Below are 243,793 nucleotides of genomic sequence, written 5' to 3'. Positions count from 1 at the left end.
TTGTTGTGCTTCAAGATTTCAATTATTGTAAAAGATGACAGAATGCTCAAGTGGACACCAGGGTGTTGCATGAGTTGCAATTTACAATGGGTGCACAAGAGGGCTGGCCCACAGAGGTTTGAACAGTCTGGAGGATGAAGCAAGCATTGATGGTCATGTTCGAGGTGGACATAAATAATTTACATAATTCCCTTTCCTTCAACAAATTTATCATACCTTACAGTATACCTGCAGTTTTACCTCCACTATTTATAAAACAAGGCATACTCTTTGCTATCTCCATATCTTTGTCCTCCACAATTGTATTCCACCTTTCATCTGAGTAATCCTATACCCTTCAGCCTCAAGTAATCTTACCCTCTACTTGATATGCTTAATAAGGAACCTTTCATCTCCCTGCAACAAATTCCATGTTCATGATTTTAGCATTAGTTTAATCATATACCTCCCTAAGTTTCAAGGAAAATTGTCTTTATTCACAAGTGCCATTTCATGCACTTTTTGCCCCTATATTTTTTATTTAATTCATTTGCCCCCATGGTAAATGGCAAAAAATTAACTTCTAGAATTTAAAGTGAAATAAACTGCACCAGCAACAAAAAGTCCAAACATAGTTTTATCGGTCAGAGCTTTTATTAGGTTGTATTGGGGTTAAAAGGAAATTAAACTAAAATATCGGCTCAGAGTATTAAGAATAGAATTACTGAATGGGACGTTATCTTGGAAGTGAATATCTACACAACTACTAGCTCTGGTTACTATAGGCAAGAAGGGAAATATACCAAATAAATGTATATGGTTTGACATACTGGTGGCTGTGCATTTTTAAATATTAAATAAATATCTCCAAAGATAAATACAGTTTATATCAGGACAATGATTTTAAAAAATCTTTTGCTCATGAATAGCTTTTTGAAAATCATTCAAAGAATCAGATGGAAAACTTAAAATTAAGACTGTCCAAGTTTGTTCGATAAAAAATTGATAGGATAGTCATAAGAAAGAGTAATGCACAGGATCTGGATTTCTACAATGTTTTCCCCCCCTTCCTGGGGTTTTCCATAAACTAATTGAAAAAAAAAACGAGAACCCCATTTTCAATACTGCAAAATACTGTCCATTTATAAAGCCCACAGAGCTCAAACAAATATGCATTGTTACTGAGAGTTTATTAATCTTCCCCTACGAAGAAAGGCTTCAAGTGCAGAAACCACATCTAGGCTCTATTACATATACAAATACATACATAAATATATTACATACAACAGCAAATCAAAGCAGGCAACTGTCACATTTAAGGTACGTTAAGATTTTCTTTCCCCCCACCCCCCTAACATAGACATTTGGCCAACCAGTTTTCTTCCTCCTTTTACAAAAAGAAGTAGGCAACAGCTTTCAGCTTAATTCCCCCAGTATGGAGAGTTGCCATAGTTGGGTTTGTTAACCTGAGACTTCTGTGGTATGCTGCTCTGCTGATTGCGCTGTCCAGATCCGCCCTGCAAGTCAAAATGCACCAGTTAGAAAAATTACCGTATTAAAATGTGCAGTCAATATTTGTTCATTTTCTTCATCCAGTCATATCATTTCCATTGTCTCAATTTCCCTCACCCAAAGACCCACATTCTACAGAATAACCATTCCACAGTCACTGTCAACCAATCAGCTTAACCGAGTGGGCATTCTTAAGGCAAGTCTAAGAAGCAGGGTTCAGCAATCCATTTATATATATAAGAAAATACAGCTACATCCAAACCTATTCTCTCTTGGCAGCCATAATTTATAGGTAAAAGTCATTAGAATGCAGCAAGAATCCCAGCTAAGTTTAACACTCCCTGGCCTAGGGTCAACCAAGAAACTTGAGAGCTCCCATTGGTGCTCCATCTGTAGTCAAGCCAATGCAACAGAAACCAGGAATCAAATTTTTGGTTGTGTTTGGTTAATATCACTTCCTATAGCATTTAAGTAATTTGATGAATAGTTTAGTATTAATGCTTCAAATCTTTCAACTAAAGGAGCAGCCCATTCTTAAAGGTTTTTAAAAGTTTGATTCTTTAAAAAAGTCAATAAATGGGTTCCTCAATTTTACAAATGTATTGTGCCATACCAATCCTTTAAATATAGCATCATTCTTTGCATCAGTCATAAATTCAGCCTTTTTTTTTTAGTTCCCTACTTGGCGGGTATGACATTTCTAACATATTTTCCCATTCATACTTTACCCTCAAGTTTGTAAAACAAAATTTCAAAGTGGTTGTTTTTTTCTAGCAACTAAGTCCATTTATTTTTAAAGAAATGAAAAACCAAGGCCCAAGTGATATTGATTTTAAAATACCCTTGCTGACAAAATGTGTGACCACTAAGTTTTGCAAAGACTACTTTTATTGATGAACTGATGTCTGCTCACAGTTTAATTTTCAGTTCTGTAAAATGTGGTCTCAGAATCAATGGTGAGCAAGAAAATGGATTTTAATTCATTGTAAAGTTAACTTTTTAATGCAAGATACAACATGAAGCTTTCTGCTCTTTGAACTTTGTGGGAACAGCTCACTTAGATTCTGATCTTCCTATCATCTGTGTTTCTTATTCCCTGCCATTTTCAATACACCGATTGCTGTTTGGGTACATGGCACCAGCAGTTCACAGATACTCAAGAAGAATGGTTGTTTTTTTTTTAAAAAGTATGAACTAGGAACATAAAAACAGGAGTAGGCTATTTAGTCCTGACCTTGTTCCATCATTCAATGAGATTCTTGGTCGATCTGCAAACTAACTCCGGATAATCCAGAGAAGGTTGATGAGGGGCAATGTGGCGGATTTTGTCATGGACAAAGTATCACAAACTGGTTTATACAATAGGACTATTGAACAGGAGTCAGTGTCAGCTTGGATTAAAAAATGGCTTAAGGACAAAAAACAGTGAGCTGTGATAAGTGGTTGTTTTTCAGGAGGATGATAGAAAGTGGTGTTCCCCAAGGATCAAGTGTTAGGATCATTACCTTTTTGATATTTTTAAATGACTTGGATAATGAAATAGAGTAAAATTTCAAAATGCCAACAATACCAAGCTTGGAAGTGTGGCAAACAGTGAGGGTGATACTAATCAACTGCAACAGGACACAAAAATGCTAGCAGAATGGGCAGACAAATGCCTGGTGGAATTTATTAGAAAAAGTGAGAGATGACTCCTTTTGGCAGAAGAAATATGAAGATGCAGTAAATACTTAAAAAGCACAGATCTAAAGAACATGCAGCGACAGAGGGTTCAGGTGCATTCATCTTTGAAAGTGACAGGACATATTGAGAGAGTAGTTAGCAAAGCAAATTGGATTCATAAATAGAGGTCCCGAGCACAAAAACAAAGAAGCTATGGTGAACCTGCATAAAACTCTGGTGAGCCCAAAAATAGAATATTGTAGCCAGTTCTGGTCACCAAATTTTATGAAGTACGATCAAGGGCCCTTGAGGAATGTAGAAGAGATTTAACACAACAGTTCCAGGGTGAAGGATTTTAACTACATGGTTAGGAATGTGTCCTCGTATACACCAGTTGCTGAAGGTAAGCATGCGGGTGCAGCAGGCGCTAAAGGCGGCAAATAGTTTGTTGGCCTTCACAGCGAGAGGATTTGAGTACAGGAGCAAGGATGTCTTGCTGCAATTGTACAGGGTCTTGGTGAGACAACACCTGGAGTAGTGTGTGCAGTTTTGGTCTCCTTATCTGAGGAAGGATGTTCTCGCTATAGAGGGAGTGCAGCGAAGGTTTACCAGACTGATTCCTGGGATGGCAGGACTGACATGAGGAGAGATCTCATAGAAACCTATAAAATTCTAACAGGGCTAGACAGGGTGGGTGAAGGAAGGATGTTCCCGATGGCGGGGGAGTCCAGAACCAGGGGTCACAGTCTGATGATACGGGGTAGACCATTTAGGTTGAGTTGAGGAGAAATTTCTTCGCCCAGAGAATGGTGAGCCTGTGGAATATGCTACCACAGAAAATAGTGAGGCCAAAACATTGTATGTTTTCAGGAAGGAGTTAGATATAGCTCTTGGGGCGAAGGGGATCAAAGGATATGGGGAGAAAGTGGGAGCAGGCTATTGAGTTGGACGATCAGCCATGATCATAATGAATGGTGGAGCAAGCTCGAAGGGCTGAATGGCCGACTCCTACTCCCATTTTCTATGTTTCTATGTTCGAAAAGCTGGGGTTCTTCTCCTTGGAGAAACGTTTGAGGCAAAATTTGATAGAGGTGTGCAAGGTTATGACAGGTTTAGATAAGGTAGATAAAGAAAAGCTGTTCCCATTAGCTGCTGGTACAAGGATTAACGAACGATTTGGGCAAGGGATACAGAGGGACTGGGGAAGATTATTTTTTTTTTTACACAATGGGTAATGACCCGAAAGTCGCTGCTTATGATCCTCTCCTCTTACATTACCCTCAATGATTTCAAAAGAAAATTGAATGGGCATGTGCTTGCAGGAAATGGGACTGACTGGGCTGCTCTACAGAGAATGGGCATAGGCTCGATGCCACCCATGCTCAAATGCTGGCTTGATATCAAATGCTGTCACTCCCCTAGAGTTCAGCTCTTTTGTCTAAGCTCTTTGGACTAAGGCTGTAATGAGGTCAGAGCCCCGGTGGAGTCCAAACTGACCATCAATGAGAAGGTTACTGCAGTGCAAATGCTGCTTGGTAGTGTTGTCAAGGACACCTTCCATCACTTTGCTGATGACCAAGAGTGGACTGATGGGGCAATAACTGACCAGGTTGAATCTGCCCTGCTTTTTGTGGACAGGACATATCTGGGCAGTTTTCCACATTGTCGTGTAGATGCCAGTGTTTAGCTGCACTGGAACAGTTTGGCTAGGGTTGTGGCTAGTTCTGGAGCACAAGTCTTTAGTGGTATTGCCCATAGCCTTTGCAGTATTCCAATGCCTTCAGCCGTTTCTTAATATCACATGGAGTGGGTAGATTTGGCTGAAAATTAGCATCTGTGATGCTCGGGATTTCAGGGGGAGACCAGAATGGATCATCCGCTTCGTAAATCTAGCTGAAAATGGTTGCAAATGCGCCAGCCTTGTCTTTTGCACTAATGTGCAGGGTTTCCTCATCATTGGGAATGGGAATATTTGAAAAGCCTCCTCGTCGAGTTAGTTGTTTAATTGTCTATCATCTTATACAACTGCATGTGGCAGGACTGCAGAACTTTGATCTGAACCGTTGGTCTGTCTACTGCACACTGCTGTTTCGCATGCAAGTCGTCCCATGTTGTAGCTTCACCAGGTTGACACCTCATTTCTAGGCATGCCTGCTGCTGCTCCCGGCATACTCTCCTGCACTCTTCATTGAACCAGGATTTATCTCTTGGCTTGATGGTAATGGTAGTGAGGGTTATACCAGGCCACAAAATTACAGATTATTGTTGTGGATTTTTCATACTTGAAGATGCTTTTAAATGACACCCACTCCAACATAAAATATTATTTTTATCACTTTAAAAATGTTGTTTTTCCTATGAGTGTTCTTTGTGTTTACCTGATTATCCTGTTGCAGGTGATGATGCAGCATTTGGGAGTGAGGCTGCTGGTGAGTTGACACAATGTGTAAAAAAGGTGGAGCATATCCTGCAGCTGCACCCGGGTTTAGGGTACCTGTTCCTCCAAGTGCTGATGGCAGATTGAATGGAGGTGGTGTACCAGCATGAAACCCCTGCTTGTCAAAGGACTGCAAGAAATAAAAAAAAAGAGAAATTCTCAATTAAAACAGGAAGTTTTTGGCAGTTCAGAGTATCAGTAACATGAAATGCTAATTTTGGATATTGTCAACCTTGACCTTTCACAATGAAACAAATATGCAGTCTTTGGTAGTATAGAACTTCAGTATTGCTGAAAAAAGAGAGACATGTCCATGCTTTTTGTCTTGTACTCATCAGGAGACTCAAGGATATCAATATAAGAGGGGAAAACAACAATTTATACTGTATGTGAAGAAAGTGCCGATTGACTGGCAAGTGGTGTTACCATGAAGAATGCACCACTGATAGTGACTGACAGTTAACTGCCAAACATTGTTTTAAATTTAAGCCAGGCAGCTTGACTCTGATTGGTCAAGGCATTACCCTGAGGAACAAGTCAGCAAATAGTTCACTTATTTTGTTTAGCTGAAACAGGCGCAATGTGTGTACATAAAAACAAAAAACTACTGTGGATGCTGGAAATCCAAAACAAAAACAGAATTGCCTGGAAAAACTCAGCAGGTCTGGCAGCATCGGTGGAGAACAAAAGAGTCGACGTTTCGAGTCCTGTTGAACTGTTGAAGGGTCATGTGGACTCGAAACGTCGACTCTTCTCCACCGATGCTGCCAGACCTGCTGAGTTTTTCCAGGTAATTCTGTTTTTGCAATGTGTGTACATGTTCTTTCTGTCTGCAAAGAGCAGGGCCCTGTATATTAATATGTAGCTTCCAGTACATGCAAATGTGACACATTGCGAGCCCAATTGAATCTTGAATTGATTGTCAGCAGAATTCTTCGCACATTGAGGATTACTTAGCAAGTGTTCTCCATTCACGGAATCACATTTAACGTTGGACAGTGTTTTGAGATTTGCAAGCATGGGCTGGTTGGTTACAGCCCCTTGCAAACAGCAGCTGGGACATGCTGTTTAATACGATCTGCCAGTCTTTGGGATGTACAGCCTATATTTCTAGCATCACACTGGCACTGAAATTCACATACCACATTACTCATTTGTGTGACAGGCAGAGCGCCTTTTTGGCTAGACGGCAGCATCCTGTTTGTGGCGAATACCACTCGTGTTGCTACTGCATAGTAGCAATGTGAAACTGTTAACTTCACCTGTTGCTCAAATTTTTGAGATCCTTGCCTTTCCAGGGTAATCTGAAGTAAAACTGGGCACTTTTCAGGGCCAAAAGTGTCGGCCTCAGGCCCGTTCATGAGACTGTGTGATATACATCAAAATGTTCTGATCAGGGTAGCCTTGATCTTGCAGGATGCCTTTGATGCACCCTATTTCAACATCAAGCTTGCATGGTGAGCTAATGACTTGGGCCCTATTTACAAGGTTGCCAATGAGACCAATCTTACAGCGTGTAGAACTGTAAGAATCCCAACATGTATATTGACCATTGAAGGTAGGCTTGCAGTAGACCATGGTAGAGAATCCCCTGGCAGGTTTCTCAAGTAATAAGTCAAGGAAGGGTAGTTCATTTGAGTGCTCCATTTTACAGGTGAATTTGAGCGCAGGATGGAGCCCATACAAGGAAATTGTTACATGCAGCTGCGGATTTAAATATAGCAAAAGTATCATCCACATATCGGAAATATGTGAGGGGCAAGAGGTTAGGTGTCATTCCATCAAAGACACGTTTCTCATGGAACCCAACAAAGATGTTTGCGAGAGCTGGGCCTAGAGGGGATCACATGGGAACACCATCTATTTGGGCATACACAGCGTCATTAAAACTGAACTCAACTGTGCAAGTTGCCAAGTTCATAAGTTCAATGAAGACTATTCACGCAATGGTGGCAGGTCTATATTGCCATGATATAGTGCTGCAGCTCAAATATCTGTGGCTTCCTTAAGTGGAACACGAGTGAATAGGCTACCAATGTCAAATCAGCACACGGACACAGGATTGCTATCAATATGCAAGTCCTGTATGGCCTTCGAAAATGTGAAAGAGTCCTTCACCATGTATGTGGGAAACTTGGTCAAAACTTGTTGCACCAATTTGCCCAGCCATTTGGCCAATTCAAGTTGTACAGAACCAGTCCTAGATAAGATGGGGCGTAGAGGGACATCACTTTTGAGAGTCTTGGGCAGCCCATACATGCACAGACATGTAGCGAACCGTGAAGGCAAACCCTGTCATATATATTACGCAGTAGCTCATCGCTGTTAGAAGTCCAGCAAGTGTTTTATTTTTAAGCTTACTTTAGAGCAATACTGTCCAGTCATGTTGAGTGACAGATCCAATGGATATGAATTTGGACCTGTCATTAAGAATGACGTGCGTTTTGTTGATATAGTCACGCTTGTTAAGGACAACAATTGCCGTCCCTTTGTCAGGTTTACTGATGTGTTATGTCCGGGTTGGTCTTAAGGCCTCAAAAAACTAAGATATTCGTGTTGCACTTGAAAGTCGGACAGGCCATTCAGGATCCTGCAATATGCAGGCGCGAGGTCAGCTAGACGTGCTTTCAAGGACTCAGCATCTTTAGTGGACGCTGCTTTGTGGCGGGATAGTTGGAAGTAGAGGAGTTCAAACTCAGCCAATACCTCTTCCAGTTTGATTTGGGATGAAGGCACACCAAAATTGAAACCACACGGAGGAACAAACCTCTCACAATTAATGATGCCACTAAAACACATAACAAATCTCTGACCATGTACTCACTGGCCTAGCCAGTGACACCCACATCCTATGAATGAATATTTTAAAAAGTTTCCAACACATTCGCACAAAGATCTCACATTCACTGGGGAGGCAAAGACGTAGTGGTATTGCGGGATTCCGAACAACCTGTCCAACTTTCACATGTAACACGAATATCTTACAGCGTTGTGAGGCCTTAAGACTAACCTGGGCATAACACATCAGTAAATCTGACAAAGGGACAGGAACAGTTATCCTTAACAAATGTGACTACATCAACAAAATGCACATCATTCTTAATGACAGGTCCAAACTCGTATCAATCAGACCTGCCGCTCAATATGACCGGACAGCCTTGTTTGAAAGTAAGCTTAAAAAAATACTTGCTAGGCTAGTAATCCAGAGACCCAGGGTAATGCTCTGGGGACCTGGGCTCGAATCCCACCAGGGCAGCTGGTGGAATTTGAAACCAATAAACAAATCTGGAATTAAAAATCTAATTATGATCATGAAAGCCATTGCCGATTGTTGTAAAAGCCCATCTGGTTCACTAATGTCCTTTAGGGAAGGAAATCTGCTGACCTTACCTGGTCTGGCCTACATGTGACTCCAGACCCACAGCAATTAAAATGACCTCTGAACAAGGGCAATTAGGGATGAGCAATAAATGCTGGCCTGGCCAACAATGCCCACATCCCATGAATGAATAGAAAATTTGCACAAAGATCAACTACTTTAACTTCCATAACATCACTGGTCTTTGCCCCTGTTTCAGCAACCCTCAGTCATGCCTTTGCTTCCTCTAGACTCAACTATTCCAATGCACACCTTGCTGGACTCCCATGTTCTACTCTCCATAAACTTGAGGTCAATCAAAATTCTCCAGCACATACGGAATCACACCAAGTCCTGTTGACCCATCACCCATGCTTGCAGCCCTACAATATCTCCCAGTTGAGCAAAAATGTCTTACCAACTTGCTGGCCTGTGACATTACTGGGTCCAGGAAAGAACCGTTTACATCAGCCAAATGGTCACCCCTGGAAGATGCTGCTATTTGAAACCCAGTTTAGTTACCATTTAGTTAGCCTAGTTTGTTTATCTTAGTTTGTTATCTTTAGTCCTCAATCTCTCTGCCTTCATTTGTTTAAAGGTAATAGCCTTTTATTCCGTTTTAAGGGTTTTGTGTTTAAGTATACAACTAATTGACACTAAGCGCTAAAAACTGAACAAAATTTGAAATACTGTTGCTTCAAGCTTACACAAACCATAAATGCTGGAGTCAAAAAACCCTCCTTGCTCCTCTGCATCAAATTCCCATAAGCTTCCTACTCAGTTCATGTCACAATCTATGGTCGGGTATGGTCCTAGAACTGTACTATTTGCGCGGCTTTCTGCTTTAAGCCAATGTATCCAAGAAAATAAGATCATGTTCCATGTAAATGACCTTCGCCAGTGGCACAAATGTATTCATTATGAACGACAGTCCATTTTACATCACAACCAACCACTGACTTCAATGTACAGAACATCAGACAGTATAAAATTGGCTGCAAATTCACTTGTCATTCATTTTATGTTGGTGAATACAAATTTCACCCCCCACTTTTTTCCGAAAGAGTGAGTTGTGAATCTCAATGGAAGGCTCAGCAAAAAAGTTGGGGAACCTCCACATCACTAGTGTGAACTAAACCAAAAGTCATTCACCTGAGTCTTGTATACTGAGCCAGTCATATCAGGAACGATGTTAGTGGAGTTCACCGAAATACCTGTAACAAAATAGTTGCCACTGTGATAACTGAAGACTGCACTAATCACAGCAATCCTGAAGCAAATTCATGGAACACAGTATATCTTCATATAGTTATCAAGTCAATTGCTGATAAAATATTTCCACTTCAATAGAATAGTTTTCCTCTCCCTAGACTGTAGGGAAGCCATTGGACATAAGGCACTTTGCATGTTTTAATTATACCCGTGCATTATATAGGAGCTCTCAGCATTGTCTCATCATTTTACTTGTGCCCAATGTGGACAAAGAATACAAATCATTATGGGTTCAGATTTCAGTTAAGCTCCTTCTTATGATATAGTTACAGCCAGGTTTAACGCAAGTCTAGAAGAATGCTGCTCTATACTTAACTACTTTGCCAACTGGTCAATCCTTGGGAGACAGAAACAAAATCCCATTACAGTTGAGAAGTTATTCAATTATCTGCTCGAGTCCCTATTGAAGGAATCAGCTCTAACCACTAAGTCTCCAACAGTGCCTGCAGATCAATCAGGGTCATCAAGGCCTTTCCTGGCACACCCAACAAACCAACCAAGCTGTATGAAAATTTAAAGTCCCACAATGTCCATGTCTACTTCAATGTTTTCGCCAAACAATTTGTAATCTCCAAACTTCGACAGTCCAGCAATGTCACCTGCATACCTTCAAGAGCCTTGGTTCATTCTCTCCTTCCTTGGTCAATAGGTGCAGAAGCTAGCTGACCACCACCTTCCTTCCTGCCTGCCACCCCAATTTGAGTTTGGCTAACAGGACATCAACAGAGATAAACTATGCTATTCCTGGTCTGTGGGGTCCAGTACATTGGGATACAAAAATCTACTTTAATAACCTAGCTTGATGCAAGTTAACTAAGACTTCCATTTGTCTACTCACATGGCAGAATTAGTTTTCCCACAAATTATCAGAAAATAGCTTGTCAAATGAACATTACTTCTGCCTAGGAATGCAATACACAATCTGCTGCATACTTCTCTAATTAGCAATACTGTAACTATCCAAATAGATGTGGAGCACACCAGATAATACGGCATGCAGTAGTTAGGAGACTCACTATACTAAACAGCACTGGCGTACAAGCCTTACCTTTCCCTGGTCCAGCTGATTTGGTTTGTGCTTGAGTAGACCCACTATAGGCACCTTTGCTGTAATCTCCAGCTCCACCCCCTTGGTTTAAATCCTCATAACCTGTCAATCAAGAACAAAGTTAGACTATAGAATCTCTACAACAGCAGCCTTCCTTTCACTATGCCTTTCTACAATTTTCTATTCTCTGGTGCTGCTGCAGGTACATGTCCACAGGAACCAGCTGTCCTCTAAGTACCACATGGGCATCCTTCATGTCAGCTTGCTGAGGCTTGCTATGTAGGCCATTTAATCATATATGGCCATACTTCAATGTGTATGCATGTTTAGTACCACTGAACATACACATTCAAGATACTTGAGAATACTTAGAAACCGATTTAAAAATATTTTGAAACTGGAAGGTTTTAAAATTGAAAGCTTTAGCAAAACTAAAATTGCATTCCAGAAATTAAGGTATACTTATAATTCCAGCTTGCACAGCTGGGAAGGGCAGACTATCCACATTTGCCAAGGTTATCAAAGAACAGAAACTAAAAGGGACAAACTTCCTTCTGTTCACAAAGTTTCAACTTTTAGAATTTCAAAAAAACTTCTACCCGTCACTAGCCATAGGTGAGAGATTTAAACACTATTCAGAGTCTAACCTGCTTGCCAGTAATCAATTGGGCTGACAACATGCATTCAAGTTCCAATGTGCATAAACTACATTCCAGTAATAAGTTTGTTACGAAAGTATAATAATTTTAATATTTTTCTGGTTTGTTGTAAAGTAGTTTATGGGTGAGTGTAGGTGGCTCTGTGTGCTTTAATTACATTTGAAGTAAGGTAGACTGCAAGCTTGAAATTATCAAAAGAAGCTAGGTGTAGAAATGTACTTGAAATGCCAATGAGTAAACATGGATGGGGTCTTGGCATGTAAGATGTGATGGGAATTTGTATTTTTAGATAAGTGAAGGGATTGTTTGTATTTCAAAGGGATGTTAGTTTGTTTGCAACTAGCCAGCTAAGTAAGGCTAAAGAGTGTGCTTATTTTTCCAAAAGGTGACTGACAATATTTGACAACATGAAAGTTTTTATAATACAGGAAAGGTACAGTTCCAAAGACATATGGAACAAAAGAATTTATGCAACAAAGAATTTACATACTTAAGAGGGAAACATATATAAAGGAGGATGAAAGGCTATGTTGGCTGAGGAGCATGTAAAGATCTAATAGGGGTGTGTGAAACAGCCCTGAAGCCTCCTCCAGCCATTTGTGCACAAGTCTGTTGCATTCAGTAACTGAAGTTGCAGAAAACCATTTGGAGTTCCACTGTCAAGTGGGTACTGTGCTAACTTGCTGGTTTTTTAAAAATCGAAAGGTGCGTGTAACTGGGAGTCAGGTTAATTAGGAATTTTAGGAGTTGTTATAGTATTAAGCAATTGTAGTCTTATGTTTGTGTTAGAAATCTTTTATTTTGTTAATAAATATTTTAATTTAATTTTGAAAATCTCTAAAGGTTGTTGTGGACTCATTGCACACATCTTGTAATAAATACAAATTGCGAAACTGTTGAGATAGCGTGGCCAAGTTTCCCTCATGGATTTGGTGTGCCTGACACACCTCATCTGCCATATCATAAGTCAAATCAAAAGAATTACAGCACAAATGTTGACCATTATGCCCATCATTTCTGCGCCGATAGGCCCTATCTACTGTAATTCCAGTTCCCTATATCCTTTTATATTTTGTCAAATATTTATCAGTTTTAAATGGTATTATCCATTCCTCATGATGTCATGTTCTAATAACTCAACAAATGAAGTCACTTAACCAGATCCTACTAAAAGGAAGGAATGAGTACTTTACTACATTTCAGAGGGACGTAGTAGACCAGAAAATACTACGCAGTCTATGTGGCTGGTACCAAAAATTTACAATTCAGAATCTACAATACAAATCTATTAATTTCTCCCTTAAATATTTTCTCCAGACAGACAGTCCATTCCACTGTATGAAGTAGTTAAAGCTAATTATCAGGGCTCAACATATTGATCCAGAGTTCAGAAAAAAAGTGATGTACAGACCCACAATATTGATCCAATGGCAAAACTGCAATTAAAAAGTTACTGCAGTCGTCAAATTAAAAGGAAACTTCAATCTCATCTCACATCTGATGCCATACGATACTATTAGTAAATGTTTTTCCTTATACCTAAAAATCTTTTCTGTGCTCATCTAATTCTGGTCTCTTAAGCATTCTCGGTTTTTTTTGCTCCACCATTGGTGGCCATGCCTTCATCTGCTTAGGCCGCAAGCTCTGGAATTTCTTCCCTAAAACTCTGATAGGCTGTTCAATGTAAATTGTATGTTCTACGAATTTTCCCAAACACGTCCATGTTTTCACACAAAATCAAAAAATAGTTGGAAAAACTCAACAGGTCTGACAGCATCTGCGGAAAGGAATACAGTTAACGTTGAGAGTCCGTATGACTCTTCATCAGAACTAAAGAAATATAGAAACGTGGTGAAATATAAGCTGGTGGAGGGGGGTGGGACAGGTAGAGCTGGATAGAGGGCCAGTGAAAGGTGGAGGCAAAGAAGAGATTGCCAAAGATGTCAGACAAAAGGACAAAGGGGTGTTGACGGTGGAGATATTATCTAAGGAATGTGCTAATGGTGACATTAAGGGTAGAAAGCAGGACAAGCAAGTGACATATGGCCCTAGTGGGGCTGGGGGGGGGAAGGGATCGAAATAGGCCAAAAAGTGGAGATAAAACGAAAGATCGAAATAAATTTAAAAATAGGTGGGAAAAGAATATATTTTAAAAATTATAGGAAAAAGGGGGATCAGAAAGGGGGTGGGGATGGAGGAGAGAGTTCGTGATCTGAAGTTGTTGAACTCAATGTTAAGTCCGGAAGGCTCCAAAGTGCCTAGTCGGAACATGAGGTGCTGTTCCTCCAGTTTGCATCGAGCTTCACTGGACCATTGCAGCAGGCCAAGGATGGACATGTGGGAATGAGAGCAGGGTGGTGTGTTGAAATGGCAAGTGACAGGGAGGTCTGGGTCATGCTTGTGGACAGACCGAAGGTGTTCCACAAAGCAGTCACCCAGTCTGCGTTTGGTCTCTCCAATGTAGAGGAGATCCGCATTGGGAGCACCGAATGCAGTAGACTAAATTGAGGGAAGTGCAAGTGAAGTGCTGCTTCACTTGAAAGGAGTGTTTGGGCCCTTGGGTGGTGAGGAGGGGGGAAGTAATGGGGCAGGTGTTACATCTTCTGCAGTTGCATGTGAAGGTGCCGTGGGAGGGGGTTGAGGTGTAGGGGGTGAAGGGAAGATGTGTTTGGTGGTGGCATCATGCTGGAGTTGGCAGAAATGGCGGAGGATGATCCTTTGAATGCGGAGGCTGGTGGGGTGATAAGTGAGGACAAGGGGGACCCTATCATGGTCCTGGGAGGGAGAGGAAGGTGTGAGGGCGGATGCGCGGGAGATGGGCCGGACAAGGTTGAGGGCCCTGTCAACCACCATGGGTGGAAATCCTGGGTTAGGGAAGAAGGAAGACATGTCAGAGGAACTGTTTTGGAAAGTGGCATCATCAGAACAGATGTGACGGAGGCGAAGGAACTGAGAGAATGGGGTGGAGTCCTTAAAGGAAGCGGGGTGTGAGGAGCTGTAGTCGAGGTAGCTGTGGGAGTCAGTAGGCTTGTAATGAATATTGGTTGACAGTCTATCACCAGAGATTGACACAGAAAGGTCAAGGAAGGGAAGGGAAGTGTCAGAGATGGACCATGTGAAAATGGAGGGGTGGAAATTGGAAGCAAAATTAATAAATTTTTCCAGGTCCAAACGAGAGCATGAAGCGGCACTGAAGCAGTCATCGATGTACCAGAGAAAGAGTTGTAGGAGGGGGCCTGAGTAGGACTGGAACAAGGAATGTTCCACATACCCCATAAAGAGACAGGCGTAACTGGGGCCCATGCGGGTACCCATAGTCACACCTTTAATTTGGAGGAAGTGAGACGAGTTTAAGGAGAAATTGTTCAGTGAGAGGACAAGTTCAGCCAGACAGAGGAGAATAGTGGTGGATGGGGATTGTTCGAGCCTCTGTTCGAGGAAGAAGAAACCGAGAGCCCTCAGACCATCCCGCTGGGGGATCGAGGTGTCGAGGGATTGGACGTCCATGGTAAAGAGGCGGCGGTTGGGGCCAGGGAACTGGAAATTGTTGATATGATGGAGGGCATCAGAGGAATCGAGGACGTAGGTGGGAAGAGACTGGACAAAGAGAGAGAGTATGGAGTCAAGATAGCAAGAAATGAGTTCCGTGGGGCAGGAACAGGCTGACACGATCGGTCTGCCGGGACAGTCCTGTTTGTGGATTTTGGGTAGGAGGTAGAAGCAGGTTGTCCGAGGTTGGGTGATATGAGGTTGGAAGCCGTGGAGGGAAGATCTCCAGAGGAGATGAGGTCAGAGACAGTCCATGTTTTCTCTTTCTTTGGTGCTTGTTATATGTTTATACAGGTGCCAGTGGTCATTTTTCATGAGTGAGCTTACGCAGTGAATGAGGGGGGAAGGCAGTGGCATAGTGGTATTGTCACTGGACTAATAATCTAGAGGCCTGGGGTAATGCTCTGGTGACCTGGGTTCAAACCCCACCACAGCAGATGGTGGAATTTGAATTCAATAAAAATATGGAATCAAAAGTCTAATGATGACCATGAAGCTATTGTAAAAACCCATCTCGTGCACTAAAAGTCCTTTAGGGAAGGAAATGTGCTGTCCTTATTTGACCCAAGACCCACAGCAATGTAGTTGACTCTTAAATGCCCTCTGAAATGGCCTAGCAAGCCACTCAGTTGCATAAAACAGATAAAAAGTCTACAAAACTAGGCACCAGAAGGAAAAGCACCAGAAACGACAATGGCAAACTCAGCCCTGTTGACCCTGCAAGTCCTCCTTACTAACATCTGCCAAAATTAGGAGAGCTGTCTCTTAGACTAGTCAAGCAACAGCTTGGCATAGTTTTACTCACGGAATCATACCTTACAGAAAATGGCCGCAGACACTAGCATCACCATCCCTGGTTATATCTTGCCCAATGACAGCACAGAGGTACACTGTCAGGAGGGAGTTGCCCCTGGAGCACTCAACGTTGACTCTGGGCCCCATTAAGTCTCATGGCATCAGGTCAGACATGGGTAAGGAAATCTCCTGCTGAATACCACATGCCACACCCGCCTCAGCTGATGAATCAGTACTCCTCCATGCTGAACATCACTTGGAGGAAGCACCGAGGGTGGCAAGGGTGCAGGACATACTCCTGATGGAGGACTTCAATGTCCATCACCAAGAGTGGCTTGGTAGCACCACTACAGACCAAGCTGGCAGGTCCTAAAGAACACAGCTACTAGACTGGGTCTGCGGCAAGTGGTGAGGGAACCAACACGAGGAAAAGACGACTTGACCTCACCCTCACCAACCTGCCTGCCACATATGCATCTAACCACGATAGTGTCAGTAGGAGTGACCATTGCACAGTCCTTATGGAGACGAAGTCCCATCTCCACATTGAGGCTACCCTCCGTGTTGTGTGGCACTACCACCACTGTGCTAAATGAGATATATTTCAAACACATTCAGCAACTCAAAACTAGGCAACCATGAGGTGTTGTGGTCCATCAACAGCAGCAGAACTGTACTCTAACCTCGTGGCCCAGCATATTGTCCCACTCTACCATTAACACCAAGCCAGTGGATCAACCCTAGTTCAATCAAGAGTGCAGGAGGGCATGCCAGGAACAGCACCAGGCATGCCTAAAAATGAGGCATCAACCTGGTGAAGCTACAACACAGGAATACTTGCATGCCAAACAGCATAAGCAGCAAGTGTTAGACAGGGTTGAGCGATCTAAGCTGTGTATTCGTGCCACAGTCATGAATGGCATTGGACAACTAAGTAACACTTTGGAGGCAGCGGCTCCACAAATAGCCCCATCCTCAATGATGGGGGAGCCCAAAAATAAGGCTCATTTGCAACAATCTTGAGCCAGAAGTGCCAAGTGGATGATCCATCTGTGCCTCCTCCACAAGTCCTCAGCAACACAGATGCCAGATTTCAGCCAATTCAATTCACATGATATCAAGAAACAGCTCAAGGCACTGGGTACTGCAAGGACTATGAGCCCTGACAATATTCCAGCAATAGTACTGAAGACTTGTGCTCCAGAACGTGTCACGCCCTTAGCCAAGCTGTTCGAGTACAGCTACAACACTGGCATTTACCCAGCATGAAAAATTACCCAAGCATGTCCTGCAAAGAACAAGCAGGACAAATCCAACAAGGCCAATTACTGCCCCATCAGTCTACTCTTGATCATCAGTAAAGTGATGGAAGAGGTCATCAACAGTGCAATCAAAGCGGCACTTGCTTAGCAATAACCTGCTCACCTGATGGCCAGTTTGGGTTCTGCCAGGGTCACTCAGCTCCTGACCTCATTACAGCGTTGGTTCAAACATGGATAAAAAAGTTGAACTCCAGAGGTGAGGCAAGAGTGACTGCCCTTGGCAACAAGGCAACATTCGACCGAGTGTGGTATTAAAGAGCCTTAGCAAAACTGTGGTCAATGGGAGTTGGGGGAAAACTCTCCACTGGTTGGAGTCATACCTAGCAAAAAGGAAGATGGCTGTGGTTGTTGGAGGTCAATCATCTCAGTTCCAGGACATCATTGCAGGAGTTCCTCAGGGTAGTGTCCGAGGCCCAACCATCTTCATTAATGACCTTCCTTCCATCATAAGGTCAGAAGTGGGGACATTCACACAATGTTCAGCACCATTTGCGACGACTCAGATACTGAAGCAGTCCACCTCCAACTGCAGCAAGGTCTGGACAAAATCCAGGTTTGGGCTGACAAATGGCAAGTAACATTCGTGCCATACAATGACCAGCTCCAACAAGAGAGAATCCAACCATCACCCCTTGACATTCAATGGCATTACCATCACTGAATTCCCCCACTATCATCCTGGAGTTACTATTTGCCAGAAATTGAATTGGACTAGCCATATAAATACTACGGCTACAAGGGCAGTCAGAGGTTAGGAATAGTGCGATGAATAACTCACCGTCTGACTCTCCAAAGCCTGTCCACCATCTACAAGGCACAAGTCAGGAGTGTGATGGAATACTCTCCACTTGCCTGGATGAGTGAAGCTCCAACAACATAAGAAGCTTGACACCATCTAGGACAATGTAACCAGCTTGACTGGCACCCAATCTACAAATATTCACTCCCTCCACCACCGACACAATGGCAGCAGTGTGTACCATCTATAAGATGCACTACAGGAACTCACCAAGCCTCCTGAGACAGAACCTTCTAAACCCATGGCCGCTACCACCTAGAAGGACAAGGGCAGCAGATGGGAACACCACCATCTGGGAGTTCCCCTCCAAGCCACTCACCATCCCGAATTGGAACTATAATTGCTGTTCCTTCACTATTGCTGGCTCAAAATCCTGGAACTCCCTCCCTAACAGCACTGTGAGTATACTTACACCACATGGACTGCAGTGGTTCAAGAAGGTAGCTCACCGCCACCTACTCAAGGGCAATTAGGAATGGGCAATAAATGCTAGCCTAACCAGCGATGCCCAGGTCCCTTGAATGAATTTTTGAAAGTACATTATGAAGTACATCACTGCCAAGCCATAGTATGCTCTCACAGGATGTCCACACCTTTAGAACTAAAGGTCATAAATTCATTCCTCAATACGGTCCTTGAGCATTCTAGGTGGACACTGCAGAGTTGGGGGCATTCTCTATTGGACAGAGCATTAAAGTATGCCACCCGCCTGCCCCCTCAGGCAGATGTAAAAGATCCTATGGAGCTTTTGAAGTTTTCTTCTGATGTACTGTTCAACATTTGACCTACAACCCTCCCTCACAGATTCTTTCTCCCCTTTACACTTTCCCTAGAGACATCTTTTGTTTCTTTACTTGTACCATCACAATCTCCTTGTGGCCTTGCACCATCATTCTTTTGTCATTTAGTCTCACCTGCCTTCCACTTCATCACAGACCTTCCTTTTGTTCTCCCCACCACCACTTCCTCTGCCCCCGAACACTTCCCCTGCCACTGTACTTGCTTAAACCTATTAAATGTCAAAGTCTTTTTCCCCAATTCTGATGAAAGGTCATCAACCTGCCAGATCTGCTGAGTACTTCTAGTATTTTCTGCTTTCATTAGAGAAATGTCTGGTTATTTATTTCATTGCCATTAGTGAGACCAGATAGTAACCAGGAGCAGCAGCACTGATCTCAGTGCTCCTGGTCTAGAGGGGGGCAGGGCACTGGGAAAAAATTAGCTGCAGTGCTCCAAGCAGGAAGAGACTAACAAATTCATACTTTTACACCAATATGTTATACATTGAATACATACCTGTCCCATATCCATGCTGTCCATAGCCACCTGCCTGTTGAAAAGCTGCTGAAGCAGTGTTCATATTCACTCCATGTTTAGCAGATGCTGGAGGTAACTACAACAGTATTTAAAATATTTTGAGCAGCTCAAATTAGAAAACAAAATGAACAGCTCGTCAATAATACTACAAGTGTTAAAGAAAATGGGAAATTCTTAGCATTATGCATATTGAAAGATATTTTGTTTCAAAATATAATTTAAGGCCCAAATACACATCCATCACCATATTCCTCAATCCCACTCTGAAGCTATTTATATTATTAACTTCAACTATGTTAAGTAACTTCACAGCTGTAGGAGTAACTAAAAATACTGAGCAGAACTTTTTCAAAGATGTCTCTCCTGGTATCTGAACAGCATAAGGAATGATTTGCCTGGATCAATTCTGTCAATACTCTCCACCTCGAGTGCTTCAGTTATGTCACCACAAAGTCTTCACTATTCTAAAGAAACTAAACTCAATTTAATGGACTTTTCTGAATAACTAAACTTACCACAATCCAAAGCCATCTTTGTTGCTTCCCTCTGTACCTAATCAGGAATATATTTCCTGCTAGGAAATTGTGCACCATTGAAAAATGGTAATGGAGAACATAAAGGGATTGAGGATTGACAAATCTCAGAGCCTGGTTTTCAACACCAGGTATTAAAGGTGCTTGTGAAGAAATGGCAGATGCTTTAACAATTATCATCTAGAACTCTGGATTCAGAAGCTACATGCATTGATTAGAAAGCTGCCAACGTCACTTCATTAGCTAAGGTGGGAGAGAGAAAAATGGCAAATTATAAACTTTAGTCCCATGTCTTTTGGGAATTTACTATAATCCTTTATTAGGGACAGTCTGACTGAATACTTGATAAATATGAACTCAGCCAGCCAAATTTACAGAGATTTGTAAAGATGAGTCATAACCATTATAGCAATCCTAGAACATTTATTCCAAAGTGTCCAAGGCAGCACTATCCTTCGAAATCAAAATGTCTTGGGTTCAAAACTTCTCTACATTCAGCATGCAATCCAGGCTGACATTTCAGTACCATACTTACTATAATAAGGGAGTCTTTTGAATAAGACATTAAATAAAGCCCCACTTGCTGGGACAGTGATCATTGTGTCCCATTATATTATATTAACTTTGGAAAAGGAGCAATCCAGAGTAAGAATAATTAATTGCAAGAGGGCAAAGGGGTACCAAGTATCTGACCCAGATAAATTGGAATCAAAAACTCGCAGGCAAAACTGCAGTGGAACGCCTTTAAAGAGGCGGTGGTTGCATTCGCATGAAGGGAAAAGGTAGGGCAAACAAACCGAGAGCTCCCTGGATAACAGAACAGAGAAAGATGAAGCAGAAAAAGGATGCATACGACACCTGTCAGGAGGATAATGCAACTGAGAATCAGGCTCAACATAGATGTTTCAGAGGGAATAATAAAAAACAAGTAAGAGAAGCAAAGAGTATGAGAAGAGAATGGCAGCTAATGTAAAAGGGAATCCAAAGGTGATCGATAGGAAACAGTAAAACGATGGCAAAAGGAGGAGCGGGACCGATTAGGGGCCAAAAAGGGATTTCTGCACGGGGGCAGAGAGCATGGTCCAGGTCCTGAGTACTTTACATCTCACTCTACTGAAGATGCTGCTGCCCAAGTCACAATGAAAGAGGAGATAGTTGAGACACTAGCTGGGCTAAAAATTGATAAAGAGGAAGGACTAAATAAGCTGGTAGTTAAAAGATGGAATTTAACCCTGAAAAGTGTGAGGTGATACACTTTGGAAGGAGCAATTTGACAAGGAAGTACTCAATTAACGGCATGGCACTAGGAAGTTCTGAGGAACAAAGGGACCTTGGCGCGTGTGTTCATAGATCTGTGAAGGCGGAGGGGCACGTTGGTGGGGTGGTGAAAAAGGTATAGGGGACACTTGCTTTTATCAATCGAGGCACAGGTTACAAAAGTAGGGAGGTCATGTTGGAGTTGTATAGAACCTTAGTGAGGCCACAGCTGGAGTACTGTGTGCAGTTCTAGTCGCCACATTATAGGAAGGATGTGATTGCACTGAAGGGGGTGCAGAGGAGATTCACCAGGATGTTGCCTGGGATGAAACATTTAAGTTATGAAGAGAGGTTGGATAGACTTGGGTTGTTTTCGTTGGAACAAGACTGAGGGGCGACCTGATCAAGGTGTACAAGATTGAGAGGGGCATGGACAGGGTGGATAGGGAGCAGCTGTTCCCCTTAGCTGAAGGGTCAGTCACAAGGGGGCATAAGTTCAAGGTGAGGGGCAGGAGGTTATGGGGGGGATGGGAGGAAAAATCTTTTTACCCAGAGGGTGGTGACGGTCTGGAATGCACTGCCTGGGAGGGTGGTGGAGGCGGGTTGCCTCACATCCTTTAAAAAGTATCTGGATGAGCACTTGGCACGTCACAACATTCAAGGTTATGGGCCAGGTGCTGGTAAATGGGATTAGATAGGTAGGTCAGGTGTTTCTCACGTGTCGGTGCAGACTCGATGGGCCGAAGGGCCTTTTCTGCACTGTGATTCTGTGAGAATAGAGTCTGCAAAGGGGAATAGATAGTGCATGGGAAAAAAATTTGGCAGATGGAGAATAATGTGGGAAAACAGGAGGTTGTCCATGTTGGCAGAATATAAAAGGAGATTATTTAAATAGAGACACACTGCAGAATGCTGCAGTACAGAGGGATTTGGGTGACATTGTACATGAATCATAAATAAACATGCAGATACAGTAGGTAATTAGGAAGGCAAACAGAATGTTGGCCTTTATTGCAAGTGAGGGTGGAGTAGAAAAGCCTTGCTGCAACTATACAGGGCATTGGTGAGACTGCAACCTAGAGTATTGCGTACAGTTTTTGTCACCTTGGATTGGAGGCAGTTTATAGAAGGTTCCCTTGGCTGATTCCTGGTACGAAGGGCTTTTCAGGTAAGACTGCTTTGCTGAATTTTTTCCTCAGTCTTCCACCATTTGTTTTTCTCTACATTTTGAGAGGTCTTGGGTTTTTCCACAAGCTGCTACCATGTTGTAGTAGGGTGTTGGTTACATCTCGGTAGGTTTTAATGAAGTCTTTGTAGTCAGCAGTAGGTTAACTAAGTTAGCAGCTGTCTCCACACGTGGGTCTGGCCAACACTCAACTGACCCTCGGTGTAGGTAATGTGGGCAGTACTATACTCAGTCCCACATTAACAAAAGCAAGGAAATTATGATAACACTGTACAAAACACTAGTTCAGCCTCAACTGGAATATTGCTTTGAGTTCAGGGCATTGCACTGCAGGAAGAATGTGAAGGTGCAGAATAAATTCCTGGGAAGGTTCCAGGAATGAGGAACTGGAGTTATGTAGATAGACTGGAGAAGCTGGGGCTATTCTCCATGGAGAAGAGAAGATTAAGGGGAGAGTTGATCTAGACATTCAAAATCATGAGAGGTCTGGACAGTGTAGGTCGCAAGAAACTGCTCCCACTGGTGGAAGAATTAAAAAACAGAGGGCACCGATTTAAAGTGAGTGACAAAAGAAGCAACAGCAGCGAGTTGTTCGGATCTGGAATGCGCTGCCCGATAAAGTGGTGGAGGTAATCTGAATTGTGGTTTTCAAAAGGGAATTAGATCATTATCCGAAGAGAAATAAATTGCAGGGCTACAAGGAAAAGGTAGGGAAACAAGGCAAGATGAGTTACTTATGCAGAGAGCTGGCACAGACATGACAGGCCAAATGGCTGCCTTCTCTACTGTAACCATTCTATGAACTCATCTATATTGATATTCACTCCCCACAAGTTCTAAACCTATGTGCCTCATTTCCATTTCCCTGAACTCCTCTTTCCTTCAATTGCCTCATTTATTAGATGACAAATCTGTGCATCAATTTCTAACTCTGGAACTGCATTTCACAGCCTCAACTCACGTAAAAAAGGTTTCTTCCACTCTGTCTGAAATTTCTTGCATTTAACATTCGTATCTTAACTAAGGCAAATTCTATTATATTTTCCAGCTTATTCTGTTATTAGTTTAGGTTTTCAGAAATCAGTTCCCTTACTAGCTTTATAGCATCTGAATTAGGAATTAAAAAATCTTTCGTAGTGTTGATAATTTATAGCCAAATGATACTGCATTAAAATACAAATTTCTTTTGTTGATATATTTTTTAAGAACAACTGAGGCAATCTCTTTTAAAATTAACCTGAAATATTCCATTGGATTATTTGATGAGCAAATTATTCTCTTAGTACCTTGACTAGCATATCAGGAAACAACAGCAACAAGTAATTCTTTTTTTTTGTAACAACAGATACTTAACGGTCTGTTTCAAATGTAGTCAGTGGTGGAGTGCTTCATAATTTCCCCAGGACACATTAAGCAAGCTCGATAATTTTACAGTATTGATCACAAACACATACATAAATAACAGTACAAATTACTTACAAACATGGCAGGTCCATACTGGAATGTGCTGGGTACTCCAGGCATACCAGCATAGTATGGCAATCCTGTGTAACTGTAGCCTGGTGGCAAAGCTGGGTTTAAGAAGGCCTGCTGAGTGGTGTGATGAGTCTGATTTTGTTGAGGCTGGGCTAGAGTGGTTGCTGGTGCAGGTGAAGCAGAGTCACCCCTGCCAAACTTTGCTAGGTCACCTGAAATACAGGATTATATACTATTTAATATGGCTCAGTAAAACATTTTCTCCGTTGTTAGAGGGCCACTAATTTGTTACCATTGTTCCATCAGAAATGCTTCTATTTGTCCATGGCTTAGGAATAACTGATTGCAACAGTTGAACACACAAATTTAAAACCTTTTAAGAATACAAGTTAAACGCAGAATATATTTTGATTTCCCATTTAAGTTTAAAATATATTGAACAAAAATAAGATTAGCATGTTTAGAGATGGCGTATAAACCTTACTTTTCCTTGCAGGATTAAAGTGGGGTAGAGGACAATTAGTTGATGGCATTTTCTCAACAGCAAAAACTTACCACATGGAATGAGAAGTGCAAGAACCTAAATACACACCTGAGTAGGGGTTGCTTGCAAGACTTCCATCTCTGCCTGCAAGTGCTGCAGCTGGAGCAGGAAATGCCATTCCATAGTAATCCTGGGAGATCAAAAAATGGGCGAAGGCAAGAGAGAAAAGGCAGGGAGATGGAGGGGAGGTCAGAAGGGAAGAGAGGGAGGACAAAGAATGCAGACTTTTTAACCATTATGCATCAGTTTTGGTCTTACTAAAATATAAATCACAACATAAAGAAGCTAAGAGCATTATACTATAGAGAAAAATTTAAGTCTAAACTGTTTGATGGGTATCAAAAAGCAAATGATGAAAGTTTTGATAATCATGAAACATTAGTTTGATTTTCCAGAGACTTGAACATATTCTAAGTGCTACACACATTGACAGGAATTGGGGTAATTCAATAATCTTACACAGACATATTTTACTCCAACTGAAAGACACTACAGTGCCAGAGGACTGGTGTCTCATATCTGAGCTTCAACAGTCACACTGCTTCTTCCAACAGCAGTGGTTTACATAGAAACATAAAATAGGAGGAGGTCATTCAGCCCTTTAAGTCTGCTCCGCCATTCAATACAATCATGGCTGATCCGCTATTTCAACACCATACTCCTGTTCTCTCCCCATACCCCTTGATGCCTCAAGTCTAGATATCTATTTCCTTCTCAAATATGTTCAGCGACTTGGCCTCCACAGCCTTCTGTGGTAGAGAATTCCACAAGCCAGAGGAAATATCATCCCTGCAGCCAGTCTTGCCAGCCCTGTCAGAATTTTATGTTTCAATGAGATCCCCTCTCATTTTTCTAAACTCTAGTGAATTAAGGCCAAGTTGGCTCAATCTCTCTTCATCAGACTGATTCCTGGGATGGCAGGGCTGTCACTGTGAACTTTTGCTCTCCCTCTGTCAAATATATCCTTTCTTAGGTAAGGAGGCCAAAACCGCACACAATACTCCAGGTGTGGTCTCACCAAGGTCCTGTACAGCTGCAGTAAGACATCCTTGCTCCTCTACTCAAATCCTCTTGCAACGAAGGCCAACATTTGCCTTCCTAACTGCTTGCTGCACTTGCATGCTTGCTCTGTGACTGGTGCATGAGGACACCAAGGTCCCTTTGTACATCAACATTTCCCAATCTATCACCATTTAAATAATACCCTGCCATTCTGTTTTTCCTACCGAAGTGGATAACCTCTCACTTATCCACATTATACTGCATCCGCCATGTATTTGCCCACTCACTCAGCCTGTCTAAATCGTCCGGAAGCCTCTTAACATCCTCCTCACCACTCTCATTCCCATCCAGCTGTGTGTTGTCAGCAAACTTGGAAATATTACATTTGGTTCCTTCATCCTAATCATTGATATATACCGAGAATAACTGAGGCCCAAGCACTGATCCCTGCAGTACCCAATTAGTCATCACCTGACATTCCGAAAAAGGCCCATTTATTCCTACCCTGTTTCTTGTCTGTTAACCAATTCTCAATCCATGCCAAAATATTAAGCCGAATCCCATGTGCTTTAATTTTGCACACTAACCTCTTATTCTTTATCCTCTAAACTTTATCAAAAGCTTTCTGAAAATCCAAAAACACCACATCCACCTTCTATTAGTTACGTCCTCAAAAAACACCAGTAGGTTTGTCAGACATGATTTCCCTTTCATAAATCCTCGTTGACTTTGTCTAATCCCACTGATATTTTTCAAATGTCCTGTTATCACATCCTTTATAATAGACTCTAGCATTTTCCCTGCTACTGGTGTAATGATCCCAGCTGATGTTAGTTTTGGACAAGTCAGATCCCAGGGTGAAACCTGGCTTGATAGATCCTTACTTATTTTTTGTTAGGAAATGCGGAGGACGGCTACTGAACAGAATCACAGAAGTCAGCTGTGGAACTTTTAACAAAACAATAAAACATTTATCAAACAAGAAAAGATGAACATATGAACAAGGAGCAGGCCACTCAGCCCCTCGAGCCTGCTCTGCCATTTAATAAGGTCATGGCCGATCTGATAACCTCAAATCTGCATCTCGCCGATCCCCGATAACCTATCACCCCCTTGCTTACTAAGAATCTATCCACCTTTGCCTTAAAAACATTCAAAGACTCTGCTTCCACCGCCTCTTCTGGAAGAGCTCCAAAGAAGCACGACGATCAGAGAAAATTTTTTTGCCTCTTCTCCGTTTTAAATGGGCGACCCTTTATTTTTAAAGGGTGACTCCTAGTTCGAGATTCTTCCACAATAGGGAACATCCTCTCCAAACCTGCCCTGTCAAGACCCCTCAGGATCTTATGTTTCAATCAAGTCGCCTCTTACACTTATAAACTCCAGCGGATACAAGCCTGTCCAACCTTTGCTCATAAGGCAACCCACCCATTGTAGGTATTAGTCGGCTTCCAACGCATTTATATCCTTCCTTAAAATAAGGTTACCAATAATGTACATAGTATTCCAGATATGGTCTCTCAACTGCTCTGCACAACTAAAACATAACCTCCCTACTTTTATATTCAATTCCCCTCACATTAAATGATAACATTCCATTAGCTTTCCTAATTACTTGCTGTACCTGCATACTAGCCTTTTGCGATTCATGTGCTAAGACACCCAGATCCCTCTGCATCTCAGAGCTCTGCAATCGCTCACCATTTAGATATGTTTCTCTTTCATTCTTCCTGCCAAAAATGAACAAATTCACATTTTCCCACATGATACTCCATTTGCCAGATCTTTGCCCACTCAATCTATATCTTTTTGTGGTCTTATGTCCTCATCACAACTTACTTTCCTACCTATCTTTGTGTCATCAGCAAATTTGGCAACCATCCCATCCATTCCTTCATTCAAGTCATTTATATAAATTGTAAACAGTTGAGGTCCCAGCACTGGTCCTTGTGGCACACCACTCATTACATCTTGCCAGCCTGTAAAAGACCCATTTGTGGCTACTCTCTATTTCTTGTTAGCCAGCCAATCTTCTATCCATGCCAATATGTTACCCCCTTTAAAATTAATAAATTTATTTTCCGAAATAACCTTTGATGTGGCACTTTATCAAATGTCTTCTGAAAATCCAACTACAGTACATCTGCCAATTTCTCTTTATTCACAGCTCTTGCTACTTTCTCAAAGAACTACAATAAGTTGGTTAAACATGATTCCCCTTTCACAAAGCCATGTTGACTCTGCCTAATTACCTTCAACTTATCCAAGTACCCTGCTATAGCTTCATAATAGCTTCTAACATTTTCCCTATGGACAGACGTAAAGCTAACCGGCCTGTGTTTTCCCGCTTTGTCTCCCTCCCTTTTTGAATAATGGAGTTACATTTGCTATCTTCCAATCTAATGGGACCTTTCCCAAATTTAGGGTTTTCATTTTCTAAAACTCCAATGCACCAACTATATCATTAACTATTTCTTTTAAGACCCTAGGATGAAGTCCATCAGGAGCCAGGCACTCATCAACCCGCAGCTCCAAAAATTTACTAGGTACCACTTCTCTGGTGATTGTAATTTTCCTAAGTTCCTCCCTCCCTTCCATTTCCATCCTTCTGGGATGTTACTTGTATCCTCTATAGTGAGGACTGATGCAAAATGCCTGTTCAATTCATCTGCCATTTCCCTGTTTTTCATGATCAATTCTCAAGATTCACTTTCTATGGACCAAAGCTTACTTTTAAGTTTCTTTTAAAAAGTATTTATAGAAACTTTGTTTTCATATTTCTGGCGAGCTTTCTCTCGTACTCTAATTTTTCCCTCCTTATTCATCTTTTAGTCATCCTTTGCTGTTCCTTATATTCTGTTCAATCTTCTGACTTTCCACAATTATATACTTGCTCTTCAAGTCTGATACTATATTTAACATTTCGAGTTAACCACGGATGGTGTGTCCGTCCCCTGAACTTTTTCTTGGAATGTACCTATTGCGTATTCTGAAATATCCCCTTAAATATTTGCCACTGCATCTCTATTGACCTATCCCTTAACCTAATTTGCCAATTCACTTTGGCCAGCTCTGTTTTATATAAGCGCCCTTATTTAAGTTTAGAAATACATCTCAGACACACTCCTCTCTCCTTCAAACTGAATATAAAATTCAATCATATGATCGCTGCTACTCAAGGGGCGTCTTCATGGAGGTCATTAATTAATCCTATCTCATTGCACAATACCAGGTCTAGTATAGCTTGCTCTTTGGTTGGCTCCAGAACATGCTGTTCTAAGAAACTATCCCAGCAATATTCTATGAGCTCATCTAGGCTACCACTGCCCATCTGACTTTAATCTACATTAATCTGTAAACTGGAAAAATCTCCCATGATTAACACTGTGCCTTTCTGACAAGCTCTTATTATTTTTTCCTTTATGCTCCATCCTACCATGTGGTTACTATTAGGGGGCCTGGCCTGTACACGACTCTGACAAGCGACTTCTTGCCTTCACCATTTCTTAGCTCTACCCGAACAGTTTCCACATCCTGGTTTCCTGAATTTAGGTCATCCCTCTTGAATGTGTTAACACCATCATTAACTAACAGAGCCACCCCTCCACCTTTTCCTCACTTCCCATCCTTCTTTCATCCACAACTTTACAGATATATACAGATTTGCAAGGATAACACAAGTTAAAAAAGCTATCTTATATTCTCATGTACACATTAATACACGGTCCATGTAAACCAATAGGTGACCTGTGGTTAGACACACCACTCTCTGAAACCAAGTGATAGATGCCGTCCCAAACAGACGCTATGGATCCCTCATCAACTCCCTCCAGGCGGTTGTAACACCGTGAGCCAACCGGTCTCATTGCACACCCTCTTTCGCACGAGGGTTTCCGATCTCCACCCGAAGAACCTGTTTTGGAATCTTCCACAAACAATGTTTTCTCTTGGATGCCTTCCACAAGGGTCCACCTCCAGGGCTCCAAACTCTCCTTTCAATGTTCCTCTCCACTGGATTGCCACGTGTTTTCAAGCTTTGCCTTCCATGCACTTTCTCAGGTTCAGCCATGCCAACAGAACACCACTGCTTCACATGCCCATAGTAAAGAGTTACAGACCTTTGGCTGTCTCCTTGGGTCTTCTGGCTTCTTACAAGCCTATTTTGCTTTAAGTCTGTGTCCTGCAGCTTTCTCCATTTAAGCCTCTCTCTGCTCCTCACCCAACTTTACATTACAGGACATTTTCAAGATTCCTGTTATTCCTTTGACTAGGTGGTGGTCTCCAATTTCTGGGACCTTCTCCTATTCTTATGGAGAATCTGTCTTCTGCAGTTCCTTCTCCTGGCTCCTGGTTTCAACTGAGCTGAAACTCGTTTTCTGTCTCACTTTATAGGTCTCCTATTGCTAGGCAACAGCAGTCTTCTCTACGTTGTTTTAACTTCCCTAAACCACTACCTCCCTTGATAGCATGAAGGGTCATAAACCTCAATGAAAATGCAGGTATACAAACAGAGCCTAGACTTGCTGTCTCCACTCTAAAATGAAACTAGATCCCACGTTTCACCTTTTTAAACCTACAAACAGAAAAAATATAAATTAAACTTAAAGCTACAGCTTATTCTTAACACAAATACACATAAAACTTACTTAGAACTATCTCAACTAAACACTGATGTAAGGCTAACTGGTCTGTAATTCCGTTTTCTCCCTCCTTCCTTTTTTAATAGTGGGGTTACATTTCTCACCCTCAATGTGCCAAGACCACCCCAGAATCTACGGAATTTTGGATGACAACCAACGCATCCACTATTTCCATGGCCACCTCCTTTAGCACACTGGGGTGCAGATTATTAGGCCCTGGGAATTTCAGCTTTCAGTCCCATTAATTCCTTCCAGCACTATTTCTTTTTCACTAATACTAATTTCTTCCAATTCCTCCTGCTCAATAGACCCTTGGTTCCCTCATTTCTGGGAAGTTATTTGTGTCTTCTTCCAAGACGACAAAAGTAGTTGTTTAACTGCTCTGCCATTTCCTTGTTCTACATAAGAAATAGGAGTCGGCCATTTGGTCCCTCAAGCCTGCCCCGTCATTCAATAAGATAATGGCTGATCTGCCCCAGGCCTCAAATCTTTTGTGCCAGCTTCTCATAGCCCTCAACTCCCTGATATTTCAAAAATCTATCTACCTTCTCTTGAAATGCTTTTGAGTGAGCTAGCTTCCACAACTCTCTGGAGCAGAGAATTCCAGACATTCATTACCCTCAGAAGAAATTCCTTCACACCTCAGTTTTAAATCTGTGTCCCCTTATTCTGTAACTATGTTATCTAGTTCGAGATTCCCCCACTAGTGGAAATATCATCTCAACATCTACCCTGTCAAGCCCCCTCAGAATCTTGTACATTTCAATAAGATCACCCATCATTCTTCGAAATTCTAATGAATAAAGACCTAACCTGTTTAGCTGCCCTTGATAAGTCAACTCCTTCATCCCAGGAATCAGCTGAATGAATCTCTTTTGAACCGTCTCCAATGCCAGTATATCCTCTCGAATACGGGGACCAAAGCAGCCTCACCAACAGGCTGTAGAGTTGTAACAAGGCTTCCCTATTTTTAAACTCCAACTCCCTAGCAATACAGGCCAAAATTCAATTTGCCGTCTTAATTACTTGCTGCACCTGCATGCTAACGGTCTGTGTTTCGTGCACAAGAACACCCAGATCCCTCTGTGCTGCACTTCCTACCATAGTGCATGATCTCACACTTTCCTACAATAAACTGCCAAGTTTTTGCCCACTCACTCAACCTGTCTATAATCCCCTTGCAGATTCCTTATGTCCTCATCACAACATGCCCTCCCAACTATTTTTGTATCGTCAGCAAATTTGGATACATTACACTCTGCCCCCTCCTCCATGTCATTAATATAGATAGTAAATAATTGAGGCCCTAGGACTGATCCTTGTGGCACTCCAATAGTTACATGTTTCCGAGCTGAAAAAGACCCATTGGTCCTGACTCTGCCTTCTGTGTTAACCAATCCTCAATCCATGCTAATACATTACCCTATCTTGTGCAACAACCTTTTATATGGCACCTTAGTGAATGCCTTCTGGAAATCCAAATAGACTACATCTACTGGTTCCTCTTTATCAGCTCTTGCTTGTTATATCCTCAAAGAACTCTAGCAAATTAATCAAACATAATTTCCCTTTCACAAAACCATGTTGACTCTGTGTGCGTTACACTTTTCTAAATGTCCTATTTCTTCCTTAATAATGGATTCTAGCATTTTCCCAATGACAGATGGAAGGCTTTCTCCTTCATACGTTCATCTAGTTTCCCCTAAAACACATCTGTACCATTCGCTTCAACCAATCTCTGTGGTAGTGAGTTCCACATTCTCACCACTCTTAGGGTGGAGAAGCTTCTTTTGAATTCTCTATTGGATTTCTTGATGACTATCTTTTTTGATAGCCTCTAGTTATCCTCCACCAAGAACAAACATTCTCTCTGTATCCATTCTTGCAAAAGAGGCAAATGTGCTGCAAGAAAAAAACTTTTTCACACGGAGTAGTTTGGGTCTGGAATGCACTGCCTGGAAGCACGGTGGAGGCACGTTCAATCGAGGCATTCAAGAGGGCATTAGATGATCATTTAAATAGAAACAATGAGCAGGGTCACAAGGAAAAGGCAGGAGAATGGCACTAAATCATAATGCTCATTTGGAGAGCTGGTGCAGACTTGATGGGCGAATGGCCTCCTTCTACGTCATAACAATTCCATGATTCAATTCTGTAAAGCCAAGCAGGCCGCCGCATCTTAATTCTCACTCATGTGTTAATAATACTTTTGGTAGTTTGCTCACAAGAATGGAGGCAGCTGTGTTTAACAGAAGAGGTGAGTCAATACTAGAGATTTTGAAGGCTTCCATTCACCTATCGCATCTCAGATTACACTAGTGTTAAAAATACACCCTGTGGAGTCTACAAAATCCAAGGCCTGCTTCAAGAGCCCAAGTGTAACTTGCTAAAAATATGCGATACAGGTTCAGCATCTCAAATCCTGCTATTTGAAAACCGTGTTTTTAAGCTGGCATGAATTATTATTAGATGAGCAAAATAACTTACTGGCTTTGGGGCTAGGTGCTGCATTGACACAATGACTAGTTAGTTATCAGCTTTGCACGCCTATGTTTTCCTGCACTCCAAGTGACCCTTGAGCCCACTCAGCCCGAACCACCCAACCCAAAAACCTGCATGATCTGAAATCTGGCACAGGCTCGGTCCTGAGATTGCTGGTTTTGAGACATTGTACCTGTCTAAACTATGGCAAAATCAATTAGTTTTAAACATTCAGTTTGCAAAAAAAAAAAATACGAACCATAGGAAGCCTGGATTGAAGTACCTGAAGGTCATCATATCCATAGATCTATTGTATGAAAGAAAAGAAAATCAAATTCCCAAAGAACAATGTTATTTGAACAAAATATACTAATTTTTAACTAAAACACAAAGCACATTTATAGTCAAATCAAAACAATTTCTCTGCCTGGTCTGCAAACACAATTGTTAATTAGTATTTCCATTCAACTAATAAGTGCATTCACTCTTACTGGGTATGCAGGCAGCAGTCCCCCTGGTCCAACAATGTACTGATTGTGTAAAATAGGAGGCACACCTGGAGGAAGATTTGGCGGAGCCTTCCCTGTAATAAGAAAGTAGCTGTATTAAAATATGTTAGCGTGTGGAGAAAAGCCATGGTTCAGGAAATGTGTCCCTCTACTATTTCAACTTACTTAGTACAGCAAGTAACTGCATTTTGATAGTCTGACTCCATTACTTTATCTGATAAAAGTTAATCACCTTTCAAATATATGCCTTCCACCCCACCACCACACCCTTTTGAAATCTAGAGACAGTGTGCGCACGCACCTCACAGAAAGGAAAGAGCAAAACATGCAGTAGACCAGTGTTGGAGAAACAGAGAGAATGGAGGAGACTGGCAAGATAAGGAGCAAGAAAATATCACCATAATTATATGGAAAAGGGTGAAGGACAGAGAATCAATGGAGGTCAACCAGAATAAAGTAATAGACAAGCAGGTTTAGTACAAGATAACATGCAGGCAACTCTACTCGCTTAGAGTAGTTAAGTTTAATTAGTGGCATCCAGGAGACTGTTGGAAAAACGCACCCTTAGCATTGCAGTATCAGCTGGTTTTTGAAAGATATAACTTTATTTTTATCCTCGATCATACTTGAGTGGAAGTAGATCACAGACACATCAGCAGGAATTATCAATCGGAGGCTAACAATGGGGATGGCTCCAACAAAGCCCACAAGCTACAAAGATGCTACTCCAGACTTTGTATTACTGGGAGAATTAGCAACAGTCATTTGTACTGAAAGGGTTCTAATAACCAACTGTGACCTGCTATATGATCTTTTTACTGCTTTTTATTTTTAAGCAACTTGTTTCATGGCAGACAGCCCACCTTAAATCATGATCTGAGTGGTTAGTCTACCAATCCCAAAGGCTAGATTGTAAAGGGGACTGTCAAACTAGACAAGCTAAATAAAGGAATGAGGGTTTCTACTTGACCTGAGTGAGACTGTATTGTGTGCACACACAAGGTTATTCCTCAACTCAGGCAAAGGCTCACTCAGTGGTTACCCTGGAGCTTACTAAGAATAGGATCTAAAAGTGTAATAAGGTATTCAATTACTTGATTAAAAGCCCCTTAACTAGACAAGCAAATCAGATCAAAGCATTAACAGATCCAAATGTTATAACTTAGTCCAGGTGCAGGATTGAGGCACTATAGCTTTATAAACCAAGACATAAAAAATTACATACAATTTTATTCCCATTTACTCTATAAGGACAAGTATTACTGTCATATAAGCGAGGCATATTTGCAAGCTTGCAAAGAGTGGGGATTATTGAAAGAAAACATGCCCATTTATTATTTTATAAAAATTTACGAGTGCAAGCAATTTCTTCAGGGAAAACGAAAGGGCAATTGATATACAGTCCTAACTGCCTCCTCTTCATTATGGACATGAGGTGTCAGCTGTGGCTCAGTTCATAGCACCCTCGCCTTTGAATCAGAGGGTTGTGGGTTCATGTCCCACTCCCGGAAACCAAGAACAGTGATTGTACTCGAAAGAGTTGCAATCTGTGACTGTTGATAACTCAAAAGAGTTTCATTATGGACATCCAGTCCTTCTACATCTCCAACCCCCCCCACCAGGGCTGTCTGAGGGCTCTCCACTTCTTCCTTGAACAAAGACTCGAACAATCCCCATCCACCACCTCTCTTCCACTTGGCTGAACTTGTTCTATCTTTTTGTGGAGTATGTGGAACATTCCTTGTTCCAGTCCGACTCAGGCCCCCTCCCACAACCCTTTCTTCAGTACGTCAATGACTGTATTGGTGCCGCTTCATACTCTCGTCAAGGCTTGGAAAAATTTATTGATTTTTCTTCCCCTCTCACCTTCACATGATCCATCACCGACATTTCCTTTCCCTTCTTCGATGTGTCGGTCTCCATTTCTGGTGATAGGCTATCTACCAATTTTCATTACAAGCCCACCGACTCCCAAAGTTGCCTCGACTATAGCTCCTCATACCCTGCTTCCTCTCAGGACTCCATCCCATTCTCCCAGTCCCTCTGCCACATCTGTTCCAATGATGCTACCTTCCAAAACCGTGCTTCTGACGTGTTTTCATTTTTGCTTAACCGAGGATCCCCACCACGGTGGTTGGCAGGGCCCATAACCATGCCCAGTCCATCTCCCGCACCTCTGTCCTCACCCCTTCCCGAACCATGATAGGGTCTCCCTTGTCCTCACTTTCCACCCCATCAGCCTCCACATTCAAAGGATCATCCTCCGCCATTTCTTCTAAATCCAACACGACACCGCCAAACACATCGTCTTCTCACCTCCCGTCAGCATTCTGTCAGCGACGTTCCCTCTGACGCCCTGATCCACTCCTCCATCACCCTCAATTCCTCATCCCCTTCCCACTGCACCTTCCCATGCAATTGATGAACCTGCAGCACCTGCCCCTTTATCTCTTCCCTCCTCACAGCCCAAGGGCCCAAACACTCCTTTCAGGTGAAGCAGTGTTTCACTTGCACCTCCTGCAGTTTGGTCTACTGTATTAAAAATAAAAATATCTGGAAAAACTCAGCAGGTCTGGCAGCATCTGCGGAGAGGAACACAGTTAACGCATTGAGTCCGTATGACTCTTCAACAGAACTAAGTAAAAATAGGAGGGGTGAAATATAAGCTGGTTTAAGGGGTGGCGGGGGGGGTGGGACAAGTAGAGCTGGATAGAGGGCCAGTGATAGGTGGAGATAGCCAAAAGATGTCATAGACAAAAGGACAAAGAGGTGTTGAAGGTGGTGATATTATCTAAGGAATGTGCTAATTAAGCGTAGAAAGCAGGACAAGCAAGGTACAGATAGCCCTAGTGGGGGTGGGGTGGGATGGGGTGAAGGAATTGAAAAAGGCTAAAAAGTAGAAATAAAACAATGGATGGAAATACATTTAAAAATAATGGAAATAGGTGGGAAAAGAAAAATCTATATAAATTATTGGGGAAAAGGGGGAGATCAGAAAGGGGGTGGGAATGGAGGAGAGAGTTCATGATCTAAAATTGTTGAACTCAATATTCAGTCCGGAAGGCTGTAGAGTGCCTAGTCGGAAGATGAGGTGCTGTTCCTCCAGTTTGCGTTGAGCTTCACTGGAACAATGCAGCAGGCCAAGGACAGACATGTTGGCATGAGAGCAGGGTGGAGTGTTGAAATAGCAAGCGACAGGGAGGTCTGGGTAATGCTTGCGGACAGATCGAAGGTGTTCTGCAAAGCGGTCACCCAGTCTGCATTTGGTCTCTCCAATATAGAGGAAACTGCATTGGGAGCAACGAATGCAGTAGACTAAGTTGAGGGAAGTGCAAGTGAAATGCTGCTTCACTTGAAAGGAGTGTTTGGGCCCTTGGATGGTGAGGAGAAAGGAAGTGAAGGGGCAGGTGTTGCACCTTCTGTGGTTGCATGGGAAGGTGCCGTGGGAGGGGGTTGAGGTGTAGGGGGTGATGGAGGAGTGGACCAGGGTGTCCCGGAGGGAATGATCCCTACAGAATGCCGCCAGGGGGTGAAGGGAAGATGTGTTTGGTGGTGGCATCAAGCTGGAGTTGGCGGAGGATGATCCTTTGAATGCGGAGGCTGGTGGGGTGATAAGTGAGGACAAGGGGAACCCTATCATGTTTCTGGGAGGGAGAGGAAGGTGTGAGGGCGGATGCGTGGAAGATGGGTCGGACACGGTTGAGGGCCCTGTCAACCACCGTGGGTGGAAAACCTCGCTTAAGGAAGAAGGAAGACATGTCAGAGGAACTGTTTTTGAAAGTGGCATCATCAGAACAAATGCGACAGAGCAAAGGAACTGAGAGAATGGGATGGAGTCCTTACAGGAAGCGGGGTGTGAGGAGCAGTAGTCGAGGTAGCTGTGGGAGTCGGTAGGCTTGTAATGGATATTGGTGGACTGTCTATCACCAGAAATTGAGACAGAGAGGTCAAGGAAGGGAAGGGAAGTGTCAGAGATGGACCATGTGAAAATGATAGAGGGGTGGAGATTGGAAGCAAAATTAATAAATTTTTCCAGGTCCAGACGAGAGCATGAAGCAGCACCAAAGTAATCATCGATGTACCAGAGAAAGAGTTGTGGGAGGGGGCCGGAGTAGGACTGGAACAAGGAATGTTCCACATAACCCATAAAGAGACAGGCATAGCTGGGGCCCATGCAGGTACCCACAGCCACACCTTTTATTTGGAGGAAGTGAGATGAGTTTAAGGAGAAATTGTTCAGTGAGAGGACAAGTTCAGCCAGACAGAGAGTAGTGGTGGATAGGGATTGTTCGGGCCTCTGTTCAAGGAAGGTTCTGGTTTACTGTATTCGCTGCTCCCAATGCAATCTCCTCTACACTGAGGAGACTAAACGCAGGCTTGGTGATCGCTTTGCAGAATACCTTCGTTCAAGTCAGCAAGCATGACCCAGACCTTTCTGTTGTTCGCCATTTCAACACACCATCTTGCTCCTATGCCCGCGTCTATCTTTGGCATGCTGCAATGTTCCAGTGAAGCCCAACACAAGCTGGGGAACAGCTCCTCATCTTCCAATTAGGCACTTGGAATACACAGTATTCCACAGGAATACACAATACACAGAAGTCCCCTTTCCATAGAGAAGGCTTTAAAACGAAATGGCTTTCTACCTGAAGACACAGTAGGAACTGCTCGTGTGGTAGCTGTTGGCATGGATACGCTCGCAGCACTCAGTCCAAGGCTGTTTGTAGTGTTTAGGCTACTGGAGACACTGGCTGATGACGTGGTGATTGTAGTAAATGTCAAAGCAGTGGAGAAAGTTTCAGAAGTCTGCAAACTGTTGTCAACATTTGTGTGCTGTAAGCAAAAAATAAAAGCATAAGCAACACAGCATCATATTAATGCCAACTGACTGACCTTCACAACACCCACCACCCCAATCCATCTGCTTTGCCTTGCTACTCTCCTGTTGCTACTCCAGACTGAAATATGCTTTGGATAAGTCTGCAGCTAACCTTAGAGTCTGACATCCTCCAAAGGATGGACTGAGGCACCCATTACTGCCTTACGAGGAATAATTCCAGCTGCTCAATCCTCTTCTCTTACTGAATTTTTCTCCTAGCACACCAATGATCAATCACCACCTCAACATTTGTCCCCAGCAAGTCCATTCATAAAGTCCTTGCCATCCATGACCTTATTGTGGACAATTATATCCTGGTTCTGACAGAAACTTGACTGACAGGTAACTGAAGTTTTGCTAACTAGCTATACTTTCCACTATCTGCCCCACCAAAACAGAGAATGGCAGTGTGGCCACTCCCGTTTCTCCCTCTGGTACGTTCTCCTTCAAACTTGCCTTCCTTGGCCCCTGCACCATGCAATTCTTCATCTTCTGATGAAAGATCACAAAGTGAAACGTTAACTCTCTCCATATGTTGCCAAACTGAACATTTCCAGCATTTTGTTTTTAATTCCCCATCTTTGATTATTTGAATCTCCACTTGCTCAGCCTTCCATCCATCAATTTCAATATCATCCTTAAACCTCTCAGAATCAGAATGGTTACAGCACAGGAGGAGGCCATTCAGCCCGTTGTGTCTGCGCTGGCTCTCTGTAGGAGTAATTACCCTACAGCCATTCCCTCACCTTCTCCCCATACCCCTCTATAATCATCCTTTAGAGATAACAGTCGAATTCCTTTTTCGACTGAGCCTGCCTTCACCACACTCTCAGGCAGTACATTCCCGATCTTAACCGCTCGTTGCTTAAAAACATCTTACAATTTTTCATGTTGCCATTGCTTCTTTTGCCAATTAACTTAAATTGGTGCCCCCTTGTTCTTAATCTTTTCATGAGTGGAAACACTTTTCCCCTATTTATGCTGTCCAGACTTAAGATTTTGAATACCTGTTCCATATATACTCCACTATCCATATTAGAAATGACATTTCGCTCATTCCACTCCACGATCCTAATCACAAGCAAGGCCAATTCCGATCACTTCCTTCAACCTCACAGAGCAACCACCCCTAGCCAATTTGACCTACTTCTGTATCTGTCCCTGGAAAATCTTGCTCCCCAAATTATTGATAAATGCACTTTCAAACTCCCAATAGCCTAGTTTCCATTTGCAGCAACATTTTTGCTCCTTATGGCACAGGAGGGCAATTGGCCCATCCATGCCAGCTGAAGAAATAGTCAGTCCATTCACCTTAGCCCCGAGTTTATTTCCCTCAAGTGCCCATGCAATTTTCTTTTGAAAGCATCGATTCTCAGCTTTCACCATCTTTGCAGGCAGCCAGGCCCAGGTCATTACCACTGGCTGCATGAAAAAGTGCTTCTTCACATCCCTCCTGTAGCTCCTGCCCTAAACTGTCTCTAAGTTTTTTTAAGTTAAATTTACGGGATGTGGGCATCGCTGGCCAGCCCAGTATTTATTGCTCACCCCTAATTCCCCTCAAGAAGGTGGTGATGAGCTGCCGCCTTGAACTGTTGCAGTCCACGTGGTGCAGGTACATCCATAGTGCTATTAGGGAGGGAGCTCTAGGAATTTGATCCAGCAATAATATTTGTATCACCAGTTAATGGGAACATGATTTTCTTGCTTTATCTTATTTAAGTCTCCCGTCTCCCATTAACTTGAAAACCTCAAATCTCCCCCCGGCCAGCCTCCTTTTTTTCAAGGGCAACAACCTTAACTTTTCCAACCCAACCATAATTAAAAGCTCTTACCCATGGTTCCATTCAAGCAAACCACCTCTGCACCCCCTGAAGGGCCCTCACATTCTTCCTAATATGTGGTGACCAGAACTTGAAGCAATACTCTAGTTGTGGCCTCACCAGGGATTTAAAAAAAAAAATATATATGTAACTTTGCTGTTGTATTCAATGCTTCTATTTATGAAGCCTAAGATCCCATTTGCTATGCAAATTAATCTCTCAATATGTCCTGCCAGCTTCAAAGATCTATGCAGGTACAAGTGATTAGAAAGGCACATGAAATGTTGTCGTTTATTGCAAGAGGGATGGAATATAAAAGTAGGCAAGTTTTACTACAGCTATACAGGGCCTTGGCAAGCTATGGGTGCAGCCAGAGGACATTGGTACAGTGTTGAACGAATACTTCACATCCATCTTCACCCCAAGAGAATGAGGATGAAGGTATGGAACTCGGGGAAACTGCGAGGTTCTTGAGCAAATTGATATAGGGAGTGGCAAGGTATTGGAGGTGTTGGCAGGCTCAAAAGTGGACAAATCTCCAGGTCCAGATGATTTGTGCCCCAGACTGCTGAGGGAAACAAGGGAGTAGATCGCAGGGGCTCTGACACAAATTTTTAATTCCTCTCTGGCCACAGGGGAGGTGCTAGAGGTCTGAAGAACAGCTATTGTGGTTCCGCTATTTAAGAAGGGTTTTAGAGAGAAGCCAGGGAACTAAAGGCCAGTGAGTCTCACGTCAGTGGTAGGGAAACTACTGGAGAAAATTCTGAAGGGGAGAATCTATCTCCACTTGGAGAGGCAAGGTTTGATCAGGGATAGTCAGCATGGCTTTGTCAGAAGGAAGTCATGCCTAACAAATTTGATTGAATTTTTTGAAGAGGTGACCAGGTGTGCAGATGAGGGTAGTGCAATTTTATATCGATTTCAGCAAAGCCTTTGACAAGGTCCCACATGGGAGCCTTATAAAGAAGGCAAATGCACATGGGATACAGGGTAATTTGATAAGGTGGATTCAAAATTGGCTTAGTCGTCGGAGACAGAGGGTGATGACGAAGAATGCTTTAGTGACTGGAAGCCAGTGTCCAGTGGCGTACCACAAGGATCTGTGCTGGGTCCCCTATTATTCGTCATTTATATAAACGACATAGATGACTATGTGGGGGGGTAGGATTAGTAAGTTTGCGGATGACACAAAGATTGGCCGGATGGTTAACAGTGATGTTGAACGTCTTGGGCTACAGGAAGATATGGACGGGATGGTCAAATGCGCAGATAAGTGGCTGATAGAATTTAGCCCTGAAAAGTGAGAGGTGATACACTTTGGAAGGAGTAATTTGACAAGGAAGTGTTCAATGAATGGCATGACACTAGGAAATTCTGAGGAACAAAGGGATCTTGGCGTGTGCATCCATAGATCTCTGAAGGTGGAGGGGCAAGTTAGTGGGGTGGTGAAAAAGGCATATGGCACACTTGCCTTTATCAATCGAGGCATAGATTACAAAAGGAAGATCATCTTGGAGCTGTTTAGAACCTTGGTGAGGCCACAGCTGGAGTACTGTCTGCAGTTTTGGTCGCCACATTATAGGAAGAATGTGATTGCACTGGAGGGAGTGCAGAGGAGATTCACCAGGATGTTGCCTGGGATGAAACATTTAAGTTATGAAGAGAGGTTGGATAGACTTGGGTTGTTTTTGTTGGAGCAGAGAAGACTGAGGGGCGACCTAATCGAGGTGTATAAGATTGAGGGGAATGGACAGGGTGGATAGGAAGTAGCTGTTCCCCTTGGTTGAAGGGTCAGTCACAAGGGGACATAAGTTCAAGGTGAGGGGCAGGAGGTTTAGGGGGATGTGAGGAAAAACTTTTTTAGCCAGGAGGGTGACGGTCTGGAATGCGCTGCCTGGGAGGCGGGTTGCCTCACATCTTTTAAAAAGTACCTGGATGAGCACTTGGCATGTCATAACATTCAACACTATGGGCCAAGTGCTGGTAGATGGGAGTGGATAGGTAGGTCAGGTGTTTCTCACATGTCGGTGCAGGCTCGATGGGCCGAAGGGCCTCTTCTGCACTCTGAGGTTAGGCCTAGACCCACTGCAGTTTAGAAATATGAGAGGTGATCTTATTGAAACATAAGATGAGGGGACTTGATAGGGTGGATACCCAGAGGATATTTCCATTTGTGGGGGAGACTAAAACTAGGGGACACAGTTTAAGAATAAGAGCTTTCCCTTTTAAGACAGGGAATGAGGAGAAACTTTCTCCTATTGGGTCACTGGTGTGTGGAATTCTCTTCCACAGAAATCAGCAGAGGCTGGATCTTTGAATTTATTCAAGGTAGAGTTAGATTCTTGTTAGCCAAGGGCGTCAAGGGTTATGGAGGGCAGACAGGAAAGGAGCTGAGACCACATTCAGCTCAGCCATGATCTTATTGAATGGTGGAGCCAAATCAAAGGGCCAAATAGCCTGTTCCCGTTACTATGTTCCTATGCACATGACCCCTTCAGTTTCTTCTGGCCCTGGCACTCTCTTTAGAACTGTGTCATTAAGTCTGTATCGTCTCTCCCTATCCATTCCACCAAAATGCATCAGCTCATGCTTCGCTTCATTAAACTGGGTCTGTCACTTGTCTGCCAATCTCTATGTCCTGATGCAGTCAATTTGATGTCATCCTCACCTTTTGGCCTTCCAAGTTTGGTATCATTTTCAAATTTTAAATTCTAATATCCAAATCATTTATATACCTAAAAAGTGGTGCTAGCACTGAACCTTGGGAAACAAAACTGTCTACCAATCCTCCAGTCTGAACAACCATTTACCACAACTCACTATTTTCTGTCCTTAAGCCAATTTTTCATCCAAGTTGATGATGGCCCTCCTATTCTATGAGCTTCAATTTTGTTAACCAACCTTTCAGCCTTCTTCAAAGTATTTCTTAAAATTCATGTGGACCACATTACTTCCTCAACCTTACTGCTTCACAAGAACACAAGAATTAGGAGCAGGCCATGCAGCCCCTTAAGTCTGCTCTGCCATTTGATAAGGTCATGGCTGATTTGATTGTGACCTCAACTTCACTTTTCTGTCTGCTCCCCAATAACCCTCAACTCCTTTGGTGATCAAGAATCTAACTCTGCCTTGAATATATTCGATGACTCAGCTTCCACTGTTCTCTGGGGAAGAGAATTCCACAGACCCTCAAAAAAATACTCCTTACCACAGTCTTAAATGAAACGTCCCTGATATTTAAATTGCGTCCCCTGGTTCTAGACTCCCCCACAAGGGAAACATTCTCTCAGCATCCATCCTGTCAAGTCCCCCCAGGATCTTATATATTTCAATCATGTCACCTCTCAATCTTCTAAACTCAAATGGATATTGGCCCAACCATCTCAACCTTTTTTCTCAAGGTAACCCTTCTTCATCCCAGGAATCATTCGAGTGAACCTCATCTGAATGGCTTCTAATGCAATTATATCCTTTCAAAAGTATGGAAAAACCAAACTGTCTGCAGTACTCCAGATGTGGTTCACCAATGCTCTGTACTGATTAGCCTGTAGTTACCAGGAACATCTTCACACTCTTTGAATGAGAGTCACTTTTGCCACTCTTCAATCATCTGGCATCTCCTCCAGATCTAGAGGAAGATCGGAAGATTTAGGCAAGCCCTTCCACTATCAGCAACACCATTTTCCTTAGCAATAAATACCAACATTCCATTTGCCTTCCTAAATTACTTGCTGCACCTGCATACCAACTTTGAGATCCATGTACCAGGACACCCAGATCCCTCTATACCCGTAGAGTTCTGCAGTCTCTTTCCATTCAAATAATGCTTCTCTATTCTTCCTGCCAAAATAGACAAGTTCACATTTCCCCACATAAAACCATCTGCCAAACTTTTGCCTACTCTATGTCCTCTTGACAACTTACTGTTCTACCTATGTGTCCTCAGCAAATTTAGCTACCATACATTTGGTCCCTTCAAGAAGCTAAGCAGTTGAAACCCCCAGCAATGATCCCTGTGGTATTCCACTAATAACTTCTTGCCAACCTGAAAATAATCTGTTTATCCTTACTTTGGTTCCTGTCAGTTAACCAATCCTCTATCCATGCTAATATTACCCACTACACCATAAGCTCTCATTTTGAAGTAACCCTTGGTGTGGTACCTTGTCAAGCGCTTTTTGGAAATCCAAGTACACCACATCTGCAAGTTCCCCTTTATCCACATTACTTAACTTCCTCAAAGAACTCTAATAAATTAGTCTAACGCAATTCCCTTTTCGCAAAACCATGTTAACTTTGCCTGGTTGTATTATGATTTTCTAAATGCCCCGCTATTACCTCCTTAATAATAGGTTTTAGCATTTTGCCTCTGACAGACGTTAGGCTAACTGGCCTACAGTTTCCTTCTGTCTGTCTCTCTCCTTCAAAAAAATTCAAATGGATTGGTCAAGTATGATCTGTATTTTTCAAATTTGTACTGGCTCTTAAACACCCCCTAGTGTCAGTTTACCTTTTTCCCGATTATAGTTTCTAAAACCTTCATGACCACTGATGTTAAACTGACTAGCCTGTAGTTCCCAGGAATGTCTTCACGCTCTGAATGAGAGTCACTTTTGCCACTCTTCAATCATCTGGCATCTCCTCCAGATCTAAGGAAGATTGGAAGATTTAGGCAAGCCCTTCCACTATCTGCAACACCACTTTCCTTAGCAACGCTGGATGCAAGGACCAGGCACCCTGTCCACTCTAAGCATAGCCAGTGTTTCTAGTACATCCTGCTCATCAATTTTCACCCCATTACCTCTACCATCTCCACTTCTACTGATATTTTAATCAGCATCCTCTTCCTTAGTAAACTCATTAAGCATTCTAGCCTTGTCCTACACCTCTAAGCATATATCACCCTCTTTGTTCTTAATGGGACTCACCCTACCTCTTATTACCTGCTTACCATTTACATGGTGTTAGAAGATTTCTGGGTTCCTTTCTGTGCTAACTGCCATTCTATTCTCATTTTTTCTCTTTTCCAGTCATATTTTCTTCTTTATGTCCCTTCAAGTTGCAATTAGCCTGCTTCTTGCTTGAAGAATTCACATACATGATGACATGCATCATACACCCTCTTGTTTCATCATATTCTCTATCTCCCTCATTATCCAAGGTGCCCAGGCTTTTGTTCCCCTATCTTTTTACCCTTGTTCGAAAGTACCTATCCTGTACCGCCCCATGAAAGTTCACCCACTTTTGGGTTACCATTTTGCCCTGGCTCGATCCGCACCCCCCGCCCTTCATCCCATTGAAGTTAGCCCACTTCCAATATAAAAGTCGTACTTTCAATTGTTCCTTGCTCTTCTCCATTATTAATTTGAACCTTATGATAGTGATCATTCTGACCCAAGTTTTCCCCCCGCAGACATTTGGTTTCATTCCCCAGCATCATATCCAGCAATACCCCCTTCCCAACTGGACCGAGAACATACTGGTCAAGGAAGTTTCTCTGAACACATTTCTGAAAATCCTCCCCCTTCCTTACATTTTACTCTAACATTACCCAAATATTGATTGTTGCACATCACCACTCTATAGTTCTTGCACAACTGATTTCCCTGCAGACTTGCTCCCATCACTATTTGGAAGCCTATAGAATACTATCAGGATGGTGAACTTATTTTTTTGGTTCTCCACTCTAAGCAAATGAATTTCTGACCATGCCTCAACAGCATCCTCTCTTTCCCACAGTTCAATGTCCTCCCCTAATCGATACTGCCATCCTATCTCCCTTTATCCCTTTTCCATATTTTCTGAACAATTTATATCCTTGAATGTTAAGCACTCAGTTCTCAACATTTTTTAAGCCATATTTATTATTGCCAATACATATTCCCACACAGGCTATTTGTGCTTATAACTCACCAACCTTACCACACTTTGTGCAGTCACAAAGCTTGCCTTTGTATTCCTCGTAGTTCTTTTCAGTCTGCTTCTCTCATATGAGATAACTTCCATCTAATATTATCAAGAACTTTTATTCTGATCAGTAAGTACGCGGATGACACGAAAATTGGCAGGATGGTAAACAGTGAAGAGGATAGCCTTAGATTACAGGAAGATATAGACGGGCTGGTCAGGTAGGCTGATCAGTGGCAAATGGAATTTAATCCAGATAAGCATGAGGTGATGCACTTGGGCAGGACAAACAAGGCACTGGAATACACGATGAATGGTAGGACCCTGGCAAGTACCGAGGATCAAAGGGACCTTGGTGTGCATGACGAATGGTCCCTTAAGATAGTGGGGCAGGTAGATAAGGTGGTTAAGGCAGCATATGGGATGCTTGCCTTTATTGGCCGAGGCATAGAACATAAGAGCAGGGAAGTTATTCTGGAACCGTATAAAACGCTGGTTAAGCCACAGCTAGAGTATTGCGTGCAGTTCTGGAGTCCGCATTATAGGAAGGATGTGATTGCACTAGAGAGAGTGCAGAGGATGTTGCCTGGGCTGGAGAGCTTTAGTTAAAAGGAGAGATTGGATAGACTAAGGTTATTTTCCTTGGAGCAGAGGAGATTGAAGGGGGGCGTGATTAAAGCAAAAAAATTATGAGGGGCATAGATAGGGTAGACAGGAAGGAACTTTTCCCCTTGGTGGAGGGATCAATAACTAGGGGGCATAGATTTAAGGTAAGGGTCAGGAGGTTTAGAGGGGATGTGAGGAAGAATCTTATCACCCAGAGGGTGGTGGGAATCTGGAGCTCTCTGCCTGAAAGGGTGGTAGAGGAAGAAACCCTCATGACATTTAAGAAGAATTTGGATGTGCCATGGCATACAAGACTATGCGCCTAGTGCTGGAAAATGGGATTAGAATAGTTAGGTACTTGTTTGACCGGAGCAGACTCGATGGGCTGAAGGGCCATTTTCTGTACTATAGACCTCTGATGACGTGCACCTTATTCCACTTTCCTACTTTTATGCTGGTGCCCCCACCCGCCAATTTAGTTTAAACCCATCTCAACCACATTGGAGATCCACCCCACGAAGGCATTGGTCCAAATCCTAATTAAGTGCAACGCATCCCTTTTGAATCAGTGTCTCCTGCTCCAGAACTGATCCCAATGTTCCAAGATTCTGAAGCCTTCCCTCCTGCATCATGCCTCAAGCCAGGCATTGATCCTCCCTAGCTCTGAAGTAGCCATACAAACTCGAAACGTTAATTCTGTCTTTCTCTCCACAGATGCTGTTAGACCTGCTGAGTTTTTCCAGCATTTTCCGTTTTTGTTTGTGATTGATCCTCCCTATCTTCCTATTTCTACTCTTGCTAGCACATGGCCCTGGGAGTAATCCAGAAGATTACTACTTTTGATGTCTACTTTTCAAACTTCCTCCCTAGCTCCTGAAAGTCTGACTTGAGGACTTCAAGACTGCTCGCTGTCATTGATACTGATTTGTACCACAACTTCTGGTTTACTCCTTTCGTCTAGCAGGATATTCCATACTTTCCCCATCCATGGCACCAGGAAGGCAACGCACAATGTGGGGCTCATGACAACGATTAAAGAAATGCCTTTTTGTCCCCGATATGGAATCTCTTGTACCAGTTGCATTTCTACCCTTTGCTGTTCTCTACAGTTTAGTCCCTTGCCCACTGGTGCCAAGGTCTGGACTTCACTGTTCAAGGTGTCTTCATTCCCAGTGGTCTCCAATGCAGAGTACTGGTTTGTGTGATATATCAAGACTCCTGGCATTTGTTGTCATCTCTTACTCTTCCAGATACCACTTATCTACGAACCTTGAACTCTTACTGCCTGTATCTTCTGGAATAAACAATCCAGGAAACTCTCACCCTCCCTGACGCTCCAATGACTCCAGCTGCCTCTCAATCTCAGAAATCCTGAACTCCAGCTTAAGTAGCTGGAGACACTTCCTGCACACAGTTTCTAAAAGACATATATGTCCTGAAGGTCCCACATGGCACAGGAATTGCAACTGCTGCCCAAGATCTAAAAAAAATCTATTCCCTCTTAAAATATAGTTAGCACCCCCTTTAAGCCATTAATTCAAAGCCTCTAGAACTGCTTAATACTCTTATTAATTCACTTATCATTATCTTGTGCTGATACTTTTTTTTTAAAGAAGCTGCTCCCTCCGCTGTCCCAGAACTCCTTCAGCTACCCTCCTCACCTTAGAGGGTTCTCCAAACAATCACTTACCTGCTGTCTTGTGGTGTCAGATCTTATCTGGGTTTGTTCTGTGTACTCTGACTCTGCTTTTACCTGACCTTGAACACTGTCTTCCCTCAGGCTCAGTCTCTGACTCATGCAGGCATCCTGCCGCTGCTTTCACCCATGGGTTTCCAACACTTTTCCCCAAGGATTGCCCTCTGTCTCCTGTTGGCCATCTTTTGCCATTTTATTTGAGTCTCCTGCACGGTTTCTTCTCAGGCTGGTTCACTCTGCAGTTGTCAATCTGGTCAACTACTTCCTCACCATCGTTCATGCCCTAGCTGCCAGTTAAAACCTTTAGCTCCTCCTGGTTGTTCTACAGTAAAAGTGCCTCAAACAAACTGCTGTTGCTGAACCTTATAAGTAAAACAGCCAAAATAAAACATAACTTATAACAGATGTTAGATTGTAGCCATTTAACTGGGGATCGTCTTCACTGTTTACTGGATACAATCACCACAGTACTTATAAAGCAGGATTTTGATAATCATTGAAGATAGAAAATTCTTTAGCAGCAGGATTTTTAAATAGTTGGAAAAGTATAATACATTTAACTCGAAAAAGTTAACATACTTACTACATGTGATGAACTTGCAGCTAGTGAAGTAGCAGAAGGAACGCTACTGCTTTGGTGGTTTGGCAAAGAACTGCATAAAAAATTGTTGCAAGAAAACAACAGTTAGGTTAAATTGAGCTATACATGATTCTGTTGTAGTGCCATAAAGGACATAAACACTCAAAATGTCACAAGCAGTAAGAGTTCCAGATAGTAGATGGGTGGCCAACCGGAAAGTAAGAGGGGACAACAACTGCTAGAGTCTTGGGGTGTGTGTCACACAAACCAGAACTCAGCATTGGAGACTGCTGGAAATGAAGACACCTTAAAGAACTGCAGTCCAGGCCATGGCACCAATGAGCTAAACTAGAGGGGACAGCAAAAAGTAGAAATGTGGCCATTACAAGAGATTCCATAGGGCAGAATTTTCTGCCCGTCGGGCGGGCAGGCCTGACCCATTCTCCGGCAGGGAAGCGGGCCCCGCCACGATTTTGTGTGGGTGGCCCTTGATTGGCCCGCCCAGCATGACATCCTGCGGGAAAGCGCTATGCACATCCTGTGTGGGCGGGGGGATTCCCCAAAAGTGAGAGCGCGCTCTTTCACGCATGTGGACGAAAGAGCGCACATCTCCCTGAGGCAAAGTGCTGCCTCAGGGAGATCACTTACACTTTTAAAAATATGAATAGAAAAAAAATTCCCTATCATGTCGCCCTCATGTGACAATGTCACATGAGGTGGGACATGTTCATAATTTACATAATAAGTTTATTAAGCTTTTTAAAACTCTACATGAAACCTCATCCGCCGGTGGATGAGGTTTCATGTTTTTTCTATTGCCCGCCGGGGCTCCTGGCCTTCCCACCAACCTTAAGGTTCAACAGGCAGGACCTTTAATTGGATAATTGATCCTGTCAATGGCCTCAATTTGGCCACCGACAGGTCGGTGGGCCCGCAGCTGATTTTGCTGCAACCCACCTTCCTGAAAATTTAAATGGGCCGGGATGACGTTGGGGGTTCCGCCCGATGTCATCCTGCATCGGCAAGCAGGCCCCGCCCCCAGCTCGCCGACAGCAAAATTCTGCTCATAATCAGGGAACAGCCAGGCATTTCTGTAATCATTATTATTGAGTCCCACATGGCTTGTAGTCTCCCTGGTGGCATGTCATATTTTAAATACACTCCAATAAATAGCTGGCCAAAGCACGATCAAAATCTCAAAACTGGCATCCAATCAGCTACTTGGATAAAGAATATGGTGCATGTTAATGCATCAGTTTTTCTAGTGCTTTGGGAAGGCACTGAGCCACTGCTCATCATTCTCTCCCACTCAACGAGAGACTGCACGTACAAGGTAGCTACCTACCCTTGAGGTGAGAGAAGCAATAAGTGTAAAAACATTTCTTACTGAACCATCAATACACAGCAATATTCCACACTCAAACTCTAGCCATCAAGGCAAACTCCATACTAATGGATTAAAAGCCCATTAAAAATTCAGGCAGCAAACATTTCCTCTTAATTTAACAAAAATCGAAAAAAATTGCTTTAAAATGATCAAATTTTAAAAAGGGCTCTTGTCCAGGTGGATTAGTTATGAGGAGGAGGAAGAAAATTATTTTTCTTCTCAATGCACTGCAGAACAGGAGCAGATAGAGCATCAGCGCATGTATGGCGCTATCTAAACATGAATACTTTGAAGCAAGTTATTGCTGTAATAGGAAAACAAGTTGCAACACAAAACTGTAAACCAAAATTCTGGTAATTTACATTTCTCTAGCAGCTAGTTCTCCATCCATGCGGTTATATTCTTATTAAACACCATATGATTTACTTAAGTGGCACTTGACAAGCTGCTTCTCGAATATGCATTGCCACCACATTAAATTAGTTGAGTACAGCATACCCTTTGCATATTCAGGCACTCTACCCCCAGTGATTCTATGCTTTTTCTAAATGTTCACCTGTGGATTTGAAGTTTACCCACAACCAAGACCAACTTGCCTTTAAGACCATACCATAAGACATAAGAGCAGAAATTAGGCCATTTGGCCCATCGAGTCTGCTCCGCCATTCAATCATGGCTGATAAGTTTCTCAACCCCATTCTCCCACCTTCTCCCCGTAACCTTTGATCCCCTTACCAATCAAGAACCTATCTATCTCCGTCTTAAATACACTCAATGACCTGGCCTCCACAGCCTTCTGTGGCAATGACTTCCATTGATTCACCACTCTCTGGCTAAAGAAGTTTCTCCTCATCTCTGTTCTAAAAGGTCTTCCCTTTACTCTGAGGCTGTGCCCTCGGGTCCTAGTCTCTCCTACTAATGGAAACATCTTCCCCACGTCCACTCTATCCAGGCCTTTCAGTATTCTGTAAGTTTCAATCAGATCCCCCCTCATCCTTCTAAACTCCATCGAGTATAGACCCAGAGTCCTCAAACGTTCCTCATATGTTAAGCCTTTCATTCCTGGGATCATTCTCGTGAACCTCCTCTGGACCATCTCCAGGGCCAGCACATCCTTCCTGAGATATGGGGCCCAAAATTGCTCACAATAATCTAAATGTGGTCTGACCAGAGCCTTATAAAGCCTCAGCAGCACATCCCTGCTTTTATATTCTAGTCCTCTCGCAATAAATGCCGACATTTCATTTGCCTTCTTAACTACCGACTCAATCTGCAAGTTAACCTTAAGAGAATCCTGGACTAGGACTCCCAAGTTCCTTTGCACTCCAGATTTCTGAATTCTCTCCCCATTTAGAAAATAGTCTATGCCTCTATTCTTCCTACCAAAGTGCATGACCTCACACTTCTCCACGTTATATTCCATCTGCCACTTCTTTGCCTATTCTCCTAACCTGTCCAAATCCTTCTGCAGCCTCCCCGCCTCCTCAATACTACCTGTCCCTCCACCTATCTTTGTATCATCTGCAAACTTAGCCAGGATGCCCTCAGTTCCTTCATCTAGATCATTAATGTATAAAGTGAAAAGTTGTGGTCCCAACACTGACCCCTGCGGAACTCCACTAGTCACCGGCCGCCATCCTGAGAAGGACCTCCTTATCCCCACTCTCTGCCTCCTGCCAGATAGCCAATCTTCTATCCATGCTAGTACCTTGCCTCTAACACCATGGGCTCTTCTCTTACTGAGCAGCCTGCTCTGCAGCACCTTGTCAAAGGCCCTCTGGAAGTCCAAGTAGATAACATCCATTGGCTCTCCTTTGTCTAACCTACTCGTTACCTCCTCAAAGAATTCTAACAGATTTGTCAGGCATGACCTCCCCTTGATGAAACCATGCTGACTTTGCCCTATTTTACCATGCACTTCCAAGTATTCTGAAATCTCATCCTTAATAATGGATTCTAAAATCTTACCAACGACCGAGGTCAGGCTAATCGGCCTGTAATTTCCCGTCTTTTGCCTCACTCCCTTCTTAAACGGGGGGGTTACATTCGTGATTTTCTAGTCCTCTGGGGCCCTCCCTGACAACAGTGATTCCTGAAAGGTCACCACTAACGCCTCCACTATCTCTTCAGCTATCTCCTTCAGAACTCTGGGGTGTAATCCATCTGGACCAGGTGATTTATCCACCTTCAGACCTTTCAGTTTTCCTAGCACCTTCTCCTTGGTAATGGCCACCATACTCACCTCTGCCCCCCCAACTCTCTTGAACTTTGGGGATGTCACTCACGTCTTCCACTGTGAAGACTGACGCAAAGTACCTATTCAGTTCCTCCGCCATTTCTTTGTTCCCCACTACTACTTCTCCAGCGTCATTTTCCAGCAGCCCAATGTCCACTTTTGCCTCTCTCTTACCCTTTATATATCTTAAAAAACTCTTGCAATCTTCTTTTATATTACTGGCTAGTTTACCCTCATATTTAATCTTCTCCCTCCTTATTTCTTTTTTTAGTTGTCCTCTGTTGGTCTTTGTAGGTTTCCCAATCCCCTGGTTTCCCACTGCTCTTCACTGCATTGTATGCTTCCTCTTTAGCTTTTATGCTGTCCCTGACTTCCCTTGTCAGCCATTGTTGCCTCGTCTTCCCTTTAGTATGCTTCTTCTTCCTAGGGATGAATTTTTGCTGTGTCTCCCAAATTACTCTCAGAAACTCCTGCCATTGCTGTTCCACTGTCTTTCCTGCTAGGCTCATCTCCCAGTCAATTCTGGCCAGCTCCTCCCTCATGCCTCTGTAGTTGCCTTTATTCAACTGTAATACCGTTACATCTGATTCCAGCTTTTTCCTCTCAAATTGCAGGGTAAATTCTATCATATTATGGTCACTTCCTCCTAAGGGTTCCTTCACCTTAAGCTCCCTTATCAAATTTGCCTCATTATACATCACTAAATCTAGAATTGCCTGTTCCCTAGTGGGCTCCACCACAAGCTGCTCCAAAAAGCCATCTCGTAGACATTCCACAAATTCCTTTTCTTGGGATCCACTACCAACCTGATTTTCCCAGTCTACCTGCATATTGAAATCCCCCATGATCACTGTAACCTTGCCTTTCTTACACACCTTTTCTATCTCTTGTTGTATCTTGTGCCCCACATCCTGACTACTGCTCGGAGGCCTGTACATAACTCCCATTATGGTTTTTTTTTAACCTTTGCGGTTCCTCAACTCTACCCACACAGATTCTACATCACCTGACCCTACGTCATTTCTTGCTATCGACTTAATTTCATTTCTTATTAACAAAGCAACCCCACCCCTCTGCCAACCTGCCTATCTTTTCAACAGGATATATATCCTTGGATATTTAGCTCCCAGTCCTGATCCCCTTGCAGCCATGTCTCCGTAATGCCCACCACATCATACCTGCCAATTTCAATCTGTGCCACAAGCTCATTTACCTTATTTCGTATACTGCGTGCATTCGGATACAACACCTTCAGTCCTATTTAATTTTCCAGTTTAATTTTTTGTCTTATCCTCTTTCCCTCTGTTGAACAATGTACATATTTCCTAACCCCCTTAAGTCCCTTCTATTTTCCCCCCAGACTTTTGGAAAATTAATGAGGCTCCATCAATTCTAACCTCCAATATCATTCTGGGATGCATTCCAAATAGGCCCGGTAATTTCTCTATTATTACTCATTAACTTTAACAGTTTCCTTTTGAAATATTTGTGCAGCAGCCCTCCTCAGATACTTACACTAAATATTTTCATTCAAGTACAAGATGGTCCTACCTCCACTACCATCCTTTTACTTATATGCTTATAAAACCCCTTGGTTTGTATTAATGTTGTTTGCCAGTCCAGTTTCATAATTAGCCTTAACTTCACAATACTTTGCTCTCTTGTATAAGTACAAGGACAATAAACAAGTATTTAAAACCTTTTCAGAATCATAGAACTGCTCTAACTGATATTGCTCCATGAAACACTCACTGTTTGAATCTAATTAATTTTGACTTTATCTTTAGTCAAGTATATTGCATTGCTGTTTTTCATTTGGTTCAGTTAATCTGTGGTAAAAGCCCCATCATCCTGTTAAAATTAGCCAGGATCCAGTCCAATACCTTTATCTTTGATTCTTCTTTCTTCATTTTCAATGTGAACATTAGGATGAAGTTTCACAAACATTCCCCAACTTACCTAAACGAACACTGCATCCTTCCTTGTTGGGTATGTAACAAAGTAATTCCCCCCATATCCCCTCCCCAAAGGCATTACAAAACCCTCTGCAATTTGAGCATACACAATCTTATCCGAATCTCTCTCAGGAACACAAGAAAACACTCCTTATAGCTAAAATCCTCCATAACACTTAGTATTGCAAATCTCCTTTAATTTTGTTCCTCCTATTCAATGGTCCATAACATACTTCCAATTAGATAACAGATCCATTACTTATTTTTTTCATAACTTTAATCATGTCCTTAACTAAGGCTGCTCTCCCTTGCACTCCTGCCCCATCGCTCTCCAGTGAAATTGTTAAAGACAGGAATATTTGGATTCCAGTTTCACCCCAGATGAAGTCAAGTTTATCAAAGTTAGTCCAAGTCTTTCCATAATTGAGGCCTCAAGGTTCTCATTTAACTTTCTTCATATTTTAATATTGCAACCCAAATCCTTTTGTACTCAGTACCTCATTCTCTTCCCTGCACTCAGCTGTGCTTCCCCATATTTGCTTTCAGTTTATCAAGCTAAACTGTTTTTCAAGGTACAAGTAACAACTGACCAACAATTAACAAGTGATCGGACGCGTACCTGCTAAGTTGTGAAAGGGAGCTGCTGGGCAATTCAATGGTCTGGTTCAAGCTGGTCAAGCTAGCAGAATGTTGCGATATTGTAGGCAGAAGTGAAGCAGTGGATACACCAGTGGATAGTGAACTCACACTTTGTAAAGATTGTGACTCAGCCGATTTCACAGTGGGACATATTGTAGCTGAAAAAAATAAGTTTCCATCTGTAACATTTCACTCCTGCAATGACAAGTTGCTTCACACACAAAAATAAATTAATGCCAAACTCGTATTAACTATTATGCACAACAATAAGACTATATTTTCTTTTTAAATACCCCTGATGAAAAACAGTTACAACTAAGCTTAATTCTTCAAGCTCCAATGATTAAATTAAATGCTCCAACACACCACCATGAGCAATCAATTCATTTTCAAAAAGAAATCATGCAAGCCTGATCAGATAATTGACTATAGCGACTAAAGTGAACTTTAGTGAAAACCGTCCATTAGCAACATATACTTTTGTCTCCAAGAATTATCGGGGCAGTTTTAAATTGTATCATGCATATCCTGGTGATGCAATGCCATAAAGCTAATTGTACTCTTTTTGGCACCCCAAAATGATGGAAGCAAAACCAAGAGGCTGACCTCAACCACTGCAGAAGTACAGAACAGAGCAACACCATCCTCTTGGCAGCTGTGGTTATGCAGTGTCCCTGAAGTAATCTTTCACTAAAGGCAATGCTCAAAGCATTACCAGAAAGGGTTGGCATTTCAGAAGAGATCTCTCATCCACACAGACTCAAAACTAGATGTTAATGAACTCAACATACCCAAATGTCCCACTGCTCTAGATGCTCCAATAAAAATCCAACACAAACAGAACTGCTCCACATGCTAGTAAGGATGCAATAACACAAATGTGCAGCCAAAATAAGACAATGCTTGCATGATTGCACTGTTCATTCAGCACACATCCGAAATAAAATGCATAATGTACATCACACAATGCTGCAAGAAGTCCATGTCTCTTGGAAGGTGACTGTATTTAATCAGAAGCATAATCTTCTGGTACTGTATTTTTTTTTTAAAAGAGGATCTGCATCCATGAGCACCATGTGAACAGTAACTCACACCAATGCAATACTTGTACTGATGAGTTAACACAGCTCAAGGGATAACAATGTTATGGTGTCTATTATCCTGATCATAATTTTAACCTCTAGTATTACAGTCCAGTATGGCTGGACACTGCTAGGATTCTGAAAGAGACAGCTTCAGAGATAGTGGATGCACTATGATTTTCCAAAATTCCTTAGATTCAAGAACAGCCCCATCAGATTGGAAGTTGGCAAATGTCTCCCTCTTTTCTTCAAAGGCAGTGAACTCCAGGCCGCTTAGTCTAATATCAGTCGTTGGAAAAATGCTGGACTCTTATGAAGAAAGTCTTAACAATGCACTTAGAAGCATTGTATGATTAGAGCTAATCAACATGGTTTTACTGTTTGACAAATTTATTAGAGTTTTTTGAGGTTGTAATTAGTAGGGTAGATAAACAGGAACCAGAAGGTGTAGCATACCTGTATTTCCAAAAGGCATTCGATACAATGCCACTTAAAAAGTTTAATTAACAAGAGCTCATGGAACTGCCGATAATATATTAGTATGGAAAGAGGATTGATTAACTGACAGGAAGCTAAGAGTAGGCACAAACAGGGCATTCTCAAGTTGCAGGCAGAGTGGCACAAGAATCAGTGCTGGAGCCTCAGCTATTGGGACAGGCTTCATCTGATTCATGCTGGGACCAGCATCCTGGCAATTGTATAACTAGGGTTGTAGATAGGACATAAACTAATTAGTTTTGGCATGGGGGGAGGGGGCGGGAGAGAAAGAGGAGGGTTCAATTGAAAGGAAGTTTTAAAAAATCAATAAGAGAGTAGAGGTGCATCATAGTGAAGAGGCAAAGGGTAATCAAATTGTGACAGGAAGGGGCAGAAAATATGAGTGCAGAAATTAGAACCAGAGTAGTAATGGTAAAAAGTCAAAGGCTCTTATCTGAGCATGCAGCATTTGTAACAAGATAGCTGAGTTGACAGCACAAATAGAAATAAATGAATAAATGTGCTATTACAAAGACATGGTTGCAGGGTGAGGAACTTTTTTTTATATACTCATTCATAGGCCAGCATTTATTGCCCACCCCAAATTGCCCTTGGCATTTAAGAGTCAGCCACATCGCTGTGGGTCTCGAGTCACATATAGGCCAGACCAGGTAAGGACAGCAGATTTCCTTCCCTAAAGGGCATTAGTGAACCAGATGGGTTTTTACAATAATCAACAATGGTTTCATGGTCATCATCAGACTTTTAATTCCAGATTTTTATTGAATTCAAATTTCACCATCTGTCGTGGTGGGATTCAAACCCAGATCCCCAGAGCATTACCCTGGGTCCCTGGAATCCAGTGACCCCAGTGACAATACCACTATGCCACCGCCTCCAAGGGTGTTCGATGCTCTGGAAAAATAGGCAAAAAAGTAGGTATCAGTGTGGTGGTGAGTAGCGATTATAGGTGCAATAGATTGTGATGTGGAATCAGTTTGGGTGGAAATAAGGAATAACAAGAGAAAGAAGTCACGGGTGGGAGTCATCTATAGGCCCAAAAGTGTTGCCTCACTGTAGGACAAAAAAGTATGAATCAGGGAATAATGGATACATGTAAGGGCATTACAATTGTTATGGGTGATTTTAATGTGCATATTGACTGGACAAATCAGATTGGCAGGGGCAACATGGAAGACAAATTTGTAGAATGTATCAGGGATTGTTTCTTAGAGCAACACGTTGCAGAACCTACCCTGGCACAAGCTATTTTAGATCTAGTAATGTGTAATTAGGTAACTTTAACAAGAGATCTCGTAGTTAAGGATCCTGTAGGGGGTAGCGATCACAACACGGTAGAATTTCAAATTCAGTTTAAGGGTGAGCAACTTGGGTCCCAGACCAGTGTCCTCAACTTAAATAAGGGCAATTACAGAAGTATGAAGAAAGAATTCTCCAAAGTAGGCTGGGAAAATAGACTAAGGGGAAGATCAGTGGGTGAGCAGTTGGAGACATTTAAGCAGATATTTCATAAAGCTCAGCAAAAATTTATCTTGGTTAAACAGAAGGACTCAATGAGAAGGATGAACCATGACCACCCATGGTTAACAAAGGCAGTCAATGAGAGTATCCAATCAAAAACTAAGACATACAAAGCGGCGAAAACTAGTGGTAGGCCAGAGGATTGGAAATTTTCTTTAGGAACCAGCAGATGACTAAAAAGCAAATAAAGAGGGAGAAAATGGATTATGAAAGTAAATTGGCAAGAAATATAAAAAACAGCAAGAGTTTCAACAGGTATATAAAAAGAAAGAGAGTGGCTAAAGTGAGCTTGGGACCCTTGGAGGATGCGACTGGAGAATTGATAATGGGGAACAGGGAAATGGCAGACAACTCAAACCAATATTTTGCATCGGTCTTCACGGCTGAGGACACTACAAACATCCCAAAGACATCAGCTAAGCAAGGAGCTAATGGGAGGAAAGATCTTCTAACAGTCTATCACGAAGGACAAAAGTATTTGACAAACTAATGGGACTAAAGGCAGACAAGTCGCCAGGGTCCGATGGCCTGCATCCAAGGGTTATAAAGGAAATGGCTGCAGAGATAGTGGAGGCATTGGTCAAAATATTCCAGAACTCATGGGATTCCGGGAGGGTCCCAGAGGATTGGAAAACCGTTAATGTGACGCCCCTGTTCAAGAAGGGAATGATACAAAAAGCAGGGAACTATAGGCCAGACAGCCTAACATCTGTCATTGGGAAAACTGCTAGAGATTAATGGGTCTTTTTCAGATTGGAAAGATCTAACTAGTGGAGTGCCAGAAGGATCAGTCCGAGGGCCTTAATTATTTACTATCTATATTAATGACTTGGAGGAGGGGGCAGAGTGTAATGTATCCAAATTTGCTGACAATACAAAAATAGGCAGGAGGACATGTTGCGATGAGGACATAAGGAATCTGCAAGGGATATAGACAGGCTGAGTGAGTGGGCAAAAACTTGGCAGATGGAATTTATTGTAGGAAAGTGTGAGGGTCATGCACTTTGGTAGGAAGAATCAAATTATTTAAATAGAGAGAGACTCCAAAAAAGTGCAGCACAGAGGGATGTGGGTGTTCTTGTGCATGAAACACAAACCATTAGCATGCAGGTGCAGCAAGTAATTAAGGCAGCAAATGGAATTTTGGCTGTATTGCTAGGGGGTTGGAGTTTAAAAATAGGGAAGTCTTGTTACAACTCTACAGGGGGTTGATGAGGCTGCACCTGAAGTACTGTGTACTGTTTTGGTCCTCATATTTAAGAAAGGATATACTGGCATTGGAGGCAGTTCAAAAGAGATTCACTAGGCTTATCCCTGGGATGAAGGGGTTGACTTATCAAGGGCAGCTAAACAGGTTAGGTCGTTATTCATTAGAATTTAGAAGAATGAAGGGTGATCTTATTGAAACGTTCAAGATTCTGAGGGGGCTTGACAGCGTCGATGTTGAGATATTTCCACTAGTGGAGGAATCACAAGCTAGATAACATGATTAGAGAATAAGGGGACGCTCATTTAAAACTGAGATGCGAAGGATTTTCTTCTCTCAGAGGGTAGTGAATGTCTGGAATTCTCTACCCCAGAGAGTTGTGTAAGCTAGATCACAAAGTATTTAAAGAGGAGGTAGATAGATTTTTGAAATATCAGGGAGTTGAGGGCACAAAAGAGGAGTGAGGCCTGGGACAGATCAGCCATCATCTTACTGAACAACAGGACAGGCTTGAGGGGCCAAATGGCATACTCTTGCTCCAATTGTTATGTTCTTATTTACAATCTATATTAATGACTTGATACATTACTCTGTTCCTTTATCTAAGTTTGATGATGCAAAGCTAGGTGAAAAGATAAGTTGTGGGGAGGACATGGTAAGGCTACAAAGGTACATAGGTTAAGTGAGTGGGTAACAAGATGGCAGATAGAATATAATGTAGGGAAGAATTAAATTATTCACTTTATTGGGAGAGAAAGAGAGAGAGAGAGAGAGAGAGGCAATGAAATAGAAAGTAAGGTTATGAGGAAAGGCAGCATAGCCAATCCTTTACACGTTGAGGCAGTGTTTCTGACTGAAAGATTGTATTCATCACTCAAGTTATAAACATCCACAGATATGGAGGGGGTGGCGGCATAGTGGTATCGTTACTGGGCTAGTACTCCAGATACCCAGGATAATGCTCTGGAGACCTGGATTTGAATCCCACCACGGTAGATAGCAAAATTTGAATTCAATAAAAAAATCTGGAATTAAAAGTCTAATAATGGCCATGAACCCATCCCGTTCACTTATGTCCTTTAGAGAATGAAATCTGCTGTCCTTACCTGGTCTGGCCTACAGACCTGCAGCAATGTGGTTAACTCTTAAATGCCATCTGAAATGGCTGAGCAAGCAATTCAGTTCTCGAGGGTATTTTTTAAAATTCATTTACATGATGTGTGCGTTGTTGCCCATCCCTCATTGCCATTGAGAAGGTGGTGGTAGTACAATCCCACAGTGCTGTTAGGAAGTGGGATCCAGGATGGGCAATAAATGCAGGCCCAGTCAGTGACACCCACATCCCATAAATGAATTTAAAACAACACTACTGTTCAAATGGAGTGTTAGAATGGTCATCTTCCTCCCTCATATATACACATGACCTCATTTTGGAAACCTACCTCAGTTTATTTAAATAAGAGTACCAAGTCCAAGTTGCTAAAAGATGCTTACACAAAAAAAAAGTTAAAAAAAACAGGAGTGTTGTATTCTTAAAAAAGACTTTAGATGTGATCTAAGAGCTGCCGTATTCAAATATCAAGCTGTACGACGTGCTGATGGAAGTGAGAATTTTATTAATCCTCCAAACTATTGTTCAAGGTCTTATCCAAGTCATTAAAATCTAGAAGAAATCTATTTAAGACCATAAGACGTAGGAGCAGAAGTAGGCCATTTGGCCCATCAAGTCTGCTCTGCCATTCAATGAGATCGTGGCTGATCTGATAATCCTCAACTCAACTTTCCTGCCTTTTCCTAAAATGTCTCCCTTACTGATTAAAAATGTCTATCTCAGCCTTGAATAAGCTTAATGACCCAGTCTCTACAGCCCTCTGCGGTAAAGAATGTTCAATACCCTCAGGGAAGAAATTCCTCATCTGTCTTAAATGGGCGACCCCTCACTCTGGGATTATGCCCTCTGGTCCTAGACTCTCCCACAAAGGGATACAATCTTTCAGCATCTACCCCGTCAAGCCTCCCAAGAATTTTATTGTTTCAATAAGGCCGCCTCTCAGTCTTCTAAACTCCAATGTGTACAGGCCAAACCTGCTCAACTTCTGCTCAGAAGAAAATTCCTCCATCCACGGAATCAACCTAGCAAACCTTCTGTGTCTGCATTCAAGGCCAGTATATCTTTCCTTAGATAAGGGGAGCAAAATTGTTCACCGTATTCTCGGTGTGGTCTAACTAGTGCCTTGTATAGTTTGAGAGATTTCCCTATTTTTATACTCCATTCCCTTTGAAATAAAGACCAACATTCTATTTGCCTTCCCTATTACCTGCTGAACTTGTAGCTAGCTTTTCACGATTCATGCACGAGGACCCCCAAATCTGTGCTGCAGCTTTCTGCAGTCTTCCTCCATTTAAACAATATTCAGCTCCCCTATTCTTCCTGCCAAAGTCCATAACCCCACATTTTCCCACATTATATTCCATCTGCCAAGTTTTTGCCCACTCACTTAACCTGTCTATATCCCTCTGTGGACTGTGTCACCCTCACTGTTTGTCTTCCCAGCTATTTTTGTGTCATCTGCAAACTTGGTAATAGTACATTCACTTCCCTCACTCAAGTCATTAATATATTTAGTAATAATTGTGGCCCCAGCACTGATCCCGGTCACACTCCACTTGTTAAGGTTGCCATCCTGAAAATGCTCCCCTTATCCCAACTCTCTTCTATTAGTTAGCCAGTCCTCTATCCATGCTAATATACCCCCAATACCATGGACTCTTATCTTAAGTAGCCTTACGTGCAGTACCTTATCGAATGTCTTTTGGAAACCCAAATACATTACATCAACTGGTTCTTCATATAGCTATCCTGCAGCTTACCACCTCAAAGAATTCTAAAATTTGTCAGGCATGATTTCCCCTTCATGATGCTATGCTGACTCGGCTTGATTATATTATACACTTCTAAATGCTCTACTATTACATCCTTTATAATAGACTAACATTTTCCCAATGACAGATGTTAAGCTAACTGACCTATAGTTACCCGCTTTTTGTCTCCCTCCCTTTCTGAATAATGGGTGTTACACTGGCAGTTTTCCAATCCTCTGGGACTATTCCAGAATCTAAGGATCCTTTGAAGATTATTATTAATGCATCCACTATCTCTGTAGCTACTTGCTTTAATATCCTAGGATGCAACCCATCAGGTCCAGGTGACTTATCGGCCTTTAGCCCCATTAGTTTCCCTAGTACCTTTTCTCTAGTGATATATTTATTGTATTTTATTTCCTCCCAAACCCCCTTTTGCCACTTGATTATTTAGTATTTTTGGACTGATATTAGTGACTACTGTGAAGGCTGATGTAAAGTATTTTTTCAACTCCTCTGCCATTTCCTGGTTCCCTCATTATTTTGCCAGCCTCATTCTCTAAGTGGCTTGTGATCAATTTGGCCCCTCTCTTCCTTTTTATATACTTAACAAAGCTCTTACTTTCCGTTTTTATATTACTTGCTAGTTCAGTTTATTTTCTCCCTTTTTTTTTGGTCATCTTTTGTTAGTTTTTAAAACTTTCCCAATCCTCTGACTTACCACTGATCTTTGCAACATTGGATGTTTTTTCTTTCAATTTGATGCTATCCTTAACTTAACCACGGTTGGTTTATCCCCTTCCTCACTGTGTTTGTTGTGAGTCATGCATTATTTTCTTAAACATCTGTCATTCTTCATCAGCTGTCTTTTCTGCTAAAATTCCTTTCCCAGTCCACTCCAGCCAACTCTGACATCATCCCTTTGTAATTAACCCGTATTTAAGTTTAGCACAGTTGTTTCCGTCCCAAGTTTCTCGCTCTCAAAACAGAATGCTAAATTCTACCATGTTATGGTCACTGTTTCATAGGGGATCTTTCACTCATTTATTAAACTTGCCTCATTACACATTACCAGATCCAAAATAGCCTGATCCCTGGTTGGATCTACAACATATTGTTCTAGGAAACTGTCCCGAATACACTATGAATTCTTGCTCATGTCTACCTCTGCCAATTTGATTTCCCAATCTACAAGATGATTAAAGTCACCCATGATTAATGTACTGACTTTTTACATGCCCTCATTAGCTCCTGATTTATTCTTTGTCCTACAGTATAGCTACTGTTAGGGGCCAAAAGAACTACTCTCATCAGTGTCTTCTTACCCTCGTTATTCCTTAACTCCACCCATACAGATTCTCCATCTTCTGATCCAAGATCATTTCTTGCCATCATACTTATCCCATCTCGTACTAACAAAGCTACCCCACCACCCCTTCCTTCCTGCCTGTCCTTCTGAAACGTCACAGGCCCCTGAATATTTAGTTCCCAGTTTTGATCTTCTTGTAACCATGTCTCCATAATGGCTATAAGGTCATACCCATTAACCCCTATTTGTGCCAGTAATTCATTTGTGTTCCAAATGAATAAGTAAAGAGCCATTAATTTTGCCTTTTTACCATATTTTCCTCCCTTTGACCCTTTTTGCTGCACTTTTTAATGTTCGTACGCTCTGCCCCTCCTCGTCACACTCTGGGTATCATTACCTAAATAGCTGCCCTGCAATTTTGCCATATCTTTTTGCTTTGTAAGCCTACGTATGTCCTCTCCAGAACCCTCCCCCTCCCCTCTATTTAGTTTAAAGCCCTCTCTACAGCTGTAGTTATTTGATTCACCAGGACACTGGTCCCAGCACGGTTCAAGTGAAGCCCATCCCACCAGAACAGCTCCCTTCTACCCCAGTACTGGTGCCAGTGTCCCATGAACTGAAACCCATTCCTCCCACATCAATCTTTGAGCCACGTATTTAACTCTTCAACTTTATTTAGCCTATGCCAGTGCGTCCGTGGTTCAGGCAGTAATCCTGAGATTATCTTGGAAGTTCTGTTTCTTAATTTAGCTCCAAACAGTTCAAATTCTTTCAGCAGAACCTCCTTCCTATCGTTGTCATTTGTACCAATGTGGACAATGATAACTTGATCCCTCACCTCTCACTACAAGTTCCTCTCCAGCCCTAAGGAGATGTCTTTACCCCCAGCACCGAGCAGGCAATACAGCCTTCGGGATTCACGCTCACGGCTGCGGAGAACAGTATCTATCCCCCTAACTATACTGTCCTCTACCACAACTGCGTTCCCATTTCCTCCCCCCACTTGAATGACTTCCTGTACCACAGTGCCATGGTATAAACTGGTTAAACTGCCATTCTGCACAAAAATGAAATCACAATTTTTATACGTGCTGTTACAATATGTTTACATGCTAGCATTGACAACTTTTTAAATACTCACCTTCAAGTGTCTGTTGTGTCCCAAGACCATTCTGTAAATGAAAGGTACAATTGTCATCTGGTGTTATAAGGATATCTTAATCATGGAACAAACTTATTTGCTGTTCAACTAAAAAAGGAAAATACCATTGTTGTTGGTACTCATGCCCTCCACCCTATTGCAGCCATTGTCCTTTATTTTTTCCTTACTCTTCCTCACCCTCCTCCCATCTCAGTCTGCACTTGCTTGAAAACTTCATTATAGAAACTTACAGCACAGAAACGGACCATTTGGCCTGCATATCTGTGCTGGCTCTTTAAAGAGCAGTCGTACTGAGTCCCACGCCCCTATTTGCCTGTAACTATGTAATTCCATCTTCAAGTACCTGCCCAATCTTTAGCAAAATCTTCCAGTTCTGATGGCACACCAACCTGAAACATTAACTGCTTTCCACTCTACAGATCTACTGAAATGCGTTCCAGTATTCTCGTTTTCATTGTTCATCTAACCTGTATTTAAATTTTTATTCCTCAAACCTCTGAAGCAAATTTATCATAATCATTTAAGCTATGGAAAAGGATGCAGACTTCAATTTCACTTCACAGAGCACCTAAGAATTACTATTTATTTTGCTTCATTTCACTTCCAACCAATGGTTCGATACTGTTGTGTTCAAGCATAGACGCATGCGTAAACTATAAAAAAGAAAAGCAACTATGGACCCTTGCTCTTAGATTTCAATATCTTAGCATGCACTGTGGTTGCAAGGCCCAAATCAGTGTGCGCAAAGATACCCCAAGAACCAATTACAGGTTTTAAATTCTAACCTCAAATAGGGGACAGGGTATCAAATATTACATGCTGACTCCTCTAGCTTCAGGCAGGAGTACTGTAGACTGCGGCATATAAGTCAACTTGGTGTATATGAAAACCCCATTCCTCCTGTCCCAAAAATGGTGTTTTTGCATATACCAGATGTAAAAGTTAACACTCCTTTTCAACCACAACAGGCCATACTCACATTAGTAGTCAGCCTCAATTTTCCACCCCAAGGGTTTCACTTATCCTATAACTGGGCACAAGTGATCAAAAGCAAGCAATACAGGTTGTGTTGCAAAGATGCGTGGGAGTTTAAGACACATCCAAACCGAACGGATCCCAGGTGGCGAACGAAGAGAAATGAGTCTAACGAATGAAGTATGAAGCTGGTTTCAAGCTAGAAGTCTTAACCATTTGCTAACACATCAAATAACTGTGCTGCTGCAAGGGAATTTGGTGTTCGTGAAAAACTGGTGTCAGAATGCTACAAGGAACTTGCCCCAAAGATGCCCAAGACCAATGCGCCATTAGAACAGGGACCAGTCACTGGCCTGATCAAGAAGCATGCTATCCGAACCGGTTCTTGAGCATCGTCAGGCTAGTTTCATCATCATCAGAAATGCAATGCGTATATATGCACTCAAGTCGGCCAAATCAAACTGAGTACAAAGATTGTTGTAGCTTTATGAACAGAACTGTCTAATGACGCAGCAGGCCAAGATTGCTCAGACATTACCAAAAGACTTCAATGCTAAAATTGCTCATTTCCAGCGACAAAAACACATTAGGCTATATCGGCAATATGGGTGAAACGCCCATAAATTTCAATATGCCCATCAACCGAACTGAGGAGTGGAAACATTTGGAAACAGTTCTGATGAAAATGGATACATGACAAGATTCACGGTGGAACTAGCCTGCATGGTTGGTGGCATGAAATTAAAGCCTATGGCAATTCCAACATAAAGCCATGCCAAACCTCAGGTTTCCTGCAGGAGCTCTTGTGCAAGTCCAACAACGGTTGGATGGATGAAGGTGCAGTGAAGTTATGGATCAAAAATGTGTAGTTCAATAATGTGTGGAATGGGCATTTTGGTAGCCTACTTAAAGAATGCAGCTTATGGGACATGTTCACAGCCCATATAACCAATAAGATCGAAGAATTGCCTGTGAAAAATTAAGACCTACATTGCAGTTCTTCCGGGTGATCTAACATACTTAGTTCAGCCTTAGGAGGTGTGTCTCATCAAGCCATTCAGGGATCATGCTTGCATTGAATGGAATAGGTGGATGGCTGATCAAGGGAAAAAACTTCAAAGAATGGAAATTGCATGCTGCCCCGCTTATGTTTTGTGCGGTTTTGCCATCAAATTGTGGGATGCTATTAGCACACAATCTGTTATCAGATCATTCAAAAATAAAATGAGGAACACCCAATTCAAAGGATGGAGAGGAAGATGATTTGTTGTGAAGGGATAATTCTGAAACCAAAAGTGCCACATCTGATCAAAAGTGGGATCTTTACAATGATGCCATAGCCAAAGTGATTCAGAATGAATTCTATAAACTCTGCATTGAATGCCAAAGGCAATGGATTTATTGGGTTTTAAAACACCCTCATTGTGATTAAACGCATCTTTAAGAATTAATTTATTCAATAACTTGTGGCACATTAATGAAATACCAGTGTATTTTTTACATTTTAAAATGGCAGCCACTCACAGTGGCAATTCACATTTTACCACTAGCATTTAAGTTGACCCCTTTTTGGAAGGATTTTTGTAGGCTTCAAAAGTTGAATTATAGGCCGACAGCTACAGTAGGCACCAAAAGGCAGTTGTTTTGGGAAAACAGATTGTAAATTTATCTTCCACAAATTGTTATCTCTGTTGCATTGAATATCAGTTGACAAGTTTCACACATCACTCTTCCTGCCTGCGCAACTTTCCTAGACATCACCATTTGGATCTCGGCCCCTGTGTGCACAAATTCAGATTTAAATCAGTTTCCCACCCACAGTTATTCAAGATGCATTGGCGCAGTATAAATTCTCCAGCTCTATGTAGAGATCCTACTACTGATCACTAACAGGGCCAAGATCAGATACATCACTCTATGATTCTGTTTCCCCATGATAAATGTCTGTTACCAACCATTGTTTAGGCTCTCACATGACAATCCAAAAGCACAGAAGGTGCCCTAGCACATGTAAAGCTACACCCCAGGAAGCAATCGGTGTAGAGGAACAGTGTAGAGAAAATCAGTCAATTGAGAGTTGGAGGAGTGAGGTTATTTGCAGCTTTAATCTACAATGTAAGCCATAGCCAACATAGGAAATATGCACAGTGGTAAAGGAAGCCATTCAAGTGGGGGGGAAGAAATAGGAACATAGTAGTGATTGGGTCTAGTATAATTAGGGGGATAGATACCGTTTGCCGCAGCTGTGAGCATGAGTCCCAGAGGCCGTGTTGCCAGGAACCTGGAGTGGGAGGGGAGGGATCCAGTTGCCGTCGTCCACATTGTACCAACAACATTGGTAGGCTAGAAAGGAAGTTCGGCTGAAAGAATTTGAACAGTAAGGAGCTAAATTGAAAAGAGAACTTCCGAGGTAATAATCTAGGGATTATTACCCGAGCCACGGACAAACTGGCATAGGGTAAATAAAGTCGAGGAGTTAAATACGTGGCTCAAAGATTGGTGTGGAAGGAATGGGTTTCAGTTTATGGGACACTGACACCAGTACTGGGGTAGAAGGGAGCTGTTCCAGTGGGATGGGCTTCACTTGAACCATGCTGGGGCCAGTGCCCTGGCAAATCATATAACTACAGTTGTAGAGAGGGCTTTAAACTAAATAGAGGGGGGAAGGAGGGTTCTGGAGAGGGGATACGTAGGTTTACAAAGCAAAAGGATATGGTAACATTGCAGGGCAGCTATTTAGGTAATGATACCCATAGAGTGTGACAGGAAAGGACAGCGTGTACAAACAAAGAAGAGCAGCAAAAAAGGGTCAAAGGAGGAAAAAAAATGGTTAAAAAAATGCAAAATTAATGGCTCTTTCTTTAAATGCATGTAGTATTCAGTATAAAATAAGTGAATTACTGCACAAGGAGGTTAGTAGGTATGATCTTATAGCCATTATGGATACGTGGTTACAGGGAGATCCAAACTGGGAACTAATTATTCAAGGGTATGTGACTTTTCAAAAGGAGAGGCAGAAAAGAAAGGGTGGTGGGGTTGCTTTGTTAGTACGAGATGGAATAAGTACGATAGCAAGAAATGGTCTTGGATGGGAAGATGTAGAATCCACATGGATGGAGGCAAGAAATAATAAGGGGAAGACGACACTGGTGAGAATAGTCTATAGGCCGCCTAACAGTAGCTGTACTGTAGGACAGAGAATAAATCAGGAGATAATGAAGGCACGTAAAAAGGCAGTACATTAATCATGGGTGACTTTAATCTTCATGTAGATAGGGAAAATCAAATTGGCAGAGGTAGCCACAAGCAAGAATTCATAGAGTGTATTCAGGACAGTTTCCTCGAACAATATGTTGCAGATCCAACCAGGGATCAGGTTATTTTGGATTTGGTAATGTGTAATGAGGCAGAGTGAAAGATTCCCTATGAAACAGTGACCATAACATGGTAGAATTTAGCATTCCGTTTGAGAGTGAGAAACTTGGAGCAGAAACAACTGTGCTAAACTTAAATAAGGGCAATTACAAAGGGATGATGGCAGAGTTGGCTGGAGTGGACTGGGAAATGAGTTTAGCAAAAAAAGACGGTTGATGAACAATGGCAGTTGTTTAAGAAAATAGTTCATAACTCACAACAAAGACATATCCCAGTGAGGAAGGAGGATTCTAGGAATGGGTTAAATCAACCATGGTTAACCAAAGAAGTTAAGGATAGCATCAAATTGAAAGGAAAAACATCCAATGTTGCAAAGATTAGTGGGAAGTCAGAGGATTGGGAAAGTTTTAAAAACTTACTTCGAGGGTAAACTAGCAAGTAATATAAAAATGCAGACCAAGAGCTTCCTTAAATATATAAAAAGGAAGAGAGGCCAAAGTGAACCTAGGCCCCTTAGAGAATGAGGCTAGGGAAATAATAAGAGGAAACCAGGAAATGGCAGAGGAATTGAATAAATACTTTGCATCAGTCTTCACAGTAGAAAACATCAATAACAGTCCAAAAATACTAAATAACCAAGGGGCAAAAGTTGGGAGGAAATAAATACAATAACTATCACTAGAGAAAAAGTACCAGGGAAACTAATGGGGCTAAAGGCTGATAAGTCCCCTGGACCTGATAGATTGCATCCTAGGATATTAAAGGAAGCAGCTACAGAGATAGTGGATGCACTGCTAGTAATCTTCCAAGAATCCTTAGATTCTGGAAAAGTCACAGAGAATTGGAAAACTGCCAATGTAACAGCCTTATTCAAAAAGGTGAGGGAGGCAAAAAATACTTAACTATGGGCCAGTTAGCTGAACATCTGTCATTGGGAAAATGTTGGAGTCTATTATAAATGATGTAATAGCAGAGTATTTAGAAATGCATATTATAATCAAGCAGAGTCAGCATGGCTTCACAAAGGGGAAATCATGCCTGACAAATTTAATTAGAATTCTTTGAGGAGGTAACAAGCAGGATAGATAAGAGGAACCAGTAAATGTAATACATTTGGATTTCCAAAAGGTGTTCGATAAGGTACTGCACATAAGGCTACTTAACAATATAAGAGGCCATGATGTTGGGGGTAGTATTTAAGCATGAATAGAGGATTGACTATCTAATAGAAGACAGAGTTGGCTAAGGGGGGCATTTTCAGGATGGCAACTTGTAACTAGTGGAATGCCACAGAGATCAGTGCTGGGCTACAATTATTTTCAATATATATTAGTGACTTGGATGAGGGAAGTGAATGTACTATCGCCAAGTTTGCAGATGACACAAAAATAGCTGGGAAGGCAAACGGTGAGGAAAATCAGTCTAAAGAGGGATAAAGACAGATTAAATGAGTGGGCAAAAACTTGACAGATGGAATATAATGTGGGAAAATGCACTTTGGCACAAATAGAGGAACTGAATATTATTTAAACGGAGAAAGACTGCAGAAAGCTGCAGCACAGAGGGATTTGGGGGTCCTCGTGCATAAATCACAAAAAGCTAGCATACAAGTTCATCTGGTAATAGGGAAGGCAAATGGAATGTTGGCCTTTATTTCAAAGGGAATGGAGTATAAAAGTAAGGAAGTCTTTTTAAAACTATATCACCTTCTCAATGGCATCGAGGGATGTGAAATAAATGCTGGCCCAACCAGCGAAGCCCTCATCCCGTAAATGAATCAAAAAAGGCACTAGCTAGACCACACCCAGAATACTGTGAACAGTTTTGGTCCCCTTATCTAAGGGAAGACATACTGGCATTGGAGGCAGTCCAGGGAACGTTCACTAGGTTGATCCCGTGGACGGAGGGATTTTCTTCTGAGGAAAGACTGAGTAGGTTGGGCCTGTACTCATTGGAGTTTAGAAGACTGAGAGGTTGTTTCCCCTTGTGGGAGCGTTGAGGACCAGAGGTCAGAATCTCAGTTAAGACAGAGATGAGGAGGAATTTCTTCCCTCAGAAGGTAGTGAATGTGTGGAATTCTTTACCGCAGAGGGCTGTAGTGGCTGAGTCATTAGATATATTCAAAGCTGAGATGGACAGATTTTTAATCAGTAAGGGAGTCAAGGGTTATGGGGAAAAGGCAGGAACGTGGAGTTGAGGATCATCAGTTCAAACATGATCTCATTAAATGGCAGAACAGACTCGATGGGCTGAATGGCCTACTTATGCTCCTACGTTTTATCGTCTTATGATGTCTTCATTCTAAATTAAGGAAGCCAATAATTTCAAGCCTATGCCCTCTCTATCTCCACCCTCATTTCCCACCCAATTTGGACCAAGCGACTTGCTAGCTTTTGCACTGCTTTCTATCTATTCATATTCTATCCAACATCTCTACTCTCCCTAATTCAGTGATGTTAACTTCATTCTCTTTTGTGAAGATAGTTACAAACTACTGAGACAGTCTGCTGCCAGGTGATTTCCTTTTTTTGTCCCTAATCTGTCCCATCATCCTTTTAACCATCCTTTCATTTTTTAGAAGAATTTGAGGGTCCCTTTCATGTTACCCAATAATCTTCTGATACTCATTGCCCTCAAATCCTTTTCCAATTTTCCCCTGCACTCCATTTTGCCAGGTTTACAATTGTATTCTCTGCCCAAATTGTCATAAACATTGTTTTTCTGTATCATTTTAAGCTCTTTTCTTAGGGAGCGCTTGTTCCTCACTATAGGACCATATTTGCCTTGAAGGTCTGCCCTTGCTCACTTTCATTCTGGCCAGTCTGATTCCACCTATGCTTAAAATCTTCCAGCTCATGAATATTCCTCCCTACAAGGAGGAAAATACCGCTATTCAGCATATCGCATGTAGCGGTAGGGTTGCCATCTGCAGCTTTGTCCAGGAAACCATCAGATGCAAACCTTCCATAATGCAATATAGAATTATCATCCATTTTTTCCCCATAGGCTATTTTACTCTAGAGAAACAAAAGATTTACAGCCCTTTGAAATATAAATTTCCATTCATATTTTTCTAAGAATTTGACAATCACCTGAGAAGAAGCTTCCTTTTGAGGGGATGTACCCAGGGAGTTCTGATAAGATATCCCGTGCACTGAATTCTGATCGAACGTTGAAGTCACTGGAGTGATCTGAGCAGTTGTTGAGCTGCAAGAGCTGACAGCAGATGGGTCTGTTGATTCTTGAACTGCACTGGATATCGACAAAAACTGTGACAGCGAATCACTAAATTATAGAACAAAATTTAATGCTGCATATTAGCTACTCAAGGATGACTTTTGTAAACATGTTTCCATTCCTAAAACTAAATTGGTAAAGATACTTAACCAACCAGATTACAATTCAGTGCTAGGCCAATAGACTGCACATACAGACCAAACAATTCAGTATATTTTTAGAAGACTATCTTGTGCCTCATATTGCTTTTCTTCTGCATATTTAGATTTCTCTCACCTTGCAGCATCTCCCAGTTAGCAACCTCTGGCCTTAGACAATGCTGCTCAAGTGCATGGCTATGTGCTACCAAGCTGCAGCTGTTAAGATAATTTGCATTTAGTTTTCCTTTGCTGGAGAAGAGCACCTATATGGTGCCTTCACCAGCCAAGTGGGCGGAGTTTGGGGTAGGACAAAATGATGTGATCTTACCTTACAGAATTTGAAAACAAGTGGTTTTGTGTCTGGTTGATGGTCTCCTTGCTCCCTGTTCCAAATTCAGTCAGAGAAGGTTCTGTCCCAAACTCCAGGGCTCCAAACTGGACATTCAGTTCAGAGACATTCGTTGATCCTGGCATTTCAACAGCAGATGCAGGAATCTAAATGGAAAGAAAATGCACTGTCTTTTATGCAACCAAAAAAAGGAATTTGTATTGTCAGCACTTGCAGCTTTGAGTCAGTTCATTGCTTGACACGCACTTACAACCAGCAAGCATCAGTCAAAAGCCTATCATCTTGTCAAGCACATTTGCTCCACAGACCATGCACAATTCTCCCCCATTGTGAAGTCTATCCTTCAATCGCCTCTAGTCACCTGATCTTGCATTCAGCTCAAGTGTCTTAATTAAAAAGGCTCATTACCTAGTTTTTAGTACATAACATTTCAAATAGAGATCTTATTAAAATGTTGAATGCTGGGAGATCAAAGATAGCGTCAGGGAAAAAATGAATTACAAATCAAGACTGTGTTGACAAAAGACGACATACTGGTTTGCTACTACAAGACTTGTATAGATACCCAGTGAACAGTAACAGGAATTAAACCATAACCAGTATTTTTGAGCCACGAAATGAACTTTTAAGTCATAAAGGCCATTCAAAGTCCAAGAGAGACTCCCTATCTCCCCATCCAAGTTTTGGAGGTCACCTAGCTTATAAGTCACGTGAGCCTCAAGATAAGCCTCGCAATCAGCCCACATATTCTTTGTAATTTATGTTTACTCAGTTAAGGGTCCTTTATGCTAGTCCTGCAGTAGAGTTATCAGAATAAAGGTGATGCCTGCATTGAAGAACTGATTAGGATACAGTCATTGCAAGTTTATGGATGGCAACTGGCAGGATTTACCAAGGTCAAGGTCAATTGTCACAACTACTAACCTTCAGGCACAATCACAGCCAACAAAAAAGTAAATTATGTATTTCATTTTCTGCATTTATTTGATCAACCGTTAAAGGAAGTTTCCCTAACACACCAGTTTTACCAACTGCCCTAATGTGGACATTTAGATCAAAATTCTCACATTAATTCATGGTGAATAAAATGCAGTGTGTGCTGCAAATCTTTTTTAAACCTTACATGGCAATATTTGGTCAAGGGTAGACAGGGAAGATCTATTGCCTAATGACCAATCTGCTGTGTATTTCCAGCATTTTTCTTTTAGGTTTGCAGTTTTTTTTAAAACCAAAGCTCTTAACTATCTTCCCCTTCGTCAGCTTCACCACATGCCAATACAGAACAGCAATTGACAGATCAGGAACTTCATGTGGACATTTAGAGATTGAAAGCCACATCCTGCCATTCCAGGCACATGAAATTTCATTACAATATGGTGTAATGCTGACCTCAAAATGTCTATATTTTTAAACCTTCACTGTTAAGAGATTCATTATGGAAAGACATCAGAGGAAGTGCGAGGACTTCGAAAGAACGTTAGGTTAATTGGCAACGCATAGAACACAAAACACCCAAGTTCATAATACACTTAGCTCTCAAGTTAGCCAAAAACCTCAAAAATAATGGTCCACATCAAAACATTCAGCTACATGCTTGGGTACCACTTGTCTGGTTTCTCACTTTTCAAACCGTGAATACAAATATGCAGTTATAAAGTCCCACTTTATGCTCCATGTCGAAGGGTATTAGCAAGCCATAAGCACTGAGCAGTGGAGGTAGACTATTGATACAAGTAGTGAGGTGAAGAATTCCTGCTTTTAAAACAACTTTTCAACTCCAAACACTATTCACTGGTTCAAACTAGAGGCCATCAATCTAAGATAGTCACCAAGAAATTCAATAAGGAATCAGAAGGAACTTCTTTGCCCAAAAAGTGGTGAGAATGTGGAACTCGCTACTATAGGGATGGTTGAAGCAAATAGTATAGATGCATTTAAGGGGAAGCGCACAAGCATATGAGGGGGAAGGGAATAGAGGGTTATGATGATGCATTAGATGCGTGCAGATGGAGGCAGCATCAATGGAGCAAATGCCAGCATGGATTGGCTGGGCAGAGTGGCTTGTTTCTGTGGCATACATCCTACACAATTTTGCATGAATGGATCTTGAGGCAAACAGACAGGAGGTGTAAAAGATTTGCTGCATCCAGCAAGCAGTCTCTGCTCTGCCCTTCCCAACAAGACATGACCACAGGATAATATTAACTAAAACTACTACTAAAAGCACACCAGAATATTAACTTGTTGCTCCATCACAGAACATTTTACTATTTCTGGACAAAATGATTACAACAGCTAAAAATGTTTTTATGCCAACTCAATTCAAAACACATCATTCACAAGCATGACAAAACTGTTTAACTTACTTTAGAAGATGCTGGTATCTTCCGCTTTTGTGTTTTAAGTTGCTTTTGCTGCATCTGTTGAGCATTGGCTATTTGATTGTCTGTGGAGATAGGTAGCAGTTGCATCATTTTAGCAGTAGTGCTTTCAACAGGAGACAATTCTCTCATCTTGATCTGGGAGGTATAGGAATTTAATGCTGGTTCAGAGGCCTGCTGCTGTCGTTGGGTCATCTGGCTCAGAACAGGTGAAGGCTCAGGCTGGGTCTTGAGGTCTAAAAGATGCCCAAATAACTGTTAAAATAATTTGAGAGTTGTGTACATTATATATACACACATGACAATGTATTTATTTCTGTATTCCATTTTCAAATATAATATTCCTTCCAAAGCATATATTTGTTACCTATTCATCTCACTTACAATTACTATCTTCCTGTTGTAGCTCCCTCATGTCACAAAAGTACTTGCAGTTCCATAACAATATTACCAATCAGTTTTCAAAAAAGACATCTAGGTTTCTGCACTAATCAAATTAGACTGCTATGATTAGTCTCAGTTTTCATCTTTGACAACCACAAATTTATCCAGCTATTAAATAATCATATCTAACAGTAATAACATTTATTTTACCGAGACTTATTGTTTTTTTAAAAATCAACCTTGTTAACAAGTGTATGCAGTCATGAAGCAAGTGTGATTTTACTTACACTAACTGTACTGGAATCAAAATAAACATTTGAAACAGAAACACAGCAAGGAAATTATATTTTAAAACACACACAAGTTTCATTCCTTTGTTGATACGAATATTGGAAACATAGGTATTATTTATTCATAACAAAATACTGACCAAACTGGCTCAGGGCTGTTGACTGTGAAATTGATTTTGCTTCCCAGGAATGAGTGTTGCTACTTGGTTTTCTAGCCTGTGCAGCAATCTCTACCAAACCAGAGGATTTCAACTGCTCAAGTAATTGGGACCCTGAAGAGTTGGTAATGTTTGTAGCTGCAAGCTCCCCAAACCCAGGCGACTATAAAAGGAAAACAGAAAACAAATTAAGTTTTCTGAGAAGCATGAAATATGATAATATTCTACACACCTGTAATTCTTTCCCTTTGCCAGATATTTTGAGATCAATAATTTTAAAACATCATATTCACACCATTTTTTTTATGCTTTAAGTAGTTCATGCAACTTTCTTGCACAGCATCATTACTAATTTGGAAGACATTTTCAACTGTTCAAAAAGTGTAGTCGTATTCAAAAGCAACTCTACATATGACATTTAATGGAATTTTCTGCAGCTGAAGTACAAACTGAATACTTATCAGCCAGGTAAGTGCTCAACTTGTTTTTCTTAATGGGCACTTCCACAAAAATCCCATTAGTGCCATGAAACAAAAATTTCCAAGCCAAGATAAATACAAAATATCTCATGGTAGTACAGAACTTGAGTATTGCTGAAAAAAAGAGACATGCCATCAAAGTTTTTCATCTTGCAGTCATCAGGACAGATTCGCAAGAATACCAAATCTCAAAGGGAACAATTTATACTCTACGAGAAGAGGGTGCCGATTGATTGGTAGCAGCATTGCCATGGAGAATACACCAAGGAACAGTTAACTGCCAAGCTGTTGTTTAAAATCAAAAGGCATGTCAATTCTGATTAGTCAAGGCATTGCTATGAGAAATGAACTAGGGAATGGCTGTCCCCCAAGCTTTTGTTTAGTTGTGTGTAGACATGTTCTCTGTTTGCAAAGGGTAAGTGAGCCTGACTGACAACCTTAAATTTGTTTTCTATTCTCATCTGTTCTGATGCTACCTTCCACAATGGCACTTGACATGTCTTCCCTGTTCCTCAGCTGAGGATTCCCCATGCACTGTGATTGACAGGGCCTCAACCGTGTCCAACCCATTTCCTGCGCTTCTGCCCTCACCCCTTCCATCCCAGATCCATATTAGGGGTACCCTTGTTCTCACTTTCCACCCCACCAACCTCATCTTCTGTCATTTCCACCAACTCCAGCATGCCACCTGACCTCCCATCAGATTTCCGAAGTGACTGTTCCCTCTGTGACACCCTGGTCCACTCCATCGCCCCCAACACCTCTTGCCCTACCCATGCAAATCGGAGTAGTGAGAACACCTACCCCTTTGCTTCCTCCCTCCCCACAGTCCCAAGGCCCCAAACAGTCCTTCCAGGTGAAGCAGTGATTTGCTTGCACTGCTTTCAATTTAATTTACTATAGTCACTGCTCTCAATGCGGTCTCTTCTACACTGGGGAGACTAAACGCAGACTGGGTGATCACTTTGCGCAATGTCTGCTTAGTCCACAAACATGACCCTGACCTTCCAGTTGCTTGCTATTTCAATTCACCATCTTGCTCTCACACATTTCTGTCCTCGGCCTGCTACAACATTCCAGATAACACAGCACAAGTTGGAGGGGCAGCACCTTCTCTTCCAGTGAGGCAATTTACAGCCTTCTGGGTTCAAAATAGAGTTCAACAGCTTCACATCATGGACTCTGTGCTCCATTTCATTTTTTAAAATTTTCCTTCTGGGCACCCCCGCCCCAAGTGCCAGTCATTACTCACTGTAAGAGGTTGTGGTGGAAGAATTAATCCAGGCTGATCTCTTGGTTAAAGCTGGTTTATTTCCAAAATATATCCTCAGTGCTACTAACTTCCTAGTAGCTTCCACAGTGTGTTCCAGCTGTACCCTTTTATTCTAGTTAGATGGGATAATTAATGCCCATCACCTGTTTAACTAACAATTGGTTTTAACAAGATGATTTGACATATTAACACCAGTCAGTATCTTGTTCATGTTTTTGCTTTCAGACAGCACTGACCCTTTTTCTGCTATTAAAACATACTATTTTGCTTTGAGTGCACTGACCTTTATATTGCTATTAACACCCGTTTTAGTCTTTAATGCTATTACCACTCCCTTTGTCGTGTTTCATGATATTTGTCATTTAACCTCTCCTGTCCTCCTACCTATCGCTGTATGCCTGACCTTTTATTTTGTTCCATGTGCTCCTCCCAATTTTTTATTAGCATAAAACTCATCACATTTCTACCTCTCTCCAGTTCCAAAGAAGTCACATTGGACTCTCTCCACAGATGCTATCAGACTTGCTGAGTTTTTTCAGCATTTTCTTTCTTTATTTTTATACTTAAATTGGTTGCTAGTGTAATGCTTAGTACAATCAGTCTTGTTTACTAAGTGTTGTCCAATCTCAGAATTACATCTAATGTTGGATACTATGTTCTGAGTTTTGCAAGCATGTGCTGGTTGAATACAGGCAGTACTTCTACTGTTGCAAAAAAGCAAAGGGGATGTGCTGTTTGATAGGATCCACCAGTTATTGGGACGTACGAACTATTAACAGCCAAGCTAGTCTTTAAATTAACATGTTCCCTGGTGCATTCTCCATGGCAACGCCTTTACCAGAGTCCACTTGCTTACCAATCAACACCCACTTCTCATGCAGTACAAATTGTTCCCTTTGAGATTTGGTATTATTGCAAATCTCTCCTGATAAATGCAAGAAGAAAAGCTTCAACAGCACGTCTCTTTTTTTCAGCAATAAACATAAAACATTAAGACTTGACACCAACACAGGTCACTAGTTCAGATATTGCTGAGTAACAAAATTGCTAGATCTGGATAAACAAAATCTTTGCTAGTTAAAAAGCTTTTCATGTGCAATTTGAAAGCAGTTAATTTAAATATACAAAGTGCACAGCAAACCTGAAGTTCAGATACAATTACTAGAAATTCTGTTTCCCCACCCAGAAAGGTACTTCAAATGCACTTGGATTTGACTTCATACAAGTTACTGCTTTCTCTGATCTACCTCACCACACTACTTCCTAGTTGCCCCAAAAAACTATCTACTCAAAATGAAAAGCACTCAAAAGCCAATAGCAGTTTTATCCAGCTAAAATGTACATTTTACTAGAGTGCAAAAATCCCCATGAGAAAGCGTGAACACAGAACGTAAATCAAACATTCACTGTTAACATGACCATTTTCAAACAGAAATCTCAACTGACTTTTTCAAAAATGCTGTTCTCAATGCTTTGTTGAAAGTGCCTTCAATTACATTGAGATGAATGGAAATAAAATTGATAAGCCAATTATGCATCCAATCATTCAAAAACTAACCACTTTAAAAGATGCAGTTACTTAAGCTTGTAAAGTTTTTACAACATAAAATTAATTACATGCTATGTAATTAACATTCATAGATCAAATTATATCAGGGTTAACAGGTTCTCACTTTTCTTCCCTGAAATGCGAATTCTGCAATTAAAGTTAGAGCATCTGAAGAAACTGAAACAGAATAAACAAAAAAAAAACTTTCCATACTTTGAATTATTTGTCTTGGCACTTCCAGGCAGAGTCCTGTCGACAGCAAGTGTTTACCTAGCAGCATGCTTTTTCTATTAATTCAGGAACAAGAGGCTACAACTGCTTTTCCTTTCATAAAGGAAGAGGATTCCATTAATCTGACATTCAAATTGCAATACAAGATGGCAACTTTTGAAGCTAAGTGCTCATCTCCTGGTCAGTTTACAGTCAGCTCTCTGAATTAAATATCAAATCAAGATCTGCTCCAGAAAAAAAAGTCAGATTGAAAGGCAAATTGGCTAAGGGTAATTTTTTGTGGCATTAGAAAGCCTTGAAATTAACTTTTCATTTAGAAAAGGGGGAAAAGTAAAATGAGGAAGCATTAGTTAAGTTGATGGACAGAATCTTTCAGGAAACAGAGCTACAATGGAGTCTGTTATGGGATTACTGTTTAACAGAGACAAAGTTCAACTAAACTTCATCTACAGAGCTCCCAGTGGTTAATTTTTTTTTTTATACCTGCCTGCCAAACGACAGATTTAAAAGAAAATATTGTACACACTCCAGCACTCTTACATTGAACTATCAAAGTAAAGCAGTGGACTAAGAATATAAACACACTGCCATAAAACTGCAAGAACGCACATGTACAACTTCATGGGGACAAATCAAGAAACATTCTGCATCGACCTACATTTTGAAATCAATTGTTTTAGCCTTTTAAGAATCTAATTTCTTAGTTGAAGTATTCAGAAAAATAAAAGTTGGAACAGGGTTTTCAACTATTCTAAGGTCACAAAAATCAGCGAAGTGTCCACTTTAAAGCATTTACAAGATTAAGCCAGTACCACTTCCTGAATGGGTCAAGCAACAGAATGGTCCAATAGCCTCAAAACAATCTGATGGGTTGAACATAGAACCACCCTCAAATTCAGCAGCTGCATTTCTGATCATCACAATAATGGACAGACAGTACAACATCATGCTTCCCTGAGCCTCCAAAGATAGTTGACAACAAAATCTAAAATCAGTGATGAGAAACATTTCCTCCCACAAAAATTATACATCAGCAATATATCTTGATAATCACAAGCAATTTATATCTAGAAGCTTAGCACATTAAAGCGGCAATATGAATTTAAGGATGAATGGGGGTAAACAAAAAAAGTCAATTTTTAAAAAATTGGGAATTCTACACCAATTAACTAGAGGCTGAACAATAGATATTTTGTAGCTTTTTATACTAGCAACTTATACCTTTACCTGCATCACTTTTAGACTGCACCAGTGAACTGCATTGGTATCTTGGGATCAGTGAAATTAATATCTACATTCTCATACAAAAAAAAAACTTCAAAAGGACAGCCGTTTCACTGAAAGCAGTTGACTGAAATTACATTAATACATTGAGTCAAATTTGAACGTCTCTGGAAACGTTCAATTAAAAGTGCTGCTGCCCTAATTATTAGATATTTTGACTGACCATGGAAAATTTGTGGGGTTTTTTGCCTTGTGTGTAAACTATGACTTTGGTTAGAATTTAAACACCCAGCACAAAAGTGATATCAGCATTGCTTTCAAGGAACCATATGATAAATTGTCAAGAGTAGCATGTGAATAACATGACATACTACTAGTCTCAGGTAGAGATTGCTTGCTTTGTGCAAACTGTTGTAACGATAGCTTTCTAACATCTCACGTGGTACTTTGCCTTCTCATGTTGTATATATGTTTCTATTTACCATAGGATCAGTAATGATATATCCAATTCATTGACCTGGAATATAGTTAATCATATTTAGCCACTGCAAAATTGGAGCCCAATTCTTATAATTGGCAGCTGTATATTTAGAAAACTTAATGAAAATACTAATTTCTGAGCCTACCTTGCTGGCTAGAATTTTTCATGGACATAATTCATTAAAATTAGACTTTTTCAGTAATGCTGCAAATGTTCGCAATTGGATTTGATGTCTAGCTCGTTGAAGTATATAAATTAGCCCGCCGAGCACACAAACCACATGACAGCTGGTATAGCAAGTCACACATGCTATCCAATGAATGCTTAAAACAACAGCATTTTTGTATCTGTTGATCCAAAAAAATTCAAATATTTCAAACATAGAAAACTGTTCTAAATGTTTTCAAAAAAATTCAAAACATACATTACACAAAAGGTTAAACAACACCCTAAGAAAAGCTACAAGTGGTGACGGCGCACAACTTCGGATAGGTCATACTGCAACTACAAGTACAGTATAAATAGAGTAATTTCTCTACATCAGGGTACCCTTTTGGCAGTCTTTGCTAAATGAAGGAGCCATTTTTAGAAAAGGATAATGCATTTACCACAAAAATTGCACAACGGAGATGTTAACAGGCCAACTCATGCCTGGACACAATGAAAAGTGAGCACCACCAGCAACCCCAAACTTATCCTGACCCAACATGCACTTAAGTTTATCAGGGAGTCATCGAGCAAGAAAAAGGACCAAATTTCATCCTCCCTAGCTAATGGAAATCAAGAACTGTACCCCATTGCAGAGATTTCCCTACTCCAAGGTCTATATTACTCAACTACATGCCATCAGGCAACCCATTTACCCATTAAACCATTCAGTAGTTTGCCCTTCAACATTTTTATAAATGTGGCAGGATTGTTGTTAGTTTCTTCCCGCCCCCTCATTCTCTCCAGTCCCATCTGTAAGGTGGCCAATTTTCCGGTCTATTGCTGAAAGAGGGATATGTCTAAGCTTTTCATCTTGCACTCATCAGGACACTCGCAAGAATACCAATATAAGAGGGGAAACAACAATTTATACACTATGTGAAGAGAGTGCTTGGGCTTAGTTTACTATCCAACATCAATGATGCATTTCAAACAAGTTCTGCTTTCAAAGTTGCATTATTTGTCAAGTTGACTTTCTCTGAACATTTTGTAGTCATCTGGCACTTACAAAATCAACTTAAAAAAGGCACTCACATGAAATATAAAGCTTAACAAGTCAGCTTTGTTTCATAACTTAAATACTCCAGTAGTTTTTAAAGCAGAATTGCAACTTGGAAGTAAAAAATTATGATCATTTGCTAGCTCAACTAAATTGATCAGAAATTTAAATTTTGCTTCCAGTATACATAATGTAGCTACATTTAGTACTTCAGTTACAGTTTCACCTTTCTAATCAAATTTATGATGCATTTTGCAGCTCACAAAATTGGTTCCCAAGCCATTTTCACCATTGTTTTATTTGCATATTTCAATCAAAAAGTTCCTTAAAATGGATAGCAAGAGCACTGTTGATGTCTGAGCTTGTGCAAAACATTTAGCACACAACAGCTGCAATTAAAGTTGTCTTGGTTATGCAATAAAGCCTCAACAATCCCCAGTTCTCAAAATATTTGAGCACACTTGGTTAAACCTGGCTCAGAGAGCAAAGGAGCTCAAAACAAGAGGCCTTTTAATCTTGAGGATCAGAGGCAACTATAAAGATGAATGAAACACCTGCTTGAAGCAACTTGTATATCAAACAGTATACAGGTTTATTTAACCCCATTCCCAAATTGTCACCCACAAGCCTTAGTCTTTGCCATGGCAGGGACTCATGAGACAATCACCCCTTCTCAGCAGCTGAGGGAGATGCTCAAATACCACAAGGGCCCAATGATTATGCTAAAGACCTCTCTGCTGAGGGTGCAGCACCTGGTATCAAGGAAGTGTCCCTTAAGGACAATCTCTCCTCTGGTCCCAGGCCCACTTCAGAAATTCTCTGATAGAGCAGCCTACTCCAAGTTGACCCTGGCCCAGGACAAAGTCATTGTGGCAATCCATCAATGGAAACTTAGCATCACAGGATCAGCAACACTTGAATCCCACCAGCTTCTTAGTCATACTAGAAGAGAAAAACACAGAAGAAACATTTTTGCAAAAGCTACATAACTACAAGCCTTACCATCACAAAGCTAATGGGGTCAAAATTTCCTCACCTTGAAATAAGTAAGGAGAGATGAGACAATGATACTGAAGAACCAAAAAAAAAGCAGCATTCTACTGCAATCAGATGGAAAAAAAACTGATGGCATAATTTGCAGTTTCCACACAAAAGATCATGCTTTACTTAAAAAGTTCTGATTACAATAATAAAGAAGGTCAAACCCAAGTGCTGCAGAAGACCTGTTCTGAAGGAGAAATCAACTCTAACAGAACATACATCTGAAAAGTCTATCAAGCGTCATTTTTAGAAGCTCTTCTAATTTACACAGAAAACATAGCAAAATGTAGAGTAATTTTGTTTTGTTTTTGGTTTACCAGATTCTGAGTGTAGGAATTCACAGCATTGGAGTTTCCTTCCACCGATGAAATTGGATCATCATGTTGGGAATTAGTGAACACCAGTGACTGAGTGAGGTTTGCCTGTTGGGGTGCTTCACACGAGTTGGTTTCTGTTACAGCACCAGTTGAGGGTTTTTGAAGCAATGTTGCTAGATCAGTGCTTAAAAAAAGATAAGTTTATTTTCAGACCTTTAACAGGTTCTGTAAGGACTGCAAAACGGATTCAGGAGGAACTTGTAACATTTCAGACTAGATTCTTTTTCTAAAAACAGCACAACTTTATCAACTTGGCTTACAGTTCATCAAAAAGAGTCAGTTTTTTTTTTAAAAACGGGGAATAAATTTCCAAAAAACACAAAGCTATTGCAGAATATGAAAGTTTAGTGTAAACTTGTGTTCAAGACACATGCTTGTCAGCATAGTGTCTGCAAGTTAGGTTAGAAGGAAAAGAAAGGCCAGTGAACATGCTCAAAAATGGCTTGATTCTGTTGTGAAAACAAGATTAAATATCAGACACCAGCTAGTGAGGGGCAATAAAAGTTCGGAGGCATAAGAACACACTAACTAGTCACAGCCATTAAGTAACACAAATAACCTAGAAATTTGGGTGATGGGGAAATGAAGTTGCCAAGTTGTATCTGTTGAATCCTAGTGTTTACTGTGACATGGATGTGGAAGTAGGTCTGCGTTCTTGGTTGCAGTTAGTAAACGGGTTGAGAAGGGGGGAGGGCTGATTGTGAAAATTATCCTACTCCGAAGCAAGCAATCATTGGAACAGGTATGCTCTTTCAAGTTCGTTGTAATTTAATTGTGCTACATTATTATATACTCCTGCAGAAAGCACATATTATTAAAAATACCAGTTAAAACAAGACTGCCCATTGTAAACTACTCAATGACATATCCTCCTTCTGCAGAATAATTCTATGCAAATAAACTAGGGAACAATTCTTCAACAAACAATTTACATTTGTAGCCAAGGCAACTAGAAGAGCCAAATTTTAGCAATAGGACAACAGCTTCTAGGTGAGTGATTTTAAAACTATGCGCTAGCAAATCATTTCCAAACATGATTGCTGCTAAAATTGAGTTTTTGTTGAGTTATAAATCTTGGCACATTGCACAAGTCATAAATACAAAAACATTTGAATAACTTCAGAAAATATAGCCCACCGTTTGAACAGGTTTCTTCATAGATATGAAGACATCCAAATTTGCCCTACAATATTTCCAGCTTTGACTTAGAGATTTGGATATGTTACAAAGATCTGCATTACCTTCCTATTCATCTGCAACTGTAGTTTTGATTTAAATTTTCAGTTTAGAAGCCAATTCAATTAAGAGCAATGAATGCACATGGCTCTTAATAACATTTGTTGCAAGAAAAATTAAAGAAACTGACATCACAGTATTGTGCAGGGACACATTTAGAAGGTCGCTTGAGCACTCATGAAACTGATTAGGTTAGTAATATACAGTTGTAGTAAGCACTTTGCTTTGTGCTGTACCTTCAATTTCAAATTTCAGCCATTTCAAAGGCTGGTTTAAAATATATCAGTGGCAAAAACTTATACTTTTCTGAAGTTGCTCTACATTATGTACATTAACTGGTTAATCCATATTAAAATAGGACATTTCATACCTTGGTCCTGGAGTGATTTGGTTGTCCATTCTTACAACAGAGGAAGCTGTAAAGACCTTTGTTTCTGTAAGCTGCTTAAAGAATTCATTAAAGTTACAATGGATTGTGTAAGCTTCTATTTTCTCAGCAACACAAATCTAAGATATAAAAATGCTGGAAATACTCATTTGAGGAGAGAAACAAATCTGCTGAATGGTCATCTCGACTTAAAACATTAACTGTTTCTCTCCACAGATGCTGCCTGACTTGAGTATTTCTAACATTTTTTTGCTTTTACTTCAGATTTCCAGCATCCACAGTATTTTGTTTTTGTCTTAGATAGGATAGCTGTTATTGCGACTTTAAATATACACTTCAGACAATTTCCCCAAATGGTAAAGGAGTTTATCAATGACTGGCTCAGCCATATAGATGAGAACGGTCTCAAGCTCACATTTCTGCTTGTGTCACATTAGTGATTTCAGTGAATCTGAAAAGGTGCTATTAATCATCTAAGAAAAGGGAAGCCGCCCAGGTTTCCTGCTGTGGAGTATTCAATGAATCCTTCCAAAAGTGTATGTGGACATTGAGCAAGGACATACAGCAGGTATAGTGTGATGCACCTGAAGGCCCCAATAGTCAAGTAGCCTAACAAAACATGATAGCAACCCTAGCAAAGTGCTGCAAGATGCCTAGTTCCCAATGAACTATATTCCAGCAAAAGTGTTGAGTCATTCAAAAAGGGAAAAGATTGGAAAAAAGTTTCAGATGGTAGAGCTTGTTTAAACCTTCAATACAACACTTGGGAAGAACTGCTTTCCACAACACTCAAGCTTGTCTCTTTACAAAAATCTAATGTACAGGAACTTAAAATCTAGGTACTCATTTCATACGTTTCGGAGTCTTGCACGCCAAATTAAAAATTGATATATGCATAAAGCATGATAATTTTTAAACACACGCGGAGATACATTCATAAATGTCTGAAATGCATTCCCATCAGATAAACAAAAAATAAATTCCCATCAAAAATTCAAGTACAGTGGTCTGAAGGTCTTAGTGGATTTGCTGCAATTGTACAGGTGCTAAGCATATTGCAAGTAAATCTGGACATTGAAACTTCAATGCAAGTCACTTTTTAAATGAATATTTTTCTTTTCCATAGTCTCCCAACTCCATTCATGATCTCCAGTTGAGGGTGCAGAGATGCTGTTCCAGGCACCAATAAATAACAAACTAGTTGAATGGCTGGTGACTCGTCTTATTTATAGACTTTTCCTCCTAGAAAAGGATCCAATTTGAATTTCCACTAAAGTATTATTTGCATGAAAACTGCAACTTACAGCTTCAACAGATGTAGCAAGTTAAAACTGCTTTTAAAGTTGTCTGGGCATTCTGGTCTTCAGGCGCATTCTTATTTTCACTCCTCACCCAAAAGTCATTATGATCCCATCGAGTCCATGCTGGTTCTCTCTATACAGCAATTTAGTCAGTCCAATTCCCCTGCTCAATCCCCATAGCCCTGAAAGTTCATTTCCCCCAAGTGCCCGGCCAATTTTCTTCTGAAATCATTGATCATCTCCACTTCCACCACCCTTATAGGCCACAAGTTCCAGGTCATTCCCACTCCCTGCATAAAAAAATTCTTCCCATCCATCCTATATCTTATGACCAAAACCTTAAACCTGTGGCAGCTAGTCATTGCATGATCAGCTAAATGGGTTCAAATTTTGTTCACCTTATCTAAATATGCCTTCATCTTGTACAGCTATATCAGGCCTCCCTTTAATCTCCTTTGCTCCAAAGAGAACAACTCCAGCTTCTCAGATCCAACCTTGCAGCTAAATTCCCTCATCCTGGAACTATTCTACCAAATCTCCTCTGCACCTTCTGAACAACCCTCACATCCTTCCAAAAATGTGACCAGAACTGGATGTAAGACTCTAGCTGTGGCCTAGCAAGATATATAAATGGAGGCATTGTACAGGGGAGTTATGAACCCCAAAATTCCATATGCTTCACTATATACTGTCTCAATATGCCCCACTATCTTGAAAGATCTATGCACATGAACTCCCAGGTCCTTTGTCCTAGTACGCTCTTTAGAGCTGTGCCATTAAGTATATATTGTCCCCTCTATCACTTCTGCCAAAATGCAGTACCTCAGTTCTCTGTATTAAATTCCATTTGCCACTTGTCTGCCCATTCTGCTAGCCTATCTATATCCTGTTAGAGTCAATTGCTATCACCCTCACTGTTCGGCACACCTCCAACGTTTGGTATTATCGGCAAATTTTGAAATTCTACTCCGTATTCCAAGATCCACGACATTTATATATATAAAAAAAGCAGTGGTCCTAGCACTGAACCTGGGGAACACCACTATTCACCAAAATGACCAGTAACAACAACTTGCTGTTTCTTGTCCTTACGTGGTGTTTATTAATCCAAGCTGACAATGACCCCCCCCCCCATTCCATGAGCCTCAATTTTGTGAATAAGCTTGTGATGCAGAGCTTTGTCAAATGCTTTCTTAATATCCATGTAGACAACATCCATTATATTCCTGTTCGCTGACAGTCAGTTTCGGTTCCGCCAGGACCACTCAGCTCCTGAACTCATTACAGCCTTGGTTCAAACATGGACGAAAGAGGTGAACTCTGGAGGTGAGGCGAGAGTGACTGCCCTCAACATCAAGGTGACATCTGACCAAGTGTGGCATCAAGGAGCCCTAGCAAAACTGGAGTCAATGGGAATCAAGGGGAAAACCGTCTGGTGGTTGGAGTCATACCTAACAAAGGAAGATAGTTGTGGCTGTTGGAAGTCAATCATCTCAGTTCCGGGACATCATGCAGAAGTTCCTCAGGGTCGTGCCCTCGGCCCAACCATCTTCAGCTGCTTCATCAATGACCTTCATTCCATCATAAGGTCAGAAGTGGGGTTGTTCGCTGATGATTGCACAATGTTCAGCCCCATTCATGACTCCTCACATACAGAAGCACTGTGCCCATATGCAGCAAGACCTGGACAACATTCAGGCTTGCCCTGATAGGTGGCAAGTAAAACTTATGCTACACTAGTGCCAAGCAATGAGCGCCTCCCCTTGGCATTTAATGGCATTACCATCACTGAATCCCTCACTACCAAAATTCTGGGGATTACCAGAAACTGAATTGAATCAGGGGAGGTACTAGAGGATGGGAGAAATGCAAACGTGTTTCAATTATTTAAAAAGGGATCAAACGAAATGCCAAACAATTATAGGCCAGTTAGTCTTACATCGCTGGTGAGCAAATTAGTAGAATCAATCCTGAGAGATAGGATTAACTGTCATGTGGAAAGGCATGGACTAGTCAGGGATGGTCAGCATGGATTTGTTAAAGGAAGGTCTTGCCTCACAAATTTGATTGAATTCTTTGAGGAAGTGACAAGAAGGGTTGATGAAGGTAGTGCAGTAGATGTTGTATACATGGATTTTAGCAAGGCATTTGACAAGGTCCCACATAGCAGATTGGTCAGGAAAATAAAAGCCCATGGGATTCAGGGTAACGTGGCAAACTGGATAAAAGGTTGGCTTTGTAACAGGAAACAAAGGGTAATGGTCAATGGATGCCCTTGAAAATGGAAAGTTGTCTCAAGTGGTGTTCCACAGGGCTCAGTGTTGGGACCCTTGCTGTTTGTGTTATATATTAACGATTTGGACTTGAACATGGGGGGCACGATTGGGAAATTTGCAGATGGCACAAAGATTGGCCGAGTAGTGGATAGTGTAGAGGATAGCCATGATCTCCAAAACGATATAGATGGGTTGGTGGAATGGGTGGTAAAGTGGCAGATGGATTTTCACAGAGAAGTGTGAGGTCATACATTTAAGGAGGTCGAACAGTTACAGGGATTACATAATAAATGGGAACATACTAAGAGGGGTAGATGAAGAGAGAGATCTTGGCGTACAAGTACACTGGTCCCTGAAGGCAGCAGTTCAAGTAGACAAGGTTGTAAAGAAGGCATATGGAATGCTCTCCTTCATTGGCAGAGGTATAGAAAATAAAAGTAAGGATATAATGTTGGCATTGTATAGAACACTGTGAGGCCACAACTGGAGTATTGTGTGTAGTTCTGGTCACCACATTACAGGAAGGACATAATAACCCTGGAGAGAGTGCAGAGGAGGTTTACAAGAATGTTGCCAGGGTTAGAAAAACGTAGCTACGAGGAGAGATTGGATAGGTTGGGGTTATTTTCCTTAGAACAAAGAAGGCTGAGAGGTGACTTGATTGAGATGTACAAAATTTTGAGGGGAATAGATAGAGTGGACAGATTCAAGATAAGAGGCAGAAGGTGTAGGGGGGACATGAGGAAGAACTTTTTTTATGCAGACGGTAGTGGGTGGCTGGAATTCGCTGCCCAAGTTGGTGGTAGAGGCAGAAACTTTAAACTCTTTTAAAAAATACCTGGATCTGCACCTAAAGTGCTGTAAACTGTAGGGCTATGGGCCGGGTGCAGGAAGGTGGGATTAGAAAGGGCACCTGGGTGTCCTTGGGCTGACATGGACAAGATGGGCCGAATAGCCTCCTTCTGTGCTGTAACTTTTCTATGATTCTACATGGAATGGTGGGGGGTGTAGCAGTATTGCCACAGGACTAATAATCCAGAGACCCAGGGCAATGGTCTGGGGGCCCAGGTTGGAACCCCCCCCACCCCCAAGGGCAGATGGCAAAATTTGAATTCAATATAAATCTGGAATTATAAGTCTAATGAGGACCATGAAACCATTGTCAATTGTCGTACAAACCCATCTGGTTCACTAATGTCCTTTAGGGAAGGAAATCTGCCATCCTTAACTAGTTTGGACTACATGTGGTTGACTCTAAACGTCCTCTCAAATGGTGTAGCAATCCACAGCTGTATCAAACAGCTAAAGTCTAAAAGAAATGAAAACGAACGGAATACCCAACATCAACCTAAGCATCGGAAACAACAACGGCAAACTCAGGCCTGTCGATACTGCAAAGTCCTCCTTACTAACATCTGGGGGCCTTGGCGAAAATTCAGAAAGCTGTCTCACAGGCTGGTCCAGCAACAGCCCAACAGTCAAACTCTCAGAATCATACGTAACAGACAACGTCCCAGACACAACCATCATCATCCCTTGGTATGCCCCGCTCCACCAGAAGGGCAAACCCAGCAGAGGTGGCAGCATAGTGGTATACAGTCAGGAGGGAGTTGTCCTGGGAGTCCTTGACATCAACTTGAATCCCACAAAATCTCGTGACATCAGGTCAAGCATGGGCAAGGAAACCTCCTGCTGATTACCATGTACCCCCATCCCAGCTGATGAATCAGTACTCCATGTTGAACACCACTTGGAGGAAGCACTGAGGGTGGCAAGGGTGCAGAATGTACTCCGGTTGGGGGGCTTCAATGTCAATGTCAATCACCAAGAGTGGCTCGGTAGAACCACTACTGACTGAGCTGGCTGTCCTAAAGGACATAGTTGCCAGACTGGGTCTGCAGCAGGTGTTGGGGGAACCAAGAGGAAAAAACATACTTAACGTTATCCTCGCCAACCTGCCTGCTGCAGATACGTCTATCCAAGACAGTAATGGTAGGAGTGACCATTGCACAGTTCTTGTGGAGACAAAGTCCCACCTTCACACTGAGGATAGCCTTCATCATGTTGTATGACACTACCACCGTGCTAAATGGGATAGATTTTGAACAGATATAGCAACTCAAAGCAACCATGAGGCGCATTGGGCCATCAGCAGCAGCAGAATTGGACTCAACCACAATATGTAACCTCATGGCCTGGCATATCCCCCACTCTAGCATTACCGCCAGGCCAGGGGATCAACCTTGATTCAATGAAAAGTGCAGGAGGGAATGCCAGGCCAGACATACCAAAAAATTGACAAGTCAACCTGGTGAAGCTACAACACAGGACTACTTGTGCCAAACAGAATAAGTAGCAAGCAATAGACAGAGCTAGCAATAGCACAACCAACAGATCAGATCTAAGCTGTGCAGTCCTGTTATATCCAGTCGTGAATGGTGGTGGACAATTAAACTCACTGGAGGAGAGGGCACAAATATCCCCATCCTCAATGGAGGAGCAGCCCAGCACGCAAGTACAAAAGATCATAAGTACAAAAGATAAGGCTGAAACATTTGCTACAATCTTCAGCCAGAAGTGCCAAGTGGATGATCCATCTCAGCCTCCTCCAGAGGTCCCCACCGTCACAGATGCCAGTCTTCAGCCAATTCGATTCTCTCCACGTGATATCAGTGAAGGCACTGAATACTGCAAAGGCTATGGACCCTGAAAATATTCTGGCAATAGTACTGAAAACTTGTGATCCAGAACTTGTCACGCCCCTAGTCAAGCTGTTCCAGTGCAGCTACAACACTGGCATCTACTCAGCTATGTGGAAAATTGCCCAGGTATGTCCTGTACACAAAAAGCAGGACAAATCAAACCCAGCCAATTACCGTCCCATCAGTCTATTCTCCATCATCAGTAAAATAATGGAAGGGGTCATCAACAGTGCTATCAAGCAGCACTTGCTTAGCAATAACCTGCTCACTGATGCCCAGTTTGGGTTCCTCCGGGGCCGCTCAGCTCCTGACCTCATTACAGCCTTGGTTCAAACATGGACAAAAGAGCTGAACTCCGGAGGTGAAGTGAGAGTGAATGCCCTTGACATCAAGGGCGCATTTGACCAAGCGTGGCATCAAGGAGCCCGAGCAAAACTGGAGTCAACGGGAATCTGGGGGAAACTCCCTGCTGGTTGAAGTCATACCTAGCACAAAAGAAAATGGTTGTGGTTGTTCGAGGTCAGTCATCTCAGCTCCTGGGCATCACCACAGGAGTTACTCAGGGTAGTGTCCTCAGCCCAACCATCTTCTGCTGCTTCATCAATGACCTTCCTTCCATCATAAGGTCAGAAGTGGGGATGTTCGCTGATGATTGCACGATGTTCAGCACCATTCCCGACTCCTCAGATGCTAAAGCAGTCCATGTCTATTAATGCAGCAAGGCCTGGACAACATCCAGGCTTGTGCTGACAAGTGCCAAGTAACATTTGCACCACACAAGTTGCAGGCAATGACCATTTCCAACAAGAGAGAATCCAACCATTGCCTCTTGATGGTCAATGGCATGACCATCAATGAATCCCCTATCAACAACATCCTGGGGGTTACCATTGACCAGAAACTGAACTGGACTAGCCAGACGAGTACTGCGGCTACAAGGGCAGGTCAGAGGCTAGGAACTGAGTGACAAGTAACTCGCCTCTTGACTCCCCAAAGCCTGTCCTCCATCTACAAGGCACAAGTCAGGAGTGTGATGGAATACTCCCCACTTGCCTGGATGAGTGCAGCTCCCACAACACTCAACAAGCTTGACACCATCCTGGACAAAGCAGTTTGCTTGATTGGCACCACATCCACAAACATTCACTCCCTCCACCAACGATGCACAGTAGCAGCAGTGTACACTATCTATAAGATGCACTGCAGGAATTCACCAAGGCTCCTTAGATAGCCCCATCCAAACCACTGACCAATACCATCTAGAAGGACAAGGGTAACAGATAAATGGGAACACCACCACCTGGAAGCTCCCCTCCAACTCACTCACTATCCTGACTTGGAAATATATCATCGTTCCTTCACTGTTGCTGGGTCAAAATCCTGGAACTCCCTAACAGCACTACACCACATGGACTGCAGCAGTTCAAGGCGGCAGCTAACCATTACCTTCTCAAGGGGAACTGGGAATGGCCAATACAAATGCTGGCCTTGCCAGCAATGCCCACCATCCTATGAAAGAATGTTAAAAATTTCCCTTCAACTGCCTTGTCTGTTGCTTCAAAATTTCAATTAGATTAGTCAAGTACAATGTACCTTTTCCAAATCCATACTGGCTCTCCTTAATTAACTCAAACCTCGAGCCATGACTATGATTTCCCACACCCGCCTTGATTATAGTTTCTCAAACCTTACCCAGTGACGTTAAATTGACCAGCTTGCAGTTACTTGGAATGTCCTTACAATTCTAACAAGGCTGTCACATTTGCCACTTTCCAAACCTCTGGCACCTCCCCTGTGTCTAGGGAAGATTGGAAGGTTATGGCAAGCTCCTCCTCTATCTCCACTCCCATTTCCCTTAGCAAGCAGGGGTGTAAGCCATACAGAACAGGCATTTTATCCACTCCAAGCACAGCCAACCTTTCCAATACATCATACTCATCAATTTTCACCCCATCCATTACCTCCACCATCTCCACTTCTAGAGATATTACAGAACTGATCTGAGATATCGTAAGATTTTCTGGAACTAGTAGTGTGAATACATTAGTTATGCAATTTGAATTGAAGTAAGATTCATATTTATTTCACTGCCAATATACATTAGTTTATCAAAGATCCTGAATGATAGCTGTATTCCTCAGTAACCCAAGTGTGTTTTATAAAGAAAAAGTGTAATGAGCTGTTCACTAATTCAAGGAAACTAATGCCTTCACTTTCCTCAGGACATTATAAGTGTATTTGAACTACTTTTGTACTTAAGATTCTAAGATTTAATGACATAGTCTCCAGGGGCCATTTGGAAAAACAAGTTATTATGGCAAGTATGTTCAGTTATAACATTTACAAAGCAACTTGCAGATACTCCAGATAAAGTTATTACTCAAGTTATTGGCAAGTGTACAACTTGGATTAAAAACTATATTTAAATTAATAGATTCTCCAAGTGTAAAAATGGCCTTCAAACTCATTGATATACATCAAAGCAGTACCATACGTGAAATGAGCAGTCGGGCGTCAATAGGGCGTCATTTCCCTACCCCCGAAAAAAAACAAGCAGCTCTGCCACACGTCATTAGTGTACTATCAATTGAATTAGAGACATTGTAAATACCCCAAATGAATTTTAATGATGACACTACCACATCACAAGACGCGTGTAACAGCTGTTGTGGATCCAATAGCAGATTTCTCAACAGAACTAAATTTACTACAGGGTACTGATCTTGCTACAAGATTGAATTGCACCTCTAAAAGAACTTTAGTTTTTCCATGCATGTAGTAGAAAAACTCGACTAAGTGAAACAAATGAAAGACTTGTTGATTCACTGCTAAATTGAATTAATTCTTTTACAACTGGTATAAAAATAAGTACAACACAGCTGGAGTAATTATCAATATTTGCTCTTGTGGTAATAAGAGTTAGCACATTACAGTGAGCGATTTGCCATAGTATAGATGAGTCCCTTTGTTAACTGGTGTTCTATAAATAACAGGTCTTTGCTTAAATGCTTGAAAAATACAGCATTCCGATACAAGTCTCTCACACTTACATCTTCATTCCAGTCTTCAGTAACCCAGTCCTCCATGGAATTCTGCCAAGCACCTGGAAAATAACAGGAAGAGGGGAAAAATATATTATCTTATAGAATGATCTTATAAAATATTGCAAAATTTGGAAGGCATAAACATTTTCAGTAGACATTTTTCCTACCTGTTCCATTGTTTTGGCCTGATTCCCACATTTCTGACGTTGCCCCAAAACCGTTATTTGTTGTAGAATCTGCGTAGTCTGTAGGGTTGAAGGTTCTGTGGAATTGAGACATACTAAGTGAATTAGAAGTTATTTACAGAATGATGCAAATTGAAGTGTTCTATGATCAATTGAAAACTAATGCAGCTAGTCACTAAAGTAGTTTAGCCCTGTTAACAATCAGCATAATTACATCTTCAGGTCAAGCACAGATTAGTTAGCTTGAATGTGATGGATCAAATCCGTTTAGTAGTTGGTTTAGGCTCCAGTTCAAATCTTGTACTTAAAGAGCAGAATCTATTTTTTGGGAGGGTAGGGGGCAAAAGTAAAAGAAAAACAAGAACCACTTCTTTCAAATAAAGTTACTTTAGCAGTTTAGGCTGCATGCCTGAAGATCCACTCCAATTGATGAGATTTAGGTATTTCAAGATTAGCACAAAAGATGATATTTTCCAATGCTTTGGATTTAAAGTACAGGTTGTACATAAAGAACCACAACGTTCTCACTGGAAATCAGTGCAGAGTTGAATAATTTCAAGTATAAATTAACAGCAGTGTTGTAAAATGTGCCATTTTCTCAACATTTTTCATTCCCCCTAGCTTATCTACTGTTTGTTGTGTGTGCAATATGTGATGATGATTTTTGATAAAACCAGGTAAACATTTCAAATGCAAGAAAAAAATCAGATTAATAAGCGGTTTTCTGAACAGGACACTACAAACTCTGGACTCAGCACTCCTAATCCTAACCCCTCATTTCCAACTGTTTCCTTATCCATTCCTATACCTCACTAATGATTTAGTTTTAGTTTCTATCACAGAATCACAGTGCAGAAGAGGCCCTTCGGCCCATCGAGTCTGCTCCGACACGAGAGAAACACCTGACCTACCTAATCCCATTTACCAGCACTTGGCCCATAGCCTTGAATTGTATGACGTGCCAAGTGCTCATCCAGGTACCTTTTAAAGGATGTGAGGCAACCTGCCTCCACCACCCTCCCAGGCAGTGCATTCCAGACCATCACCACCCTCTGGGTAAAGTTTTTCCTCACATCCCCCCTAAACCTCCTGCCCCTCACCTTGAACTTATGTCCCCTTGTGACTGACCCTTCAACTAAGGGGAACAGCTGCTTCCTATCCACCCTGTCCATGCTGCTCAATCTTGTACACCTCGATCAGGTCACCCCTCAGTCTTCTCTGCTCCAACAAAAACAACCCAAGTCTATCCAACCTCTCTTCATAACTTAAATGTTTCATCCCAGGCAACATCCTGGTGAATCTCCTCTGCACCCCCTCCAGTGCAATCACATCCTTCCTATAATGTGGCGACTAGAACTACACATAGTACTCCAGCTGTGGCCTCACTAAGGTTCTATACAACTCCAACATGACCTCCCTACTTTTGTAATCTATGCCTCGATTGATAAAGGCAAGTGTCCCATATGCCTTTTCCACCACCCCACTAACATGCCCCTCTGCCTTCAGAGATCTATGGACACATATGCCAAGGTCCCTTTGTTCTTCAGAACTTCCTGGTGTCATGCCATTCATTGAATACTTCCTTGTCAAATTACTCCTTCCAAAGTGTATCACCTCTCACTTTTCAGGGTTAAATTCCATCTGCCACTTATCTGCCCATTTGACCATGCCATCTATATCGTCCTGTAGCCCAAGGCACTCAACCTGACTGTTAACCACCCGGCCAATCTTTGTGTCATCCGCAAACTTAGTAATCCTACCCACCACATAGTCATCTATGTCATTTATATAAGTGACGAATAATCGGGGACCCAGCACAGATCCCTGTGGTATGCCACTGGACACTGGCTTCCAGTCACTGAAGCATCCTTCTGTCATCACCCTCTGTCTCCTACAACCAAGCCAATTTTGAATCCACCTCATCAAATTACCCTGTTTCCCATGTGCATTTGCCTTCTTTATAAGTCTCCCATGAAGGACCTTGTCAAAGGCTTTGCTGAAATCCATATACACTACATCAACTGCACTACCTTCAGCTACACAACTGGTCACCTCCTCAAAAAATTCAATCAAATTTGTTAGGCATGACCTCCCTCTGATAAAGCCATGCTGACTATCCCTGATCAAACCTTGCCTCTCCAAGTGGAGATAGATTCTCTCCTTCAGAATTTTCTTCAATAGTTTCCCTACCACTGATGTGAGATTCACTGGCCTGTACTGTAGTTCCCTGGCTTCTCTCTAAAACCCTTCTTAAATAGCGGAACCACATTAGCTGTTCTCCAGTCCTCTGGCACCTCCCCTGTGGCCGGAGAGGAATTAAAAATTTGGGTCAGAGTCCCTGCGATCTCCTCCCTTGCCTCTCTCAGCAGTCTGGGGCACAAATCATCTGGACCTGGAGATTTGTCCACTTTTAAGCTTGCCAGCACCTCCAATACCTTGTCACTTCCTATATCAATTTGCTCAAGAACCTCAGTCTCTCTCCCTGAGTTCGATACCTCTATCCTCATTCTCTTGGGTGAAGAAGGATGTGAAGAATTTGTTCAACACTCGACCGATGTCCTTTGGCTCCACCCATAGATTGCCCCCTTGGTCCCTAATGACCACTATTCTTACCCTGGTTATCCTCTTCCCATTGATATACTTATAGAATATCTTGGGATTTTCCCTACTGTTACCAGTCAGAGCTTTCTCATATCCCCTCTTTGCTCTCCTAACTGCTTTCTTAAGCTCCACCCTGCACTTTCTGTACTCCACTGCCTCCGCTGATTTGCTTCCCTTGTACTTGCTAAAAGCCTCTCTTTTCCTTCTCTTCGTATCCTGAATATCTCTGGTCATCCATGGCTCTCTGGGCTTGTTACTCCTTCCAATCACCCTAGAGGGAACATGTTGAGCCTGTACCCTCCCTATTTCCTTTTTGAACGCCCCCCACTGCTCCTCTGTAGATTTCCCCACAAGTAACTGTTCCCGGTCTACCTTGGCCAGATCCTGCCTTATTTTATTAAAATCCGCTCTCCCCTAATCCAAAACATTTTTTTGCAACTTATCGATTTCTTTGTCCATAACAAGCTTAAATTATACCATGTTGTGGTCACTATCACTAAAATGCTCCCCCACCACCACCTCAGCCACCTGTCCAGCTTAATTCCCCAGAATTAGGTCCACCCTTGTTGGACCCTCTACATATCGACCTAAAAAGTTCTCCTGTATACATTTCAAGAAATCCACTCCATCTAAGCCCTTAACACTATGTCTATCCCAATTAATGTTGGGAAAGTTGAAATCACCTAATATAATTACCCTATTGTTATTGTTTCTACACACCTCCACAAATTGTGCACATATTTGCTCCTCAATTACCTGCTGACTATCTGGGGGTCTAATAACAACGTGGCTGCCCCTTTTTTATTCCTAAGCTCTACCCACAAAGCTTCATTCCATGCCCCCTCTCCTTACTGCAGTAACCAACTCCTTAACTAATAATGCAATGCCTCCTCCTCTTTTACCCCCTCTCCTGTCTCGCCTGAAGATTCTATATCCTGGAATGTTAAACTGCCAATCCTGCCCCTCCCTCAACCATATCTATGTGATGGCTACTATAACAATTCCACGTGTCAATCCTCATCCTTAACTCATCCGTTTTACCTGTAATACTCCTGGCATTAAAGTAGAGGCCATCCAGCCTTGCCTTACTCCCTTGAAACTTAATGCAGCTGTACTCCCTCTGACTTGATTGTTTTACTGTATTATGATGTGTCCCTATTCTGCTAACATTCTATGTCCCCTCCCACTGCTGAATTAGTTTAAACTCCTCCCAACAGCACTAGCAAACCCGCCCTCAAGGGCGTTAGTCCCGCTCTGGTTCGGATGTAGACCGTCCTACTTGTACAGGTCCCACCTTCCCCAGAAATGGTCCCAGTGATCCAGGAATCTAAAACCCTCCCTCCTGCACCAACTCTTAAGCCACGTATTCATCTGCGCTATTCTCCTATTTCTGAGCTCACTAGCATGTGGCACAGGGAGTAAGCCAGAGAGGTCTTGCTTTTTAGTCTACTGCCTAGCTCCCTGAATTCTTGATGCAAGACCTCGTCCCTCTTTCTACCTATGTCATTGGTACCAACGTGTACCATGACCTCTGCCTTATCATCCTCCCCCTTCAGGGTGTCCTGCAGCCGTTCAGTGACATCCCGGACCCTGGCACCAGGGAGGCAACACATCATCCTGGAGTCACGTTGACGGCCACAGTAGCGCCTATCTGTTCCCCTGAGTATAGAATCCCCTATTACAATTACTCTTCCTCTCCTCCTTTACAGACAAGCTGCTTGTAGTGCCAGAAGCTTGGCTCTGTCTGCACACCTTGGAGGAACCAGCACCCTCATCAGCCTCCAAAATGGAATACCAATTTGCGAGGGGGACCCCAGGGGACTCCTGAACTACCTGCCTGTTTCTCTTGGGCTGCCTGGTGGTCACCCATTCCCTTCATCTGCGGTGTAACCACCTCTCTAAACGTGCTATCCACGATGCTCTCAGACTCGCAGATGCTCCACAGTGTCCCCAGCTGCCGTTCCAACTCTGAAACCCGAGCTTCCAAGAGCTGCAGCTGGACACACTTCCTGCACACATGCTGGTCCCTGGAAACATTCCCGGCTTCCCACATGGAGCACGAGGAGCACACCACGGCTTTAAGCTCTCCTGCCATGACTTATCCCATGAAATTCAACCTTCTAAATCAATTACTCTAGGGCCCCTTTCCTTATCCTCGTTACCACAGAATATACAAACTATAAACCCCAAAAAAACCTTAAGCTATAAGCGGTGAAAGTAGTAAATACTTACCCGACCTATCCCTCAAAGCAGCTTTGACATATATTAAAACACTATTGTCAGAAAGATATAATAATTTTCATAATGTTATTGGAATTTATTGTACAACACAGGGCTACTTGGGGTCTGTGTGCATGTGTGCCTTAAAGGCAGCTGATCTGAAGGCTTTGATGTAACAGAAGATAAGCTAGGTTTGAAATGTTAAGTAGGTAAACATGGGGGAAGTTTTAGGATGTAAGGTGCAAAGGGAACAACTGCATTTTTAAACAAACCAGACAAGATTGAATTCAAAAGCAGTGAAATGTTTCACCTAGCCAGAGGTTAAGAAACAGTGCGTTTCTTTCTCCCCCAAAGATTACTGGTAAAATTGGTACTGAGAGATTTTTATTATGAGAGGGGTAAAAATCCAACGACATAGTGAAACAATGAGAATTTGCATTCAATGGGGAAAATGTGTATAAAGGAGAGAAGGCTGTATGCAAGGGAAGGAATTCTAAGATCTAACAAGTGTGAAAAGCCTCCAGCATCTAAGCCTCAAGCTGCTACCTTCAAAAAAGTGAAGAAAACTCGTTTTGAATTCGACTGTTCAGGGTATTGTGTGCCTGGGTGTTTTAAAATCTGTGTCTCACTGCCACGTTAACAGAGGTGTAAATGGGGTTTAGATTAATTATGGGATTTGGAAGTTATCATAGTAGTAATTTGTAGATCTATGTATGTGCTTAAAATCATTTCTTCTATGAATAAAGGTTTAATCCAGTTTTGTAAGAACCCTGTAAGACTTGGTGGTCTTCATTTTACTGAATTCGAAACCGGCATCCTGAAATAAGTATGAATTGTAAAAATAATTATGGCAGCTGCTTCAAATTTCCCTCTGGGATTTGGACAACTTGGCATTTACCATCCACCTGCCATAACACTATATAAAATACTAAGTGGCATTTACAAATTAAGAAAGTGGGATTGGACTAGGTATCCCCAGTACAGACTTGGTGGGCTTTGCGATAATAACACTCAAGTTTGCTTTTTTTCTCTTGTATGGAAACACACTGTTTTAGATTTCAGCTTATTGCTTTGATGACCACGATTAGCCCAGAATTATTCCATGCACTGATGGTCAACACTTCAGAACAGCATGGATGTTAACCCAGAAGTATCAAAATCAGGGACATGGGGGCATGTTGTATGCTCATCCAGTACCATTTCCCAGCTCGCTGCCTGACAACTCAGCCACCCAGTAAGATGATCTGGTAAAACCCAACTTCTCCATTACTCTAGGAATAATAACGCACTCAAAAAAAAAATGATCGCAGCTCCACCAAAGGTGCAGAGTAAACTGCCTTCTCAGTTAAAACTTTGTTACACAGGATGACTATCTGCAGTATGCGGCACCTAATTGCTTTCCTTCAATTTGAATTGACATCACAGGTTTCAGTTCTAGTCTTATGAGAACAATGATGAATTATACCAGACTAACTAAAAATTTTGCAATTGACAAAATCAATTCTGCAGTAAACTAGAATAATACAACTCCTAATTCAGGCAATCCAAGAAATAAACAATTAAGAAACATATTTCATTTTGAGATGCTTACCCCATGCCTTGTGCTGAAAATCTTCCTGCTGCCCTGCCTCTGCTACGACCATTGAATCCTGCAAATTTAAAGATGCGTCAATTAGGTATATATGATAAACTGCATGGCCTAAAATTTCCACAGGCTGTGATTCAGCACTCATACAGGGATTGCACCATTGTGTTCTTCAAATGTTGAACCCAATGTAAAGTGCAGGGTTAGGACTAGGCACCCAAATAGCAGGGGGAAGCAGTGACGTAGTTGTATTGACACTGGGCTAGTAATTCAGAAACCGGGCTAACACTCTGGGGACCTGGGTTGGAATCCCAACACAGCAGATCATGAAACTTGAATTCATGTTGCAATTGACAGTCTAATGATGACCACGAACCCATTGTTGGATGTTGTAAACACCCATCTGGTTCACTAATATCCTTTAGGGAAGGAAATCTACCATCCTTAGCTGGTCCGGCCTGTATGTGACTCCAGACCGACTCAAGCCGCTTAGTCATATCAAAAAGACTCAAAGGAATGAAACCGGATGGACCACCCGGCATCAACCTAGACACAGGAAACGACAACAGCAAAGGCAGCCCTGTCGACCCTGCAAAGTCCTCCTTAACATTTGGGGGCTAGTGCCAAAATTGGGAGATCTGTCTCACAGACTAGTAAAGCCTGACAGCCTTACTCACGGAATCATGCCATACAGACTATGTTCCAGATACCACTAGCAGCGTTCCTGGATACGTCCTGTCCCACTGGCAGGACAGATCCAGCAGAGGTGGCAACATAAAGTGGTACACAGACAGGAAGGAGTTGCCCTGGGAGTCCTTAGCATCGAATCCAGACCCCATGAAGTCTCGTGACACCAGGTCAAACATGGGCAAGGAAACTTGCTGCTAATTGCCACGTACCACCCACCTGATAAATCAGTACTCCACTTTGAACATCATGTGGAGGAAGCACGGGAGAGTGGCAAGAGCGCAGAATGTACTCTGGGTGGGGGACATCAATGTCCATCACCAAGAATGGCTCAGGAGTACCACTACTGACCAAGGTGGTTGAGTCCTAAAGGACATATTTGCTAGACTGGGTCTGCGGCAGGTGGAGAACACCATTAAGAGAGATAAACACACTTGACCTCACCCTCACCAACCTGCCTGCCGCAGATGCACCTGTCCAGCAGATCGGTAGGAGTGACCACCATACAGTCCTTGTGGAGATGAAGTCCGGCTTTAACATCGAGGATATCCTCCATCATGTTGTGTGGTACGACCATCGTGCTAAATGGGGTAAATTTCAAACAGATGGAGCCACTCAAGACTGGGCATCCATGGGGCGCTGTCGGCCATCAGCTGCAGCATTGTACTCAACCACAATTTGTAACCTCATGACCTGACATATCCCCCACTCTATCATTATCACTAAGCCAGGGGGTCAACCCTGGTTCAAAGAAGAGTGCAGGAGGGCATGCCAGCAGCACCAGGCATACCTAAAAATGAGGTGTCAACCTGGTGAAGCTACAACACAGGGGTAAGTACCTGTCAAGTGGTCGTCAAACGGCACGAGCAGCAAGTGATAGACAAGAGCCAAGTGATTCCACAACCAATGGATTAAATCTAAGCTCCGCAGTCCTGCCACACCCAGCCATGAATGGCGGTGGACAATTAAACTCACTGGATGAGGAAACTTCACAAATATCCCCATTCTCAATGATGGGGGAGCCCAGCACATTAGTGCAAAAATATAAGGCTGAAGCATTTGCTACGATCTTCAGCCAGAAGAGCCGAGTGGGTGATCCAGAGGTCCCCAGCATCACAGATGCTAGTCTTCTGCCAACTCGATTCTCTTGACATGATATCAAGAAACAGCTGAAGCCACTGGATAGTGCAAAGGCTATGGGCCCTGACTTGTCCAAACAATAGCACTTGAAGACTTGTGCTCCAGAACTTGTCGCATCCTTGGCCAAGCTGTTCCAGTACAGCTGCAACACTGACATCTATCCAGCCATGTGGAAAATTACCCAGCTACATCTTGTACACAAAAAAGCAGGACACATCCAACCCAGCCAATTACTGCCCCATCAGTCTACTCTCGATCATTAGTAAAGCAATGGGAGGGGTCCATCAACAGTACTGTCAAGCAACACTTGCTTAGCAATAACCTGCTCACTGATGCCCAGTTTGGGTTCCCCCAGGGCCGCTCAGCTCCTGACCTCATTACAGCCTTGGTTCAAACATGGACAAAAGAGCTGAACTCGAGGTGAGGAGAGAGTGGCTGCTCTTGATACCAAGGCCTCATTTGACTGAGTTGGCATTAAGGAGCCCGAGCAAAACTGGAGTCAATGGGAATCGGGGGAAAACTCTTCACTGGTTAGTCACACCTAGCAGAAAGGAAGATGGTTGTAGTTGTTGGAGGTCAGTCATCTCAGTTCCAGGACATCGCATCCTGACTCCTCAAAGCCTATCCATCATCTACGAGGCACGAGTCAGGAATGTGATGGAATACACTCCCCTTGCCTGAATGACTGCATCTCCTACAACACTCAAGAAGCTGGACACCGTCCAGGACAAAGCAGTCCATTTGATTGGCACCACATCCACAAACATTTACTCCCTCCACCACCAACGCACAGCAGCAGCAGTGTGCACCATCTACAACATGCACTGCAGGAATTCACCACCTTCCAAACCCATGACCATTACCACCTAGAAGGACAAGGGCAGCAGATAAATGGGAACACCACCACCTAGATGTTCCCCTCCAAGTCACTCACCATCCTGACTTGGAAATTTATTGCCGTTCCTTTACTGTCGCTGGGTCAAAATCCTGGAACTCCCTTCCTAACAGCACTGTGGGTGTACCTACACCACATGGACTGCAGTGGTTCAAGAAGGCAGCTTATCACCACCTTCTCAATGACAACCAGGGATGGGCAATAAATGCTGGCCCAGCCAGCAAAGCCCATATCCCGTGAATGAATAAAAAAACACTACAGGAGATCCTCATGGTAGTGTCCTAGGTCCAAACATCTTCAGCTGTTTCATCAATGACATTCCTTCTATCATAAGGTCAGAAGTGGGGATGTTTGCTGACAATTGCGTAATGTTCAACACCATTTGCAACTCCTCAGATACTGAAGCAGTCCATGTCCAAATGCAGCAAGACCTGGAAAATATCCAGGCTTGGGCCGAAAAGTGGCAAGTAACATTTACACCACACAAGTGCCAGGCAATGACCATCTCCAACAAGAGAGAATCTAACCATTGTCCCTTGACGTTCAATGGCATTACCATCACTGAATCCCCCACTATCATCATCCCGGGGGTTACCATTGACCAGAAACTGAACTGGACTAGGCATATAAATATCGTGGCTACAAGAGCAGGTCAGAGGCTAGGAACCGCGTGGCAAGTAACTCACCTCCTGACTCCCCAAAGCCTGTCCACCATCTGAAGCATAAGTCAGGAGTGTGATGGAAGACACTCCCCTTGCCTGAATGACTGCAGCTCCAACAACACTCAAGAAGCTTGACACCATCCAGGGCAAATGGCACCCCTTCCACAAACATTCACTCCCTCCACACAGTGGCAGTGTCTACCATCTACAAGATGTACTGCAGAAACATACCAAGGCTCCTTAGTCAGCACCTTCCAAACCCATGACCACCAACATCTAGAAGGACAAGGACAGCAGACACATGGGAACACCACCACCTGGCAGCTCCCCTCCAAGCCACTCACCATCCTGACTTGGAAATATATCGTCGTTCCTTCAGTTGCTGGGTCAAAACCCTGGAACTCCCTTCCTAACAGCACTATGGGTGTACCTACACCACATGGACTGCAGCGGTTTAAGATGACAGCTCACCACCACCTTCTCAAGGGGAATTAGGGATGGACAATAAATGCTGGTGTGGCCAGTGAAGCCCACATTCCTTGAATGAATATTTTAAAAATGCAGTCTTCTTGACTGGGGCCATTGGGGGGGCATGCTGTGGGTTTGGTGTCAAGGCCTCTGGAACACAAACAACAAGCAGCTACATGAAACAAAATATTTTTCTAGTCCATGAGAATCTGTCCCTCCAGGGGCTGCAGCACCTCTTCTCAACCACCGTACTACTCTCCAAAAAAGGCACAGATATCCTAATTTAGTGAGTCCATATCCTGGACCCACCCCTTATGCCAATGTTCCGAAAAAGGAGGGCAGACCCATTAGATCTGGAAACTTCGTGAGTGACCAGGAACCAGCATATGTAGGCTATAGCAGAGTAGACAGATTCTCAGAGTTAAGATTTGCCAGAATAGTTAAGCAATTTCAGCCTTCATGTTTAGTCTTAATGCTAAAAGCATTGGTCAATTTTCCAACAGTTTTAAGTCCACTTCATATGTGATATCAGTTCTAGGTCAACAGATAAGAAATATTTACTGGGAACTTAAAATGTTAAATATAGCAAAGAGAGAGAATTTTAAAAGATATGTGCTACATTCTTGAAAGTCTATTATTCCTAATCATTTTGTGGAAAAACTGCAACCAGGTTAAAGCTATGGTCTCGGGCAATCAAGAAAAAATAGTTGCTTTTTATAATTTTGACCTTGGTATTTCATCCAAACTAACATCTAAAGGCAAAGTTGTGTTGCATGGATAATGAACTCATTATAATCTTTGTATATTAATGCAAGGTATAAACAGTAAATGCTCACTTTTTGAAGTTGTGCTTTATATCCAATGGCAAATTTCCACAAATTTTTTAAAAAGAGTGCATTTCAGTTGCGAGGATAAGAAATTCTGCCTGCAATGTGACTCCTGAGCCAACCCACAAAAAGTGAGATTCACCAACAGTCACATAATCCATTCCATTTTTTCTCCCAACTTTGCTAAGGCAAGAGAGGCAAACTCACCACTTGCCCCAGATAATGTTATGAGGAAGCTTCTCATTCTGCATGCAGGGACAATGCCAATGGATTCATTAAAGGAGCTTATCAAATTGTTCCCTGAATCATTGTACGTCCACTCTAACTTGCAGAAGTTTGAATTCATTAAGGAGAGCCAGCAAGGACTTGTAAAAGGTACGGTCTGATCAAATTGAAATTTTTGATCAAGTAACAGAGAAGGTTGATGAAGGAAATGCAGTGGATGTTACTGATATGGATCTGACAAATTACCACATAAAAGACTGGTTAACAAAAATTAAGCTCATAGAATAAGAGGGTCAGAGTCAACTTGGATAAAAAGTTGGCTTAAGGTCAGAAAGCAATGAGTTGTGGTAAATGGTTGTTTTTCCAGAATGGAGGATGGTAGACAGCAGTGCTCCCCTCAGGGTAGGACCAGATTTCTTCTGATGTAAGTAAATGACTTGGATATTAGAGCAGAGTGTAATTTTTTTTTAAATTACTGATACCAAGCTCAGAGATGAGGCACACAGTGAGGACGATACCAATTGATCACAACAGAACATGGATAGGTTAGCAGAATGGGCAGACAAGTGGAATTTAATATGTAGAACTGTGGGGTGATGCATTTTGGCAGAATAGGGAGGGGCAATATAAACTTAAAGGCACAGTTCTAAAGAATGTACAGGAACAGAAGGACCTGGGGGTACATGTGCATAGGTCTTTGAAGTTGGCAGGACATATTGGAGAGAGTGGTCCTTGAAGCAAATGGGATCTTAGGCTTCATAAATAGAGGCACTTGGTATAAAAGCAGGGATGTCACGCTGAGCCTTTATAAAGCTCTAGTTAGGCCACAACTATTGTACACTGTATGCAACCAAATCTGGTCACCACACTTTAGGATGAGAAAGCCCTTGAAAGGATGCAGATGAGATTTACCAGAATGGTTCCAGCGACGATAGATTTTAGCTACAAGATTAGATTGAAACAGCTGGGATTGTTGTTCTTACAGCAAAGAAGATTGAAGGGAGATATGATAGAGGTGTGCAAGATTAGGGCAAGTTTAGATAAAAGTGAACAAAAACTGTTCCCGTGAGCTGATGGTACAAGGTCTAGAGGACACAGATGTGAGGCTTTGGGCTGGAGATGCAGGGTGAACTTTTTTTAAAAAAGAGTGGTAATGACCTGGAACTTGCTGGCTATGAAGGTTGGTGGAAGCTGAGACAATGAATGATTTTGAAAAGAAATTGGACGAGCACTTGAGCGAAATAAACTTGCAGGGCTACGGGGTTAGAGGTGAATGGGACTGACTGGTTTGCTCTCATTGAGCTCTGAGTCAAATGGTCTCCTCCTGTGCTGTAATGACTATGACCCTAACTGCCTGGTCTTTAATTACTGTTGCATCTCAATATTCATTAATTGGCCATTTCTTTAGTCTTTCCATTTTCTTTCTTTTATACTATACTTGCTCTCTTCCCTGCACCCATTTCAAATCAGTTAGCTTTCATCTTGTTGACTCCTATCCCATTATAAAGAAGCACAACTATTTCAGCAAACATCTAGTTTTAGCAAAGCAAGCAGATAGTGGAGACCAAGGACCCCAGTTTCTACTGAGCAGAGGCTGCTTAGAAGAACTAAAATCGATCAGAAGCACTGGAGGTTTAAAAAATCCAGTTTTTGAAAAATTCAAAATTTAGGAACAAATACTGAAAGCAAGAGTCACTACCAAAGATGCTCCCACGATGGCTAAAAAGATCCAACGTTTACCATAATTATCCCATGTTCGTGCCCAATTTGAAACTTCATTTACTTAAAATTCAAATTCACTTCCAAATCCTTCATACCTCCAAGATTATTCTAAACAGGTCCTGGGGATTTGCACAAACACCAGAAGCACGCGAACTGTTTGGGCTCTCCAAACTCACAGTAAAAGTTGTCTTTTTGTAAACTATCTACCACTGTAAAGTTCCTACATACCCAGGGATCTGCCATTCACAAGTCTGACCCAACTGCAGTTCACAGATTAACTTTCAGCTAAACTGAAAACAAAAACCAGAAGTTCAGCTTAATTTTAGCCAATTACTTGCAAACTGAAGTAAAGAAAGTCATTCCAACTAGACACATGGAATTGAGTTAGTTTAGAAATGCTAACATCCAAAGTACAATTTTCTGAGCTGCTCAAATGGGTGTCAAATTTAAATCCCGACATCAGAAACACTATTCTAGACAGAATTTGTGCAACCTTAAAGTAAATAATTAGGATATTTGAGATTAAACGCTAATCTTGGAGGTGAGCTCTCAGGTGAACATGCTGGGCTTGCCAGTGACACTCAAATTCCACAATTGAATAAAAATGCACTTCAATTGTTATTTGAATTAATTGTGCTGTTATTTGAATTAATTGTGCTGCATATGTATTTATTGTAGTCAGCAAGAGGCTTTGGAAAGGGTACAGTTGAAGGCATTAAGATTAATTCCCAATTTGAAACATCTGAATTACCAAGTTAGGCTCAAAGAACTGGGACTCTACTTCACAGAAGCACACGCTTGCAAGTAACTTCATCTGAAGTCTGATAGATGATGATGTGAACAGCCTGTGACTAGGAGTTACAATCTTTAATTATGCAACGCCAGAACTAGGTTACACATAGGAAGGCATTTTTCACCCCCCCCCCACCCCTCCAAGAGAATAGAATAGCCGACCAGCCTGTGCAGTGAACTCAGTTCTTTCAAAGAAAAAGTCGGACCAGAGATACAGAAAAGGTTGGAACTATAACCACATTCATTTAGGGTTAGTCAGGGTGCTGCCAAGACTTTAATCACCTTGGAGGAATTTTGAGGTTTCTTCATTCATAATTAGCCTGGCTTTCTAAAAGTTGGATGCCTTCCCAAGAGAAAGTGACGTTTTTGAGTAGGAAGTAAAAATAGAGATCTGTACAAGGCATCGCCTATGTGCAGAACAGGCTTGATCAACCTATGGGTCCTTCCCCTTCAGTCATCATGCTCATACGTAATATAAGTGAAAACCAAGTGACAGCAAGGTGTTGGACAAAGAGAAAAATGGTTAAACAGTACTTTTTGTTTGTTCTCGTCTGTCTCACCTCTGCCACGGCCACGCCTTCCTCGTTCTGCAGGTCTATCACCTGGGCTAACATCCACTCCATTTTCCTCAATTCTGTCTGCAAATTAAAAATTGGAAGTTTCAGGAAAGTTTCGACAATGCACCTCAGAACAGCTGAAAAACTGGTTCCTTATTACACACAAATCTTACATACTATACTTACATTCCCTGCCACGATTTCCTCTTCCTCGTCTTGAAGAGATCGCACGACCCCGACTTACTTTATCTCCACGCTTCTCTCGGTTTTCCTTATTTTCTAAGAGGCCATCTTTTCCAGTTCCAAGACTTTTCTTTTTGCCTACAGTTTCCCATGAGGTCTGTATAATGACACCCATCAATTCATTACTTGCTAAACAAGCATTCTAAGTCCAAGTCATCTGCATATCTGAATTAGAGCAACTGAAAACATCAATACCAGAAGTGCACATTAAAACTCCAAAACTCACTTGGTTTCACACATGCTTTATGAAAAATGGCCAGCTAAATACATAAAGTCAGGAGGGGGATGTGTGCATATATGAGAATATATATATATATATATATATGAATGTATTTAATAAGAAAGTTGAAAAACTGTAATAGGGCACAGATGATCATTTTGACCATCACATAATTGCTAATTCTTCAACTGGAGTGACTGAATCCCATCCCATTCCCTCTTTCAAATATTTATCTAGTGCTCTCAAATTACATTTGACATTCATATGGCAAACATTTAACATTCTAACTGAAATTCCTTCCATGTTTCTCCTGCATTCCTCAAATCAATCAATTCCATAACTCCTCATCCATACCAGTTAACCAACTAGTACATATATTTAACTCCATAAAAACATTTTGAAAACTCAGATTTCTACAAACTTCTGTTCCCTGGTTGATGATAGGGTGGGAAGAATTTAAATTCGAACAGATTCAGTTTCATGCACAGCAGCAGCCAACATGTTACACACCAAATGCAACCAAATCAGAAGTCAGACCCTGTGCCACCTTGTGGAACAGTAGTCAAGAAAAACACCACCACCTAACTGACTCCTGAAAAGTGTCTCAGAATCAGATGATTGTTGGCATCCAAGTGAAATAGTTAAAACTTCAAATGCTGAAAAGATACTAGAGCCAAACAAAAAAGTTAAACATGGTACAAGTACACTACCTCAAATTTGGCAATCTCGAGACCAAGGCCACCCCAGATTTCGGGTCAGGCGGATCGGCCGTAGGCAGTTTAGCTCAAGTTGGGTTGATTGGGGTCAAGGCTCGTTTGGAACATGGGATAGAGTGGTGTGGTGTGTTTAGTTGATAACTAGCCTGGACCACATCACACCAGTGCAGCACCTAGCCAAATTATCCAGATAATTTTTAAAATTTTACTCAATTAAAATTGATGCACGGAATATCATAGAAGTGTACGGTTTTCAGACAACTCCAGTTTTTGGACAGCCGGATTTAAGACACTGTACCTGTGTCTAAAACATAGGCGCTCAATCTGTTCCATCAACCCTCCCATGACATTCCAGTGTTGTAAACATCATACCCAACTTGTATGGTTACCACCCACCATGCTTTCTTTTAAAGCAAATTGCAACCTTTTTTTTCATATATGAAATTCCACAACTCCTGCAACTCAAGGTCTGGAGTCAGTTGTGAAGGAGGGGGCAATCCAGGAGCTATTCCTACCTGCCAATTGTTACAGATTTAGGTCTCACATTAAATATTATTAGGTAATCAGTGTTCATTCCTGCAGTCAGGCTAAGCATCTTACATTTAAGCATTTGCCAACATGTGAAAAAATCCAACATGGGTGTAACCTGGAAATGGAACTATAGCACACGCATGTTATCTATACTGGGTGTTAGTGCCTTGCATACTTGCCCTTCTCCAATCATTGTGGAGGTGGATTAAGATTAGGCTTCATACGAATTGCTCAGCTGCTTTAAATTAACTTACTGTGAAAGAGATCCAGAGTTATGTTTAGGCTCACTTCATTCATCATATTCTTACAACAGAAAATAATAACGATGCTACTATTCGCCACATCAGTGGGCTCTCTCACTCAATTCAAACCTAATGACTTCTAATCCAGACCCCACAACCTGACTGTTTCTGTCTCTATTCTATCCCCATGTTTACAATGGGGAGAGGGTCTTCATTAGAAAACCCTGGATTAATGCGCCCAGGACCTCCCAACACATTTCTGTTCATTACATAAGGCGGCCACCAAACTGATTATTTTCAGTCTTAGTGAAATCATTTTAATACACAAGCTCAACAGCATTTTGACTAAGTTTATTTTTTGAACTTGTGCAAATACACTTCATAAACCTATTTACATGTACCTCTTTCAAACCCTGTGTGCAGATTGAAAAAAACGCAAGAAACAAAATACAGTAATGTCTCAAAACCGGGATCTCCCTGGAGCATGACAGTAGCAGATTTCAGGTCAGGCAGTTTGAACCAAGCCAGGTTGGATGGGGTGCAAGGGTCACTTGGAGTGCAGGAACAGACTGCAAGTGGCAAAAGGCCACTTGCGGCAAAGCAGTTAACTAGTCTAGTGTCACACCACACCAAAATGATGCCTAGCTGAACTGACAAGTTTGCGTTATATTACTCAGTTAAAATTGATGCATGCCACAATCTAAAAATCTCCGGTTTTCAGACAATTCCAGCTTCAGACATCCAGACTTGAGACACTGTACTATACTTTGCTAGTCAGACAGCAATCTGACACTAAAGCAGTAGAATAAGCAATGCCTTTATCCATACCGTATCTGAATTTCCTTCCAGCAGTACATTGATAGCTCTGTTCACATCACCGTTGCAGTCATGAAGTGCAACTATGCTTTCATCTGGGTTCTTTCCTGTGACTTCCATCAACTAAAATAAAAGTTCCATCATTTAGAATTATTGTAGAAGCATCTACATAGTACATTCAACATTTAAAAAAAAATACAATTCCACCTTGGTTGGAAAAATATAAAAAGATTAACGCATAGCTTGCACAATGAGACCGGCTCCCCACCCCCCAATGAGACACTGGCCTCAGTAAGCTTTTATCCATCTTGATTTAAATATTTTTTTATCTCCTACAACATACAAGCAGCAAATCTCTCAAACCAACCAATACAGTAAAACGTGTGTTATCCTGCACTCTACCAACCAGAATTCTGAGCTCAGGTTTATCTTTTAACGGGAGATGCTAAACCCACAAGTTATTGGTGGCCTGTCTTCTCAGTCTCCCATTGTACACCAACACAATGTTCTTTCGGTGCCATTCACTTAACTTGCATGTTCCGGGACCTCTCATGAGGCCTCAACATCCACACAAACATCCTGGAGCTTTCCAACTGGATGAAAACGCGGAACTCACTTTGCATTTCGGTTAGCAGGCATATTTTATTAACCGGCACCTCCCACTCCTTAAGCATGCCAGACAACTGAGATTTCCCTGTACTTTGAAAATTGCATATTAAAACAGTCAAGTGATTTAGCCACTTGACGTTTGTTGATAGAGGGCAAGGGGAGGGGGAAAAAATCATTTTAAGAAGCTGACTTTGCATTGCATCAGAACTGGATTCTTACTTGCTTCACTTTTTCTTCGAAATCTGCATCATTCTTATCATAGATCATTTGGGCAAGTCGAATCTGTTCTGCTGTAGCCTAAAAGATAATAATTGGGTTAACTGTTAAGACATTTCAGAAAAAGTATCAAAAGTCACTAAAACCTTACATTTCTATATTTGTTTTATGTTTATGCAAGGACTGTGCATTGAGGAAACAGAAGTTTTGCACATTGGGAGGGGGGAGGTAGCGAAATCAAAAAGGCCTGGTCAAAGCATTTTGAGGTTTTTAAGTACAGCAATTAAGGTGACAAAACAGGTCGAAAAATTCCAGGCATAAGTCGAAAAAGCAAGCCACTCAACAATTGGAGGTCAAAGTTATCTACAGTAGATGTTGTATACAGGAAAAAAAATGGCTTCAAACAGGTACTGAATAAGCCACAAATATCTGGAGGCCAGCTGGAAGAAACTTCAAGGAAGTTAAATCAAAAATGAGTGTTATGGGGAGGATACAGTGGGTGGGACAGAGAAGTGAAAGACAGCTCAGCATGGGGTAAAATAGCAAATAAATGTTTTAGTGCTGTACTTAGCTCGAGGTGGCAAAAACTGCAAGTACAATGCACCATAGTGATAGTGGCAGAGTGAGCTTGGAGAGAGGATGAAGCAATGGAGTTGAGTTGGAGAAGGAAGAAGAGGGCTTAGTAGAATAAGAGAACAGGGAAGAATAAATGGTCTCAATCTTGGTGACAAAGCAGCCAATGAGTTCTTCACACTTGATGGGCAAGGGGAGAGGGGTTAAGGATCCAACTGGTAGCAGAGAAAAGTGCTTTCTGTTCTCCAAGATGATCCTGCAGTAACGAGTAGTTCTGGCAGTCATCCACCATCAGAATTTGGTCAAGCCAGGTCTGATGAATGGCTAAACCAGCTGTGCATCAGATGCACTCGTCAAGCCTAAACTGGTGGCCAAGCGGTGGGGCGTTGGGGGGGAGAGAATCCCCAAAACAGAAGAGAAGCAGTGATTTTAGCAAGGACGGTGGCAACAGTAGAGGCAGGGGGTGGCTGAATAATCTGTGGCTGCACAAAAGGAGCAAAGACTAGGCAGTTGGCAGTTTGAATTTGCATCTGTAAAAGAGATAGGTGAAGGGTTCTTGGCAGTAATTAGGGTATGAGGGCAATGAGGGATACAGGCGGTCAGAAATAGGCAAAGGAGCAAAGAGCAGAGCAGCTGTGAATAGAGGCAGGAAGAGAACTTATGTTAATGTACTTAGAAATTATGCATGATTTAGGCCAAAAATTCATCCTCCATTTAGTGAAGCACTGAGACCTGATGATCTCAACAGTAAATCTTATTGAAATTAGCCAATTTTGAACAAACTCCTGAAAGAAAGTAAAAGCAAAATACTGCGGATACTGGAAATCTGAAACAAAAAGAAAAATAGCTGGAAAAACTCAGCAGGCCTGACAGCATCTGCGGAGAGGAAGACAGTTAACATTTCGAGTCCGTATGACTCTTCATCAGAACTAAAAAAAATAGAAATGAGGTGAAATATAAGCTGTTTGAGGGGGGTGGGACAGGTAGAGCTGGATAGAGGGCGAGTGATAGGTGGAGGCAAAGAAGAGATTGCCAAAGATGTCAGACAAAAGGGTGTTGATATTAGCTAAAGGATGTGCTAATGGTGACATTAAGGGTAGAAAGCAGGACGAGCAAGTGACAGATGGCGGTCAGAGGTGGGGTAGGGGGAAGGGATCAAAATGGGGTATAAGGTGGAGATAAAACAATGGATGGAAATACATTTAAAAATAATAGAAATAGGTGGGAAAAGAAAAATATATTTAAAAAATATATAAATTATTAGAAAAAAATGGGGGGAATCGGAGAGGGGACGGGGATGGAGGAGAGAGTTCATGGTCTGAAGTTGTTGAACTCGATGTTAAGTCCAGAAGGTTCTAAAGTTCCTAACCAGAAGATGAGTTGCTGTTCCTCCAGTTTGCGTTGAGCTTCACTGGAACATTGCAGCAGACCAAGGACGGACATGTGGACATGAGAGCAGGGTGGTGTATTGAAATGGCAAGTGACAGGGAGGTCCGGGTCATGCTTGCGGACAGACCAAAGGTGTTCCACAAAGCGGTCACCAAGTCTGCGTTTGGTCTCTCCAATGTAGAGGAGACCGCATTGGGAGCACCGAATGCAGTAGACTAAATTGAGGGAAGTGTAAGTGAAGTGCTGCTTCGCTTGAAAGGAATGTTTGGGCCCTTGGACGGTGAGGAGGGGGGGGGAAGTAAAGGGGCAGGTGTTGCACCTTCTGCACCTTTTTCTTTTCCCACCTATTTCTATTATTATTTTTTAATTTATTTCCATCCATTGTTTAATCTCCACCTTTTAGCCTATTTTGATCCCTTCCCCCTACCCCACTAGGGCCATCTGTCACTTGCTCGTCCTGCTTTCTACCCTTAATGTCACCATTAGCATATCCTTTAGCTAATATCACCACCGTCAACACCCCTTTGTCCTTTTGTCTATGACATCGTTGGCAATCTCTTCTTTGCCTCCACCTATCACTGGCCCTCTATCCAGCTCTACCTGTCCCACCCCTTCAAACAGCTTATATTTCACCTCATTTTAGTTCTGATGAAGAGTCATACGGACTCGAAACATTAACTGTCTTCCTAACCGCAGATACTGTCAGACCTGCTGAGGTTTTTCCAGCTATTTTTGTTTTTGTTCCTGAAAGAAAGTGTTGTTTTACTGAATAGCTCCCAGTATTACCAATGAAAACAAAATCTAATGGCCTACCAACTTAAACTTTTCCTCTAACTTTCAAAGTCTGACAGGAATGATATCTGATTCAAAAGAACAACGAACCAGCACTTTAGGTTGGCCCCTAACTTCGCAGGTAGGTGAAACAAGAACAATGTTGAAGGTATCATTGCTAGTACCACGAAGAACCCAAACACCAAGATGCTTCTAAATACACTAATTGTGGAAACATCAGCATTCAGAAAAAAAAAGATGCATCACAATGTCAGGACAGGCACATGGGATAAACATTACCGCTTCTGTGTAAAATAATGATCATAGACTATTTCGGCCAAATTGATCCACTTCCGCATTGCAATATCTTTATGCGTTTAGCATGGAAAGGATTTAAAAAGACCAGCACTGAAACAAATCCAAAATTTCAATGCCAAATGACAAACTAACGACAAAAGGTGGGGGAACCTGGCTAAAATTCAAACTGTTTAGATTTGTGGCCTAAATTACTGACTCCAGACTCGTATGAACCATGACTGAAATGAAAGAACTATTTAAGTTTAATTCATGCACGTATTCAGAAGGCTCAAGCAGGTTAATTCAATAGAAAAGGTGACTGTTTCACAAGTCAAAAGTATCTCAGACACATTAAGATACTAACAGTTCTGAACATGTTTATTTTTGAGGATCTTTATAGAAAGAATCTAATATGAACTATACACTGATTATGACACATTTTCACTCACAATAAGAGGACTAACAAAATAGTCAATGTCCGCCGCCACCCCGCCCAACCATTCGTTTTACCCTAAAGTTGGAGGGGGCAGTTTACTAATCATTCTCGGGATGTGGGTGTCGTTAGATAGGCTAGCATTTATTGTCCATCCCTAATTGCCCTTGAGAAGATGGTGGTGAGCTGCCTTCTTGAACTGCTGCAGCCCACAGGGTGTAGGTACACCCACAGTGTTGTTAGGGAGATCCAGGATTTTGACCCAGCGACAGTGAAGGAACGGCAATATATTTCCAAGTCAGAGTGGTGAGTGACTTGCAGGGCACCTTCCAGGTGGTGCTATTCCCATTTGTCCGCTGCCCATGTCCTTCCAGATCGTAGCAGTCGTGGGTTTGGAAGGTGCTGTGTAAGGAGCCTTGGTAAGTTCCTGCAATGCATCTGGTAGATGGTGCACACTGCTGTCACTGTGCGTTGATAGTGAAGGGAGTGAATACTTTGTGGATAGGGTGCCAAGCAAGCAGGCTGTTTCGTCCTGAATGGTGTCGAGCATCTTGAATGTTGTTGGAGCTGCATTCGTCCAGGCAAGTGGGAAGTATTCCATCACACTCCTGACTTGTGCCTTGTAGATGTGGACAGGCTTCGGGGAGTCAGGATAATATAAGAACTAGGAGGAGTAGGCAATTCAGCCCCTCGAGCCTGCCCCACCATTCAATACGATCATGGCTGATCTCATTTCAGTCTCAATTCCAATTTCCTGCCCTCTCCCCATAACCTTTCAACCCGTTACTAATTAAAAATCTGCCTATCTCCTCAAATTTATTCAGCGTCCCGGCATCCACTGCACTCTGAGGTAGTGAATTCCACAGATTCACGACCCTTTGAGAAAAGGAATTCCTCATCTCTGATTTAAACCTACCCTGTTGCCTAAAACTATGGCCTCTCATTCTAGAATGCCCCACAAGGGGAAACATCCGCTCCACATCTACTGTCTATCCCCTTTAGCATCTTATATACTTCAATTAGATCTCCTCTCATCCTTCTAAACTCTAGCAAGTATAGGCCTAAACTGTTCAATCTCTCCTCATAAGACAAGCCCCGCATCTCTGAACCGCCTCCAATGCAACTACATCCTTCCTCAAGTAAAGGGACCAAAACTGTGCAGAGTGCTCCAGGTGCGGTCTCACCAATGCCTTGTACAGTTGCAACAACACTTCCCTATTTTTATATTCTTATTCCTTTAACAATAAATGCCAAAATTCCATTTGCCTTCTTTATTTACCTGCTGTACCTGTATACTAGCTTTCAGCGATTCATGCACGAGGACAACCAGATCCTTCTGCACTGAAGCATTCTGAAGTTTCTTTCCAATTAAGTAATAAGTCGCTTTTTTATTCTTCCGACCAAAATGGATAGCCTCACGCTTATCCACGTTAAACTCCATCTGCCAAATTTTAGCAAATTCAACGACCCTGTCCATATCCATTTGTAAATTTCTTATTTCTTCATTGCAATTTACTTTCCCACCTATTTTGGCGTCATCTGCAAATTTAGCTGTAGTACCTTCTAACCCTGAAGCCAAGTCATTAATATAGAATGTAAATAGTTGGGGCCCAAGGACCAAACCTTGTGGCACCCCACTAGTTACAGCTTGCCATCCAGAAAAAGACCCATTTATCCTGACTCTCTGCTTTCTGTTGGTTAGCCAATCCTCTATCCAAGCTAATATATTACCCCAACTCCATGTGATCTTATCTTGTGTATTAATCTTTTGTGCGGCACTTTATCAAAGGCCTTCTGGAAATCCAGATCCCCATTATCCACTTTGCTTGTCACATCTTCAAAGAACTCCAGCAAATTAGTCAAACACGATTTACTCTTCATAAAACCATGCTGACTCTGGTGGATTGCATTTTGACTTTCCAAATGCCCCATTACTACTTCCTTAATAATGGATTCCAACCATTTCCCAACAACAGGCGTTAAACGTCTATAGTTTCCTACTTTCTGCCTACCCCGCCTTTTTGAATAAGGGCGTTATATTAGCATTTTTCCAATCCACTGGAACCTTTCCAGAATCCAGGGAACTTTGGAATATTATAGCCAATGCATCCACTATCTCTGCTGCCACTTCCTTTAAGATGCTGGGATGTAGGCCATCAGATCCCAATAGTTTGTTTAGTACTTTTTATCTAGTGATGGTGATTGTTCTAAGTTCCTCCTTCCCTACACCCTGTGCACTACCTGTTACTATTGGGGTGGTGCTAGTGTCGTCCACCGTGAAAACTGAAGCAAAATATTGATTAAGTATCTTTGCTATTTCTGTGTTCCCAACTATTAACTCCAGGTGGTGAGTTACTTGCCATAGGACTCCTAACCTCTGACTTGCTCTTGTAGCCACAGTATTTGTGGCTTGCCCAGTTCAGTTTCTGGTCAATGGTAACCCCCAGGATGTAGATAGTGGGGGATTCAGCAATGATAATAACATTGAATGTCAAGGGGCGATGGTTGAACTCTCTCTTGGATACGGTCATTGCCTGGCACTTATGTAGTGCGAATGTTACTTGCCATTTGTCAGCCTAAGCCTGGATATTGTCCAGGCCTTGCTACATTTGGACATGAACTGTTTCAGTATGAGGAGTTGCTAATGGTGAACAATGCGCAATCAGCAGCGAACATCTCCACTTCTGACCTTATAACAGAAGGTCATTGATGAAGCAGCTGAAGATGGTGGGCCTAGGACATTACCCTGAGGAACTACTGCAGTGATGTTCTGGAACTGAGATGACTGACATCCAACAACCACAACCATCTTCCTTGTGCTAGTTATGACTCCAACCAGCAGAGAGTTTCCCCCCCGATTCCCATTGACTCCAGTTTTGCTAGGGCTCCTCGGTGCCACACACTGTCAAATGCTGCCTCAATATCAAGGGCAATCACTCTAACATCGAGTTCAGCTCTTTTGTCCATGTTTGAACCGAGGCTGTAATGAGATCAGGAGTTGAGTGGTCCTGACAGAAAACATCTCGAGAGTCAGTGAGAAGGTTATTGCTAAGCATGTGCCACTTGATAGCATTGATGACTCCTTCCATCATTTTACAGGTGATTGAGACTAGACTGATGGGGTGGTAATCGGTGGAGTTGTTCTGCTGTGTACAGGACCTAAGTTGGCAATTTTCCACATTGCCAGCTAGATGCTTATGTTGCAGCTGTATTGGAACAACTTGTTTAAAACAAAAAGGCAAACATTCATGTACTATCACTGCACAAGACTTGCTAATTTGAAGATCAGTTCTTCCCTGACTAGATTTGCATTGGTAACTATCAAAGTATTCAGCCTCTTACCTGCACTGGTTTCTGTATCTGTGCACATGTTTGAATTTGCATCTTGTCCCGAGTTCCACGAGATCGGTCATTACCCACCGAAGTCATCATATACAGTATATACAAAACAAGGTATGTACAAAATACAAAATCTGAAAAAGAAGCATTTCAAACATTACAACTCGTGCATGTAATCTGTAGTAATTAACTAAATAATTTTCAAGCCTGCGCAGAGTCAATGGATAAAATGGCCTTCTCCTAACTTATTTTACGATTCTGTGGGGGGGAAAAAATTCCAAATGGCTTCAGAATAAGTAGATTTAGGGGCAAATGGAAAGAGAGGTAAGGGGGCAAGATGCCAACATCCTTAACAGTGCCTTCAATAATGCAGCACTCTAGCGAAATTCAACCTGGATTCTTTTGCTCGAGCTGTGGACAAGAGTTGATACAACTGGGCACAACAGGACTAGTTACGGTGATTAACTGAAATCCTTTCCAGCATTTGTATTATATATCAACTTTTCACAAATAAAACCAAGATGTCCAAGTTGCAGAAAAAAACACAGGCCAAAGGGACAGAGCTTAGGAGGTGGCCATGTCCTGATCTAATCATTTCTATATTCCAGTCCCAAGCATGGGTATTCTATTCAGCAGGCGCTTTACAGTACAAACTGGTACAGCAATCATTAACCATCAGGTTATTTCTTCAATTGCTGAAACAGTCCTCCCCACAATGACAGTGGGTGTAGCTATAAGGTTAACCATTTAGCAAGATATAGACATTTTCCTACCAACTGATAAAATACAAAGCAGTCTGGGGTCCTTCAAACAAATGACTTCCTAGAAGGACAAACAGACCAACGTAGAAGACAAGTCAAACTAAGTGTGTAATGTACAAATGAATCCAATATTGGCACAACTCATTTACCCGAGGGGGACAAGCTAAATTACTTCCAGTGCTTGAACATCAGCACCAGCAAAAAGAGAACTCCATATACTAGCACAAAAGATGACAGATATTGGAACTAGCCTTCATAAATTATATGCACTAATTCCCAAAAAGAGCATGTAATTTTTTTTTTGAAAAAACATGCAACAGGGGTACAAAAAGAGCATCCAAGTTCTTTAAAAAGCCCAGGTTTTCACTTTCATATCTACAATTCTCATGTCACGCAAAGGAAATATTCACAAGTGTCACTGTGTTTAGGGTTACTCATCACCGAGGAAATAAAATCCTATTCCCTAAACTCAGTTATCCAAAACAAAATAAAACCTAATAAACAAACTACCATTTTTATCTGCAGCTATGGACAAGTTTCAGCTCACATCTGGAAAGCCTACATCTCAAGTGCCAAGATAGTTTAATCCCAGCTGTTCTATATCAAATCTTAACATATCAAAGCCATTCCTGAATTAAAGCATCAGAACTCTTGGATGCCAGTCTTGGAGGTAAAAAGAATTCAAACTGAAATCCATTAATAATGGAAGAACAAATTGACAGTGCATGACAGCAAGGTAGAGAATTAAAATGACAAGCCATCAGAAGCTCAGGGTCATGCTTGCAGATTGAACAGAGGTGTTCCACAAAGTGGTCACCCAATGTGCATTTGGTCTCCCCAAAGCAGAATATTGTGAGCAGCAAATGCAGTACACTACATTGAAAGAACCAACCTCTACCTCACAAATCCGAACATCATCTCTCCAACACTTCCAACTACCTCCCCGGACTATGATCCCACCACTGAACAATGAGCCATTGTTTCCAGGATCATCACGAACCTCATTTCCTCCACAGGTCTTCCCTCCATGCCTTCGCATCTCAGTCTCCCATCCCATACAGCCCACTTCTACCTCCTTCCCAAGATCCACAAATAGGACTTGTAGACCTATCGTTTCAATCTGCTCCTGCCCCATTTCTTTCTATCTCAACTACTTTTTCTCCCCTTACCCTGTCTCTCCCCACCTACATCTGTGACTCTTCAGATGCCCTACATTATTTAAGCAGTTTCCAATTTATTGGTCCTAACCATTTCCTTTCAACCTGAAACTCTGAGCCAATGTCACAGACTGAATGGAGGTGTTGCACAAAGCAGTCACCCAATGTGCGTTTGGTCCTCCCCAATGTAGAGGAGACCGCACTGTGAACACTGGCTACAGCACACTAAATTGAAAGAATAAACTTCACGGCTTGAGTTTTTTTTTAAAGACTTCTTTAATAATAGATTCCAGCATTTTCCCAATGACTGATGTTAGGCTAACTGTCTTGTAGTGCATTTACATTCCTTACTTTTCCCAGTTCTGATAAAAAGTTGTAACATGAAACATTAACTGTTTCTCTCTTCACAGATACTGCCAAACCTGCTGCATATTTCCAGCATGTTATTTTATTCTCTATTACCTAAACTGAGCTTCAGCAGCCTAACCAACAATACAACACAGGCCAATCCTCTCCCTACCCTTAGCAAATTTCACATTTTTCCCACAAACAAGTCACAAGCCACACATCCATAGCAATCCCATCCTCCTAGCTGGAGAGAAATCTGATGGCATGTAGTCTGCAAACAGAAAATAGAAATGAATATGAATACACATACACACCTGTTAAAAAAGATAATCTCAAACATGCATATCTTAAAATAGATTGCTAGCAAGAGATTTACATGACTAGCGTTAGCAAAACTCCAACACTTGAAAACAGCACAAGCCTTGTACTGTTTTATCCCTGTATCCACCAACAAAAGGCCACCTTCATTCTTGTGGACAGTGATGTGAATTTGATCATTTGTAAGCCATATTAAAAGGACACAAAAAACAATTTTAACCTACAGATTTATCTATAAGCCTCCATCAATGCCTCCAAGAGTAATGAGTATTGAAATTATACAGATTTCATATGATAATATTTAATAACATTTGATAACAAAATTAAGTGCAGCATGAATTCAAAATTCCTATCTATAAAAACCACTACAGCATTTTCCCAGCCCACCTCCTAAATCCCCTCAGGGCTGTGTCCCTTCGTGTACATTCCAGTTTTCCAATTTCAGCTTTCTGCCCCACCACTGGTGCCAAAACATTCAATCACCTGACCCTGTCTGGAATTTCACCCTAAACATCTAAGCCTCCCTCAGTCATTAACATGTCATTATAACGTTTATGGCATTAGACTAGCAACTGTGAAACTGAGTTAAATCCATCATGACAAGTTATAAAAACAAAATTCAATAATCTGGTAATCTGTGCACAAACAAGAAAAATAACGAGGGAAGCTGCAGGGCTGTTATAAAAATTGGACTGGTTCATTGATATGCTTCAAGGGAGTATTCCCACCTGTTTTAGTCTACAGATGACTGAGCTACATTACGGTTGAATCTTAATGCTCTCTGAACTGTTTAAATATTAGAAGGTAAAATTAAGAAACAGAAAATGCTTGAAATAGTCAAGTCAGGTAGCACTAATGCAGAGAGAAACAGCTAACATTTCAGATTGATGATCTTTTGTCAGAACTAGGAAAGTCAGATGCAGCATTATTTAAAAAGAGAGGGAGGGGGAAAGGGAAAGCAAAAGGAAAGTCTCTGATAGAGTGGAAGGCAGGAGAGATTAAATGACAAAGGGATGATGGTACAAGGCAAAGATAGTAATGGGACAAGCAAACAAAAGATGTCTCTAGAGTTGGTGTGAATGGGAAGAGAGAAATCAGCAATCACTGCTGTCCAAAACAAATGAGTGGAGTTTATAAACAAACTGTTGAATTCAATGTTGAATCCAGAAGGCTGGAGAATGTCGATTTGGAAGATGAGGTGCTGTGCCTCGAAGCAGCTCAGGATCACACTTGCATACTGAGAAAAAGTGTCCCATAAAGCAGTCACCCAATCTGTGTTTGGTGCCCCCCCCCCCAATATCAGAGACCAAATATTGAGCAGCAAACATGATATATTAAATTGACTGTAAAATTAAATTGTAGTTTCATCTGAAAGGAGTGTTACAGGCCTTGCGGGATAAAACGCATTGGTGATGGGGCCAGAAATAAAAGATTGATCTACAGATGTAAATGGGAAAAGCAGAATCATCAAATGCTACCATCCAAAAAAGGAAATGGAGACAGGTATGAAAATAATGAACTCAAATATGGAGACTGGAAGATTACAAAGTATCTAACTGAAAGATGAGGTTCTTCCCCGAGCTAACATTGAGCAAACACCACAATAAAAGATAGCCCAAGATTTCAGGGCAATGAGAGACCGACAAATGCAGCCTGACAGAATCATCACTTCTCAAGGGCAAGTTAAAAAACTTCAAACACAAACAGTTGCTTCAAACAATCTTTTAGCCACCTCTTCTGATTCTATCCCGTCCTATCTCAGCACAATTTTTTCTTGCATCCATTTTGAAACATCTTGGTGCAATCCATTGGTAAAATCAATTTATAATTCTGATCCCTTCCCCTGGAAAGTCCTCCTCACTAACATTTGGAGGCTTGTGCCAAAATTGAAAGAGCTGTCTCACAGGCCAGTCAAGCAACAACCTGACAATCATACTCAGGGAATCGTACATTACAGATCATGTCCCAGACACCACCATCACCATCCGTGGGTATATCCCGTCCCACCGGCAGAGCAGACACGAGAAGTGGCGGCACAGTGGGATAGAGTCGGGAGGGATGGCGGCACAGTGGTATAGAGCCAAGAGGGAGTTGCTCTGGGAGCACTCAACATCAACACTGGACCCCATAAAGTATTTTTTTTAATTCATTCACAGGATGTGGGCTTCACTGGCTGGGCCAGCATTTATTGCCCATCCCTAGTTGCCCTGGAGAAGGTGCTGGTGAGCTGCCTTCTTGAGCCTCTGCAGTCCATGAGGTGTAGGTACACCCACAGTGCTGGTAGGGAGTTTCAGGATTTTGACCCAGCGACAGTGAAGGAACAGTGATACATTTCCAAGTCAGGATGGTGAGTGACTTGCAAGGGAACTTCCTGATTGTGGTGTTCCCATGTGTCTGCTGCCCTTGTCCTTCTAGATAGTAGTCGTCGTGGGTTTGGAGGGTGCTGTTGATGAATTCCTGCAGTGCATCTCGTAGATGGGACACTGCTGCTACCGTGCATCGGTGGTGGAGGGAGTGAATGGCTGTGGATGTAGTACCAATCAAGCAGGCTGCTTTGTCCTGGATGGGGTCAAGCTTCTTGAGTGTTGTGGGAGCTGCACTCCTCCAGGCAAGTGGGGAGAATTGCATCACACTCCTGACTTGTGCTTTGTAGATGATGGACAGGCTTTGTGGAGTCAGACGGTGAGTTAGTCACCGCACTATTCCTAGCCTCTGACCTACTCTAGCAGACAAGGTATTTATGAATCAGTGCTCCATAATAATAAAAGTAAAATACTGCTGATGCTGGAAATCTGAAAAAACAAAAATTGCTGGAAAAAGCCAGCAGGTCTGACAGCATCTGTGGAGAGAAAGAGAGTTAACCTTTCGAGTCCATATGACTCTTCTTCAGAACTAAAGAGAAGTAAAAATGAGATGAAATATATACCGTTTAAGGGGTAAACAGGATAGAAGGCCAGTGATAGATGGAGGCAAAGGAGAGATTGCAAGAGATGTCATAAAAAGGTCGATGGGGTGTTGGTGGTGGTGATACTGGCTAAAGGAGGTGCTAAATGGTGACATTAAGAGTAGAAAGCAGAATGAGCAAGTGACAGATGGCCCTATTGGGGGTGGGGGATGGGACGGTGTGAGAAAAAAAAGATCGAAATAGGCTAAAAAGATGGGGATAAAACAATGAATGGAAATAGACTTTAAAAAATAATAAATAGGTGGGAAAAAATATATATAAAAATTAAATAATATTTGAGGAAAGGGGTGAGGATGGAGGAGAGAGTTCATGGTCTGAAGTTGTTGAACTGGATCTTAAGTCCGGAAGGCTGTGCCGAATCAGAAGAAGAGGTGCTCTTCCTCCAGTTTGCGTTGAGCTTCACTGGAACATTGCAGCAGGCACCTTCCCATGCAATCACAGAAGGTGCAACACTTGCCCCTTTACTTCCCCCTCCTCACTGTCCAAGGGCCCAAACACTCCTTTCAGGTGAAGCAGCGCTTCACTTGCACTTCCCTCAATTTGGTCTACTGTATTCCCTGCTCCTAATGCGGTCTGCTCTACATTGGAGACACCAAATGCAGACTGGGTGACCGCCTTGCAGAACACCTTCAGTCTGTCCGCAAGCATGACCCAGACCTCCCTCTCGCTTGACATTTCAACACACCACCCTGCTCTCATGCCCACATGTCCGTCCTTGGCCTGCTGCAATGTTCCAGTGAAGCTCAACACAAGCTGGAGGAAGAGCACCTCATCTTCCAATTAGGCACTTTAGAGCCTTCCGGACTTAACATTGAGTTCAACAACTTCAGACCATGAACTCTCTCCTCCATATGCGCCTCTTTTATCAAATATTTATTTTTTAATTTTTATATATATTTTTCCCACCTTAATAATAATTTCCATTATTATTTTTTAAAATTTATTTCCATTCATTATTTTATCCCCACCTTTTTGCCTATTTTGATTTTTTTCCTCCCCCACACTGTCCCATCTCCCCACCCCCACTAGGGCTATCTGTCACTTGCTTATTCTGCTTTCTACTCTTAATGTCACCATTTAGCACCTCCTTTATCCAGTATCACCAGCATCAACACCCCTTCGACCTTTTGTTTATGACATCTTTTGCAATCTCTCCTTTGCCTCCACCTATCACTGGCCTTCTACCCTGTTTCACCTGTCCCCAACCCCTTTAAACAGTATATATTTCATCTCATTTTCACTTCTCTTTAGTTCTGAAGAGTCATACGGACTAGAAAGGTTAACTCTGTCTTATGCAGAGAAACATCTTTGACCACAAGTCCATCAGGCAGTGGTCGGCACATAACATCCTAAAGGCTCTAAGGGAAATGGAGATGGTGGATCCTGTCGGAAGGTTCCCCGAGCAGACTGTAAAAGTCATTTGGCAGAATGCCTCATCGCCAGAACTTTCCAACAAGCACCAAGATGTAGCTTGGCTGGTGGTGAGAAAGGCCCTCCCCGAACCTTCCTACACGCCAGGAGTCTCTCCCCCTCTGCACGTAGCCCTCAAGGTGGCTGTGGTGGGTAAGAGACCATTGTTCACCTCCTTCTGGAATGTGCCTTTGCAAAAGAAGATCTGGAGAGAGATGCAATGGTTTTTGTCAAGGTTCATCCCGAGCAGTGCTGTGACATAGGACTCTCTGCTCTACAGGCTGTTCCCAGATGCACACACCAAAACAAACATCAACTGCAGCTGGAAGATTATCAACTTGGTGAAAGGCACTCTTTGGTCTGCCCGAAATTTGCTGGTCTTCCAGTGCAACGAGTTGACCGCGACCAAGTGTTGCAGACTGGCACATTCCAAGGTCCAGGACTACAAGCTGAGGGACGCACTAAAGCTTGGGGCAGCTGCCGCAAAGGCGCAATGGGGAAAGGTCGCTAAGGCCTTTCTGTCATAGTGCTGGAAATTCTATAGACTCCTCGGGCTGTACAACTCAAAGATTGTATGTAGTGAATACTAAATGTATCATAATTGTATTGAAGCACCTCAAAGTGCAAAATGATGAATGCCGATAACTCCAATATCATTGCACTGAGTGTCTGTAATGACCACATTGAAATTACTGCAATATTCATTGATTGTATTGCAGCACCTCATCATCCATGTGTAAAAGTTGAATATGATTGCACTTTTTGTGATGGCCATTTAGACATGTTTTGTAATGTTCTTCCAGATATTTTATGAAAAAAGTATATTTTTCCCCAAAAAAACTGTCTTTCTCTCCACAGCTGCTATCAGACCTGCTGAGTTTTTCCAGCAATTTTTGTTTTTGAATCAGTACTCCATGTTGAACACCACTTGGAGGAAGCACCGAGGGTGGCAAGGGCAGTGAATGTACTCTGGGTGGGGGACAACAATGTCCATCACAAAGAGTGGCTCAGTAACACCACTACTGACCAAGCCACAAAGGACATAGCTGCTAGGCTGGGTCTGCTGCAGGGGGTGAAGGAACCAAGAGGGAAAAACATACTTGACCTCATCCATATGGATCTGCCTGCCACCTTATGAATCTGTTCACTAAAGCATCGGTCGGAGTGACCACCACCAATCTTTGTGGAGACGAAGTCCCATCTTCACATTGAGTATACCCTCCAGCGCAATGTGTGGCACTACCACCATGCTTTGTGGGATAGATTTCAAACAGATCTAACAAGATTGGACATCCATGAGACACTGTGGGCCATCAGCAACGGAACTGCACTCAACCACAATCTGTAATCTCATGGGTGGAATATCCCCTACTCTCCAATTACCAAGCCAGGGGATCAACCCTGGTTCAATCAAGACTGCAGGAGGGCACGCCAGGAGCAGCACCAGGCATAGCTAAAAATGGGGTTTCAACCTGGTTAAGCTACAAGAGTAAGAGGCGACTTGGTTGAAACATAAAAGATCCTAGGGGTCTTAACGGGCTGGAAGTGAAGAGGATGTTTCCTCTTGTGGGAGAATCTAGAACTAGGCGTCGCTGTTTAAAAATAAAGGGTCGCCCATTCAAAACAGATGAGGCAAAATTTTTGCACTGAGGGTGGAGTTTTTGGAATTCTTACTGAAAAGGTGGTGGAAGCAGAGTCTTTAACTATTTTTAAGGCAGAGGTGGATAGATTCTTGGTAAGCAAGGGGGTGATAGGCTATCAGGGAGGAGGTAGGTGGGATGCAGATTTGAAGTTACTATCAGATCAGCCATGATCCTTTTAAATGGCAGAGCAGGCTCAAGGGGTTGAATGGCCTACTCCTGCTCCTTGTTCGTATGTGCCAAACAGCGTAAGCACACGACAGACATAGCTTAGCAAGTCCACAAACAATAATCCACATCGAAGCTTGACAGTCCTGCCGCATCCAATCATGAATGGTGGTGGAGTATTAAACAACTCACTGGAGGAGTGGCTTCACAAATACCTCCATCCTCAATGATGGGTAAACACAACACATCAGTGCAGAAGATGAGGTTGAAGCATTTGCAAGAACCTTCAGCCAGAAATGCCAAGTGGATGATCCACCTTGGCCTCCAAGTCCCCAGCATCAGATGCCAGTCCTCAGTCAATTCAATTCACTCAACATGATATCAAGAAACGGCTGAAGGCACTGGATACTGCAAAGGCTTTGGGCCCTGACAATATTCCAGCAACAGTACTGAAGATTGGTGGACCACGACTTGCCACACCCCTAGCCGATCTGTTCCAGTACAGCTCCAACACTGTCTACCCAGCACTGTGGAAAATTGCCCAGGTATGTCATGTACACAACAAGCAGGGCAAATCCAACAGAGGGGGGCAGTGAGAAGTAACTGAGAAGCATTCTGGGAGAAGTCAGCGCAGTCACCACAACTCAGAAGGGGATCGAGGAGGACCCCCTGTCAAAGAACGGAATAGGCCCAAACATTACATTGCTGTAGTGTTTCCATCCCTCCCTCCTCCTCAAACCAAAAAAAAGGAGAGGCAGTACCTTCAGGAGTGCACCAGACCTGCGAGGGACACTCCTGAAAATGGATTTTTTAAAAAGCAGCTGATTGGTGAGTAAATCCCAGTGAGTTTTTTTTTCAATCTATTAAAGTAATTTATTGCTTAATACTGAGGTAGGAGCTTAAAAAGTATAGAGGAGTACTGTACAAGTATAATTAGTCAAGAAACAAGGTTCCTAGCTAACATAAATAAGGCCCCGAGCTAGCGTATTTTTTTAAAGGAGTAACTAGCTTGAGAGGGACATCATGGCAGGAGAACTGAGACCCGTGATATGCTCCTGCTGCAGGATGTAGGAAATGAGTGACACTTCCAGTGTCCCTGGTGACCATGTGTGCGGAAGTTATGTCCAAATGCAGCTTCTAGCTAACCGGATTTCGGAGCTGGAGCGGCGGGTGGACTCAATGTGGAGCATCTGTGATGCTGAGCAAGTCGTCGATAGCACGTTTAGTGAGGTGGTCACACCGCCGGTGAAGATTACACAGGCAGAAAGGGAATGGGTGACCATGAGGAACAGTAAAAGACTCAGGAAGGTAGTGCAGGAGTCCCCTGTGGTCATCCCCCTCTCTAGCAGATACACCGCTTTGGATATTGTGGGGGGGTGGGGATGGCCTCTCAGGGGAAAGCAGCAACAGCCAAGTTCAGCACTGTGGGTGTACCTACACAACATGGACTGCAGTGGTTCAAAAAGGCAGCTTACCACCATCTTCAAGGGCAATTAGGGATAGCAATAAATCTCTCCTGTGCTCCCACCGATCCCTGACCTATCTTGTTCCAATTTGTGCACAGTAAGTCACAAACAAAGATTTTTTAAAGCAATGCAGATATAGGGATAAATATTAGCCAGGCCATCAGGGAGAACTCCCCTGTTCTTCAAAAGTGCACCACGGAATCTATTACACTACCCGAGAAGGCAGACATAGCCTCGCTTTAACCATCTCACCTGTCCGATGGTACCTCCAAAAAAATGGAGCACTCCCTCCGGACTGTACTGGAGTGCCATCCTAGATTGTTTGTTCAAGTCCCTGCAGTGGGACTTGAACTCAATCTCCTGACTCTTGAAGCGAGTGTGCTACCCACTGAGCCATCTCTAAATGAATACTTCATATGTCTTCACAAAACAATGCTGTCAAAGACTGGAGAGGATCAAAATACATAGGAGGTACTTAAAGGTTGATAATACGCAAAGCAGAAAAGACACCCAGTTTAAATGGGATGCAATCCAGATTGTTGAGGGAAGCAAGAGTGGAAGTAGCAGCAGCTCTGCCCACAATCATTCATATTCCTTGATATACGAGTGGTACCTGATGACTGGAGGACTACTAATGTACATACCTTTCAGGAGGCCATGAGAGACAGAGACATACTTTCACCAAGTGAGTTATGATCAGGACTGCATTAGCTGAAAGTGAGGTGGAAGCAGATTCAATAACTTTAAAAAGAAAAACGGTGTACATACTTACAGGAACTAAACTGTAAGGGTAATGAAAAGGGGGAGTGGGGGTAACCGGATAGCCCTTTCAAAAAGCAACACAGCATGATGCTGCCTTCTGTGCTGCACACTTCTATGAATATCACTGACACCAACATGATTCTCAGAAACCAGGCATTCCAGCCAGCTTCTTTGTCAAAATATAATATTGAATACTCCTGGCGCAAAGACTTACCCTGCTTCACTTCAATTTACTGCGTTAAATGTGATTCAGACAAATTGTATTCATTGAGGAAGCCATTACACACAACTTTAATAGGAACTGGATAATTCACATAGCGATTTAAATCAAGTGAATATTCTCAAAATGTACTTCCATACAAATTGCTAAGTGTCAAAATTGTTACAATAAACATAAAAAATAGGAGCAGGAGTAGGCGATTTGGCCCTTCAAGCCTGCTCCCCCATTCATGATCATGGCTGATTATCCAACTCAATGGCCTGCTCCCGCTTTCTCCCCATATCCTCTGATCCCTTTCTCCCCCAAGAGCTATATCTAACTCCTTCTTGAAAACATACAATGCTTTGGCCTCAACTACTTTCTGTGGTAGCGAATTCCACAGGCTCACCACTCTCTGGGTCAAGAAATTTCTCCTCATGTCCTAAATGGTCTACCCCATATCCTCAGGCTGTGACCTCTGGTTCTGGACTCCCACACCATCGGGAACACCCTTCCTGCATCTACCCTGTCTAGTCCTGTTTTAATTTTATAGGTTTCTATGCGCTCCCCCCTCATTCTTCTGAACTCCAGCGAATATAATCCTAACCGACTCAATCTCTCCTCATATGTCAGTCCCGCCATCCCAGGAATCAGTCTGGTAAACCTCCGCTGCACTCCCTCTTTAGCAAGAACACCCTTCCTCAGATAAGGAGACCAAAACTGCACACAATATTCCAGGTGTGGTCTCACCAAGGACCTGTATAATTGCAGCAAGACATCCCTGCTCCTGTACTCAAATCCTCTTGCTATGAAGGCCAACATACCATTTGCCTTCTTTACCGCCTGCTGCACCTGCATGCTTACCTTCAGTGACTGGTGTACAAGGACACCCAGGTCTCATTGCACATTCCTCTCTCTCAATTTATAGCCACTCAGATAATAATCTGCCTTCCTGTTTTTGCTACCAAAATGGATAACCTCATTTATCCACATTGTACTGCATCTGCTATGCATCTGCCCACTCACTCAGCTTGTCCAAAGCAGACTGAAGCATCTCTGCATCCTCCTCACAGCTCACCCTCCCACCCAGCTTTGTCTCATCTGCAAATCTGGAGATATTACATTTAATTCCATCATCTAAATCATTCATATATATTGTGAATAGCTGGGGTCCCAGCACCAATCCCTGCCGTACCCCACTAGTCACTGCCTGCCATTTGGAAAAAGACCCGTTTATTCCTACTGTTTCCTGTCTGCCAACCAGTTTTCTATCCCATCTCAATACACTACCCCCAATCCCATGCGCTTTAATTTTAAAATGAATAGACATGTACAGGCTTTTCTACCTCGTTTACCTGTCAGGTTTTCTCTCCTCCCCTTAATACTCTACTCCGGTAGTCCCTTGGGGTCGAGGATGGCTTGTTTCCTCTCCAGTTCAAAGGGGTCCGAGGTGGCTTTTAAGCCCAATTGTGAAAGAAATCATAGAAGGTTTATAGCACAGAAAGAAGCCATTTGGCCCATCACATCTGCACTGGCTGAAACACGAGTCACCCAGCCTAATACTACTTTCCAACATTTGGTCTATAGCCCTGGAGGTTGTGTCACTTCAGGTGCAATCTGCAGACTCTGTCACATGTGGAACAAGGGTACTTTGAGGGTGGGGTAGATGAGCTGTTGGGAGGTTTGGGCACTCGATCCAACACCTCCACTTTGCATGTTCCCAATCAAGTGTCTCAATGCCTTCAGCGTCTTTCCAAATGAACATTTGTTTTGTGAGTACCTGACAAGTAACCAACTGTGAATCAGCAAGAATATTTGACCTTTTAAGGGAATGAGAGGACAACATTCCTAAAGCATTTCCGTTGTCCTCCTGGGAGTCTCCTGCCATGACTGAATTCAGAATAGAGCAGCTGTTTCCAGAGTCTAGTGTAGGGCACACAAACTACATACTGCCCAGCGGATCTGGTTTTGAGTGATTAGCAGCTCTATGCTCAGCACGTTGGCTCAGGAGAGGACATTGCTGGTGAATTGACTTTCTTGCCACTTCATTTGGAAGGTCTTGTGAAGGCACCATTCGTGGTACTTCTCCAGTGCTTTGAGGTGCCTGCTGTAGGTTGTCCAAGTCTCCGAAGCATATAGGCTTACAGGTTTGAGATTCTGATCCTCAAAATGTCCTTTCCCTCAGTTGGGTGATGGCTTAGCTGGCAGATTGGAGACAATGAAAAGTTTCATCATCTATGCCTGGCTTCATCAAGAGGAGCTCCCAACACAAGGAAATTAGTCCACATTTTCAGTGGTGAAATTCTGGAACTTAATAGATGGGGGGAGGTGGTGTTTTGTGGGAGTTGGTTGGAAGACGACCTTAGATTCGTGGATGTTTAGTCAAAGGCCCATTTTCTCATATGCTGTCGGGGATGCGACAATGACCTGGATCTCAGTGAATACAAACTCACCTCAAAGATTCTGCATTCAAGTCCCACTCCAGGTCTCAAGCACAAAAATCAAGACTAATAATCTAATGCGGTACTTCCAGAAGTGTTCTCCTTAGGATGAGACATTAAACAAAGGCCCCATATGCCTGATTGGGTGAATGTAAGAAATGCTGCAGCACTATTTCAAAGAAGGGCAGGGGAGTTTATTCCTGGTGTCCTGACCTACATTTATCCCTCAATCAACATTATAACAGATTATCTGGTTATCACATTGTCTGAGAGTTTGCTGCTTTACCAACATTACAATGGTAAGCAGACTTCAAAAGCTGTTTAGCGTCTGAGACATCCAGTGGTCATGAAAAGCATGATGCAACTGCAAGTCTTTGTTTGCACTGCTACTCAGCACCGTGTTATCTTATCCACACTGACATTCTTCACTTTGCCTAGACAGGAAGTTAACAGACTACACAATTGCAGTGAGCAAAGACAAGTGCATTCTCAGCTGACATTCACACAGACATCTTCATCAATACCATGGTACTCAGCTGAGAACCCTGCTCGGTTTTTCTCTCCCCAATTCAGTTGCACTGAGGCCAACTGCAGGACCCCGATCTGATTTCATTTCAGATCCACTAACGGTAGGCCGGGTAAGTTCATCCTTACCTCTCTAAGCTCACACCAAAAACTTAATGGCAGAATAGAAAGCTATTCTTTCAAGGAGAGGAAACTTAAGAAAGTTTGTGGGCTACGTACTTAAATGAATTTGTAATCAAAATATTGTACACCACATTAACCAATAATATTTTGATAAATACCTGGAGCTCCAAGGCTTAGATTTTTAAGACAACTCTGAAATTTAAAAATAGGACGCATCTGGATATTTTGTAAACAGGAGGGTCAAGCTCACATTTCTTCCCCTCCCCCACAATAATTTATTTCCTACATGCCCCGCCAGACAAACTGATCTCAATGGAAGCCAAGGGCCACGAAAGCAACAGTCAATTTTATTCTTATTAGATTTTCCTCAAGACATCTTTTAGCTAAAATAAAACTCAATCAAAACAAGCACATCCGCCGTTTAACCCCAACTACTGAACCCAAAAAAAAAGTACACCTAGTTTATGGCAAAGAACCGAATCTCACAAAGAAACACTGCACCGTTTGACCATTTTAACTCCCAAGGCCTTGTTAAGTGCGTTAAAGCCGCTACTGGCACTCAATATTCGCACATTGTTCCGAATTGGGGCCCGTCTTACTGGTCGGGGTTTCTTGAACTGACTTTTAGTCTGTTTCTTTATCCGACAACGGCAACTATTCAAACAATCCGCAAAAATAAAAGCTCAACTCGGTTCACGGTCTAATTAAAACACTAGGACCCCAGACACGACGGCTCGACACCCACCACCACCCGCACCCGACCCCGGACCTCCCCCAAGCACACTATGGACACAATATAACAGGCGAAGCAAGAACAAAAATAACAAGGGCGCTGGGAATGCAAAATTAAGGCAGGCGGGCGTGGGGAAGAAAAGGGGGCAGAAAATGCCGGAAATACTCATCAGGTCCAGGTAGAGCAGGGTTAACGGTTCAGGTCGGTGACCTTCCGTCAGAACCGCGGTTGCCAGTCCGAGACCTGGATTTCAATCCCGGGGAGAGGCCCCGGTGGAGAGTGACCGGCAATAGGTAGAGGAGTGGTGGGTGTATGACATCCGAAGTCCCCAGGGTTGGAGGGGGGTTTGGCGGTGAGGGTCTGGTGAGGGTCTGGTGAGGGTCTGGAGAGGGGTCCCCTCCCATCCCCCCACCCCCCACCCGGGCTAGGCCGCTGCAATCAATCTTCCACCGGCCTCTGACAAACACCATCCATCCCCAGCCGCGCGCCATAGAAGCATCCAGCCCGCGCGGTCACCTTTCCGTTAGCTCCGCACTGATTTGAAACAGCCGAGCAGCGGCCACGAGCCGCACTCTGCCTGCGTTTGCCTGCAGCGCGAGCGATCCTGCTGCTCATTTACCTGCCAACGTGCTCACAAAGCGGCGCGGGCCACGTGACCGCCTCAAATCCCCGCCGCCATCTTAAACCAGTGACGTCACCTGCCGTCATACATTTCCTTTTTAGAAGACTTAATCCAAATGATTCTCCCGCTTATTTTATTCGAATGACAAAACCGTTTCTCCCCTCCCCCCCGACAGGTCTTGGAGTTTTCATTTGCACCCTGGTGTCTCTGATGTCATTCTCCAGCGCCGTTGCCAATAGCGATTTTGCATTGCTTGTTAGTGCCAGTGGAGCTCATGGATCTGGACAAAGGTATTACTCTAAAGCTACAATTAGAATTTATATTAAAAAACACCACGTTTGGGTTTTGAAATTCAATCATTGGCACTGGACTAGTAATCCAGAGATCCAGGGTAATGCTCTGGAGACCAGGGTTGAAATCACACCACAGCAGAAGGAATTTCAATTTAATCAATGAAAATCTGGAATTAAAAGTCTGATCATGACCATGGAACCATTGTCGATTGTTATAACAACCCACCTGGTGTACTAATGCCCTTTAGGGAAGGAAATCTGGCATCCTTACTTGGTCTGGCCTACATGGAACTCCAGGCAGTCAGCAATGTGGTTGACACTTAAATGCCCTCTGCAATGGCTTAGCAAACTACTCAGTTCAAACTGCAAGAAAGTCTATAAGGAATGAAAGTGGATGGACTGCCCGGCAACAACTTAGGCACCAGAAAAGACAACGGCAAACTCAGCCCTGTCAACCTTGCAGAGTCCTCCTTACTAACATCTGGGGGCTTGTGCCAAAATCGGGAGAGCTATCTCATAGACTGGTCAAGCAACAGCCTGACAAAGTCATCCTCACGGAATCATACCTTACAGATAATGTCCCAGACCATTATTCAAAAAGATAATTACAGGCCAGTGAGTCTAACATTACAGGTAGGGAAACTATTGGAAAAAATTCTGAGGGACAGGATTAATCTCCATTTGGAGAAGCAGGGATTAATAATCAGGGATAGTCAGCATGGCTTTTTCAGGGGGAAATCATGTCTAATAAATTTGATTGAATTTTTCAAGGAGATGACTAATTGTGTAGATGAGGGTAGTGAAGTTGATGTCATCTACATGGACTTCAGTAAAGCTTTTGACAAGGTCCCACATGGGAGAATGGTCAAGAAGGTAAGAGCCCATGGGATCCATGTTTGGCAAATTGGATCCAAAATTGGCTTAGTGGCAGGAGGCATAGGGTCGAAGGTTTTTGCGATTGGAAGCCTATGACGAGTAGTCTATCACAGGGATCGGTGCTGGGACCCTTGCTGTTTGTAGTGTACATTAATGACTTAGACGTGAATATAGGAGGTATGATCAGTAAGTTCGCAGATGACATGACAATTGGTGATGTCGTAAATAGCGAGGAGGAAACAAATTACAGGACAAGAAAACTGGGCTGGCAAGATGGGCAGAGCAGTGGCAAATGGAATTTAATCCTGAGAAGTGTGAGGTGATGCATTTTGGGAGAACTAACACGGCGAGGGAATACACAATGAATGGCAGGACCCTAGGAAGTACAGAGGATCAGAGGGACCTTGGTGTACATGTCCATAGATCCCTGAAGGCAGCAACACAGGTAGATAAGGTGGGTAAGAAGGCATATGGGATACTTGCCTTTATCAGCCAAGGCATAGAATATAAGAGCAGGGAGGTTATGTTGGAGCTGTATAAAACGCTAGTTAGACCACAGCTGGAGTACTATGTGCAGACCTGGTCGCCACACTATAGGAAGGATGTGATTGCACTGGAGACAGTGCAGAGGAGATTCACCAGGATGTTGCCTGAGCTGGAGCGTTTCAGCTATGAAGAGAGACTGGATAGGCTACAGTTGTTTTCCTTAGAGCAGAGGAGGCTGAGGAGGGAACTGATAGAGGTACACAAAATTATGAGGGGCATAGATAGGAAGAAACTTCTCCCTTTAGCGGAGATGTCAATAACCAGGGGGCATAGATTTAAGGTAAGCGGCAGGAGGTTTAGAGGGGATTTGAGGAATAATTTTTTCACCCAGAGGGTGGTTGGAATCTGGAACACACTGCCTGAGGGGGTGGTAGAAGCAGGAACCCTCACAACATTTAAGAAGTATTTAGATGAGCATTTGAAATACAGGGCTACAGGCCAAGTGCTGGAAAATGGGATAAGAATAGATAGGTGTTTGATGGCCGGCACAGACACGATGGGCCGAAGGGTCTGTTTCTGTGTTGTATAACTCTATGACTGTATGACATCACCATCCATGGGCATGTCCTGTCCCACCAGCAGGACAGACACAGCAGAGGTGGTGCCACAGTGGAAACAGTCGGAATAGAGTTGCCCTGGGAGTCCTCAACATCAACTCTGGACCACATGCAGTCTCATGGCAACAGATAACACATGTGCAAGGAAACCTCCTGCTGATTACCACGTATAGCCCTCCTTCAGCCAATGAATCAGTACTCATCCATGTTGAACACCACTTGGCGGAAGCACTGAGGATGGCAAGGGCACAGAATGTACTCTGGGTTGAGGACTTCAATGCCCATCACCAAGAGTGGCTCAGTAGCACCTCTACTAACTCAGCTGGCCAAGTTCTAAAGGACAGAGCTGCTAGACTGGGTCTGCAGCAAGTGGTGAGGGAACCAACAAGAAGGGAAAACATACTTGACCTCATCGTCACCAACCTGCCTGCCGTAGATACATCTGTCCATGACATTTTCGGTAGGAATGACCGCTGTATAGTCCTTGTGGAGACGAAGTCACATCTTCACATTGAGGGATACCCTCCTTCATGTTGTGTGGCACTACCATCGTGCTAAATGGGATAGATTTCTAATAGATCAAGCAACTCAAGACTGGGCAACGATAAGGCGCTGTGTGCCATCAGCAGCAGCAGAATTATACTTAATCACAATCTGTAACCTCATTGCTCAGCATATCCCGCAATCTAGTATTGCCACCAAGCCAGGGGATCAACACTGGTTCAATAAAGAGTTGAGGAGGGCATGCCAGGAGCAGCACCAGGCATACTTAAAAATAAGGTGTCAATCTGGTGAAGGTTCAACTCAAGACTACTTGTGTGCCAAAGAGCAAAAGCAGCATGCGATAGACAGAGCTAAGCGATCCCACAACCAACAGATCAGATCTAAGCTCTGCAGTCCTGCCACATCCAGTTATGAATGGTTGTGGACAACTAAACAACTCATGGAAGGAGGAGGCTCCACAAATATGGGCTCCCATCTACAATGATGGAGGAGCCCAGCACATCAGTGCAAAAGATAAGGCTGAAGAATTTGCAACAATCTTCAGCCAGAAGTGCCAAGTGGATGATCCTTCCCGACCTTCTCCGGAGGTCCCCAGCAACACAATGCCAATCTTTAGCCAATTTGATTCAATCCATGTGATATTAAGAAACGACTGAAGGCACTGGATAATGCAAAGGCTTTGGGCCCTGCCAATATTCCGGCAATAGTACTGAAGACTTGTGCTCCAGAACTTGCTACGCTCCTGGCCAAGCTGTTCCAGTACAGCTACAACACTGGCATCTACCCAGCAATGTGGAAAATTGCCCAGGTGTCCTGTACACAAAAAGCAGGACATATCCTATCCGGCCAATTGCTGCCCCGTCAGTCTACCCTTGATCATCAGTAAAGTGGTGGAATGGGTCATCAACAGTACTATGAAGTGGTACTTGCTCAGCAATAACCTGCACAATTTGGGTTCCGACAGTGTCACTCAGCTGCTAACCTCATTAAAACCCTTGTTCAAACATGGACAAAAGAGCTAAATTCCAGACGTGAGGTGAGAGTAACTGCCCTTGACATCATGGTGGTGTTCTAGGCCCAACCATCTTCAGCCACTTCATCAATGACCTCCTTTCCAACATAAGGTCAGAAGTGGGGATGTTCGCTGACGATTGCATAATGTTCAACACCATTTGCAACTCCTCAGATACTGAGACGGTCCATATCCAAAAGCAGCAAGTCCTGGGCAATATCCAGGCTTGGGCTGACAAGTGGCAAGTAACATTTGCGCCACCCAAGTGCCAGGCCATGACTATCTCCAATAAGAGAGAATATAACCATCGCCACTTGACATTCAATGGCATTATCATCGCTGAATCCCCCACTATCAACATCCTGGGGGTTACCATTGATCAGAAACTGAACTAGACTAGCCATATAAATACTGTGGCTGCAAGAGCAGGTCAGAGGCTAGGAATCCTGCGGCGAGTAACTCACTTCCTGACTCTCCAAAGCCTGTCCACCATCTACAAGGCACAGGTCAGGAGTGTGATGCGATACTCTCCACTTGACTGGATGAGTGCAGCTCCAACAACATTCAGGAAGCTCAACATCATCCAGGACAAAGCTGCCCGATTGATTAGCACCCCATCCACAAACATTCACTCCCTCCACCACCAATGCACAGTGGCAGCACTGTGAACCATCTACAAAATGCACTGCAGGAACTCACCAAGGCTCCTTAGACAGCACCTTCCAAACCCTCGACTGCTATCATCAGACAAGGGCAGCAGATACATGGGAACACCACCACCTCGGAAGTTCCCTTCCAAGCCACACACTATCCTGACTTGGAACTATATCGCCATTCCTTCACTGTCGCTGGGTCAAAATCCTGGAATTCCCTCCCTAACAGCACTGTGGGTATACCTACACCACATGGACTGCAACAGTTCAAGAAGGCAGCTCACCATCACCTTCTTGAGGGAAGTTAGGGATGGGCAATAAATGCTGACCTGGCCAGTGATGCCCACTTCCCAGGAATGAATAAAAGAACTACATGTCCTATCTGGCTTGCTATAGTCATGTGACCTCTACCATGAGGGACTCCCTGCAGACAGCCATCTTACAGTCAGTTCAATTAAGACATTGCACTAGAAAGACTGTAGTCTTTAAGCTCGTAACATGGCATCAGATGTGGAGCTGAGATTTAGTTTTGAAAAGCTGGAAGAGAAGCCACAGCTGCTGAAAGAAACACATTGAAATTTTCCAACCTGCTAAAAGCTGCTGAAAAAAAAAACACAGACAAGGAAAGACTAACACAAGTTGAAAGTTGCAAGTAAAATACTGCGTGAGGCAAAAATGGCTATCAGTTTTCCACTCCAAGATCCTGTCGAAATGAAAGGAGATTTTCAGCAGAACTGGCAATCTTTCCACTTCCAATGGCAAAACCACAAGATTGCAACAGATTTAATTGAAAAGCCAGAGCCGATATGAGTAGCAACACTTTTAACACTGCTGGGGAGAGACTGCTACAAATTGTATTCCATCATAAATCTATCCAACGAACAGTAAAAACAGACTTCAGCAACCACTCATCTCAGCTGGAGCAAGTCTAAAGCTTGGCCTGGTAACCCTGATTGTGTCAGAGATTTACAACGTGTCACAGCACACAAAACCATTGACCACTGAACTTATCCTAGTGGAGTACAAAGATGTGTTTGCAGGTTCAGATGTCTACCTGGAGAATATCATCTCGAAGTAAATGATAGTTTAAAGCCAATTCAGCATTTGCTGAGAAGAGTTCCAGCTGCCCTCAAGTCAAGGCTTAAAAACAAGCTGAGAGTATGCTTAGACCCAAAAGATCTAAATAAAGTGCTGAAGAGAATTTACCATAACTTGCTAAGGCAAAGATCTTTACTACCCTAGATGCAAATGATGGTTACTGGCAAGTGAAGCTGGATGAAAGCAGCAGCTTTCTAACCACATTCTGTACACCATTTGGGAGATGCAGATCATTGCGCATGCCATTTGCCATTTCCATGGCTTCAGAACAGCATCAACACAAACAGCATGAGATATTCAGTGATCTTCCTGAGGTGGAAGCCATAATGGATGACCTGCTAGTCTATGGATGTGGAGACACAATGGAAGAAGCCATAGCTGACCATGATCAGAATTTAAAACGACTGCTAGAGAGAGCTCACCAGGTGAACCCGAAGCTGAAAATACGAAATTGCAATTAAAGATGCCCGACGTCAAGTACATAGGTTATGTACTCTTTTTTAAAATTCATTCACGGGATGTAGGCTTCATTGGCTGGGCCAGCATTTATTACCCATTCCTAGTTGCCCTCGAGAAGATGGTGGTGAGCTGCCTTCTTGAACTGCTGCAGTCCGTGTGGTGTAGGTACACTCACAGTGCTGTTAGGGAGGGAGTTCGAGGATTTTGACCCAGCGACAGTGAAGGAACGGCGATATATTTGCAAGTCAGGGTAGTGAGTGACTTGGAGGGGAACGTCCAGGTGGTGGTGTTCCCATTTATCTGTTGCCCTTGTCCTTCTAGATGGTAGTGGTCATGGGTTTGGAAGGTGCTGTCTAAAGAGCCTTGGTGAATCCTACAGTGCATCTTGTAGATGGTAAACACTGCTGCTACTGCATGTCGGTGGTGGAGAGAGTGAATGTTTGTGGATGTGGTATCAATCAAGCAGGCTGCTTTGTCCTGAACAGTGTCAAGCTTCTTGAGTGTTGTGGTCTTCACCTGGATCCTGACAAGGTGAGAGCTGTAATAGCAATTCAGCAACCAACAAATGTGAAATCAGCGAACTATTTAGCAAACTGCCTAATTTGCCATCGGAGTGTTAACCATTACACAAGCTCATTGTCAAGGAGATGCAGGAGTACCAGGGAACAGAACAAGAAGCAGTGTTCATCAAAATCAAACAACTTGTGACAACAGCATCAGTGCTGAAGTTATAAAGTCACCTTGCAGTGTGACGCCAGTGAGACAGGTCTTCGAACAACCCTAATGCAGCAAGGACAACCAGTCACATTTGCATCCAGGGCATTAACACAAACTGAATGATGCTACATTCAGATTGAGAAAGAGTGCCTCGTTATTTGTTTTGCTTGTGAGCATTTTCATCAATACCTGCTTGGGGGAGACAAAGTAACAGTGGAGTCTGACCAAAAGCCATTTCACTGCATTTTTCTCAAACCGCTACTATCTGCTCCAAAGCATCTACAAAGAATGTTGCTTCGTTTACAGAAATATCATCTGGACGTGACATGTAAGCGAGGGAAATGATGTACATCACTGACATGCTGTCGAGAACAGCACTCCCCATGAAGAAAGTTGAGGATGCTACAACAGAATGCGAAATCTTCCAGATTCAATGTGAAGCAGCACCTCGACATGCTCTGGAAGTCATCAACCCATGACCCTTACTGCCAACTCATTACCAGAGTTGAGCATTGGAGTCAGGGTACAAACCTTCAGTGCCTCCAACAGGGGTCAGCCCACATGCGTACAGCAGTTGTCAACTCAATTGTACACGGTGGAAGTGAACAGCCAAAGATACTGGCTCAACCACATGCATATACGAACAACTGGAGAAGCCGTTTCTTCACTGCAGGCGACCAATCAGCACGATGAGATCTCACCAACTGTACAGAGTACAGAATGACCATCACTCCAAGAGATCCTCTGGTCCCCAACAAGCGAAAGGAACAACAGCAACACTTACCATAGCAACAAGTGCCAAGGGAATGACACTGCCCGGAGAGGGAACATCACCCAGATGAACAGCCAATGACAACAAACACAAGTACCATTAAGAGACCTGCAAAATTTAATGACTATGTATGGTAGGCATGTGCAGCAACTGACAAGAATAACAAACAGTTTGTTAATGAATAAGAACAGTTGTGGTATAGTGGGTGACTTGGGTAACTCAAAGTTACACATGATTGTGCATGCAAATTTGTCTCTTTGTTAGGAAAAGAGGAATGTTTGTTGTTCATTATGAAAAGGAGGATGTTTGGATTTTGAAATGCAATCATTACTACATGTCCTATCTGGCTTGCTGTAGTCATATGACCTCTCCCATGAGGGACTCCCTGCAGGCAGCCATCTTACAATCTGTTCAATAAAGACATTATACTAGAAATACTGTAATCTTTGAGGTCATAACACATGAAAAACTCGAAGTACCTGAAATGAAACAAAAATAAGAAGTTCTAGAAGTGTTCATTTAGTCACGATTTTTGCAGGGGATATTGGAAATGGAGGCCACCCATTGCTGCTTTACTTGGGGGAAGGTGAAGGTTTGAATGTTGTTTGTAATTATTTTGATGTTTCTAATGAAAAGCATCTAGGCTGAATGTCAACATTGTAGGATAATGTTCAAAATAATTTCAACATAGAAGAAAGCTTTTAAGAAAACAAAAAAGACATTTTTTCCAGCTGTCATTCATCATGCATGGAAATTTATCATCACGTTGTCAATCCAAAGGACTAAGGACCCGTCCATTAGAAGTTATTGCCCAGTTTTCATCTCACTCACCTACTCCAAAGAACTCACACAGGTTGGCTAAGCCTAAATTTTAAAGCAAAAAATATACAGCTGGAGATTAAGCTGCTAAAACCATGGAGCTTTCTAGAATAGAACATTGTTTCATTTCCCATGTACAATGTCCTCAGATTATAAAAGACAACCCAAAGTGAGTGTCTTTTTAGCCAATGAAATACAACTGAAGTGTAATCACTGTCATGATGCAATGAATATAAAAGTTAGAAACTGCTTTGGTAATAATTATGTTCAATTGTTAATATTAGTATTGAATTAGTTTTGATTTTAAAGTAATTTTGAAGCAAAGAAAGAAGGTGCATTTATGTAATATATACCAAAACATTTCCTGTACATTAAGTTATTTTTGAAGTGCAGTGGCTGTGGTAAATCTAACAACCATTTTGCACATAAGTCACCCAAATAGCAGTGATTTGAATGACTGATTATCTTGATTTTTGGTGCTACTTGCTGTAGAAAAATGGCTGGGAATGCGTCCTGTATTTCTTTGAATAATGTTACCTAAATAAGGGCTTCCACTTAATGTCCCATGCAAAAAACATCGTCTCTAGACACACAGCATATGCTCAGGACTGCACTGAAATATTAGCTCCCAAGGGTGGAGTTTAAACCCATGTTCTTCTGAATCAGAAGCAAGTGTGCTGCCAGGAGAACTAAGATGACACTAGTTTAAGAGTCTATTGTTGATGTCTTTCTCATGATTATAAAGGTAGGCTTACATTGAATTATTTTACTTCTGAATGTCAAATTTTCTATTAAAAACATTTTGTAGACATTAGACACCTGCTAGCAGTGACAAAATTCATTTTGTAATAGTGAGGTACTCAAAAGCTTCTTTGATTTCAATCAAAGTAATTCATCTTCATGCTTAAGAAACAGAACTTGGTGTCTGAGGTTTTCCACTTCAGTGCTCACCAGCCAATTATTATCTCTACTTTAAAGTGAATAGGAAGAACACCATAGACCAGCACAGAAGCAGACAACCCTGGGCCTCAATTTTTTATTGATTTCCAATCTGCTGGTTTCTGAAGAATAGCAATATGAGAGCAGAACAAGCTTCATTGATTATTGCTACAGAATCAGCCTTTTGTTTGTTAGGAGAAGAGGAATGTTTGTGCCTGTTCATTATGAAAAGGGGGATATTTGGGTTGTGAAATACAATCATCACTACATGTCCTATCTGACTTGCTGCAGTCATGTGACCTCTGCCACGAGGGACTCCCTGCAGGCAGCCATCTTACAGTCAGTACAATAAAAACATTATACTATAAAGACTGTCTTTGAGCTCATAACACACGAAAAACTTGAAATACCTGAAATGAAATTTTTAAAAAGTTCTGGAAGCATTCATTTAGTCAATATCTTTGTAGGGGATATTGGAGGTAGAGACCACCCATTGCTGCTTTATATGGCAGAGGGTGTTTGTCATTATTTTGATGTTTCTAATGAAAAGTTTTTTTGGGGGAAAACTAGATAGTTTTGCGATTTAGCATTGTGGTGACTTTGTAGTTGTTAGCTAACATTGAAAAGCTTTTAGTTCAGAATCCAGCTGAGTTTATTCAAGCATGTAGGGGTCAAGAGCAGGTCTGCAATCGATAATCTAGAGTTATAAATCTGAAGGCCGAAAACAGTTTGTGGTCAAACAGTTTCAACGGCTCCAATTTCTTACTGAAATATATGGAAGCAATAACATGGAAACTGGCATTTGGCCCAGCAAGTATTTTTGCCATTTACCCTTCATGTGAATAAATAGTTTTAACTGTATTTGCCTGCCTTGATCCCATATTCAATTTAACGTTGAATGTTAACACAGTTTCTGTCTTAAAAACAAACCTCACAACTCCTCATAAAGAAGTTTCTCTCACCCTTTGTTCTCAATCTTTTTCGTTTAATATTGCATTTGTCACCGCAATATCTTTACCCTTCAACTACTGGAAAAAGTCTGCTTCTGTTTCAAGTTCAGTGATTGCAGTGCTTTCTCATCATAGGTCTTTATTGAATTGATTGTAAGTTGGAAGCTTAGGGAGCTTCCCTTACGGCAGAGGTCACATGGCTACAGCAAGCCAGATAGGACATGTAATACTGTTACATTTTAAAACCCAAATATCCCCCTTTTCCTAATGAACAAAAGACGAATTTGCATGCACGATCATGTGTAACTGAGAGTTACCCAAGTTACCCATTATACACCCACTATTCTCATGCATTAACAACTGTTTGTTTTACTAGGCAGTCTCTGCACCTGCATTGCATACATAGTCTATAAACCATGCAGGCCTCTTAATTGTACGCTTGCGAGTTGTTATTGGCTGTCCATCTGGGTGATGTTCCTTGTCTGGAGAGTGTCTTTTCCATGGCACTTATTGCTGTGGTAACTGTTGTTGTTCCATTGCCATTGTTGAGGACAATTGGATCTCTCGGATTGATGGTAGTTCTGTACTCAGTACAGCTGGTGAGATCCCTTCACCCTGACTGGCCGATTGAGGTGAAGGAACAGCTTCGTTAGTTGTTCGTGTATGCCTGCCGTTGCAACGGTATATGTGATCATTCAATTCCACCGTGTATGATCGAGGTGACAATTTCTCTACGCATGTCCCAAGTTGCTACATGCGCTGACTCCTGTTGAGAGTATTGTAGGTTTGCACCCTGACTGGCTCTCACTGCTCAGCTCTGGCAATGGTTTGGCAGTCTTGTCAAAATGAAATTTGACTTTCTGCTGTTTCACCTTGATTTTTTCACTCACGCCTGTTCCTACCTCTGTTTTCGGTAGCATTTTTGCTATTGGAAGAGTAGTTTGTGTGTGGTGTGAAATTAGTCTTTGTACAGGACTATTTTCCATGTATTCAGTCAGTGTGTTTCTCCACTCAAGGATTGCCTTATTTACATCTGTGCTCGATTTCTTGATGATTCCTTTGGTGATTTTCACTGCCGTCTCAGCCCTTCCATTCGACTAGGGATAGTGCAGAGATGATGTGTGGTGTTGAATTTTACAATCCTTTGTGAAGTGGCTGAATTCTTCACTCATGAACTGAGGGCCATTGTCATTCATCCCAATGCCTAGAATGCCGTGACGAGTGAAGTGTGCTTTCAGGCATTCTATTATTTCTCCTGTCATCGTTGAAGTAGGCTGGTCTAATTCCCAGTAGCCAGAACACTAGTCTACATTGACAAGATAATTAGTTCCTGCTATTAGTGAAGAGGTCTACTCTCAGCTTCATCCATGTTCTGTCCGGGATGTCATACATCATCAACAGCTCTCTAGCTTGTTTAGCTTGGTATTCATTACAAGCACTGCACTGGCCTATATGGTCTTTAATTTCATTGCTCATATTTGGCCAGCAGATCAGCATTCTCAGACTCAATTCAGTTCCTTGATGGCTTGCATGGATGCGCTTCAGCATCTCTCCTCTCATCTCCTTAGGGATGATGACTCTATTTCCTTTGTACAAGATGCCATTTTGGGCTGTCAATTCATCATGGTATGCACAATATGCTCTTGTGACCACAGGTGTGTCCTTGATGCTCTGAAGCCATCCTTTCATCACTACTTCATGCAGCACTTGGGGTGTTGCATCAAGTTGGGTAGTTCGCTTGATTTGAGCAAGGCGTTTGTCAGATTCAATCGTCCCGGATTGCACTAAGTGCAGCAGCAGGCGGGAGAAAAGATGTTTCACCCGCTGACGGCAATGGCGGGTTTCGTGCCGTATCATTCCCAATCCCGCCTCATTAATCATACATTCCCGGGAAACAAGCCATTTTGCTTCAGGCGGCCTCCAATTCACCCGCCATGCTGTCACCTCACCACTTCCTCATGCCGGGCTCCATATTTAAAGTGCAGCCGCACACACACTTCTCAGTGCTTCCAGCCCAGGACTGCTGCACAGACACATGGCCCCAAAAGGCAAGAAGACTGCAGCCCCCCCAATTCAGTGATGCATCCCTGGGACTCCTTCTGGATGCCATTGGAGGCCGCTGCGATATCCTCTATCCCTGCTCTGGCCACAGGAGGCCCATCAGTGTCACCACTCCAGCTTGGGAGGCAGTGACAGTGCCAACACTGCACAGAAGAGGTTCACCATTCAGTGCAGAGAAAGGATGAATGATCTCATCCGTGCTGCCAGGGTAAGGCAACCATCTCATCATTCTAAACTTACACACCCACAAATCCATCACACATTCACTGGCATCTCATTCACTGCCAGCTCAAGGGACATTACCACTCACTTTCTCATAAACACCCTCAAATCCCCATCTGGACTCATCTCCTCTGCCTCCTCAGCCTTCACCCTCTTGAGGCCACGTTCACAGATCAACATGTGTCCTCACACACACCCTGGGATAACCCCCCTACCCAGTAATGCCCTAGCCCTGCAGGCTCTTGCCTTGCCTGAGGCTACTTCTCCCCCTTCCTCAAGCAAGCCATAGCCCTGCAGCCGTTGAAAAGCCACCCCTGCTTTACGGCTGGTCTGGTAGGTAGAAATCTGCCCATGAGCCACCCTAAAAGTAATGTTGTGCTGCCTGCGAAGCCTGGCGCTGATGACCACGAGTGTTGCCCGAAGCAAAGTAGACAAACAAACCTCAAAGTCCTGAGCGAAGTGCAGCTTGCCAGGTGCATGACGCTTATGTGCTGTTGTGAAACACATCAGCATGCAATCACGCCAACGTGCCCGGATGATCCAGCGTGGAGAATGATTTTGGTGAGCTGGGTTGGGTTTATAATATGCAGTTGTACTGCAATGAAGTTCCCGACATGCAGCGATGAGAAACACAGCCCACCATTGACAGGCAGAGCGGACGATTGCAAACTGGTTTCATGATGTTGTGAAACCGATTTTTGGCCTTCACGCCATATTGTCTGCTCGTGCCCACCATGGCGCCTGATGTCAACAGCCAAGGAAAATTCTGCCCAACGTCTCTGCTGGGTTGATGTCTTCCAGAGCCTGTCGACCTGCTGCTGCACGTTGAATCTGGAAGATTTCACATACGATTGTAGCATCCTCAACTTTCTTCAGGCGGAGTGCTGCTCTTGACAGCATGTCAGCAATGTCCACCTGTTTCCCTTGCATGTATGTCACATCCAGATGATATTTCTGTAAACGAAGTAACATTCTTTACAGGCGCTTTGGAGCAGATAGTAGCAGTTTGAGAAAAATGCTTTGAAGTGGCTTGTGATCAGACTCCACTATTACTTTGTCTCTCCCAGGTAGGTATTGATGAAAATGCTCTCAAATAAAAACAATAGCCAGGCACTCTTTCTCAACCTGAGTGTGGCGTCATTCCATTTGCATTAGTGCCCTGGATGCAAATGTGACTGGTTGTCTTTGCTGCATCAGGGTTCCCCTTGTCTCGCTGGCATCACACAGCAAGGTGACTTCATCATTGATGTTATCGTGCTTCAGCACTGACGTTGTTGTCACTAGTTGTTTGATTTTCATAAACGCTTGTTCCATGCCCCAACACTACTGCACCTCCTTGGCAGTGAGCTTGCATAATGGTTCACATTCTGACGACAAATTGGGCAAAAAATGTTGCTAAATGTTCACAAATCCAACAATTTTTGCATTGCTTTCAACTCTGTTGGTCGCTGCATCAATACTACAGCTCTCATTTTGTCAGGATATGGATGAAGACCTTTTGCTGTCAGTACATGACCTATGTACTTGATTTCAGGCATCTTCAGTTGCAATTTTTTCTTGTTCAGCTTCAGATTCATCCGGTGAGTTCTCTGTAGCAGTCATATTGAATTCTGATCATGGTCAGCTATGGCTTCTTCCGTTGTTTCTCCACATCCCTAGACTAGCAGACCATCCACTGTGGCTTCCACTTGGGAAGATCACTGAATATCTCATGCTCCCTGCGTTGATACTGTTCTGGAGCCCTGGAAATGGCAAGTGGCATGTGCACCCATCCGTATCTTCCAAACGGCAATTAGAATATAATTAGAAAGCTGCTGCTTTCATCAAGCTTCACTTGCCATTCTTTGCATCTAGGGTAGTAAAGATCTTTGCCTTGGCAAGTTGCAGCAAAATTCCTTCGATATTCAGCATAGGGTAGTGAGATCTCTTTATTTAGATCATTTGAGTGTAGGCATACTCACAGCTTTCTAGGTTGTTTCACTGCTACCATGCTGCTAATCCAGTCTGTAGGAGTCTTGATTACTCTCTTCTTTTCCAGCTCTTCTATCTTTTATTCTTGACTTGAGGGCAGCTGGAACTCTTCTCGGCAGATGCAGAAATGGTCTTATACTCTCATCTACTTCTAGATGATATTCTCTTGGTAGACTTCCCAACCCTATAAACACACCTTTGTAGTTCTCTGGGGTCTGTTTGGCAATTAAAAATTTTGTGTGCTCCGACATGCTGTAAATCTCTGTTGGCACACTCAGGGTTCCCAACCGAAGCTTTAGACTTGCTTCAGCTGAGATGAGTGGCTGTTGCATCCCACCTATGATCTGGAATTCTAGATATTCCTTCTTGCTGTTGCATTGAACTCTCAGCTTAATTTGTCATCCTGGTATGAGCATTGTGCCATCATATAGCCTCAAACTTATCTTTGAGGCCTTCATTTTTGGATCACCATGTTGAGCGACTTCGCACAGGTCTGTGAAGGTCATGATATTGCATAATGCACCAGTGTCTATCTGACACTTCTTGTTCACTTGATACGCTCCTTCTGCAGTCATCATCGTAACAGTCACAAACCATTTATCACCTGTAGACTTAATGGAACCAATCTGTTGTATCGTGTATGGTACTTCATCAGACTTTTCTGCTGATATCTCACCAGTGGTCATTTGTTTTGCTTCTTTCTCGCCAAACACTTGTGTGCAAAATGACTTGGCTTCTCAAAAGAAATTAAAACACTGCTTTCCCCTTGCTGGGCAATCCTTCTTTTCCTATGTATGATGCCCTCCGCAATATTTGCATCCTGCTCTTTGTCTGCAATTGTTCTGCTCTTTCGGCCTGGAATGTCTCTCAGCATAATGTCTGGTCTGTTCTGCCACACATGTGCTCTAGCTGACGTTTTACGAGCTCTGCATTTGTACACGTCTATCACTTTCCAGAGCATGAGATTCTCCTCTTTCAGTAGACTTACTGTCATTGAGGGGTCTCGCAGGCCTAAGACTATTCGATCTTTAATCAGATAATCTTTTAGCTGTCCAAATTCACATGATTCTGCCAGCTGTGTTACTGCAGTCACACGCTGACCTTTGGTTTCCTTTTCACCTTGAGCTCTAGTGTTGAATACATAGTGTAAAGGAACTATCATATTTTTCCTGATATTACTGTGGGATGCTTTAAAAAAGGATTATATTTGTGTGTGTGTATGTTTCTGTGTCTGTGAATAATTTAAGTAAACTGTGGATTTTAGACTGCAAGGTTTGAATCATCAAAGGGGATAAATGTGAAAAAACAGGTATTTGAAATGCTAATGGATGAGCTGAGCAAAATGGAATTTGCATTTTTAGGTAAGTGGCGAGGTTGTTGCCTTTTCAAAACGACATGGTAAGATGTTTACAACTGGCAAGATAATAAAACAAAGTTATTTATTTTTCCCAAAAGCGCTGGCCATAATGACAACATAGAAGATTTTTATATTCTGGGAAAAGTAAATTTCAAAGACAGGTGGAAAAAATGGGATTTACAAATAAAAAATGAGACAATATATTTAAAGAAAGATGGAAAGCTGTATGGGGTGTGGCCGTGTGAGATCTTGAAAGGTGCACTGCATGAAACAGACTTGTGGAAAAAGCCTCTAGCCACCCTGGAGAAGTTTGCTGTTTCAGTAACCAAGATTGTGTTAAAAGCCTTTGGAGTTTCATTGTCGAGTAAGAGGGAGAAAAAAGCTGCGAAGTACCTCCCTTACAGAAAGAGTGGGTGCTTGTGATAATTTTGATGGATGTTTTACAGATTAAGAACCTATTTTGGACTGTTGCCTGAAAGGGGTGTGTAGTTGGGAGTCTAGTTAAGTATAAATCTTGTGAGAACTATTATAAACCTAAATGTAACTGTGTAACAGTAATCTTGTGTGTTTAAGTCTTTTCTTTTGTTAACAAATGTTTTAATTTAATCTTTAAAACCTCTAAAAGCGGTAGTGGACTCATTACTTCTGACTTCAGTGCACATACCTTCTCGTAATAAATATAAATTGAAAAATCATTGTGATAGCGTGGCCAAGTTTCCCTTTTGGATTTGGTCAGCCTGGCTAAAACCATCTACCATATCATAACAATAGCATTCATAAGTGACGTTCAGTTGGAGTTCAAAATGTGGATTTCTTTGTTCGCCAGTTAAATTTATGGTAAAATACAATTTGTAGCAGTCCTTCTCCAGCAGTGTGTCTATTCTTATCGGTTCTGGCTTGTTAATTAACTCTGTTGCCAACGCATTGATTTGCGAATGTAAGTTGAAAAACTGCCAGTTCGCCACATAGCACCTTTCCTTTCTGCCTGAGGAGGAAGGGGAAAGTTTACAGCCAGGATCACTCACCCAGTTTTTTATTTGAAGCCTTTGGTTTGTGTTTGCTTTTTCTTTTCCATTTTTAGCAGCTTTTAGCAAATTTTAACATTTCTATGTGCCTTTCTGAGCTGTGGCTTCTCTGCAGCATTTTCAGGGTTTCAAAATTATATTTTAAATCAACTTCTGACAGAATTTTCTCCCCATTGGGGGGGTTGGGTGGGACCAGGCGCAGGTGGGCGCGTAGCCGATCGCCACCTGTGATCGGCTGCACGCCACCATTTTATATGGGGGGGCCAATTAAGGCCCGCCCAGCGTGGCACGCACCCGGAAGCACTGAGCACTCGCTGTGCGGGCGGGGGGAGTAGGCTGAGTCGGGGCCTGCGCTCTTTTGTGCGTGTGCACAAAAGAGCGCAGAAATCTCCCTGAGGCACAGAGCTGCCTCAAGAGGATCAGTTTGATATTTAAAAATTTAAACAAAAGGGAAGAAAATATATTTTAAGACATGTGCCCCCATGTGACAGCATCACATGAGCTGGGACATGTCTATGAATTTTTAGGAAAATTTTAGCGGGATGAGGTTTCATGATAAACGCGAAGGCCGCCTGGGCTCTTTGCCTGCCCGCCAACCTTAAGACTGGACAGGTAGCTCAGTTAATTATTTTAATTGCTGTTTAAATGGCCTTAATAGGCCTTTGACAATTCGGCAGGCATGCAGCCGACTCTGGTGCATGCCCGCCGCACTCAAGATCTGGACACACGCCCGACGTCACTGCGCATCATTTTACGTATCGGCAAGCGGGCCCCGCCCCCACTCGCCAACCCAAAGATTCTGGCCCATGTTTCAAGTTCAATGATTGCAGTGCTTTCTCATCTCAGATCTTTATTGAACTGATTGCAAGATGGCAGCTTACAGAGCTTCCCTCATGGCAGAAGTCACATGACTGCAGCAAGCCAGATATGACATGTAGTACTGTTGCATTTCAAAACCAAAACAGCTTCCATCTACCCTGTCCATTCCTTTCATATTTTAAACATTTTAAAAATTCATTTCATGGGATGTTGGCTTCGCTGGCTGGGGCAGCATTTATTGCCCATCCCTAGTTGCCCTTGAGAAGGTGGTGGCAAACTGCCTTCTTGAACCGTTGCAATCCCTGTGGTGTAGGTCGACCCACAGTGCTGTTAGGGAGAAAGTTACAGAATTTTGACCCAGTAACAGTGAAGGAACGGCAATATATTTCCAAGTCAGGATGGTGTGCGGCTTGGAAGGGAACTTCCAGGTGGTGGTGTTCCCATCTATCTGCTGCACTTGTCCTTCTAGATGGTAGTGGTTGTGGGTTTGAAAGGTGCTGCCTTAGGAATCTTGCTGAGTTTCTGCAGTGCATCTTGTAGATGGTACACACTGTGGCTACTGTGCGTCGGTGATGGAGGGAGTGAACGTTTGTGGATGTGGTGCCAGTCAAGAGGGCTGCTTTGTCCTGGATGGTGTCAAGCTTCTTGGGTGTTTTGGGAGCTGCACTCATCCAGGCAAGTGAGGAATATTCCATCACACTCCTAACTTGTGCCTTGCAGATGGTGGACAGCCTTTGTGACAAGTAACTTAGGAGGTGAGTTACTTGTCACAGGATCCCTAGCATCTGACCTGCCCTTTTAGCCACAGTATTTATATGGCTAGTCCAGTTCAATTTCTGGTCAATGGTAACCCCCTGGATGTTGTTGTGAGGGATTCAGCAATGGCAATGCCATTGAACATCAAGGGGTGATTGTTGGATTCTCTCTTGTTGGAGATGGTTATTACCTGTGTTATGAAACTATTAATGTGTATAATATTATTGGAAAATATTTTTCTTTTAAACTAGAGGTTTAGTCTGTGGGTATGTCTTAATTGCATTAAAGCCAGCTAGCCTGGGTGCTTTGATGTGTATTAGTTTTGATATGTAAGAGATATAAGAGTGCATATGCATTTTTTGAATACAGCATTCAAGAAGTGGGGTGAAAATTACCACCGAGCAAACAGATACCAAACAATATGTTTATATTACTAATAAAATTGGTACTATGAAAGGGGTTTTATTGTTAAAAGGTGGAGTTCAAAGAGGCTGGTGAAACAATGAGAATTTACATTCAGTAAGCTGTGCCAGGTATAACTTCAGCAATGATGTGTGTGGAGAGCACAGGCAATGTGAGATAAAATGCAGCCGTAAGTCTCCAACTGTCTATTCAGGAACCAAAGTGAAAAGAACCTCATTTTGAATTTGTAAGGTGAAAATGCCTTGCCTGGTGTCTGGTTAAGTCTATGGGTTGCTGTTGCCTGAATGGAGATTAGTTTGGGAATTTGTTAAAAGTTATGATCGTATTAATTTGTAGCCATGTGTATATATTTAACTTATGTCAATTAATAAAATGTTTAATTTAGCTTAATATAAAACCTCTCAAGAACTGGCAGTATGATTCCTGAATTTAGAGTTGCATCTCAAACATAACACTTAAAATTAAAGGTTATAACAGTTACTTAAAGTTTCTCTCTGGGATTTTTAAAAAATAACTCAGCTTTATCAACTGCTCGGTCATAACACCTGACACTTGTGTGGCGCGAATGTTACTTGCCACTTGTCAGCCCAAGCCTGGATATTGTCCAGGTCTTGCTGCATTTGGACATCGACTGCTTCAGGATCTGAGGAGTCATGAATGGTGCTGAACATTGTGCAATCATCAGCGAACATCCCCATTTCTGACCTTATGGTGGAAGGAAGGTCACTGATGAAGCAGCTGAAGATGGTTGGACTGAGGACACCACCCTGAGGAACTCCTGTGTGATGCCCTGGAGCTGAGATGACTGACCTCCAACAACTTAAAACCATTTTCCTTTGTGCTAGGTACGGCTCCAACCTGTGGAGAGTTTTTCTCCTGATTCCTATTGACTCCAGTTTTGCTAGGGTTCCTTGATGCCACACTCGGTCAAATGAGGCATTGACGTCAAGGGCAGTCACTCTCACCTCACCTCAGGAGTTCAGCTCTTTTGGCCAAGTTTGAACCAAGGCTGTAATTAGGTCAGGAGCTGAGCGGCCCTGGCGGAACCCAAATTGGGCATCAGTGAGCAGGTTATTGCTGAGCAAGTGCCACTTGATAGCATTGTTGATGACCCCTACCACTACAGATGATCGAGAGTAGACTAGTGGGCCATTAATTGGCCAGGTTAGATTTGTCCTACCTTTTGTGTATAGGACATATCTGGGCAATTTTTCACATAGCCGGGTAGATGCCAGTGTTGGAGCTGTACTGGAACAACTTGGCTAGGGGTGCAGCAAGTTCTGGAACACAAGCCTTCAGTACTATTGCCAGAATATTGTCAGGGCCCTTTGCCTTTGCACTATCCAGTGCCTTCAGCTGTTTTTAATATTACCTGGAGTGAATTGAATTGGCTGAAGCCTGTCACCTGTGATGCTGGGGATCTCTGGAGGAGGCCGAGATGGATCATCCACTCTGCACTCCTGGCTGAAGATTGTAGCAAATGCTTCAGCCTTCTCTTTTTGCACTGATGTGCTGGGCTCTCCCATCATTCAGGATGGGGATATTTGTGGATCCTCCTCCTCCAGTAAGTTGTTTAATTGTCCACCACCATTCATGACTGGATGTGGCAGGACTGCAGAGCTTAGATCTAATCCATTTGCTGTGGGGTTGCTTAGTTCTATCTGTGACTTGCTGCTTATGCTGTTTGGCATGCAAGTAGTCCTTCACCAGGTTGACACCTCATTTTTTGGTATGCCCGGTGCTTCTGCTGGCATGTCTTCCTGCACTCTTCATTGAACCAGGGTTGATCCCCTGGCTTGATGGTAATGGTAGAGTGGGGAATATGCTGGGCCATGAGGTTACGGATTGTGTTCAAGTACAATTCTGCTGTTGCTGATGGCCCACAGCGGTTCATGAATACCCAGTCTTGAGTTGTTGGAACTGTTCAAAATCTATGCCATTTAGTATGGTGGTAGTGCCACACAACACGATGGAGGGTATCCTGAATGTGAAGGCGGGACTTCATCTCCACAACGACTGTGCAGTGTGTTCATCACAATGTCCTGTAATCTGTGTTGTTCTAACAAAAGAGTCTGCTTTCACATTTTATAAACCTATATCCAAATCGTCAGCATACACAATGAACAAAAGTAGCCCCAAAACTGAATCATGTGAGGCACCACAACCAACTTGGGACCTGCAAAACAGACCTCAACTCCAACATCCTGTTTTGATCCCTTCTAACTGATTTTAAATCATGTTTCCTATCCTTCACCTAATTCCATACCCCTGAACCTGCTTAATAATCCCCTTTCAAAGGCTTTCCTAAAGTGCAGGCGACTGCATCCACTCTATTTTCCCCATTTACCTCATGGATTACTTGTCCAAACAATTCAGAAGTTTGTGAATCAATAGGCTTGAAAACCTAAATGATCTACTCCTGTCTCTATATTTCTATGTAAAGCATAATCATCCTGTTGTAGCCAGATTTAATAGCCAAAACTAACTTGTTCAGTGACATTGGCAGGGAGGACCAGCTACTCCCCAATTTTAAAAAAAGTTGAAATGTTATTCTGCACATAATATGGACAACTAATAGCATTCCCATCTGCTTCATGTAAATTGTATATAAAGTTGTATTGCACTGAAACATGGTATTTTTCTTCATAAACGCCTGTTGCCCACCTTCCCGAATTAAGACTTGCTCGATATCAGTAACCAGGCAGTAAAGTAGTTTAAGACCACACTCTGAGAATATTTTGATTGTACTTTGCGACTGAATACTCATTTTTTAAAAACTGCTTTTCCATTCAGCCTTATTAATAGGTTCACCATTGCTCCTGGGTCATTTCTTTTTGCATCAGAGTATATTTACTGATGGAAACAATGGTGGTTTCCTTTCTTCTGTTATGAGGAGAAAGAAAAATACAGAATGGCTAGTTTGATGATCCACCATTAGTGGTCCCTGGCACCCACCACAAGTACCCATGCCTTCATATCTACATACTCAAGTAGCCTTATATCAACCTCATGGCCAACCAATGCTGGCAAAACTGCACTCACTTCTAAAGACAATAACTGAGTGTGCCATCTGTTTGCAGGTGCCATCTATTTGAAGGTGCTGTATCCACATGTACATGAGGCAACATACTATAACAACAACTTGGATTCATGTAGCACCTTTAAAGTAATAAAATGTCCCAAGGCACTTAACTAGTGTCTACCACTACCACTGATAATGAACAGAACTGCAGCACTAAATGATGCCACTGGTTCCTTTCAGGTAGCAATGGTGGTTGGGCTGAATGGACTGTTTGTGTATTGTAACATTCTAAATAAGCCAATTGGCTGTCCAATATTGCATAAAATAAGCAACCAATGCACCGTTTGCTCAAGCAACCCAGTTCAAATCCTTTCTGATGGACCATGTACATTCCACCTGGGTTTCTCAAGATGCAAGGTGCAACCATTGGAACCCACCTATGCCACATGTGCTCTTTTCAAAACCACAATCCATTTTCTCAATAAGAAAGGGTAAGGATATCATTCACTCAACATGCAGCTGATGAGTGATGCAAAGCTCATAATTATGCAAGTAATTGCATGCTGTCTATTTTAAGAGAATCCACAATTCTACTGGTGTTCACAAGTCAAAGGCAAGTACCTGGATGATGACTCAATGATCAGGACTACCCTCTGCAGCAGAAGCTGATAATACCTTATAAAATCTTGATATCTTTTGATCCCATCTTAATTGCGCTTACGTAGATCATGGGGATTCTCAATGCAGACATCCAATGTCTCGACAGATCTGCTCCAGCACAACATAGCTTGAGTATTCTGTGTGCTATACAATTTTGCCATGCACAAAGAACAAAGAGGAAAGTGACCAAGACCAGCAAGGAGCCAAAGCCTTGAGTGAGGCAAATAGTTCATACTGATGCAAGTCCTCCTTTGGCAAATACAAAAGTTCATTTGTTTGCTTCTATGTAACTCTCCAACACAGCTATCAGGACTCCCATTTAGAAAATCAATGATCCATTTTTAATCAACACAAATCTGGGTGCCTCACAACTGTTTTTAACTGCTGCTGACAATTGGGTGCCCTCTTGTAGCAATCTACTTCTCTTTAATGCTGTCTGTGACAAGAAGTTCTGAAGTAGATGGCTAGTGCTTTTTTAGGAGCCTTGGGGACTGAGATGACTCCTGTATCAAGACAATTGAGTCCTTAAGGACTGCTTCAGTCTGGATCTCATGCTGTTGCCAGGTCAACCTGGCTGCTTTCTTCCACGTGTGCAAGCATTTGAGAGCATATATATATATATCGCTGTCCTGACATGGTATCATCTTGTATTTGTCCATCTAACAAGCTTCTATTAGGGGCAAAACAAAAACAGAATTACCTGGAAAAACTCAGCAGGTCTGGCAGCATCGGCAGAGAAGAAAAGAGTTGATGTTTCGAGTCTTCATGACCCTTCAACAGAACTGAGTAATATTAGGAGAGGGGTGAAATATAAGCTGGTCTAAGGTGGGTGGGGGGTTGGGGGGCTGTTGTAGGGACAAGCAAGCAATGATAGGAGCAGATAATCAAAAGATGTCACAGACAAAGGAACAAAGAGGTGTTGAAGGTGGTGATATTATCTAAACGAATGTGCTAATTAAGAATGGATGGCAGGACACTCAAGGTACAGCTCTAGTGGGGGTGGGGTGGAAAGACTAACAGGGCATAAAAAGTATAGATTTAAAAATAATGGAAATAGGTGGGAAAAGAAAAATCGAAATCAATTATTGGAAAAAACAAAAGGGAGGGGGAAGAAACGGAAAGGGTGTGGGGATGGAGGAGGGAGTTCAAGATCTAAAGTTGTTGAATTCAATATTCAGTCCGGAAGGCTGTAAAGTGCCTGGTTGGAAGATGAGGTGCTGTTCCTCCAGTTTGTGTTGGGCTTCATGGGAACAATGCAGCAAGCCAAGGACAGAGATGTGGGCAAGAGAGCAGGGTGGAGTGTTAAAACGGCAAGCGACAGGGAGGTTTGTGTCTTTCTTGCGGACAGACCACAGGTGTTCTGCAAAGCAGTCGCCCAGTTTACGTTTGGTCTCTCCAATGTAGAGGAGACCGCATTGGGAGCAATGAATGCAGTAGACTAAGTTAGGGGAAATGCAAGTGAAATGCTGCTTCACTTGAAAGGAGTGTTTGGGCCCTTGGACGGTGAGGAGAGAGGAAGTGAAGGGGAAGGTGTTGTATCTTTTGCGTGGGCATGGGGAGGTGCCATAGGTGGGGGTTGAGGAGTAGGGGGTGATGGAGGAGTGGACCAGGGTGTCCCGGATTTTGCGTTTGTTGGGTGGATGGGCCCGGCCGAATCGGTGGCGGGTGGGGAGCCGATCCCTGCCGCCGAAATGGGCTGCGCTGCCATTTTGCACGGGCGGGCCAATTAAGGCCCATCCAGCACGTTTCAGACTCCTGTGTGCAGCGGGAAAATTAAATCGGCGGCAGGCATGTTCAGACCACAGGTTCCAATGGGGAACCGGCAGTCTGTATAAAGAACGGCCAGGCAGCCTCCTTTAGGCTGTTGACCATGGCCAGCGACCGGACACCACAAAAGGTGAGGGCAGAGGAGGAGGAGGGGGGCAGGCTGCAGGGTAGGCCAGCGGGGGGCCACTGTGCCCCTCGGTTCTCAGATGCCTGCCTTGCTGTCCTTCTGGAAGAGGTGTCAAACCATCGGGAGGTGTTGTTTCCGGAGGATGGGAGGAGGAGGGCCCCCCACGTGACCAGGCAGGCGTGGCAGGAGGTGGCAGAGGCTGTTAGCTCTCAAGATGCTGTGCAGCGCACAGGAACACAGTGCCGCAAGCGCTTCAATGATTTGTTGCGCTCTGGAAGGATGAGTACCATGTCAGCCTTGACCATTTCACCCAGCAGGTAGCCTTAGCCTTTGAGGCCCCCCCACCCCCACGTCTTAGTGTCATTACTGCATTGGGCATTTAGCGCATGCTGGGTGGGCAAACAGAAAGTGACCATGCTTACATCAGTCTTAGTGGTTGAGGAGAAGATGGGTTCTCCCCACATCATATGCTGGTGTTTGTCGCATTTGAGTAGTCTGGGGGCAACCTGCAGGGGAGGCAGCTAGACATATATTCAGAACTTCAACACATGTCTTGTTGATGGTGATGAGATGGTGGAAGGGGAGCCTCAAGGTGTTGTGGCCAAGAGCCATCTGCTGGCCTCGGTGCCGCACCTAGTTGCGCCTCCTTGCCATGGGCGCTAAGACCCGTGTGTTATTCAAAGTGATGGACGCCGAATGTGTCCAAGGTGGCCGTTGGGGGAGGGGGTTGGGAGCAGCTGTACTATCTTCTGATGACTGATCACCAGTAGTGTGGACAAGAGCCGCTGGAGGCCTCAGATGGGCCACAGTGGTTGGGGTGCGGCGTGCGCGTGCAGAGTACATGAGCGATCAGCCCCAATAAATGCTCTTCTCTGTTCTGCAGGCAAAAACTGAGAACAATAGCCGGGAGCATCAGCAGACTGGTGGTGGGCACGCCGTGCTGCAGCACCTCACCACTTATGAGGAGCAGGCCATGGAGCTGGGGAGGAGGCAGGCGGCCAGGTGGGCAGGTGTCGGCAAGGCCGGGGTGCAGCGGCCAGGTATTTGAGGGCCACGGTTCCATCCACTCTGAGTCCCCACCATCCAAAGCACTGATGGTTGCTGCAATCGTTAATGCAGCAACACTGCTCATTCACAGACTGATACAGTCGGACGTATGGGTCATACACAAAGGTCCCTCGGCCCCTTGAGGATGTGTGTCTCTAGCACCTTCCAAAGTCACCTTATCCCTTTTCTGACCACTAACCCCATGGCCTAACATGCCATGGCCTAACATGCCATGGCATCGCTGCTGCACATCCAAAGACTTATATCATCTTAGGAGGGTTTGTACCTCCACCACCCTTTCAGCCAGTGCGTCCCACATTACTCTGTCCAAAAGGTCCTCAGCACCTCATCTGTCAACCTCATGGTACTCAACTTAAATAAATACCACCACGTTAGTCATCCCTGCGCCAAGGGGAAATGTTGCCTTCTGTCCACCTGTTCTATGGCCCTCAGAACGGTATGAAGGTCAATAATGTGGCCTGTCAATCTCCTGTGCTCCATGGCAAATGTCGCAAGTATATGCAATGTTTCCTCATCACTCCAACTCTCCAGGCCAGCATGCATCCAGGTCAGGAACCTCTGCACTCTCCCCATTCCAATGCCATCCCTCCCATGAAGCGCAGGTCACAACTGGATGCAGAAGTGTAGATGTGGCCTCGGCAGCGTTTTCTGCACTTGCAACATGACCTCCCTTTTCCTACATTCTATTCCTCGGCTAATAAAGGCAAGTCTGGCTTCGACCTTGTTAAACGCCTTATGTTCCTGTTCTGCTACCTTAACAGGTCTGCCCAGCAAGGCCCCTGTAATCATCGTGACTTCCCACGGTCCTACCATTACTCATGTATTCCCGTACCTTGCTTGTCTTGCCCAAATGCTTAACCAAACACTTATCCACATAACATTCCATGTGGCATTCCTTAGGCCATCTGACCAACCTGTCAGTATGCGTGTGTAATGTTTGGGCCTCCTCTTGACTATTTACCACCCCACCAATGTTCATCTCCTTAGGTTCTTGAAGGGTCAGCAACTTATGAGGCTGGGGGGGGAAAGGGATGAAAGGTGTTACTGACTGAACGCTAACTGATGCATTGTCCTTGTTGTTAATTTCAGCATCACCACCACATGGCTGCCACCAACACATCCAGAGCCCCCCCTCCACACCTGAGGGCCAAGACTTGCAACTTGCGTCACATCCTTTCAGCGAGCCAGGCACCAGCACAGCGACAAAAACTTCGGTGGGGATTATGACATCAGCTAGTGTCCTGGGGCACAGTGGAGAGGGCACTTCACAATCGCTGGAGGAGATGGCACGGACAGAGAGTGCCGATGGTGCCAGCAGCCGGAGGACTGCAGGGGACCAGGCATATGCTGAATCTGGCAATGATGATGTGCCTCTGGAGATGTCAGCCAAGCAGCAGCTGCAGGACAAACGGCAGGGTGCGCAGGAGCATCTGGCAGGGTTGCATGAGGGTGTGCTTCAGTTGGTCTCTATGATGGAGGAGTCCAGGCAGAGTGTCAGCGAAGGCATGAACCTCAGGACAGAGCTTCAGGCTTCCTCCATTGAGAGATTGGCGACTCTCATGGAGAGGGTCTTTAATCGGATTGAGAATCTTCTGATTGGGTTAAGCTCTGACCTGCAAGCCCTCACAGCGCTAATGGCCACAGATGGTCATTCACAATGTGGGGGATGTTCTGGGCTCCAAGTGTCGCCGCTCAGCGCCCATCCATCTGCAGTGAGGATGGAGGTCCAATGTGACCTCAAGTCGGCACAGCAGCTGCCTGTCGTCGCTGCGAGCTCCTCTCAGGGCGCTCCGGATGAAGGCAGCAGCTCCTCCGCCCCTCTGCCAGTGACCGTTGCATCCGTTGAGGCTGCGACAACTAGGGAGGTGCCAGTTCTGGAACTGGCCACTCCCTCCCAGGCGGGGCCATCACAGGCTCCACGGGCCAGAGGATGGCCACCAAGATCTTCGAGGCCAACAGGACAGCAGAGTCAGCAGGCTGTCTCACAAGCTACTCCAAGCAATGGGGCGGCACCTAGACGTAGCACCCGCAAACGTAAGCGTAAGGCACATTCGGCACCCCACTGGTGATTTTGTGTTGGCACTAGATGAGGGAATATATAATTATGTACGTCTGAGCGACGTTTGTGGTTTATTTTGGTGGGAATAAAGTCCACTTTTCTGACCATGGCTGAGGGTGTTTCTTGTGCTGCATTTGTATGTTTCACAGACATCTCATGAGCATTTGAGTGAACATTGATGTTTTTGTACTAAGCCCTTAGTTGCAGCTGATGAGGTGGAAGATGTAGCACCTAAGTGCCACGTGTGGAAGTGCCAGGCAATGCTGGTCCTGCTGATCCATGTGTGTGGAGCTAGCTGAAGGTTCGTTGGATTAAAGTGTCCCGGGTGTCCCTGCCTCCTTGGTGTAGTAGCGGGTCGGCGTGCTGCCCCTCATCATTGACCTGTGCTTCCTCATCCTCTGAGCCACTTCTGGATTCATCATGTGCAGCCTCATCCACTGTGTCAAGGTCTTCATCGTCAACTGCATCCCCCCCCTTTCCAGCGCAAGATTGTGCGGAGTGCAGCATGCTACCACTATCACAGAGACGCGATCTGGGGGGTACTGGAGTGCGCCCCCTGAGCGGTCCAGGTAACAGAAGTGCATCTTGAGAAGACCTATGGCTCTCTCTACCACAGCCCTTGTGGTGCCGTAGCTCCAATGTAGCGCTCCTTAGCTTCTGTTCTTGGATGGCGGAGAGGCGTCATGAGCCACCTTCTGAGGGGATAGCCCTTATCACCCACCAGCCATCCATCCAGCCGAGCCGGAGCACTGAAGAGCGCCGGCACCTGGGACTGTCTGAGGATGTAGGCGTCATGGGAGCTGCCTGGGTACCTTGCACAGACTTGCAGAATCTGCATCCTGTGATCACACACTATCTGCACATTCATGGCATGGAAGCCCTTCCTGTTGACAAAGGCACCGGGCTCACCTACTGGTGCCTTGATGACCACATGTGTGCAGTCTATTGCACCCTGGACACGGGGCAAGCCAGCAATGGTCGCGAAGCCTCTGGCTCACTGTATCTGACTTGCCTGGTCGCAGCGGAAGTGGATGAAGGTCAATGCCCATCTGAACAGAGCGTCTGTAACCTGCTTGACACAAGTGTGTACAGCTGATTGGGAGACACCGCAAAGATCACCCACCGAGCCCTGGAAGGAGCCAGATGCATAGAAGTAGAGGGCAACTGTGACTTTCAGAGCCACTGGCATGGGGTGTCCACCCACACAGTTAGGGGAGATCTCAGGGCCAATCACCTGACAGATATAGTTGACTGTCTCCCTTAACAGATGGAGCGTCCTTCGGCACTGCACCTCAGTCATATTGAGGTAGCTGCTTTGCCGCCTGTATACCCTGGCAGTAGGATAGTGGCGTCTTCTGCGGCCCCTTGCACCTTGGACAACCTCTTGGACCTGCACCCCTTGTGCCTGCGCCTGGCCTCCCAAAGGTGGCTCCCCTGGAGGCTGATTGTCCACTCCTGGCCTCCTCCTTATTCTATCCCTCCCTTCCTCCTCAGAGGAGCTGCCTCCAGTGGAGATGTCAGAACCCATACCCAGGATAAATGGAGGCCTCCAGAAAGCTGCAGGCCCAATAAAGATTACTGTCTGCAGTCTGCTGAGCTGAAGCTTCAAAGTACAGAGAAAGCTATTGGAAATTAATCTGAACTGCTAACAATCACACAGGCAAGTTTAAAACACTTTCTGCATTAAATACTTCAGAGAAAACATGAACAACCCCTCTGAGCCCACGTAACCTGCCCGTGGATGAGGCTTGTTAAAAAATCAGTTACCCGCCTGCCCTTTGGGCCCATGCGCCAAGTCAAAGATCGCACGTGCTCCTCAAAATTGGCTTCAATTGCCGAGTTAAGGGCCTTAACAAGGCCTTTAATTAATGGTGGGCACACGTCGCGCTTCATAGCGCGCGCGCCCACCTAAATATTGTGATGCTGTGCGCTGACGTCGGGACGCTCGCCCGACATCAGCGCGCGACATTTTAAACGCTGACGTGCGGGCTCCGCCACCCCCATGTCAGCCATAAAATTCTGCCCAAAAGTTCTGTCAGTTCTATTGAAAGGAAAATCCAACTCAGAGTGAGTGAGATAAAAATAAAATACTGCGGATGCTGGAAATCGGAAATAAAAGCAGAAAATGCTGGAAAAACCCAGCAGGTCTGGCCAGATCTGTGGTGAGAGAAACAGAGTTAAAGTTTCAAGTCCATATAATCTTTCTTCAAAGCAGTGAAGAAGGGCCATACGGACTTGAAATGTTAACTCAGTTTCTCTCTCCACAGATACAGCCAGACCTGCTGAGTTTTTCCAGCATTTTCTGTTTTTATTTCAGAGTGAGTGAGAGTGTGTGCTTTGTATTGTTACTGGTAGGCCTCCTGTAATGGGCTTAGATAAAGAGGAGGAAGGAACAATGGTGTCATTATAAGAAACAGCTGTGGGAATAGAGAAGGGGAATGGGACTGACTGGATTGCTGTACAGCAAGTTGGCATGGACTCAATGAGCGATATGGCCTCCTTCTGTGATATAATGATTCTATTGGAGGAATCGCCGCAGATTTGCACTATGCAGTAAGGTCGCGATGGCAGGTATTCATACTGTATTGTCCCAAACCCACCACATTATTTATGCATTCCCGGGAAACACACCGATTCGCCCGCCTGCCATCATCTCACCGCTTCAACACGCCGGGCACCATATTTAAAGGCTAGCCACGTGCACACATCTTAGTGCTTCCAGGCCATGACTGCTGCAGGGAAGATGTCCATGAAAGGCAAAAAGACTGCAGACCCCAGGTTTAGTGACACATCATTGGAAAGCCGTGGAGGCCTGCCGCGGTGTCCTCAAAGCCACTTTGGCCAGAGGATAGGCAGTGGAATGACCAACGAGGCTTGGGAGGCGGTGGTCAGCGCCAATGCCCTGCAAAAGAGGATAGCCACCCTGTACCACTACAGAGTGAATGTTCTCATCCGTTCCGCCAGGTTAACTCACTCTTCTCAACTCACACACTCACAAACCCATCACACATCCACAGGGACCTCACACGAACTCTCACACACACCCTGACATCTCCATCAGCCTCATATCCTCTCAAGTTTACTTTAATATCCTCACCACACAAATATTCCATGCAGTGCCATGTGTCCTGCTCACACTCTCTCCATTTGTTTTCATGCAGAAAAAGCCTGCTCACATCAGCAGGGAGAGGTCCCATACCGGTGGTGGAGTGGCCTACATTAGGCCCCTTACTCACTTTGAGAAGCATGCCATCATGCTGACTGGGTGAGGATGTGGATCCTGCCTGCGGCGACGGTGAGGTCGACGGCAAACACCCACCTGAGGATCCTGCACCACATCATCCCTCCTTCAACACAATTTTGAGTGTTCTCTCTCCTGCTTTTGACTCTGCTGCCATCCACTACTTATCTTTACCTTGGTTCACAGGGAACCCTGCCAAGGGACCAACATCCTCAGCCAGCCAGTCAGTCCCTCAGTTCACATCCACATCTGCAGCCAAGAGGACTCCTCCGCCAGTGAAGAGGTGGAACTAAGCAGCCCAGAAGACTCATCACCACAGAGGCTGACCCACGAGTGGTTATGGAGGGAAAAGTGTGTGTATGGCAGGGCCTTTTGGAGCCTCGTGCAAGCACTGTCACACACACACAAATCCTTCATGTTTCATACTCATATCAATGTCCTGAGCATTTTGAATACTGCCTGCTGGGGTTCACTTTCAGTTGTCCATCTGACCTGACCTGCATCTCCGCCCACCCACTGATCAGACTCCCATGCAGCACCTGATCTCGCCCACCACGACTCTCGTTTCACTTTCGATTTGGACAGCATGGTACTAATTTCGTTTTACTTTTGCTCCCCCTGTCCTTTGCCCTCCCCCAGTCACCCATTTCCTCTCCTCCATCACAGTTGATCCCCCAAGGCCTCACCTTTTACCTAACCTTCTGTCATCTACCAGCCACAACCCTTTTCCTTCGAGGACCCCCTAGAACCCCTTTTCCCCCCTCCGCATCCCTTCCCCTCCTGAAACCCCTTCCCCTCCCTAATCCTCCAACCCACCTGGACTGCCCCCAACTTAATCCCTCCGTCTTCTTGGCTCCTTCCTTCACCCTTCACCCTTACATCTTCAGCCAACCTGAGACCCTCTTCCCCGACTCCTTTCTCCAGCCTTATCACTTCCTCCAGCCTGACCTGTTCCTCTAGCCTCACTTCTTCCTCCAGCCTCTCTTCTTCCTCCAGCCTATTCTTACCCCCTTCCTGTCTCCTTCCTCCACTCTTACTTCTTCCTCAACCCTTATTCCCTCCCTTCTCTGCACCCCTTCCTTCCCCCGGACACCCTCCCCTCTTCGCACTCCTTCCACCCCCCTTACACCTGCCTCCCAGTAGCAATCTTCTTCCCCCTTACCCCCTCCCCCCGTCCTCTCCCCCTGACACCCTCCCCCTGTCCTCTCCCCCTGACACCTTCTTTCCACCCCATCCTGATGCTTCCATTCCTCTGCTCCCAACCTCATCGCATCCTGATACTTTCATTCCCCCTCTCCCAACCTCACCCCATCCTGACACTGTCATTCCCCCCCCACAACTTCATCCTATCCTGACACCTTCATTCCCCCCTCTCAATGTCACCCCCCCCAATACCTCTTCCTCTCCCACCCGATCCTAGCCCTTCCTCTCCTACCCCCTCAACTACTATCCATTGTGAGCATCCACGGTGACTATCCAACATCGGTGAGTTGCTTCACAGCAGAGTCATATCCATGAGATTCCACCCAGCATGCCATAGACTTTCCTCCAGTGTGCCGTTGGCGTCAGGCTCCAGCACCATCTGCTCCTCGGATGTCCACGATGTGAGCAAAGCCCTGGAGGGTAAGTCCCGACTTCTGCACGTCACCCTTGTCAAGATGTGTTCTACACCAGTATGCTTTCCAGCTGATGTGGACAATCGATCCAGCAGGGCAGGACGATTCCAGCGGGCAGGCCTAGTAATGATATGCTGATATATTACAATGAGGTTCCCGATGTCCGATGGCAGGAAATGTGGCCTGCCATCAACGGGCTGAACGGACGATTGCGAACTGATTTCATGCCATCGTGAATCCAATTACACCATACTGTCCGCTTACGCCACTGAACACGCCCAACGCCGGCGGGCACAGAAAATCCCATCCTCTGACTTTACATACAGCTTTTAATAGAGTGAATGGCATGATACGGGACTTGAATATATAGTTTGTGAGTGGATGAGAGAAAAGGATGAAAAGAAAGAACAGCATCATGACTTGATGCAAGTCCTCTACTTCTCTATCTCCAGCTCCTTTCTGAAGGACTTATGGGGCTGCCTCCTCATCTGAAGTTAGGGGGTCCTCCTTCTGTTACTTCTGTTTGAGCTGTCCTCTCCTGCAAGTATAGTGCAAGAAGTGAGGTTGCAATTGGTGTGATAATACACAACATTATCTCTACGTCAGTTAGCAGATAGGCCATAGTGAAATTGTGATATTTGAATACATCATGCAGCTGAATTAGATAGAATGATAATTTTGGCCTGAGTAAACGCAAGGATTGAAGAAACACCATCAGGGAAGGCTGGTGGTGATTAAAGTACCTGTATTTAATGGGCATTCTTGGCAAGCAATAAAAATGATTTAAAATAGTGCGGAAGAATTGAGATTGTTATAGGTGCTTAGTAGACTAAATTAATGGAACATAACATTGTGTCCTCTTTCCTTGACTGATCTGGTACATTGCCTCCAAGTATGCACTATGTTGCTCATGACATTTATACTGATTTCCACTTCCTGCTGCTCTTGCTGGCAGTTTACTTCAGCATCCTACAATTGCCTCACACGCCCATGCCTTACTCCCTCCGTCAGAATATCTAGGATGCCATCAAAGAAATGGGGCAAACCTCACCCCACTGAATTGTTTGCAATCTTTCTGCACACAAATGGTGCTGCCTTCCAAACAAGGATAATTATTCATTAAAGATGCATGGTAGCACATGATTTCTTACCCAAAGAGCAAACATATAGTCACAAATGTTTTCTATGCTTGGAGCTCTCTGAGATTATGTAAATAGTTTGACTCCCGAAATACACACAGAAGCCATGCACTCCATATTGATGGTTTTCTGTCACTGCCCCAGTTATGCTTAATCAGAAAATGAGTTTAATCATCATATTGAATGGGCTCGCAATGAGGGTTGAGGGGGCAAACGGTCTGGGATTATTTAAGAAACATTGAAATACTGTAATGAGAAGACCGAGTGCAGGGGTGTGGTTGGGATTGGGGTGGGGTGCAGGTGGGGGAGTGGGTGCAGAATCAAAGATAAAATTATGTTGACATTGGCCATCTCAGTGTTCTGTGCAGGTTAAAATGTAATTGGGCGCTCTCAAACGAGAAGTGGTCAGGTGAAGTGCTCTACAACTTTCAAAAAGGAAAGATTGGAGATGGATTGGTGCTTGGAAAGAATGGGCAGAATTTACTGTTTGCGCTGGATCACTGGTAGGAGCCCCATATCACCTCAATTGGGAAAGGGCCTCCATATTCATGGAGTGCACTGTTATAGTGTGGAATTGCTGCGAGTTGGTGAGAAGGGAGTTTGGGGAGGAAGGGAGGGAGGTGCTCTTTTCTTTTTCTTTCTCTATCTTTCTCAGCCTGCAGGAGTTGAAAAGCTGCATGAGAGGGCTGAGTTTTGAAAACACCCAAGAGTGACATCACAGGAGGAACACAAATTCATTGGTTGGTGAGAAACTACTGTTAGGGAGGGTCTTCAAGTAGCTGAAAATTAAAAAAATATATTCTTCTTAAAAGAAGGAGCTACTTAGATTTCAGTAAGAAACACAAGCAATAGGGAAGTAAGGTTAAGCCAAGGCCAGGTAAAATAAAGTAGCATAAATAAACCAAAGTAAAATATAGTTAACATAAGGGAAGTAAATTGAAGCAAGACCTCTCGGGTTGTACTCTCTGGATTACTCCCAGTGCCACGTGCTAGCGAGCTCAGAAATAGGAGAATAGTGCAGATGAATACGTGGCTTAAGAGTTGGTGCAGGATGGAGGGTTTTAGATTCTTGGATCACTGGGACCGTTTCTGGGGAAGATGGGACCTGGACAAACGGGACGGTCCACATCTGAACCAGAGCGGGACTAACATCCTTGCGGGCGGGTTTGCTAGTGCTGTTGGGAGGAGTTTAAACTAATTCGGCAGGGGGAGGGGACACAGAATGTTAGCAGAATAGGGACACATTATAATACAGTAAAACAATCAAGTCAGAAGGAGTACAGCTGCAATAAGCTTCAAGGGAGTAAGGCAAGGTTGGATGGCCTCTACTTTAATACCAGGGGTATTACAGGTAAAACGGATGAGTTAAGGGTGAGGATTGACATGTGGAATTGTGATATAGTAGCCATCACTGAGACGTGTTTGAGGGAAGGGCAAGATTGGCAGCTCAACTTTCCAGGATGTAGAATCTTCAGGCGAGACAGGGGAAGGGGTAAAAGAGGGGGAGGCGTTGCATTATTAGTTAAGGAGTCAGTTACTGCAGTAAGGAGAGATGATATCTTGAAGGGGGCATGGAATGAAGCTTTGTGGGTAGAGTTTAGGAATAAAAAAGGGGCAGCCACATTGTTAGATGTTTATTATAGACCCCCAGATAGTCAGTGGGAAATTGAGGAGCAAATATGTGCACAATTTGTGGAGGAATGTAAAAACAATAACAATAGGGTAATTATATTAGCTTTCAACTTTCCCAACATTAATTGGGATAGACATAGTGTTAAGGGCTTGGATGGAGTGGATTTCTTGAAATGTGTATAGGAGAACTTTTTAGGTCAACATGTAGAGGGTCCAACAAGGGATGGTGCATTGCTGGACCTAATTCTGGGGAATGAAGCCGGACAGGTGGCTGAGGTGATGGTGGGCGAGCATTTTATTGAGAGCGACCACAACATGGTACAGTTTAAGTTTGTTATGGACAAAGAAATTGATAAGTTGCAAAAAAATGTTTTGGATTAGGGGAGAGTGGATTTTAGTAAAATAAGGCAAGATTTGGCCAAGGTAGACAGGGAACAGTTACTTGCGGGGAAATCTACAGAGGAACAGTGGGGGGTGTTCAAAAAGGAAATGGGGAGGGTACAGGCTCAACATGTTCTCTCTAGGGTGATAGGAAGGAGTAACAAGCCCAGAGAGCCATGGATGACCAGAGATATTCAGGTTATGATGAGAAGGAAAAGAGAGGCTTTTAGCAGGTACAAGGGAAGCAAATCAGCAGAGGCAATAGTGGAATACAGAAGGTGCAGGGTGGAGCTTACGAAAGCAATTAGGAGAGCAAAGAGGGGATATGAGAAAGCTCTGACTGGTAAAAGTAGAGAAAATCCCAAGATATTCTAAAGGATAACCAGGGTAAGAGTAGGGCCCATAAGGGACCAAGGGGGCAGTCTATGGGTGGAGCCAGAGGACATCGCTAGAGAGCTGAATGAATACTTCACATCCGTCTTCACCCAAGAGAATGAGGATAAAGGTATCGAACTCGGGGAGAGAGACTGTGAGGTTCTTAGGCAAATTGATATAGGGAGGGACAAGGTATTGGAGGTGTTAGCAGGCTTAAAAGTGGACAAATCTCCAGGTCCGGATGATTTGTGTCCCAGACTGCTGAGGGAGGCAAGGGAGGAGATCGCAGGGGCTCTGACCGAAATTTTTAATTCCTCTCTGGCCACCGGGGAGATGCCAGAGGACTGGAGAACAGCTAACGTGGTTCCGCTATTTAAGAAGGGTTGAAGAGATAAATCAGGGAACTACAGGCCAGTGAGTCTCACGTTAGTAGTAGGGAAACTATTGCAGAAATTTCTGAAGGAGAGTATCTATCTCCACTTGGAGAGGCAAGGTTTGATCAGGGTTAGTCAGCATGGCTTTGTCAGAGGGAGGTCATGCCTAACAAATTTGATTGAATTTTTTAAGGAGGTGACCAGGTGTGTAGATGAGGGTAGTGTAGTTGATGTAGTTTATATGGATTTCAGCAAAGCCTTTGACAAGGTCCCACATGGGAGTCTTATAAAGAAGGCAAAGGCACAAGGGATACAGGGTAATTTGATAAGGTGGATTCAAAATTGGCGTAGTTGTAGGAGGCAGAGGGTGATGACAGAAGGATGCTTTCATGACTGGAAGCCAGTGTCCAGTGGCATACCACAGGGATCTGTGCTCGGTCCCCAATTATTTGTCATTTATATAAACGACATAGATGACTATGCGGGTGGTAGGATTAGTAATTTTGCAGATGACACAAAGATTGGCCGGGTGGTTAACAGTGAGGTTGAGTGTCTTGGGCTACAGGAAGATATAGACGGGATCGACAAATGGGTAGAGAAGTGGCAGATGGAATTTAACCCTGAAAAGTGTGACTTTGGAAGGAGTAATTTGACAAGGAAGTATTCAATGAACAACTTGGCACTTGGAAGTTCTGAGGAACAAAGGGACCTTGGCGTGTGTGTCCATAGATCTCTGAAGGCAGAGGGACATGTTAGTGGGGTGGTGAAAAAGGCACATCAGACACTTGCCTTTATCAATCGAGGCATAAATTACAAAAGTAGGGAGGTTATGTTGGAGTTGTATAGAACCTTGGTGAGGCCACAGCTGGAGTACTGTGTGCAGTTCTGGTCGCCACATTATAGGAAGGATGTGATTGCACTGGAGGGGGTGCAGAGGAGATTCACCAGGAGGTTGCCTGGGTTGAAACATTTAAGTTATGAAGAGAGGTTGGATACACTTGGGTTGTTTTCATTGGAGCTGAGAAGACTGAGGGGCGACCTGATCGAGGTGTACAAGATTATGAGGGGCATGGACAGGGTGGATAGGGAGTAGCTGTTCCCCTTAGATGAAGGGTCAGTCACCAGGGGACATAAGTTCAAGATGAGGGGCAGGAGGTTTAGGGGGGACGTGAGGAAAAGCTTTTTTACCCAGAGGGTGGTGACGGTCTGGAATGCACTGCCTGGGAGGGTGGTGGAGGCGGGTTGCCTCACATCCTTAAAAAGGACCTGGATGAGCACTTTGCTTGTCATAACATTCAAGGCTATGAGCCAAGTGCTAGTAAATGGGATTAGGTAGCTAGGTCAGGTGTTTCTTACGTGTCAGTGCAGACTCGATGGGCCGAAGGGCCTCTTCTGCACTGTGATTCTGTGAAGCAATGGCAGGACTGCTCGGTTGTGTTAAATGCATGTCCTGTAATATGTGTGAAGCCGTGGATGCTACTGGTGTCCTCGACGACCACATGTGCAGGAAGTGTCACCAGCTGCACAACCTTGAGCTCTAGGTTTCAGAGCTTGAGTGGCAGTTGGAGTCACTGTGGCACATCCGTGAGGCTGAGAGTTTTTTTAGCGCATGTTCAGAGAGGTGGTCACACCGCAGCTTAGAAGCCTGGAGTCAGAAAGGGAATGGGTGACCGCCAGGCAGTCCAAGAGAACTAGGGAGGGGTACCGCTCACCAATCAGTTTTCTGTTTTGGAAACTGGTGAGGGTGTTGGTTCCTCGGAGGAGTGCAGTCAGAGCCAGGTTTGTGGCACCACAGATGACTGTGCTGTACAGGAAGGGAGGAAGAAATGGGGAAGAGCACTAGTGATAGAGAATTCGTTAGTTAGGGGAACAGATAGGCGTTTCTGTGACCATAGACATGACTCCAGGATGGGATGTTGTCTCCCTGGTGCCAAGGTCAGGGATGTCATGAAACGGCTACAGGACATTCTTCTGGGGGAGGGTGATCAGCCAGACGTCGTGCTCCACGTTGGTACCAGTGACTTACGTAGGAAAGGGGATGAGGTCCTGAAAGCAGATTTCAGGGAGCTAGGGAGGAGATTGAAAAGCAGGACCTCAAAAGCAGTAATCTTAGATTACTCCCAGTCCCATGTGCAAGTGAGTATAGAAATAGGAAAATTGAGTGAATAAACACGTGGCTGGAAAGCTGATGTAGGAGGGAGGACATCAGATTTTTGAGGCATTGGGATCGGTTCTGGAGAAAGTGGGATCTGTACAAGCCGGATGGTCTACACCTGAACAGGACTGGGACGAATATCCTCACCCAAAAGAGGTCCGGGATCAGCAAGGGATCCCAGGCCAAAGCTGAGTGAGGGCAGGATGGGGGTTGCAGGGTGGAGATCGTGGGAGGGGAAGGAGGGGGCTTGGAGGCAAGGGCAGTGAATGGCTTTCTGCAGAACCCACATTCCCGATGCCATCCCTCAATCATGAATGAGGGACCACCCCCCGAAACCTGCAAACAAACAAGACAGGGTTTGCTTTTTGGGCTTCCTGAGTGGCGACTCCCTTGACTGCCACTTGTTAAATACTAGCGGTGGTGGGATGAAGCCTTGAAGTGGACATTAAGTGTCCATTTAAGGGCCTCAATTGGCACCTGGGCCGGAAGGCTGTCCACGAGCCTTCCTGCCCCAGACACAATTGGGCGGAGGTGAGAAGGAAGTGGGATTCCCCCCATCATACCTACCTGCCCGATTAAATTCCCCCCCCACTACACCCCATCTCCAAACTCACCTCTGGGGTGGGGGGGGCAATAAATTCCATGCAATGTTTGTGTTTAATAGGTTTTTTGAGGGGGAGTTATGATGATAAGTATCCAAACAACAAGAATTTAGATGGAGGGGGGAGAGGGAGAGCAGGCCTGTTAAATCAGAAAGTTGCAGAAAAAAGACCCATATGGTATAGCCTGTTTAGATTCTTGGAAAGATTTTGACAAAGCTCTATGGTCTGTTGTAGTTCCTCCTAATCTACATGTACACTTTTTTTTTTCATTTCTTCAATAAATTAAAATTCAGAGAGAAGAAATAAAATGTAATCAGACTATTTTCTAAACTAACATTTTATTTTCCAAGAAATTATAACTGTCAAACTCCTTTGCTTCCTTGTGCAATCCCAAGGCATGTGGCATAACCAACTTCATAATGCCTGGTTTACTTTGTCATTCTCTCCAAATTTACGTCAATACAATCAGTCAGCCCACAGTGTCTGTGCAGACTTTCTGAAAGAGTTACTCAGCTAGTTTCACCCCCCTATATTTTGCCCCGAAGCCCTGCAATTTATTTTCTCTTCAGTTAATTATCCTATTCCCATTTGAAAACTATGATTGAATCTACCTCCACCATAGTCTCAGGCAGTACATTTCCGGATCACTCACTGTGTAAAGTTTTCCCATGTGTTGCCATTGCTTTTTTGTCATTTACCTTAAATTGGTGTCCTCTGGTTTTGGACTATTACACCAATGGGAACAATTTCTCCCTATCTGCTCTGATCCCTCACGATTTTGAACATCTCTATTAAATCTCCTCTCAACCTTCTCTTCTCTAAGGAGAACAGACTACATAAATATTTAAGCTACCTATTCTGTTTGAACCTACCAGTTTGAGACTTGCTTTTTGACACATTTTGGGGCAAGGGTAAGGATCTATATTAATGACCTAGACTTGGGTGTGCAGGACACAATGTCAAAATTTGCAGTTTACACAAAACTAGGGAACATTGTAAGCTATGAGGAGGATAGTGATGGACTTAGTCAGGATTTTGGAATGGGTGGAATCTATCCTCATAACTGAAGTCCCTCATCCCTGTAACCATTCTTGTAAATCTTTCCTGCACTCCCTCCAATGCCTTCACATCCTTCCTAAAGTGTGGAGCCCAGAACTGAGCACAATAATGCAGTTGAGACCAAACCCAGTATTTATAAAAGCTCAGAATAACGTCCTTGCTTTTATACTCTATGCCTCTACGTATAAAGTCCAGGACCCCATATACTTTATTAACCACTTTCTCAACATGCCCTTCCACCTTCAACTAATTGTGCACATATATCTCTAGGTTCTTCTAATTCTGCACCTCCTTTAGAATTGTCTCTTTATTTTATATTGTTTTTCCTCGTTCTTGCTACCAAAATGTATCACTTCACACTTTTCTGCATTAACTTTCATCTGCCTAGTCCACCCATTCCAAAAGCCTGACTAAGTCTATCACTATCCTCCTCATAGTTTACAATGTTCCCAAGTTTTGTGTAAACTGCAAATTTTGACATTGTGCCCTGCACACCCAAGTCTAGGGCATCAATATAGATCCTCACTCTTCCCCCAAAATTTGTCAAAAAACAAGTCCCAAACGGAAAGGTTTAAACAGAATAAGTAGCTTAATTATTTATGTAGGCTATACATGATTCAATTAAACTAAAAAGTATTTCGCTGGTTGGTTGGGTGAAAGCAGTTACCATGGACGACCCATACTTCATTTAGTCATTCTCTTTGGTTCTGATGGCACTTTAGCATAAAATTTGCCTGTTTACAACAGTTTTTGTGTCTACCATAAACTACATTTACTATACATATTAAGTAAAAGATTCAAATTGTTCTCAAAATAATTAAAATACTGTTATTCTAGTAAAAGTGCCGCTATTATCTTATTTATATTTCAGTAAACTGCCATTAGAGATCTGCAGTACTCTTGCATTAGTTGGAAAGGAGAAAAGTGGGTTTACGATTACCAATTTCAACGCAGTAGTGAGGTAACAGCTAACAACAAAGAACATCCAGATCAACTAAGAATAATAGGAGTGATCACACAGAAATAGACCATGTTTTCTCATGCTGGATTTGCAATGGAGCTATCTACTCTAGTTAATTTACCTACACTTTATCCTTTCTATTTTTTCCTGCTAAAATTCGCCAGTGATGCTATTTTCTGTCTCAACAACCACTGGAGATAAAGCAATCCATGTTCCAGTAACTGTGTGTTAAAGAAAAAATATCTAAATAATCTGATTTCCCTTTCAATTCTTTCGGTGATTTTAAACTAGTGTTACAAATGCAGTCGGTGTTATTCGCTGAGCAAGCCAAATCCCAGAGGGAAATTTGTCTCACTGATTATAACTTTTTTTGTTTTTTTGAAAACGAGAGGAAAACTGCTAATCCCAGGAGCATAGAATCCCAGTAACACTTACAGGATTTTAAGATCATAAGATTTATTAACAAGAAAAAAAACCTAGCACACAAGATTAAAAATTACAAAGTTAAAACAATCTTATAAACGTTCCCCGGAAAAAACCCACTTGGTCAAAACACACAAGTAAACAACTTGGTAACAACTCCCTAATGGATTTTAACCATAAAAACCCAGTAATACTGCACAAGGCAAAAACCGCTGCTACTTTAATAAATTATACCACACAACTTCTCATTCCCTTTCACTCTGCTGTGGAACCTAAGGAAGTTCAGAAACAGATTGCTTTCTAAAAACAAAGACTTTTCTGGCTTGAAACTAGATGGCTGCTTCAAATTCACAACTTTCCTCAGCATACAGCTAGTGTCAGCACATCTCTCCTACACAGTCAACACAACTCAACTAAACATCTTTCCTTAAATATCCTTTTCCCCTTTGATCTTAGACTCCATTGTTCTAAACTCCGCTTTGAATTTAATTTTTCCAATATATAAAATTTTTAAATGTTTTCCTACTGCCTCCACTTTCAGGTAAAATAAAATTTAATAGCCCTCCCTTGTTTACCTATGAAACTTTTGCAAGTTGTAAAAGTCCCTTGTCACTTCTAAACTCTCTTTGAAATTTAACAGCTGAAATGTCCAGTTCCTACTTATCTTATAATACAAATTTCAAACCCAACCTATTTATTTGTACATTCAACTTCACCATAACCTCTCATTACAAATGCATGCATCTATATTCTTTACCTTTCAGTTCTCTGCTTCCACAGACAAACTGCTTACTAACCTTCCCCCAGCTTAATTACACACATGCACACACACTCTCAGTCTTCTTTACAGAATATGACCATATTCTCAAATATATAAAAAAACCATCTTCACAACTCTTTCAACAGTTAAACTGCACACAATATTCCAGGTGTGGTCTCACCAAGGCCCTGTATAATTGCAGCAAGACATTCCTATTCCTGTACTCGAATCCTCTGGCTATGAAGGCCAACATACCATTTGCCTTCTTTACCGCCTGCTGCACCTGCATGCTCACCTTCAGTGACTGGTGTACAAGGACACCTAGGTCTCGTTGCACATTCCCCTCTTTCAATTTGTAGCCATTCAGATAATAATCTGCCTTCCTGTTTTTGCTACCAAAATGGATAACCTCACATTTATTCACATTATACTGCATCTGCCATGCATTTGCCCACTCACTCAGCTTGTCCAAATCACACTGAAGCATCTCTGCATCCTCCTCACAGCTCACCCTCCCACCCAGCTTTGTGTCATCTGCAAATTTGGAGATATTACATTTAATTCCCTCATCTAAATCATTAATATATATTGTGAATAGCTGGGGTCCCAGCACCGATCCCTGTGGTACCCCACTAGTCACTGCCTGCCATTTGGAAAAAGACCCGTTTATTCCTACTCTTGGTTTCCTGTCTGCCAACCAGTTTTCTATCCATCTCAATACACTACCCCCAATCCCATGCGCTTTAATTTTACACGCCAATCTCTTATGTGGGACTTTGTCGAAAGCCTTCTGAAAGTCCAAATAAACCACATCAACTGGCTCCCCCTCATCAACTCTACTAGTTACATCCTCGAAAAATTCCAGTAGATTTTTCAAGCATGATTTCCCTTTCATAAATCCATGCTGACTCTGTCCGATTCTGCCAATGTTTTCCACGTGCTCAGCTATTAGATCTTTTATATTGGACTCTGGAATTTTCCCCACTACCGACGTCAGGGTCTAAAATTCCCTGTTTTCTCTCTGCCTCCCTTTTTAAATAGTGGGGTTACATTAGCTACCCTCCAATCTGTAGGAACTGTTCCAGAGTCTATAGAATCTCGGAAGATGACCACCAATGCATCCACTATTTCTAAGGCCACTTCCTTAAGTACTCTGGGATGTAGATTATCAGGCCCTGGGGATTTATCGGCCTTCAATCGCATCAATTTCCCCAACATCATTTCCCTACTAATACTGATTTCTTTCAGTTCCTCCCTCACTAAACCCTGTGTTCCCCAACATTTCTGGTATATTATTAGTGTCCTTTGTGAAGACAGAATCAAAGTATGTATTTAGTTGGTCAGTCATTTCTTTGTTCCCCATTATAAATTCCCCTGTTTCTGACTGTAAGGGACCTACATTTGTCTTCACCAATCTTTTTCTCTTCACATACCTATAGAAACTTTTACAGTCAGTTTTTATGTTCCCTGCAAGCTTACTCTCGTACTCTATTATCCCCTTCTTAATCAATCCCTTGGTCCTCCTTTGCTGAATTCTAAACTGCTCCCAATCCTCAGCTCTGTTGTTTTTTCTGGCTAATTTGTATGCCTCTTCCTTGGATCTAATACTATCTCTAATTTCCCTTGTAAGCCATGGTTTGGCCACCTTTCCTGTTTTACTTCTGCACCAGACAGGAATAAACAATTGTTGCAGTTCACCCATGCGCTCTTTGAATGTTTGCTATTGCCTATCCACCGTCATCCCTTTAAGTAACATTTCCCAATCCATCATAGCCAACCCATGCCTCATACCGCCATAGTTTCCTTTATTAAGATTCAGGACCCAAGTCTCAGAATCAACTATGTCACTTTCCATCTTGATGAAGAATTCTATCATATTATGGTCGTTCATCCCCAAGGGGCCACGCACAACTAGATTGCAAATTATTCCTTTCTCATTACACAGTCCCCTACAAAAATAAGAGTGGTACTGCCAAATCTAGACCTCCCTGCTTGTCTATAGGAATACAGGGGAAGATCAAACAGAAAAAGAAAGCGTACGATAGGCACAAAGAACTAAGCACTGCAGATAGCCTAGACGAATATAGGAAGTGCAGGGTCGAAGTAAAAAAGGAAATAAGGACATCAAAGAGAGGGCATGAAAAAAGATTAGCAAGTAAAGTTAAAGATAACCCAAAGATGTTTTACCAATATATTTAATGCCAAAAGGTTAGTTAAGGGAAAAATGGGACCTGTCAGAAATGAAGATGGAAACTTGTGTGTAGATGCAGAGGCTGTGGGAAGGGTTTTGAATGAAGATTTTGTCTCCATGTTTACAAAGGAAAGGGAGGATATAGATATAGTAGTCCAGGAGGAACACTGCGAGATATTGGACGGGATAGTCATAAAGAGAGAGGACTCGAAGTGCTGAAATCCTTGAAAGTGGATAGGTCACCTGGGCCAGATGGATTGTTTCCGAGGCTGCTGAAGGAAGTCAGGGAGGAGATAGCAGATGCTCTGGGGATGATTTTCCAATCTTCACTAGATACAGGGGAGGTACCGGAGGACTGGAGAAATGCAAACGTAGTTCCATTGTTTAAAAAGGGATCAAAGGAAATGCCAAACAACTATAGGCCAGTTAGTCTTCCATCGCTGGTGAGCAAATTAGTAGAATCAATCCTGAGAGATAGGATTAACTGTCATGTGGAAAGGCATGGACTAGTCAGGGATGGTCAGCATGGATTTATTAAAGGAAGGTCTTGCCTCACAAATTTGATTGAATTCTTTGAGGAAGTGACAAGAAGGGTTGATGAAGTTAGTGCAGTGGATGTTGTGTACATGGATTTTAGCAAGGCATTTGACAAGGTCCCACATGGCAGATTGGTCAGGAAAGTAAAAGCCCATGGGATTCGGATTAATGTGGCAAACTGGATAAAAGCAAAAAACTACTGCGGATGCTGGAAATCCAAAACAAAAACAGAATTACCTGGAAAAACTCAGCAGGTCTGGCAGCATCGACGGAGAAGAAAAGAGTTGACATTTCGAGTCCTCATGACCCTTCAACAGAACTGAGTAATATTAGGAGAGGGGTGAAATATAAGCTGGTTTAAGGTTGGGGGGGGGGGGGGGGGGGCGGTGGTTGTAGAGACACGCAAGCAGTGATAGGAGCAGATAATCAAAAGATGTCACAGACAAAGGAACAAAGAGGTGTTGAAGGTGGTGATATTATCTAAACGAATGTGCTAATTAAGAATGGATGGCAGGACACTCAAGGTACAGCTCTAGTGGAGGTGGGATGCAAAGACTGACAGGGCATTAAAGGTATAGATTTAGAAATAATGGAAATATGTGGGAAAAGAAAAATCTATATAAATTATTGGAAAAAACAAAAGGGAGGGGGAAGAAACGGAAAGGGGGTGGGGATGGAGGAGGGAGTTCAAGATCTAAAGTTGTTGAATTCAATATTCAGTCCGGAAGGCTGTAAAGTGCCTAAAGGCTCTTATAGGATCATCCTCCGCCATTTCCGCCAACTCCAGCATGATGCCACCACCAAACACATCTTCTCTTCACCCCCCCTGGTGGCATTCTGTAGGAATCGTTCCCTGTGGGACACCCTGGTCCACTCCTCCATCACCCCCTACTCCTCAACCCCCACCTATGGCACCTCCCCATGCCCACACAGAGGATGCAACACCTTCCCCTTCACTTCCTCTCTCCTCACCGTCCAAGGGCCCAAACACTCCTTTCAAGTGAAGCAGCATTTCACTTACATTTCCCCTAACTTAGTCTACTGCATTTGTTGCTCCCAATGCGGTCTCCTCTACATTGGAGAGACCAAACGTAAACTGGGTGACCGCTTTGCAGAACACCTGTGTTCTGTCTGCAAGAAAGACCCAAACCTCCCTGTTGCTTGCCATTTTAACACTCCACCCTGCTCTCTTGCCCACATGTCTGTCCTTGGCTTGCTGCATTGTTCCAGTAAAGCCCAACGCAAACTGGAGGAACAGCACCTCATCTTCCGACTGGGCACTTTACAGCCTTCCGGACTGAATATTGAATTCAACAACTTTAGATCTTGAACTCCCTCCTCCATCCCCACCCCCTTTCCGTTTCTTCCCCCTCCCTTTTGTTTTTTCCAATAATTTATATAGATTTTTCTTTTCCTACCTATTTCCATTATTTCTAATTCTATACCTTTAATGCCCTGTTAGTCTTTCCACCCCACCCCCACTAGAGCTGTACCTGAGTGTCCTTCCATCCATTCTTAATTAGCACACTCGTTTAGATAATATCACCACCTTCAACACCTCTTTGTTCCTTTGTCCGTGACATCTTTTGATTATCTGCTCCTATCACTGCTTGCTTGTCCCTACAACCACCCCACCCCCAACTTCTCTCCCCCCACCCCCCTACTTTAAACCAGCTTATATTTCACCCCTCTCCTAATATTACTCAGTTCTGTTGAAGGATCATGAGGACTCGAAACGTCAACTCTTCTCCGCCGATGCTGCCAGACCTGCTGAGATTTTCCAGGTAATTCTGTTTTTGAACTGGATAAAAGGTTGGCTTTGTAACAGGAAACAAAGGATAATGGTCGATGGATGCCCTTGCGAATGGAAAGTTGTCTCAAGTGGTGTTCCACAGGGCTCGGTGTTGGGACCCTTGCTGTTTGTGTTATATATTAATGATTTGGACATGAACGTGGGGGGTATGATTGGGAAACTTGCAGATGACACAAAGATTGGCTGAGTAGTGGATAGTGTAGAGGATAGCCATAATCTCCAAAATGATATAGATGGGTTGGTGGAGTGGGTGGTAAAGTGGCAGATGGATTTTAACATAGAGAAGTGTGAGGTCATTCACTTAGGGAGGTCAAACAATTACAGGGATTACACAATAAATGGGAATATACTAAGAGAGGTAGATGAAGTGAGAGATCTTGACGTACAAGTACACAGGTCCCTGAAGGCAGCAGTTCAAGTAGACAAGGTTGTAGAGAAGGCATATGGAATGCTTTCCTTCATTGGCAGAGGTATAGAACATAAAAGTAAGGATATAATGTTGGCATTGTATAAAACACTGTGAGGCCACAACTGGAGTATTGTGTGCAGTTCTGGTCACCACATTACAGGAAGGATGTAATAGCTCTGGAGAGAGTGCAGAGGAGGTTTACAAGAATGTTGCCAGGGTTAGAAAAACGTAGCTACAAGGAGAGATTGGATAGGTTGGGGTTAATTTCCTTAGAACAAAGAAGGCTGAGAAGTGACTTGATTGAGATGTACAAAATTATGAGGGGAATAGATAGAGTGGACAGGATAAAATTGTTTCCCTTGGTGGAGAATTCTAGAACCAGGGGACATAGGTTCAAGATAAGTGGCAGAAGGTGTAGGAGGGACATAAGGAAGAACTTTTTCACGCGGGTAGTGGGTGAGTGGAATTCGCTGCCCAAGTTAGTAGCAGAGGCAGAAACTCTAAACTCTTTTAAGAAGTACCTGGATCTGCACCTAAAGTGCTGTAAGCTGCAGGGCTATGGGCCGGGTGCAGGAAGGTGGGATTAGAAAGGGAACCTGGGTGTCCTCGGGCTGGCATGGACAAGATGGGTCAAATGGCCTTCTGTGCTGTAACTTTTCTATGGTTCTATGGTACACAATACCCAGTCGAGGATGGCCTGTTCTCTCACTGGTTCCTCAATGTATTGGTCCAGAAAAACATCCCGCATATATTCCTTTACTTGCTATAGAGGGAGTGCAGCGAAGGTTTACCCGACTGAATCCTGGGATGGCGGGACTGACTTATGAGGAGAGATTAAGTTGATTAGGATTATATTTGCTGGAGTTCAGAAGAATGAGGTGGGATCTCATAGAAACCTATAAAATTCTAACAGGACTAGACAGGGTAGATGCAGGAAGGATGTTCCCGATGGTGGGGGAGTCCAGAACCAGGGGTCACAGTCCGAGGATATGGGGTAGACCATTTAGGACTGAGATGAGGAGAAATTTCTTCACCCAGAGAGTGGTGAGTCTGTGGAATTCATTACCACAGAAAGTAGTTGAGACCAAACATTGTATGCTTTCAAGAAGGAATTAGATATAGCTCTTGGGGCGAAAGGGATCAAAGGGTATGGGGAGAAAGAGGAAGCAGGCTATTGAGTTGGATGATCAGCCATGATCATAATGAATGGCAGAGCAGGCTCGAAGGGCTGAATGGCCTACTCCTGCTCTTAGTTTCTGTGTAACAGAAAAAAATGAAACGTCACATTTCAAAAAGACATTTTCATTTTCTCAACCCATTATACTTATTTTACTTATCAAAATAAACTATTACACTTTGGTGTACATGCCCCAACCATGAAAATATATGCAATTACTTTGTAAGAATAAAGTTCACTCCAGGCCATTCTCAATTTCCCAACATTCAAGTCTTTTTGAGCTTAAGCTCTTGACAACACATCTGCAATTAAATGCTCTCATCCAGCCAGTTATATGATTTTCAAATTGAACAGTTTCAATAACAAAGTCCACCAAAACAGTCTGGCGTTTTTATCTCAAAACGTTTCCAGAAACTTCAAAAGTTTGTGGTCCATATTTACAACTGTTTCTGAAAAATTGTTTGCAACATGCACTTCAAAATGTCGCAACACTAAAACCAAACTTGTCTCTTTTTCTATAGTTGAGCATTTTTTCTGATGAACATTCAACTCCTGTGAGAAATACCCCACTGATTTCTCAAGTCCCAGTTCATCTTCCAGCAGCAACATAGCACCAACACCCACATCACTGGTGTCAACAGCCAACTTAAACTGCTTTGTATCATCAGGTGCTGCTAGAACAGGTGCAGTGGTTAGTGCAGCTTTCAAGCTGTCAAATGGAGTCTGACACTCCTGTGTCCATTGGAATCTCCTGTTTTTGCAATAATCCAGTCAGTGGATTATTTTACATTGTTACATTACTGAAATTTGGCACACATTTCTGATAAAATCCACTCATGCCCATAAATCTCAAAACTTCCCTTTTCATTGTAGGCACTCAGAACTCTACAATAGCTTTTACTTTTGCATCTTGTAAGGCCACTTGACCATGTGCAACAGTGTGACCTAAATATGTAACTTGCACTTTTGCAAATTCACTCTTAGCTAAATTTACAACCAAGTTGGCTTCATGTAGTCGGTCAAACAGCTCCTTTAACTGTCGTAGATGTTCCTCCCAGGTTTGACTGAATACTACTAAGTATTATAGACAGCACAATTACTTAGTCCTTCAATCACTTTGTTTGTTAGTCTCTGAAATGTTGCTGGTGCATTTTTCATTCCAAGTGGCACTACTTTGCATTGATATAAATCATCCGGTGTCACAAAAGCTGATATCTCTTTTGCCCTTTCCGATAAGGGTACTTTGCCAGTATCCTTGCAGCAAGTCAATTTTTGTGATAACCGCTGATTGTCCCACTCTCTTGACAAAATCCTCCAATCGTGGAATAGGATATGACTCTGCCTTTGTTACTGTGTTTACTTTGTCATTATCTTTGTGATCCATCTGGTTTTGGCACCATTACAATGGGTGAACTCCAGTTACTATGACTAGGCTCTATGATGTCATTTTCAAGTATAGATTCAATTTCATTCTGCACTTGAGCCAATTTTACTGGATTTAATCTATATGGGTGTTACCTTATTGAAACCGAATCCCCCACATCAACATCACGCAAAGCCAAATTTGTTTTTCCTGGTTTATTTCCACAAATTGCTTTGTGTGGCTGCAGCAGCTCTTGTAAATCACTTCGACAGTTTTCTGGAAGGTAACTTAATATTACATTTAGATTCATAAGTACTTTCTCATTGTCCAATTTAATCAGAAGAAGGTCAATTTCAGAGTCTTTAATTTCTGTTTATTCTTCCTTACCTACCACTACCAGTATCTCCTTCTGTTTCTCCTCTGTCAAAGCACCTTTTTAGCATGTTTACATGCACACTCTCTGACTTTCTCTTCTATCTGGGGTATTCACCACATAGTTTACTTCACTCAGTCTCTTTTTGATTTGTTAAGGTCTACTAAACCTGCCTGACACTGGCAACAACACGAACACTTTTTCCCCAGCCACAAAACTAAGAGCCTCTGCCCTTTTATCTGCAATTACCTTCATCACTTGCTGAGAAATCTTTAAATGTTCCACATACCCGACTCAATCTTTCTCTGAATTTTGTCACACAATCCAGGAGAGTAGTTTCATAACTTTGACTCACTAATTTTTCCTAAATCAATTTGAGTGATCCCCTTATTTCATGACCATAAATTAACTTGAAAGGACTGAACCCTGTTGCTTCATAAAGGCTGTCCCAAATAGCAAACAACAAGAATTAAATCCTTCGATCCCAATCATGTGGGTAGTCTTGACTATATGCTCTAATCATAGTCTTTAAAGTTTGATGCCACCTTTCTAAATCACCTTGTGATTCAGGCTGACGACCTAAATTGCTTTATTCCTAGGCCGTTCATTAATTCTTTAAACAGCTGTGATATGAAATTAAAGCCCTGATCCAACTGTATTTCTTCTGGTAATCCAAATCTTGTAAAGAATTTGGTCAACTGTTCCATAACCACCTTTGCTGCGATTTTCCTTAAATGTATGGCTTATGGAAATCCATGATTGTCAGTACATACTGATTCCCACTTTTAGTCTTAGAGAGGGGTCCTACACAATCAATCAGGACCCTGTTAAAAGGTTCCTCAAATGCTGGAATTGGAATTAAAGGTGCAGGTTTAATTACTGCTTGAGGTTTTCCTATCACTTGACATGTGTGGCATGTTTGACAGAATTTAACTACATCTTTATGTAGCCCAGACCAATAGAAATGTTTTTGTATCTTAGTTTGAGTTTTCCTGATTTCCAAATGTCCAGCCATTGGAATTTCCTGAGCCACTCTCAAAATTTCATTCCGGTACCCAGATGGTATCACGATTTGCTGCACTATTGCCCACTTTTCGTCTGCTGGGACATGAGATGATCTCCATTTCCACATTAACATATTGTTTTTAAGGTAATGACACTCTGGAATGTCATTTTTTTTATTTGTTCATGGGATGTGTGAATCGCTGGATTGGCCAGTATTTATTGCCCATCCTTAATTGCCATTGTTCAGAGGGCAATTTTTTTTAAAGAGTCAACCACATTGTTGTAGGCCTGGAGTCACATGTAGGCCAGACAGGTAAGGATGGCAGATTTCCTGCCCTGAAAGACATTAGTGAACCAGGTGGGTTTTTATTACAATTGGCAATGGTTTCAAAGTCATTGTCAAACTTTTAGTTCCAGATTTTCGTTGAATTCAAATTTTACCATATGCCATGGTGGGATTCAAACCTGGGCCCCCAAAGCATTACCTGCGTCTCTAGAATATTAGTCCTGTGACAATACCACCATGCCTCCTGCAAATCTGCTACTGTTTCAGAATAAGCTGTCTGGTATAACTGCTTTAAGTCTGGATCCTGCTGCTGTAACTCCACTAACTTCAAGGAACTAAACATCTCAGCATCATCCTCTCCAACCTTCTCCTCCTGAATAATCTTTTCAAAGATAGATCCAGCTAAATGATGTTCAGTATCCTACCCCTTCTTTTAGATTCTTCCTCTTTCTGTTTAAGTTTACCCGTCTGTGACCTCCTCACCACACAATCTAGAAATAATCCAGGTTTCTCTTTTTGTAAAACCTCTGTTGATTGCATCTCAGCAGTTTCCCCTACTGTAGTAGGTGTAGTCAATATTTGTAATCCAGCTATATCATTTCCTAGAATAAACTGAACCACTGCATTAGGCAATTTCTCTACCACTTCAACAATCACCTCTCCTGTTTTCAAATCACTTTTTAAATTTACACTATATAACAAAATAGACATGAACCCCCCCCATGAATTCCACTAATGAACACTTTCCCCTCTAATAACCCTTCTGGATGGCAGATGGCACTATCCCATAACACTAATGACTGGCTAGCCCCATATCTCTTCAGATCTTAACAGTTTTTCCTGCTCTTCCCAGAGCACATGGATATACTTTACCTTCACATATAAAATCTTTAAACATCTCTGTAACTTTGCCCTTCAGAACATCCTTGGGTAGTTTGCAAACACATTTCCACCTCTCTAGCTAATACTGACTCTTCCTTTTTCACCTGTACAAAGGCTATGGGTCTGTCTTGCACTTGGGTCTCAGAGCCCACAGCACTTTTACTTACAGAACTCTTCTGAGTTCCTATCACTGCAATCGGTTTTCTATTTAACTTCCAACATTTTGATATTGTATGTCCAACCTTGTTAAAATGGCAACATACTACTTTTCTTTTTTCACCTTTGCCTTCTACCTTTCCATCTTTAATATACTGGCATCCTTCATCTTGCTCCTTGTTACTAACACTTTTACCATCACTAGGTTTTCTATACCTCCAATTTCCTTGCTGATTCCTATATGATCCTTTTCCTACACTCAACTGTCTGTGTGAAATATCATAAGTATCGGCTGAAACAGCAGCTTCTCTGATCTTTTCACTTTGCCTTTCATCTAAATATGTCTGATTAGTTACTGGAATACTATTTCTAAGCTCTTCCATAATCATAATCTCTCTTACATTTTCAAAAGTCTTGTCTAACTTTAATGCCCGAAATCATTGATTCCAGAAAGTTTCTTTTTGTCTTGCAAACTCTACAAATGCCCGATCAGGTATCTTTCTTACAGTCCTAAACTTCAACTGATAAGCTTCAGGGACAAAATCATAAGCATTTAGTATTGCCTTTTTCACCACCTCATAGTCTGCAGGTTGCTCCTCTGATAAACCAGCATACACATTAATTGCTGTACCTGACAAAAGCACTCTAACGTTATAGTCCAAGCATCTCTTAGCCAATTCAATTTCATAGCTATCTTTTCAAATGAGGTAAAATATCTTTCAACTCCATCCTCTGTAAATTTAGGCTCAAGCTGAAGACTTTTAGTTAAGTCAAATTTCTTAAAGGAATCAAAATCACCATCTGAATCACAATCTCTTTCTTCCTTTATTCTAAGCCTTTCCCTAGCCAGGGTATGCTGCCTGAGCTCCTTCTCTCTCTGATACTCAAGCTCGAGCTTTCACATTTCCACTTCTTGCACTCTTTGTTTTTCTTTTTCTGACTCCTGTTTTTCCCATTGAAGCTTTTTCATTTCTAGTTCTTTCAATCTATCCCTTTCTTTTTCTTTCTCCTTTCTTTCTAACTTGAGTTTTTTCATTTCTCTTTCTTTTTCTTTTTCTTCCATTTCAATTATTTTCATCCTTCTTTCTTCCTCTCTTTCCTCCAGTTCAAGTTTTTGCCTTTCCCTATCTCTTTCTATATCAAGCTGCTTCATTGCAACTGAAGTCTTACTATCTCCAGCTGTGACACACTAGTTTCGGGTGTCTCTTCCAAATTTAAATGCTGGGCAAGTACTTTGACCATACCAATCTTATGGAATTCTGTTTTTATTTCCACCTGCACTTTATCTGCTAACTCTCTCAACTGAGTTTTAGTCAGAAATTTCAAATACTCCAAAGTCACATCCTCCACTCCCAGAAAAGTCTTAGCAACTGCCAAAGCCATGTTGCAGTTCAACCACTTTAAAATCCCTCAACACAAAACTCCTGAGTTCAGTATTTTCCTCATTCTCATATCCTTTGGATTCACAAACTCCAAACCAATCAAGGAAGTTTAATATCCCGCAAAGAGCCCCCAAATTTGTTATGACCGCAGCTGATGTGATTTGCTGGGCAAGCCATGTCCCAGAGGGAAACTTGTCTTACTGATCATAACTTTTTTTTGTATTTTGAAAATGAGGGGAAAACAACTAATCCCAGAAGCATAGAATCCCAGTAACACTTTTAGGATTTTAAAGTTATAAGTTTTATTAACAAGAAAAATAAATTTAAACACACAAGATTAAAAATTACAGTTAAAACAGTCTTACAAAACATTCACCAAAAAGCCCCACTTGGTCAAACTACCAGAAAACTTGTGCTCCCATATAGATTTTAACCATAAAAATGGTTTTACCCAAGGCAAAAACTGCTGCTACTTTAATAAAGTATACCACACAACTTCTCACTCTCTTCCACTCTGCTGTGGAACCGAAGAAAGTTCAGAAACATATTGCTTTCTAAATACAAAGACTTTTCTGGCTTGAAACTGGATGGTTGCTTCAAATTCACAACATTTCTCAGCACAGAGCTGGTTTCAGGACATCTCCCCACGCAGCCAACACAGCTCAACTAAACATCTTTCCTTAAATATTCTTTCCCCTTTGATCTTAGACTTCATTGTTCTAAACTCCTCTTTGAACTCAACTTTTCCAAAATATAAAAATCTTTCATGTTTCCCTATTGCCTTCACTTTCAGGTAAAATAAAATGTATTAACCTTCCCTTGTTTACCTATAAAACCTTTGTAAGTTGTAAAAGTCGCTTGTCATTTTTAAACTCCTTTTTAAATTTAACAGCTAGAAAGTCCAGTTCCTACTTAACTTATTATGCAAATTTCAAACCCAACCTATTTACTTGTACATTCAACTTCACCATAGCTTCTCATTACAAATGCATGCATCTATTCCCTTTCCCTTTTATCTCTCTGCTCCCACAGACAAACCGAGTTTACTAACCTTCCCCCAGTTTAATTGCATACACACACACACCCTTCTTTACAGAATACCACCATATTGCCAAAAATAGTTTTAAAACATCCATCTTTACACTAATGTTACTAATGTTTACTTGAAACTATTTTCCCATGCAAACATTTCGTCACAATGTGAGGTCAAGAAATGGTTGAAGGCACTGGGTACAGAAAACACTATGGGCCCAACAGCATCCTGGCTGCAGTGCGGATGACTTGTGCCCCAGAACTAGCTGTGCTTCCAGCCAAGTTATTCCAGTACAGTTACAACATTGGCATCCACCCAACAAAGTGTAAAATGACTGTGGTATGGCCTGCCCATAAAAAGGAGGGAAAATCCAATCTTGCCAATTACTACCCCATTAGCCTACTGTCAATCATCAGCAAAGTGATGGAAGATGTTATCGTGAGCGTTTTCACGTGGCACTTGCCAACTTTCTCACTAATGCTCATTTTGGGTTTCGCCAGAAACAGTTAACTGCTGTCCCCATTACTGCCTTGGCCCGATCATGGGCAAAAAAGTTGAATTACAGAACTGAGGTGAGAGTGACTGTCCTTGACAACAAGGCATTGTTTGACTGAGTGTGGCATCAAGGAATCCTGGAAACACTGAAGTCATGGAAATGAAGGGAAAAGCTCTACACTGGCTGGAGTCATGCCTCACACAAAGGAAGGTGGTTGTTCGAGGCCAATCATCTCAATCCCAGAATATTGCTGCCAGAGTTCCTCAAGGTAAAGTCCTAGATCCAGCTGCTTCATCAATGATCTCACCTCCATCATGAGGTCAGAAGTGGGGATGTTAGCTGATGATTACAAAGCATTCAGTTTCATTCACAACTCCTCAGCTACTGAAACAGTCACCCCTTGACAATCAATAAATAACATTACCATCACTGAATTCCCATCAACACCCTAGGAGGTCACCATTGACCAGAAATTAACTGCAGTCATCACATAATTGTTGTAACTCCAAGAGCAGGTCTGCAGCAATTAACTCACCTCCTTGACTCCCCAATGCCTGTCCACCCTCTGCAAGGCACGAGTCAGGAGTACAACTCCAACAACACTCAGAAAGTACAACACAATTCAAATCAAAGCTTCCGGTTTAACTGGCGCTCCATAACAATATTAAAAATTCACTCCCCGCATCACTGGCGCATCATAGCTGTCGTGTGCAACATCTACAAGATGTACTGAAGCACTTGCCAAGGCTTCGTCAACAGCATCTTCCACACATGCAACCTCTTATCACCTCTCTTGTTGGAGACTGTCATTGCCAGCAACATTCATGTACTATGAACAAAGAATAATTTTATTAAAATTCATTTACAGGATATGGGCTTCGCTCATTAGGTCAGCATTTAGTTCCTATACCTAATTTCCCTTGAGAAGGTGGTGGTGAGCTGCCTTCTTGAACTGCTGCAATCCATTTGGTGTAGGTACACCCACTGTGCTGTTAGGGAGGGAGTTCCAGTATTTTGACCCAGCGACAGTGAAGGAAAGGTGATATATTTCCAAGTCAGGACGGTGAGTGTCTTGGAGGGAGCTTCCAGGTGGTTGTGTTCCCATGTGTCTGCTGCCCTTGTCCTTGTCCTTCAAGATGGTAGTGATTGTGGGTTTGGAAGGTGCTGTCTAAGGAGGCTTGGTGAGTTCCTGCAGTGCATCTTGCAGATGGTACACACTGCTGCCACTGTGTATCGGTGGCAGAGGGAGTGAATGTTTGTGGATGGGGTGCCAATCAATTGGGCTGATTTGTCCTGGATGGTGACAACTTCTTAAGTGTTCTTGGAACTGCACTCACCCAGGCAAGTGGAGAGTATTCCATCACACTCCTGACTTGTGCCTTGTAGATAGTGGACAGGCTTTGGGGAGTCAGGAGGTGAGTTACTCGCCTTGGGATTCCTCGCCTCTGACTTGCTCTTGTAGCCATGGTATATGGCTGTCCTGTTCAGTTTCTGGTCAATGGTAACCCCCAGGATGTTGATAGTGGGGGATTCAGCGACAGTAATGCGATTGAATGTTAAGGGGAAATAGTTAGATTCTCGTTTGTTGGGGATGGTCATTGCCTAACACTTGTCTGGCATAAATGTTACTTGCCACTTGTCAGCCCAAACCTGGATGTTGTCTTGGTCTTGCTGCATTTGGACATCGACTGCTTCAGTATGTGAGGAGTCACAAATGGTGCTGAAGATTGTGCGAACATCCCCGCTTCTGACCTTATGATGGAAGGAAGGTTATTGATGAAGCAGCTGAAGAAGGGTGGGCCGAGGACACTACCCTGAGGAACTCCTGTGGTGATGTCCTGGAGCTGAGATGACTGACCTCCAACAACCACAGCCATCTTCCTTTGTGCTAGGTATGACTCCAACCAGCGGAGAGCTTTCCCCCTGATTCCCATTGACTCTAGTTTTACTGGGGCTCCTTGATACCACACTCAGTCAAATGCTGCCTTGATGTCAACGGCAGTCACTCTTACCTCATCTCGGGAGTTCAGTTCTTTTGCCCATGTTTGAACCAAAGCTGTAATGAGGTCAGAAACTGAGTGACCCTGGTGGAACCCAATCTGAATGTCAGTGAACATACGAATTAGGAGCAGGAGTAGGCCACTTAGCCCCTCGAGCCTGCTCCGCCATTCAATAAGATCATGGCTGATCTGAATGTAGCCTCAACCCTACATTCCTGCCTACCCCAGATAACCTTTCACCCCGTTGTTAATCAAGAATCTATCTAGCACTGCCTTAAAAATATTCAAAAGCTCTGCTTCTACCGCCTTTTGAGGAAAAGAGTTCCAAAGAGTCACGACCCTCAGAGAAAAATAATTCTCCTCATCTCTGTCTTAAATGAACAACCCCATATTTTTAAACAGTGACCCCTTGTTTTAGATTCTCCCGCAAGAGAAAACATCCTCTCCACATCCACTCTGTCAAAACTCCTCAGGATCTTGTATGTTTCAATCAAATCGCCTCTTACTCTTCTAAATTGCAGTGAATACAAGCCTAACCTGTCCAACTTTTCACATAAGACAACCCGCGCATTCCTGGTATTAATCTAGTAAGCCTTACCTGAACTGCTTCTAATGCATTTACATCTTTCCTTAAATAAGGAGACCAGTGCTGTACACAATACTCCAGATGTTGTCTCACCAGTGTCCTGTACACCTGAATCATAACCTCCTCACAACTTGCTTTCCCACCAATCTTTGTGTTGTCAACAAATTTAGCAACCACTCCTTTGGTCTCTTCATCCAAGTCATTTATATAAATTGTAAAATGTTTTAGCCCCAGCACTGATCCCTGTGGCACACCACTCGTCGCATCCTGTCAACCAGGAAAATACCCATTTATGCCAACTCTATGCTTCCTGTTCACTAGCCAGTCTTCTATCCATGCCAATATGTTACCCCCTACACCATGAGCTTTTCCACAATAAAGTTTGATGTGGCATCTTATCAAATGCCTTCTGGAAATCTAAGTACAGTACATCCAGAGGTTCCCCTTTACCCAGAGCACATGTGACTCCTTCAAAGAACTCCAATAAATTGGTTAAACATGATTGCCCTTTCACAAAACCATGTTGACTCTGCTTGATTGCCTTGAATTTTTCTGAGTGCCCTGCTATAATATCTTTAATAATAGCTTTTAACATGTTCCATATGACAGATGTTTGGCTAACTGACCTGTAGTTTCTTGCTTTCTGTCTCCCTTCCTTTTTGAATAAAGGAGTTATATTTGCTATTTTACAATCGAACGGAACCTTCTCCGAATTTGGGGAATTTTGCAAATTAAAACCAATGCATCAACTATCTCACTAGCCACTTCTTTCAAGACCTTAGGGTGAAGTCCATCCGGACCCAGAGATTTGTCAGCCCACAGCCCCAACAATTTGCTCAATACGACTTCCCTGGTGATTGTAATTTTCCCAAGTTCCTCCCTCCCTCCTGATTTACAGCTATTTCCGGGATGTTACTTGTGACCTCTATAGTGAGGACTGAAGCAAAATACCTGTTTAATTAATCCGCCATATCCCTGCTTTCTATTATCAATTCCCCAGATGCACTTTGTATAGGACCAATGCTCACTTTGTTAACACCTTTCTTATTTAAATATCTATAGAAACTCTTACTATCAGTCGTTATATTATGAGCTAGCTTTCTCTTGTAATCTAATTTTTCTATCCTTATTAATCTTTTTGTCATTATTTATTGTTCTTTATATTCTTTCCAATCATCTGACCTGCTACATGCCTTTACGTAAATATATGCTTTTTCTTTAAGTTTGATACTGTCTTTAACTTTTTTTAGTTAACCACGGATGGTGGGCCCTCCCGTTGGAATTTTTCTTTCTCATTGGAATGTATGTATTCTGTATATTCTGAAGTATCCTTTTAAATGTCTGCCACTGAACCTCTATTGACCTATCCTTTAACCTCATTTTCCAGTTCACTTTAGCTAGCACCACTTTCAAGCCCTCATAATTGCCCTTATTTAAGTTTAAAATATGAGTCTTGGATGCACTCAATTCACCCTCAAAATGAACGTGAAATTCAATCACATTATGTTTGCTGCTACCCAGGGGTGCCTTCACAATGAGGTTATTAATCCTAACTCATTGCTCAATACTAGGTCTAGTATAGCCTGCTCTCAGTAAGGTTATTGCTAAGCAAATGCCGCCTGAGAGCACTGTTGATGACCCCTTCCATCACTTTACTGATGAATGAGAATAGACTGTTGGGGCAGTAATTGGCCAGGTTGGATTTGTCCTTTTTGTGTACAGGACATAACTGGGCAATTTTCCACATTGCCATGTAGATGTCAATGTTGCAGCTGTATTGGAACAGCTTGGCTAGGGGTGTGACAAGTTCTGGAGCACAAGTTTTCAGTACTATTGCCAGAATATTGTCAGGGCCCATAGCCCTTGCAGTATCCAGTGCCTTCAGCTGTTTCTTGATATCACCTGGAGTGAATTGAATTGGCTGAACAATTGATGGATCATCCACTTGGCACATGTTGCTGAAGATTGCAGCGAATGCTACAGCCTTATCTTTTGCATTGATGTGCTGGACTCCTCCATCATTGAGGATGGGGATATTTGTGGAGCCTGCTCCTCCAGTGAGTTGTTTAATTGTCCATCACCATTCACAACTGGATGTGGCAGGACTGCACAGCTTAGGTCGGATCTGTTGGTTGTGGAATCACTTAGCTTTGTCTATCACTTGCTGCTAATGCTGTTTAGCATGCAAGTAGTCCTGTATTGTAGCTTCACCAGGTTAACACCTCATTTTTAGGAATGCCTGGTGCAGCTCTTGGCATGCTCTCCTGCACTCTTCATTGAATCGGAATTGATCCCCTAACTTGATGGTAATGGTATAGTGGGGTATATGCCAGGCCATGAGGTTAAAAATCATGGTTGAGTACAATTCTGCTGCTGCTGCTGATGGCCCACAGCACTTCGAGTTGCTGGATCTCTTCAAAATCTATCCCATTTAGCATGGCGGTAGTGCCACACAACATGATGGAGGGTATCCTCAATGTGAAGACAGGACTCCATCTCCATAAGCACTGTGTGGTAGTCACTCCTACCGATACTGTCATGGACAGATGCATCTGCAGCAGGCATGTTGGTGAGGATGAGGTCAAGTATATTTTTCCCTCTTGTTGGTTCCCTCACCACCTGCCTCAGAAATCAGCCTAGCAGTTACGTCCTTTAACACTCGGTCAGCTTGGTCTGTGGTGGTGCGGCTGAGCCACTCTTGGTAATGGACATTGAAGTCCCCCACCCAGAGTACATTCTGTGCCCTTGCCATCCTCAGTGCTTCCTCCAAGTGGTGTTCAACATGGAGGTGTACTGATTCACCTGCTGAGCAAGGGGGTTGGGGGTGGGGGGCAGTATGAGGTAATCAGCAGGAGGTTTCCTTGTCCATGTTGTCTTATTGTGCCTCCCATTTGTCAATTCCACTAATCAATATGTGATTCTTAGTTCAGTGGTATTATACATCAGATACTTGAGAACATAATCCAGACTGATATTTCAGTGCAGTACTGAGAAAATGCTGCATTGTTGGAAGTGTTGTCTTGAACCTGATATGTTAAACCAATGCCTGCATTCTTGGGTGGTTGTAAATAATCTCATCAGACTATTCGAAGAAGAGCAGGGGAGTTCTCTCTGTGAGCTGACCATTATTTACCACTCAACTAACATCAGCAAAAACAAACTATCTGGTCATTTATCTCATTGCTGTTTGTGGGTGAAATTGGGTGTCATTTTTCACATTACAACAATGCGAACACACTTTGAAAGTAAATATATGAGTAGTTAAAGATACAAAAAATTTTTAGTTTGAGACATAATAAGTGTAGCATGTTCGGTTCTATTTCTAATGTGCTCCACCAGTGAGCTTTGTGTATTTATGGGTCTGTTGGAGACTTATTGATAGAGATTGATTGCTATGGCTAGTCAATAACTTCATTATCACTGTATCACAACTACCAGGATGGTAGAAGGTGAACTTAATGTACTATGGTCATTTTTCACCTAGCAATTCCTATGTCCCAAAAGTTGGCTATAAAGTGCTTTTGGGACTTCCTAAAGTCATGAAAGGTCCTAAATATATACAAGTCCTTTTTTCTTTTTAACCTATGTCCTCCTGCATTCTCTCTCATAGTTTGCCCTACCCACTAATTGGTAGCAGCACCCAACTTCAATATTGTTCCTCTTGTGCCTGTGTCCAAATTCATATTGATATAAAACAAGATACCAGCAAAGATATCAGCACACCATTACTCGCATCTTGTTTCTTTAAAAAAAAAGCATGATCTCTTCCTTCTATTTTCTGTCCCTTCACCATTTCTTGATGCATACAATGGGTCTTTTTAATATTATGCACCTTAATTTTGCAAGAAGTCTGAAACGTTGCACATCATCAGTGCCTCTGATCTATACCCAGATCCACCTTATTCCCTCTATCTGTACATGGATTTTCTTTAAAAAATGTAGGACTGGCCTTGCCATAATCACTTACATAGATTTTTCATCATTTCATTGAATAGTCCCATAATCCAATTAAAAAGGATACCTAGGCTGGAGAAGACCAGAAAGTTTGTGTACAATTTCTCTTCTGAAATTGAGATACTCCTCACTGACATCATAATGAGGACAGTGGATTATGAAATTCTACAATCATTAAATAATGGGATGAAATTTTATACTTAGAATCCACTTTTCAACAATTTAGACCTGTCCAGTCATGGAAACAGATACTGAGGTCACATCCATATGTGTTGGCACCTCTCTTCATATTTCACCCAAAAATCAGACAAGCTCAATTTTGTCCATTTCACTCTACCGTCCCCTCATCAACCCCTACCCCTGCCAAACACACGCACGCAACACACATGCATCTATAGCAGAAGGGATTAGACAGGAGTAAGAAATCTTGCTGAAATGAATTACCTCAGTATAAATGAATGTTTGAACCTGGATCCTCCTGGTCAGTGTAGCATAATAGATGTAGAAAGTTAATCTGCACAAACTATATGTCACTCACCAGCGGTTTTATGAAGTCACCAAGTTGGATGCTGAAGGAAAATATTGTCTATATGGACTTTTAGAATGTTTTTGATAAGGTACCACGTAAGAAGTTTCTCAACATGATTGAATCTTACTGAAATAGTGGTAATCTACTTTGTTGGTTGGAGAACTATCTGAAAACCTGGTGGCAGAAAGTGATTATAGATGGATTTGGATCTACTTGGAGACAAGAAGAATATGTATTTATATAAGCACTTGTAACATAATAAAATTCCCTAAAGCACTTCACAGAGACATTTAAACAAAATATGACACTGAGCCACATATGGAGACATTAAGGGAGATAACCAAAAATTTGGTCAACGACGTAGGTTTCAAGGTGTGTCTTAAAAGAGGTAGAGGTTTAGGGAGGGAATTAGAGCTGAAGGCATGGCCACCAATGGGGGAGTGATGGGAAATGCTCGAGGCTGAAATTTGACGAGTGCAGATAACTCAGAGGGTTGTAGGGCTGGAAATTAGAGAGAGGCCACGGAGGGATTTGAAAACGTAATGAGAGTCTTAAAATCAAGATGTTGTTTAACTGATAGTATTCCCCTGGGATTGGTGTTAGGACTGCTGCTGTTTAATTATTTTCCTTAGTTATCTCGATGTTTTTACTTGTTCGTCCTTCGAGGTGGAGATGACTATGTTCATCAATAGTGGAGTTTGGTAGGGTTTCAGTGGGTACATAGGTGACTGCTAAGACCGATCTATGCACGGAAGGTTCTCCTGCAAAAAGAACAAGGTTCGGCAGACGATTGAGTTTTGGATGAGTTGCTGGCTCAGGATTTACTCTGCTTGCATTTTCTCTCTGCTTCTGAAATGTGCTTGCTTGTGAAGGAGACGGCACCGTTTTTAATTTGGTCTTTCCAGGTGCGGCGATCCTGGGCAAACTTCTCCAAGGACTCAGAGTCAACATCAAAACTCTTAAGTGAAGCCTTCTAAGTGTCATTGTAGAGCTTCCTTTGACTGGGATGAGAGTACATCCCAGACTCAAGCTCTTCATAGAAGATTCCTTTTGATAAGTAAACGTCAGACATTCTTCAGAGCTCTGAAGAGGAGTCATAGGGACTCGAAACATTAACTCTGTTTCTCTCTCCACAAATGCTGCCAGACCTGCTGAGTTTTTCAAGCATTTTTTGTTTTTATTTCAGATTTCCAGCATCCGCAGTATTTTGCTTTGATCAATAATGCTTATTTAGATAGAATGCTGCAACTGATGACTGTAACATCTGTTGCAACTAGTACATATGCTTCAAAATATCAAATAATCAAAACCTTGAATTGGGAAACGAAAGAAAAGAAATACAAGTGGATACTTAACAATAGTTGTTCAGAAGTAGAGCTTTTCACACTAATATTCTATGAATGAATTCTGCTGCTTAAAATCTGTAAAATGTTCCTTTACCGGTGCTCTGTAGTTTCTTTTTTCACACAAATTAAATGATTTTGCTTAATTTTTAAAACTCTTGTGACCAAAAGGATAATGGCATATTAAGTTTATAGAAAATAAGCATCATAACAGATAATGACCACTTATCCACTTAAATACTGTATCGCTTTTCAAGAATCACTGTAACAATCAGAAGGCTTATATTTTATTCTATGGGCATTTTCATTTAACAGCTTTGTTTCAGGATAAAAAAATCATGAACACATGCAAAACTTTGGGGAAATCTATTGACTGTCATATGTTTAAAATCTAATGTTTAAAAACACTTCAAAAACACAAACTAATGATGTTCAACATGTGTTCTATGGAACATTATGCAATATTTCCATTATAGTCAGATAGAACATGTTAATAAAACTTTTTTTTAACGTTTACTGACCTTATTATACATTTCCAGCATATTCTGTCTTTAGTTTTAATTTTCATCATTTCTACTCTCTAATCTCCCTCCCCATCTAAGAAAGTCATTTGTATTTTCTACCAAGTATAAACACCAAACTATATTAATCGGTCGTGTAAAACATGAGACAGATGACATAAAACAAAAGCGTGGGGGGAAATGGTGGGCTTGAAGTGGTTACAGACGATTCAAATCCAGCTCAGGCTGATGGGATAAAATTTTTGTTTACTAATTGTAGTGAAGTAAACTTGGACGCTCAGTTTAAGTACTTTTGAGTAAATAAGCAATGGCAGGCCTTCAAGGCAAAGATAGTTCCTGCAGTGCATCTTGCAGATGGTACACACTGCTGCCACTGTGTGGGCTTCGCTGGCTGGGCCAGCATTTATTGCCCCATCCCTTGTTGCCCTTGAGAAGATGGTGGTGAGCTGCCTTCTTGAACCGCTGCAGTCCATATGGTGAAGGTACACCCACAGTGCTGTTAGGAAAGGAGTTCCAGGATTTTGACCCAGCAACAGTGAAGGAACGGCAATATATTTCCAAATCTTCTCATAGTACTAATTTTATCAGTAACCTTTGGGTCCTTTAAGGCTTGGCTCCTTATAGCTAGGTGTAACATATTACCATTTATTTGAAATTCAAATTAACCTAATTTATCTAAATATGCAAATGTTCCTTACGCCTCACATTCTAAAATTTCAGCCAAGTTTATGTATTTAGCATTTCAAACCTAGCTTCTTGTTGATAACTCAAAACCTCCAAACCAGCTGTTCCCAATTCAATTAAATCCCCCCATACAGACACAGAGAAACTAATCCAAACCCCACTTTTAACCCACTTTTACAATAAATCACAATATTATGAAAATCATTATATTTTCATGACAGTTGCCCAGTGGCTGGTAATTAGGACCTTTGCTTTTCTTGTTGTGTGTAAATGACCTGAACTTGACTATTGGCAGCACAATTTTGAAGTTTGTAGATGATACAAAACTTGGCAACAGAATACACTGGGACCCCACAAATTACCCCAATGGTTCAGGGGACCAGGTCATGTGACCACATTATAGATGAGACTGCAAAATAACCAAGTCCTTTCAAAAGTGCAAAGCCAGAAGCCAGAATTTAAAAAAAAAAACGACCCATCAATTCAAATAAATTAAAGTTTCTTTCTTCTGGCAACAAGAATGTGAATATACATGTACAATTGGTCACTATTGAACTGATGGATGTGTGTTGAAGAAATCAGTTATTTTTAACTGTTCTCATTTACTCCTCCCCTCCACCTTTGTTAGATGTAGGATGTTCTGAATATGTTACACTTGCAGGTGATTTTTAATTGGCTTCCAACATTTTGTGCGATTTTCTATGTACTGGATAACTGTATGGGACAATTGCCGCATGTATAGATTCCCTCTTTCATGTTGAGTTTCTTCAGGCAAGTTGTGATGCCACCCTTACTTTCCACCATTCTCTTCTGTAACTATGTTTGAAGGTTGATGGCATCTTCAAGGGGGTTGAATTTTTGATGTTGTGTTTTCAGTAGATAGATGCATTGGATTTTTCTGCCTCATATTAGTAGGTTCTGTGGATGTGGCTGTGCAGAGCAGTTGCAAGCAGCAAGATGGCCTTGTGTGGTTTGTTGTGTCTGAGTTATTTTCTGACATTTGGTATGAATTCATGATGTAACCAGTCTTGGAAAACTGATGAAGTAAACTTGGCTTTGGCACTACTTAAATACTGGCATGATAGTGATTTTAGGTTCAGATGATGGAAGCAGCATGTCTGATGAATTTTCCAATGACAATAGGAGTCAGTTTGTGTAGTTCAGTTTTGTTGCAAAAGAATACCATCAACCTTGTCTTTATCTATTTCAATCTGGATGTTTTATTGGTGGCATTTCTTGTTGCTATTGTTTTCTCTGGCAACATTTTGTAGTACAGAATTGTATGTCCCATCATAGTTGTAGATTTGTTCTTTGGTGTATCCTCCGTAGTGTAAAATCATTTTTAATTGAGCAAGAAATTATGTGACAGCTTGCTTGTCTGCAGACCACTGTTCTCCTTTTGTAGTAACTTGCGAAATGCCGTGTCAGTTTTTGCATCTTGATAACCACCCTTTGCTGACTCCAAACTCTACTGGGGCATTTAAATTTCTATTCACTTGGTGGTAAAGCCTTTTAGTATCAGCTTGACTAACAGGACTGAATATGGGTATGCCCTCAGCTGTCTGCTGAGTAAACTATATGCTGCCTGGTCAAGAGATATGTTTGTAAGCATTTCAGGATTCCTTGCTTGGTTACCTTGATCCATCTCCATCAATACCCTAAGATAAAAGCAAAATATTGCGGATGCTGGAAATCTGAAACAAAAACAAAAATAGCTAGAAAATCTCAGCAGGTCTGACAGCATCTGCGGAGATGAACACAGTTAACGTTTCGAGTCCGTATGACTTCATCAGAACTCAATGAAGTTCTGATGAAGTCATACGGACTCGAAACGTTAACTGTGTGCCTCTCCGCAGATGCTGTCAGGCCTGCTAAGTTTTTCCAGCTATTTTCGTTTTTGTTCCATCAATACCCTTCTCAACTTTTCTTCATCTTTAAGCCATCCATAAAACATTGATTCAGCAATTCCCATTCTGTGCAAAACAGATGCTTGTTTAACACCTTCCTTGACCTGATGATTTTCAGTTTCTTGGCAATGGTGTAATATTTTATGAAATGGCAAATATACATGAAGGTTTTGGGACCAATGATGGCCCACTTTATTTTGAGCTCCGTGCTATGGTAGACCGTTCTAGCAGGATCCTAGTGTAAATAGTGAGTGGGACAGTAGTGGATTGTAGTGCAACATTGAAACACTGATGAAAGGGGCAGATACATGGCAGATGTAATTTAATGAGGGTTACGATGAATGGGAAAAAGCAACATGGGTACCCAGTATAACCAAAATGGTACCATTTTGATGTGGGAGCTGGGGCAGGTCAGAAGCAGAGCATCTGTGGGGTACATATTCACAAATCAGAAGCTGGAATTGCTCTCAGAGTGGTGAAGGTTAAGGGAGATCTATTAAGGCAATCAAAATTATGAAGGGTTTGGATAGAGCAAGTAGGGAGAAACTGTTTTCTCTGTCAAATGGATCAGTAACCAAGGGTTATATATTTAAAATAATTTAGAAAAGAATTAGAGGGGAAATCAGGAGAATTTTTACCTGCCCTTGAAGAAGATGAAATTGCAGTGTTATCTATGCCTCAACGCACTCCTGGGCTGGCATCTCACTCTATCCTTCATAAACTTGAGGTCATGCAGAACAATGCTGCCCTTGTCCTTATTCGCACCAAATCCTGTTCACCCATCACCCTTTTGCTATACTAGGCATATAAGTCAACATCCACTTTACAATCGCGATGAGCTTTACTCATGTTAGTCGTCAGCCAAAATTTTTCACCCTGGAAATACATATTTTACTTATCACTTTTTTTTGCTTATTTACTTTTACTTATACCTTATAACTGGGTGCAAGGGATCAAACAGGCGATATTGGCTGTGTTGCGAAGAAGCATGGGAGTTTAAGACAAACCCACAGAAAGCAGACCACGCATAGCAACAAAATGAGTCTTCCAGCAAAACAAATGAAATAAGATGGTTTCAAGCTAAAAGACACGACATTTGCTAACTCAGCAAATTACTGTGCTGCAGCGAGGGAGTTCAGTTTTAATGAAAAACTGGTGTGAGAATGAAGGAAGGAGGAATCCACCCTGAAGATGCCCAAGATCAAATGCGCTATAAACAGGGACCAGCCACTGGCCTGGTTTTGAGAAGCATGTATCAGAATGGATCCTCAAATCATCAGAATGGTTTGTCACCAGAAATGAAGTGGGCCAAATCAAACCCTGAGCCCAGCAAAGATTTCAGAACAACAGCTAATTGGCGTAGCTGCTTTATGGAACAAAGCATTCTATTGTTGCAGAAGACCTAAATCGCTTAGAAACATCTAAAGACCTTGATGCCAAAATTACCAGATTCATCATCAGACAGCAACAAAAACACAAGTATCCATTATGTCACATAGGCAACATGGATAAAATGCCCATGAATTTCGATATGCCCAGCAACCAAACTGTGGAGTGGATAGGTTCAAAAACAATTCTAATGAAAACCACAGAAAAGGCACAATTCACTAGTGTCACTAACCTGCACTGCATGGTCGATGGAACAAAATTAAGTCAATGGAAATTTTGAAATGTAGAACCATACTGAAAATCAAATTCCCCGCAAGAGTTTTTGTACGTGTCCATGACAATGGTTGAATGGATGAGGATGGAGTGAAGTTGCAGGTCGATAATGCATCCTGTTGGCCCACGCAAAGAACACAGCTTATTAGTGTGGGACATGTTCAGATCTTATATAACTGATGTTCACACCAAATAGAACAGGTGGATGGTTGATGGAGAAAAAAACCTTCAGAGTGGAAATGTGCTTGCTGCCCCGCTTGATATTTTGTTAGGTTGTCATCATCAAACCGTAGGATGCTATTAGTGCACAAACTGTCATCAGATCATTGTAAAAAATGCAGAATATCCAATTCAGTGGATGGAAATGAAAATGATTTGTTGTGGAGGGATGATTCTAAAAGTAAAAACACCACATCTGATCCAGAGTGGGATCCTTATAATACCATGGCCAAAGTGACTCAGTGAATTCGATGAACTCTTTGCATTGGGTCTGAAGACAATGAATTTGACAGGTTTTAAAATGTTTTCATTGTGGTTGAATGTATCTTTGTAGAATTAATTCATTCAATAAACCACATCACATTAATATGAATTAACAATGTTATTTTTTTAAAATGGCGAATACCCACACAGAGTTCACAACTTATACTTGGCTAAGTCAACTCCCCGATTTTGGGGTTTTTTTTGGAGGCTTCAAAGATCCACTTATACATCACGATCTACTGTATGTAGTATTATAGTATGCAGTATTATACTGGTGCACTAGGTAATGCTCTTGAGGTTTGGTCTGGCATACAATAATGGCTTTGAGTAGTTAGCTATCATTAGAAGTATTGCTGCATATATTTCAAGAACTTACTAAAACTAATGCGCTTTTTAAAAAAGGCTTGTGGCTGAAAATGTAATCTAAAACTATTTGACACTGACATGGGGTGCCTGAAAAGGAAAGCACCGTTTCCCTGCACCCTAAAATCAGAAGTATTCCATTTGCCTGCACTAACAGTCCCACTTTCATAAGCTCAAAAATTCACACCAAATGTTTTTAAAGTTTCAATAATTTATATAAATAGGTTAGAACGAATCCTAACAAGTACTAAAAACATTTGATTTCTATATTGATAATATGCACAAATACAAAATTATCGTTGTCAGTGTACACAGCAGTGGGTATCACAATGCAGGCATGAGACATACAGTACTTCAAAATATATTTTGGTTTGAGATAGTTGCTCATTTTAAGATGTGCAAGTTGAAGAAAATGGTATAAAAATATAAAAGGAGTGAATGCTTAACCATCATAAAACATTGTTGTTGGTTACTGCTTTTTATGTTACAAAGGCTGACATGGATATCTGACTACGTGCCAGGCCAAAACTCTACAAAGCAGGCATAAAGGAAAAGATGTATCTTCTCTATAGCTTTCTTTAAAAGTATTACAGCTGCATATATTTCAAGAGCTTGCTAAAACTAATGTGCTTCTTAAAAAAAGTTTGTCGCTAAAAATGTAATCTAAAACTATTTCAACAAAATGCGTTTTGTGTACATGTGGACTTATTTTAATGATATATTTAGCAATCCCAGCCCTGCCCACAAAACTGGTCACACCCCCAGGACAAAATAATGAGCATGCCAAGTTTCTGCCAATTGTGGCCTTTTGAGGAGATTCTTCAAATTAAGCTCATTCTTTTAGGTACAGAGACACTAGTTAGCATGTTTCACGTTTTTCAATACTAAAAATATTTCAATTTACCATAAAACCTCTGTACTGTAACAATTGTGAAAACTGACTGTACACTGAAACTAGTTAATGATTTAGCATTGCTTTTTAAAGTCATTTTTAGTGATTTAAATTCAGTTTACTCAGATGGTGCACTAGGTGCTTATTAAAAATGTTTATTTTGTGGCACTCATTTGCGGCTGTATTAATAAAGATGCACAAGGTTACCCCTCTGAAATACATCAATGAATATTCTTTAAAACAAGGAGAAATATTAAACAATTATGCTGCCCGATTGCATTAGTTCATGGAAGATTTTACATTTGAGAGCATGCAAATGAGTTTGGGCAGAAATTTGAATAACTTCACTTCTGAAAACCAGCGCAATTTGTGCACAGACTGCCAATTGTGCTTATTGTGGAAACTTCACTCCAATATGTTTGTGCTGAATAAATTGCAGTTTTAGTGTCATTGCATTTTTGAGCACAAAATATTTCCCTTTTTTCACATTTTGCATTACTTTGAATTCTTGGGTCATTTGCATTTTTTTGACCTAATTCTAAATTGTGTGGACTATACCTTGAATGATATAGAAGTCAGCTGCGATTGATTTCAAGCCAATAATGTTAGTTGGAAGAACAAATTGCTTCGTAAAATGAGAAAATTACAGCATTGAAATTAATTGGAAGTATGCTCCTCTTCATACCAACACACACCAGATGTGGGTGAGTAAAATGTGGTTTGCAGTAGTCATCATATCAGTGCCCTTCACGTCACTGCATGTTGTTTTAATCAATCAGGACTGCAAGTTTTTGTCATGATAATTACCCATAAATAAATATCAATGCTTTGGAGTGCAAATAGATCTTTAAGACTGATGATTTAAAATTAATATAAAAGCTTTTTGTTAATGTTAAGTCTTTGAGAAAAGTTTATTCTAATGTACTACGGTATTGTCTGTTGTAGAGTTAGAAATTGGAAAATGGTTCATTCCTGTCCAATTGCCAAGCTTAGCCAAAAATGCATTTTTTGCAAACATTGAGCTGCAGCCTTGACTTGAAATATTAGTCAACTTACAATATTGCATCACAAAAATCTAGTTGTTTAGAATTTTAACTTGCTTTTGCCATTCTGCTTTCTAACCCCTGGGCAGTCAAATGGATAGAGGCAGGGAATGTTGTGGAAATAATGTGAACCAGAGAGGGCAGCATCAGTCATTGACATTATGGGCTGGTCCTCCTACAATTCTCCATGCCACTGTGCCCTCTGACCTGTATGCAAGCAGACCCTATGGATTCTGGGTTCTAATTCTATCACTCAGGACTGGACCTGTGCAGGTTGTGGACACCGGGGTTGGAATTATTTGGAAGAGGGTTCTGGTCAAATTCCCTGAAAACCTCGTAGGCTCAGAAAGCACTCTCTTAAAGACAGACCTAGCTCATCAGAAGTGTATTCATCTTCCAATAAATGGCTTCTTGCCCCTTTTCCAGCATTTGCTCCTGTCTAGCTGTGCATCTCTTCCTCCAATGTCGTACAGCTGACTATTTAAACCCCTCAGGGTGGATGTCTTTATATTGGTGAGTGGATAGGTGAAATGCAGCGATAAGATAATGGGTGCACTGTTGCTATGTGAGGGGTCCCAGGGGGGATTATCTACTGAACCCTAAGAAAACTTCTGAAAAGATAGGAAAAAAAGCATTAAGAAATGTAGTAGTTTTAATCCTATACTGGAAAAGGCAACTGTGATCCATGGAGCAGCAACACTTCAGAACCTTGGCTAAATAGTATTTAAGAGGATGCTAAAATGCAATGTGAAGGAAGGATGTTTAGGATACATCCTTTGGACTGGGACTCACCTTGCCTGCTTTCCCATTTCAAACCACTTCCTGAAATATTGCAGCCTAAATTTACTTGTACCATTTGCATTGAAAAAGGATTGAGGTTTTATCATCATTTTTAAAATTATGAATCAATTTAAGTATGATTAGGTAGAAATTACTTCCTGTGGTTGTGCAGTCAGTGAGGAGGGGGTTACCAATTTAAAATTAGAATGAAGAGGAGTTGGGTGACTTATGTCTTGCTCCTTAGTGACCACATCAGTAAGGAATGCATCCCTACCTCCAGTAATAGTAAGCTCTCTTCTATAATGGGTTGCATTCACTTGCAAGAAATAAAAAGGGAAAGTAAACAGTGTCTAATGCAAATACAATCCATGTAAAAAGGGAGAAAACAGTGAGAAATGTGAAGCATTCAGAGGAGCAATCTTACTTGGCAGTGTGCAGCACAAAATATGATTGTTATTAAGGAAAAATGTGTAATGCATGGTCGGTAATGAAGAGTGAATCCTGGAGGGTATGGAGATCCATACTAAGATTGGCAAGGATCATGCATAGCGCTTGAGATACTTCATTTCATGTTTTGACAAGCATGAAAAGTATCCAAGACAGTAGTCCAGCCTCCTGATGAGGCCACTGTACCTCTTCCTAAGCTGGAGCAAGGTGGTACAGTGTTGCTGGCAATTTACATAGCCCACTACTTTCTGGCATGCTTTCAAGCTTATTGTATTTGACGCACATCTCCTTCTTGCAAGCAAAGCACTATGCTCCTTTCCAACACTCATAATAAGAGCTTTATGAAGTACTGTAATTGTTAAAGCACTCTCCTGCTTCTTCCAGGAGGTGAATGTGTAAAACCAGCTTTGCTTAGTAGCATGAAGAGTTGGCAGTTGAAAACACATTTAGGAACTAGAAACAGCAAAGGTAGACAAGAAAAAGCCAATCATATGAAACGAGTACGAGAAGAAAAGCATATTATACACTTAGCATTGGCTCAAAAATCTACCAGATCAAAATAAAAAATATCTAGAAAAGCAACAAATGATTGCTCCAATATGATCTGACGAGACATACAATGATTTGTCCCTTCAAGCTGACAGATGGCTTTATCCCAGCACAATGCGTGAATTACCTTCATGCAACCAACAGCATTCCAGTGCATACCAGCAAATGTAAATGAGCCCCTAGAGGAAACTGTCCCAATATCTCACATGACTCAGTGTAAAACCTTAATTGATAGTGTTCTTGGGAAGCACCTTGGGAGTTTTTACTACTATAACATGAATAAAGTTGCAGGGCTAGAGATAAAATGTGGGAATGGGACTGACTGGATTGGCTCCATGGAGAGCCAGCAAAGACTCAATGGATCAAATGCCCCCCTTCTATGTTGTAATTGATTCTATGACTCTATAACAACTTGCAATTCTGGATCACCTTTCACATAGTAATTTTCCAAGGTGTTTCACAGGGGCATTATCAAAAAAATTGATACCAAGCCACATATAGCGATTAGGACAAACGACCAAAGGTTTGATCAAAGAGGTAGGTTTTAAAGAGCAGCCTAGAAGGGAGAGAGTGAAGTTTTGGGGTTGGGAAAATTCCATAGCTTAAGGCCTAGGCAGCTGAAAGGACAGCCACCAATGATGGGGCAATTAAAATCAAAGATGTGCCAGATTCTCGAATTGGAGGACCAGAGATCTGGGAGGTATTTTTTTATTCTTTTCGTGGCATGTGGGCACGCCGGCAAGGCCAGTATTTGTTGCTCACCCCTAATTGCCCTTGAACTGAACATTCCAGGCAGTTGAGTCAACCACATTGCTGTGGGTCTGGAGTCACATATAGGCCAGACCAGGTAAGGTTGGCAGATTTCCTTCCCTATAGGACATTAGTGAGCCAGATGGGTTTTTACAACAAACTATGAAAGTTGTCATGGTCACCATTACTGACTCTAGCTTTCAATTCCAGATTTGTTAATTGAATTTAAATTCCAACAGCTGCCTTGGTGGGATTTGAACCCGTGTCCCCAGAGAATTAGCCTGGGTCTCTGGATTACTAGTTATGACATTACCACTGTGCCGCCACCTCTCCTTGCAATTGCAAGAGTTGGAAGATGTTATAGCGATAGCGAGGGGCAAGGCCATGATCTGATTTGAAAATGGTTAAGAATTTTGATAATGAGCTGTTGCCAGACTGAGCCAATGTAGGGCAGCAAGAACAGGTTTGATCAGTGACCCAGACTAGGTGCATGTTAGGACAAAGGGAGCAGAGCTTGGCTGGTTTCAAGTTTATTGAGTGGAAGTTGGGAAGTCAGCCAGGAGGGTGCTGGAACAGTAAAGTTTAGAGATAACAAAGTTTTCAGTAGATGAGCTGATGCAGGGGTAGAGTTGGGTGATGTTATGCAGGTCAGGATCTCATTTTGGAGTAAAATGAGCACCACAATTGCAAACAGTCTGGTTTGGCCTCAGACAACTTACAGAAAGAAGGATGAAATCAGTGCTAGGGAAGAGATTTTGTGGCAGAGAATAAAGACAATGGTTTTGGATTTCCCAATATATGATGAGCAAATTTTTGCTTTCAGTACTGCATGTCAGACAAGCAGTATGAGAAACTAAAAACAATGAGGTAAAGGTGTGATGGTGTAGCTGGATGTTGTCATTGTACATGTGAATTTGATGTGTTTTTGGCTGATGTTGCCGAGATGCAACATGTACATGAGAAATAAAAGGGTGCCAAGGATAGATCTTTGGGGACTCCGTAGGCAACTGTCTAATGGCAGGAAGAGGAGCCACTGCAGGTGAATCTCTGGCTATGACAGGATAGATAAGAATCGAACCAGGTGAGATCAGTCCCATCCAATTGGGTAACAGAGAAGCATTGGAGGAGGATGGTGCAATCAACTCTGTCAAAGGCTACAGACAGGTCAAGAACGAAAGGGCTCATTTAATATGGACACAGTCACATAGAATGCCATTTGTGACTACAATAAAGGCTCTTATAGAGAAACAAATTGTTAACAACGATAAAGGTAGCCATGCCAGCATTGCTTGCATCCTGAGAACATAAATAAAACACTGGTGTTAAAGCAGGTGCAAATTGAATGTTAGGCACTTGATACTTACCCTTCATGAGCATTGCTATATCAAAATAAAATTGTGATGACATCGAGTAGCACACTTGCCTCTGAACCGGAAAGTTGCAGGTACAAGCTCCTTATATTATGGGCTGCCCACTTGAGATGAGTACATAATCTAGGCTGATACTGCAGTGCAATGCTGAGGGAATATCAAAGGAGCCGTCTTTTGGATTAAACATTAAACGGAGGCTTTGTCTGCTCTCTCAGGTGGACGTAAAAGATTCTATGGCACCGTGTACAAGAGTTCTCACAACATTCTCACCAATATTTATCTCCGAACTAACATCAGTAATGGAATGCTTAAATTCTTGGTCTTGCCCTTTTCAGCTAAAGCGTTAATAACAGGCCTCTACTGGAAATCTGAGCAAAGAGAAGGCTTAAAATTTACCATCTGGTCATGTATCTCACAGCTGTTTTGGGGTCTAGCTGTGCATAAAATGACTGCTGTGTATCTACACTGAAAACAAGTGGCTACACATTAATAGTATTGAAATGGCGCAAAGCACTTCAGGACCTGAAGGATGTGAAAGGCACTATATAAACAAATTCTATCATTTAATTTTAAAAGTTCAAAGATTTTAACAGATGATTCAACCATGTTTCATGTGGAGAGACACTTTTGTTCAAATTTCATCACTGATATGGTTGAATTTTGTTACCAATAACTTATATTTAACATCTTTAATGCAACCGCCCAATATCTTAGTAATATAAATTTACACATGGGACATATTTTCACTTGCAGATAAGCCACACAGACCCCAGTGAAACAACAATATGATGTGCCCAATCAAGGCATGCTTAAATTTTTGGTCCTGCCCTCTTCAGCCAGATTCAAGAGTAGGCCTTTAATGGGGATCCAATCAAAGAGAAAACTTAAAAACATAAAACATAATAATGTAAAATATTTCAAAAGATAGAAACAGAACTTCATATAAGAGAACAAGGACTTTAAGGAATAAAAGGAAAAAAATAAGGTGTGAATTAACAGAAAATGCGCAACATTAAATACAAATAAGCATAGTGAGATTGTTACCTCAATCGGTACTTAATTGGATAAGGTAACCAATGTACTTAAATCAGGATAGTAAAATGTCACAAAAGTTTTACCAGAAATAACCAGCCAATATCTTGAGTAGATTCTGTAAAACGGTTATATTTGGCATTCCATCTAAGTGTGTCATTATAATCAAAGACGACAAAGTTGAGATTACAGTGATGCACTGAATTTGGTGTGTCAATATGCCATGCTATGGAGTTGGAGACACAGGCTTACATGCAAGCAAGATAAACTAACATTAACTTCCCCATTTCAAGATCCACCATTGGGGGGTGCATTTTTCACAGGAAATGAGAACAAAATGTTCTCAATCCTTCTCACAGGCCAACTTCAGAGCAGCAAGCATTTGGAAAAGGCCTATTTGCTCTCTTCGCCAAATTCATAGTGTTTTGTTGGACCAAAAAATTGGATGATAGATGTATTATTTACATTGGGTGCTGTGATGAATTCCTATTGTACATTTCGCCTGAGCTCTGTGACATTGGTGCTTATTCACATGCAAAATACAATACAGATCTGTACTCTAATAAGGAGTTCAAATATTACCCAAATTGCACTATGAATTTAGCATCTTTTATTCAAGGCAAAAAATGTTTTAAGCATGGACATATCCACATTTTTAAACAACCAGTGTTGGTGCGGTTCAACAGGGTGATTGTCCACAGGTCTGGAATCCCAAATTTACTCATGTTCAAACTACATTGTGTTCAAGAATGCAGGTCTAATCAGAGATCCAAATATTCTTTAACTTATAGAAAGATCACAATTCGCTCACTAGCTGAGTATCCTTCACTAATGTAAAATAATCACCTTTACTAGTGAGATAGCCTTTGGTATGGTGAGTGGCGGGATAAAATTTCACACTAATTATGTAACAAAGTTATGAAGCTTGGCTGTCTGCTTTGTGGTAGTCAGTAGCCAGTCCCAGCCACTTTACTTTTACTAAGTAGGCTTCACTAATAAGTAAAGGTTTTACTACTAATGCATGCTACCTGATGCTAAAGGCACAAGAATTCTAAGGTGTACTCGATCCATTGGAAGTCTGGATCAATTGATGGGACAACTTACCCTGAGCCTTCAATTTAGAATGAATGAACAAGTACTTCCCAATTTGATTACCTAAAAGATAATCTCAAGAACAAATCTCGTGAACAGATTTTTATAAAAATATTCATCCAGATATTTTAGTCCTTTCTTATTTAAAAATATAGTTAATTTTGTTGCATTCAAAAATACAAAATATGCAAATACAAACATAAGCATAAAAGCATTAGAACATTATTCAAAATTAAATTAAACCTGGATGTTTGTTTCAGGAATTATTAACTTACACTTAGAATGACTCTATGGTGCTGTTTTCATTTCAAGCCCAATTCTTTAAACTACTACTCCTGATAGTGAGACAACACCAGCAACATGCAGGTACATTCAAGCATTGTTTTCTAGAGGGCCAACCTCATCAAGCAGCATAAGCATTCGAAAGTGGTTCATTCTAAATTCACAGAATGATTACAGTGCAGGCACCACTTGGCCCGTCTTGTTTGTGCCAGCTCTCTGCAAAAGCAACTCAGCTAGAGCCAATCACTCGCCCGGCAAATTTTCTCTCTTCAGGTACTTAACCAATTCAATTTAGTAAGCCACGATCAAATCAGCATCCAACACACTCTCAGGAACTGAATTCCCGATCCTAACAAACTAACCACTTGCTGTGTAAAAAGCTTTTTTTTCATGTTGCAGCTGGTTCTTTTGGAAACCATTCAAACTCCGTCCTTTGATTCTCAATCCTTCCACTAATGGGAACAGTTTCTCCCAATCTACTCTGTCTAAACCCCTCAAGATCTTGAAGACCTCTCAAATCTCTGCTCAACCTTCTCTTCTCTAAGGAATACTACCCCAGTTTCTCTGACCTATCCATGTAAATGAAGTCCCTCACCTGAGGAACCATTCTGGTAAAGCTTTTCTGCACCCTCTCAAAAGCATTCATATTTTTCCTAGGTGAGATTCCCAGAATACTCTAATATTCTAATAATCTCAGTCAACTCCAGATACATCCTCATACTAATCTGTTAGCATCAGACAGGATTGGTCACACAAAGCACACATTTCTAGCACTACTCCGTCTCCTCTTAATTCTGCCTGTACAGGTTATTTAAAAAAAACTCAACTTCTCAACGTTAAGTTTTTTTATACTTTTGTTTTTTTTAAATCATAGTCTATGCCTGTTGGAATTTTTTGAGATAACGTAGTACCTTCATTACATTCTAGATGGTGTTGCTGTGCAACATATTTTAGAAGAGTATAGTGCTGACTGCACATGGCATGTGATATTTATTATACTGTCCCTATCTCTGCATTTTACACCAAAACGTTAAATTCCAATGCTGACAAACACGTAACGTATATCCCTATTCAATGGTATTAAAATAAGATGACTCACTTGAAAAAAAAACTTGCAGAAAGAACAGGATTCTCTAGATCTTTTTACCTATATTGCTAGAGAAAACACTTGGGATCTATTAAATCTGGAGCGGGTAGGGATGCTGTATTGGTTTCAAATTGATCTGATCAAAATTATCTCCTTTTGGTCTACATTTTTACATGTCAAGAAATCGGATTTCAGAATACACATAAGAAACAGTTTTTCAATGGTGATTTGTGTAGAACTGGCTTGTTCTTCGCGAGCGCTAATAATTTTGAAACCCAGCCAAGCACAACCAGTAGCATCTTATGGAAAATAGCTATGCTCAACCCAGCTAAAAATTAATATTGCTCTTTTAAAAAAACAGCATTCTTATAAAAGTTCTGATGAAAGGTCACAGACCTGAAATGTTAACTCTGTTTCGCCCTCCACAGACACTACCAGACTGAGTATTTCCTGCATTTTTGTTTTTCAGATTTCCAGCATCTGTAGTATTTTGCTTCAATATTCTTTTCATTCTATGTTCCATTTCTCAATGGGTTTTCACACTCAGCGTAAATGCCTAGTTGTCAATTTATAGGTGTTAAAATTCTCTCTCTCACTTTGGTTGAACCGAATTAACTGCTCTACTCATTAGTACAGGATTCTCAGAGTCATATTCCCAAGGCAGTGTAATGTACGTGGGATATATACTTCAGTTCAGAAACCTATAACTCAAAGGGTTCAGAAGACATACATTTACTGTTTGTAAATGTTGTTAGTCACAGTGAAATTTGCTCTTTGAAGCACAAGCGTGACTCTCAAAAAAGTAGCTGAGGCAAAATAGCATTAGCTCTCAGTGTACCAAAGTACTAGATTAGAGATTATATACAAAAGTAAAACACTGCAGATGCTGAAAATTGGAAATAAAAACAAAAATTACTGGAAATGCTGTGAAGAGAGAAGCAGAATTAATGTTTTGATCAATGACTGCTGGTCGGAATGGTAAATTAGAAAGGTAATAGGTTTTAAGCAAGTACAGAGCCAGGAGAGAGTGTAGGAAGAAAAAACACAAGGGAAGGTCTATAATGTATAGGAGAGGTGTGATTAAACGGCAAAATGGCTAATGCAGCAAGGAAAAAAGGGGGTGGTAATGGCAAAATGAAGTAACAAAAGGTGTACCCAGAGGAGCTGTAAAGGGCAGAAAAATCATAATCAGCACCTGCTGTTCAAAATATGTGGGAGCAATTGTTATGATCTGAAATTGTTGAACTCAATGTCAGGGCTCGAAAGTCATAAAATGCCTAATCGAAAGATGAGAGCTGTTTCTCGAGCTTCCGTTAAATTTCACTGAAATGGGTTAGAAAGTCAAGGGCAGACAGGCAAGGACACAAATGGGGCAGAAAGTTAAATGGCAAATAACTGGAAACTCAGGGACACACTTATGAATTGAATACAGGTGTTCAGCAAAGAGTTCGCCCGATGTGCATTCGGATGCCCCAATGCAGAGTATCACCAGCGTGAGCAACGAATATGGAATGCTAAATTTAAAGAAATACAAGCAAATCAATCTCACCTGGAAGGAGTGTTTGGGGCACTGAAAAGTGAGAAGGGCGGTGGGGGAAGGGTAGCTAGTGCATCTCCTGCACTTGCATGGGTAAGTGTGGTGGAAAGGGGAGGTGTTGGGTTGGGGGTGGGGGAGGAGTGTGAGATTGAAGAGCAGACCAGGGTACTGCAGAGGCAGTCGTCCCTTCAGAATGCTAGAAGTGGAGGGAAAGATGGCTATGGAGGTGGCAATGATGACCAGAAGATGGTCCATTGAATATGGAAGCTAGGAGTGCAAGGTGAGGACAAGGAGAACCCTTGTTTTGGGAAGGAAGGGAAGTGGTGAGGGCAATAGTGTGGGGAATGGACGGACACAGTCAAGAATTCTGCCAACTACGGTGGAGGGGAATCCTTGACCGAGGAAAATCAAAAACCTATTGCAAGCACTAGAATAGAAAGTGTTGAGGCCCTATGTAAACATACACATTGACCCAGCTACCTCTAGATAATAACACCACCATTGAATATCAAGCCACTGTTTCCCAGGCTGTCACTGACCTCATCCACTCTTGAGATCTACCCCCATCCACTCCACAGTTCCCACCCCCCAACCCACTTCTGTCTCCTTCCCAAGACTGTCTGGTAGATTCATTATGTCGGCCTAAACTTATTTCTTACAAACAAATTGGATAATCTCTGTTCAGTCCACAAGCATGACCCCAAGCTTCTCGTTCGCTTGGCATTTTAGTCCTCCATCAAATTCTGGCCATGGCCATCCTAACCTGTTCCAACGAAGCTCAATGTAAGCTCAAGGAACAGCACCTCATCTTCAGATAAGGTATTTTACAGCCTTTCAGACTCGACATTAAGTTGGACAATTTCAGATCATCACCACTGCTCCCATTTTTCAGACAGCAGGTGCTGTTGCCATTTACAGCTTCTCTAGACCCAGCTTTTGTCCCTTTACATGTCCCATTATCACCCTCATGTCTTCTACATTCATTCATTTTGTCATTTAATCCCGTCTTCTACCCTATCACAAATCTTCCTTTACATTCTTTCTCCCTGGCTCTGTGCTCGCTTGAAACCTGTTAAATCTCTAATTTTACCAGTTCTGACGAAAGGTCAATCAGAAACATCAATTCTTTCTTTCCATAGATGCTGTCTGACCTGAGTATTTCCAGCATTTTCTATTTTTAGTAGAGATTATATACCAACTAGTTTGACAATGACATTACCCAATTAAACGCACCAAAAACTCAATCAACACAAATTTCATGCCCTAATCTGTAAAATTCCTTTTTCACCAAGATATTTTCAATTATGCTATTTCAGCATCAATGGTGCGAAAGAACGGCTTGAATTTCCAGTAGGGACTACTGGCAGAGATTTTTTAATAGGAGCACCCATAGCAAGTAAAATAGTCCTGAATATTTCTGTGCAAACACTAAATCGTATCACAGCTAATTTTGTACAAATAAAGTGTTCCCTTTAAATTAACACTTGTTAAAAGAGCAATTATTAACTGGTACATAAACTGAAATAGCTGCATCCAATTATAATTATTTTAATATTAATTATATGACTGTGATATTTTAACTAGGTCTCCTTGCCATTCAACAGCCCCCGTCCCCAAAACACCAAACAACTGTAACCATCTGGTATTCATTCAAAGCACATAAGTAAATTCCATCAACTTGTGCTTAACATCTTGATGTCATAATTTAAAAATGTACAATTTTTATTCATACAGCTTTATTAATAATTTATGAATTTCTTTGGGCATCATTAGGCCTATACTTCAAAACATTCAACATATTGTTACAAGTAGAATTACAAGTCCATTTGAAACATGGACTAAAACATTAACATATTTCAATATATGTGAAGGTAACGCATCACTCCTGCACAGAATCAGTTAAGTTTTTTCTATTTAATTGACACAAAGTACCTTTACACACATTATACCCCTCCAAACTTTCACAGAAAATCTGGTAGTGGTCACACAATAATTCAAGGAGCCTATCTCACTATCAGTAGTGAACCAGTTTTAATCTACATACATTTTCAGGAAGAAACTTATGTCAAGAAGGAAGTGGAAGCATACCGAGAAGCACTGAGGCAAATTAAAAGAAATAAAAGAGAGTCATAGTTGAAACAAAAAAATATTGTGTATTTCACACAATATTTAAAACACTGGAAAGACTGCTGCAATGTGAAAACCCAAGAGATAAAATGCAACAGATCTGCAAATACAGTACATGACAAGGGATTATTAGCTCCATAGGCCTGCATAATTTCCATGAAGACCTGAAGGCAGCGGACCCCCAGCAACAAAGAGCTTTGTTCCAGAGGAGTCGTAACAATGCGTATAGACTGCATTCGGGAAGTGGTCGATGTCTGAAAAGTAATTCCTCCATGTTTCATCGTGATTCTGTAAGTATATAATACAAACATAAGAATCAAATTAAAATGCAATGAAAAATATTCAATTGTAGTAAGGCAAATTGCTGAAAACTAATTAAGAGCAACATTACAATTACATTATTTCTCTCAATCTGCTCTTTGGAAAGAGAAATGTAATTTTATTCCCTCAGTGGCCCAGAGATGAAGTAACTGTCTCTGAACTATACAGCGCACAAAGATCTCAGATTCACAGTGTCTTGGTCTGTGTTGGGCCAGGGGAGAGGTAGGGGCTATAGCACCTCTACAGAGGGAAACATAGAAACTAGGAGGAATAGGCCATTCAGCCCTTCAAGCCTGCTCCGCCATTCGATATGATCATGGCTGATCCTCTATCTCAATGCCATATTGCCACTTTCTCTCCATACCCCTTGATGCCCCTAATATCCAAAATATTATCTCTTTCTTGAATATACTCAGTGATCCGGCCTCCACAGCCTTCTGTGTAGAGAATTCCACAGGTTGACCACCCTCTGAGTGAAATTTTTCCTCATCTCAGTCCTAAATGGCCTGCCCCGTATCCTGAGACTGTGGCCCCTGGTTCTAGACTCCCCAACCAGGAGAAACATCCTCCCTGCATCTAGTCTGTCTAGTCCTGTTAGAATTTTATATGTTTCAATCAGACACCCTCTTGTTCTTCTAAACTCTGGTGAATACAGGCCCAGTCGATCCAACCCCTCCTCATACAACAGTCCTGCCATCCCCTAGTATCAGCCAGGGGTCTCTCCCCCGATTGCTGTCTGGACCCCTGTTCAAATTCTGTGTGGACACTGGAAGAGGACAGAATCTGACTTAGCTGTGATGGCCTTCACATTTAACATTAAGGCCCAAAAAATGTACCACGGTGAACTGGGTGAAACAACTGCTGACCGTGAAACCGCACACAAATAAGTGAGCCACCCCTCAAAATGGGAAGATCAGCAGGGAGAAATGCTTTAAGAATAAAAACATTCGAGAGATTAGAAATATTTCTTTTTAAAAATACTGTATTATAATGTGCCCAGAAATCCTAGTAACTGACCAGTCACTAAATGATAACTCATGTAGTCATACAGAGATTGGAATGTCTCAGTTATTCCCTGTGGCAAAAGCATTCCATGCTCCCAAAACCTGTGCAAGGAAGTGTCTCAACTCCCTCCCTCCACTTATAAACACTTAATAAATCTCCTCTTGGCCTTTTTCAGTGGAAATACTAGATCAAGGCTTTCCACCATGATAATTTCCCATCATCTATACTGAATCTGTGCACGAATTATGGTAAATCTACACTGTACATTTAAGTTAGCTTTCATGCCCATTTTGTAATGGAGTGCTGAAAGTTACTCACGGTACTCTTTACTGTCGCCTAACTAATTGATTATGTATTTATTCTTATGTTCTATGCCCCTGTTGATTAACAGTGGTAACCTACTTAAGTAACCCTATTGCAGCCATAATAGACCAAAGTTGATACTGCTGTAAGTCTACTTGCAGTAACTCTCTCTGAAGCTACTATTGTTGCTTGCAATCAACCAGGTTAACTCCTATGTCATCTACCGGTGCCTTGAACAATCCAGTTATCAAACACAATTACTCCTTTTGAAATCTCTGGTTACTTTTAACTATTTCTCTTTATCGAGATAAATTGTAAGTTTATCCTTAGTGACTCATTTTCCCAAACACAGGTGTCTAGCTAACTTGCTTGTATTTATTCAGGTTAGTTCCATTACCCTTTCAAAAAATGGTGACTACTTTGCTTACTCTCTCATCCTCCAGCATGCCTCCATATCCAATAAAGCTCTGAAATATAATTTCTAAGGCCTTGTCAATTTCCTCCCTGTGAGAATAGATTTAAAAACTATATATTTTTAGGGAATATTGTGTTATTCTGTGAAGAAGGCTGTGTGTGTGTAACTGATTTAATTAAGCCGGGAAAGGTTACTAGAAGGCAGATTGTCTGGGGGGGTTTAAAACATGAAAGGATAGAGGTGTTAGGTTTGAGGTACAAGTGAATAGGTTGGATCTAACATTTGTATTTTTAGATAAGTTGGGAGTTCGTTTGAATATCAAAGGGTATATTACATTTTACTGACCCAAAAGCAGACACAAAACAGGAACATTAAAGATTTTCTGTTTGGAAGGATTTGAGTTTCAAAGAGGTGCGAGAACAATGGAGCCTGAGATGAAAGGAGGAAAAGCTATTTTAGAGTTAGCTGTTGCTCTGGGCTATTGGCTGTGTGAGGAAGATCTCCTGGAAACAGCTCTAGGCTTGTAGAAGATGCAGTTTAAATCAGCCATCCAGTCAAACCAGAAAAGTCTTTGGCCACAAAAGACAGTTTTGTTCTAAAGTCTTGGATTTCCACAGCAGAGTGGGAGAGAGGATAATATTACTGGATTTTTATAGTTAAACATCTATAAGGGAATGTTGCCCGGAAGGTGTTTACTTGAGGGTCTGACCAAGTAGGGTGTCTTTTGGGGGAATGTTTTGTAAGACTAATTTTAACTATACCACTGTAATCTGTGTGCTTAAGTTTTCTTTAATTCTTGTTAATAAAACTTTAGCTTTTATTTTTCAAAATCCCAAAAGTGTTATTGGAGTTCTTGCTGCTGAGATCAGTATGTTGTCTTCTCGTTTTTAGAATACCAAAAAAATATATGGCCCAAAAGCCAAGTTTCCTTCTGGGATTTAGTTTGTGCAGCAATTAACTGTTATGACTATCTGCTGTGGTCATAACACCCCCTTCAGAATTCTTGCATTTATCTTATTCAGGCTGGAGTTTTGGCCTCCTTTAGCCTAACTAATGATCTAAAAGTTTCCTTCTACCCATCACAACCTAACTAGTCCACTCTTAACCTCTTTAGAATACACCTCTCTGATAACTGTTTTAGTAAAACCAGATGCAAAGTATTATTAAATGCCTGTGTCATTTTTGGTAATTTACAAATTGATAACCCCTTCCTCTCAAGAGGACCCTCAATGCTTCTGACAACTCTTACTTATTGGCTTCACAGGCCTGGTGTATAACCTCTAAATATCCGTGGCACCAAAAAATTCTGAATATTTTACATTTGGCCTGAATTAAAAGTTTAAAAAGTGTCAACAAGACACAATCAACTCCAGTTAATTCAAAATTACTTTTTGCACGAAAACAATTTGTGTTTTCAGATAATTCGATTCAAGTAATGACAAATTAATAGTAGAGTGTAAATAAATTGTAAGACTAGATTTCTATATTTAAATGCAACCACCTTTTCAATTGGACACTAAATGTCCTTGTTCTAAGTAATAAGCGAGCAGCTATTTTCTCTTTCTCACTTAAAATTTTCCTGCATTAAATAGCATTAAGGAAAGCATGAATAACTAAAAATACAACCTGAATCTCAAACTCCACTGAAAGAAATGCAAGTCTAAGGTCATTCAGTCTTTGAAAACTCATTATTCTGGATTGCCATCTAATTGTACTTTGAATAATCTCAATCATCTTTTGCCTCAATTATCTTGGTTGGTAGATTTAGGAATGAGATAGAAACTTTCTCTATATCTGATAAGCAGCTTTCATTCAGTTTTTGGGTCCGCAAGTCCAACTTTATTTGAGGTACCTGAGTGACATCAATATCAAATTATCATTTTATATTACAAATATGTTCCTAAATGAAATCTACACCATTCCAATTAGTCACCTTTTCATAGATAATGCGGAATAAGTTTTTTTATTACTTCATACTTGGGATTGGTTTTATTGGTCATTTCAGTACTCTTTCTACTGCAATATATCTTTTACTGTACGTAGCCTGGTGACCAGATAATTTGCTTTCAGGATGTTAGTAGCAGAATAGATGTTAGCCAAGACACGAGAGGGTTCCATTGATCTTCACTGAATGGCGTCATGGAATCTTTTACATCCGCTTGAGAACAGATGGAAGCTCGGCTTAGCATATGGCACCTCTAACAGTGCAGCACTCCCCCAGCATTGGTGTGTCAACCTAGATTGCACCCTAAGTGCCTAGAGTGGGGCTTGAAGCCACAACTTTTTGACTCTGAACAAGAGTACTACCCACTGGGTCATGGATGACACAAATTGAGAGAGATCTGGCAAGTGCATTGTGAAGCCACAGCACAAGCTCTGTGCACTTGTAATCTACTGCCCAGGCTATAAATCTTTGTATGTTATTAGCTCTTTTAATGGCTCTGTCGCACAGTCTGAACATGAAAATTTACATCTATTATTCTCCAAGTCTCCCTCAGCTATATTCAATTCATCATATATTTATAAGCCACCTTTTTTCCTGTGTATATATCTGTACCAATACTTCATATTATTCATAAATGTTAAAATTTCATTTGCCATTTATCCAAGAAACTACAGAGCTGATTTTAAAATCTTTTGCAAACTTACTGCATGTTATTTTTCCAAGTCTCTCCCTATTTTGTGTCATCAGCTCATTACATCACCTTACAGCAGGTGTTAGAATCCAGACCATGTGGAAGACAAAAATGCTAACATTTGTCAGATTCCCCTCAGTACATCACCTTATTTCTCCATTCCTCAGGTGACATTTTTTAACTTCATTACTCAGGTTACTGGGTTAAAGCCAGCTTTTATTGCCCCTCTCTGACTGCCCTAGAGGTGATGGCCCTTCGGCAGTCCACATAGTGAAGGTGCGCCCATAATTTTAGGTAGGGAGCTCCAAGATTTTAAGAACATAAGAAATAAGAGCAATAAATGATATGACTCTTCGAGCCTGCTTTGCCATTCAGTACAATCACAGCTGATCATCAACCTCAATTCCACTTTCCCACCTACTCCCCATATCCCTCGATTCCCTGGGAGATCAAAAATCTGTCTAACCCAGCCTTGAATATATTCAATGACGGAGCATCCATAGCCTCTGGGGTAAAGAATTCCGAAGGCTCACAGCGCTTTGAGTGAAGAAGTTTCTCATTTGAAACCCAGTGTTAATGATTACAGTTCACAAGGAAGACATGCAAATTTGTGAAGCATTTTATATATTTCGTGTCACTCATTAGTAGTACACTCACTGCAGAGTCAAAGCTGTGGCTTCAAGCTGACACACCAGTGCACAGCTGGGGGAGTACTGCACTGTTCGAGGTGCTATATGTTAAATCCCGAGGTTCCAACTACCTACAGGTGGAATCCATGACACTATTAAATGAACATCAGTAGAGTTCTCTCATGTCTTGGCCAATATCTATCTGCGACTAACATCATTAAGACAAATTATCTGGTGATGAATTACACTGATGTTTGTGGGATCTTTCTGTGCAGAAATTGTCTATGTTTCCTGACGCCAGCAACTACATTTCAAAACAACATCATTGGCTGTAAAGCACATTAAGACATTGCTGGTTTTAAGTCTTACTAACTTGTCACACTTCATGTGAATCCACTGGAACAGAAGATGCAGGACTGTGCACATCTTACATTTAACTGAAAACATTAAATCTCTCTCCAACTTACCAACCAACCCTTCCCTGTTGTTAACTTTAAAATTTCTTCACAAGACTTGAATTTTAGCTTCTCAGTGTAGTAGTCCGCTTGACACTGCCTTTCCATGAACTTCTGAGCTCTGATGTCATAGAAAAGCAGAGAACCTTGTCCAGTTCCTACTGTTATGATGTGTTCATAAAAGCTTACAGATCGAATACCTGTTAAAAACAAAACAATTGCTTTTTAGTACTTATGATCTTTTTTCAATGTTTAGCCTCAAGATGATTTAATTCATCTTAAATAGGGAATATCAAGCAATGATTTTCTTCCTTAAATGAAAGCAAAATACTGCAGATGCTGGAAGTCTGAAATGAAAATGGAAAGTGCTGGAAAAACTCAGCAGGTCTGGCAGCATCTGTGGAGAGAGAAACAAGAGTTAACACTGCAAGTTTAATATGGCTCTCCTTTGGAATGGTTTTATTTTCTTATTCTGTTTTGGTATACAATTTACATCCTCGCTTACCCCACCAAATACACAAGTCACTCTTCTGGTGCAGTAACAGGATTGCTGTTGCTAAGGTTTTCTAGACGTTAGTGAATTTCTCTCTAATGGGGCGTGCTGCTGTTTGGAATTTTATAATTAACCTAGTCTAGGACGAGCCGGGAGTTGAAGGGGAGCGCGAGGGGAGCCGGGAGCTGAAGGGAAGCGCGAGGGGAGCCGGGAGCTGAAGGGGAGCGCGAGGGGAGCCGGGAGCTGAAGGGGAGTCGGGAGCTGAAGGGGAGTGCGAGGGGAGCCGGGAGCTGAAGGGGAGCCGGGAGCTGAAGGGGAGCGCGAGGGGAGCCGGGAGCTGAAGGGGAGCCGGGAGCTGAAGGGGAGCGCGAGGGGAGCCGGGAACTGAAGGGGAGCGCGAGAGGAGCCAGGAGTTGAAAAGGAGCTCGACAGGAGTCGGGAGTTAAAAAGGAGCTGGGAGAGCAGAGGTGACTGAGGGAGTTTGGTGAGGAGAGAACGAGGAGATCCTTTGAGTACTGTGAATACGGTCGGGTAAGTATTTACTACTTTTATCGCTTATAGTTTTTAAGGTCTTATTTTGTGGTTCATCATTTGTAAGGGCTATATTCTGTAACGAGGAGCAGGGAAGAAGGGCCCTCAAGTAATTGATATTATTTGATATTAAGTATCTTCCAAAAGGTTCAATTTAATTTAAAGGGGTAAGTCATTACAGGAAAGCTCAAAGCCATGGTGAGCTCCTCCTGCTCTGTATGGGAAGCTGGGAACATTTCCAGTGCCCGGGGCCAGCGTGTGCGGGAAATGTCTCCAGCTGCAGCTCCTGGAAGCCCGGGTTTCGGAGCTGGAGCGGCGGCTGGGGACACTGTGGAGCATCCGCAAGGCGGAGAGTGTCGTGGATCGCACATAGAGAGAGGTGCTCACACCGCAGGCTGAGAGTCCACAGGCAGGAACGGAATGAGTGACCACCAGGCAGAGCAAGAGGACTAGGCAGGCAGTGCAGGAATCTCCTGTGGCTATTCCCCTGCAAAACAGATATACCGCTTTGGATACTATTGGGGGGAATGGCCTCTCCGGGGAAAGCAGCAACAGCCAAATTTGTTGCACCAGGGTTGGCTCTGCTGTGCAGAGGAGTAAAAAACGTGGGAATGCAATAGTTACAGGGGAATAGATAGGTGTTTCTGTAGCAGCAAACGAGGCTCCAGGATGGTATGTTGCCTCCCAGGTGCTAGGGTCAAGGATGTTTCAGAGCGGCTACAGGGCATTCTGAAGGGGGAGGGTGAACAGCCAGTGGTCGTGGTACACATTGGCATAAACGGCATAGGTTAAAAAAAAGGGATGCGGTCCGAAAAGCAGAATATAGGGAGTTAGGAAGTAAGTTGAAAAGTAGGACCTCAGGATTACTACTAGTGGCACATGCTAGTCAGAGTAGAAATAGCAGGATATATCGGATGAATACGTGGCTGAAGAGATGGTGTGAGGGGGAGGGTTTCAGATTCCTGGGACATTGGGACTGGTTCTGGGGGAGGTGGGACCAGTACAAACTGGACGGGTTACACCTGGGCAGGACCGGGACTGAGGTCCTAGGGGGAATATTTGCTAGAGTGGTTGGGGAGGGTTTAAACTAAAATGGCAGGGGGATGGGAACCTATGCAAGGAGTCAGAGGAAGGGGAATCAAGGACCAGAACAAAAGGCAGAAAGGGGAATAAAAAAGGTGATAGGCAGAGAAATCAAGGGCAAGAATCAAACAGGGCCTCAGTGGAAAATAGTGGGAACGGGGCAAGTAATGTTAAAAAGACAAGTCTTAAGGCTCTGTGCCTTAACACGAGGAACAATCGCAAAAAGTGGATGAATTAACCACGCAAATAGGTGTAAACAGGTATGATATAGTCGGGATTACGGAGGCATGGTTACAGAGTGACCAGGGATGGGAACTGAACATCCAGGGGTATTCAGTATTTAGGAAGGACAGACAAAAAGGAAAAGGCGGTGGAGTTGCATTGCTGGTTAACAAGGAAATTAACGCAATAATGAGGAAAGATATTAGCTCCAACGATGTGGAGTCTGTATGGGTAGAGCTGAGAAACACTAAGGGGCAAAAAACATTAGTGGGAGTTGTATATAGACCCCCAAACTGTAGTGGTGATGTTGGGAATGGCATTAAACAGGAAATTAGAGATGCATGCAATAAAGGAACATCTGCATATAGATTGGGCAAATCAAATTAGTAACAATACCGTAGAGGAGGAATTCCTGGAGTGTATACGGGATGGTTTTCTGGACCAATATGTTGAGGAACCAACTAGAGAACAGGCCATCCTAGACTGGGTATTGTGTAATGAGAAAGGAATAATTGGCAATCATTCCCTTGGGGATGAGTGACCATAATATGATGGAATTATTCATCAAGATGGAGAGTGACGTAGTTGATTCTGAGACTAGGGTCCTGAATCTTAATAAAGGAAACTACAATGGTATGAGGCATGAGTTGGCTATGATGGATTGGGTAACGTTACTTAAAGGGATGACGGTAGATAGGCAATGGTAAACATTCAAAGAGCGCACGGCTAAACTGCAACAATTGTTTATTCCTGTCTGGTGCAAAAGTAAAACAGGAAAGGTGGCCAAACCATGGCTTACAAGGGAAATTAGAGATAGTCTTTGATGCAAGGAAGAGGCATACAAATTGACCAGAAAAAACAAACCTGAGGATTGGGAGCAATTTAGAATTCAGCAAAGGAGAACCAAGGGATTGATTAAGAAGGGGATAATAGAGTACAAGAGTAAGCTTGCAGGGAACATAAAAACTGACTGTAAAAGTTTCTATAGGTATGTGAAGAGAAAAAGATTGGTGAAGACAAATGTAGGTCCCTTACAGTCAGAAACAGGGGAATTTATAATGGGGAACAAAGAAATGGCTGACCAACTAAATAAATACTTTGGTTCTGTCTTCACAAAGGAGGACACAAATAACACAACAGAAATGTTGGGGAACACAGGGTTTAGTGAGGGGGAAGAACTGAAAGAAATCAGTATTAGTAGGGAAATGGTGTTGGGGAAATTGATGCGATTGAAGGCCGATAAATCCCCAGGGCCTGATAATCTACATCCCAGAGTACTTAAGGAAGTGGCCCTAAAAATAGTGGATACATCGGTGATCATCTTTCGAGATTCTACAGACTCTGGAACAGTTCCTACAGATTGGAGGATAGCTAATGTAACCCCACTATTTAAAAAGGGAGGTAGAGAGAAAACAGGGAATTATAGACCAGTCAGCCTGATGTTGGTAGTGGGGAAAATTCTAGAGTCCATTATAAAAGGTTTAATAGCTGAGCACTTAGAAAACAGTGGCAGAATCGGACAGAGTCAGCATGGATTTATGGGAGGGAAATCATGCTTGACAAATCTACTGGAATTTTTCAAGGATGTAACTAGTAGAGTTGATGAGGGGGAGCTAGTGGATGTGGTTTATTTGGACTTTCAGAAAGCTTTCGACAAAGTCCAACTTAAGAGACTGGCGTGTAAAATTGAAGCACGTGGAATTGGGGGTAGTGTATTGAGATGGATAGAAAACTGGTTGGCAGACAGGGAACAAAGAGTAGGAATAAACGGGTCTTTTTCCAAATGGCAGTGGGGTAACGCAGGGATTGGTGCTGGGACCCCAGCTATTCACAATATATATTAATGATTTAGATGAGGGAACTAAATGTAATATCTCCAAATTTGCAGATGAGACAAAGCTGGGTGGGGAGGGTGAGCTGTGAGGAGGATGCAGAGATGTTTCAATGTGATTTGGACAAGCTGAGTGAGTGGGCAAATGCATGGCAGATGCAGTATAACGTGGATAAATGTGAGGTTATCCATTTTGGTAGCAAAAACAGGAAGGCAGATTATTATCTGAATGGCTATAAATTGAGAGAGGGGAATGTGCAACGAGACCTGGGTGTCCTCGTACACCAGTCGCTGAAGGTAAGCATGCAGGTGCAGCAGGCGGTAAAGAAGGCAAATGGTATCTTGGCCTTCATAGCAAGAGGATTTGAGTACAGGAGCAGGGATGTCTTGCTGCAATTATACAGGGCCTTGTTGAGGCCACACCTGGAACAGTGTGTGCAGTTTTGGTCTCCTTATCTGAGGAAGGGTGTTCTTGCTATAGAGGGAGTGCAACGAAGGTTTACTGTCTGATTCCTGGGATGGTGGGACTGACATATGAGAATAGATTGAGTCGGTTAGGATATTCGCTGGAGTTCAGAAGAATGAGGGGAGATCTCATAGAAACCTATAAAATTCTAACAGGACTAGGCAGGGTAGATGCAGGAAGGATATTCCAGATGGTGGGGGAGTCCAGAACCAGGGGTCACAGTCTGAAGATATGGGGTAGACCATTTAGGATTGAGATGAAGAGAAATTTCTTCACCCAGAGAGTGGTGACCCTGTGGAATTTGCTACCACAGAAAGTAGTTGAGGCCAAAACATTGTATGTTTTCAAGAAGGAGTTAGATATAGCTCGTGGGGCGAAAGAGATCAAAGGATATGGGGAGAAAGCGGGAGCATGCTATTGAGTTGGATGATCATAATGAATGGCGGAGCAGGCTCAAAGGGCCGAATGGCCTACTCCTGCTATGTTCTATGTATGCTTCTATGTATTTAAAGATGGGTCAAACATTATTATAAATATATGAGTTACATGCTAATTACATGGAACACTACTTTAAAATATTGCATGGAATTTTTTTTCAAAAAGTTATGGAAATGAAAACGTGTGTGTCAGAAAATACATGTGATATTCGAAGTGTGATCACAAGCAGGGATATAAGCAGGTTACCAGAAATGAAAGTATTACACCCGAACTAATCACATAACACAATTTTCAGCTGGAGTCACCTGCTAAAAATCAGAAACAGGACCCCAGCACATTTTATTTCCCACACTTCCTGCCTCTGACTGTGTTAGATTGATATCACCTGACATCAAGGTGCAAACTTGGGATAATCCAAGCCCTTATGGTACTCAGAATTTATCCACTGAGCTATCACAATCTAACAATTTCTTTAACCATTAGAATTACAGTATATTTATGTGTTATTCAGTAATTATAAACATTTCAAGAATTTTATTACTCTTGCTCCACTTGAAGAAAAAAATGTTCTACAACATAAGATGTCCAAACTCCATAAGCTGAAAAGTTGATATAATTGGTAATGATTTTGTCAACTTCAAATTGTTAAACATACTGAATTAGATATTGCATAACTTGAAAAAGAGCATTTTTATCAGCCTCCATATACTTCTGATTTTTTTTTTAAAAAAGAGATTGACTAGAAACTTGATGTTCCTGATTTTTGACCTGAAAAGGACAACTGGTGAACAAACTTTGAGTAGGTCAATTGCCCATACAATGTAAGGAAGCAAGACCAGATATGTGTGAAAATGTGAAAACAAGATGAAACACTAGTGCTATAAGTCAATGTGTGAAAGTATACATCTTGCAATTCTAAGGAATTGTCTTTGATCAGCATGCCGTTGACCATTTTAATCAAATAGACCATCTTAAGCATTAGTATTGCTGGAAAAAAAAGAGGCACGTCAAAAGCTTGTCTTGCACTCATTGGGATATTTTGCAAGAATACCAATATAAGGGGAAAATGACAATTCATACTGTATGAGGAGAGAGTGCTGATTGGTTGCCAAGTAGACCGATTGGTAGAGGCGTTGCCATGGAGAATGCACCAGTGATGGTGATTGACAGTAAACTGCCAAGCATTGCTGAAATTTCAACTAGGCAGCTTGACCCTGGTTGGTCAAGGCATTGCCCTGAGGGATGTGTCACAGAATGCCTGTCACTTATTTTGTTTAGCTGAAAGTGACAGCCATTCAAAAAAGGAGGATAATAAATGATCAAAATTAGCCTTGAAAAACATTAAGCTCATGACTTCAAAACCTTAAATTTATCTTTTTTTATGGTCTTCGGGTGCCCCAAAATCAACACGTAATCTATAGTGGTTCACCACTAATCACATGCCAAAATCCTGGGTGTGTACAAAAGATCTAACTTGAGATGCAGACAAATTTGAAGTGCAGGTAATGGCAGGTAGATTCAAGCTGCAAGGCATTTGGATCCCCACGCGAGTAAAATGGATCGGTACTAAAAATACCAGACAGGCAACCATACAAGCAATCTGGATCCATCTCCACCTATGTAACAGGATTCCCCCCTCACCTAACTATGTAGAGGCAATCATCTGCTAGCAAGGGCATACATCTCCACTCCAGCTGCATAGAAAAATTATGAACCTTAAAAAGGTTCTACAGCAATTAAAAAGATGCCATTATCCAGTTGTTCTTTATTTCTTTCAGAAATAAGGTGTTAAATTATTGTACAAATATAAATAATTAAATTTCACCTGTAAATATATTCACCTGTACATTTATTGATATGAAAAGCAGTATAGAACATGTTTCTTCTATAAAATACAAAGGCTTTTAAATATTTCAAAATAAAAACTTTATTAATATCTGGATGATTAATTGTTAAATGTCAGTATTCTTTCAACTTGTAACCTGTTTATTTTTAAATATATTGTTTCGTGAAATAAAATGCATGCGGTGAATAAATAAATGCCAGTGGTGACAGAAAAAAGGACAATGTATTTACCCAGCTAAGTCACTAGCAGGCAACACAGCTTCAATTTCTCGCAACTTACCACTGCCCCGCTCCCTGGAACTGACTGACTTTACATAGCTTTGAGGCTGCCTTGGATCAAGGAAAGAAACATGTGCTTGGGACCCCACAGCATATACCGACCATTCTTGTCCATACGCCAAGCAAACATTTTCTCGACAATGTGGCAACTTGGTAGACAGCAGCTTGAACAGAAAACAAGCATTTAAATTTTACTTGGGGTTGAATTTTACAAATCGCTAATTTTAAAAAAAAACTCTATCCAAATATGTTTTCACAGATTAAACGTCACACAAATTGAACATGTCCCTGAAGTAGATAGTTGATCGCCTATTTTTTTTTACACTAGAGGACAAAAGAAATGGTCCCTTATAACTGGCCTGGCCCATCTCTCACTCTCCAGTCTCCTTCCACCCACCTGCTTTTTTCTCTGTTTGTCTGAAAGTCACATTTATTTGTATCATTTCTGTATCTTTTATTTGTAACCTCTCTCATTCCTTTTCCTGTCTCTTAAACACTAATTTCTTCTCTTTCTTGAGGAAAAGCCGTGCATGCCTCAGCATAAGACTTAGGCTTATGGGTTATTTAGAATTCAAAACCAACAAAAGCTTCAACAGATGTTCAATCAACGTGTCTTTTTCTCCTCTTACATAAATACACAAGCGCTCACATTGAAATGAAGAACCTTGATATTTTTCAACCTACGTACATTTCACCTGTATAAAATTTTTGAAATTTGCCCAAGGTTTTATTCAAAGCACTTTGGAAAACAGCCAGGTTTTGCTGCCAACTCAAAGATTCACTGTCATTTGCCTAATTTAATGCCACTTTTGAAGACTGGGCATTTGTGGACACTGCATATATTCAACAAAAATACTACATCCAAGCCCTGGCTTTTGATAGTGGCTGAAGCCTTGAAGTAAATATTTTAATCAAGGTATTCAAAGTCACAAAACATAAAATATAATTTAATTAATAAACTTAATTATGTTGTGAAATAACTACTCCTTAAAGAAATTATTTTGTTTAAAACCTTATTTTGGACAGAAATTTAATTTGAGAAAAAAAATTTTTTAATCACTGGGTGATGAGCTCATTAACTAAGCATCACCATGAAAAGTTTACATATTTTCTCTTTTAAAAATGCTTCCATTTACAATAATAAAAACAATAGTATTTTCTAACTTACTGTGACAAAAAGCAAGAGAAATCTGCTATTATTTAACAAACCTATGAAATCAATGATGGCAAGAAACAGCCATTCCTTTTGAAAGTTTAAAATTTTGTAATTCAATTTCAATATTGGCAAGTTCCATTTCCACAATAATGTATTAATCATTTTAAAAATATATTTTTTTTAAAACATAGTAAAATGGAAAAAGTAGAATTAGTTAAATATTTTCTTTATATATGAAAATATTGTGGAGGCAACCCACCTGTCTAGATTTGACACTTAAAAAATTGATACTGGCCTTTCCGAGTTCACCAAACTAATCATGTTTTTGATCTGATCAGCTTCTTTTGATGCAATGTCTTAGTGAATGTACAAGCATTGCAAAAATCAACCAGTTGTAATTCATTCCTTGATGAGAAAATTATCTTCAACACATTTCATTAAATCTTTTTCAAACTCTTTCAGGGCCTTTGATGCTTATTCACCCATTCCACTCTTTAACCCGCAAATAAAATTCATAACACCACCCAAGGAATTCAAACCTTTTTAAAAGCAAACTATTTAAGGGGAAGCAGTGGTTTAGTGATGATGTCACCGTCTAATAATTCAAAGGCTCAGGCTAATGCTTTGGGAACACGGGTTCGAATCCCACCATGGCATCTGGTGGAATTTAAATTCAGTTAACAAATCTGGAATTAAAAAGTTAGCCGTGGTAATAGTGACGGTGAAATCATTGTTGATTGTTGTAAAATCTCATCTGGTTCACTTCCCTTCAGGGAAGGAAATCTGCTATCCTTACCTGGTCTGGACTACATGTGACTCCAGGCCCACAGCAATGAGGTTTACACTTAAATGCTCTCTGAAATGGCCTAGCAAGCCACTCAGTTGCATTAAACCATTACGAAGCCTAGAAAAAGGAATGAAATGGGGCGGATCATCCACAACAGCCTAGGCATCGGAAACGCCAACAGCAAGCCAGCCCTGTCGGCCCTGCAAAGTCCTCCTTCCAAACATCTGGGGCCTTGTGCCTACTTTGGGAGTGCCGGCCCACAGACAAGTCACTCAGAATCACAGCTTACAGACAATGTTCCACAAACCACCATCACCAGCCCTGGCTATGTCCTGTCCCAGCAAAAAGACAGAACCCACCAGATGTGACGGCACAGTGGTATACAGTCAGGAGAGAGTTGCCTTGGGAGTTCTCAACATCGACACTGGACCCATGAAGTCTCATGGAATCAGGTCAAGCATGGGCAAGGAACCTTCTGCTGATTAACAACTACTGCCCTCCCTTGGCTGATGAATCAGCAGGAACTAACAAGAGGGGAAAACCTACATGGCCTCGTCCTCACCAATCTACTCGTCAGAGGTGCATCTGTCCATGATAGTATTCGTAGGAGTGACCACCGCACAGTCCTTGTAGAGGTAAAATTCCAACTTCACATTGAGGATACCCTGCATCATGTTGTGATACCCCCGTGCTAAATGGGCTAGAATGCAAACAGATCTAGCAATTCAAAACTAGGCATTCATGGGCCACAAGCAGCAGCAGAATTGTAAACAACCACAAGCTGTAACTTCATAGCCCGACATATCCCCCACTCTACCATTACCATCAAACCAGGGGATCAACCCTAGTTTAATGAAGAGTGCAAGAGGACATGCCAAGAGCAGCATCAGGCATACCTAAAAATGAGGTTTCAATCTGGTGAAGCTACAACACAGGACGACTTGCACGCCAAACAGTGAAAGCAGCAAGTGATAGAGCTAAGCAATCCCAGAAACAACGGATCAGAACTAAGCTCTGCAGTCCTACCACATCCAGTCACGAATGGTGGTGGATAAATAAACAACTATCTATAGGGAGAGACTCCACAAATACCCCCATACTTAATGATGGAAGAGTCCAGCACATCAGTGCAAAAGATAAGGCTGAAACATTTGCTACAATCTTCAGCCAGAAGTGCCGAGTGGATGATCCATTTCAGTCTCCTGCAGAGGTCCCCAGCATCACAGATGCCAGTCTTCAGCCAATTCGATTCACTCCACAAGATATCAAGAAATGGCTAAAGGCACTGGATACTGCAAAGGCTATGGGGTCCTGACAATATTCCAGCAATAGTACTGAAAACTTGAGCTGCAGAAATGGTGCGCCCTAGCCAAGCTGTTCTTGTACAGCTACAATACTGGCATCTCCCCAGCAATGTGGAAAATTGTAGACAAAAAGCAGGACAAATCCATCCCAGCCAATTACTGTCTCATCAGTCCACTCTCAATCATCAGTAGAGTGATTAAAGGGGTCATCAATGGTGCTATCATGCGACACTTGCTTAGCAATAACCTCCTCACTGATGCTCAATTTGGGTTCTGCCAGGGTCACTCGCTCCTGACCTCATTACAGCCTTGGTTCAAACATGTACAAAAGAGCTGAACTCCAGAGGTGGGGCGAAATTGACTGCCCTTGACATCAAGGCAGCATTTGACCGAGTGTGGTGCCAAGCAGCCCTAGCAAAACTGGAGTCAATGGGAGTCAGGGGGAAAACTTCGATGGTTGAAGTCATACCTAGCACAAAGGAAGATGGCTGGGGTTGTTGGAGGTCAATCATCTCAGTTCCAGGACTTCAGTGCAGGAGTTCTTCAGGGTAGCGTCCTAGGCCCAACCATCTTCAGCTGGTTCATCAATGACCCTCCCTCCGTCATAAGGTGAGAAGTAGGGATGTCCAGTGATGATTGCACAATGTTCAACAACATTGGTGACTCCTCAGATACTGAAGCAGTTCGTGCCCATATGCAGCAAGACCTGGACAACATTCAGGCTCAGGCTGATAAGTGGCAAGTAACATTTGCACCACACAAGTGGCAGGCATTGACCATCTCCAACAAAAGAGTATCTAACCATTACCCCATGGCATTCAATGGCAATAACATCACTGAATCCCCCAACTATCACCTCGACTCTCCAAAGCCTGTCCATCGTCTACAAGGCACCAGTTAGGAGTGTGATGGGTTACTCTCCACTTGGTTGGATGAGCGCAGCTCCTTCGACGCTCCAGAAGCTCAACACTATCCAGGACAAAGCAGCCTGCTTGATTGGCACCCCATCCACAAACATTCACTCCCTCCACCACCCTCGAGGCACAATGCAGCACTGAGTACCACCTACAGGATGCACTGCAGCCACTCAACAAGGCTCTTTCGACAGCACCTTCGAAACCTGCAGCCCATTCCATCTAGAAGGACAAAGGCAGCAGATGCATGGGAACACAGCCACCTGCAAGATCCCCTCCAAGCCACACACCATCCTGGCTTGGAAATATATCGTCGTTCCTTCACTGTCGTTGGATCAAAATCCTGGAAGTCCCTCCTTAACAGCACTGTAGGTGTCCCTACACCACATGGACTGCAGCAGTTCAAGAAGGTGGCTTACCACCACCTTCTCAAGGGCAATTAGGGATGGGCAATAAATGCTGGCCTAGCCAGGGACACCCACTTCCTGTGAAAGAATAAAATAAAATCTTACTCCACGTTCCAACATGTCAACGAAAAGAGTCCTTTTTTAAATCTCAGTTAATAGTTTAACCAAAGGCACTGGGGATAATTTATCTAATTCACTACCTAGCACATCATTATACATGATATTGGTTTCAAGATGTACAGCAACTGGTAACATAACAGGCTCACTTGTGACAGTTGTGTAAACTTTTAAAAATATGAATATTTCACTTGTGATTTTGCAGTTTTTTTCAATGTTAATAAAGGAAATATTACCTTTGTTAAATTGTCTTCTGCTTTCCATAAATGAAAGTAACCATCAAGAGATACTGCTCCAAGCTCCTGTTAAACAATTAATAGAATAGTTGAGTATAAATCGAAGTCTATGTTTAATTGTTTTGTTTGTCAGGTGTTCAAACTAGGAGTTTAATTCAATCCCATTGAACTCAATTTATTTCATATACATCAATATGACAAAATTATCCTAATTTTTTTTTTAACCATTTCAATGAGAGGATTATTGATAAAATACAGGTTTCATCTAGCACAATTATTGCAAAAATATTCCTTTAAATCATGAATTGAAAATTATATTTTGTTACAATGAGATTTATGAGATTATGGTGTTTCAGGACTGTATCTTTAATTTAGGGTAATATGAAGGGGGTCATGTGAGCTGTTCTGAAGTCTTCCTGACAACAAGCCTGGGTAGTTTGATTGTTAGAGATCAAAGGAGAGAGAGATTGTTTTGTGAAATTCTTCACTTTGGTTATAAAGATAGAAAAGCAGATTTTTTTCAATAGTACATATTGATTTCAAAGTGACACGCACGTGCTCATACAAGGAAAATAGAAAGTTAACATGCAGGTACAGCAACCAGTAAAGACAGCAAATGGCATGTTGGCAAGGTGATTGGAGTACAAGAATAAAGAGGTTCTACTGCAATTCTTGGGTTTTGGTGAGACCACATCTGGAATACAGTGTTCTGTTTAATGAAGGATATACTTGTATTGGACGCTGCACAGCGAAGGCTCGCTAAATTGGTCCCTGGGATGAGGGGGTTGTCTTATGATGAGAGGCTGCGTAAATTGGGCCCATATTCTCTGGAGCTTAGAACAGACTTAGCAAAACACATCGCGTTGGGGGTCGGGGGGCACACATTTCAATTTTTCCTCACACACAGGGGGCTGATGAGCAAGTTTCGCAAAGATAAGCTTTTGGCACAACATTAAACATGAGCTCCGAATAAAAAAAGCTGTTGTATGAAAAGAAACAATTTGGTAAGCAAAAAAATCAAAACAAATTAATAATTTAAGAAAAATGAGTAATAGAGGTGGCCATACGACATAGGAGCAGAAATTAGGCCATTCGGCCCATCGAGTCTGCTCCACCATTCAATCATGGCTGATAAGTTTCTCAACCCCATTCTCCCGCCTTCTCCCCATAACCTTTGATCCCCTTACCAATCAAGAACCCATCTATCTCAGTCTTAAAGACACTCAATGACCTGGCCTCCACAGCCTTCTGTGGCAATGACTTCCATTGATTCACCACTCTCTGGCTAAAGAAGTTTCTCCTCATCTCTGTTCTAAAAGGTCTTCCCTTTACTCTGAGGCTGTGCCCTCGGGTCCTAGTCTCTCCTACTAATGGAAACATCTTCCCCATGTCCACTCTATCCAGGCCATTACAGTGTGAAAGGATGTGCGTGTCGTGCTCACTCCCAGTCTCAGGGTGCTCACTCACCCTCACCCACTGAGAATGGGTGAGAGGTCGTGTTGCTGTGGCGTGGTGAGGGTGAATGAGAATCCTGAGACTGCGAGTGAGCCAGACGCTCGCACACCACCCCCCCGCCCCACCACCTTCCATGTGATCACTCGCCCACTTGCGCCCACCCACCTCCCCCTCTCCCATCTAACTCCCCCTCTCCAACGTCCGAAGCCCCCCCACCACCACACACGCCCTCTACTACCCCCGACCGCACCCCCCCCCCCCCCCCGGCCACCCCTCCACCGTGCACACCCCCCCACCGCCACACGCGCGCGCACCCCCCCCACCGCCACACGCGCGCACACACCCCCACCGCCACATACACACACCCCCCCCCCCCACCACCACCACACACACACACCTCCCCCAACACACACACACACACCTCCCCCACCACACACACACACACCTCCCCCACCACACACACACACACCTCCCCCACCACACACACACCTCTCCCACCACACACACACCTCCCCCACCACACACACACCTCCCCCACCACACACACACCTCCCCCACCACACACACACCTCCCCCACCACACACACACACACCTCCTCCCCCCCACCACACACACCTCCTCTCCCCCCCCACCACACACACACACACACCACCCCCCCCACCACACACACACGCACCCCCCACCACACACCCCCCCCCCCACCACCACCACCACCACACACACACCCCCCCTCCACCACATACGCGTTGTTATGGTCAGTCTTGTATTTGGATGGGTAATCACAGTAAACACTAGGTCAGTCAGCTAACTGGATTGGGCATTTACAGCAAAAATGTCAGTAATCCATATGGATCGGTGTTAAATGTTCACGTTTTGCTCAGACAAATTGGATTGTGCTGTAGCAGACAATCTTGGTTGAAAATGCACCTGCTGCACGATTCAGGGACATGTTGTGTAAATCACCCAGCCTCACTTAGCCACTCTGACCCACCCACCCTCACTCACTAAATTGGTGGGGACTGGGCAGGGCAGGCAGGAGAAAGCACTGCTAGCTGTCAGGTGGGGGGTTGGGTGAGAAGAAGCTCAAGGAGCTGGGGGTTGGGGGGAAAGCCACCAGGAGCCAGGAAGGCGATGGAAGCCAGGGAAAGCCATTGGAGCCAAGGGAAAGCTGCTGGGGGAAGTGCCGAGTGCTGGGGGAAAGTGCCGAGAACATCAGGAGAACCGGTGAGTCTATCAGCAGCAAATGTAGGAGAGGACCGATATGTTTGGAGGAGCAGGCCTCTGCAGAAATATTTGACCTCACTGACCTGTCTTACCACCACCTTAACAATTGCTCCGGCGGCCACAAAGAGGGGCTTCGCAGGCCACAATCAAGCCTGTGGACCGGACAAACCTACTTTAGAAGAATGAAAACTGATCTAATTGAAACATATAAGATTCTGAAGGAGCTTGACAGAATAGATGCTAAAGAATTGTTTTCACTAGTCAGGGAATGTAAAAACACGATCCAGGATCAGGGGCCGATGATTTAGGACCGAGATGAGGAGAAATTACTTCACTCAAACAGTTGCAAATCTTTGAAATTTTCTACCCCAGAGGGCTATGGATGCTCCATTGTTGACAGGTTTTTTAGTCCCTCAGGGAATCAAGGGATATGGGAAGCAGGCGGGAAAGTGGAGACGAAACTCAAGAATAGCCATGATCATATTGAATGGTGGAGCAGGCTTAAGGGCCATATGGTCCATTCCTGCTCCCATTTCTTATGTTGTGTTTTACTGGGAAGAAAGTGTAAGATGTCCATGCTTGTAGACAATGGCTGCAGCCAGTGTCTCCAGAAAAGTGTTGAAACTGTCAGATTGTAACAAGTTGTTCTTGAAACAAATGATTTAGTTCCAAGATGAACGGTGATGCTAAGGATAGCTAATCAGCAATTCTACCTGGATAACGGCTCATGTGATTCACACTGCCATGGGGAAGGATGCAGAGGAAGCCATTGTAGCTTTCACAGAATATCAGACAGACATGGGTTAGTCTGCCAGAGTCTGTGAAAGAGAAAGCAACTTGAGGCCGAAAGTCTCTATGGTTCACCGTGTGGAATGCAGGTGGAAGCTTGTGCTGAGATTGAGAACACCAAATTCATGAGGAATTAAAACAAGGCTGAAAGATTGGCCTAGCTTGCACTAGAGGGAGGATGGTGGCGTAGTGGTATTGTCATTTTACTGGTAATCCAGAGACCAAGAGTAAGGCTCTGGGGACCTGAGCTCAAAATCCACCTGGCAAATGGTGCAATTTGAATTCAATAAAAATCTGGACTTAAAAAAAGTTTAATGATAAAACCATTGTCAATTGTAGTAAAAACCGACCTGGTTCACCAATGTCCTTTAAGGAAAGAAATCTGTCGTCCTCACCTGATCTGGCCTACATGTGACTCCAGATCCGCAGTGATGTGGTTGACTCTGAAATGGCGTGGCAAGCCACTCAGTTGTATCAAACTGCTAAAAAGTCAATGAAAAGGAATGAAACCGGACGGATCGCCCGGCATCAAGCTAGGCACTGGAAACAACAACTGCAACCCAACCCTGCAAAGCCCTCCTTACTAACATCTGGGGGCTTATGCGAGAATTGGGAGAGCTGTCTCACAGACTAGTCAAGCAACAGCCCGACAGCCATATGCCCAGAATTATACCTTACAGATCATTTCCCAGACACTACCATCACTGGGTATGTCCTGTCCCAGCGGCAGGACACACCCAGCAGACGTGGCAGCGCAGTGGAACACAGCCAAGAGGGAGTTGCCTGGGTGTCCTCAACATCGACTCCTGCCCCCCGTGAAGTCTCATGGTCTCAGGTCAAACATAGACAAGGAAACCACGTTCTGCCCTCCCTCAGCTGATGAATCAGTACTCCTCCATGCTGAATATCACTTGGAGGAAGCACTGAGGGTGACAAGGGCACAGAATGCACTTTGGGTGGGGGACATCAATGTCCATCACCAGGAGTGGCTCAGTAGCAGCACCATAAACCGAGCTGCCTGAGTCCTAAAGGATATAACTGCTAGGCCGAGTGTGCGGCAGGTGGTGAAGTAACCAAGAGAGAAAAACATGCTTGCCCTCATCCTCACCAACCTGCCTGCCGCAGATGCATCTGTCCATGACAGTATCTGTAGGAGTGACCACCGTACAGTCCTTGTGGAGACGAAGCCATGTCTTCACATTTAAGACATCCTCCACCGTAATAAACGGGATAGATTTCAAACAGATCTAGCAACTCAAAACTGGACATCCATGAGGCACTGTGGGACATCAGCTGCAGCATTGTACTCAATCACAATCTGTAACCTCATGGCCTGGCATATCCCCCACTCTACCACTACCACCAAGCCAGGGGATAAACCCTGGTTCAATGAAGACTGCAAGAGGGTTTGCCAGGAGCAGCATCAGGCATATCTAAAAATGAGATGTCGACCTGGTGAAGTTATAACACAGGACTACTTGCGTGCCAAACAGCATAAGCAGCAAGTGATAGACAGATATAAGCGACCCCACAACCAACGGATCAGGTCTAAGCTCTGCAGTCCTGCCAAATCCAGTCATGAATGATAGTGGGCAATTAAACAACTCAATGGAGGAGGCAGCTCCACCAACATCCCCATTCTCAATCATGGAGGAGCCCAGCACATCAGTGCAAAAGATAAGGTGGTAGCATTCGCTACAATCTTCAGCCGGAAGTGCCGAGTGGATGAGGCATCTCAGCCTCCTCTGGAGGTCTCCAGCATCACAGATCCCAGTCTTCAGCCAATTCGATTCACTCCACGTGATATCAAGAAATAGCTGAAGGAACTGGATACTGCAACGGTAATGGGCCCTGACAATATTCCAGCAATAGTACTGAAGATTTGTGCTCCAGAACTTGCCACGTCCCTAGCCAAGCTGTTCCAGTATAGCTACAACACTGATATCCACCCAGCAATGTGGAAATTTGTCCAGCTACGTCCTGTGCACAAAAAGCATGACAAATCCGACCTGGCCAATTACCGCCCCATCAGTATACTCTTGATCATCAGTGAAGTGATGAAAGGGGTCATCAACAGTGATACCAAGTGGAACTTGCTTAGCAATAACCTGCTCACTGACGCTCAGTTTGGGTTCTGCCAGGGTCACTCAGCTCTTGACCTCATTACGGTCTTGGTTCAAACATGGACAAAAGAGCTGAACTCCAGAGGTGATGCGAGTGTGATGGCCCTTGGCATCAAGGCAGCATTTGACAGAGAGTGGCATTAAGGAGCCTGGGCAAAACTGCAGTCCTTGGGGATCAGGAGCAAAACTCTCCACTAGTTTGAGTCATACCTAGCACAAAGGAAGATGGTTGTGGTTGTTGGAGGTCGATCATCTCAGTTCCAGGGCATTTTTGCAGGAATTCCTCAGGTAGTGTCCTATGCCTAGCCAACTTCAGCTGCTTCATCAATGGTTTTCTGTCCATCATAAGTTCAGAAGTGGGGATGTTCACTCATGATTGCACAATGGTCAGCACCATTCACGACTCCTCAGATAGTGAAGCAGTCCATATCCAAATTCAGCAAGACCTGGACAATATCAAGGCTTGGGCTGACAATTGGCAACTAACATTCGTGCCACGACAGTGCCAGGCAATGAGCATCTCCAAAAAGAGAGAAGAGAACCAGCACCCCTTGACATTCAATGGGATTACCATAGCTGAATTCCCCACTATCAACATTCTGGGGCTTACCATTAACCAGAAAGTGAACTGGACTAGTCATAAAAATACTGTGGCTATAACAGCGAGTCAAAGGCTAGGAATCCTGTGGCAAGTAACTCATCTCACGACTCTCCAAAGCCTGTTCATCATCTACAATGCACAAGTCAGGAGTGTGATGGAATATTCCCCACTTGGCTGGATGAATGCAGCTCCAACAACACTGAAGAAACTTGACACCATCCAGGACAAAGCAGCCCGCTTGATTGTCACCCCTTCCACAAACATTCACTACTTCCACCACCAATGAACAGTAGCAGCAGTGTGACACCATCTGCAAGATGCACTGCAGAAGTTCACCAAGGCTCCTTAGGCAGCACCTTCCTATGGCCGTTACTATCTAGAAGGACAAGGGTAGCAGATACATGGCAACACCACCACTTGGATGTCCCCTCCAAGCTACTCACCATCCTTCACTGTTGCTGGGTCAAAATCCCAGAACACCTTTCCTAACAGCTGTGGGTGTCCCTATACCACAGGGACTGCAGCAGTTCAAGGAGGCAAATCACCACCACCTTTTCAAGGGCAATTCGGAATTGGCAATAAATGCTGGCCTAGCCAGCGACACCTACATCCAGTAAATGATTTTGAAAAAATGACCCTCCATTCACACTCACCATGGGGGACAGTTCTGGGGTGAGAAGATACCAGACTGAGAAAGGAAAAGCACAGAAGTAAACCACCAGGAACAAAGAATCATTTTGGACTGACTCTGGGAGAATTAAATGGTGTATGATTTATGTAAATGATGGTATTAGCACATTAGAGGGGGATGACCCAAGTTCAGGAAATCAGTCACTTGTAGGCGTGGTGTACAGGCCCCCGAATATTAACTACACAGTAGGACTGAGTATAAAAAAGATAATGGGAGCTTGCAGAAAGGTACAGCAATAATCATGGGGCATTTTCATCTACATATTGACTGGAAAAATCAGATGGGCAAAGATAGCATAGGTGAGGAGTTCATAGAATGTTTTCAGGATAGTTTCTTAGAACAGCGTTCTGGAGCCAACCAGTGAGCAGGCTATGCTAGACATGGTATTGAGCAACAAGATAGGGTTAATTGATAATCTCCTAGTGAAGGCACCCCAAGGTAGGAATATGATTGAATTTCACATTCATTTTGAGGGAGAAATGAGTGCGATCAAGACTAGTATTTTAAACCTAATAAGGGCAATGATGAGAGCATGAAAGCAGCACTAGCTAAAGTGAAGTGGCAAATGAGGTTAAGGGCTCAACAGAAGTTCAGTGGCAGATATTTAAAGGGAAATTTCAGAATACACAGAATACATACATTCCAATAAGAAAAATACCAAGGGGAGGGCCCACCACCCGTGGTTAACCAAAAAAATTGAAGACCGTATCAAACTTTAGGAAAAGGAGTATATTTACACAGGCGGGTGGCAGGTCAGAAGGTTGGAAAGAAGATAAAGAACAGTAAAGAATGACAAAAAGATAATTAAGGAGGGAAAAATTAGAGTACGAGGGAAAGATAGCTAGTAACATAAAGACAAATAAGAGATATTTAAAGAAGAAAAGAGTTAAAGTGAGCACTGATCCTACATAAAGTACATCTGGGGAATTGATAATGGAAAGTAGGGAGATGGTGGATGAATAAACAGGTATTTTGCTTCGGTCTTCACTATAGAGGACACAAGTAACATCCCAGAAATAGCTGTAAATTATGAAATGGAAAGGAGGGAGGAACTCAGGAAAATTACAATCACCAGGGAAGTGGTAATGAGCAAACTGTTGGGGCTGCGGGCTGACAAATCCCCAGGTCCAGGTGGACTTCACCCCAGGGTCTTGAAAGAAGTGGCGAGTGAGATCGTTGATGCACTGGTTTCCATTTTCCAAAATTCCCTAGATTCAGGGAAGGTTCCATTAGATTTGAAAATAGCAAATATAACTCCTTCATTCAAAAAGGAAGGAAACAGA

At 42.5% G+C, this 243,793-nt stretch overlaps 2 protein-coding genes across 5 annotated transcripts in view; both read right to left on the bottom strand.

The window, feature by feature from the left end:
• Positions 1-1,150: 1,150 nt before the first annotated feature.
• Positions 1,151-135,454, bottom strand: ubap2a (ubiquitin associated protein 2a). 4 transcript variants are annotated; one of them, XM_078551357.1, is made up of 28 exons: positions 135,378-135,454; positions 119,746-119,876; positions 112,944-113,021; positions 112,128-112,238; positions 109,534-109,687; positions 109,351-109,428; positions 101,379-101,436; positions 94,949-95,043; positions 94,788-94,840; positions 85,441-85,514; positions 83,775-83,958; positions 75,955-76,135; positions 75,126-75,376; positions 72,739-72,905; positions 72,126-72,318; positions 64,663-64,693; positions 55,023-55,200; positions 48,829-48,898; positions 37,984-38,170; positions 33,320-33,411; positions 33,088-33,135; positions 24,754-24,835; positions 24,165-24,373; positions 19,689-19,785; positions 11,269-11,370; positions 10,101-10,162; positions 5,532-5,720; positions 1,151-1,496 (listed from the first exon to the last, which is right to left on the bottom strand). In XM_078551357.1, exons 2-28 carry the CDS (start codon positions 119,833-119,835, stop codon positions 1,401-1,403), a joined length of 3,210 nt encoding a protein of 1,069 aa, XP_078407483.1. In that variant the 5' UTR covers positions 119,836-119,876; positions 135,378-135,454; the 3' UTR covers positions 1,151-1,400. The 4 variants fall into 4 exon arrangements, with proteins under 4 accessions (XP_078407483.1, XP_078407495.1, XP_078407479.1 ...); XM_078551369.1 differs by having other exon boundaries at positions 85,441-85,511; positions 135,378-135,445; XM_078551353.1 differs by having other exon boundaries at positions 135,275-135,385.
• Positions 135,455-216,984: 81,530 nt separating this feature from the next.
• The window catches only part of dcaf12 (DDB1 and CUL4 associated factor 12), a 99,377-nt gene continuing 72,568 nt past the window's right edge, over positions 216,985-243,793 (bottom strand). Inside the window, exons 6-9 of the mRNA XM_078551299.1 lie at positions 235,627-235,692; positions 230,707-230,869; positions 223,530-223,717; positions 216,985-218,041 (exon numbers count right to left, since the gene is read on the bottom strand). Coding sequence (XP_078407425.1) covers positions 217,883-218,041; positions 223,530-223,717; positions 230,707-230,869; positions 235,627-235,692 — 576 coding nt within the window. The 3' untranslated portion in view covers positions 216,985-217,882. The remainder of the gene's footprint in view (positions 218,042-223,529; positions 223,718-230,706; positions 230,870-235,626; positions 235,693-243,793) is intronic.

The sequence above is a fragment of the Cetorhinus maximus genome, chromosome 1, assembly GCF_964194155.1.
Source record: "Cetorhinus maximus chromosome 1, sCetMax3.hap1.1, whole genome shotgun sequence".
Lineage (NCBI taxonomy): Eukaryota > Metazoa > Chordata > Chondrichthyes > Lamniformes > Cetorhinidae > Cetorhinus > Cetorhinus maximus.
The sequence above is the reverse complement of the archived record's forward strand: the minus strand, read 5'-3'. Positions and strand labels throughout refer to the sequence as shown.

Coding starts and splice junctions, on each gene's coding strand:
- ubap2a (XM_078551357.1), bottom strand. CDS start 119,835: ATGATGACTTCGGTGGGTAATGACCGATCTCGTGGAACTCGGGACAAG. Junction 94,841..94,948: donor AGGCCAAAACAATGGAACAG/GTAGGAAAAATG, acceptor GTTATTTTCCAG/GTGCTTGGCAGAATTCCATG. Junction 24,836..33,087: donor TTCAATCCAGGCTTCCTATG/GTTCGTATTTTT, acceptor TTGATCTCCCAG/GATTACTATGGAATGGCATT.